The following is a 288,358-nucleotide window of genomic DNA, read 5'->3' on the forward strand; positions in this document are numbered from 1 at the left end:
CACATGGACTACACACCAGAGTTCTGAAAGGGCCAGCTGAAGAGATTGTGGAGGATTTAGGAAAAATCCTTCAAGAATCACTAGATTCTGGAATGGTTCCGGGAGAGTGGAAAATTGCAAAAGTCTTGCCACCCTTTAAGAAGAGGGGAAGGCAGGAGAAAGGAGATTATAGGCCAGTTAGCTGGACTCTAGTGGTTGAGAAGATGTTGAAGTCCATTATTAAGGATGAGGTTTTAGGGTGCTTGGAAGCACATATTAAATAGACCAAAATCACTATTGTTTCCTTAAGGGAAAATCTTGGCTGACAAATCTGTTGGAATTCTTTGAGGAAATAACTGACAAGACAGACAAAGGAGAGGCAATTGATGTTGTTTTCTTGTATTTTCAGAAGGCCTTTGACAAGATGCCACACATGAAGGTGCTTAACAAGATAACAACCCATGGTGTTATAGGAAATATAGTAGCATGAATAGAAGAGTGTCTGCAGGAGACAAAGAGTGGGAATTAAGCAGTCTTTTCTGGTTGGCGGCCAGTAACTTGTAGTGTTCTACATGGGTCAGTGTAGGGAGCACTTCCTTTCACATCATATGTGAATGATATGGATGACAAGATTGATTACTGTGTGGATAAATGTGCAGACAATATAAAGATAGGTGGAGGGGCTAGTTGTTTAGAGGAATCAGGGAGTCTACAGAAGGACAGACAGATTGGGAGAATGGACAGAGAAATTCCAGATGGAAGGAAATATATGGTCATGCACTTTGGCAGAAGAAATAAAAGCATCGACTATTTTCTAAAAGGGAAGAACATTCAAAAATCAGAGATGTAAAGGGAGTTGCCAAATTCCCTGCAGGTTGAGTCAGTGGTGGTGAGGAAATGCAATGTTAGCATTCATTGTGAGGGGTGAGAATATAAGAGCAAAGATGTGGTGCTAAGGCTTTATAAGATATTCATTAGACTATGTGGATTACTTTGAGCAGGTTTGGGCCCCTTATCTAAGAAAAGATGAGCTGACATTGGGGAAGGTCCACAGGAGGTTCATGAGAATGGTTACAGTAATGAAAAATTTAATGTATGAGGAGCATTTGATAGGCTCTGGGCCTGTGATAACTGGAGTTCTGAAGAATGGGGGTGGGGATCTCTTTGAAACCTTTCGAATATTGAAGGGTCTGGATAGAGTGGATATAGGGAGGATGTTTCCTATAGTGAGTTAGTCTAGGACGGGGGTCGGCAACCTGCGGCTCCCGAGCCATTTGTGGCTCTTTCACCTCTGTGCTACGGCTCCCTGTGGCTTTGGGAAATAATTGGTCAGTATTTAATTAAAATGTATTTTATGTTAGTTTGTTAGCTTTTGAAATGTAATTCTAAATTTGAAGATTATGGTGATCTTGTACAATCTAAGTGTGGCGACACATTTCCTGGCACATCCGAAACGGCTCACAATTAGCCAGCATTCCGGCTAAGGGAGATAGCCTATGGGGGTTTGTGAGTACGCGTCTTTTGCAGCATCTGCGTCCATGGGGGCTGGGTTGAGGGAGGCTTAAAAGCAAGGCTGTTTAGTTCGAATAAAGTTATTCGACTGCAGTTTACTGACTGCGTGAGCACACCGCTACAACGTGTTTTTATCGCTATTAATATACGTCACCACTGCCAATACCTGACACCCGGCCAGTGCGCGATTTCTTTAATTTTTCGATCCAAGGTAAGCCAACTATGGAGAATTCTAAAAAAAGAAAAGTGACTGAAGAAAACAGAACGTTTAATGATACGTGGACAGATTCATTTGCTTTCACTGTTGACGAGACTGGTTTACCGGTATGCTTAATATGCAATGAGAAACTAGCAAACAACAAAAAGTCAAATGTTGCAAGGCATTTCCAGAGTAAACACGCAGCCTTTGCTCAAAAATATCCGGATGGAGATGAGAGAAAAAAAGCCGTTTCGGAACTGATGCGGAAGGTTGATCTGAGCAAAAATCATTTCCAGAAATGGATGAAGTCTGGAAAATCAACGACATACGCCAGTTATATTGCCGCTCAGGAAATAGTCAGGCACGGGAAGCAGTTTACAGATGGTGAATATATAAAAGAATCTTTCATTAAGATTTCAGAACATCTATTCACGGACTTTAAAAACAAGAGTGAAATTGTGCAGAAAATCAGGGATATGCCCCTCTCTGCAAAGACTGTCAAAGACAGAACCATAAAAATGGCAGAAGACATCACAAGACAGCAAATTAAAGACATCAATTCAGCTGTGGCCTACTCGATTGCCTGTGACGAGTCTAAAGACAAAGGTGATATTGAACAAATAGCGTTGTTCTGCCGGTATGTAAACTCTGCCGGGCCACAGGAAGAACTGATTGAGTTGATACCTCTAAAAGACCAAACACGGGGGGAGGACATCTGTGAGGCTGTCTTAAATTGTTTAAGAGCCAAAGGAATAAAGACCACCCATCTGGTGTCAGTAGCTACTGGTGTCAGGGCACCGAATATGATGGGAACGCACCAAGGGATTTGTGGCTTTACTGCAGAAGTCGCTGGACAGAAAGCTGCTGACTTTTCACTGCATCTTGCACCAAGAGGCACTGTGCGCTCAAACATTTCCTCCGGAATGCACAGAAGTAATGGATGTTGTCATTCAGATTGTCAATAAAATAATGGCAAAAAGTTTAAATCACCGTCAATTCCATTTGTTACTGGACGAGATGGAAAGCGCATATTCTGATCTCCTGCTGCACAACAAAGTCCGGTGGCTGTCCAAAGGGGAGGTGCTGAAACGCTTTGTCGCGTGTCTGGAAGAAGTGAAAACTTTCCTGGGCAGCAAAGGGCTCACCTTTCCTGAGCTGGGACAGCCAGAGTGGCTGGAAAAGCTACACTTCATGGTAGACATGACAGCGCACCTGAACACGCTGAACACAGCTCTTCAGGGGTAAGGACTTACAGCCCTGCACATGTTGGAGGATGTTTTGGCATTCGAGCGCAAGTTGACAGTGCTTGCCAGAGATTTACAGAAAGGCACATTGTCACTTCCCCAACTTGAGAGAGTTCAAACAAGGTCACGACATGATAATTTCGGAGTATTTACATTCTGCAATCATCGCAATGCAAACATCGTTTGGGAAACGCTTCTGTGAGTTCAGAGAGGAAAAAAACACATTATCCTTCCCGGTCACTCCCTTAAGCATCGATCCTTCCCTACCGAATACGACTGCATTGTCAGGTGTGAGTCAATCTGATCTTGAGATGGAACTGGCCGACATAGCCGACAAAGACATATGGGTGTCCAAGTTTAGACGCTTGACAGCAGACCTTGAAGATGTTGCCCGTCAGAAGGCCGTTCTTGCTCAGAATCACAAATGGAGTGATATTGAAAACCTTCCAAAACCGGACAAACTTGTGTTCGAAACATGGAATGCTATGCCCGACATTTATGTAAACATGAAAAAGTATGCGCTTGGAGTCCTGTCGATCTTTGGATCCACATATGTATGTGAGCAGGTGTTCTCCAACATGAACTTTATTAAAAACAAACATCGCGCATGCCTCACAGATGACAGCTTGCGATCCTGTGTAAAGATGAAGGTGACGTCATACAGCCCTGATGTGCAGACGCTGTGTGCTGAGGTCCAGGAGCAGAAATCCCATTAACCAAGTATGATAAATATTTTAATTGCCTATTATTTTATGTATATTCATATTTTTTCATTGTTCAGTGAAATAGTCCTTTTATTTTTCAGGCTGACAGCTGGCTGATGTTATTTTTGGTTTGCTGCTGGCGGCAAATTTAAGTTTGGCGTTTTTCATAAATACAAGAAGGACTCAAATAGACGTTGAGTATTTTACTTAAAAGTAACCTTCAACCCAACGTCTTTTTTTCGGAGTTCAAAATGTTTTTGTTGCATGCAGAAATGTAATTTCGTTTTCTCTGCAGGAGTTCATCAATTTCATAAATGCAACACATTATAGTTTGTTTATACATAGCATAAAGGCAAAAAAAACGTTGTATGCAGTGTTATTTCATTTTAAATGTCAAACGGGTTTTGCGGCTCCCAGTGTTTTCTTTTCTGTGGGAAACGGGTCCAAGTGGCTCTTTCAGTGGTAAAGGTTGCTGACCCCTGGTCTAGGACCTCAGAGCACAGCCTCAGACTAGATGGATGTCCATTTAGAACAAAGATGAGAAGGAATTTCTTTTGCAGAGGGTAGTGAATCTGTGGATTTCATTTGCCTAGGTGGCTGTGGAGTCCAAGTCATTGAATTTATTTAAAGCAGAGGTTGATAGTTTAGGGATTAATCAGGGTGTTAAATGTTACGGAAGAAGGAAGGAGAATAGGGTTGAGAGGGATAATAAATTGGCCATGATGGAATGGCAGAGCAGAATCAATGGGCTGAATGGCCTAATTCTGCTCCTATATCTTATAGTCTTTGGTGTTTGATCAGCTGTTTCTGAAATCCTCAAACCATCCTGTCCAGCACCTACAATCATTCCACTGATTGTTTAGATTATATTTCTTGTCCAATCTGATGTTTGGTCTGAACAACAACGGAACCTCTTAAGCATTGAGTTGCTATCACATGATTGTATTAGCAAGCTGGGGTACAGCTGTACCTAATAAAGTGGTCACTGAGTGCATACTAAGTTAAAAGAAGAAGCTTATGATGTTTCCTGGGGAAATTGTCATTATGGAGATCGGGTGTGTTTTAGAAACCAGCATAGGAAGACTAAAACAAAAATTAAAAAGCAGGAAACAGAATGATCTCTTCAGATTTACAGAAGGTTGTAAAGATTTCTACAAGTCCTTGAAAGGAAGAGGTGTAAATATACATCTTTTAGTGGTTGATTAATAATTTATAATAGTAAGGGGATAAGGAAGTGACTACACTATTAAATATTCTGAAGACAAATGTGGCAAATATAATGGTGACAAAGGAGAAATAAGTACAAAAATCTTAAAAACTTATTAGTAAAAGAAATGTTCTTGAGAAATTAATGAGCCCAGAGAACCCACCCACAACATAATGATATGGCTTGTAACCTAAATCCTAGAAGACGCTGATGCACAGGTAGTAACTGAATTGTTTTAATATTCCAAAAGGACCCAAAGCATTGAAGTGGAGCATATGTAACACTACATTTCATTGATGTAGCGAAAGATAAAAGGGAAGCACCACCAAATAAGGTGAGATCAGCCAAAAGAAAATGAATTTTCCAGTTACTTGGGAAATCAGATAACAATTCAGTGAACATAGCTTTATGTTAGGAATACAGTATAAACCAAATCCAAAAATATTTGAGATTAACTAAGTGGATAGATGAGGAGAAACAGTGGATATAATGAATGTGGATATTTGAAAAGTTCCACAGGAGTGGCAACACAATATATGCTCATTGAGCTGTGATAACAACAAATAGATGGTCAGTCAATGGAATGCAGACTGAGAATGGGAATGGAAGCAAAGGTACTGGAAATCTCAACATCTGTGAAGAGAGACAAAGTTAACATAATAAGTCAATGACATTTCAAAAGAAAAGCAATGAGAATTCATGGACAATTTCAATTTGTCAGTCAGTTATAAATAAGGGGGAGAAAATGATTTCACAAGTCAGTGCTGAGACTCCACTTAATTACATTGTATGTTAGTGACTGTGATAAAGGTACTGAGTGTCGTGTATTCAGATTCGGTGATCATACAAGGTTCAGGAAATAACCTGTGAGGAAGACACAAAAACTGTACATTATTCACCTTGATTGGCAAATAAAACATTGAAGGTGTTAATTAACAAAAAAACTATTAAACATTGCCATTCAATCATTTTCTACATGAAATAAATGAATTTAACTTGGATATGCAGCAAGAAATTAAAGTGGGAATTGGCAATTTTTCCTTTATTGCAGGAACTTTGTCTTAACGTTGGTAGTCTGGAGGTTCACTAGATTTATTTATAGGATAAATGTGTTGTCCTTTGGGGAGAAGTTGGGCAGGAAAGCATATAATGTTTGGTAGCATGTCTTGTGCATTGTGTGATATTCTATTACACTGACTGATATGGAACGCTGAGAAGGCTTGACTCCTTAGATGGTAAGAGGATACTTAGCCAGGCTGGTGAACCTCGAACAGCAGTGCACAAACTAGAGCCAATGACGACAGGATGATTTTATTAGGGCTACTTAAAAGAGTTAGCACTCTTCCTTCTCCTGCAATGTTGTCCTAATATGATCTGTAGGGCCTACTCCTCACTGGTGAGGCCCTGTTTACCAAAAGGCACTGCTGTCATTACTTCATATCACCCCCCCCCCCCTCCACCCATACACCTTCCCCCTCACCTGGTCTCATCTAATTCCTGCCAGCTTGTGCTCTTCCAGCTCCCCCTCACCCCCACCATCTTATCCTGACTTCTTCTCCCTTCCTTTACTAGGTTCTCAGACCAAAATGTCAATTGTTGATTACTCTCCATCGATGCTGCCTGTCAGTTCCTCCAGCACTTTGCACGTATTGCTCAAGGTTTCCAGCTTAAGCTTCATATATGTTTAGCACTGAGGAGGCCGATCAAACCCCATGTTTTGAATAGTGTATAGTCAAAGTGCTTAAAATTGCAAACATAACATTCCAAACTTTCTATTTCTTGAGCAGATCACATGCCTGTTAAGGGGAAAAAATACCAAAAATAACATGGTAAGAGTATCACATGATAAATGGTTGCGGAAAACAAGTTTGTTTCTGTAAAATGGTTTGTTTACAGCAATTAGTGCCTTTGGAATTTACTTCAATAGATCAAACTGCCACTAAACGTTGAGTAAACACGAATTCTTTTCTGGAGATAGCCTGTTGTATTTTTAATGGATTGCTTTTAATCATATTTAAGTGTAGTTATAATAATCAAATACATATATATCTGCATATTATGCTTTGTGGTATGTTCTCCAACATTGTCTCATAATTAGAGTGTCCAGTCTTGTTTATACTTGTGGTTGTAAAGAATTTATCTCAAAAAATCATGTAAAGGAACCTTCCGTTCCCAAAGGGACTTATAATGAATTGCCAACAAGTTGTGGAGTTAAGGGAGCTTTCCATTATATAGTGATAAACATTGATACTGGACTATTTTGGATTACAGAGGTTCTTGGTGAACCTTTCTCTCTTCTGAACTGCAGGAAGTTCCTTGTCTGCACTTTTAATGGCCTTCAACAAAAAAAAATAGCTATGGTGCATTCAATCCAAAAGGTGTCCAAGCTCATTTCTAAACTGTTGTGTAAAGTAGGACCTGACATTTCTGGGTGGATTAATTGCACACCTTATTTCATCTTTAATGAATCTAGGCCTCTTTTGTTATCCAGGCAGGAACTAATATCTAAAAAGAACACAGATAATGAAATAAATCATTGATATATTTCATAAGTTTATGCCTGAATGAGAATAGAGAATAGTGATAAATCTGAGTTTCGAGTAAATAACAAATATGCTGGCTTCCTTCCGTCACTGCTAGAGTAACATAGTGGTTAGCACAACACTTTATAGCACTGGCGACCTAGGTTCAATTCCGGCCACTGTCTGTAAGGAGTTTGGATGTTCTTCTCGTGATCACATGGTTTTCCTCCGGGTGCTCTGGTTTCCTCCCACAGTCCAAAGACGTAGTGGTTAGTTGGTCATTGTAAATTGTCTTGTGATTAGGCTAGGGTTAAATTGGCGGTTGCTGGCAGGCACAGCTCAAAGGACCAAAGGGTCTACTCCACACTGTACCCAATAAATAAATAAAGTATGAAAAGCGCCAGTCCCTAAATGTACAGTTTCTTCTCACACCGCTCCTCAGTCTTAATGTTGAATTCTGTGACTGACACTTTTTTCTTACGTAGGAGTCATCCTTTTATTTTTGGGAAAGTGGGGGGGGGGGTGATTCTCAGTACTCGTTATCAAACAGGAGCTGGGGTATAGATACAGCAGCAAGAACCAGTGTACTTTCCCTTTTGCCTCCACACAGGTATGGCATATTAAAATTAAATCTGGAATCACTTGTTGGATCACGTGAAGGGTTAGTACAGTTCACCAATTTCCAACGATCATGTTCGTGGCTGGTAAAACCATCTCAGTGTATGGGGCATTGGTGTTTATAAATGAGAGGGAACTGTAGGTCAGCAGCTCTAACATTGATGATGGAAAACTTTGAGTGAGAAAGGATATGGGATAGGTTGTGAAATGAGACAGTGGGATTGAAGTAGATGTTCAATATTTAGTATATCATCTGTGTTCAGTGCAAATTTATATTTGACTGTGCGGCACTGTGTTGTGGTTCAATTGCATTGGGCTCAGGTCTGTTTGATGACCATGCTAATCAGTCAATGCATGATACTAATTTGCCAATTTCAGAAAAAGTCCATTGGAGTAACTACAGAGCAGCCTTTAAGCCGTCTACCAGAAGAAAGTCATTGCTAGGTTACTCTTCAACCTCCCCCTCCCGGGACCCACTTAACAAATTCATTTTCTTTTATACTCCAGTTCAAGAGAATAACTTACAACTTCTGTAAATAGTACTCCTCTTGCCAATTATATACCTCAAATATAAAAACTGCCATTAGAATGCTGACAACTAGAGGCACAAGAGACATGAACTTCACTTGTTAAAGTGTCAGGAGAAAACGCAGGGAGCAACATCAACCACTATGCAGAGCCTAATATTAACTCACTAGAGTTGTTAACTCTAGCAATTTTACCTCAAGTTTACATCCATGAATATTCTCCTTGTGGGCTTCATGGTGACATGCAAGTCGTGTTCCAAACTGATGGTTCCCAAGAGACCCATCAAAGAAAACTGTATGTTCACACTAACATTATTCTCAGCATTTCTCTTTGCAATACTGCACCTGATCCCCAACTAGTCTTCCAACAGTGTGGATCTAATCTTCATGTCAAACATATACAGTACATCCCTTTCATCCAGATAAGGTGTGACAGTGGGAAAGTGTGTGTGGAACGGGAGGAAATCCCAGAGTTACTTAATGAATACTTTACTTCAGTATTCACCATTGAAAAGGATCTTAGGGATTGTAGTGATGACTTGCAGCAAACTGAAAAGCTTGAACATGTAGATATTAAGAAAGGGGAAGTGCTGGAGCTTTTGGAAAGCATCAAGTTGGACAAGTCGCCGGAACCAGATGAGTTGTACCCCAGGCTACCGTGGGAGGTGAGGGAGGAGATTGCTGAGCTTCTGGTGATGGCCTTGATCAATGGGGATGGGAGAGGATTCAGAGAACTGGAGGGTTGCGGGTGGTGTTCCTTTATTCCAGAAAGGGAGTAGAGATAGCCCAGGAAATTATAGACCATTGAGTCTTACCTCAGTGGTTGGTAAGTTGATGGAGAAGATCCTGAAAGGCAGGATTTATGAACATTTGGAGAGGTATAATATGATTAGGAATAGTCAGCATGGCTTTGTCAAGGGAAGGTCGTGCCTTATGAGGCTGATTGAATTTTTTGAGGTTGTGCCTAAACACACTGATGAAGGAAGAGCAATAGATGTAGTGTATATGGATTTCAGCAAGGCATTTGATAAGGTACCCCTTGCAAGGCTTATTGGGAAAGTAAGGAGGTATGGGATCCAAGGGGACATTGTTTTGTGGATCCAGAACTGGCTTGCCTACAGAAGGCAAAGAGTGGTTGTAGACAAGTCATATTCTGCATGGAGGTCAGTCACCAGTAGTGCCTTAGGGATATGTTCTGGGAACCTTACTCCTCATGATTTTTATAAATGACCTGGGTGAGTAAGTGGAGGGATGAGTTAGTAAGATTGCTGATGACACAAAGATTGGAGGTGTTGTGGATAGTGTGGAGGGCTGTCAGAGGTTACAGCAGGACATTGATAGGATACAAAACTGGGCTGAGAAGTGGCAGATGTAAGATGTGAAGTGGTTCATTTTGGTAGGTCAAATATGATGGCAGAATATAGTATTAATGGTAAGACTCTTGGCAGTGTGGAGGATCAGTGGGATCTTGGGGTCCGAGTCCATCGGACACTCAAAGCAGCTGTGCAGGTTCACTCTGTGGTTAAGAAGGCGTATGGTGTATTGGCCTTCAACAATTGAGGAATTGAATTTAGGAGCTGAGAGGTAATGTTGCAGCTATATAGGACCCTAGTCAGACCCCACTTAGAGTACTGTGCTCCGTTCTGGTTGCCTCACTACAGGAGGGATGTGGAAACCATAGAAATGGTGCAGAGGAGATTTACAAGGATGTTACCTGGATTGGGGAACATGTCTTATGAGAATACATTGAGTGAACTCGGCCTTTTCTCCTTGGAGCGATGGAGGATGAAAGGTGACCTGATAGAGGTGTATGAGATGATAAGAGGCATTGATTGTGTGGATAGTCAGAGGCTTTTTCCCTGGGCTGAAATGGTTGCCACAAGAGGTTTAAGGTGCTGGGGAGTAGGTACAGAGGAGATGTCAGGGGTAAGTTTTTTACTCAGAGAGTGGTGAGTGCATGGAATGGACTGCCGGCAATGGTGGTGGGGGCAAATACGATAGGGTCTTTTAAGAGACTTTTGGATAGGTACATGGAGCTTAGAAAAATAGAGGGCTATTTTTCTAAGCCTAGTAAGCCTAGTAATTTCTAAGGTAGGGACATGTTCGGCACAACCTTGTGGGCCAAAGTGCCTGTATTGTGCTGTACATTTTCTATGCTTCTATGTTTTTAAGGTCTCTGCAATTTTGGTAATCTATCTGTGCAATTCAAATGATAGTTAATTGTACACATGTTCTAAAGCTGGGCCCTTTGTCATCAGCAACTAATTAAATGAAACATATGACAAAAGGGTTTTAGTTCACAGATGCAAAGTGAAGATCCTCTGCCGACTTTCCTCCACTGTACGGCACTACCCTCAGACAATATCTATTCTAAGACCATGAGAAATGTGGATCATTTCATCTGTAAAGGTGCATGTCAGTGATAAAATACCCCATTGCCTTCACTGCACTAACAAAGGGCAGGGGCAGCGGAAAATGTTTGAAAGTTAAGTTCTTAAACCCAGTGGAAGGTGCATGCTATACAGGGCAAGTGTGATTCTGCCCTCATGGAACTTTGGAGACAAGGACGACTGAAAACGTGCAGAGATGCCACCAGTACTGCCTCTGGAAAATTCACCGTATCCATCTACAGGAAAAGCAAATTCACATCCTCTCTCAGGACAAGATATGGGGCACTGCAGTCCTAATACAGTCAGTCAGCTCTGGCCCCAGGCGGAATTGATTCCCTTTGTCACAGAATGGAATTAAAACATGGGCTAAAGAAAAGGGTTTGTTTTTGGGCTTCAATGATTAGATTAGATTCATTTGTCACAGTACATCCAAACATGCAGTGAGATGTGGCATTTACACCAGCAACCAATACTGTCCAAATATGTGTAAGCTGTACCGGCAAAGGATGAGCACAACTTACATCCCCTAAACCAGGCCTTTGGAATGTGGGAGCAAACCAGAACAGCTGGGAGAAGCCCAGGTGGTTTCCTGAAGAATATTCCATGACTAAGTGTAGCATCTCCACCAAATCATGGGAATCTCTAATCCATGACCAGTCGTATGGACAAGGAATATTTGGATGGCACTGAGAAGGTGGAGTGGATCAGGAACACACATCAGCTTAAGTGGCAGGGAGGGTCAGCAACTCCTGAACCACTCGTCTGCCCTTCTTTCTACCCCACACATATCAGGGTGCGCGAGGCTCATCCCTCACGTCAGAACACATGGATCTGGAGTGGCTCCGATACTGCGACACTGCCTAAGAATAAATGTATGATATGTGGTTTGGTCAGATCTGACAACCGCACTAAATTGAATGCCTAAGGCACTGGGTATAATCAAAATCAGAATCAGCTTTAATGTCACCAGCATATGTCATGAAATTTGTTAACTTTGCAGCAGCAGTACAATGCATTACATGATAAATATTTTTAAAATCTGAACTACTGTAAGAATATGTATGTATATGAAACAGTTGAACTAAAATAAGTAGTGCAAAAACAGATTTTTTGGGGAAAAATGTAGTGAGGTAGTGTTCCTGGGTTCAATGTCCACTTAGAAATCAAATGGCAGCAGGTAAGAAGCTGTTCCTGAATCACTGACTGTGTGCCTTCAGGTTTCTGTATCTCCTACCTGACACTAACAATGAAAAGCAAGCATGTCCTGGGTGGTGGGTGACCTTAATGATGGAAGCTGCCTTTCTGAGGTACCACTCCTTGAAGATGTTTGGATAACATTGAGCCAATTACCCAAGATGGAGCTGACTAATGTTACAACTCTCTGCAGCTTACTTTGATCCAATGCAGTACCACCCCCCCCCCACCCCCCATACCAGACAGCGGTGCAGCCAGTCAGAATGCTCTCCATGGTACATCTGTAGAAGTTCTTGGGTGTTTTTAGTGGCATACCAAATCTCTTCAAACTCCTTATGAAATATAGTCACTGTTGTTCCTTCTTTAAAGCTGCATTAATACATTGAGACCAGGTTAGATTGACACCCAGGAACCTGAAATTGCTCACTCTCCACTTCTGATCGCACTATGAGGATTGGTTTGTGTTTCCTTGTCTTACCCTTCCTGAAGTCCACAATCAACTCTCTGGTCTTAGTGATGTTGAGTGCAAGGTTGTTGCAATGACACCACTCAACTAGCAGGTATACTTGGCTCCTGTACACCCTCTTGTCACCATCTCAGATTCTGCCAGCAAATTTATAGATGGCTTTTGAGCTATACCTAGGCACACAGTCATGAGTATAGGGAGAGTAGAGTAGTGGGCTAGCACACCTCCCTGAGACACTCAGCATGAATGAATACAGTTCAATGCACCAAATACCTACATTGCATCAGACAATAACACTGGTTACCTGAGAAACAATGTATATCACAAGTCATGAGGCCCGATAATCCTTTTGCATAAAGGTCGTTTATTTTTTCTAATTCCATTATACTCACCACATCTCCCAAATTTAGTATCAAAGATCTTCCGTTCCCATAACACGTTTCCATATTTTCGCTTGAAGTACATCACTCCCCGAATTTCATTTACAGTTGTTGAAAAAGAGTAGTATTTGAATCTGCGGCTAAATTTAATTCAATAAACATTATGTGAACGTGGCATGGTCAACTGGGTCGGCAGCGTCGTAGATTTGTTTATTAAATATAGTGTAATATTGCGTATGTCGTAATAGTGTGCTGTTATATTCATTCAAATACGAGCCTAGTATGTGGCGTTAACCCTCATGTGTGCCATTATAGGGGTTGTAAAACATTGTAGAGAATTCTTCGGGATTTATAGAAGTTTAAAATTTTGGATTTGTACTTAACTCCCGTGTTTACATTCAAACTGCACGAAATGCTTGTCGGTTCTGTCAGAGCCTCGATTATGTCAGTTTCCTGCGAAATTCCGATGGCTGCGATTATTCTAAATCGTCGTTCATTCAAGACATAAAAGGACATTCAAGAGCAATGTTTAAACTACAGTACTGTGCAAAAGTCGTATGCATTTATATAACTAGGGTGCCTAAGACTTTTGCACAATACTGAATGTTATGTCTTTCCAGTTGCCAAATGATACTTAATACTTCTGAGCTAATACAAAGCTAGGTATTCTTATTTCTGTTTACCATCCTGCTTCCCATTTTAACCAATATATACAGTACTGTGCAAAAGTTTTAGGCGCCCCAGGTATATGTATGCCTAAGATTTTTGCACCGTTTTGTCATTCTCAATTGAATTCCGTTTTACCTCTTAAGCTCCGAGGTCCTACTTGTCATCACACACTCATAATTCGTTAATTAAACGGTCGATTGTGTTCAAAATCGAAAGATCGAACTGCTTCCACATCTCAAGAAGTAATCTCGCATGATCCCAAGGACGATGCTGTCTTAAACTACGTAACTGAGTAGGATTATTATATGAATTTCTAAATAGAATTGTATCAATAAATGTCCAAAATTAATTTTTGTCTCAGTACGGATTGCATCCATATAATGACTTATTGCCGAAGAAGCTTGAGAACAAATTACACTGGAAGCAAGGTAACAGAATGCAGAAACACCGAAAAACACTACAGTTTATATTACGGATATTGTCTACTTTGTAATGATATTCTCTGCCGTTTAATGACCTGCTGACTGAAATGATATCCTGAACAACGTATTCAATACTGATTGCAGTCCGTTACAAAATCAAATATATCGCGAGTGCAATTCATTATAAGAGAAGCAAACGTTTAAAGAAAAATTTAGTTTCCCCAAATTATCCTCAAACTTCCGAATAAAATATTAAAGTGCTGTGAACTGCAGACTACCTGATCTTTAGCAACGGAAATGAACTTCGGCTGACATTTACCATGTTCTAAAATGAAGATCTTAATGAAGCAAGCAGGAAACCAAGTGCATTTCGGGGAGAAGTATTATTGTCGCAAAGTCATTTTATTTTTAATAAATTTCGTATTTTATGCTAAATAATTAGTTCGATATATTTGTTTTTTTTATATAGAAATCGAACAATAGATTTCGGAAAATTGACAAACGTCCATTCTTCTGTCACCTGCATATGGCAAAGTTAATTAATAAGGTCATTAAATACACCTTGAAAACTAATAACAGTTGCCCAAACGGTAAATATTTTGTACAGTCTTTGCTGCACTTGTCCGTTTATTGCTTTATTCCGTAAATAGAAGTATTTAAATCGAAATTGATTTGTTTAAGGTGGGATACGGGTGCTCCCCACCTCACACAACTGTTCTTATTGTTTTTATTAGATACACCACAACCCAAAATACTGCCGTATCACTATCGCTACATTTGTTACTGAGTCACCTACAGTCCACAATTCGTATTTCAATATAGCTAAACTTACCTAATCAATTACGTTGGGTAATTTAAAATATATCGAAGTCCAGCAATTAGATCTGAGCAGAATTGCAATTCAGATCAGAACAACGTAACCAAAAGTGCTTTGGCGCAGAATTTTAACTGTTATACCAAACGCTGAAGGGAAATACGCCAAGAATAAATGCATTTAGATTTCAAAAAAATAATAATAAAGCAACGTGATAACGGGGTATAGTTACTACCCAATCCGTGATTCTGACCACGGCTATGTAACCTCCGTTTCCTATACTAGCATTAACGGGTTGCCGTTAACGAATCTATATCTTTCGTTGCAATTCTTTAGTAAAATAATCCCCTGTTCTTTCATATTGTGCTATATAGGAGTCGCTTTATATATATATATATATATATATATATATATATATGTTTGTGTGTGTGTGGTGTATACACACGTACATACATACACACACACGCGCGCGCGCACACACACACACACACACACACACACACACACACACACACACACAAAAGGGCGGTGTCATCAAAAAGGACAAAACATGCCAACTATCATTATTGATAATAATTGTATGTACTGCCTTGCTGGAGGTTCATATACACCCAATCCCGTATACTGAATAACTTCAGATTTGATATTTTATTTCAACAAGTCGTTGAACTTTATATTTGTCCTCAGTAACCGTTTAAGATTTCTTTTATTCCTATGTCAACGTGATGAGCTACCTTTAGATGATCTGTCTGAAAAACAAATCTAGATGTTTTATTATCTGGTGTTAGTGTAATAGCCACCACTGGGTCTTTAATGCATATACAGTATCTCTACAGCATGCGTTATAACATTTTAGAAAATACGAGAATAAGAAGGGCTTGAAATTGGAGGAAATCATTTCTCAAAGCGGATAAGGTTGTTTTAACACCTTCTTGGGCTCATGCAACATATTACCCCTGACTAATTCAACATAAGAGGAAAGGATAAGACTTAGAAGCGAATGTCTGTTTCCGTTCGGCGACAGGGAGGGACGCTGTAGAATCCTAAAGTGTTCGGCTGACTTTCGGTTTATTGGGGTTGGTTTTTTCCGTTAACAGCAATGATTACGCCTTCACCCCACCCGCTCACTATCTCCCCCACCGTCCATGACTAAATGCAGCTGATTTGGGTGGAACTAAAATTCTCGCGCCTATGTTTATATTCCATAGACTCGTCTGTTGTCTGCCTCCGATGGGGTGACGACATTGAATTTAAACTTTCAATGTTCAGCCCAGATATTCAGAAAGAACTTTAAAAAGTAAACTTATCGACACATCATTGTTACATTTGAAGATACATGCCTTTAAAAACGATTTATTAGACATTGTAATAGTTTGAATTTAGTTCGATGTCCCCTTGTACTGCAGGCAGTTTGTGAGGTCTCTTGTCGATTGTTCATTGGATGTGCATTCACGTCAGAAAACTACACTCGAAAGTTTAAAGACTTTGTAGAATGCCTTCATATTTATGATGACGTGGGGCAATACAGATAAAACCTCGCTTGAAATGTCACCTAGACGTCGTTCATGATTAATCTACGGAGCCTTTGAACAATATTAACGTGTCGGGATGTTCTTGTATTATAATCTTCAATTTAGCGGAAGGAAGGTGAACTGCGATTCCAAGCAACACATTACATGTTATCATTATAAACTTAATGTTGGTTTAAAGATTCCCAGGCTCACTGTGCTCTCAGTACGACGGAGCCTGCACAATTTTCAAAAATGGTTAAACTTGACCACGATCCCCACCGTTGCTTATGTAAATCGTTGCATGAACTTAGAAGAATTATATTTTAATAAATAATGCAGTTAAAATTTACTTTAAGAAACAAGGTATACTCCTTTCGTCTCCCTTTCATTGCTAATGGTTACTGCGGATACAAAACTATTATGGTTGGTTATTCGCATCGATAAAGCAAAATTATGTTATTTTTAAAAGAAAGCTACCCCCACGGTTCATTACTGTCAAATAAGAACCTGGCCTGTGATTTCTAAACAGTCTTTTCAATGGGCTTTATTGACCCCGTCCAAAAATTATATTTTAAAATTATTGAATTCAAAAATTAAATTATAATGAGAAGTGCTAAAACCTAAGAGTGATGCATCACGGGAACTGCCACTGAATTTCAGAATTAACCAATGGAGAAATCTCCAAGATTATTAAAAACAATGGGGAATTAAATGTTACACTTGCATCTGCCCGTGTGCTTAAAAATAGCAATGACAACCCAGTGGAAGCCGAGGATAAACATGGAGTATTCACAGCCAATACATAAAACAAGTACAAAGTAAAACACAAATAAAACACCTCCATGCGGAAGTTGTCATCTGTGTTGTATTTTCTACCTGGCTCTTGAGTACTTGAATTTATAAACTGCTAAACTAGCCATCAAGATCTTCCGCTGTATAGATACTCTAATGATCTGAAAACAACCTAATAGGAGCACCTGAATGTGTATTTCCGAAAATAATGTACAATATTGAAACAACTGTTTCTTCAGCTTTTACATTATTCTGAATCTCAGCTAATTTCCCCCGATTTTGTGGATAGACCATTACAAATATACGTGTTATAAATATTTGATGTATATGTTATAAAATATTAGCAAAATCGTTCAGGTACAAATTTGTTAAGGATGTTCCTCCAAGCGGTTTATGGAAACTTGTTCTTAACACTGAATTGTCTTGGGGTGGGGGGGGGAGGTGGGGAATGAAGTTAAAGGAAGTTTAAATTGAAACTTCTGAGTTGGTTTTCATTAGGTCCCAGGGTTACTTAAGGAAAGAATTAACAATGGTAGCACTAAGTGTTTTTTTAAATGATGAGCAGACGAGTTCGCCCACGGTCGCGGATCGGCATCGAGTGTTTGAACCGATTCCCCAAACAGCGTCGAAGTGGGATTCTGCTTAAGCAACGAACACCGAGACGTGACCGCAGAGCTCGACCCAAAGTGGCATATTGCTGAAATGATTTACCGTTACAACCAGTTAACGAAACGTGAAACTGGCAATCATTGAAAGCGACTGTTACCAATGTTTAGTCGACTAGACCGGCGAGGTGAGAAAAAACATTTCGATTTGAAAGACATTTAAGACTCGATTTGAAAGACATTTATTAAAAGAGTTTTCTTTTGATAAATGTACGTTCAAGCCATTGTTCACCTCAGACTGTTCCCTAGTTAAACACAGAAATGCGAATGGCAACATTTTATAGACTTCAACTAAACTTCACTTTCTGACGCCGGTGTTTATGCGTAACCTTATCGTTGTAAAAAATATCAGAAAAACGAATCAGAGTTGCAGTGTTCAGACAAAGACGGGACTCAACAGGGGCGTTGCAAATCAAGTACAGCATGCTCATTAAATTGACCCTGGTTGGATTTTAAGATAGGAACAGATATATATTCATCCTCCTAATTACATTACTGTCATGTGTTTAATTGTCTCTTCTTTTGAAGTGTTTTGTGAGGAGATCTGACCTCCCCATTTATCTGATCTACATATTAATTGGGGGGAAGAGGTGGGAGACGCTGAGGGTCTGGGATATAGCAAGCCGTTGCATCTGCAAGCCCCTGCCTCTCACGGAAAAACCCACAAAAGGACTCGAGTTCAAGTCGACTCCCATCTCTGCTGCGCGATTCCGAATCGCTCGCAAGTCAGTTCCGCGCTGCGACGCTGGCAGTGCGCTTTCCTTAAGCACTCGAAGCTTGTTTTTTGTTTGGGAATGAACGGGGAGACCTGCGTGTCATATTGTGAGATAACCAGCATGGATTCGTATTATAACACAGCTCCGCAGGGGAGAGAACACCAACACTCTCCGTTTCGAACATTCCAGCCAAGTGACAAGTTCGGCCCCAACTTCCTGGCCAACAAAGGCCAAAGTTATGGTGACAAGTCGAGAAACCCTTTCCACCAGGAATGCGAGTCACTGGATACCAACGTTCAAAACCCCATCGGCGACAGCGCCTTTAACAAATATCTCTATATGCAGAGCGCTGGACGGACGGCGAGGTCCCCTGTTCAAAACAAGAAGATTCAAGAAGCTAGCCCCAACGGCGCCTTGATACCCTGCTACGGTGAGTCATCCCTTGGGGGAACTTCAGCTCGGGCCACTTGGGTTGGGAGTAATTGAATATTCGCTCTTACATCGCGTGAAATTAAATCGTACTTCAATATGATCGGGGCAGCCTTTAAAAGACTGGTGCTCCGCAGTGTCAAGTCTAGAACTTATTCCCAGTAGTAAATTTTTACGCGCTATCATCCAGTTATTGTTTGACGAAACAGGCTGTGGAGAGGCAGAGGATGTCTTGGATCTGTGAGTGTGCAAGTATTGTTTGCTTCGTTTTAAATCATATTTTGACCGTTGCTTTGTTTTGCCTCCCGTGAACTATGTTGCAGAATAACGGGGCTTTAGACAATTAGAAAGGCGCTTCGTTGCTTCGAGCAAAAGGCAAATTCGAGTATATTAAACAAAACTGCTCATTAGAGAGCAATGGGACCACAAAAGAAATAAAACTTTGACGATTTGGTTACGAGGAATGGACGTACAGAACACTCTATTCCGGGGGATGGGGCGCGTCCTAGGACAGACTAGTGTTTGGATTGTAAGTGTGAAATAGCACTGTGGAATCCATTGCCCCTTCTACGCTCTTCTGTCCCTGCCGCACCTGTACATCAATTCCCGTTAAGTTGCCGTGTGAGTGGACACTGGGCAATAACTCAGAGTCTGAGCTGATGAAGGAGCGGCGCCCCGAGTCGAAAGGTGCCGGGTTATATTAACAACTCATCCATCAGTCGGCTCGGGTGCATAGCCGGCTCCAATTCTTTGGCCATCCCTGACTTAAACTGGGTAAAGTTTTACGCAGTCACCCATTAAACAGCAAAAACTCCGCTGACTCTTACAGCATACTGACCCCCACACAATGCACATCTCAAACTACACCGTCCAAAGCGAGAGAGAGAGAGAAAGTGGGGGGGGGGGGGAAGGCTGAGTGCTTCTGACTGATTTATGCCATAAACATTAGCTTTGTTTTTCTTTGGGCGCAATTTGACGAGTGTCGATCAATCTTGTGAAAGAGTCAATGTCACTTTCAGCTTGCAGGCTACATTGTTATTGTTTCTCTGCTGGCTATAACTTAACATTGAACCCTTAATATTAACTCTAGTTTACTTCTATCGTTACATAGTGGAAACATTTGGGAAAGATACAAATTTCGTAGCAAAGAATCGCCATCATAGAACGAGAATAGATTTCCTCCAAACTTCTTTTGAATTGTTTTTTTTTGTTTTTGTGAGAATCTCATGAGCAGAGAAGTCGAGGTGTTATACTGCACCACAGCCCGAGGACAACCAAATAGCTCCAAGTAATGGAAGACTTACAGATACTCTAGTAAGATCCGGGTTTCAATTGTCAACCCTTAAATATAGTATATTTAAGAAGTATGTGGTGACATATACGTAATTTAATCATAAATTTATTTTATAGTTTGAAATAGCTCATTGCATTTTAACGGTTCCTTGGGTTGCAATTTTACGAATAAAAGGAAACGAAAAAAGAATTTAAAGTCAGACATTAAAAACAAGTAGCACCCTTCTTCTTGGGCGCTCATTTTCTATTGAAAATGAGTTTTTCATTTTTGGTTCGAGATTCTTTAAAACCTGCTTTCGAGGGAGCAAAATAACCAAAGGTTTTTTCACAGAAGCACGGTAAATACCAAACTGAACGAGGTTCTATTATTGCGGGTGATTTAATGATGCGAGATTTAAAGGGAAAATCGGAGGACAGCAGGGTGCTAAGGCGGTTAATATTTAGGAGCTGGGTGGATGCGCATGGTAGTGGGGGGGGGGAGGGGGATTCCATACTGGGCTCTGGTGGGATAAAGAAAATGAGGAATAGGCAGGCGTCTTGTGTTGGAGGAGACAGAGTTCTCCGGAGGCTCGTGGAGGTTACAGAGTATCTGCGGACTGGGGTGGGCGGGGTGGCTTTGGCGGGGTCGATGTGAGTGATAGTGGAGAGAGAGAGAGAGAGAGAGAGAGAGAGAGAGAGAGAGAGAGAGAGAGAGAGAAGAGAGAGAGAGACAGAGAGAGACAGAGAGAGAGAGAGAGAGAGAGAGAGAGAGAGAGAGAGAGAATATGACGATGCCATGGAGACAAAACAAAACCGAGAAGATCGAATTCAAGATGTGACTGGTCAGACAGCTGGGATAGGTCAGTGAACACAGAGATGGCGATGTGTGAGTTGCATTTGCTGCGGTTTACGTTATTAACAGTAGGTTGGTCAGATTTGAGGTGAAACAGTCAAGGCTTGAGACAGGAGTAGCAGAGGTGAAGCAGAATATTTTCGAAAAAAGAGATACAATCTTTAACTTAATTGGTGACACGTTTCAGAAGGGTAATAACACAGTTGGGATTTATAATTATACTTCGCAGCAAGTGTAAGTACTCGAGATGGAGAGCTCCCAAGTTGTGAAGGTAAGCAATGTGGTAAACGAATGCATTCCAGTTAGGTTACACACAACTGAATATGACATTAAAGAGTTTTTACGTGAATCTTTCATTATTCCATAAACTCTGCTTCGTTTCAATAAAAACAAAAGTTGTGACATTAAAGGCATAGAAATTGGGTCGAGAATGCTTCAGTGTACCATGATGAAGACGCAAGTATGTATTAAGAAGCATTCGAGCTGAAACAAATACACCATGCAGCCGTTCAAACAGCAGAAAGCTGATTTCAATAAATTTCTAACAAGTTATAAGACAATTAAGAGTTTACCGCGCCTAATTAAGGTAGAACACCAAAATGAACTTGGAAGCCCTTCGCGTATTTGAGATCTCAGCTTATTTCTCTTCCCTCAAATCCCAGACTAAATCTCAAATTAAAACCGAATTATAGCAAAGGTATATCAGAACATTCTCTATTCGAATCTGTCAGCCGGATCCGAACAGGAGTGTTAATTCTATTCATCTGTTCGTAGATTTATGGGAGATCTACAGGGCCTTGAAAAGATACTCAATCCCCACAACTATTTTCATATTTTACTGTATCATTTGCTAAATTTAAAATATATTAAAGTTGGATTTTTGAGCTAATCTACAAAACATAGTGCATCATGTCGAATAAAAAAAACTTCCAAAACCTATCAACAATTTATTCCGAATTAAAAACCAAAATCGTGAGCCTGAGAAAGTATTCATCCTCTTTGTAACTGCTGTACTAACCTTCCTCAGGTGCAGTACTGTATACTACCTTACCAACGCAAGGTATTTGTTGATGCAGAAAATTGGAGGTTCAGCTGTTTTCAATGAATCCATAAGAATAAATACCCCCTCTCCCTGTAAGGTCCAACAGTATGGTAGATTTTCAAACCCAAGTGACGGCAAAAGAGCATTCAAGACAAGCCAGGGAAATGATAATCGAGAAGCACAGATCTAGTGAGGGGTACAAGACCGTCACAAAGGCACCGAACATATCTTAGAGCTCAGTGCCGTCCATCGTGAAAAAGTGGAAAAAATAAGAAACTGCAGCCACGCTGCCTAGGTCGATCCGCCTCGCCAGACTTAGTCGCCGAAGAAGAATGCTTGTGAGAGAGGCTACTGTGACGCCAACAGTTACTCTGAGTGAGCTGTGAAAGTCAATGACTGCGACGGAGATGAAGTGCATTGCTCCACAATCTCTAAGGCCTTGCACAGAAAGGGTATTTGCAGAAAAGTGGCAAGGAAGAAACCCTAGCTAAAAAAAATCATTTCCTTGCCCGTGGCGACTTTGCTAAGCCTCACTTAGGAAATTCTGTAAAGATGTTGAAGAAGGTCTTGAGGTCGGATGAGACTAAAGTGGAAGTTTGTGGCCTCAGCACTAAGCGGTACATGTGGCATAAATCTAACGTTGCGCATCAGCCGGACAACTCTATCCCTACTGTAAAAGACAGAGGTAGCATCACGCTCCGGAGATGCTCTTTAGCAGCAGGGTCTGGCAATCTGGCCAGAAGCGATAGCAAGATAAATACAGAGAGATCCTGAGTAAAAACCTGCTAGCCTCTGCCAGAAAGCTTAAAACGGGGAGAAAAAATTCGTCTTTCAGCAGAACGAAGTTGAACCACAGAGTTGCTTCAAATGGAAAATTGATGTCCTTGAGTAACCCAGCCAGAGTCCTGACCTTAGCCATCGGACATCTCTGGCAAGACCAAAAATTGCTGTCCACCCCGCTCACCAACTAACTTGGCACAGCTTGAGCAATTTTGCAAGGGGGAATGGGCTCCATCACGTTGTACAAAACTAATAGAGATTTACCTACATCCAAAAAGACTACTGGCTGGAACAGCTGCAACCGGTGGTTCAACTGAGTTCTGAGCAAAGGGAGTGAATACTTTCGAATTGCTGACATTGCAATTTTTGAATTTTTAGTTTTACTTACTCAACAATTTTCCCTGTTTTGGGGGGACCTGCTGTGGTTAAAAAAAAAGGAGCATGTGATTCACAAATAAAAAATCATAAACCCTGGAATTAATACTCATTTATGTGAACAAGGGGTTGGGGCTGAATACTTTTTCAAAGCAGTGTAATAGAGTAGCAAGTGAATGTACGGGTACCTTATCGAAGTATAAATGCTTCCCCGAATGGACTTCGCCGAGCCCTTCTTGTAATGAGCTGCCGCTGGCTTACACCGTAATAGATTACCGTATAAATAACGTCGCCAAATAGCTTGACCATAAGATAATACTATTTGTATAAACCCCACGGCTTTTCTCCTCGGGTAGGGCCGAAAGGCAGAATTTCTTTAACTTAGATAAAGTATTTCCATATTACACGTTTGACGGGGTTACTGACTAACTTTTCTAATGAGTGGAGATACCCCAGAACAATGCATTATTTTCTTCATTCCCACGGCTTCTTTTCCAATTATACAGAAGGAAAAGTGAAATGCGCAAGAATGCTAAGATTTTGGTCCCAATTAAATCTTATTCCAGGACTGACACGCTACAGGATGCCTTAATACGTCCATTATGCAGTAGTGAATCATAGAAAAAATTCTCTTGTTGGATATATGCCAAGATCGTAAGCCAAAGTATCTGCACAGTACAAAAAAGACACAAGAGAACTCAAGCTGTTTATTGTTTTCCAACGTATCCTTTGGCAAGGAACGATTTGGTAGCTATGGCAAAAATAATAGAGATAACTGTAAATATGTTTATCCTACCTAATATAAAAGTGACCCAGAGATATTTAGATCCGACTAATTATATTGCTTGGAAGGAATCACATGTTCAACCTTAATGCGATATCACCTCGTGATATCGTGGATGCTAGAATCTTTATAACCTAAACTCGTTTCGTTATATTCTGATCTGAGAACAAAGGGATCAAACTAGCAGCCAGGCCCGTTAATTGATTTAATCAACTAGAGATACCCTTTGAAAAGTTTGCAAAATCTGCCAAGTTTCATCTGAAGATAATATAATATGACATCCAAACATGCAGAGCAGAAATGTAAAAATGCAGCTTCTCGAGTTTGCATCAGGGCAGGCAGTGAGTGTCATCACCAGCTTCATGTGTCTCCGTACCACTTGGTTGTATTTATATCAGTATTCGTTTATAGGTTATATTAGTGTGGCGAAAAAACACGCTGTTTATGGCCCATTCCTAACTCATTTTAAATAGTACAGTAGTGGTGCCCTGCCATTTTACACAGCCGTGAAAATAGTCCAGATGTGCTATCCGGTGGAGTAGCAATTTATCGAGAAAACGATAACACCACATATTTTACAGATGCTAGTAATCCAAAGTAATACCCGCAAAGTGCTCGAGGAACTCATAAGGTCAGGCAGCATCTATGGAGAGGAATAATCGGAGGTGACTCGGTCTTGATGAAGGGCCTCAGCCTGAAAGATCTCCGTCCACAGCTGCCGCCTGACTTGCTGAGTTCCTCCAGCATTTTGAGTGCGTTATCTGGAAAAATTCCAATCCGAGGCTCAGAGATAAATTTTTAGTCGCAGTTTGTATATTTCCTTTTTATTAATAAAACTGGATTATATATCGAAATAGAGAAGTAATTGTTACTCATCAGGATTTAAAGGGAGTTGAAGTAGAAGTTAATAAGTAAATTCAGCTTGCATCTACCTGGTTTAGAAGAGCGGGGTGGGGGTGGGGTGTCAAGGCCATGGACGGCATGAGTGGGTAAAACCTTCCTTCAATAATCGACATTTTTTTCACTCAATAGAATCTATCGGATAGATTAATCACATAAGCACAGCAATAATGTGATCTCACAGTTTCCTACAACAATATATTTTAATTGACTAACCACCTTTAATCAAGTTTGGTGAAAATGTTTCATCCGTCTTCATGTTGAACTTTAGTAAGTAAGATCAAGATGCGCACCCAGAGAAAATGACGAGTGGGGTGTTTATGGAGAGTAATATTACAACGGCGTTTCCAAGCGAGGTCAGGGACAATAAAGCTGGTTTAATAGAACAAGTAGCCATTTACATTTTGTACCAACAGAATGGAAGTGACGTGTGCAATACGCAATTTAGTCACCACATTGGTGGAAAACTGTATATGGGCGTGGGGTGCACCTTAGTGGGTCATACTAATCTCAAAATTTAATTGAAAAGTAGGGCTACAACATCCGTTATCGAACTGTCCGGAATCTCAATCTATTTACTGACAAGTGAGTTACTCATACTATGGTTGGGGAGGTTTGCAGACTAATAACTGTCAGTTTTGGATTCAGTTATATGCTGCCTTTATTTCATCTCTTTACTTCAATTTATGTTCTCAGATTTAAGCTGACGTGCAAAGTAAACTATTTTACAAGAATATAAAAAAACAACAATAAAACTGGTAACTGAATCTCACATATTGTATGCACCAGTTAACCAAATTTTATTACTGAATCAGCAAAAAAAATCCATATTAGTTTTTTCTCAAATCACACTGCACGATTCACCTTCAAGTACTCCATAGCAGTGTGTTTCTTTTTTTTAATCACGCTGTTATAAGAAAAATAAAGAAGCATACAAAGAGAAACAAATGACTGAATCACATTTTTAAGTGAACTTTCAAGTACAAACCCCCTCTGGGCTTTACCTTGCAGATTCCAGTAATCCCTGTTTATAATTTAAGCATTTAAATTTGAAACATAATTCATTATAGTCATAGCGTCATAGAGCATTCAGTACAGAAGGCCCTTAGGTCCATCTAGTTCGTGCCGAATTATTACGCTGCCAAGCCGCATAGACCTGCGCTCCCACCATAGCTACACATACCCTTCCTATCCGTATACCTATTGAGATTTCTCTTAAATGTTGAAATCGAACCCACTCCCACCACTTCTGCTGGCAGGTAGTTCCACGCTCTCACCACCCTCTGAGTGAAGTAGTTTCCCTCATGATCCTTTTAAACATTTCACCTTTCATGCCTAAGCCATGACCTACCCATCCTCAGTGGTAATATGAAATAATGTTGGAATGAAAATTGAATTTCCACTATATGCACTATGTTTTTAGAGAATTAACTGTATCACGGGTGCCTTTGGCATGAAGCTCGATTTGGGTGCAAAGTAGTTCCAGTTCTTATCATTCATTTTGGTCCTGAACGCTGCAGAATGGAGCACCTTCAATATCATCAAACAGTGTCAGTGTCCGCATAAACATTCCTACGTTACATAAAGTACTATTGGTTCAAGTTCCCTCTACCCAAACAGTAACACGAGCAACACATCCCGCATCAGTGGAACTTTTTTTTCTCTGTAACCAACAGCAGTCAATCTGTAAAGTCGGCGAACCATGTCTATCATGACTACATTATAAACAACTCGGTATCGTTTTGTCCTCTAGGCACGTGTTCATTAGGAACCAGGTTGGCACTTCTCAACTGTATTACATGCAAGTTCATTATGGTATACAATATGAAGAAATTGTTATCCCTTCATTTTGAACATGGGCTCTAAATGTGAGCCATCACTCTTGCTGCCTCTGTCATAATCATCTGGGTACAATGCGTTGCTTAAACATTCTCTAGATTTATTTATATTACATATAACATGCCGTTGTACCTGCTATTTTTTTTTCAGTGCAAATAACTACTTTTACTCATATAGATTTCACAGTAAAGTTTACTGACACATTTCTGGGGCTGTATTTTAAAATTTTGTATACTGGATGATGTCCATTGCTACACTCACTCAGCAGTAATTGGTCTTATTAAAACACACCAAGAGGAAATTATTCCATTCCCTTTAAAAATAGTATTTCCACTCCATGCTAATACTGCAGAGTTCTGCACAACGTCAAAATGTATTTGGGGGAGTTACAGGATGAGGAAGTCAAGCAATTAACAAAGGGACTGAAGGACAAAATATTTTTGATGTTTCTATCCCACACCATTTAAAATTTATTGCCTCATTATTCTCTAAGCTTACCACTTATTGTAATTATGCACTATGTTTAAAAAGCACCGTATATTTTCCCTCCTCCAGAACAAGATTAACCAAAACATGAGACTTTACACACCAATCTATGCACTTGTACTAATGTTAAAACTCAGCTAGTCAGATTATGAATGTCCCAAGATCTGTAGTGTGCATTTTTCATTTATTTCAGCCTGGTGGCAATAATCGTGTCAGAATGTACTCCCACCTGAACACTCAAAATACGGAAGAGACAGCGCGGTACTGGGAACAATCCTATCTGTGGCCATGCACTGTACGCCAAGCTGCACAATCCTTATTTGCTCATCTTTGGCTTCATGGAAAATGGCAGAGAGGCTCCTCATATTTTGTCCCATAAGGACTACATTGACATTTGTACTGATTGTAGTTTATTGCCAAAGCTGCCGCGTTTTTTTAAAAAAACTTTATATGTGAGAATTCCCGGGTTCCCAATTCTGCAACAAAAAAAAATACAATCAGGTGGCAATTGAAACGAGGAAAGCTATGTGAGAATCGTAAGGGAGTAAAAAGACTTTCAGCATAGACGGAACGCCTGTAAATTGGCAGTTATAGTGGTATTAATAAACACTCCGCCAGAGTATTGGACTGATGAATTTTACAAGTATTGTTTGATGACGTTAAATATTGATTATATATGGATCTACGTATGTAAGCATTTTTCTGTGAATTTTATCATGTATTGTACGCTAAGCTAAATGCCTTGACATTTATTCAGTGTGTTTTAAAGATTTATTTTAAGGTCTATGAAACATGTAAGTGTAAGTAGTCTTCGACACGTCCTTATGTAAAACGATCAAATATATCACGCATTTTTTTTTCAAGGGTTTCACCGAGCAGATTTGCATAAATTCTTGAGTTTAATGTGGAATTTGCGAAAGCTTCTTATACCATTGACATACCAGGAAGGTTATGGTACCTTAACCAGATGAAATTTGGAGTCTCAAATGAATACTCTTTACAGAGAAACACAGCAAAGTGCAGAAACGCTGCCCGGTTTAGGAATTTTAATATTTTCTATCCATATAAGTATTTCTGTTGTTAGTGACTGTCATGATGTACTGAAGTGGTATGCCGGGATTCACCTTTCGAGGATTCCATGGTCTCAAAGGGAAGGGTCAGAAGATATTTATCTGAATGGGACCGAGGAATAGCAACTAATTACGTAACGAAGCCGAGCACTCTGATGTTGTTCTGCTTACACCAAAGAAGGTCAAGAGGTTGTATGAAACTATTTAAATGGCCTGAATCGAGAAAGGAAGTAAAATAAACTATTTTCTTTGGCAGGTAGATAGGTAACCGATGGAAACTGAAGAAAAACGATTGAAGGAAACTTCTAAAACGTATTCCATGGTCAGGAATGTAATACTCCTGAAACGGGGGCAAAAGCTGAATGAGTGGGACATTGAAATACAAAATAGGTAAATACGTTAAGGGGCTGTGCGGAAAGAGCCTCGAAAATAGACACGTTCAAGACGGGCGGAATGGCTAGAGCGTTCCATGATTCCCGACTTTTCTAAAAGTCAGCTACCTGTGCAATATGAAAGTCATTGTTCAATAGCGATAAGCGTAATTTGCTAATTGCAAGCAAACGTTCACCATGTATTTTCAATTCCAAATTAGCAAGCCCGAATCCGCTTTGGAGGACTAGGAATAAACTGCAGAGGAACATGGAACACGGTGCATTTGTCAATACTTTTCCATGGGGTTATGCAGTTACAATAAACAAGGTGACCACGAGTAAAGGAAATTTCTGCAGTGCATTCCCATTCTTATACCTCCAACACATGTCATCTTCTTTCAAAGTCTTTCCAATAGCTGAATGTCTTCCCTTTCTGTAAAGAGTGGGCGCCGACGTGGGTGCCGCGATTTGGCCTTTTGCTGCCATTCGTTGTGCGCATGCGAAACTGTGCGCCAAACAGCTGAAAACCTGCCCCACCAGACACCCACACACCTGCATTACAGCGAGTGCGCCCCTGGGGTTTGGCGGGGAAGAGCTCCAAGTGCAATGCAGCTATAAGGAATAAAGAAACCATCGCAACGGTCAATCCTTCTGATTACATGATATAATTCAATGAGAACATATTTGGGGGGGGTGATGCGTGAAACTATTTGCATTACTCATGTGCCATCTTAGATGGTGTCCGTGTTCTTAGCATTTATTTATATGTGAGCGCGGGCTTTTGAATCAGTACCCGGAGTAGCGTGCGTGTTTAGCCACCATACCATAGAATATATCCGGGCTCTGGGAATACGAAGAGATCACTGGGACCCGAGTGTTAGGCGTCGTATTACGAAGACAATTACGTGGACATTGTATTATATAGGATTGCTTTTCTATTTATATTTATTGTATGCTTTTCTTTGGTTTTTATAAGTACTTTAAACTTTTTTATGCTGTATCGGGTGCGGAGTGACAATCACTTCGTTCACCTTTACACTTGTGCACTGAAGAATGACAATAAACAATCTTGAATCTTGAACTAGATGTTCCCTAAACAAGCAATCCAGAAGGGGCAGCACCGCAACCTGGGAGCGAAAAGGCAGATTGCTTCGCAGTACACATTCGAATTGGAGGCTGGGAGCGAGTACTGTACAGACATCAGCGGAAATTGAACTCTGGGTTACTGGCGCTGTAATAGCGTTGCGCTAGCGGAAAGGGTGTTAAAATTCATTGGGCAGGAGGAACACCTAAAGTGGGAATTTTAAAAAAAAGTTTGGGACCTCTTCTACCGAGCGGTATAAAAATACACCGTTCAAGGTCGTGAAGGAACTGTTAACAGTCTCAGTGTTTATTTGTAGACAGCACTCAACAGCTGAAACAGGTTGGCAGGAAAGCAAGTTGAACCTAGGGCACCGAAATCACAGAAAATAGCACGGCAGGAACGCTGATCAAATGGGTCAAAGATTCTTTACCTCAACTTAATTTGCGATTGATAAATTGCAATCATTTCCTGTTATACAACCCGGCATTGGGTCGGCAAGCTGACTGCGGAGTCCATAGAGCGTGCGCTTCAAAGGAATTGTTTTAATGTATGCTGGGTAGACTTATAGTCCGGGTTCCTCAATACAAATCAAAGACCCAAAACGCAGCTTACAGCTCTGTGCGGCGAAAGAAATTCCACCTTGAACCCCAGTAGTTAGAAAACGCTGTGGTAAGGGAGTACTTGGAAATAAATTGGATTCGACAAACTCAGCATGGATTTATGAAAAGGAAATCGTGTTTGACAAATCTATTGGGGTTTTGAAGTTTGAAATAGCGGATAAGTGAAGTGGGGTAGGGGTTGTGCTATGGTGCATTTGGAATTTCAATAGGGCTTTGATAAAGTGCCATGCAAGAGGGTACTGAACGAAATTAGAGCACGCTGAATTAGAGCCAGTGCCCTAACGTGAATTGAGAATCAGTAGCGGACAGAAAACAGAGAGTAGGCTTGAATGGGTCGGTTTTGGAGGGTGTTGGGAGGCAAGGGCTAATGGCGTGCGTCAGATATCAGTGCCTTGGTCTCCAGATACATAAGCTCAATATCAATAATTTTCGTGAGGGTATCAAATCTAACATATTCAAGTTGTTTGATAATCCAAAGATAAGAGACGATGACCGTAAGAAAGAAGCTACAGAGACGTTTCGGTGCGGGGTATATAAACAGATGAGTGAGCAAGAACAGAGCAGATAGAATGTAGCCTGGAAATTTTAACGCTGTGAACTTTGGCAGAAAAGAAAGTAGAAAAACAGTGCATTCCTATATAATGAAGACTGAACACAAGAGATTATGCAGATGTTGGAAATCCAGAGTAACACACGCACACTACGTACTGGAGGAACTCAGCAGGTCAGACAACATCCATGGAAAGAAATAAACAGTCGACGGTTCGGGCCGAGATGCTTCATCGGTAGAGTCCTGATGAAGCGTCTGGGCCGGAAACGTCGACTGGTGATCCCTCTCCATGGATGCTAGCTGACCTGCTGACTTCCTCCATCACTTAGTGAAGACAGAACGGTATTAACGTTCTGAGGAATCCAAATGGACTTATACCAGAAGTTCCCGACCAAGACCATGAGGTCGGAGGTCCGCGGACTCAAGTTTGGGAATCCTTGCCCTATACACAAATCACCGAAGATAGCAAGCACGGAAATAATTGCAAAGGCAAAGTGTTTATTGACTTTTATTACAAGATATTTTGAGCAAAGGACTCGTGAGACAACAGCCGGAACATTGCATATAGGTCCGATCTCCTCACGTTAGTAAAAATAGTCATGTGGCAGAGGAAGTGCAACAAATGTTCCCCAGATAGAGTGGCGTGGATTATCCTTTGAGACACGAAACAGCAGACCGGGCCCTTCCTCTCCAAATTGTGAAAGATGCAGCATTCCTAAAGGGTAACATGCAGGATAACTGTGTTTCCCCTGGCTACTTGGGGCGGGGGGGGGGGGGGGGGGGAGGGGTCAAAATAGGGAATTGTCCTCTCAGGATTGAAAGTAGAAGATAAGTCTCCACTGAGAGGAATCGAATATTTGAATTTATCCATCCAGCATCATTGTGGATGCTCGGACACCGTAAAGGGAAATCAGTATAGATGGGTTTCTGATGGTTGGCAAGGACGGTGCCGGCTTTTAGAGTCTTTTTCTGTGCTGTAGGATTCCAGGACTCAATTTCCGGAAATCCATTGATGAAGCGAATCATTGTATAAGGAGTTAGTACATAAGAGTGGTGTGAGGTGAAATGTCATTCGTGATTTTATTGAATGGTGAGGCAAGCGAGGCCAAAGAATCGTTTCAATTATCGCGATTCGATGCAAAATTGTGTAGCCAGCGCATAATCTGGGGGGGGGGGGGGTGTCTGCAACCATGTCCTGGTATCTCTTACAAGTTCTCAAAGTATGGGAGAATCAGCCGACTAGAATTGCATAAGTAATCTTCATATGTTGGGTCAAGAGCTTTTATGGTGCTGCGATAGACTCCCTTACAAATATGTTACTCCATCTTCAGTGAGTAATATCACTCCATTGTGCTACGAATCTGCTTCCTAACAAAATCAATGGATCCAGGTCCCTGATCACGTCGGTACATCTCTTGTTCAACAAAACCGTATGTTTTCTTACATAGACCTAATTTACCCTGCATTCTACATTCAATGCCGTATCACTAAAACGAAAAGAAGTACATTTATTTTAGACTCCTTAATGACACCATGAGTGTTTCCGACTCCCAATATAAAGTCTACACATGGAGCCCTAGTCAGCTGGCGCTCCCGAACATTGGGAACTCTAAACATCTGTTTCAAAGTGAGATGAAATAGACCGCTTCCATCTTAACGCTCCTCTGCGAAAACAAAGCCAAGAAGGAGTTGATAAAAATTAATAGTTCACAACTCTGCTCTAGAATACCCGTTTGAGATCGCAAAAGAATGGCAAAAAACATGCTGCGATAATCTGAATTGTGATTAGTTTTATTTAACCCCCAAGTGAGCTATGAAAGTTTTAAATCGTACTTGCAAAATTTTAGATCCAGTGAATGGACGGTAAAACGTTTCTGAAGCAAAATTCTGCAAATTCAGATTGCACATTATAGCCTAATTTACAAAACGAATTATGTTAAGCAAAGTTGGGCCAACGCTGATCCAGCGAAATGATTGGTAACGTTCAGGTGCTTATTATTTGTGTTGAAAACATTAAAAACAACGTATTGTGTTTGTGTAATTGCAGTCAGTATCTTTCTGTTGCATATAAATCACTATTTATAAGAATTTGAAAATACGCCACATTGAGAATATTTCTTTGTTTTTGGACATTTGATTTCGAAAGGCAATCGAAGAGTAGTTTCCACAATTTTATTAACCTATAAAAACCTTGCAGCAGATGCAGCCTCAGGGCACGACCAGATTGCGGCAATAGTTCCAAAATCCAGTCTAATTGTATCTGTTTACGCTGTGGTGAGTCTTGTCACAACAGACTCTAAACTATCTCCGCATCATTTTGTACCGTGCATGATACTTGGTAAAGTTGTAACTAGTTAACTTCTCACTGTAATATAAGGGGGCGGGGACATGCTCTGGGATATTTGCACTGATTTTCAATGGAAAATGGATGAACGCAGGCTAAAAGTCAGATTGGAAAATTTTGAATGTGAGCCATATACATATTCTGCACATAAACCGAATGGGTTTCGTTTCGTGGCGTCTCCGAAACACGCCTACAGATGAGATTTCCATTGTAAAATCTTTTGAATGATTGTGTGTGAGTGAAGTGCTGGGAGCGGCTCGACGCTACACGTCCTAGGAATAGGTTTCTTTGGGGAGACTGAGGACACATGGGATAATGACGCATTTTCTCTTGGCTTTTTCCGCTCCTTAAATCATAGGCTGAGGGGAGAGCGAGTTCCCGGCATCACTTTCACTAAGGGAAAAAAAGACTGCTGATAAAACACACATTGTCACTTCTGCTCGCTCTGGGCAGGGTATCCCTTGCGTTCACATCCTATTCGGAAATAAAAGGACTTTTAGCATCTTGTTGAGCCGGTCAACTGTAGAAGTTCCACCGTGGAAATCAGACTTGATTTTCAATGCGTACTATCACAGAGGTTGGAAGGTAAGAAAGATCCTTGTTCTGAACATAAAGAAGTCGGTCGCTCCGGGATAGGAGGGGATAGGTGGGTTGGCCCTCGCTCTTTTGCAATCAGTTTGTCCACTGCCTCCTACAATGCAAATGTGAGTACACTTTCAAAGTGCTTCATTGGATGTGAAACCCTTTAGGATGTTCCGAGGTTGCAAAAGGCGTTAAATGAGAGTCTTGCTTTTCACAGTGATCCAAGAAGTCAGATTCATGCAATGTCCGAGACGGAGATTATGTTACAAATTCACCGACCGCAAGCAAAAGCCTGCGATGATGATTGATACCCGCTTCTCCTAAAGGATAGAAGCAAGAATACTCAACCATTTACTGGATTTTAAAGAAATATCCCACTATATAAGACAATATAAACATTTAACGCAGGCGGCACTTTCTCGCTGACAAGACACGCAGAGTGTTCAAGAAAATAATGCAGATTTTTTTCTCAACAATCTAAATCACGCCATTGTAATACAGCTTTGTGCCTGTCTTAAGTAACTTTCTCCCTTTTCGTTATAACGAAACGGTATCCCGTATTAACATTGGAGATTACAGTTGGTTGTGTAAGATGTGCGCGTCGTCTAGTTTATGCATATAACCAGCAACGTTCTCGAATCCAAGGACCATGTTGCTAATACTGTACAAAGAAAGTGAAATATATAATCAGACAAGATAGAATTAAACTGAAGTGGCCTTACGTGTTTCACGAGGTACTGCTTTCTTGTATTGTTAACTGCACATTGTAGCAGCAGCAAATTCAGTATACATCGGGGCACACTCGCCGCCAGTTGTGTGTTTACAGACCAAAAATCCGCCTGCTTGCTGAAATGCGGGACGTTAAATAGCCCGTAGGCGGTTGTGCTAAAACATATACAGTATTTCAGAGAAAACACCACGAACAGCTTATCTTCATTTACTGGGTGTGGAAGGCTATTCGAAATAATGAATCAATTTAAAACACCTTGGGTTAAGGGGTTGAGGTGTGTGAGTGGCGGAGTGGGAGTTAAGGGCCGGCGGTGAGAGAAGCACAAAGATAATCGTCAAAATCCGCCAGCAACCTTCCAGTTGCGGATACAATGTCCATACTAGTTAGGAAACGGTCAAGGTTTAGCAGGAAATGACGTTATTTGGTAAACAACTAAAATGTATTCAGAATGGTTTGACAGATATTATTAAGCAGGAAAATTTATTTTTTTTTCTTCTTTCGTTCTATTCGCTTTTCCTGCCCTCCCTAATGATGCGAATGAAACGTGAAAGTTGGAGGATGTTGTACCTCATCACCGCTTCTCATTAAATGCAGAATTAGTAATTGATGAATGTCTACTAACATATTTTTATTTAATCCGAAATGAATAGCAGTCAAAAGGAAACAGATATTAACCTTCAGCTGGTTGAATTATGCTGTTTTTTTCTGAAGTAGGAATGCACTGGATAAAAGACGCTAGGAATGGTGTAGGGGCCTCTGCTTCAAAATGGCTACATTGGAGATATGAACAATTCTATCTACATTGATGGGCGCCAAATAAAGAGAATAACATTTGTCTACATAATGCAACTTTGCCTAATGCCAAGTTGCATTATTTCCCCACATCATACAAACCCTCGAAGCAAGGCCCAGAAACAAAGCACAGAAGAAGACAAACCTGGGAGGCTACTGACCGAACTTGTGACCCCGATGGCCAAGTCATCTACTTTAATGTCTTTAATATATATTTGACAGATAGTTATGATGATCATGACCTGGGGTGTGAGTGCGGTAAAGTCTTGAACCTCTATTATAGTTGCACTGTATATCCAAAAAGTTGTGTCCACATCATATTCCTGCTGCAGTTATTTTTTTTGCCACATTAATGAAGATTATATTTACATACGGGACTCCCACAATCGGGACAACAATCTAAATAAATCCCGATGAGAAAATATTACATTTCCAATTTGATATGTTGTGAATTTAAGCATTGAACAAGGACGTAGAAATGCCACATACTATCAATACCGAACACATGGAAATATTCAACCCTTGTTAGAAGTTCCTCATGTTTGTTTCATGAAGGAACTTAGTCTGAGAGATGGGTGACTTTCTTCGTTGAACGAAGCATTAAGGGCGTGCGGCGGGCAAGAGGAGCACCGTGGTGATTTCGGAAGAGAACCTTAGAACTTAATCCCCTATTTCCATGGCAGTTGGAATGCTTATTTTTGGGAATTTATTTGGAAAGGTCAGCAACATAAAATCCAATGTCTGATTAAGGTATTCAACAATAACATTTACTTCTAAGGAAGCAGTATATCTGGAACATAATCATGATTGATTAACAGGAGCTCTTATCCGATATTTGTAGGCAACCTGGGGTTCGCACAGACGATGTAGAATGGTGGAAAATCTAAAAGGTTTTAGCATAAAGGCACAGTATGCAGAAGATGGCCGTCATAGTCTTAGTACTGTGGTACTGATTAATTTTAGTGCTGGCTGTGTATCTACAATTAATGATACTTGTTTTCTTAATGAGACTATTTTTTCAGAAAGTGCTCTTGATAAATCCTTAACTGTTCCTTGATCATTTACTTGTTATCTTCCCGATTTACATTTGCATTCGATCAAAGCTGTGCCATGTAAAATAACTGTGTGAAATTATCAATTAACTTTTATGTGCATTAAATATCTTCATGGGATGGTAGCGTTAAGTATTCAATTGGTATTTGGCGATAAGGGCTTACATTACTGGAGTTACTCAAAACATGAAAATATTTTAAGTTTGATTAAGTCTTAATTTCTCCAAGTTCAGACTGTTAAATAATGCATACTCTGGTTGTGGGAGGAGTCGTGTAAAACAGTTTATCAAGTCATTTCTAAACGTAGGTACAAAATAGAAAAACTGGTATGGACGAAGGGTTGATAACATTGCAATAAATGAACGCTTTAAGTAATCATTCGGCGACTATGCTGTGAAACTGTATCACCATCAGGCAAAAACGGCGTCATTTTCACGAGTATCTAAATTAAGATTTTTAGAGGGAGGGAAAGGAACTTATTGGGAGGAGACATTTCTTGGCTGTAAATCATTGGTTGTTAAACGCCATTTTCAATTTTGTTTAACATTTTCTGGCGAGCTTCCGAATTTTAGTGCATTAGATTTAAATAGTGCTGGTATTCTTTTAAAATGGGAATTGCCCGTTATATTTATTCCAGTATAGACCGTTTGGCGGCAATATTCGTTTTAGGTAGGAATGTAATTCAATACTCAAAGGATTAGGGGATGAGAGGATTACTAAAGAGTGTATTTTAGACGTAAAGATATATCAAATGTTTCCTTTAATTCTGACCTTGTTTTTGTTCAGCTAAAGACAGCCCACTGGGAGAGTCTGAGTTGCCCCAGAGCTCAGAGCCTGCAGTGATGGAGAGCCCCTACCTCAGTGTGAAAGAGGCAGCGATGAAAGGACGCAACAGTGAGCTGCCTAATGCCATGGAGAAAGGCGACAACGACAGCAACAAGGGCAAGAAACGCAGGAACAGAACCACCTTCACCAGCTACCAGTTGGAGGAACTGGAAAAGGTTTTCCAGAAGACGCATTATCCCGATGTCTATGCGAGGGAACAGCTCGCACTGAGAACGGACCTAACAGAAGCCCGAGTGCAGGTAAAATGTGAGCGCCGATAATAATGTTGGGGGGACGAGGGCTGACGTTTAGCAACAATGCAAGCAACGCCATCCGAGTGATTTGAGGGAGATCAGTAACACGCAAAAACAAATATATCGAAGAGCAAACCATAGGATAACTTCAAATTCTATTTATTTCTTCAGAGTCTCAGAGGAAACACTGTAGCTCCCTATTAAACGCCGGTGGGATAAATGGTCGCTGTTACTCCAGGCGACTCTTATACCAATTAGGGTTAATCTACAAATGGTTCAAATATTTCTCAAAATAGTTTTAAATTGTTCACTGCGCACGTCGCTTAAGTATCAGCCGTGGAGCTTTATGGAAAACGGAATGGATACCTTAAAGAGGCATATTTCCCCCAGAATAAAGACTATTTGGTATTGAAGGAATGCCAGTCAGTACACGTTTCCATACAGAAACAGACATTGAAATTTAAGGAAGGCTCAGTGTTACCGGTTTTTATCAGGTTCTTCAAAGTCCTCAAAACAGTCCCTCTAACCGAATTGCGTCAAGTGTTGCGGACTAAATTTCAACAGATCATTACGGAAGCAGTCTATTTAAAAAAAATCAAACTCTACCGTAAACAATATAGAGTACGCATTTATGATAGTGATCGAGCATATATTAGCCCTTCAAGAAGTTTTTCTAAGACTTCTTCTAATGCTGCATTTGCATTATTACAACATGCTTCACGCATAGTAAAGACCCAGGAAGATTCGTCTGCATTTTTAACAACAGACGTTGGTCAGCAGTAACTTCTGAGATACTGTATGTGGAATACGGTTGAGCGCCAATGTTTAACATCCTTTGCTATATATAAAAAAAGCTTTATACTATATGATTATAAATCTTTAGCGGGATTACACGTTCCTTGGGTCATGTTGCACTGGGCTAGGAAAGGACCTAAATCGAACTTGACAGTAGATGGATCCACTCCTGGTGAGAAACCGAAATTTCTCGGCACTGCAGACTGTAGTAGTTGAGTTACGACGTTTCAAACCAATGGAAGGATAGCCAAACCGGTGACTGGGGAGGGGGAGGGATTTTCCGCAGGAACTTGGGGCTCTTCGTATTTATGTGAATCATAGCAACCATCCTGAAGAATCTTCGCAGTGATAATTTTGCTCCATTCGATCCCTGGAATAAACAGCGACGTACGCTTGCGTTTCGCTTGATTTTATTTAGAATTGTTATTACAATTGCATTCACTTTATACTGTTCTTTCTAAAAAACAAACTCGTCTCCAATTCTAGAAGATATTCAATTTGGCTAAAAACCCATCCACCCCCACAAGTTGCAAAGATAAGCATTTTTACCAACTGCGCGCCAACAAAGTTTTAGGCTAATATTCACATAGTCCCATAAAAGTTTTAAAAAACCAAACAGGTCTGTTTCGACAGATACCGGATTCGCCCGAAACACTGGAACACTGTGCTTGCAGATCTGTTTATGTAAGCTGTAATAATGAAGTCGAGTGAAGGTTCACATATACTGTATATATAACTCCATCAAAACACTGGAATTAAGGGAAGTCAAGGCAGGAAATTAAACATGCAATGAAAACATTCTACAGCTTAAGACTTTACCATCAAGTGCTCTTGTTTCCGATCGTTTTAGAGATAAAACGATCTTCTTGCAGCCTTGTCTTTCATGGGTTCTCTTTTTGAATATCTTTCCCTGTTTGAAAACCATCTAAACGTCCACAATTTCTAATGAGACTGAGAACGAGATCTCATTGGCAGACTTTATTTTACCCTTTGCCTTTTCCGTGTGTAGAAGTGAAAAAAATAGACACGCGCTGAGTCTCAAGGCTTGGATTTCAATCCGAATCTATTGGCACTGCGGGGCAATCACAATCATAATCAAAATCAGGGATTGTCTTGGTGATCTATTGAAACAGACGTTCACGTAACTCAACTCAGAAGTACAGCATCGCAAACCATTTACTGAAATCTATAACGCATTTTTACTCTATGCCGAATGGCATCGTTAACATTAAACATATAGCTTTAAAAGTTCTAGCAATATTTTTATCTTCACTGTTTGATTTTCGAACGAGGTATTCATTAAGGTGTAGTTAAACTCAGAACTCCGACTAGCTTATTAGATATGAGTTAACGGAAAAGATAATGCCCAACGTGTTATCAGTGTAAAAGTCTACAAGGTTTGCAAAATTCGCTACTCCATAGTATTCTACGCATTTCCACACACAGCTGGCGCCCAGTTTTTAACTTGTTGCACAACTCCCCGTGAAAAAAATTCAGAGTTTACTTACTGGAGATTGGGTTGTTCCTGGCAAAAGTAGAAACTTTTTTCTACTTTTCTTAGTCTTCGTTTTCCACACGTTAAAATTGACCAGACCAACTACGATCAGTGGAGTTGACATTGTCGATTACCGCATGTTCAAGATTCATGCATTATGCAGTTCGATACTAATCAAGCCGACGTAAGCAAACTTCGTACACTTCCATTTATCTTTATTCCTGTTGTAAATGAACAGCGTCGCCATTCTACTGCGCGCGGTGATAGATTTGATTACCGGAGTTATCAGGCCATCTCCATTAAGCAGGCCGAAGATTAAGTGATTGTGAAAGTAAACGGATATTATAGCCATCTCTCGGTGAAGTGTTCTCGTCAGTGACTGAATTAATAGAGTTACATCAAAGGCAAACATCTCTCTCATTAAAGTGTGCGAGGCAAAGCAAGTGAGGAAGTTAACCTGTGCCCAGCTCTGATGTGATAAGTCCGCTGAAGCCACCCCTTCCATCGTATCCATTTATTTCTCAGTCCTCAAGTGGATTGGTATGTTTCCCACCTCAAAGTCTTTTGATCATCGCAAGTGGGTAAAAGAAACTTGATTGACTTCTCATCACACGCTTTCCAAAATATCATCACTGAAAATTATTTAGCGTCTAGCTAGATTTATTTAAAAACATGATGATAATTTATATTGTTCTTAAAATATCGACAATAATAGGGCTCATTGACAATATAGTTAATGCAATATTGAAATAGAAGCCTTTTGTTTTATACTCGGATTTAACTCTGGCATCGCTGGGCAATTCGGGTAAAATTTAACCAAACTTTTTTAAAACATTTTCTGGTTGACAACTTCAATGTAATGTAGAATAGTGCTCATTTCAAAGTGTTCAGATTTAAGCAAAGTGCAGTTTATCTACGGCTTGCAATGTCCTGTCTGCGCGTATCCTGCAGGAAATAGAAATTACATCCTTTGTTCCATTGCCTTTAGGTTTGGTTTCAGAACAGAAGAGCTAAATGGAGGAAGAGAGAACGCTTTGGGCAGATGCAACAAGTTCGGAGTCACTTCTCCACTGCCTATGAACTACCCATTTTAACTAGGGAGAACTATGCACAGGTAGGCATAGCGCACGCTGTTTGAAATCAGTTTTCTAATACCGTGGTAAATTCTAAGTATGCCGAATACACCCGATTATCAGGTAACAACTACATCACCGATATGTGACACTGATATGAATTAGGTTGAATGCTATTTAACTCCTTTTAATAAATCAATTATGTGAAGTGCTGAAATGCTACCTTTTTATTCTCTAGCTTTAATGTGTTTAATTCTGCACTGGCTTCAAAGTTCAATAATGTTGCATCTGGTACAAAAACTATTGAATTTCTTCTTGGAGCAGCAGCATGCCACAATTCATCATCTGCTCAGAACGGAATCTGCATACACTGAAACTTCTTCAGAATTGAGAAACAAATAATTATGAATGACAAAGTTTGGATTTTGCGCTGAGGTTATTTGTGCTGGGGAATAGTTACTACCGGTTTGAAAACTTCAAGAGCTTCATTACTGGGAATAGTATACAGCAGATGTTGAATAAAATCAGATCCGTTGTGTTCTAATAATTCCAATACATATATTTATTTCATAAGCTACTCCAAGTAAACATTAAGTTTCAATTTATTCATTTCCACATATTCACTAAATGAAGGGCGCACCTTTTACTCCCCATTCCCCAAACCGAACATATGTGTCTCCTTACCCTCACCACCTACCCCATCTACAAACATACAATTTCATAACTGGCAAATTCTGAGCTGCTGCTATCTAGATAGTTAATTGCACATGTAACCACCTCTTTACTATCAGAAAACCAGCAGTGATTTTCTTTCAAAATTAGACGAGAATTTTTTTAATGGTCTTTGTTTTCTTTGACGTAGGGACATGGTTATAGTAATACAAATCTGTGGTAATTATGTCTGGATGCTCTCGAAAACATGATGGTAAACACAAGAGATTCTGCAGATGTTGGAAATCCAGAGCAACGCATAGAAAATGTTGGAGGAACTCAACAGGCTAGGCAGCATTCCTGGAAATGAATAAACAGTCAACGTTTCAGGAGGAGAGACCCCTCATCAGGACTAGAAACGTCAATTGTTTATTCATTTCAGTAATAACATAATAGAACAGGTTAGGCCAGAGTTTCATTTTGTCCTTATGTAAACTTCTATACGGTGATTACTTAGATTATAAGTGTACATTGTACTCTGCTATTCAAATATGTAGTTTTATGACAGCATCACTATCACCTTTAAAGTATGGCATGGAAGCATCTGAATTTGTGCCCTGCTCTTGTGGCTTCACACATGTCAAGGCCAATGGTTCAGTTAATGCTGACGGAGCACAGCCACATCTGAGATGCATTTTTTTTTCGTAGAGGCACTGAAAACCCAGCTGGGCTAAGACATTGTACAATCCAATCACGAAGCAAATGAATTCTCCTGAATACCCAGGCAATTATTTATCCCTCGTATTTCACTCTTAGCAGGAGCTTTTGCACAAATTGGCTGTTGAATTTCCTGAACTACAAAATCAACTGTACTTCAAAAGTACTTAATTAACTGTAACCTCTTGGAGTGAAAGACATCATATTCAGATCTTTGTTTCTTCTGCTTTGACATCTTAGCATAAAACAACATTAATCATAGGTCATACATCATTGCAGATTAGAAGAAAAACAATTTTCACTACTTCTGTACAGATATCTTCACACTCTATCTCTTATTTAGCAAGTTTACAAAGACCATTCTTTTGCAAACTATTTCTCAAATGCAGTGTACTATAAGTGGCTACAAATTGTGGCTCACTTTTTGTTGAAAGACTTAGCCATAAGATGACAAATTAAGAATTCCCAAGATGACTGGAGTAAAAAAGTACTTATAATTTTAATGGCCATATGGGATAATGGCAGAGAAATCTGGACAAAGTGACTGAATATTAACTTTAACTCTCAATAATTAACAGGCCTTAAATTTTAGAAAATGTTTTGAATTAGAAAATATACTCAAATGCGTATAGTTAAAATTAATTTATTTATACAATAGTTATTAAAGGCAGACATTGAAAATAATATAAATAACACATAGAAAATACTCGAGAAGTTTAAAGGAATGTTGCGAGATTGGGAACCACCACCATAATTAGCAATACATTAGCTGAGAAAAATTATTCTAAATGACTTTTAACCATTTCATAACAACATTAAAAACTTATTTATACTTGTGTACACTTCAGTAGCTAACATTATTGTATCAGGGCAGTTACTGCACATTATTTGTCCCTTTCCTCAGGTATTTCATCTATTCTAGAACAATGTAATCCCTAAGAATGTTAGAAATTTAAATGTCAAGATTAACTGCACTGTAACTCTAAGATTAAAACTGTTTACAAAACCAACAACTCAAAGGCCCAAAGCCTTTGCAAAAACATTCTGCAGATGCTGAATATCAAACATATAAAAACACAAATTGCTGGAAATATGCAGTACATCAATGGGCTGAAAAAGAGTTAAGAATTCAGATTAATTAGGGTCTTGGAGCAATAATTATTGCTCCCTACTTAGATGCTGTACAACCCATTTTAATTTGTATTCCTATATGTTAATTATTCCATTTGTTTCCTTTCCCAATTACACAATATTACAAAGAGTAGCCAGCCAACATTTCACTGCACTTATGCAACTTTTACAGATAAGCCTATCTTTCAGATCACTGTGGTGTTAAGCTCAAGCTGAACTGAAGTAATTGCTTTTGAAGAGTTTTACTTTTTCGTAGAGTCTGGCCATTAATAAAAAATACATTTTGTTCAAATGAATTTTGCAGTTTAGCTTAACAGGAGCCTTACAAAATGGACAAAGACTTTTTGATGAAATCTTGCATTCAAACTATTTCAAAAGTTTCAAGCTAAATTAAGAGACTAAATGTACCTTGACATTCACAGTTTTACCTTCACAATGGGACCATTTTTTAAAAAATTCCAATTGATACTGTAGTCAAGTAGTGCTAGATTTTCGCTTCTATGGAATCTCGCAGCTGCACTATCAGCATTGAGCTTGCAATATCAGTGTTATACTAGCTTGGTTTTTTTTCTGCAAATATTATAGATAAAAAATACACTTTCTGTAAGTTCTTCTTAGTGAGTTCAATGGTTCAAAATTATAGGCAGTGCAAGTGCAATTTTATAATTTGTATGCAAAACAATGTATGTGGTCTGGCTCTCTGGTAATTTGGGGAGTGCAACAGTTGTCCAACTCTAAAGAGAAACTGAATGAGGCACCAGGAGAAGGAAATCTCAGCCAGTTTAGCTTTTGACACAATTTACTGATTTTTCAGGTGAAATGCACACCAACATTAAAGGGATTATTCAAAAATAAAATCCAATCAAAAACTCTTATGATTAAATCTGCAGCAGGAACCCATTATGATGTGACATACTAGGCAATGAAATTCCATTATGATTCTGCCTTTATTGATGCAAATTTGGTTCAAGGTTAATGCGGATGTTTTATGGGTGTGTGTGTGTGTGTGTGTGTGTGTGTGTGTGTGTGTGTGAGAGAGAGATCAGGAAATTCCAGTATTTTATTTTCACTCCAATTTATATCACAAAATTTTATGATGATCAATATTTCTTCTTTTATGATTTGCTGAACTAGGCATCAACTGCAGAAATTTCATTTACTCTAATTTGAGAGCTGTGGTTCAGCTTTAAATCAGCAGATGCAGAGTTATATGGTTCCAGCTGGAAATCAAATTCAACTGATGCAGGCACATTCACACATGGAAGGCCTGTTTTTACCAGGGCATAAGCATAAAATAGGTTGTAAAATAGCATAAAATTCGAGAAAGGTTCTCAAATTTTAAATGTGAAATACATAAGGTTGAGGTTAAGAATTTTCAATTTGCATTAATTTGGGCTATTTCTTCAATATTTATCAACATTTAGCAAAATAAGGCATTTCTTATGATTTAAACAGCAGTCAAGAAATATATTGACTATCATGCTGTATAAAGTGCAACAAAATCAAAATGAATCATAATAATTACAGGTTAATTCAGTATTTATCTAAATAATTTTCTTTCATGCAATTGTGATGACTTTTTTCCCAATTACATTTTGGTCCTGATTTTAATTTTGCTTTTTTACATTTCTATCATAGAGTTAGAGACAGTTCCTTCAGCCCATCTACTCCTTATTGAACTGTTATTTTGCCTACTCCCATAAGCCTACACTTGGAGCATTGGCCTCCATATCCCTTACATCCAAGTACTTATCTAAACTTCCAAAATACTGCAATTGAACTCCCATCCACAACTTTTGCTGGCAGCTTGCCCTACACTCAAACACCCTCTGAGTGAAGAGGTTCCCCGCCAAGTTCCCATTACATATTTCATCTTTCAGGCTTAACCTAGGATCTCTAATTTTAGTCTCACCCAGTAGAGAATGCCTGCTTGCATTAACCCTATTTATATCCCTCATGATTTTTAGACATCTTTCAAATCTCTCCTTGTTCTCCTACACTTCAGGGAGTAAAGTCCTAATATATTCAACTTTTCCTTATAACTCAGGACCTCACCTTCTGGCAACATCCAACATCAATGCTATTGAATTGAGTTGTCCTCCGATCTTGGCAATCCATTTGCAACTGTCTCCCTGTATGGTGTCAAAGTGTTATCAAATAGATTGCCAAGGTTGGAGAACAACACAACCCAACCGTCAACCACACAAGATACACATTTTCTGAGTTATTTCTATCAATGCCTTTGCTACTGGTATCCCACAAACAATTGGGATTGGTCACTTTTAAATGAGATCTTCAAAGGTTATCAAAATGACATTCTCCCAACAAAACTTATATGCAAGCTCAGGTGATATAAAATTTATGTCCAGCACAAAATTTTTGATGATGAAACTAAAGAAAAGTTTTTGGTGAATGTTTTCTCACTATTTTAATTGGATAAAATGAAAATTTCATTCCTAAATATCAACAAGCCAAGACTGATCCTGCTGACAAAACAAGCAAAACTATTTCAAGCAAGAAGGATGAATTACTGCCAATGCATTAACTTCATATTACTTGAAAAGATGCACTGATAGTTAAGTTTAGTTAATTTTAAATTATTGCAGAATTGTAATAGTAGTTGAGAAATGAATCATAACATGCCAAAGGTATTAGGCAATCACGATGTTAACAGCCTTTAATTGACCAACATAGTTATTTTCCTACCTTCTTTAAATCTGCAAATCTTACAGCTTTCCCCACATGACTATCAATGATGAAATAATCAATTGAAACTAATTTAATGGCACATATTCTACATTCTACTGTTATTAAACTAGTCTGAGCATATCACCATTGAATATAATACTTCTAAATATCCAATTTAGTTTTTGTTCAAACAGAATTGTTATTAAATATCTGGGAAATTTGAGCAAAAATTAACATTACTGTTAAAATCAAATTTACCTTGAGTAAATCATTCAAATGCTTGCAGGAAATTAATTCCGAAGAAATACCTAGCGCTATTTGTGCTAGATAATTACTACAGATCGATTTTGTGCAGCATTTTTTAAAAAAGCAGGTGAATATTTCTCTAGCTTGATCTGAACACTGGAGTTTTCCAAAAGTAAAACAGAATCAAAGGGCTAGTGGACCAGACTTGTAAAGTGAGATCTAGACAATGGGGAATATGATTTTATATTTAAAGGGTGGTGCCTCTCAACTCTAGCAACTTGCATTTAATCCTAATTTCTAGCACTTTTTTTTGGAATTTGTAAGCAATTTCCTTCAATATTCCAAAGTTGTGCAAGTTGACAGATTAATTAGCCAATGTAAACTGCTTTGTGTATGCAGGGGAGTATTGGAATCTGGGTGTGTGGTGGAGTCAATAGGAATATGGGGTGAATATAATGGCAGTTGTGTCAATGCATGTTTGCTAATCAGTATGGACTTGGAGGGCCAAAGCACCTTTTTTCATGTGCCACGTCAGACTCCGACACCTCAGACATTACTATAAAACTGCAAGACATATTCTCAATGGGTCAGGCAGTATCTACGGAACTGAATAATTAAAGGACTGTTGAAGGGTTTCAACCCTGATGTGTCCACTGTTTATTCATTCTCATGGTGTTCTTAGGGTATTATTTCTCTTAATCATATTTCCCTCACAATAAAGATTATTTCAATTTAAGATTTTAACATCCAATGACAGAAGAAAAAAATGTTTGGAATCAGTTAATGGCTTTGATGCCTGTCAGAAATATCACTCAGTTCAATCTTATGCATTAGAAACTATCAGCCCATAGTAATTAAACTTTTTCCAAGATGTGCATTGACTTAGTTGATAGCAGAGTCCAAGGTTAGCAGAGTCAAAGTAAAGAATTTTTATTTTGGTTAAGGCGGCAACTTTTTCTTATCAAGTTATTGGAGTATGTGGACTGTCTGACATGCTTATGGTGATAACATAGGCTATTTTAGAAGCAGCATCAACATTTTGGATGCAGAATTTAAACAGCAAATCCCAGTTAGATATCTGAAGCAAGATAAGCTACAGAAAGAACGAATCAAAGTGGGAAATATGGTCTACATTTTCAGATTAAGCAAGTTTAAAATCATTTCAATTGAATAAACAGATGAAAATTACCTTAATGGTAATGTTTATATAAGACAGCATTTGAGTAAATGCAAGGAGTGAGGGAAAGTGGTACTAATTTTAGGAACAATGAACCCACCTTATTGTAAAATGGTCTAAACTGAGACTGATTGGAAATGCTATTAAAATGTCTATAGGAACTTTATTTTTCCAATGATAGATATATATATAAAAAATACATTATAATTTAACACATGACTGACACTTATGAAGGTGACTTGATGCTTTGTCTACAGAACTCATCTTAATTCATTTAATAAATAGTTTGAAATTGCTTGAAATAGTTTTATTGCACAAGTTGAGAAGCCTATTGAACATTATTATCTCACTGATATACAAATTCACTGATTAGTTATGTGAAGCCAATCTCTTTGAGATCATCATCCACTGTAGAGAATGGGAGTATTGCATTTAGTTAGCAATGTACTGTATAATTAAGAAGAGCATCTAAGATATTTAACTAACCCTTACCTTCTTAACCAAATTAATATCTCCAAGGTCAAAGATCACAGAAAAAAATATGGCATAGTTATGTCATATGACTAAACCATATTTTTTTCCCCCTGTGTACCAAATCCAAAATGTGTTACTTCTCTACCTCAATCTCAGTTCCTTTACAGACCCTACTATCAAACAATAATGATGAAGGCTTTATTTCTGGTAAAACTTCAATTTTGTAACATATAAAAATTTTTGTTTTAGTATTTTCAATAAAATAATTTTATTTACTTTGGTGGTGACCCCATGACCAGTAGAGTGCATTCTAATAAACTAAAACAAGCTTGGGTTTTACTACTGTAGAAAGGTCAAAGTTATCAGCATTTGTAACCATAACAATGAAACTGAATAGCAACTTGAATATTTCCACATGCAGTTTAATACAGAAACCACTTATGTCATTGTCAGTAATTTAGACTCCCTCTAAAGGTTTAGAATTAGATTTAAAGGAAATCTTTGAGACTGGTTATTTCAGCTAGAATTAACTTCCCTTGTTGTAAACAGTTTGAAGATAACATTTTTTTTTGTTGGAGGTCTATCTGAATTAACAATTCCTAACCCACAATTTCTGTTTTTTTTTTGTAAACTATGGCTTTCATGTACAAGTGTAAAGGATCTAAGTAAAGACGATTATTCTATTCCTAAACAAAATCAAATGCTAAGTTCATCTTATTTGTTGTAATCTTTACTTTGAATGTGCAGTGCTTTAAATATGAGCTGAAAGTTGTACCTTTTTTTCCGCATGGCTTTTTGCTGATAGGAATATCCTCATTGAGGTTGAGTGTTTGGACAGCTTGATATCAGAGCTGCTGAAGCAAGTGTCATCTTCAAGTAACACACTGCAGCAACTAATGCCAGGGAAGAAAATCCACGCCAAATAGATCACTGGATCTTTTTGGGCAGCTCTTATTCGGGTCAGATGATAACTTCACTGACCAGGCATTTCTTTACCTTTTCCTTGAATAGTAGGGGCACTTGTAATTGAGTGATAGGGGAAGTCTGATCATCTGATCATTGAGGTAAAAGCTGTGTTTTTTGAAAATAAGTTGTATATGAAACTATGTAGAATAATAGAAATAAACCTGGACTAGGGGCAAATGTTGAAAGGATTAATTTAAGATACTGTTGATATTTTAAGTTTCCAGCATTCAGAGAATGTTGGAAATTCTCCAACAGTATTAATGGAAGAAAAACAGATAATATTTTAGGTTGATGACATTTCTTGTGACCCGCTGTGATGAAAGGTCACTAATCTAATAATGAGCCAGTTCTTATGCCAGCACCAAAGTCATGATATCTCTGCTGCAATCCTGGTTTCCAATATGATGGTGTACCAAGATGGCTTTGTCCTCATGGAGTTCAGTGGGCCCGAGCCTGTGCAGAATTAACAGACTTCCCATGGGCAAATTTTTAAAATACAACTTTTTCTCCCACATATATACAAGATTCATATTGAATGATTGTGATATAAAACTGACATTAGTAAACTGGTCCTCACTGGCTGTCACTTGTGTTTAGAAAGTAGAAAGCTGTCTATGATGAGATAGTCCCTATGCTCAACTCTATTACACCACTATGCTGGAAGCCAGGTTTTCCACAGAAGACCAACCCTGGTGGTTCATTGAACTTAACAGCATCAGAAAAGGCAGGGCAATAGAAAACTTGCTGCCTTCTTGTTCTGTCTCTACAGATGCTTCCTGACCTACTGATTTTTTTCAGATTTTCTGTTTTTCTTTCAAAATAGACAATGTGAGTAAAGACACATTACTGCAAATGAAGCTACATCTCTAGTCTTCAAACAATGTCCAGGTCTTATTGCTTATGCCCATGCTGATCTTACATTTTCCTCTTAGCTTTAAGGAAAGTAATATTGCTTCAGATTGCAAGGGGCAGTTATAATAATAATAATTCACATACTTCTACATCAGGTTGAATTGCTAGTAACTCACACATTGTGCATTTATCAATAGGTGTTGATTTACAGCAGAAATAAATTAGACATCTTAGAAAACCTCTACAGCCAGGGGTGGCAAAGGTGGCATGTGCAAAAATTTTGTTTGCATGTGGTATACAGCGCCAATGCTTTATTCTATAATTATGAAAATGGAGCTCATGATAAAAAGATATGTTTATTGACAAATGAAGCAGCAATTGATTCTTTTTCAACTCAAGAGCAATGAGAAGTTTTTACAAGAAAAGTCTCACACCAGCTTGGTGCCATCTAGATAGTTGTGAAAACATATGATGCTGGATGATACATTTTGAAATCCTCTTAGAGCTAGTGTACCATCAGTATTTGGATAGTAAATGGTTGGGCCAGTTGCCATTGGCTTTGTTCTCCTTATCTTTTTTTCTATTTGTGAATGAACACTGGATATTCAGTGATAATAATAGAACATACTGATTGTAGTTCAGCTTCTTCATGCATATTTCTGTAGTCATTGTTTTGAATGATGAACTTGGTCAGGTCTAATTATAGCAGACTTACTGATTAAAAACTAGTAAACACGAGAAATCTGCAGATGCTGGAAATTCAAGCAACACACACAAAATGCTGGTGGAATGCAGCAGGCCAGACAACATCTATAGGAAGTAGTTCAGTAGACGTTTCAGGCTGAGACCCTTCATCAGGACTTCGTTAGTACTGACGAAGGGGCTCGGCCCAAAACATCGACTGTACTTCTTCCTATAGATGCTGCCTGGCCTGCTGCGTTCCACCAGCATTTTGTGTGTGTTGATAAAACTAGTGCTGTGTGCATAGCTCCCAAATCCAAATACAAGCTGTATATAAAATATTTGTCATTGTTAGTGCAGCAACAAAAGTCCTACTGAGAAGTAAGTGTTTATTTTCCTTTCCTTGACATTTTATGAATATGCACTAAGGCTTATAACTTTAAGTTCACATACCTCTCAAGGCCATTCAGCCTATTTTCTCCACCATTCAATCATGGCGGATTTATTTTCCCTCTCAACCCCATTCTCCTGCATCCAGCCTATAACCTTTGATGCCCTTAATAATCAAGAACCAATCAACTTCTGCTTTAAAAATACCCAATGGCTTGGCCTCCAGACAACTGTGGCAATAAATCCCAAAGATACAACTCCTCTGACTTAAGAAATTCCTCCTCATTCCCGTTCTATAGGGCTGTCCTTTTAATCTGAGGCTGTGCCCTTTTGGTCTTAGGCTCTCCCACTAATAAAAGGCCTCTCTCCACATGCTCTGCATCTAGGCCTCTCAAACCTGTCGGGAGTGTCAACGGTGATAAAGACTCTCACAGTCTGAAATGCCGACTGCTTATTCCTCTCCACAGATGATGCCAGAGCTGCTTAGTTCCTCTACCACGTTTGTGTATGATCCTCTGGATTTCCAACATCTGCAGAACCTCTTGTGATATATTTTAAAAAATGATTAAATAATTAAATATTTATAAAGGACTAAATAATTAATTCAAACACATTAACTAAATAATGAAGTGTTTGAAAGAAACATTTAGAACAGCAAGGTAACAATGTTAAATTATTATGGGTTGCCTCCAAAATGAAGGCAAGGGAATTAGGACAGAGCCATGATCTAATTAAATAAATGAATGATCTCATGAAGCTGAAAGGATTTACTCCTAATTTGTTACCTACACCGGCATTTTCCAAAGCTTGTTGTATAAAACCAGCATATTGCCCATGTAACAGCCTCTTCATTACATACACACTGTTTTTTTATCTGATTAGAATACCAAAGCCAATTTCTGTTCATAAAGTCCACAACCTTCTGATCAGAAAAGTTAAACTACATAGGGATTTATAACAATATCACTTAACTCTTGGGCCATAAACTGAAACCAGCCAAGATTATGAAAAAGTAGCACTCTTCTCTGCTAGTTTGTCTTAAGAAATATCTATAAATTCTAATGATTTGACTTCATGGTATAGGTTAAGAAACATTACTTCATTAACATAGAAGCTTGTATTTATATAGTCCTTTCACATTAGTTTTAAAATATTTCAAAGTGCTTTACAGTCAAGTAATATGTCCAGTTACTGTTGCAGAATTAGGGTAGAAAGAAACAACATACTGCATTATACTGACCAAGTACTGAAGAAAGTGAAATGAAGGCCATTATTATTCTGCCAAATTGAAAAACTTCAGGCATTTGCACATACTCAATTTAACACATAATTAAGAGTATTTACTGTCAGTATTAACTTGTTACTTCAGGGTACGTTGTTGAGTCAGCAACTTGCAATCAGCAACTTGACGTTGCAGTAACCACTGAAAAAGGTAATCAAGTGGAATGAAATATTGCAGAGTTTGAACTAAGCTACAATTACTGTTGGCAAAACTACCTAGCCCTGAAAAACTAATTTTCTGCATGAAATCTACTTCTTCCAGAATAATGCATTTGAATCTTTTGTCTACTTTAATGATTTTCCATTAACTTTATATAATTTAAGATATTACACTGGCAGTCTTTATCAGCTTCTGATCAAAATGCATTAAAAGATAAAAATTATAACTTTTTAACTTATTACCTTGATGTCTATCAGAATTCTTCAGTCAGATTGTCAACCTAATATCATCACTCTTTCTGGACATGACAAAAGCTACAGAAGTACCAGATACACATCTGCAAAACAGATATCCAGGCCATGAGGTCTGCTGAGTCTTTGCTGGCAGTGTTATTTGAGAGGTACAGTGGCATCTGATCTCTCATTGCAGACTACAAGTTGTATATTTAGGACATCACGTGCCCTTCAAAATAACGTTAAAAGCTCAGAAGGATTCAGCATTTTTGAACACTAAGATATTAACCAGTGAATTGCTCATTTGTTGTCAAAATATTACACCAACATTCATACCAATAAGATCTTGACAAATGGAATTAAATTCAAAAATCAAAATACTTATGTAATATTCAAATTAACACTTGGTCTGTTCATTTGCCTTTCAGATTCAAAATCCATCTTGGATTGGTAACAATGGTGCCTCCTCTCCAGTGCCAGCCTGTGTTGTGCCCTGTGAAACAGTAACATCTTGCATGTCCCCACATGCACACGCACATGCTCCAGCTGGGGTATCCGACTTCCTGGGTGTTTCTGCCCCTGGCAGCCATGTGGGACAGGCACATATGGGTGGTCTCTTTGGCACCGCTGGGCTTGGGGCTGCTATTAACACATTTGACATCAGTAATGAACCAGATCGAAAGTCATCCAGCATTGCAGCCCTAAGAATGAAAGCCAAGGAGCACAGTGCTGCAATATCTTGGGCTACATGATTGACTTAATGTTCATATTCAAACACTGAAAATAATACACAATGCTGGACTAAAGACATAAGAGAACATGGAGATTTATATGCAGCACTTTTCCTATTATAGGTTGGTAGGATTAGAAAGGAGGTTTACTTCTATTTAGAAATATTTATATTTTACCTTTTGCTGTACAAGAGCTACCCTGTAAACTATTCAAAGACAGTTTCATTTGAAAGTGATATCCTAAAGTTCTAAAAATATCTATAACAGAAACATTAATTTTGCAATTAGAATTTAAAAAATTTCAAAGGAAATAACTTTTTGAAGGAAGTTTATCTAAGTACATTCATGGTGAGTATAAAACCAGAAGCGCATGTAGGACTATTTTATAAAATAGAGACAAGCAATTAAAATGATTCTCCTGCTTAATTATTCTGATTAGACCTTAACAAGAAAAGATAAACCATGCAAATAGAACAACCACTGAATCACTAAGTGGGAAGTATTGTTTATTCGATATTGAATGAATTAAACTAATTATTAGATTCTGAAATCCTTTACAATTTGTAATTCTTATTAAGTATTTCATATTATTCTAATTTAACTTTAAGAAATAGTTTACAAATTGCAAAAGATTTTCATCTTGCCATATTGGTCCAAGTTCCATTTAGGTTAGGTGTCCTTATAGTATATTGGTCGTGACTTCTTTAGATGCGAGTTTGTTTCATTCTGTTAGAAAATAAAACCAACTGGATATCAAGTTCAAATTTTTTGTTAAGTTGCTAATTCTACAAAAAAAACATTTACTTGATTTGTAAACGTTAAAAAAAAACCTATGTGACTAGTCCTAGGCACTGACCTATAGTAGAAACAGTAGTTTAAGATCTTGCAAAGTTTACACAATTTTAAAACAAAAGACAAGAAAACGTCTTACAAATAAAAAAAATGTTTTATTGTGTACTGTGCTAATATACCAAAAGTGAAATGTTATAGTTTTAAATGTAATTATCTTTTGCAACATTCACGCCCATTGCTATTACTTATACTACTGAAGCAGAAGGTTGAAGTTCAGAGTAATATATCTGTTTGGGTGTGTTGTGTACTTTTGCTGAAATAAAGTCTTGAGACTATTACTGTTATAATTTGTTGTAAAATATTTTAACCTTTTAAACTTCTTTAGATTTAATTGCCTTGTTTTAAATATAATAGTAGCAAAGGGTGCAGTTAGATTACATTCAATAAAAAGTGATAATGCATCCAAAGTAGTGTTTATCATTACTGTGAGAATTTAGCAAACTCATAATTTGCCTGTGTTATATTGGTTTATGAATAAGTTATTGCACTTGGAACCATGTTTGCATATGTAATTTCTTAGGAAACTGTAAGAGTGGGTCAGGGTGGTGTGTGTTGTTGTGACAGGTATAATCAATAACCCAATAAAAAAAATGTCTTTTTCCTACTGAAAAGAAATGTCTTTTTTCCAGCAAGGAATGGTGTTGAAATGTGTTAATGATAGCTAACTTCTTACATTAATTGGACTGGATAAAAATACCAACGCTGCCCTTCTGATCTGCTGACAGAGTATTGAAAGGATTACAGAACTTGTGTTAACAACAGGTGTCAGGAGATGTACAAAGGTAACACTGAATGCAGTCAATTTATAAAAACAGGCCAGCTCCAAAGAAAGTTAAACACAGAAACTACCATCTACTAGCATTTCCCTACCATTTCTTCACTTCAAAAAAAAAACAAATTTGAAAGAATTTATGTCCAATAATTAATGTAATAGTGATTCAAATTTAGCAAAAAAATATTTTACACAATAATTAAATGCAATTAAATGTCTATCATTTACCTCTTATAAACAAACTGATATCACACTTGCTTTTGAACATATTTATTGTAGCATTAACTTCAAGAAACAATTTGATTGGCACCCATTCCTCACCTTTCAGAATCATCCATAGATGAAGGTAGAGCAGTAGATGTAGTGTATATGGATTCTGAAGGTAGAGCAGTAGTTGCAGGGTATATGGATTTCAGCAAGGCATTTGATAAGGTACCCCACATGCAAGGCTTATTGAGAAAGTAAGGAGGCATGGGATTCAAGGGGACCTTGCTTTGTGGATCCAGAACTGGCTTGCCTACAGAAGGCAAAGAGTGCCTGTAGATGGGTCATATACTGCATGGAGGTTGGTGACCAATGATGTGCCTCAGGGATCTGTTCTGGGACCCCCTCTCTTCATGATTTTTATAAATGTCCTGGATGAGGAAGTGGATAGATGGGTTAGTAAATTTGCTGATGACACAAAGGTTGGGGGTGTTGTGGATAGTGTGGAGGGCTGTCAGAGGTTACAGTGGGATTGACAGGATGCAAAACTGGGCTGAGAAGTGGCAGATGGAGTTCAACCCAGGTAAGTGTGAGGCTGTTCATTTTGTTAAGTCAAATAGGATGGCAGAATATAGTATTGATGGTAAGACTCTTGGTAGTGTGGAGGATCACAGGGATCTTGTGGTCCGAGTCCATAGGACACTCAAAGCTGGTGCAGGGTTGATTCTGTGCTTAAGGTGGCATACGGTTCACTGGGCTTCATCAACCATGGGATTGAGTTTAAGAGCCAAGAGGTAATGTTACAACTATATAGGACCCTGGTCAGACCTCACTTTTAGTACTGTGCTCACTACAGGAAGGATGTGGAAACCATAGAAAGGGTGCAGAGGAGATTTACAAGGATGTTGCCTGGATTGTGGAACAAGCATTATGAGAAAAAGTTGAGTGAACTCGGCCTTTTCTCCTTGGAGCGACAGAAGATGAGAGGTGACCTGATAGAGGAGTATAAGATGATGAGAGGCATTGATCATGAGGCTGTTCGCCAGGGCTGAAATGGCTAACACAAGAGGGCAGTTTTAAGGTGCTTGGAAGTAGGTACAGAGGAGACAACAGGAGTAAATTGTTGTTGTTGTTGTGTTGTTTTTTCTTTTTTTTTTAAACACAGAAAGCAGTGAGATTGTGGAATAGGCTGCCAGTGATGGTGGTGGAGGTGGATACGACGGGTCTTTTAAGAGACTCCTGGATAGATATATGGAGCTTAGAAAAATAGAGGGCTATGGGTAACCCTAGGTAATTTCTAAAGTAAGGACATGTTTGGCACAGCATTGTGGGCCGAAGGGCCTGTATATTGTTGTAGGTTTGCTATGTTTCTATTGCTGGCAGACTGTTACTGCAATCCCCAGCTAAGAGGAAATAGCCCCACTGCCTCGTGGGCAGCCTCGGGAAGGCTGAAGGCTATGCAAGTAAACCCAGACAAAAAATCCGAAGTGGAACCCCTAAGGTGGCTGGACATCACTGAACAACCTTACCACAGTAAAGCTGGTGCCAAATATATTGTTTTGCTTTCCTTTGGACTGCACTGGTGAGGCCATGAGGGGGATCTTGACGACTGAGCATCCCAAGATCTCCATAGCTTCCGCCCAGGCTTACGTCCTGGAAGTCATTCCAGTGCTGCTGTTTACAGTGACAGAACAGACTGACCCACAGCGCACACTGAAATTTCCACTGTCCTGCGAGACAGACAGATGCCACCATCATCATTACTGCAAGGCACATCATCTCTAAAAGCAATCCAACTACTCACTAAGATTTTTCTGACAGCATCTACCAACTTTCACCATACACAACGACAAGATGAGCAATGGGATGAGAAGATTACCAATGCTTTGTAGTCTCTCAAAGAGTCATATTATCTCAACAATTAACCACATTGCTGTTTCATCATTGACCATTGGTCAAAATCCTGGATCTCCCAACATCACTGCATTACAGGAGTACTTTCACCACGTTTTACACTGTAGCGGCAGCCGTCCATTGGAATAATTAGAGATGTGTATTAAATGCTAGCCTTACCAGTGATGCCCACATCCTACCAATGGATAAGAGAAGACACATTAGATTTGTTACCGCCTTGTTAATTATGTTAAATGCATTTATTAGCTGGTGTACTTATCAGAGGACCAACAATAACCAATGGTAATAGTAAATCAATTTATTTAAATGATTCACAGCTGTTTACCCAAAGAACATTACACAGCTCTATTGTCTATGAGACAGACATCAGTAATTTATCGTGTACAGACAAAGACAAGTCACAAGTAATCATGTACAATAAAATCACAATGACATTTGACAAAAAAATAAGTATTAAAATACAAACTCAAAGAACGGGGACAATATAGGAAATAATTTTATCATTTATGGTTATACAAACCTCAGAGAAAAATCAACAATGCCAATGAATAGTTTATAGATGTGGAGATCCAATGTATAATTTTAGGACTTTGAGGTTCAGGTTCTTAATACATTCATTCAATTTCAAAGAAAAGCATTTAATATACAATAGTGTAAGTAGTTAATAAGTCCCTTGATTATTGTCGTCCAAATCTTATTATTGAACAAAAAGTATTCATGAGTTGAGTTTGCTTGCTTTCATGACACAGGAGAACATTTTACAGCCTCCCAAGTTTACCATTCCTGGCAAGTGGCAGGACCAGTTGCACATTCCACGTTGGTAACCTCATTAATATTTCTACTTGAACATGGGATTACATCAATTCTTCACCTATTAGATCAGAAGAGAAGGGCCAATAGACCAACCTTAGTTTATTTCTAACAAAAGCCTTTTTTTTTATATCCCTCCACAACTGCATCCAAAAATGGTATTCTATGTTTTTAAATAGTGAGAAATGTTATCAGTGGTACATTTCCCTTTTATTTGTTTGAGTCAATGTCTCTAGCATTGGGGTTGTGTCACCGTTCCTTATACTATTAAAGTTCACAGACACTAGATTTCCAGTTAGCAACTCTGGTTTTAAATGGTGAATGTTATATACTTTTCACCTTGTGATATTTTAAAAACTTAAGTCCATAATTTAGATGTGCAATGCAACTTGCTGCAAAAGTTTAGACATCTGTTTTTAATAGGTTATTCTAAATACCATACTAATTCAAAATTTGATATTTTTTCCATTAATATATAATCTTCTAGTATTTAGAACTCTTTTTCCTTTCTAGCCTTAAGATGTCAACTCTTACTTGTACCAACAGGCTTTCAAAACAAGAGCTAACTATCAGCTTTTCATGTTTAAGTATGGCTGTGAGCCAAAAGACTATTGAAACAGGGTATGTTTCACTGCAGTTCCACAAATACTCTTTCCAGCAGAAATCAGATGGATTGGGAGCTCTAGCCGATTTTCCCTTATATTGTCTGGATCAAATACAATCTGATGTGGGATAAAAATCAGTAAATAATAAACAAAATTAAACTGCAACAAATTGTGGTATACTAATTGGTAACCTATTGTATCATTTAAAGTGTAGGCATACACAGTGTACATATTAACTATTGATAGGAATTGAATGTGTAAACAGTACCCGGAGTTGGGATTCTTTAGCTTCCTTGTTTTTGTGATATTATCCATCAGTCAGGTAAATAAAGGGTATTACAACGATGTAATCCAAAGTATGATTTCTATGCGCTGTGAAAAATTTCACTGAAAAGCTGCTATAGTTGTTTAATAGGTTTCAGAGAAAGAAACGATGGCCAAATACAGTTCAAGTTGATTTTCGCCACACAAAAAAACACTGGAACTAGATTCTAACAATTTATATTTGGTAAGGTAAAGGCAAATTTCACTAAAATTCTGCGTTTAATTCCTACAAGTGAAATTAGTTTTGTAATCACAAAACTTGTAAACACCATCAGCAATTTAATAATATTTGCATCTCCTAGCCAACATTTCATCTTCAACTAGTCATACAGCACTACAGCCCTTTGGTCCATCTAGTTTCTGCTGGTCTGGTCTTCATCTGGCCTCATCTGAACCCAGACCACAGCCCTCTTATACCTCTCCCATTTATGTACCTATCCACAGATATTAGTGCCATCTAAAACACATTGAAAGTTAAGTAGTGGAAAATGGGAGCTGCTTTTAATTATATATCACTTTAGCTCAAAAATAATTTCTGTATTTAAGTACATTGATATGCATTGATGGGAGGAGATTCATAAATACAAGTTCTTTTTTTCTGTACTGCAAAGGATGTAACTAATTAAGATTTAGAAAATGTTTTAAAATCAAGTGGTAAATTTTAGCAGACACCATTAATTCCTCTTGCATTGTCAGAAAATAGATTTATTATAAAGTCAATGCAGGTACATTAATGCTAATCACTGACAGTGGGATATCATCACCAACTAAAGTTACCTGATCTAGGAATAACATTTAGGAATAACAGGCAGTATGCAAAATATCTATATTTTGGCCCTTGTAACTCATGGTTCCAATGGTATTGTTTTGACATTACTTTCAATTCATTAATCCTCTCTGAAGTATTATGATTATCAAAGTATCGATATTATGCCTCAATAGGTCATGATAAACAGGGAAAATAAAACTTATGCCTTAATAGCTAGATCACAGCAAAGAAACTGCTGCAGAGGAGATAATTGGGACTGGATTTTGTGATGTTAAAATGGAATATAGCAGCTGTTGGAAAATATTTTAGTATAAATGGCTCCACAAATCAGGAACATTCTTGGTTTCTCTCAATGATAGCTATAACTGGCATCAATTAAATATATCTAAGCAGACTGTTGTTCAACAGGCAGCCCTTTGGAAGGAAACAAATGTGCAAAATGCTGCACCAGTTTAAAGCAGCTAGGTGCCTGTATTATATCAGGAAGATTTGATTACATCAAATGAATCAATGGAACTCTGGAACTTGCCAAATCCCTCATTTTATAAATGACAGAGTGTAATATAAATCATGAGTTCTAATACAACGCTTTTGAGTATACTGCTGGATTCACTCTGCAATAACTTCATGCACTGCCTAATGAACAACCTCAAGATCACCAACTTACTAACACCAGTAACAAGGAGATGCATTTTACACGGAATTCCTAGGATTCTTGTAAGTTCCTAATTCTTTTGCATCTGGCTAGGATCCAGTCATGCATCACCCTTACATGTAGAATTGCAAGATTTTGGTTCAGATCTTAACTATCAGTGCACCTTTATTGTATAAACATATTTCAACAAAACTGTTTAAAAAAAAATATTTCCAGTGTATTTCCAGTGATGTTTGTTCCCCACCTCAAGGCAATGATTCTTGCAGGAATTTGACTGCAGAGGTGGCAGCAGACACTCAATTCTTGTAATCACTGAAGGGTATCAGGTTTGTTTAGTGTGATATAATGTAGAAAGATAGCATCAATCATACCCTTAACTCAAAGTCTAACAGCCTGGATATGCCAACTAGGTTTTCTGGATGGTGATCTGATACTTAAGCACCAACCTTAAGTGTCCCCTTTCCCACTATTCACCAGTACACCGTAAATATTGGGGAAACTCTTCATCTTCTCTGGGAAGTCATCCTTGGACATGACAGGGCCTTCTCAGGACATCACTGCCTCCAACGCCAGCTATCCGTTTCCCCTGCCTTTCTTGTCAAGATCAGCTTCTTTCAGCATCATTGTTTGTACATTAAATACTACAGTTTAAATATAGACTTCAAGATAAGGGGCTATTCTAGATAATAATGTTCAATATGACCAATCTAAAAAGATGCCATATTTCTACAAAGGCAAGTTCATTTGAAGTATTACTTTGAACTATACATTGTGAATAACTAATCAAGGGCACAGTAAGCTTCTAGTGTTACGCCTGCATCAATGTTAAAATGGAATTTGTCAGTAACATGATCAACACAAATGAGTTTGAGAACAGTTCGACCAATATTTTAATGCCTGAACCAGCAATATTGTGTAATATTAATTAAAAAGCAACTGCATAGTCAAAATGCATTGTGAGCAAACTTGGGTTTTGCTCTTCGCTAGTCATCAAAATATAAAATACACTTAATTTAAAAACAGAATCTTTTTTGCCATGTCAATCTAATGTAAATTCATCAACATCCATCATTTTAAAAATACATTGAATGTAGGATCTGCAGTTTGTAAATGCTATTTCAGCAGGAGATAACTTTAAATTCCTGATCACCTGGTTTCAAAACATACAGCAGTCACACCTTATTAAAGCATCTTGTAGTGCCACAAAGGTGCGGTTAATGTGGCCAAGATTTTGATGATTTCCATTTTATAAACTACCAATATTAGGAAAACTCTTCAACTTCTCAGGAAAGTCATCCTTGTACAAGACAGGGTCTGCTCGATGCTCCACTACTTTCAGTGGCATGATCCCAAACACAGATGCAAATTTATTGATGCATTCTGACCTGCAAATATATTCCCATGGTGTTAAATATGTACTTAATGATATCTAATAAAACACTGTCAGAAAAACATCTGCACAACCAGAGGTCATTACAAAGCTGATAGCAATACTAATAAAACTGGAAAATCATCCCTTAAGCTCTTTATGCAGAGTTAAAAACTAAGAAAAGCACAGCAACACTAATGTTTATAAGAAGCTCTAATAGAGCAAATGCTCACAGACTCACAAGTAGATTAACAAATTTGAGGTCTTCAATAAACTGAACAGTGAAATTTAGAGATACAAAATGCATTGTTCTGTCTCTCTCAGCCAGGCATAGATTGTAAGAGACACATATAAAAACCCAAAAATAAAAGTGGGCTATCCCTTTAATATGATTCTGACAATTCAATTTTAATCAGAATATACAAATCCTTCTGCAATAAATTCAAAATATCTACCCATCTAAATTATGAATAAAGAGTTTGAAATTTAGGAGCCCATTGTGTTCAAATACAAACAGATTTAAATGATTCCTATATCAATGCTGCAGAAGGCAGTGACTAACATTTTCCGACTATAAATCTGGAACCAGTCATGCATGTTTTTCTTGGGCTCTTCTGAAATGGCAGTCTCAAACTGTTAAATACATGCAAGGAATGGAGCACTTACCGTTCCACCATATGGGTCTGGTCCAGTGACAGTCCATCAATTGCAGTGCACTCCGGGCACTTGAACTTTTTACGTGGGGTTACCTGCATGTCACAATAATTCCAACAATATTAATGGCACGTTTAATCCAGCTAGATGTTCAAGCACGCCTGCAGTGTAATGTGAGAGCACCATCCTTTCAGAACAGTTTGCTCAAGTTCCATCTGGCTCACTATGGCATATTTCAATTCACAAGAGATCAATAAAATTACTAGAATGCTTTCACATTCATTGAAAGTGTGTGACAACAACCCATTTAAAATCCACTTAATGATTGTTTTCACACTTCCAGGCGCCTTATACAAGCACTGGTCTCCCTATGATCACAAGGTGATGAAATGTTGCTTCCCCTTCTTTGATATTGCCTTATAACCTATGCCTGTTTTCTTACTAAGTTGACTGACAGATTCTACGAATATTTTGAGATTCTAAAGGTGACAAAGTTTATAACACCCATGTGGCTTTTCCCATTTCTTTTAATTCACAAAGCTCTTTATATAAACTTCACAACACTAGTACCTTTCAAAGGTTGTTTTTAAACAAACATTAAAGATGATAAAAATGGATGTTTGAAAGCTTACGAAAGGAAATACAAGACAAAAAGTGACAGGGATTTTTATTTCACACCATAGAAAGTGGAATGCACCGTGAGAAGTAGTGGAGACGGATTCGACTGTAACATTCCAAACAGATCTGAATAACTATCCAAAGGAAATAAAAATTGCAGAGTTATGGGGAGAAAGTGCAAGAGTAATTGGACTAGTCGTTCTTCTGTAAAGTAGGTATGAATTAAATATGCCAAGTGGCTTTCTTTGATGCTGAAACCATTCTGTGATTTAAATTTACATTCTCAGCTTCTTAAATACTTTAAAGGAAATTTGTTTTAAATTGAACACACTTTTTATGAAGAGGTGAACTTAATACCTTTTAGTGATTTCTTATTGCTGGCCTTTCAGCAACTTACCTTAATTGGAGCTTTTCCAGTCATGTTGGCTACCAAGAAGTTCATAGCAATATCTTCACAGTTCATGTGTTCATCCACCCAATTTTTAATATCACCTGGCATCTTGTAGGTGTACAAATAATTAAAATACTAAGACAAAAAAAAAATCACAGTTAACCATTAGAGAGTATTAATTTAAGCTGGCTAATTCATGAAGAGTTGGCATGGAATTCATTAATCATGGTTTTCTTTTCAAGTTTCAATAACTTCAAGCCTATCTAGAATCTCCTCTAGTCCTATTTTCCTCCTAATACTGATTTGAGCCTATTGAGAATCCCTTCAAAGTGCTAAGCACTGGACTTATAACCTTAAACCTAATGATTCTCCACTCTGATCTTCTCTAAGATGTTGCCTAAAATATCCCTTGATCAATCCTTTTGCATCTACTCCAAGAATATTGCGCCATTCAATACATTTTGATAATGCCTCCTATGAACTACATTATTTTATTTAATTAAATGTAGTACACAATTGAACAATTGAGAGTAATGAATGTCTTAAATTCTGAGATAAATATTTGATCATTTTAAATGTCCAAGAATTTGTTCCACTCAAACTCCTTAAAACTCTGCATGTATGATTGTCCATAGCAAAAGATGCTCATGGCTAAGTAATGACAAAAGATTCCGGATGTCTAAGTTAAAAAATCAATAAGCAATGAAAATATCATACTTTAAATTAATTTCTACCAGTAAAAAATCTGCTGGACAACCTTAGACAGAATAAGCATGCATGATAAAGGGCACCAACTGCAACATAGGTGAACTCTTGCATGGATTTTGTTTTTGTGTTGAATGAGAATTTAAAAACTGAGTAAAATCAGGCTTGGAGGAGTTTAAACACAAATGTTTAAACATGGCAGGTCCAATGAGAAAATCGTGAAAGAGAAGTTATGGGATCCAACATCTTATTGATAGCATATATAACTAAGGAAAGCATGCCAAAGCTTTATAAAACCTATTTAGTCTCAGTTGAAATAAGATGCTAGTTCTGGTCTTACACCTTAGGAATGATATTGACAATATTACCAAGAAAAATGTTACTGGAAAAGTATTAAGGATGAAAAGTTCCATTATCTGATGGATATTCAGAAATGAGAGCCATTTCCCCATTTAAAGCAAGGGTTAAAAAGAATTTCATCAAGGTATCCAAAAAATCCTGAAGCCTAAAACAGAGAAATTCCTTCCCAGTTACAAAGCAGCAAACTGTAGGAGCATTTTACTCTACAAAGATTTGAGGCATGGACTGCACTGCCAGATTGGATAGCAGACTGAAAAATAATATTCAAATTAGAAATGCATAAACACTTACAGGGAAGAGATTTACAGAGCCCTGAAGGAAGAGTGGTAGATAATTAGATGACCTAACAAATCATCAGCATAAGCACTGTGCCAAGCAGCCTCCAGTTATATGTTATTCTTTCAATAAAAAGCCTTGATTTATCTTGAATACCAAAGCCCATGAAAAAATATCATTTGGACCTTGTGAGAATTATGCTAAAATACAGCATTCCTCCATTAATTAAGGGCAGAGTACTACAAGGTTACATGGCACCCCTGACAGGATGCAACACTCTTAAAAAAATACTAGATTTTCTTCCTCTTTTATCAATATTATTGTTTATTAAATATATTAATATATATTCAATATTTTCCTCTTATTTGACATGGTTTGCTTCTTCCTCAAGCATAAGAAGTACTGAAATCAAGACTTATTTTACAAATCAATTTTAACTAATTCTTTCTCAGCACTGCCAAAATGAAGAGACCCCTTACTTCCAGTCTTTGTTTTAGACTTGTACCTAATGCTTAACAATATCACCATGCAGAAATGAACTGATATGGTGCCTTGTATTGACATCTTTACTTATGCAAAACATATCGATTATGGTACATCAAAATTATGAGCAGATATTCTTAGGGTTTCTACAGCTTATCAGGACAAGGTTCAGTTCTATCAGGACCACTGTCACAATTCGCCATTCTTTTTCTTGTCATTTCCTTAAATTGTTTTTCAATTTATACATATTTTAATAATTAGTCACAAAACAAAACTAAATACAATTATCCTTGAATGCAATTTACTCAATTATTACCGGAAACAGGGATTCTTGGACAGCTTAGAAACAGGCTTCCTTAGGAAAGTTTGTCTATGTGACCATGACACATATCTACACCAATCCCATTGTCCCCTTTCCTCTAAGCCCTTCCTTTTCCAGTACCTTTGACACATTGGAATTGTACAGTATCTTCCTCTACTACCTAGTCTGGCATCTTGTTTTAGATATTTACCCCCCTCTGCATGATAAAAAAAACACATTAAATTTTTACTCTCGTCTTAAATATGTGCTCTATGGCTCCAGCAACTCTGTCCTTCCCTGCAAAAAAGCCAATCTCTGTCTCATCTATGCCTCATGTAATTAAAAAAACTCTATAAGGTTACCCTTCAGCTCTCAAAGTGTATCACCTCACAGTTTTTGTAATTAACTCCACAATAAACCCACCATTCTTGCTCCATAAGAACATTGCTTTAATAATATTGTTTAGCAGAAGCCAAATGTAGTAAATTAATTGTTTCTTTTGTCCTACTAGCTTGAACAGGATATTACTTTTTGAAGTTTATTCAGAATTTATCCACAGAACCCACTTATCATAACCTGTTTAATACAACATACAGCTGGCCCTCCTTATCCGTGGGGGATTGGTTCTGAGAGCCCCTGCGGATACCAAAAAACGCAGATGCTCAAGTCCCTTATTTAACCTGTCTAAGTACGGTGGTCTTTAGGACCCAGCGGAACCCTGGACTTTATTTCACCTGTCTCAGTGCCGTGGACATTAGGATCTGGCGCCAGAGCTCTGAATCTGCAGTGTTTCTGTTCACGAAAATAATCACGATCACGATTGAAAATAAAGTGGAAGTAATAGAGCAATCAGAAAGAGGTGAAACACCATCGGTCACAGGAAAAGCGTTAGGTTACATCGGTCAGTGATCAAAACAATTTTAATGGAGCACGTGAAAGGCCCTGCCCCAATGAAAGCTACAATTATTACTAAGCAACGCAGTGGTTTAATTATTAAAATACATATGTTTCTTAAATGTTTTATATGCAGAGAAAGGTAAAATATATACTATATAATAACACAAATGTTTGGCGAAGTGACACTAAATAATACCGGATGCACCTGTTCCAACTTAAAGACGGACTGAGGAATGGAACTCGTTCATAACCCGGGGACTGCCTGTACTTTAAAATCATCTCTAGATTGCTTATAATACCTAATACAATATAAATGCTATGTAAATAGTTGTTATACTGTATTGTTTAGGAAATAATGACAAGAAAAAATAGCCTGTACACGTTTAAACAACAAGTGCTGGAGAGAGAACTTCTGGGTTTTCCTGGTCCGCGGTTGGTTGAATCTGCGCACCCGTAATCCATGGATAAGGAGGGCCGACTGTACTCTGCTAAAATGTCCTTTTGCTTTAGAATCTGTTTTCTAATCACGTTTTTATGTGTTACGCCTGTGCCCCAACTCTGAGGGGCCAAAGGGTACAAAGTAGCCCCCCCCCCACCTTTTGAGAATCGCAAGATCGCTATTAATTCAGGTCAAGAGACCCAGGAAATGAGAGAAAGACACGCAGAATCCACAAGGGGTTTGGAATGTCCTGGCCCCTCAGCGATACAAAGCCACAGGAAACGGCCATTGTCTCTTGGAGACGGAATTGTGTATTGAGCACTGTGCTATTCATCGAAGCCCTCAAGGGATGAGCAACGTGGGCTGGTTGGGGGGTGGCATCATCCCAACCTGATTGACATCTGAGACCCCGTGAGTAAGGATAAAAGAGGGTCTGGGGAACAACCCCTTCAGACGCACCAGGAGAAACGCTAGAAATCCTGTGACAGCGTTTAATAGCGACAGCCGGTGGAGGGCCCACGTGTGTCCTTTCCCATTGCCCGGGATTGGGGCCTTACCATGGAAGACAGCTTAGCTAAAGAAGAGATCACCACCGACGACATTTCGAAGGATCGACATCATAAAAAGGAAAAGCTAAGTTCTAAAAAGTTCTAAAAATCTATCTTTCTCCAACCAAAGGCTGCAGCCTGAATGAAATAAAGTAACTTTTATATTTCCATCGGACAATACACTATCCCCTAGACAACGATAGAGCTGTTTCTTATGGATTATTATTATACCCGCGCTTTTAGATTTAGTATTGATGACGTATATTATCTGCATGTTTGCACTGATATTATTTTTGTGTATTTTTATCAATAAATACTGTTAAAAATAGTACCATCAGACTTCAACGGACCTCTCTATCTTTGCTGGTAAGCTTCATACATTTCCACAATTTGATGAACCCTTATTTAGTTCCTGCCTGAAGTCATACATATTAACACCTGTCTTAATACTGATGCTTTAATATCCAATTTGATATTTTGATGATGGTCATGGTCAAATGGCAATAATCTTTCTTGTAATCCCAATCTCACCATTAAACATTAAGACACAATTTCACCAAATTATACCCAATTATAAAGAAATTTCAAATATGTGCATGAACCTCTGTCTTCGCAAATTTCAATACCCAGCTCATTGTACATTGTGACAAGAATTCTCCCTGAACAGTTGTCCTCAGTTACTGTGTTATCCTTTCTACCATTTTCAATTGGCACTTTTAATGGCATCACAACTTTCCAACAAGCTGGCTCATACATTCCTTCAAAATTAATTCAGTTGTTTTATTGAATGTCAGAACTTTCCTCACAAGTTGAATAAGAATTAATTCATATATTGACAAACTACAACTCATCATTATTCCAATCAGTGAATTTTTGTATTTTTATTGTACTACATAATGTATTTGAAACTTCCTGATGATGAATTATGTTCACAACTATATTCAATCTCATGTCAGTATGGCTTTGAAATACATCATACCTTGTGGTAGAAAGCCGCTCCTGTTAAAACCATTGAGACCTCATTTGTCCATTCTGACTCATATTTCCACTTGCTTGTCTCTTGGTCCCACAAATGAAGTCGACCAGGGTACCCAACCAGCCTGTCAGGGAACTCGCGCCATACCTACAGTAGTTGGAAATTCCAAACATCGTTACGGGCTTGAGGCAGGATAACAAAATCCATTGATTGTTATTAATCTCAGTTAGCTACTGTAAATTTTCTTTAACTCCTCTGAAATTACCATTATGCACACTAATTAGATACGACCTGTTTTTCAATATTACATTTTGTCATTAGAATTAATACAAATCAACATTAGCTGGAAATACATAGCAAGTCAGGAAGCAAATCTGGAAAGAAAATAGAGGTAATGTTTCAGGTTGAAACTTTTCATCGGAACAGAAAAAGAAAATGGCAGAGAAGGTGGGAGATGGCAATACGTGGAATAAAGGGAATATCTGTAACAGATTGAGATGACATAGCCATTAAATTGACAATCTCCTTTGTATAGTGTTTTTCTAGTATTTTGTTTCTATTTCAAATTTTCAGCAATTATAATTTTAATTTTCATTCACTGACAATCAAATTTGCTACCTAACACTTCAGGTTGGAGGTCAGCATCAAGTAAACTACATCTTTATTGAGGAATGATGCCTACCTTTTCTAATAAGTAGCTATAATTCTGTGACCAGCTTCTTTTCTATATTAAGATATTGACACAAGCTGGGCAAGGGCTGCATAAGACCTAATCAGACCAACTTTACCCTAACCAGAAGCAAACTTGGGCTCCTTCTGGCCTTAGAACACTTTTCGAAACTACAGCAGAAAATCAATTCTCTTTTCTCCCCCAAATCTGTAAACTCTTGCAAAGAAAAGCAGCAAAATGTGAATTAAAGTTCAGATTGCTTCAAAGTGGCAATCAATCAAAAAAGGGAATTCAATGGTAGAGCCTGTGTTGACAATATTGGTTCCACAATAGAGCTTCAGTACAGCGAACACTAGAAGCTATTGTGCTGCAGTAATGAGCAGACTATGAATATAAAATGTAAAAAAACATGTTTTTAAATATCAAGGATAAATTTTGAAACAGTCTATCAATTATCTTCTTCCATTTACACCTACTACAGACATACATATCAAAAAGTGTTATCAAAATTCATTGCCCATTCTAAGATATCACCAATATTACATTTTGTTATTTAGATTCCCACCTCTCCTTCTACTCTGCAATTAAAAATAGTCTTGTTTTTCTACTTTTCTAGTTCTGAAAAAAAAATCACTGTCTCACCCTCCATAGGTGCTGCCTGACCTGCTGGGCACCTCCAGCTTTTAATACCAGACATCTTAGCATTGATTTGACGGTGCAATCTTCCCAATAATGTTGCTCTCCCCCAAGTACTGAAACTCAGCCTAATTATGTTGTACTCAGGTCTCAGGAATGAGACCTAAACCCAGATTCAATCCGCAAATCTCTATCTGCTTACAATCATATTGATATTTGTGGTAGTTTATGCATGATCCCATCGCATAATCAGTGAGTCCTGAGGTTGATACCCAATTGTCGGTAAAGTCCAGAGAGCAAAGCTGTAGGTTGAAGTCCAAAGCATAGCAAGTCCAAATTTTAAGTTATTAGTTTGCATAAAGGTTCAATATCAAAGCCGGATACATATATCATACACAGCTGCATGCAATTAGACTTGTATAGAAACACTATTTGCAAAATGCTAAGTGATGTGAAGTCTGAGCAAAGATTACAGCATTTGTTTAGCATTATCATTAAAATGCTTTATTAAAAAAAAAGAAAATCAAGTATAAGAATGAAACGAAAGGACTGTTTAATGGACTCTTAATTACTTCAAAGACTACTGTGCAGATTAAAGGATCAGTTTATGATTATAAACATAGGCTATACCATGACAGACCGGATCATAATTACCAAGTCAACTGCTGTTCAATAAGAATCTGCAATTAACTGGCTTTTGTCAATGTCTTTTCACATGCAGTTTCCCACTAATTTTCATTTCATATGCAGAAGCATGAAGTTTTATTGGACTGCTAATTTGAACCATAAGCAACATGAAAAAGGACTCCTGAAATTGCAAATAGATTATATTTGTACAGCACCCAGCATACACTATGAACAGGCCCTGGAAATAAAGAGTCAAGGTGGTTGGTTTAAAAGTGCGCTATCCACATGCACTTGGAACTTCTTTCCTTTATTGCAAAACTGTAACAAAAGTTTAGCTCCTCTTAAATTTCAATGTACGAGAAGTTTTTTTTTAACCGAAGAAATCAACAGTGGAAATTTGAAAAATGTCACATCATCAGGTCATGACAATCCTTCATATTAGGTAGTATATTAACCCTATTTGGTCTGTGATAGACAAATAGGCTATTATTTGATCTGCAATATTTGTGTTTTAAATAATGATCCTGAATTCAAAGTCCAGAAATCCATAAACCTGCTTTAAAAGTTTCAGAATTAGAGTGAGAGTTGCAGTACAGAAACAGTCCCTTCCGGCCCTATGAGCCCATGCCGTGCAATTACACCCATGTGATCAATTAACTTACTAATCCACAAGTCTTTTCAGAATGTGCAAGGAAACTGGAGTACCCAAAGGAAACCCATGCAGCCACAGGGAGAACATACAAACTCCTTACAGACAGTAGTGGGTTTGAACTGAGGTCACTGGTCCTTCAATAGAAATACTCTAACTGCTGCATTACCAAAATGTCGCTTTTAGGCAAAGATATCACAAACACAAAAACTAAAGCTAAAGTTAAAAAAAAAATTGTTTGTCTAAACCAGGGCCCTCAAATTAGCAGTTTGTGTGAACATCATTCTATTTCCTTGAGAAACAAGCATTTCTTTTTTACTTTTGTTTTACTCCATCCAAGTTAAAAATAACCATCTTTCCCTCAAGGTTTCAACAATCTTTAAATTCTTGGCATCCTCTGGTAATATCTTTTTAGTTTGATTATTTTTGTTGTCAAAACTCAGACCTGAAGTTCAATCATATCAGAATATGTTTCTGCTCCAGTAATTACCAGTCAACACAAATTTTGCCAGTGAGAATGATCATTTAAGGGATGAACTGAAGGGGCTCTTTCTGTGCTGCATACATGCACAGAACTTCACAGATGCATAAATTTAGTTCTTTAAGTAGATGTGTAGCATACGATTCCAATTTTTGAAACAAATAAAATCAGTAATTATAGTTAAATAAAATCTTTTTTATGTCTATCCCATATTCATGGTACATTATTCATTATAACTGAAGTCATTAAAAGCAATACAAGTATGAATTCTATTTTAATGTATAACACCAAGAACTTTTGAGTTAAACAAGGGGAGATTTTTTTTAATGTAATTCCCAGATGACATCATTTAAGCAGGAATGCAAAATGATTTGTACCTCAATAAAAGATTAAAAGGTTAATTTACTGTTTTGTAACTACTGTCATGCAGCAGATCTAATCGGAAATTTTTATAAATCAGTTTTAATTCCTCTTCCTACAGCATGGTTCAAAATACTTATTTAGTTTGCTGATACTTCAAAATTCTTCTTCCAAACAAGGGGAATGTAGAATTTAATTGTGCATTGTTTCTCAAGGAATGCTCATATATCACATTCAACATCAATGGGATGATTACAATACATCTCTACATGATGAAATGAAGTCCTATGTATTTTCATTTTTTAAACTAATTTATCTGTTTTATTTCTGAGGTTAAAATGCAAAGCTATAGTTTCTCCCTCACTCTAGTGATTGTAAGATGTTCAATCAAAATAATATTGTGAAACAAAAATATTCCATATAATTTATATTCTTAACTTAAACCAGCAGATCAATGATACAAGTTTAAAACCACACACAGACCCAAAACTGCATAATTACAACACCATAATCACATTCTCTAAATTACCTCAATGTGAGGCTGTTAAATTAAATTTTGTGAATCTATTCAAATCAAAGTAATGCATGACATTTTCAATAGTTTGGAAAAGATTTAAGACAATAGACTGGTTTACTGCATATTATAAGGATATCTTTTTTTATACAGCATCTTATCTGCTGGAAATACCCATAAAAAGTGTAATTCCCTGGTTAAGATTTTCACTGCTATGCTGTAGGTATTTCATGTTAGCAGCTTTGTAAGAGCAGTCTGTTCTGTTTTCAGGCTGTTTGGGATTGAGCTGCGATAAGGGCCTTTGTTGCTCAATTTAGGCCTGTGGTGTCAACTAATCAGGATGGTAGAAATGGGAGAAGGTTCTAGAGAACGCTGGGTGGAGAGGATTTTCTTTGTGAGGGAACTGGTGTGGACTGAGGTCTTTCTGGCAGGAGCTGAGAGAAGACAGGGGGGAAGATACACAAGGTGCTTTGTGCAGATGAATGGCTTCAAGGAGGAAGGACCAATACCTCCGTGGGAGCACCCGTGTATTCGAGATGGATTTCGAGCAACACTCGGAAGGTGGTGCATGCTTTCATGCAGACCGTGAGTCCAACATGTGAGTTACAGACAACTTCGAGATGAGCTCCAACTTTTGTGCAGTTTTGTTTAATTATAAAGGGTCCTTCTTGTTTTTTTCCTTTTCTTTAATATCTCTTTGGTTAAGTTAATGTTCATAAATATACTTTCTTTATAACTGTATGGAGTGTATGATCTGTTATTTCTTGCTGACAGGCGATTGCGGTGGGGGGGGGGGGCAGTAAATCACACAGCATTCACACAAACCAGGGTTTGGGGGGGGGGGGCGAGACATTCCAACCTCACGGATTTGACAGGACCACAGTCATATACACACTAGACATATGGAACCTGAGAAAGGTAGTTTCCTCACTACAGAATCCAGTGGCTGTTAGTGAGGGACTAACAAGTTGCACTTCCAGAGACACCCAGTAGAAAGGGGTTTCAATAGCATCAACATACAATGAATTATTGAAGTGAATTTATTAAACCATAAGACATAGGAGAAGAATTAGGTTATTCAGCCCATCAAGTCTGCTCTGCCTTTTTGATCATGGTTGATTTATTTTCCCTCACAACCCCTATCTTACCTTCTCCTCTAACCTGATGGCATGAATACTGATTTCTACTTCTGGAAAAAAAAACCCTCTCCCTCTCCTATTTTACTATTCCTCACTCTGGCCCCTGGCCTTTTCTCACCTGGCTATCACCTCCCCCTGGATCTCCTCCACCTCTCTTTTTCCTATGGTCCACTCTCCTCTCCTATTAGATTCTTTCCTCTCTGGCCCTTTTCTTTTCCTACCCACCTGGCTTTACCTATCACCTTCTAGTGATTGTCCTTCTCCTCCCCCACCCTTTTATTCTGTTGTCTTCACTGAAACAGTGACCGTTTATAAATTTCCACATATGCTGCCTGACTTGCAGAGTTCATGCAGCACTTTGTGAGTGTAGCCTTGGAACCTTTGCTGATCTTACTAATCAACAACCTCTGCTTTAAAAATAACCATTTACTTGTCCTCCATAGCCACCTGTGGCAATGAATTCCAGAGATTCAGCATCCTCTGGCTAAAACAATTCCTCATTATCTCTTTTCTAAAGGAATGTCTTTGCATGCTGAGACCATGCTCTTTGGTCCTAGACACTCTATATTTTGATGGACCAATAATACGCTTATAGTAGTAGCTCTTCTTGCAGAAACTAAAAAAGAACACACTTCCCACAAAGGCTCTTCATTTTGGTCTTCATATCATGTCCCATACATGAAAAAGAGTGGATCATATTTTCTAGGGCATATCTCCTTCCCCTATGTTGCTTTACTACTCCTTCCTGAGCCATTTGTAAAAAATCTCACTAAAACAAAAAAAAACTAATGAGGTATGTCTTGCCTATTTAAGATGCTGATTGGTCAGAAAAATGTTTGTGGTAGAGCAAAACAATTACCACTGAGGCCATTTGCTCCATCCTGTCTATACCAGACAAAAGAGGGCAATACACTCTAATCCAGAGCTAGATCTGTAGGCTGTAGGCTTTGCCTGAATAACATATTTATATACCTTTAAAATGTAATATGCTTTTGCTACTACCATCTTTTCATTGCAAATGAATTCCAAAATTCTACGTTTTGGAAGGAAAAAAATCTCCCCTTTGATGTTTGATCCCATCACATAGAAAACAAGGTCTTTTCCAATTTAATCTGGGTCCCACGACTCAATTGTCCTCACTAGCCTCCCTTATTTCAAAGAAAATAACCTCAGCTATCTTTATTGCTCCTTGCAGCAAAAAAATGTTCAGTTTCAGCAACATCCTTGTAAATATACTTTAGAACCTTCCCAATGCACATGTAACATGATGACCAGTACAATATGTAGTATTTAAACTGTGCCACAAATTGCCCTTATTTAGTTCTTCAATGTCTTGACTAATAAAGATGACTTTTTGTGTGTCTTTTTAAATCAGCTTTTCAATCTATCTTCATATTATCAAGGACCAAAGGATTAACATTCCAAGGTTTCCCCAGGACTCGCAGTATTCTAGTTATTATACATTCCGTGTTTCAGTACTTTTTCACAAATGCATTATCTGACAATTCCCTGGAATAATTTTGTTTGCTACTGCTCTCTTCAAATGACAAGAAAATCCAAAATTTTGTTTTCCCTCAAACTCTTTCTCACTGACAACCAATTTTTATGCAATTTGAAAACCTCCTTATTGTGTCTCCAAACATTGAAGTCCTTTTGCCTGATCATACTCTCCTTGTTATCCAAGAGTATTTGTAGAACATCTTCACTGTCAACTCCTGGAATTTTTTCTTTGTGCATCCCACTGCTCTAGCATCATCTGTCACAGGTTTGCTCATGGGCGAAATGGGCAAAACTACAAGTTAAACTCCATGAGAACTGAGTATGGAGTGTAAGTCAATGACAAGGTAATAAAGATTCCACTGATTGGCTGAATAGCCTGCCTTTTATTTTTCTGGGCAGTGAGGAAATGTTTCAACTTATGTAGGGCCCCAGCCTTATGATAAAGAAGAGTTTCCATGTGCCAGAAAGTATGAGTGACAGCAAAATTGCAATAGTTTGTCTTTTGAATACACAAAATAAGCTAAAATAGTTATGGATAAAAAGGGCCAACCTTTTAAATAAGTCATAGTATAATATTATTTTAAATATCTCAGTTCACTGATTTATTTTCAAAATTGCCAAAATTGTCTTAAGTGGCTCCAGGTGAATGCACAGCTGTAGTTAAACTCGTATAAAGTTTGCTAACACATGTGCTTATGATTCAGAAAATCTAGCTTGAGGGTAGAACGTATTTCCCAGCAGTTGCAATTGACGTTGTTATAATCAGGAACATAAATAATATGCCAATTTTCAAGACAACAGTTTGTTTTTGAATTTGAATATATTTCATCCATGCATTGAGTTAAATTTTATACATATCCTAGTAAGATAATCAGCATCAGGCTTCCCACACTCAGAAAAAATGCACGACTCTCTAAGAAGTTATATTTACCTGTAATTACATAGAATTAAATTGTATTTCCAGAAGAGGAGACTACTTGTATAAAATTGTATCTACTGTTGTTTATGCCCAACTGGTATTGCTGGATTTATTTGATACAAGCTTCCTTCCAGTCCTACAGTTGCAAGAAAAAGCTTGTGAACCTTTTGCAGTCACATGGTTTTCTGCATTGATTACTCATAAAATGCAGTCTTATCTTCATCTAAGTCACAGAAATAGACAAACCCAATCTAATAACACACAAACAATTGTATTTTTTCTCATCAATAATGAGCACACCATTTAAACAATCACAGTCTAGGTTTAAAAAAGTATGGGAACTTCTAGGATTACGCCTTCTATAAAAACTATATGGAGTCAGATGTTCCAATCAGTGAGTTGAGATTGGAGGTGTGGGTTGTAGATGTGCCCTGCCCTATAAAAAAGGATGCACAAAGTCAGGTTACTGATAGAGCCTGCTCTTCTCAAGAAAGATCTACTTATGTGCACCATGCAGAATTGTAGAGAAGCATGCAGTTGGAAAGGGCTGCAAAAGTATTTCTAAAGACCTGAGTGTTCATCAGTCCACAATAAGAGAAATTGTCTACAGATGGAAGAAATTCAATACTGTTGCTACTCTCCCTAGGAGTGGGCATCCTGCAATGATTACACCAAGAGCACAACGTGCAATACTGAAGGAGGTGAAAAAGAACCCAGGGTAACAGCAAAAGACCCGCAGAAATCTCCAGAACTTGCAGAAGTCTCTGCTCATGTGTCCACTATCAGGGAAACACTGAACAAGAATGGTGTTCATGGAAGGACACCATAGAGAAAACCACTGCTCTTGAAAAAAACATTGCTGCTCTTCTCAATTTTGCAGAAGACCACCTGGATAATCCACAACACTTCTGGGACAATGTTCTCTGGACACAGGAGACAGAAGTTGAACTTTTTGGCAGAAATGCACATCGTTATGTTTAGAGGCAAAAGGGCACTGCACACCAACACCAAAGCTTCATCAAATCTGTGAAGCGTGGTAGAAAGAGCATCATGGTTTGGAGCTGCTTTGTTACCTCAGGGCCTGGACAGCTTGTAATCGTTGAGGAAACAATGAATTCAAAATTGTATCAAGATATTCTACAGGAAAATGCCAGGGTAGCAGCCGTTACCTTAAAAGCTTAATTAAAGTTGGATGATATAACAAGACAATTATTGGAAAGACAAGAGTAAATCAACAACAGAATGGCTGAAGAAAATTTGTGTTTTGGAATGGCCAAGTCAGAGTCCAGACCTTAGCCCAATTCAGATGCTGTGGCATGACCAGAAGATGGCTGTACATGCAAGGCATTCCAGAACCATTGATGAACTGAAGCAGTTTTGTATGGAGGATGATCCTCCTCGCCGTTGTGCTAGTCCGATCAGCTGCTACAGGAAACGTTTGGGGCTGTGACTGTGAATGATTAAACAATATGTTCATTGAAGACATGAAAAGTACAATTTTGTGTGTTATTAGCTTAAGCAGATTGTCCAAGTCATCTATGGTGACTTAGATGAAGATCGGACCATATTTTATAAGTAATTAATGCAGAAAAAGAGGTAATTGCAAAGAGTTCACAATTTTTTATTTTTGCAACTGTACTTAGCTAACTTTCTTTGGAAAGCAATCTGCCTTAACCATTCCTGTAGGAGCAAGTATCAGATTGTTGATTGGTCAAAAGTCTATCAGAAAGGTTTTCAGAAAGGTCTATCAGAAAGTCTATGCTAAGGTTTTCAATCAAATGTGCAACAAGTTCACTTGGACTCATTGCCCATTCCTTAGCATCAAGAAAAAAACATCTGTACATTTCTAGTGACACATCTCATTATGCTGGAGCTGTAGGATTGGGATAACTGTGTACTTTGAAACTACATACAACCAGATTTCCTTTAATTTCCCTTCCATGTTGCAAAATGTTTCATAAGTAGCAAGGACCCACCAAAAGTTTACATCAACTATCATTCATGGACTACAAAAAGTTTTCAAGGGCTGGGCATAAATTACTCATACTGAAATTGCATCCAGCGCAGAAATCTAAAAGGCGCCTGGAGTTCAAACCTGTTAACTTTCTGTTTCATGTGCCTCAGTACCACACCATAATCTATGTACATTAACCAACTGACAACAGTGGAGGAACTCAGTGAATCAGACAGCATCAATGGAGGGAAATGAACAATCAATGTTTTGGGTTGAGATCCTTCATCTAGAAGGGTCTCCATTCAACCCAACTGCCCATTTCCCTCTATAGATGTTGTTCAATCTGCTAAGTCCTTCCAGTGTTTTATGTGTTGCTCCATATTTCAGCATCTGTGGTATTGTGTCTCCATGAAAGTTTGCCTTCTGGAAACTTCATAACTTAACACTGATATTTGATAAGATTTTGCAAAGCAGTTTGCAAAATAAGCACATGATATAGATTCACCAGATTATTTTAATCCAGATTTCAATAAAATCAAAGGTTAATGATGAACTTTTCATCAATTGAAGGAATATTTATGCCAGTGTTATACTATTTGTTGATCTAAAAGTGCAAGATTATAAAATTTCTTCAATTCTTCAATCCTCAGGCTATTACATTCAGCTGTGTACAACAAATTTCTGGCAGGAGTATTAATTTGCAGTTGATACAATCTGGCTTATTGAGTGGCCGAGGGACAGAGTTTTACAGCCATATCTGTGGTCTGTTCATATGTACATGCACTATGCTTTCCACCCACTCAGAAATTGTTTTAAGCAGAAGCATCTGCTTTTTCAGTTGACTAAGTTCTAGGTAACTCTAAGCAATGGTCAAGTAACAATGCATCCACTTTGCGACTCCTTTCACATATAGCTTAACATGTCATTGGCATTATACTCCATAATTTGGCCAAAATTATACAAAACTGCTCAGGGGTTAGCTGGCAGAAATCCTGGGACTTTGAAAAAGGAAACAGACTTGCATTCATATATATGGTGCCTTTCCTGACTTAGCGGCATGGGAAGTGTCTGCCAATTTGTAGCTACTGTACTTCAGGATAGTTGTTAGGCATTGGAGCAAACAGAAAAAGTGAACAGTAACAAAGAAAAAAAATTGGAGATTTGTACTAAAACTGTTAAGGATAAATTCTAGTCCTGCTGAAGGGTCTCGGACTAAAACGTTGACTGTACGCTTTTCCATACTTTCTGCCTAGCTTGCTGTGTTCCTCCAGCATTTTGTGTGTGTTGCTTTGGATTCCCATCATCTGCAGATTTTCTCTTGTTTGTGGATGAATTCAGGGGTAGTTTAGAGGCAACAAAGCAAGGAAATGCCATGTTATTGGCTTAAGAAATAATGGTTTGGAGGAAGAGTATCCAAGTCCACAGGTAGTGTTCAGTAACAAAATGCTGAGACACAGATGCACAGATCAGATAGTGGAAGAGTCAGGGACAAAGGTGGTGCATACCCAAAGGTTGAAAAAATTACTTAGCCTGTAGTTAACTGGGAAATATGTATGTCTTAAAATCTGATCTTGTAATGTTGCTTTTCTTTTTCCAGCACTGTGCATTGGAAAATCATTGAAATAAAATGCAATAATGGTTTCTGGAACAAATTGCACCAAATCAAAATTGGGTCAGGCACTTCTAGCTGCAAATCATATTTGCTTAAATTACTAATTTTTCCTATTAGATGCAGACATAATAACATAATGTCTGATGCAATACATATTTCAGAATGTTAGCAGTCATTAGCTCACATTGCCTTAAACACTGGGCATTCAAAGCCTGAACACACTTTCATGTTGTTACCACTTTCCAGTTAGACAGAAGGGATTTCACCAAGCATATGGATTCAGTTTTTAAGTCACTTACCAGCATACCTTTGAACATTTTCTTATCACATCCAAATATCCATGAATGTACTGATCCCAGTCCTGTATCCACCCTCACCATCTGAGCTGAAGACTCTCACCTAACCTCTCCACTCATCAATCAACTGAACCACAAGCTCCAACTGTCACCACTCCCAATGGTCCTGCACACTCTCAGCTTTCTAATGCACCCTTATTCTGGCTTATATATGACTCTAAATGAACAAAATAATCATGAATTTATCCATGATTCACAGAATATAGAACACAGAAATCTACAGTACATTACAGGCCCTTTGGTCCATAATGTTGTGCCGACCATGTAACCTCCTCTAGAAACTGCCTAGAATTACCCTACCGCATAGCCTTCCATTTTCTAAGTTTCATGTACTTACCTAAGTGTCTCTTAAAAGACCCTATTGTATCTGCCTCTATGGCCGTTGCCGGCAATGCATTCCACGCACCCACCACTGTGTTGAAAACTTAGCTGTCATCCCCTCTGTACCGACTTCCGAGCACCTTAAAGCTATGCCCCCTCATGTTAGACATTTCTGGGGAAAAACCTCTGACAATCCACACAATCAATGCCCCTCATCATCTTATATACCTCTATCAGGTCACCTCTCATCCACTGTCACTCCAAGGAGAAAAGGCCAATTTCACTCAACTCTAAGGCATGTTCTCTAATCCAGGCACCATCCTTGTAAATCTCCTCTGCACTCTCTCTAACCTATCCACATTCTTTCTGTGGTGAGAAATTAACCACAATTAAACTAATGGAAGTTTACTGTATCCACTCATCGATGAATACCATGAAACTATTGCATGAAGTTGAATTTTCATAAGTCAGGTGAGGTACTTATGAGTACATTCACTACAGGTTCCTTCTGTTTTAAATTTCAGAAACATTTGTAAAAATTATTTCCTGATATATAGGTGTCACTGGAAAGAGGACTGAATGCACATTTCTAATTGTCCTGATTATAGGTATGAGGTACTGCCAGGATTCCCTGATTTGAAGGAAGATAATCCTAATGGTGTTCAACTTTATGTGTACAGTATTTATTGCTTAGGAGCTATGAGGTGACGCTGTAGTTTTAAATCAGAATAGTATGTGATTTGATGTAGTGGAAGGTGATGGTGATCCCATACATTACATATTATCCTTCCAGATTGAGTTATAGGTTGCTGGTGAAGGAGGAGTTGAAAGCTTGGGATTCTGGTTGTGGAATTAATTATCTGAGCTGCAGCTATCAGGTTTCTTGTGCATTGATTAGGCTGCATGCACCCATGTACGTGAGAAGTACTCCATAATCTTCCCCAAATACTCTTAGGTGGCTAAAACTGAGTTTGATAATCAGGAAAGACTTTAACACCTAACCTGTGCTTTAGTCTCATAATCTGTGTGATGGTCCAATTAAGTTTTATTTAATCCTGGGCAAGGTTGGCATTTATTGTCTATCCTTTAACATTCTCTGAGTTTGCCAAATCATTTCAGAAAATAGTTAATTAACCATACTGATGAGTCTTGAAACACATTTATGTGATATTGCTTAATAACATCCAATTTCATTCCTTGATATATATCAGTGGAAAATGTCTCAGCTTCCTAAAAGATCGATTAACAAGCTCTAGCTTGTTTTCAGATATATTGATTAAAACCTCAAATTTATATGCAGGTTTTTAAATCAATATATTATATTGAGGATTATACTGCTGCATGTTAGAAAATAACTCTCCTCAAATTGGAGCATCAGGAAAAACATTAACTACAGGTTTTGCTGTTTGAATGACAACAGCTCTAATACCATCCACTAATGAAAGTGCTGGGAACACCGTCAAATGAAGTACTGTTTTTGAAATTCAGAGATTTAATAGCAATTTGCTACTGTGTATGGCTGCATCGTCACAGAAATATGCACGCTACCTCACTCTCTTATTAGCTCACAACATTGTGCAATTATAATACCAACTATAGTTCAGAAACACTATGCAAACGTACCTGAATAATATTTTTGGTCAATATCTTAACATTCCCGTAGGTAAAAGAAAAATTGATGCATTCCCTCACTTACTTATGACTTAATTAACCTACAAAGAGTGGTTTGAACTTTTGTTTTAACTATTTAGTTTTATATGCTAGTTTTGATCAGTGCCTTGGCCTTAGTCATTTTTACCATTTCACTGTTTATCTTCCAACCACTGTAAGATTAGAAGTGGGGATACCTGCTGATGATTGCACCATATTTAATTAAATGGACAACTGTTCAGCTGAGAAATGACAAGTACTATTTGTACCATAAGTACCAGGTCATGATTTTTTTTTCTCTACCAGGAATGTTACTGCTTACTCAAGACACTCACTCTACAGAGTACACACGTCCAGATTTTTAAACACAATATCTATTGAGGTTACATTCTATATCCCTTCTTAATACAGACGATGTTTCAAACTGTCACTGCTTATAGAAACGACTTTCAAGCAACATCCAAAATTCTGCACTATGCTGTAGGTGTTTTATAGAGGCCAAGTTTGTTATTATTTGGGGAGATAGTGGGGATCATCTCCCACTGCATACTAAATGCTTCCAATGGCGTGTCTCACAAATAGCCTCTGACTAAGTAGACCTCTTGGCCTTCAAATAAGACTTAGCTACTGAGCCCAGCAGAACCATTTCTCTTGATAGAAGAAATGGGCAAAGGTGGGTTACTGGCACCTTAAGACCAGTTGCTTCAGACAGATGGGGCTCGTCAGCTGTGGTTGGCAGCTCATCCAGGAGAAAGAAAACTCTCATCTCAAACCTCCACTCTCTTGTGGCGATACCCACTTGTGGGTATGGCTTCGGGAGTAAACCGTGAGGAAAAATTCAGAGCTCAAGTCCCTAAGGCAGTCTGACGTTGAGTTCAACCTTGACTGGCAACTCCAGTGACACTGCTAGTGCAAACCTGTATCAGTCTCTGCTGTTCCTTTGGATTTATCAGCTGCATGGAGAGGGGACGCCTGTTACATGAGCAAAAGCTTGCTTTCTATATCGTACTGTGCTGGCCTGTGCATCATATAGCCAGCTGGGATGCAATATCCATGGTTGCCCTCAAACAACAAAGGGCCTCACAGAGGCTATAACTGATATTAGCCTCAATTCATGAGAAATACCAGCATTCTCAAACTACAAGCTTTAGTAAGCATAAAATGGTGCAGCAATTTATAAATTGCCAAAGACACAGGGCTGATGTATTTAATGAAGAATCAATCCTCCCTGATAGTATTTATCTATACACTTAACAAAGTGATTCTACTCATGACAAGTTCCAAGTGATGCAAGGAATTGTAAAAGGTACAGGATAAGAGGAAGAATAAATATCCACATACTTATCCACATATATTCCATGCCAGCTACACTGCACATCACTTCATGAAAATGTCATCAGCGGCAATCAGTTAATTGAATGAGACAAAGTTTAGATTAATGCTTGCCATTTCTGCTTAAACTTGCAAATGTAAGTGCTTATTTTAGTTTCCTTTGAAATTTTTATTGTAATAAACCTCTTATTGGTAAGTCGTAAAGTACTTATGTGAATGTTAGATCATTATTTGGTTATGGAAAACAATGCTGAGGAACTCAATTCCATTGCTTCATCCTTTACTTTCCATGTGACAAGTGATGACAGTGTAATGTATAGTTGCAGCATTTGTGCAAACAATGTTTGGTGATAAATGTGAACAAACATGTACATGGGACCCTCAATAATGTACACACATGTGACAACTCCTACAGATTCTGTACTAACAGCCATTTTTATTTTGTGTTACTTGATTTAGATACAAGTAAAATCCAGCTGTAAAAATGTAACATTAAATTCCAGTCAACGTTCATGTCAAGTGAATAATGTGCAGCACAATAACCCTCTAAATTATGTGTTTCGTATCCTGTCAAATGGATAACAATCTGTTTTTCCTACCCTGCATCTGCTACATTAAATCCTTCAGGAAATATTTGTAGTGCTGCAATATTTTTTGAGAGCCTAGCTACAGAAAGGGTTGGTTAAATAGGTACAAAGGAGGCCTTTATTACCTTGCCAAAACAAAACAGCATAAAAAAGAAAATATGATGCAAAGTGCATTTATTGCCAGTCAAGCACATTAACACTATTCAGCTTATTTTGCTAGAGGGAAAATTAGGATATCCTGCAAGAAATGTAACCAGCAGGTTTTGATACATTCTTCATTTTATATTTCTTTAAACAGACTTAATGAATAGTTTTTTAAAAACAAGCAAAACTGGCAGCTTTTCACTCATGCGTGCTATTTTGTGCAAATTAAAATGAAACAGTAAACACTGAAACTGAACTGCGGGAAGGTCTGCACCTCAAAGGGAAAGAAGGTGCAATGTTTCAGGCGGGAGTAATCATTCTTTTTAATTTTTAAGATTTTATTTTCTTTGGGTTTTTAGATTAATCTAGTAGCGTTCATTTTACTTAGGGCTCCAGTATTATCTAACACTTTAACTGTTAGTCAATCATACACAAAATACAACATACAGAAACAATTTAGCTAGCTCCTAAATTACCTCCAATTTTGAAATGAAAACCATTTTACAAGTTGTGCCAGGATTCTGTATTTAAAATGATGTAATTTTAAATGCTTTTCTGCTACTTTTCATTAAGAAATTCTGCTTAAAATCTTGGCATTTGTAACTGCCTACATGTTGGATTGAATTAATTTTCTTTTCTCCTTTGAAAAGTAACAGAGCTACAGAGCTATTATTGATATAACAAGGCACTCCTCCCGACTCAATCAGATTTGAAACTCAGCTTCTTAGTAAATCACTAAAACATGTATGTTAAATATAACTGAGACTATGTTCCCTGATTCTCAAGGTGACATGACAACATAAAAAAGCTCTAATAAAATGACAAATATGGCATCTCAGCTGAATGCCATCTTATTGAATCATCCTTCAGAAACATAAATTTACTCCTTAAAGGGATGTCAGCAGAGAACTGCAATACCTAAATGCAGCTTTTAAACCTGTATATGGAAGGAACAAGAACATAGTTTCTCATATCTAATAAAAACAAGCATTTTCCCTATACTTCACAATTCATTGCCATGCACTATTTTCAGAATGGTGAAACCTTAACAAGATGTCCATTTTGTCGTCATTTTCAAAATACCTCCTCCACCATCACTCCTCCCTATGAATATTTCCTTTCTATTGTCTCTTTACCCTAAAGTTCATTTTCATTTCCTATCTCCCGCCTTCCGTCATTCTACTCATTCATTCTCTTCCTATCCCTCTAATTGGCCCTTGCTTTTTATCCAAACTAAGACTATTATGTGGAATGATGGATTTTCTTAAGAAAATAATTCCCTTATTTCTTACAAGGTAAATTATTTTAAATACTTATAAAATGAGCTAATTTACTTAATTTCATATATCAACTAATTCTCCATCATTTAAAAATTAACACATTCCCCTCAATGCTAAAAATCCCATTCTTTAACCACATGTTGGGTTTTTTGCAATTAAGTTGATCTGTAGTGGGCCTGGAGGATAATTGCTCATTAGGTTACTGAAATCATCATTCATTTAGAATGAGGAAGTCTGCAACAATTTTAGATACTGAATTGTGTCCATCTAAAGCTGATTTAATTTCCAGTGATTGGTGAAGCTTCAGATTACATTGTGATTCAAGTGCAATTTTCAATTTATTCCAGCTTGAGCTTTTCTTCTCCAAACTCTACAATTCTATATACTCTTGTACTTAACTCTCTCTTTTATCCCCTTGAATAACATCCTAAGCTGGAAATCGCCTTGGCATTAATTAAAGTAAGTCTCTTAAGAATTAGGAGCAGAATTAGGAGCAGAATTAGGCCATTTAGCCCATCAAGTCTGTGCTGTTCTGAAACAGAGCCATTCAGTTATGACTGATTAATTTTTCAGCCCTATGATCCAACATTCTCCCTGTAACCCTCAACTCCCTTATCAATCAAGAACCTATCAACCTCCACCTTAAATGCACCCTTGGTCTTCACAGCACTCTGTGGACAAATTCCCCACCTCCCACCTACTGGTTGTTCAGCACAAAGCCAAGAGTGGAACCACTTTGCTCATTTCTCAATACAGCACTATTTTTGCTCATCCACGTCCTTCAGAAACTTAGCAGCTATATTCTTCCAGTGTCATTTTCATTTTATGATGAAGGGTTAATGTGTATTTGGATCAGAATGTGTGTTTAGCTATAGGAAAGTGACAAACATTTTTTGCAATAATATTTAAACATTCCGCATATCTGGTAAAAGGTAACAACTCACTCACACTTGGGAACGAAATGGCTAAGTTGATCAATCTTTTCAGAAACAAAGGCGCATGGATCAAATACTGTAATCATAGCCATTTCGAAGTGGTTTTGTTTTGGTAAACGGAATAAATAATACCAGAAGATTAGAGTCATAAATCGGTGCATAAAGAAGCTCCCTCTTACATTAGTTACTTGTGTATGAATACATGATGTGGGAACCACAATTCTATATGTGATACCAAGACATGCCAAAAAAAGATATTTGTTTGATTTTTTAAAATATATCTGAACCAAAGTAGAGGATAGAGTGAAAAGTCTTACCTCGTAACCAAACTGCAATTCATCTGATGTCAACATGATGATATCATCATCAATTGCCAGAACAGCTTCCGTTTCAATTTCATCATAAGGAAAGAATCTGTTACTCAACTTGTTTTCTTTAGTCCTTACAACTTTGAGAGGTACTCCAATCTTGGGCCATGCTGACTCTGGAAGAAAAGTTAATGTTGTTACTTAAGTTTCTCATATAAATGTAAAACAAATTACCCATCTCTTTTTGCAATATGGGCATAATCATCCCTCCCACCATTCTATAAGCCAGTAAGACAAAAGGAGCAGAATTAGGCAATTCAACCCATCAAGTCTGTTCTACCAGTTCATTAATTATTCTCCCTTACAAGCCCACTATTCTGCCTTCTCACTGCAAACTTTGATGTCCTTACTCCATTTTAAATATACCCAATGACTCTGCCTTCCTAGCTGTCTGTGGCAATGAATTCCACAGATTCACCACCCTCTGGTTAAAGAAATTCCTCTTCATCTCTGTTCTAAAGTGATGTCCTCATATCCAGAGGATGTTCCTCTGATCCTAGCCTCCCCCACTGTAGGGAAAATGCTCTCCACACCCACCCTGTCTAGGCCTTTCAATATTTGATACATTTCAATGAGATCCTATCTCACTCTTTTAAACATGCCCAGAGTCATCAAATGCTATTCATACATTAACTATTTCATTCCTGGGTTAATTTTTGTGAACCTCCTCTGAACTCCCTCCAATGCCAGCACATCCTTTCTTGGTCAAGGGACCCAAAACCACTAGTAATACTCCAAGAACTGTCTGCACAATGATTTATAAAGTGCTCTTATATCTGAGTCTTCTTAAAATGAATGTTCATTGCATTTGCCTTCCTCATCACCGACTCAAGCTGCAAGTTAACCTGTGGGGAATCCTGAACAAAAACTCGCAGATCACTTTGCACCTCTGATTGCTGAAATTTCTCCGCATTGAGAAAATAGTCTATGCCTTTCTTTCTACCAAAGTGCATAACAGCACACTCCCCTACACGATATACCATCTGCCACTTCTTTGCCCATACTCCTAATCTGTTCAAGCCCCTTTGCAGACTCCCTGCTTCCTCAACACCACCTGTCCTTCCATCTTTCATTGTATCATCTGCAAACTGGGGCACAAAGCCGTCATTTCCATCATTCAAGTCACTGATTTTTAATGTGAAACAACGGTAGTTCCGACACCAATCCCTGTGGAATAGTACCAGACACCGGCAGGCAACCAGAAAAGACCCTCTTTATTCCCACTCTTATTCCCCTCTGTGCATTCAAAATGGTAACTTCAGCACATAAATTAAAACTTTGGTGATTCTTGCTTTGATGCCCATAAACACCAGTGAATGTAAATAAAAATTTTCTGAAGGGACTGCACCTCTTTAGTTTGGACACAAGTGGCAACTACTGTACAGTTTACCTTCAAGTTCCAGGCTCATTTCCTGCAATGGCTTTTTGCCTAGGAATAGTGTGTAAAAGCTCTTTCAGAGCTATTTTGAATAAAGGAAAGTCATAGGACCCCAGGCTGAAATATGTTCAATGGCCTTTTTCACAACAGGAGTGTTTCTTTATTTGCTTTGCACACACTTAGCATTTTATCGCTATATATCCTTACACTCCAAAAAGATTACTGTTGATAAACTTTTGATTTTTAATCAAATGCGTTTGCACATATGTGGATAATTTACATAATTTACAATCATGTAGCTACATTGCGGCCAACATCATTTGAATCGATAAATTTTTGACACGTATAATACAAACTCTGTTAAATGACAAAAAGACTAATATTAAATATATAATAAAAACATTCTATGATAGTCTAAAGATAGAGTTTTCAACAATAGATCATTTATGTAGGACTTATCATGTTCAACAACCACCAAATGTTAGACTTCAGTAATCAGCACACTGCCATGGATTGCTTGCTCACTCCATATGGAACAGCCCATGGAACCCTAGTACTGTAAGGTCATAGCCTAGGTTATCTGCTGTTGGATATGAAATAGTTCAAACATCCACATATTTTCCTTCACACCTTTTGTACAAACATAGAATAGTACAGCACATCTTCGGCCCACAATGTTGTGCCGATCCTCAAACCCTGCCTCCCATATAACACCCCACCTTCTATTCCTCCATATACCTGTCTAGTACTCTCTTGAACTTCACTAGCGCATCTGCCTCCACCACTGACTCGGGCAGTGCATTCCACGTACCAACCACTCTTGAGTGAAAAACCTTCCTCTAATATCCCCCTTGAACTTCCCTCCCCTTAACTTAAAGCCATGTCCTCTTGTACTGAGCAGTGCTGCCCTGGGGAAGAGGCGCTGGCTGTCCATTCTGTCTATGCCTCTTAGTATCTTGTATACCTCTATCATGTCTCCTCTCATCCTCCTTCTCTCCAAAGAGTAAAGCCCTAGATCCCTTAATCCATACTCTCTAAACCAGCATCCTGGTAAATCTCCTCTGTACCCTTTCCAATGCTTCCACATCCTTCCTATACTGAGGCAACCAGAACTGGACACAGTACTCCAAGTGTGGTCTAACTAGAATTTTATAAAGCTGCATCATTACATCGTGTCTCATAAACTCTATCCGTCAATTTATGAAAGCTAACACCCCATAAGCTTTCTTTACTACCCTATCTACCTGTGAGGCAACTTTCAAGGATCTGTGGACATGTACTCCCAGATCCCTCTGCTCCTCCACACTACCAAGTATCCTACCATTTACTTTGTACTCTGCCTTGGAATTTGTCCTTCCAAAGTGTACCACCTCACACTTGTCCAGGTTGAACTCCATCTGCCACTTCTCAGACCACTTCTGCATCCTATCAATGTCTCTCTGCAATCTTCGGCAATCCTCTACACTATCTACAACACCACCAACCTTTGTGTCCTCAGCAAACTTGCCAACCCACCCTTCTACCCCCACATCCAGGTTGTTAATTAAAAATATCACAAAAAGTACAGGTCCCAGAACAGATCCTTGTGGGACAACACTAGTCACAACCCTCCAAATTGAATATACTCCCTCCACCACAACCCCCTGCCTTCTGCAGGCAAGCCAATTCTGAATCCACCTGGCCAAACTTCCCTGGATCCCATGACTTCTGACTTCCTGAATAAGCCTACCGCGTGGAACCTTGTCAAATGCCTTACTAAAATCCATGTAGATCACATCCACTGCACTACCCTCATCTATATGCCTGGTCACCTCCTCAAAGAACTCTATCAGGCTTCTTAGGCATGATCTGCCCTTCACAAAGCCATGTTGACTGTCCCTGATCAGACCATGATTCTCTAAATGCCCATAGATCCTATCTCCAAGAATCTTTTCCAACAGCTTTCCCACCACAGATGTAAGGCTCACTGGTCTATAATTACCTGGACTATCCCTACTACCGTTTTTGAACAAGGGGACAACATTCGCCTCCCTCCAATCCTCCGGTACCATTCCCGTGGACAACAAGGACATAAAGATCCTAGCCAGAGGTTCAGCAATCTCTTCCCTTGCCTCATGGAACAGCCTGGGGAATATTCCGGTAGGCCCTGGGGACTTATCCGTCCTAATGTATTTTAACAACTCCAACACCTCCTCTTCCCTAATATCAACATGCACCAGAACATCAACCTCACTCATATTGTCCTCACCGTCATCAAGTTCCCTCTCAGTGGTGAATACCGAAGAAGTATTCATTGAGGACCTCACGCACTTCCACAGCCTCCAGGCACCCCTTCCCACTTTTATCTCTAATCGGTCCTACCCTCACTCCTGTCATCCTTTTGTTCTTCACATAATTGAAGAATGCCTTGGGGTTTTTCTTTACCCTATTCACCAAGGCCTTCTCATGCCCCCTTCTCGCTCTTCTCAGCCCCTTCTTAAGCTCCTTTCTTGCTACCCCATATTCCTCAATCGACCCATCTGATTCTTGCTTCCTAAACCTCATGTATGCTGCCTTCTTCCACCTGACCAGATTTTCCACTTCACTTGTCACCCATGGTTCCTTCAGCCTTCTGTTCTTTATCTTCCTCACTGGGACAAATTTATCCCTAGCATCCTGCAAGAGATCCTTCGACTACATGTCCATAGTACACTTCCCTGCAAAAGCATCCCCCAATTCACACCTGCAAGTTCTAGCCTTATAGCCTCATAATTTGTCCTTCCCCAATTAAAAATGTTCCTGTCCTCTCTGATTCTATCCTTTTCCATGATAATGCTAAAGGTCAGGGAGCAGTGATCACTATCCCCCAGATGCTCACCCACTGACAGATCTGTGACCTGACCTGGTTTGTTACCTAATACTAGATCTAGTATGGCATTCCCCCTAGTCGGCCTGTCAACATACTGTGACAGGAATCCATCCTGGACACACTTAACAAACTCTGCCCCATCTAAACCCTTGGAACTAATCAAGTGTCAATCAATGTTAGGGAAGTTAAAGTCACCCATGATAACAACCCTGTTAGTTTTGCACCTTTCCAAAATCTGTTTCCCAATTTGCTCCTCGGTATCTTTGCTGCTACCAGGGGGCCTATAGAATACTCCCAGTAGAGTAACTGCTCCCTTCCTGTTCCTGACTTCCACCCATACTGACTCAAAAGAGGATCCTACTACATTACCCACCCTTTCTGCAGCTGTAATAGTATCTCTGACCAATAATGCCACCCCTCCTCCCCTTTCCCCCCTCTCTATCCCTTTTAAAGCACTGAAATCCAGGAATATTGAGAATCCATTCCTGCCCTGGTGCCGGCCAAGTCTCCGTAATGGCCACTACATCATAATTCCATGTATGCATCCAAGCTCTCAGTTCATCATCTTTGTTCCTAATGCTTCTTGCATTGAAGTACACATACTTTAGCCCTTCTACCTTACTTCCTTTACACCCTTTATTCACCTTCTCTTTCCTCAAAGCCTCTCTCTGTTAGATCTGGCTTTACTCCATGCACTTCTTTCACTGCTCTATCGTTCTGGGTCCCATCCCCCTTGTAAATTAGTTTAAACACTGCTAGCCAACCTACCAACAAGGATATTGCTCCCCCGTAAGTTCAGGTGCAACCCATCCAATCTGTACAGGTCCCACCTTCCCCAGAAGAGATCCCAATGATCCAGAAATCTAAAACCCTGCCCCCTGCACCAACTCCTCAGCCACGCATTCAACTGCCATCTCCTCCAATTCTTACCATCTCGTTCATGTAGTACTGGCAGCAATCCTGAGAACGCCCCCCTTGAGGTCCTGTTCTTCAGCCTTCTGCCTAGTTCCTGAAACTCACACTTCAAGACCTCATCCCTCTTCCTGCCTACATCGTTGGTTCCAACATGTATCATGACTTCTGGTTGCTTTCCCTCTTGTACCAGGATGTCATGCACGCAATCAGAGACATTCCGGACCCTGGCACCCGGGAGGCAACAAACCATGCGGGTGTCCTTCTCACATCCACAAAATCTCCTGTCTGCTCCCCTGACTATAGAGTCTCCAATGATGACAGCTCTCCTCTTCTCTGTCCCATCCTTCTGCACCACAGGGTCAGACTCAGTGCCAGAGGCCCTGCCACCGTGGCTCACACCTGGTCAGTTGTCCTCGCCAACAGCATCCAGGACGGTAAATTTATTATTCAGGGGAATGGCTACAGGGGTGCTCTGCACGACCTGTCTACTCTCCTTCGCTTCCCCCCTCGGAATGTCACCCAACGACCTGCTTCTGGCAGCCTAGGTGTGACTACCTCCCTGTAGCTCTCATCTATGACTGCCTCATTCTCCCTTATGAGTTGAAGGTCATCCAGCTGCTGCTCCAGATTCCTCACACGGTCTTCCAGATCACCCAGCCGCAAGCACTTCTGCCAGATGTGACTCTGCGGGAGAAGGGAGCTCCCCCAAGACTGCCATATCTCACAGGAGAGGCACATCACCGTCTCAGGAGGCATTGTAAAGACTAACTGGGAACAAGCTCGTCAAAGCCTCTCGAGTCAAAGCCTCAAATCTCCACTCCTTCACTGGCCCACTCAATCACTGGCCACTCCGCTTGAGCTAACCCTTTATTTATTTGTTTGAGCTTTTCAAACTGTTTGGTCACCTGACCTCAACTGCCCAATCAGTTGCTTTCTGCTGAGTCTGAGGGAGAATTAACAAGGCAGAATTCTGTCAAGAGATGGATGCTGCATCCTGGCTGTAGCCTCTAGACCACACACATGATTGTGGTGAATTTTATTTATTATATACATAATGTTATATAGTCTGTTTTTGAACACATTGAAAGGCTTGCACCAATAGGATCTACATCACTAGGGCATATCCTACCAGCTGTTGGGCTAGTGCAGCAACAAGATGTTTTGCTAAATGAATGTTCTATTTCATGCTTCAAATACAAACCTAGCTGGGTTCTTTTACTTGTCCCTAAACATGGCATTGGAACTCAGACTTCATGAACATTTTCTGGAGCTTACAACTGAGTACCCTCCTGCAACCAGAGTTTTATTGGGATTCAGTGCTGCCATACTTCCTGTTAGAGCAGTCAAAATATAGGAACTAGAAGTGTGGAAAATTCAAACACCAATAGGCATAATGAATGATATTATGCATCTCCTGAGTTTGATCAAAATCATAGAGTCACAGAATGCCACAGCACAGAAACAGGTCCTTCAGTCTATCTAATCTGTGCTGAACTATTATTCTGTCTAGTCCTACAGACCTGCACCCAGACAGCCCTCCATGCTTCTCTTATTCATGTACCTATCCAAAATTTTCTTAAATGTTTAAATGAAATCTGCATTCACCACTTCTGCTGGCACCTTGTTCCACATTCTCACCACCCTCTGAGTGAAGTTCCCCCTCATGTTCCCCTTAAATACTTAACCCATGATCTCTCGCTCTAGTCTCACCTAATCGTGGTGGAAAAAGCCTGCTCACATTTACTTAATCTACAGTGGTCTTCCGCTGATCAAGGTCAACAATGGATGTTGCACCCGAGCTGTCTACGTTGTTGGTCTGTGGCCGATGAGACCAATGAGAGAGTGGCAGTCTCCGTTGCAAAGATCGCATCTATAAGTGGTCTCAGCTCTGATGGAGCTGTAGCATTCCTTTGATGGGCCTGTTTGTATTCTGACACTTTCAGGAGATGATCTTCGCCTGAATTAAGGTGTTATTTGAGGGTGCCTCTCCACTTGGTTCGGTTAGCTGCAAGTTGCTCCCAGGACTCAGTGTTGATGGGCAGTGCCTTCATGTCCTGTTTGCAGATATCCCCATAATGAAGTTATGAGCAGCCAGCTGTTCTCTTGCCTGAAGCCAGCTTACCGTAGAGATGTCTTTTGGGATGCCATCATCTTGCATGAGGCGAATGTGGCTGAGTCAGCGCAGCCTATGCTGCCTGAGCAGACTGTCCATGCTAGGGAGGCTGGTACCAAAGAGAATCTCAGTATCAGGTACTCTTTCTGTCCTGGAGACACTCAAGATGTGATGAAGGCACCTTAAATGGAAGCTATTGAGCCTTCTCTCGTTTAGCATATGTGGTCCAGGTCTTGCTGCCGTACAGCAGTATGCTGGTGATACAAGCGTTGTACACTGCTATCTTTGTTCTGGCTGAGAGTTTGGATACTCCTCAATGCTGTATTCCTCCATCAAATGTTCTCTCGTTCTCCTGTGTTCAAGAGAATAAAGGTCCTAATCAATTCAACTTTCCCCCCATATTAAAGGGCCTCAAATCCCAGCAACATCTTGTAAAATTTCTCTGCACTCTTTCAATCTTATTGATATCTTTCCAGTAGGTAAGTGACAAACACTGCACACAATACTTCAAAATTAGGCCTCACCAACATCTTATATAACTTTAACATAATATCCTAACTAAAGTCATTATGCTTACACTAACAGCTACACTTATCACTGGGGCCCAAAGATGGCAGCTCGATGGGTTAAAGACCTAACCAGGAGCACAGCTCATTCTGAACTGTAACACCAACCACCCTGGCAGCAGGAAGGCCACATGCAAAAATATAATTTCCTGCTCTCAACTAAATTACTGGCAGACTGCTTCAATATTAAAATGAAAATTAGGATCACCAAAACATCACATGCTTTTAATTGACAAACTGATCAATACGGTTTGACGAATTCTTTTAATCCATAAAAATTCCAGGAATGGAGAGGTTAACAAGAGAAGCATTTGGCAGCTTAAGGCCTGAACTCACTGGAATTTAGAAGAACGTGGGAGGTGGGGTGATGGGAGGGGGCTCATTGAAACTTACTAAATGCTGAAAGGACTAGATAAGGTGAATGAAGAGAGGATGTTTCCTCTAGTGAGGGTATCCAGAACTAAAGGGCATGGCCTCAAAACTGAGGGGAAACCTTTTAAAACAGAAGGAAGGAGGAATTTTTTTTGTCAAAGAATGGTGAATCTGTGGAATGTTCTACCACAGACTGTGGTGGAGGCCAAATCCATGGGTATATTCAAAGTGGAAGTTGATAGTTTCATGATTGGTTGGGTGAGAGGGTAGGTGTATGGGGTTGAATGGGATCCGGGATCAGCCACGATGAAATGGTGGGCTGAATGGCCTAATTCTGCTCTTATATCTTATGGTCTTATAAATATTTGCATGTAGCTTTTCACTGGTCACAATACAACAGGCTGCCTCAGTGACCTCAAGAACCGTGCATGGTTCTATTTCTTTCTTTCTGTATCAAAATTGTCGATTTCTAACTATCATTTTCACAGTCTGGCTCTGGGCATGGCCTATTTTCACAAAGAAAAACAAAGAAATTTAATCCAATCTCATCTGCCACATTTAGCCATCTTTTCTCACTCTATGAGAGTTCTTCCCTAACTCTATCAATGCATTCCCACTTTCTCTGTTACTCATTACTAATTTTTTTTTCTCTTTTCTGATTCTAACAAAGGATCCTGGATCTGAAATAATAATTGTTTCTACAGATACTGACTGGCTTGAGTGTTTGTAGCATTTCCTGGTTCTGTATTACATTTCTAACATCTGCAGTTTTGATTTGATTTTTACAAACCATTTGCCGGCAGCTGCTCTAATAATCCCAAAGAAAAAAAAACTAATTTTCATTGTATGGATCTGCAAAATTAAGATAATGTTCCTTTTTATTCAGACCACTGTTAATCCACCTTCTCTCTAAACAGTACAGTAGAGCTACTACCAAATACTATTTGAACTTCTAACACTCCCCAAGATGCCAAGTAGTAAAAATGGCATTAAACAATTTGATCTGGTGAGCAAAAATTAAGTTATAAGCAGAATTTTGAGAGACAACAGAAGAATTTTATTTTTTTGCCAGGACACAGAGCTACTTCAAGGAGAATTTCAGAGTCTGGTATCTAAATTACACAAGCCTCAACTCACGCAAAAGGAATGGAAAACTCTAAAGAGTTTAAGCAGTTCTTGGAATGCTGTTGAACTGAAATTTCGAGATAGGAAGGGGCAAGATAATTGATGGAAATGAACAACTTTACACAGAGGAATTAGGTATATTCGATATAAAGACAACACATTGGAAATAATCTTTTCTACTCTATCAGACAACATCCCCAATATACATTGTCTGCAATGAAACTATATTTTATTATAAAGTCCTTGCTTCACAATATTATGTCATTGAAAAATTATAAAGTATTTCTTTAAGTATTTGCCATTGCTCAGTTTTTGATTTATAATTCAGATTTTCAATTCACCAATCGACTTTCTCTTCACACCTGTGCAAATGAATATAACTTTAAAGCCTTTATTCTATCTTGAGTTCCTTAATGTAAAATTGAAGGTGGAACTCCATTATGCACAGTTCTCCCCAGAGGAATCTTTACCAGGTAATCTCAAATTAATCCTAGCAAATTGTCCTTAAAATATTCAGAGAACTCATCTTCAATTGCCAACATGTTCAGTCCAATCTTTAATAAGACTACCATATATTTTAAGAGGGCTAACATATAAATGATTTCCCTTACTGCTTTTTATACCCCATTCAAGCTGATTATGCTTCTCATTTACGAAAGGTAGGAAATATCTCAATCCTGCTAGTACGCTTTATTATTACTGTTACCCAGTTTTATTTCCAGTTCTGCCTATTCTTCCAATTTGTCATAACCTTGAATCTAAAAGCTATTAAATTGTTTCTATTTATCACTATCAAGCTGTATGAGTATGTATGTTATGTAATTTTAACAACAAATCAGAACAAAAGTTCTAATATTTGTAACCTTTTACGCAAGAAAGCAAAATTAAGCAATGGCAACACTAGGGGTGGATTATGGCATTGGCCAAAATACACTCAGTGGCCATTTATGAGATACACCCTGTATCTAATAAAGTGGCCAATGAGAGTTTGGTTTTCTGCTGCTGTAGCCCATCCACTTCAAGGTTTGATGTGAACAGGGTACGATAGTGGTGTGCATTTAGAGATGCTCTTCTGCACACCACTGTTGTAACGTGGTTATTTGAGTTATGATTGCTTTCCTGTCAGCTTGAAACAGTCTGGCCATTCCCCTCTGACCTCTCTCATCAGCAAGACTTTTCAGTCCATGGAAGTGCTGCTAACTGGATGTTTTTTGTTTCTTGCATCATTCTCTGTAAACTCAAAACTGTTGTACATCAAAATCCCAGATCAGCACTTTGAGATACTCACCCCTTTTGGCACCAGCAATCATTCCATGGTCAAAGTCACTTAGATCATATTTCTTCCCCATTCTGATGTTTAGTTTGAACCACAACAGAACCTCTTGACCATGTCCACGTGCGTTTATGCATTGAGTTACTGCCATGTGATTGGCTGATTATATATTTGCATAATGAGGTGTACAGGTGTATTTAATAAAGTGGCCACTGAGTGCAAAATAACTAAATTGTGCACATGGAGTCCATGGAATTTAAACTACCCTGAAGGAACCAAGTATTTTTTTTTTAAACAGGACCTCTAACTGGCTCTGTGGTGATTTGGCTGACTGCACTTAACAGTAGTTACACTGTATCTCATTCAATAAAGATTAACATTAATGAGATTTCATAGCAATTCAGAACTGATTACACTGGCAAAGGAAAACAAAATTGGTGTGACATTAACAACTGCTTCAGTATTACCTTGTTTAACTGTCACTGTATTAATATAGCAGAACAGGTAGCCACTGAGCCGCTGAGCGTGAGGACCTGCATCGCGTGGTGAAGGTGGCCCAGCGAATTGTCAGGATGGAGCTCCCAGGACTGGACACCATCTATTCCAGCAGACTCAGGAGGAAAGCAATAAGCATCACCAGAGACACCACACACCCCGGCCACTCCCTGTTTGATCCGCTGCCGTCCAGCAAAAGGTTCAGGACACTAAAAGCCAGAACAAATAGACTGAGGAACAGCTTCTACCCCACAGCTGTGGCCTCCATCACACCACTCCCACAGAACAATGACTGAAACTGTGAGCGCACATGTGCACACACAAGGACTCAAACACTTGCACTAATAGCACTTTGTGCATTACTGTGATATTCTAGTCCTGCTGCAACTTATTTTCTGCTACTTATCTATTTAATACTGTTTTTCTAATACTGTCTTGTTTTTATCTACCGCTTCATTTAAATGCCTGAGAGGAAGCCAAACAGAGTTGCATTGCATCCATGTATAATGACAATAAAGATCATTCATTCAATAAGGCTCTTCCAACCTGGCCTGTTATTCATTAAGATCATGGCTGATCTACTTGGCACCATTTCTACCTATGCTTAGAAATCTAGCTATGTTTTGAATGAACATTATGACTAAACATTCACAAGCATCAGGAGTAGAGAATTCCAACAATTTACCACCTTGTGAAGAAAATTCTTAACTGTCATAGAGAATTTTGCCTTTAATCTTAAACTGCGTCCTCTGATACTGGACTCCTGTGGAAGGGAAATATTTTCCCTGTAATTTACCTGTCAAACACTTCACTAACTTTGCAGGTTACAATGAGATAAGCTCTGCCCTTGTTCTTTTAAATTCTAAGGGATACAGACCCAGCCTGCTTAATTATTCATCAATGGATGCACCCACCACCTCTGGAAGTACACCAGAGAAACTCCTTTGAAACGTACTCTTTAAAATAAGTGCATTGGATTCCAGTTAATTGGGACACTTCGTGACCAGTATATTTTGGATTAATTAAGTGGCTGCCCCAATTATCCAAAGTGTCATGTAAATACAAAATGTCTAAAAGAGACAAATTATATATTTACATGAAATAAAACAAATTAGAACACTATCAGTACTATTACAGTGTAGCAATGTACTATATACAGAGCTAGAAACAACACCACGCAGTCAGTAAGATGTTTCGAGACTAGTTTATTCAATACCTCGCAGCGCTGGCTTTTAATCCCTAGTTCCCGCCCTCTCCGGGCAGAAATGACTTCAGAGGTGCATTACCAAAGTCTCATCCCGCGCGCGAGCTACTTGTGAGCTGGTTCGCCTGCGTGGAAAGTGGGTCGCCACAACAGCACTATAAAACTGCATTAGCTCCTAATTGTTATCGATGGAGGAATTCAGCATTTTTTTCATTAACAAAATCAGTGCAGCCACCTCAGGTAGATAAGGGACTGCCTTCATTCAATAATATCAATGATCGTATCCTCCAAATCCTCACTTTCATTGTAACATTCATTGCCCCAATGAAGTGGAATAATGCCGCAAATAAATGAAGGGAATCCTGTCTTGATTAATTTTTGTTCTTTAAGAGTTGCCCCCAATAAGCGGCTGTCTTGACTAACTGATGGCACAAATAACTGGAATCCATTGTACACAACTTCTTAATTAAGGAGGCAATTCTTCAGGTGTGGTCTCACCAAGACCTTGTTGAATTGAAATGAGACTTCCTAACTCATTTGCCCTAACTACCTGCTGTATGTTGGTTTTTAGTGACTCATGTACAAGCAAATCCAAGTCCTTTTGAACAACACTACCCCATCTTTGAAGCTTTAACAAATACTCTGGTTTTCTGATATGTTCATTAAAGTGGACGACATTATATTCATCTATTGTGTTTATTATCCACTCATTCAACTTGTTCCATACCACCTTGAGGTCTTCTGACAACCTCTTCCACCTTCACAATCCAACCTAGTTTGGAAATATGGCATTTCATTCCGTGGAATTCCTGCAGTAACTCACTGTACTGACCGTCAAGCTGAATAGGATCTATTTATTGCCATTTTTAAAAACTTCTGTTCAATGCCATTCTGGAGACTCCTCCCAATGCAGACATCCTCTCTTCTCCTTATCTCAAAGACACAAAAGACTTAAATCATGCAATACCAAGCTCAAAGGCAACTTATATCCTGTATTTATATGACTACCCAATACTTCATGAGCAATAAGAAATCTTGACCTCACAATCTACATCTTCATGGCCTTGCACTTTATTGTCTGCATGCACTTTCCTGTACCAGTAACACTATTCTGCATTCTGTTATTGATCTTCCCTTGAACTATTTCAGTGTATTGTATGGATGACAAAAAATTTTCATTGTACCTCAATTACGTGACAAATAATACACCAATTTACCAGCATCAATATAATACCATACCATGAACAGATTCTGCTAATGCTAGAAATCTTGAGCAAAAAACGTTTCTCCAGTGTTTTATTTAGAGAGCAGCGTGGAACAGGCACTTCGGGCCCAATCAGCCGCATTGCCTAGCAACCCAGCACTGCCTCGCAAATGGGTTAGGTTAAGCTGGGGGGATGCTAGGCGACACAGCTCGAATGGCTGGGAGGGCCTACTTCCAAGCTGTATCTTAATAAATAAATAAATGAATACACACTTAGTTGACCTAGCCCGGGGGTCGGCAACACGTGGCTCCGGAGCCGCATGCGACTCTTTCATCTGTGCTGCGGCTCCCTGTGGCTTTGGAAAATAAATGATGAGTATTTAATTAAAATGTATTTTATGTTAGTTTGTTAGTTTTTGAAATGTAATTCTAAATTTGAAGATTATGGTGATCTTGTACAATCTAAATAAAACGTTGTGGCGACCCATTTCCTGGCACATCTGAACCGGCTCACAATTAGCCAGCGTTCAGGCTAAGGGAGATAGCCTACAGGGGTTTGTGAGTACGTGTCTTTTGGAGCATCCGCGCCCATGGGGGCGGGTTGAGGGAGGCTTAAAAGCAAGGCTGTTTAGTTCCAATAAAGTTATCTTTGACTGCAGTTTACCAACTGCGTGTAGCACACTGTTACAACGTGTTTTTATCGCTATTAATATACGTCACCACTGCCAATGCCTGACACCCGCCAATGTGCGATTTCTTTAATTTTTCGATCCAAGGTAGACTAACTATGGAGAATTCTAGAAAAAGAAAAGTGACTGAAGAAAACAGAACGTTTAATGATACGTGGACAGATTCATTTGCTTTCACTGCTGACGAGACTGGTTTACTGGTATGCTTAGTATGCAATGAGAAACTAGCAAACAACAAAAAGTCCAATGTCGCAAGACATTTCCGGAATAAACTCGCAGCCTTCGCTCAAAAATATCCGGATGGAGATGAGAGAAAAAAAGCCGTTTCGGAACTGATGCGGAAGGTTGATCTGAACAAAAATAATTTCAAGAAGTGGATGAAGTCTGGAATATCAACTACATACGCTAGTTATGTTGCCGCTCAGGAAATAGTCAGGCATGGGAAGCAGTTTACAGATGGTGAATATATAAAAGAATCTTTCATTAAGATTTCAGAACATCTATTCACGGACTTTAAAAACAAGAGTGAAATTGTGACGAAAATCAGGGATATGCCCCTCTGCAAAGACTGTCAAAGACAGAACCATAAAAATGGCAGAAGACATCACAAGACAGCAAATTAAAGATATCAATTCAGCTGTGGCGTACTCTTTTGCCTGTAACGAGTCTAAAGACAAAGGTGATATTGAACAAATAGCGCTGTTCTGCCGGTATGTAAACTCTGCCGGGCCACAGGAAGAACTGATTGAGTTGCTACCACTAAAAGACCAAACACGGGGGGAGGACATCTGTGAGGCTGTCTTGAATTGTTTAAGAGCCAAAGGAATAAAGACCACCCACCTGGTGTCAGTAGCTACTGATGGGGCACCAAGTATGACAGGAGCGCACATGGGATTTGTGGCTTTACTGCAGAAGTCGCTGGACAGAAAGCTGCTGACTTTTCACTACATCTTGCACCAAGAGGGACTATGCGCTCAAACATTTCCTCCGGAATGCACAGAAGTAATGGATGTTGTCATTCAGATTGTCAATAAAATAATGGCAAAAAGTTTAAATCACCGTCAATTCCATTTGTTACTGGACGAGCTGGAAAGCGCATATTCTGATCTCCTGCTGCACAACAAAGTCCGGTGGCTGTCCAGAGGGGAGGTTCTGAAACGCTTTGTTGCGTGTCTGGAAGAAATGAAAACTTTCCTGGGCAGCAAAGGGCTCACCTTTCCTGAGCTGGAACAGCCAGAGTGGCTGGAAAAGCTACACTTCAGGGTAGACATGACAGCGCACCTGAACATGCTGAACACAGCTCTTCAGGGGAAAGGACGTACAGCCCTACACATGTTGGAGGATGTTTTGGCATTCGAGCGCAAGTTGACAGTGCTTGCCAGAGATTTACAGAAAGGCACATTGTCTCACTTCCCCAATTTGAGAGAGTTCAAACAAGGTCACGACATGATAAATTCGGAGTATTTACATTCTGCAATCATCGCAATGCAAACATCGTTTGGGAAACGCTTCTGTGAGTTCAGAGAGGAAAAAAACACATTATCCTTCCCGGTCACACCCCTAAGCATCGATCCATCCCTACTGAATACGACTGCATTGGCAGGTGTGAGTCAACCTGATCTTGAGATGGAACTGGCCGACATAGCCGACAAAGACATATGGGTGTCCAAGTTTAGACGCTTGACAGCAAACCCTGAAGATGTTACCCGTCAGAAGGCCATTCTTGTTCAGAATCACAAATGGAGTGACATTGAAAACCTCCCTAAACCGGACAAACTTGTGTTCGAAACATGGAATGCTATCCCCGACATTTATGTAAACATTAAAGTATGCGCTTGGAGTCCTGTCGATCTTTGGATCCACATATGTATGTGAGCAGGTGTTCTCCAACATGAACTTTATTAAAAACAAACATCGCGCACTCCTCACAGATGACAGCTTGCGATCCTGTGTAAAGATGAAGGTGACGTCATACAGCCCTGATGTGCAGACGCTGTGCGCTGAGGTCCAGGAGCAGAAATCCCATTAACCAAGTATGATAAATATTTTAATTGCCTATTATTTTACATATATTCATATTTTTTCATTGTTCAGTGAAATAGTCCTTTTATTTTTCAGGTTGACAGCTGGCTGACGTTATTTTTGGTTTGCTGCTGGCGGAAAATTTAAGTTCGGCGTTTTTCATAAATACAAGAAAGACTCAAATAGACATTGAGTATTTTACTTAAAAGTAACCTTCAACCCAACGTCTTTTTTTCGGAGTTCAAAATGTTTTTGTTGCATGCAGAAATGTAATTTCGTTTTCTCTGCAGGAGTTCATCGATTTCATAAATGCAACACATTATAGTTTGTTTATACATAGCATAAAGGCAAAAAAAAAACGTTGTATGCAGTGTTATTTCATTTTAACCGTCAAACGGGTTTTGTGACTCCCAGTGTTTTCTTTTCTGTGGGAAACGGGTCCAAATGGCTCTTTCAGTGGTAAAGGTTGCTGACCCCTGACCTAGCCCAATCACAGGACAATTTACAATGACCAATTAACCTGCCTTTAGACTGTGGGAGGAAACTGGAGCATCCAGAAGACCACGCATTCATGGGAAAACTGTAGAAGCTCATTACAGACAGCACTGGAATTGAACTCTGTATCTCTGCGCTGTAATAATGTTGCAGTAACCGCTACACTGTCATAGCACTCTAAACATTTTGTGTAGGTTGCTCAATACATTAAATACAAAATGCTGGTGGAACACAGCAGGCCAGGCAGCATCTATGGCCTGCTGTGTTCCACCAGCATTTTGTGTGTGTTGTTTGAATTTGAATTTCCAGCATCTGCAGATTTCCTCGTGTTTGCTCAATACATTACCACTGGTTCTATATATTTTAACCTAATTAACCAATTTCATCTACAAATCTTATCAAAAGCCTTCTGGAAACCTGATCTAATCTCATCCATTATAGTAACCACAATTATATTAGTCACATTCCAAAGTTAATATTTATTTCACAGCATATTGATGATGAATGGACCAAATTATACTGTCAATTGCTCAAACAAAATGATTATAAAGTCACAAATATCTCAGTACAGTTAGGGTAATATAATACTTTGCTCTTTGAGGATATTATCGCCTTAACTTGTTATTGCACTAAGAACTTAATCATTACATTTTTTAAAAGAATAAACAACAAATTTAACAACTTAGAGTTGAAGAAATGCATTTTAGGTGAATCTTTTTTACTGACAGCAGCAAGCCTCATCCACTGCTCACAGCCGATCAAGAGAAGTAATTTTAAAATAAAATACATCAAGTGCTAAAAGCCACATATTACTTGATATTATGAAAGCATCAGGTAAAGAGTTGATCAAATCCTTGAATCTGTACGAAGATATGTAATCCAGCACTCAATTCTCTTTTGATTTACTGTATATTACAAATTAATTTCTCAAATCACTGGTGTCTCCTTAAAATGATCCTTTTGACAAAATTATGTCTTGTGGAAGCAGACCCAGGTTATGAAATTAAGTAATCAGTTTTTGAAGCCTGGCTTGAGACAAAGAGGAGAGGGTTGAGACATTACAGGAAAATGATGAACAGCGCTGAAGGAGACAATCCAGAAACAAGGAAGTAGGTCAACAACTTGGCAGAAAACTGAGATTCTAAAGACTTTGGTGCTGGACATTAAAATTCTTTTAATCTAAAATGTCAGCCATCTACAGTGGAAAATAAAAAAGAATAAATGTAGATTATTTTAAAATCAAGAGGCAGTTGACTGCATCATATGTGCAGTGGTTAGGCTAAATAACAAAAAGCTCCCACTTAAGTCCCTGCATCAGAAATTACTAAAACCAACCACAGAACTGTCAAAACAGTGAGTCGCTTTAATAACCAGAATTTGAGAGGTTGGGCAGACAAACGAATTTTAAGAATGGGAAAAAAACTCTACTCACTTTATACTTATGACTATGAGGCTAACCACAGCTCCAATGTCATAGTTAAGTTTGCTGATGCTCCACTGTCGCTGGCTGAACTAAACAGGGAAATTGAAAATCTGGCTGAATGGAGCCACAAAAATGTCTCACTCAATGTCAGCAAGACCAAGTAGGTCTTGACTGCAAGAGGAGGAACCCGCAGGTCCATAAGCCAATCTTCATCGGGGGAATAGAGGTGGAGAGGGCCAGCAACTTTCAATTCCTTGTTGTTATCATTCCAGAGGATTTGTCCTGGGCTCAGCATGCAAGTGGAATTATGAAGAAAGAACAGCAGCACCTCTACTTTCTTAGAATGCAGTTACAAAGAAGACATGACAGTGGCTGCATTAATTGCTTGAGAAGATTTGGTTTGTCTGATGCACCAACAATAACTCTCGGAGACGTGAGGTGAGATACAGGCTTTTATTGGCTGGAAGAAAGAACAAGTAGCAAATGACCACCACAGTACATCCTGGAGACTGAGGCCTGGGCTGTGTCTCCAATTGCCTTTATACCGGGGTCCATGGGAGGAGCCACAGGAGCAGTCAGTCAGCGGGGGGGGGGGGGGGGGGGGGGCGTGTCCAGACAGGTATATGTAGTTTACCAAAATGTCACCAAAGACACTCACAAATTTCTACTGTCTGGTATGGGGGGGGCACTGCACAGGATCAATATAAGCTGCATAAAATTGTGAATTCAGTTGGCTCCATCATGGACACTAGCCTCCCCAGCATCCAGGGTATCTTCAAGGAGTGATGCCTCAAAAAGGTTCAAGAAGGGTCTTCGCCAAAACATAGACTGTTTATTCATTTTCGTAGATGCTGCCACTCCTGCTGACTTCCTCTAGCATTCTGTGGGTGTTGCTTTGGATTTCCAGCATCTGCAGACTTATTCGTGTTTATGATTTACTGATCCACCATTAAGGGTCCCCATTACCCAGGATGTGTCCATTCTCATTACTACAATCAGAGAGGTAGTACAGGAGCCTGAACACACACAAACACTCAAAGATTCAAGAGCAAACACGAGAAAATCTGTAGAACACAGCAGGCTAGGCAGCATTTATAGGGAGAAGCGATGTCGACGTTTCGGGCCGAGACACTTAGTCAGGAATCTCTTGTTCCCCTCTGCCATCAGATTTCTGAATGGACTTTGAATCCATGAACATTTTTGCACAATTTATTTACTTTAACTTAAAAAAAATATAAACACTTACAACAAATTTCACCACATATGCTGGTGATATTAAACCCGATTCTGATATTTGCGAAGATCCAGCATGACATCTAACACTTTGATAAGCGTCTATAAATGTGTGGTAGAGAGAATAACAACTGGCTGCATCACAGCCTGGTATGGAAACAACAATGTCCTTCAACAGAAAATCCTACAAAAAGTAGTGGATACGGCCCAGCCCATCACTTGTAAAACCCTCCCCACCATTGTGCACATCTACACTGAGTGCAGTCGCAGATAAGCAGCATCCACCATCAAGGATCCCCATTACCCAATCAACGCTCTCTTCTCATTTCTATCAGGAAGGTGGTACAGGAGCTTCAGAACCCACACTTCCAGGTTCAAGAACAGTCATTACCTTTGATCAACCAGACTCCTGAACCTGTGGGATAACTTAACTCGTCACATCACTGAACTGTTCCCATACCTATGGACTCATGTTCAAGGACTCTTTATCACATGTTATTAATATTTATTACTCATTTCTTTATTATTACTACTTCTGTATTTGAACAGTTTGGTGTCTTTTGCATATTTCTATGTATCTACAGATAATATTGATAATATACAGTTGGCCCTACTTATCCACAGGTTCCGCATGCACAGATTCAACCGACCGCAGATCGGGAAAACCTGGAAATTCTCTCTCCAGCACTTGTTGTTTGAGCATATACAGACTTCTTTTTCTTGTCATTATTCCTTAAACAATACAGTATAACTATTTACGTAGCATTTATATTGTATTAGGTATTGTAAGTAATCTAGAGATGATTTAAAATATACGGGAGGATGTGCATAGGTTTCCACAGATCAGGAATTTAAAAAAAACGGAAGTTCTCCAAGTCAGAACAAGTATATCTGGTATTACTTAGCGTCAGTTAGTCAAACGTTTGGAGTACATTGTATATATTTTACCTTTCTATGCATATAAAGCACATAAGAAACATATGTATTTCAATAATTAAACCACCACATTGCTTGATAATAATTGTAGCTTTCATTGGGGCAGGGCCTTCACATGCTCCGTTATTCTCACTTTATCCTTTAAAATTTTCCGACAGTTGACCGACTGTAGCCTACCGCTTTTCCAATGACCAATGGCATTTTATCCCTTTCTGATTGCTTTATTATTTCCACTTTATTTTGAATCATGATAATTTTCCAGAACAGAAACACTAGGCAGTGGGTCCCGAGCTCTGCTAGGTCCTAAAGTCCACTGCACTGAGACAGGTTAAATAAGGTCTGGTGCTCCGCCAGGTCCTAAAGTCCACCGACTTCAGCATGTGTTTTTAGTATCCGTGGGGGTGTCCTGGAACCAACCCGCAGATAAGGAGGGCCGACTGTATATAAATGTCTTATGGTGAGAAGTAAAGAAATCTAAGCCACATTTCAGAAACTTACTTAACACAAGTCCTATATTAAGTAAATTTCTGAAACATGAATGCCATCGAGTCCAATGCCACTCAACGGCATTTGGGCCACTGAGCCTGCTCCACCATTCCATCATAGTTGATTATTCTTGTCAAGTCCATTCTCCTAACTCCACCCCACTCCCCATACCTTTGACACCTTGACTAATCAAGAACCTATCAATCTCATCCTTCAATATACCCAATGACTTGGTCACCACTGCTGTCGGTGGCAATGAATTCCACAAATTCACACCCTCTGACTAAAGACATTACTTCTCATCTCTGTTCTAAATCGACTTCCCTCTAATCTGAGGCTGTGCCTTCTGTCCATCTAGACTCCGCAACTATAGGAAACATCCTCTCCACATCCACTATCTGGGTCTTTCAACATTAACCAGATTTCAATGAAATCCCTCCTTATTCTTCTAAAGTCCAGCAAGTACAGGCCCAGAGCCATCAAACATTCATGTACTAAATCCTTTCATTTCCAGAATCATTCTCATGTACCTCTTCTGCCACAATCATTCTCATGTACCTTTCCCAATGCCAGCTTATACTGTCTCATGATTATGCACATGCTGAGCACTGCTATTACTTCCATGGCTTGAACAAAGGTCAATTTTTTCTAAGCCACTGTCACCATTGCATGACCAAAAACAGACTGTGAGTGAAACGAATTATATGACGTCAAGATACGTGAATTGTTCTGAACTGAATGTTCATAACAAACTTTACAAGAAAAGACGATGACATCTGAGAACATGGCGTACAATGAATTAAAATATGCATTACTTAATGACTGTCTTATAACTGCCAGTATGACTTGGAGGAAACCAAACCTCAAACCAATACTAAATATATTAAAATTGCTTAATAAACGTAAGATGGCCTGAGAGGCAAACCACAATTCATTATCATTATAAATTAGTCATTAGTCAACTTCTGGGTTTATAGATAGGTTTATATGCATAAATAACAAATTATGCATTGTTCCTCTAATAAAAAAATAAATTAACTTTAAGCACATTTAAATTTATAGAAAAATCTTGTGGAAATTACTCAATTTAGATAGGAGTCAACAAAAAGCTTTCAAGTGGAATTCTCAGGCCACACTGATGTGTATTATATATACCATGTCAGCATGGAGTATTTCCCTAGACTCTCTACAGCTGCCAGTTTAATCATTTATTCTCTTGTTTTAAGGATATTGAGTGTTAATTCTGTCAAAGGACAAAGGGAAACTTGTTACTGGCTAAGCTATTATCAGCTGGAATTTAAATTTAATTGCAACCACAAAAATAAATGGTTACAATGTTATAGTCTATTAATCTGTATCAAATCCTTAAAACTAATTAGCACTTTATTTTAACAGGACTTTAAAGCACTTGATTAACAAGTATTAAATGGATTAGATGGGTTGTCACATGAAGAATGTCAGATGGCTCTGGGCCTGTATTCACTAGAGTTCAGAAGAATGAGGGTGACCTTATTGAAACCTAACAAATGGCGAACGGCCTTGATAGAGTGGATGCGAACAGGTTGCTTCCTATGGTGGGAGAGTCCAAGTCCAGAGGGAATGGCCTCAGAACAGAGGGGTGTCCTTTTAGAATGGAAATGAGGAATAATTTCTTTAGCCAGAGAGTGGTGAATCTGTGGAAAATTTTTGACATAGGCAGCTGTGGAGGCCAAGACTTTATGTATATTTAAGGCAGAGGTTGATAGATTCTTGTTTGGTCAGGGCATGAAGGGATATGGGGAGAAGGCAGGAGATTGGGGCTGAGAGGAAAATTGGATCAACCATAATGAAATGGTAGAGCAGGTGCAATGGGCCAAATGGCCTAATTCTGGTCTTAACTATTGTGGTGTGCCCTTTCAAAATGAGGAAAAGAAAACCAAAACATAGAGCGCTAGGGACCTAACAAATATTTACCAATTGCAAAATCTTAACAGAAATAAAGTCTTAGACAATCACATTAACACCCCTAGCAGACACTAATTTACTGGCAAGCAGGGAACTAAAATGACAGATCGATTACTCAGAGCTGAGTCACAAATATGAAAACTGAAAGTGTGTAAAAAGTTATAGTAATCATCCATCATGGACGACCACAAATTATTTTGTTTGCTTTTCTCAGCTTCACCCTCATATAAAATTAAGACAAAAGAGACTACCTATGCTGGAATTTGGAACAAAAAGCAGATCAGGAGTCTCACAGATCTAAAACATTGACTTTACATTTTTTTCCTTCACAGGTGCTGCTTGAGAGTATTCTTCCTGTATAGCAATCTTTGTGAATATATAAGGAAAAATTGTTGCACAGAGCCACTGAGGAAATCACCTGAGACACTGCACCATTTTTTGTAAACAATTGTGGATATAATTGAATACAAATAGGCTCATTATGCTGCAACCTGCAAATAGCTATTTCACATCAGTTAGACTTACACTTGTCCATAGATTACATGGAAGTTTTGCACAGCAAGTTTGTCTTTCAGACATCCAGACAGCTCAGCGCCCTCTATAGGGACTTCTGAATAGCACTGAATCACATTGAAAATAGGATGTGCATTTAAAAGATTCTGAACCAGGAAATCCAAGTTGAAAAGTATTGAATTCAACTTGAAATGAGGTATAAAAAAGTCTGACTTGGTTCCAAGAACAATAAAAGTGAGATGAAAGTGACAAATTGTAACAAAATAGTTTGCAAGATCACCATTGAAATTTACTATGCATATAGAAGTTAACTTGCAATCTTGGAGCATATTGTAGATCTTAATCAAGACATACCATTTAAAGGATAAAGACTAATGGACAAATCCTAACTTTGATAACCTTAGTCAACACTCTGGCATCAATACGAGCACTTCACATTATTCAATTCTAAAGCGACACTTTTTTCAGAAAGCTTATGAATGAAAACTACATCGCAGGGCATGTGGGTTCCCCGAAAATTGCTCAGACATTATTGAATTTTTCTACAGCAAAGCCTTGAATAAATCTGCTGCCTTATTAGTCTGTTTTTGCAGATTTTTAAAATTTATGCATTGGGACAGAACTTCTTGGCAATGCTCAGAAGAGCCGTAAAAAAAAGTAAGCCCCAAAGCCTCCCAAAAATCTTCTGTCACCTAGGAACAGACCGAGTATTTATGGTTGTGACTCAAAAACCTTTCCTCTTTAAACTGGAGTTTTGAAGATAAAGTCATCGATAAAGCCTGACTCCTGCACCTTGTAAAAACATGGAAGAAGAATATTCCATATTCAATGAGCAAATTTTAAAAATGCTTATATCAGTTATCTAATCAGAATATTTGTTTAGATCACTAGGAAACCAGTATCGATGTAGACCAGATGGAGGCGAGAGTGAGCACAACACCACAGTCATAGATGATATACCAGACAATAGGTGGGAAGTTCCTGATGATAAGGACATGCACTTCCCTAGAATCATTTTAGAAGTTCTGTACTTTTTTTTTAAATACTGTCTCATACACAAATGCCCTCTTTGGCCATGTGTCAGAAAAAGAGGCAAGGCTTATACTTGGAAAAACACGATCAAAATGTTTGCTTAGGGACAAATTCTGAAATATACAAAATGCCCAACGGAATATAGAATAAGAAACGGTTTGGTGTCTTGTGTACAAGATCACAGATCTGATCTGATCCAAGATGGCGGCGCGATGCAGCAGCCACTCCAGAGCTGATTATCTGTTATTTGTGAAGCGGGGTGCCGTGCGCAATCATAATCGGATGACAAACGGACGTGGGAGCACGGAGGAACATCTGAAAATCTCCAGTAAGACCTTCCTCGTTGCTGCTGCTGCTGTGAGGTCCGGGACTCTGCTGGGAAGAACAGGCCCCCATTCCTTGGGGTCGCGTTGCCTAAAGCCATTGGCGCAGCCGTCTTAATACGCTCGGCAGAGGATGGTGCTCGGAGGGGAAGGTCGGAGGCCCGGAGTTTCGATGGACTCGGAGTCCGCTGCTGTCAGGTCACTTTCGGTGTGCTGCGCCTGTGAGGCCAAGTCGAGCGGCGCCGTGGAAGTCCATAGCAGGGGTATTCCCTTCTGCCACTGGCGTGGAATGACGAGTCAATCAGGGACTTGTGGAAACTGTGTGGTGGTTTCTTTCGAACTTATAGCCTTTGGACTATTTTTACTGTGCCCATGGTCTGGTTTTTATCAATTATGCTATTGTTTGCACTGTTGTAACTATATGTTGTAACTATGTGGTTTCGTGTAGGTCTTGTAGCTTTAGTTTTTGGTCTTGTTTGTCTGTTGGGATTGGAGCTCCTTTCCGGGGAACGCGCTAAGATGGTAGCGTGATATTAATACGCAGCAGCCTCTCCGGACTCTGGAATGGGGATTGCCAAACGTTACATGGATTTTTTGGTGTAGTCTGTTTTGTCATATGCTTTTGTGATATCATTCTGGAGGAACGTTGTCTCATTTTATAACCGCATTGCATTTGTGGTTTTTAAATGACAATAAACTGAATCTGAATCCTTGCCTTCTATTAGCTTTCCTGTCAATTTGCAAGTAATTAATGATCTATTTTAATCCAGAAGGTTAAGCTTGGATCATAAAGTTCTCACTAATTTTGTCAAAGTCTTAATTTAATTTTCCAGTATCCAGTGCTTTTGGTTTTGGGCAGCTGTGCAAACATAGTGTTCCAAGTTAAATATATAGACAGTTACATTTTACAATATTCATCTGTGCAGAAATTAATTTGGAAAGGTTATAAACTAGCACATTTCACAAAGCTGCTGTTTGTTTCTTTAAAACACACAGAAGCCCTTAAAATATGGAAGACTATTATATTAAACTATAACTCAAATTATTGGGATTTGTAAACTTCAATCTACTTCATGACTAAATCTTCAATAATTTAAGGCCAAATTGGCCATAAATTATAAATCTTTACATAAAAAAACATGCATTACTAGCAGTAATTGAGGTTTAAAGTGAAACGAAAAAAAAAAATCATTAGAGCTAACAGCAGACCTTGCAACCAGGTGGAACTGATTTTCTTATCTGCACAGCCACCAACTCACAGACTTGTCTCCTCTTGAAAGGAAGCATTTGAAAAGATACTGGCTGCATTTTATGTTGTATTAGCATTACAGCAAAGTTGAATTAATAATTCTGGAAAAGTGATCTTTTTTCAACTAGCAAAAATTATAAATTAAGATATTCTATGAACCACAGTAGCACAAAGCTAAGTTTAGGCATTGACCATCAAACCAATTTGTGTAATCAACAGAACATCTTGTTCTTCTGCAGTGTAGAGAGATGCAAAGATAATTTCTACAGAAGAGTGGAAATGAAATAAAAGTAACTACAGAGACTCATAACCAAATTCCTTGATCCCCATTACAAGCTCCTTTCCAGCCACGAATTCATTCACCAACCCTTTTTAATGAGGCTGAACCGCAGAAAAGGATGTGCACATCTCTGGCAAAGGAGCTTCTACTCTTCATTCTCAATTGCTCCTCATGTTAGAATGCAGTTAAGCACTAAGCACAGTAAAGTATTTTGATACTGAAAGTACTAAACAAAACAGAATATGTTGGCAACATTGGCAAGACAGGAAATTTAGAGTGTTTAAAAAATATTGGAATAGCCAATGTTATGTTGATGTTTTGCACTGAAAATATCTAAATGGGGGAGAGTTTCAAGATGGCGACGTAGACATCTGCCTTTTAGGGGTTCTTCATTTTTTAAACTATAATCACCCTTTAATCAAATCTTTTCGTACTTAATTACATGGGTTGATATTTACGATTTACTTCTTTTTTAAAATAATACTTGATTTAATTTTTTCAAACTTAAAATGTCTGTATCTAAGAAATCGTCAAAAGACCCTCTATCTCTCGATGCAATCTCTAGTCTTCTGGACACTAAACTTGCAAGTCTGGAAAATAAACTTACTGCGAAAATGTCTGAGCTTGAAGAAGTCGTTAGATCGTTTGATACCAAGCTTCAATCGCAGGCAGCAGATATTGAATGGCATGAAGAAAAGTTTGCGACTCTTGACAAGTTAATTTGTGAAAAAATACGTACAATCGAAACATTAGATGAGAAGGTACGGTCGACTGCTAAAATAGTGGAGCAGAATAAGTTTAAAATCACCAATCTTGAAAACCGATCTCGCAGACAGAACTTGCGTATTATCGGATTTCCCGAAAATGTTGAGTCTGGTGACTTAACTGAATATTTCTCTAACTTATTGTGGGAAATTTTTGGCGAGGACGCTTTGCGGGCTAAACCTACTATTGATCGTGCCCACAGAGTTTCGAGATTTTCGGCTGCGAGAGACAAGCCACGAGCTGTGATTGTCCGTCTCCATTATCCTTGGGAGAAAGAGCTTTTAATTCGATTAGCTCATCAGAAAGGTATGATTTCTCACAGAAGCAACAAGTTTCGTATTGTTGAAGATTATTCATTCGAGGTGATGAGGGCGAGAATCGCTTTTAAACCAGTGATGGCAGAGATTCATTCGAATGGACTTAAACAAGCTTTAAGATACCCAGCGAATCTCAGAATTACGTTGAGTGATGACAGTCAGCGCTTCTTTAATACTCCGGAAGAAGCGAAGAAATTCGTTGAAGAATATCGGTCTTCTAGTACAATTTGAACGATGTGCTATGTTGAAGAATTTTTGGAGAGAAGATGCCATTTCGTTTTAGGCTTTAACTTATGAAGCTTTTTACTTTGGTCTGTACACCTGTTTTTTTTTTATTATCATGATTTACAGATGCTCTTTTAATTTTACTATAATGTCTTTATTCTTAATTTTTTTTCCCCTCTGGATTGGATATACATGTTAAGACTTTGTAATAATGATTTATTTTTTAAGATGTCGTTTCTTCTTCCCATAAGACTTTGCTTTCCGTAAGCGTTTATTTGCTTGTATTTGAGAATGGGACGAATGTTTTGAGTTTTTGGACCTTTTTTTTATATATTGTAATGGTTATTGAATCCTTTTTTAATCTTATTTTGATGACCTTTTTTTTAAAAAAAATTTTTTTTTAACAGATTGGTGAATTTACATTTATATTCTGTAATATGGTCTTTTCAAAATGTCGTTTCTTCTTCCCATAAGTCTCTGTTTTTGAAACGTCATTTTCTTATATTTGAATATGGAATCTTTTTTTAAAGGCATATTACACTATTTTAAACTTCAATGGTTATCCTTTTTTTATTAATGATCTTTTGCTTTTTTATATTATTTTTTCATTTTGATTGATATATATTCTTCTTTTTTTTTTACAACCCTGTATTTATATCTGGGTGTTATATAGTTTCTCTTTTCTTTCTTTTCATGGAGTTGCCATCTTGAAAATGGGGGTAATATTAGTATTAGTTTGTGCGCCTGCTGCTTGGCTTTTTTTCGTGGGGTTGGGGGAGGGGGTAGGGATCTTTTTTCACGCTTTTGCTTTTTATTTTTTTGCTTTTAGTTTATGGGCTGACTTTAAATTATTAATATTGTTGAGGTGTCATGTTCTCCGGTTGCTCCTGAATCATTTTTCCTTCTTCCTGAATTATGGGTTATGTGTCTTTTTAACCTTTTATGATATATACAATTAATATTGGCATGATGGATAAGTCTATTAACTTTATCTCTTGGAATACTAATGGTTTAAATCATCCGATTAAACGTAAAAAAAATTTAAAGTATTCCGTAGACTAAATGCTAATATTATCTTTGCACAGGGGACCCATATTAGGAGGGAGGATAATCAATGCTTTTTTAGGTTCTGGAAGGGTCACCAATTTCATTCGAATTGTACCGCCAAAATTAGGGGTGTGTCTATTTTTATAGACCCCTCAATTTCGTTTACACATCATGAAATTATTTCTGATCCACAGGGCAGATTTTTGTTGATAACTGGTTCACTTTTTAATCGAAAAGTGGTTATTTATGCTCCAAACTTTGACTGCCCTGAATTTTTTAAACACTTATTTACTTCCCTTCCTAATCTAAATGAATATATGTTGATAATGGGTGGAGATTTTAATTGTTGTCTGAATCCTTTGATGGATAGATCTAAACCTATTCGAATTCTTCCGAATAGATCAGCCTTACTTATTAATTCCTTTATGGTTGAGTCGGGAATTACTGAAATATGGCGGTTTTTGAACCCTAAAGATAAAGAATTTTTGTTTTTTTCACACGTATATCACAGTTATTCTAGAATTGATTATTTCCTTATTGATCATCGTTTATTAACAGATGTTACTGATTGAAAATATAATTTTATTGCCATTTTGGATCATGCCCCTTTGAAGTTATCTATCAAGATTTTGGACTTTTCCAATAATACTAGATCTTGGAGACTTAACGCTACTTTGCTTCAAGATCCAGAATTTATCACCTTCATAAAACAGCAAATTGACTTGTTTTTCTCAACAAACTATACTGAAGAAATCGACAGAGGAATACTTTGGGACTCTTTTAAGGCTTTTATCCATGGACAAATTATCTCATATTCCGTTGGTAAAAGAAAACAAAGATATTTAGATATTGCTTTATTAGTGGATAAAATTAAAGAAACTGATAAGATTTATTCCGTGACTCCTACCAAAGAACTTTATAAGAAGAGAGTTGAGCTTCAAATGGAGCATAGCTTATTATTATCTTCTTCAATTGAGAATCAATTAATTAGGACCAGGGCTCAATTTTATATTCATAGTGATCGAACTAGTAAATTGTTAGCTAACCAATTAAAAGCTATTTCGACTAAGCGACAAATTATTAAAATTCGTAAACAAGACGGTAATCTGACTACTGATCATAAAGAAATCAATAACACTTTTCAAGATTTTTATAAATCTTTATATCAATCAAAATTTGATGGCGATCTGTCCATGATGGATAATTTTTTTAACAATTTGAATATTCCCAAACTGACAGATGAAGATCGTAGCTTGTTCGATGCTCCTATTTCTATGGCCGAAATAGGAGAGGCTATCTCATCAATGAATTCAGGGAAAGCTCCTGGTCCTGATGGTTATATTATAGAATTTTTAAAAACTTTTTCTTCTTTGCTTTCCCCTTGGTTATGTGAAATCTTTAATGATGCATTTGCTAAGAAGAGATTACCCCAGTCTTTTTATGAAGCTACTATCTCTCTAATTCTTAAAAAAGATAAAGATCCTACTTTATGTGCATCTTATCGCCCTATATCGCTATTAAATGTAGACTCTAAGATTCTTACAAAAATTTTAGCTATTAGGTTAGAAAAGTTACTATCACAGATTATTTCAGAAGACCAAACTGGTTTTATTAGGAATCGGTATTCCTTTTTTAATGTTAGAAAATTGATTAATATAATTTATACTTCATCACCCACAACCCCAGAATGTGTTATTTCATTAGATGCTGAAAAAGCTTTTGATAGAGTTGAATGGACATACTTTTTTAATGCATTGAGAAATTTTAATTTTAGTCCTAATTTTATATCATGGATTAAATTAATATATTATAAACCTGTTGCTTCTGTTCTTACAAATAATTACAGATCCTCTTTTTTTTCAATTATCTCGTGGTACGAGACAAGGTTGTCCCTTAAGTCCTTTATTATTTAATATCGCATTAGAACCTTTAGCCATTGCTATTCATGAATCTCCTAATATTTTTGGTATTACCAGTAATGAGAAGTTATACAAGTTATCACTTTATGCTGATGACTTGCTGTTATATATTTCTGATCCGGACAGGTTTATTCCCGCTATTTTATCCTTGTTGGCTCAATTTGGTAGTTTTTCTGGTTATAAACTAAACTTGGATAAGAGTGAATTATTCCCTTTAAACGCGCAAACTTTATTGAATGACAGGATACCATTTAAAGTTGTTACTGATAACTTTATCTATTTAGGTATAAAAATTACCAAGAAATATAAAGATTTATTTAGACTGAATTTTTTACCTATGCTTCATCAAATTCAACAACTTACTACAAGATGGTCTCCCTTATCCTTATCATTAGTTGGTCGGATTAATGCTATTAAAATGATGATTTTACCGAAATCTTTATATTTATTTCAAGCCTTACCAATTTTTATTCCTAAATCTTTTTTTGAAAACATTTATTCAAAAATTTCCTCATTTGTGTGGCAAAATAAAAACCCCAGGTTAAGTAAAAGGCAATTACAAAAATCTAAAAAAGATGGTGGTTTAGCTTTACCGAACTTTAGATTTTACTATTGGGCGAATAATATTCGTAACTTAATATATTGGAAATTAGATTTGGATTCACCATTGTGCCCACAGTGGGTAAATTTAGAATGCAATGATGCACAGGGATATTCTCTATTCTCCGTTCTTGGTTCTTCTCTTCCTGCTGATTTAGTTACATTCAATAAACAGATATCCAACCCTATTGTCAAACATACATTACGAATTTGGTTTCAATTTCGTAAGTTTTTTACTCTGAGAAACTTTGTTCTTGATAGCCCTATCTTACTTAACTTCTTTTTCAAACCTTCTTTAAGAGATCAAGCTTTTAGCATATGGAAAAGGAAAGGTATAAAATGTTTTCGTGATCTTTCTTTTGAAGGTAGTTTGATGTCTTTCGACCAACTTTCCAACAAATTTAAGTTACCTAAATCTAATTTATTTAGATATCTACAAATCAGAAATTTTTTACATAAAGTTCTACCATCCTTCCCCAATTCAACTTCGATAGATTTTTCAGATTTGATTTTTACCTTAAATCCTTGTCAGAAGAGATTAGTGGCTTTTATTTATAATATGATTATGAAGATACAACCAGAAATATCAGGTAGAATTAAACAAGAATGGGAAAAAGAACTTCAATATAATATATCAACAGAAAAATGGGAAAAAATTTTACAAATGGTTAATTCTTCTTCTATATGTGCTAAACATGCTCTAATACAATTTAAAATTGTACATAGAGCTCATATGTCTAAAGATAAGCTTGCTCGATTCTATTCTCATATTAACCCTCAATGTGACAGATGTCATTCAGATGTGGCTTCATTGACCCACATGTTTTGGTCATGTCCCACCTTATATAACTATTGGAAGGACATATTTGCTACCATTTCCTCAATTTGGAATATTGATTTACAACCTCATTTTATTACTGCAATTTTTGGTATACCAAATGAGGATGGTAATCAGTTTTCCCCTTCAATTAGACGAATGATTGCCTTTGTAACATTAATGGCCAGAAGGTCTATATTACAAAATTGGAAAGAAATAAATCCTCCTACCATGTTTCAGTGGTTCTCTCAAACTATTTCTTATCTGAGCTTAGAAAAAATTAGAAGCACTATTTTTGACCCATCAATTAAATTTCAAGAAACTTGAGGACCGTTCATTCGACACTTTCATATGAATTAATTTGGCCTCTTCCAGACCTTCTCTCTGTTTATTCTTGTTCTGGTATGGAGTTCTGGAGTTTTTGACACTATCATATACACATAAACTGTTATTATTGCCCATGTTAGTTTAGTTTAGTGTTTTTTTTTCAATATTTATTTTTTCTTGTATTTTTTAAATTTTTTTTTCTTTTGATGATTATTCTTACTTTTTTTCATGTATAATTATTATAGGCTTGATTGATTAATGTACTATTTTTTGTTGATATTTTAATAGGATATTGTTATCTTATTATTAATTCAATTTCAAGTCTAGTGCACTTATAACCTATTCATTATTATGTTATGTTTTTTTTATATATGAAATTCAATAAAAAGATTGAAAAAGAAAAGAAAGAAAGAAATGGGACAAAAGAACAAATGATGTGGACAGAATCAAAGTGGAATAAAGTCCCTTTAGATTCTGCTAGAGTAATACATCTGGCTGAAGAAATGAACTGAAATGAATTGAATTGAATTGACTGGGAGAGTGGTAAATTAATCACATGAAGAACTCAGTCTCCTCCCAGATCTGAAGTTCATTGAGGCTGGGGCATAAACTTTGAAATTATGGGCTCTTTAGATGACCAAATATTTGGAGTCAAACTTGTAGGGGATAATAAAAGTGTCAGAATAAATGGTGAAAAAATGGAGATATAGATTTAGGGTTGGTGCCTGGGAACCGCAAAATTGGAAATTTTACACACTTATTTAAAAAGAGCATAAAATAAACCCAATAACAATACACCAAACAATTTACTAGAAAAAGTTATAGAAACTATTATCAGGGACAAAACTGGTACTTAAGAGTAAGAAAGCACACAATGGAAAACAGAAAGAAAAAAACATTTGGAAGGATTCAGTTGGTTGGTTAATGATGAGAGAATTGGTTGTCACTTGGACAAGCATGGATTGATTGGAGAAAGCAGTATGGTTTTGTCAAAGATAAACAGAGTTTTATGCTAGACTAACCAAGAGGATTGATGAGGGAAATGTTATTAATCCACTAAGTCTGGAGTTCCAAGAGGCATTGATAGAGGCATCTGGTGTTTTCCTGGCGTATGTAACAAATAAGCCCTTTTCAGACTTTCAGCTGGGTACAGGTATTGATTATAACTGACATTCGATGACAAAATCTGCCATTTTTTTCAGGGATGATGCCTGGGCGTGTCTAGTCCTGTGGTATTTATTATCTCTGTAGTCCATCCCTCCTGATTGGATAGTCCTCATCCAATCCGGTTTCCACTCCCCCACTTTTTTAACAATCAAATTACAGTTCTTGCTTACAGCGAAATCTTCATCTCTGTGAAAATTCATTTCCTCTAGTTTAATTTCAATGGCTTCCTTTACCAGGTGGTCCCAAAAACTATTGGCACGACACATCTCAATTGGGTTAAGGTCTGAATTCTAACTTAGCCATTCCAAAACACGAATTTTCTTCTTTTAAACCATTCTGCTGTTGGTTTACTCTTGTGTTTCAGATCATTGTCTTTTTGCATCATCCAACTTCTAAGCTTCAGGTGACAGAGTGGAACCTTGACATTCTCCGGTAAAATGTCGATACAATTTTGAATTCATTGCTCCTTCAACGATTGCAAGCTGTCCAGGCCCTGAGGCAACAAAGCAGCTCCAAACCATGATGCTCTTTCCACCATGCTTCACAGATTTGATAAAGCTTTGGTATTGGTGTGCACTGCCCTTTTTCCTCTAAGCATAACGATGTGCATTTCTGCCAAAAAGTTCAATTTCTGTCTCATCCGTCTACAGAGCATTGTCCCAGAAGTGTTGTGAAATATCCAGGTGGGTCTTTTGCAAAATTGAGAAGGGCAGCAATCTTTTTGTTTGGAGAGCAATGGTTTCCTCCATGGTGTCCTTTCATGATCACCATTCTTGTTCAGTACTTTTCTGATAGTGGACACATGAACAGAGACTTTAGCAAGTTCTACAGATTTCTGCAGTTTTTTGCTGTTACCTTTGGGTTCTTTTTCACCTTGTTCAGCATTGCACGTTGTGCTCTTGGTGTGATCGTTGCAGGACGCCCACTCCTAGGGAGGGTAGCAACAGTACTGAATTTCTTCCATTTGTAGACATTTTCCCTTAGGATGAACACTCAGGTCTTTAGAATGCTTTTGTAGCCTTTTCCAACTGCATGTTTCTCTACAATTCTTCTTTTAATGTCTTCTGAAAGTTGTCTTGGTCGAGGCATGGTGCACATAAACAGATCTTTTTTGAGAAGAGCAGGCTGAATCAGTAACCTAACTTTGTGTGTCTTTTTTTAAATTGGACAGGGCACCTCTACAATCCAAACCTCCAATTTTATCTCATTTACTGGAATAACTGATTCTGAATAGTTTTTATAGAAAGCATTACCCCAGAGGATCACATATTTTTTTGAACCTAGATTGTCAGCATTAGAATTGTGTACTCAGTGTACCAGAAGTAGTACAATTGTGTGTTATTAGTTTTGGTAGACTGTGTTTATTATTGTGACTTTGATGAAGGTCAGACCACTTTTTATGAGTAATTAATGCAGAAAACCACGTAACTGTAAAGGGTCATATTTTTTTCTGGCAACTGTACATAAAAAAATTCAGCATATATATTGCATATATTTCTCTGATATTAAATGTACCCATTGAAACCTAATGAAAAATCAAGTTGCATGGATAAAAGTGAATGGCCACTGAGGAAATTTGCAAACCTGTACAACTGAACTTTTCCCATCTCGTTTATTTCATTTAACTGTGCAGTTTTACCACCTCCCCATTATTCATCCATGTCTTGAGACTAGATTGACATCTTACCTTCAGGGGGGCTTTTGTTCTGATTGTTCCACACAACTAGCAACTTGGAAAGGCTGGGCACTTTGGAAATCTCAGTGATCACTCGGAATAAACTCTCAACACGGTCAAAGGTGAGAACAACAGCAGTGAAGCCTTGAGACCGAGGTGGAATGAGTGGGAGGAAGAGAGGATTGTTCACACTCACCACTTTCTGAATATAAAACATACAAAGATACAAGTCTCATAAGTAACAGCATAGATCAATACAAATAAAGAGATGATTACTGTTACTAAATGAGCTGGCAATAGATATTTTCCAAGATCATCTAAAACTTTAATCGAACTTTGTTCATTCAGTAGCAAATACTTTATGCAATGTTTTCCAAGAATAAAAATATTTGAAAAGAAATGAAGACTTTGTTTGATTTGACTCGTTCCATTTAATGAATTCATTTATGGCAAATAAGAGCATTGTATGAAAACTTTGTATAGAATTCTATTCCTGGAATGGTAGGTTTTTCACACAAGAACATACATCAAATTTACATTATTGAATTTAGAAGAATGAGAGGTGATCACCTGAAATACACAATCCTGAAGGAGCTTGGCAAGGCAGATGCAGACATAATGCTTCAGCAATTTGGGCATCTAGAACTAAGAATCAGCTTCAAGGGGTACACTATTTAGCACAGAAACAAGGATAACTCTCTACAGACAGGGCACAGTAAAGCTTTAGAATTTATTTCTCAAAAGGCTGTGGAGTCAGTCATAGGATATACAGTCTGTTGTTCCAGTCCCTTGGTTGTGATTTTATCAGCCCTGCACATCACATTCCAAGAATGGTCTCATCAGGCTCCTGTATATTGGATTAAAATACCTTTGTCCTTATAGTCAAATCCTCTAGCAAGAAAGGTCAATTTACACTATGCTTCCCACTCTGCTTTATAAACCTACATGTTAACATTCAGTAGCTCAAGGACACAGCAATCACTCAGAAAATCTTTTATTCTCAGAAATTTTTTTTATTCTCTTGCCATGAAAAAGACAAATCTTTCCATTTTCCCCCTTATCTGCAATCACCTCGCTCATTTATTTTGGTTTGTATTCTCTGAGAATCATTGTATTTTTTTTTCCCCACAACCCACAAGTTCTTATCATCAATAATCCTGCATGCATTAGACTTGGGTTGATGTAGATATACGACAAAGGCCCAAGAGGCAATCCCTGTGACATTCCACTAGACAAGGTCTCTGAATCCCAATGTCTACATTAATTTTTTGCTAATCTTTTTCTATATTAGTTGAGCTTTACAGTCAGCTTTTATGCACTTCATTAGATTAGTTCTATCGGCCATTCTTTTTACCAATTGTTTGGGTAAAGTTTCAGACTGAAGATTCAGAATGATTTATTTCAATTGTAACTCTGGTTTCAGAATCTAAAAATAGCACACTACAAAAGCCATAAAGCAAGCGTAAATAAGGTAGATTGGGAAAATGCAGTAAAAGCTATGGCTGTAAGTACATAGTTCATAGCAAACAGGTAGCCCTTTTAATGTACAAAAATCCAACAAGCAATGGATGAAAGATGAAAACTGAAAGCAAAATTTACTCTTTTGCCAAAAGAAGGAATCCTGAGAAAACTGGGAAAGTTTCAGAATTTGGCAAATGAGGACCAGTTTTTGAATCACACAATGAAGTCCCTGATCGAAGGCAGAGATTGATAGGTTCTTGATTGGCCACGGCATCAAAGGTTACAGGGATAAGGCCAGGGAATGAGGCGGAATGAATTGAATGGTGAAGCAGACTCGAAAGGCCAAATGGCGTAATTCTGCTTTTATATCTTAAGGTCTTATCTCAAGTCAAGTCACTTTTATTGTCATTTTGACTATAACTGCTATGTACAGTACATAGTAAAAATGAGACAAAGTTTTTCAGGACCATGGTGTTACATGACATAGTACAAAAACTTGACTGAACTACGTAAAAAGCAGAGAGAAGAAAAAAAAACAACTACACTAGACCACAGATCTACCCAGGACTGCATAAAGTGCACAAAACAGTGCAGGCAATACAACAAATAATAAACAGGACAATAGGGCAGTAAGGTGTCAGTCTAGGCTCTGGGTATTGAGGAGTCTGATAGCTTGGGGGAAGAAACTGTTACATAGTCTGGTCGTGAGAGCCCAAGTGCTTCGGAGCCTTTTCCCAGAAGGTAGGAGGGAGAAGAGATTGTATGAGGGGTGCATGGGGTCCTTCATAACTCTGTTTGCTTTGCAGATACAGTGTGTAATATAAATATCCGTGATGGCGGGAAGCGACCCCTCTATGATCTTCTCAGCTGACCTCACTATCCGCTGTAGGGTCTTGTGATCAGAGATGGTGCAATTTCCGAACCAGGCAGTGATGCAGCTGCTCAGGATGCTCTCAATATAACCCCTTTAGAATGTGATGAGGATAGGGGGTGGGAGATGGACTTTCCTCAGCCTTCGCAGAAAGTAGAGATGCTGTTGGGCTTTCTTTGCTATGGAGCTAGTGTTGAAGGACCAGGTGAGATTCTCCGCCAGCTGAACACCAAGACTCACTGACTCCTTGCAATTTTCACATGGCTCAGAGAGCAATCCATTGATTACATGACTATCTATTTCTTAATTTGGACATTAACTTTTCATGCTGCTTCAGATAAATCTCCTCATCCTAAGTTACTGGTGACCATTTGGGTCAAGATAACTGGTCTGTTCCTTTCTGACCCAGTTTCTCTCCAGCCTTGAAGAGATGATTTAACCTAGATTCGGCACGGACTAGAAGGCCCAAGATGGCCTGTTTCCGTGCTGTAATTGTTATATGGTTATATAGATACTGAGCAACAGCACAGCCTTCTTGACTCACTACATTCCTGTTACTTCTCACAACTCACCAATCTACCTCTGTGATGGTCAGTTTGTTGATCGTTTCTGCAGTCTCTGTGCCTGTCCTGGTGGTATGAGTCCTGAGGCTCCTATACCTTCTTTCTGATGGTAGCAGCGAGAGGAGAGCATAACCTGGGTGGTGGGGGTCCCTGATGATGGATGCTGTGTTCCTGCAACAGTATTTAATGCAGATGTACTCAATAGAGAGGAGGGCTTTACCCATGATGGACTGGGCTGCACCCACTACTTTTTGTTGGACTTTCCATTCAAAGGCACTGGTGTTTCCATAGCAGGACATGATACAGCCAGTCAATGCACTCTCCACTACACATTTATAGAAGTTTGTCAAAGTTTTAGATGTCCTGCTGAATCTTCACAAATTCCTAAGTAGAGGCACGGCCATGCTTTTTGTAATTTTTGTAATTGCATTCATGTGATGGGCCCAGGACAGGTCCTCCAAAATAATATCACCAAAGAATTTAAAATTGCTGACCCTCTCTACCTCTAACCTTCTGATGAAGACTAGCTCATGGCCCTCTGATTTGCTTCTCCTGAAGTAAATAATCAGCTCCTTTGTCTTGTTGACATTAAGTAAAAGGATGGTGTTATGACAGCACTTAGCTAGATTTTCAATCTCCCCTCTATATGCTGATTTATCCCCATCTTTGATTTGGCCTATGACAGTGGTGTTGTCAGCAAACTTGAATATGGCATTAGAGCTGTGCTTAGCCACACAGTCATAAGTGTAAAATGAGTAGAGCAGGTGGCCAAGCAGATGGCCTTGTGATGCACCTGTGCTGATGGAGATTGTGGAGATTTTGTTGCCAATTTGAACTGACCGGGGTCCCTAAGTGAGGAAATCAGGGATCCGATTGCAAAAGGAGGTATTGAGACCAAGGTCTTAAAGCTTGTTGATTAGTTTATAAGGACAATAGCATTGAATGTTGAGCTATAGTCAATAAAGAGCATCCTGATGTATGCAACTTTGCTGTCCAGATGTTCCAGGGTTGAGCAAAGAACCAATGAGATGGCATCTGATGTGGATCTATTGCTCTGATAGACAAAATGGAGCAGGCAGAAGTCCCTTCTCAGGCAGGAGTTGACCTGCTCCATTACAAAACTCTCAAAACACTTTATCACTGTGGATTCAAGTGCTACTGGATGATAGGCACTGAGAGAAGTCACCACGTTCTTCTTGGGCACCAGTATATTTGTAGCCTACCTGAAGCAGGTGGGTACCTCAGAGTGCTGAAGCAAGAGGTTAATGATCTCAGGGAATACTTCAGCTGGTTGATCAGCACAAGTCTTCAATACTTAGCCAGGTACCCCATCTGGGCTGGATGCCTTTCATTGGTTCATCTTCCTGAAGGCTGCTCTCACATCAGTCACATGATATGAAATCCCAGGATCATGGGAGTCTGTGGGAGCTCATGATGGTTCCTCCATGTTTTGATGGTCAAAGCAAACATAGAATCATTGTGTTCATCTGGAAGTGAAGCTCTGCTGTCACCTATGTCTCTTGATTTAACTGTACAAGAGGTGATAGTATTCAAGCCCTGCCACAATTGTCAAGCATCCTTCACTTATTCAATTTTAGTCTGGAATTGCCACTTCACCCGTGAGATAGCTTTCCAGAGATCATACCTGGATCTCTTGTAACTTTCTTCTTCCCTAGACTTGACTGCCTCTGATTTTCCCCTCAGCAGATTGCAGATCTTATGGCTCATCCAGGGCTTCTGAATGATTCTGTAGAGTCACATTCATGCACAAATGTTTTAACAAAGTCATTCATTCAGATTCGCAGACGAGTCCTTGAACGTGGCCTTGTCCACTGACTCGAAGCAATGTTTCTCTTCCTCCTGTGACCACCACTTTGCTGTCCTAATCTCTGAAGCTTTGCTCTTTAGCGTCTGCCTGTATGCAGGTAGCGATCCGATTTACAGAAAAGCTGGTTACTCAATTAACCAGATTTAAGAATAAACCTAATAACCCAGAATGGCCTTTTCACACATGTTCTTATTTGGAAGTTCCAATGAGATCTTTTTCATCTAAATATGTAGCAACAGGAAATGAATTTAAACAAACGCACAGAAAGGTCAGCACTGAATTAACTTGCAACCTACCAATCTTCGACTAAAAGTTACATATTAAAGAAATTGATAACGTATTATTGCACCATTGTTTATTCCATATAAAATTCAGGAAAAAATGTATCACTTGCAATATGAATAAAATTATAGCCTCAATTTTAATTTTGATAAAAATGCATGTTCCAGGAATATAAACCTCCAAGTCAAATGGATGCCAGAACATAAAGCCAGCAGTTTTGGCTCTAATTCAAAATATCTCAAATACTCCTCATGTGACATGAAACCGGCAGGAGAACAGAGAGACCTTTCCTGCTGACATGTTTTTTTTATTTAAATATAAGAAAGAGCAAATTAAACATTACCGTATGTTTACACTTTAGAAAGAGTATTTTGGCAATTGGACACTTGAATAAGAACGTTTAAAGAAGTCATTCAGAGTTTTGAGAACAGAAGATACTGTACATGAATATTTATAATATAAAATTTGCTTGCCACTAAATTAGTGTACACCAGCTGTAAGTAATTGTAATCTAAACACAAAAAAGCTCAAGCCATTTCAAAGATGTTGAACTTAAATGCAGAGTATAATTCATAAAGCAGCTAAGTCAGCATTTGAGATGGCCCACCTAAGGATTAGCACTTTTTCCTCTTCTGCCTATAACTTTCAGTTCCAAATCTGAACTGCAAACAACTTTTTTTTTCTTTAAGTGTGCAGCCTACAGTAGATTGCAGTGCAATTCTAAATCTATGTAAAGATATTCACAGGTCTAGTTTGCATTGAGAAGTTTGTCTGCCTCTTCCTTACTGCAACAGATGGAGTCGCTACATTCTGTCTGCATATTTTTCATGATTCACACCATCTATAATTGTATTTCTTCATCCCTATCCAATTTTGCCATTTTCTATAATATATGATGCGCATTTCTGATGTTTCAGTCAAGAGAGATTATCTACTCCACACTTACACATAGCAGCAACTTTAAGGCTGGTATGTCTCTCACACTGAGCTTCTAAAACATCTTAAATCTGCAAGAACATAATCTCTCTCATAGAGATAACTAACTTAAGTAACATCCTTTTGACTTTAGTAATAAGCATTTTTAAATTTAGTATCCTGAAGTATGATGTTTGGGTCTAATAAACATCTACTCATTACGACTGGAGCTATCTTGCATTTCAACAAGCATTGACTACATAAACATGCAAGTGCTTTGTGACTGAATAGTGTTAAGAGTCATCTGGGGGAGATCATTATCATACTTCCAGTGCCTCAAAATGCTGAGTGTTTCATAAAAATAAGAAATAGGATCAGCAGTACTCCATATTGCCCTTCAAAAATGTTTTATGACTTACGATTATGGCTGATCCTCCACTTCAGCACTATACTTGTTTTTCTTAATTCCCTCAATGACCAGAATCTATCAACCTCTGTTTAAATGAAGTGTAAACTATCATTCCAATCTAACATATATCACAACATGTTAATGCCATGGATAATTACAGCAAACTTAAATATTTCAATTAATATATGATCAAGTCACAACAAGGTATTTCACATTTTTGGAAACAGTAAAAAAAAAATTGGAAGCATTGGCTCAAATCTACCCGATCATTTCTTACTATTCTTTTTTTTTAAAGAATACTTAAATGGAACAGATATTCAAGAAACAAAGCGCTGGACATTCCCCCCCACCCTCCCCCCGGAAGTGTTGCTTCCTCAGATTTTTTTTTTGTTTCATGATAGATCCCTTGAAACTGAACACAAATATAATTTCAGAGTATTTGTATCATGTATGAATTTGCAGAAACAAGAAATTAACTTTTATTGAATATGTTTAATTGCATAATGGTGCTTTAGCTTGGTTTAATGAAGCTAAAAATGTTTTGATGATGATTTTCATTTGTACTCAGTGTCTGAGGCTTCTCACGTAAGTGTTGAACAATAATCAGCCACCACAGATGGATACCAGTTGCTCTGATACTGTTTCTCTATGACCAAAATGTCCTGGAGAAACCTTTCACCATGCTCATCACTGACAGTGAGTACCAAGATTCTCAGGGAAGAAGTCTAAATGGGAACGCAGAAAATGAATCGTCAGTGACATGTTGAACTTATGGTTTGTTTGCTTGAAGCACATTGTCAACCAGCTGCACATAGTTTGGTGCTCTGTTGTTGCCATGAAATTTTCAACAACATCCTTAAATGTCTTCTATGCAATTTTCTCAAGTCCAACGAGGAGTTGTTCAAATTGCCTGTCATTGATGATCTGTTTGATTTATGGAACAAAAAAAATGCCTTCCATAACCTTGGCATCAATTATTCTGGGAAATAACTGTCAAATATCAAAATCCTTCACAGAAATTTATAGCCTTTCTAAATCCTGTCCTACCATGCAGAATCCACCTAGCCTAAGCTCGCCCAAGCACGCCTGCACAAGATAGAAAACTTTTCAGCTTACCTTGTGCGTAACATTTTAATTAACTTGAATCATGAATTGAAGTAACAAATATAGGCAATTTCAAACAAATGGTACGTGATAGGGAATTTTTCATAGTGATTTTCACCATCAGCAGAACAAAATCCATAAGATACACCCAAAAGTATTCAGGAAGTAAAATCTTTGTTGTCCACTGTAAGATGGGGTAACTCAATGAGCCATGCAACATCTACAATTCCTGTAGCCCTCAGACGTTTTGGGTTGAAACACTGCAACCGTTGTGTGTTTTTCAGATCTGGCTCTCCCCCCCCCCATTTTCATTCATCACTTTTACATTACTTCTCGAGGTCTGAAGGTCAATTGAATGTTCCAATAAAAGCCTGAAGGTCTAATGGCTGAAGGAAGTCTGCAGCGAAGTTGGGGCCCAATGTTTGCGAATCCATGAATCCGCTGGAGGCCGCAGACAGCCTGAGGGTGGGAGGAACAGGGGTTTTCCAGTGGCACTTCTTTGTTGCTTCGTATGTTCTGGTTTTTCTGTGTGTTCTCTGCTGTTCTGACAAGCATTATGGCCATGCTATGTTGACACCAAAACGTATGGCAGCACTTATAAGGAAAAGCCCCCAGCACATCCTTGGGTGTATTGGTTGTTAATGCAAATACACATTTCACATTACTTTTCAATATTCATGGCATAAATTGGAATCTGACTCGCCAAACAATCTATTTTCAATTTTTTAGACTTCACTAGCCTCTCTCACCATTTGAGCACTACCCTCTTTATTTTCCTCATCTTTTTATTTTGCCTACCTGCTTTCTTATTACTCTAAATATATTTAATTTCTATGCTCTATCAGTTTGTATCAAGATCATTACTCAGTTTCTCTTTCCACAGATGTTGCCTGACCTTCTGAGTAGTTCTATATTTTGTTTCAATTTCATATTTCCAGATTTTGCAGATCTGCAGTAATTGTTTTACTTTTAATATCCATCACATACCAAGTCCTGCTCATCAGTTACTCTCATCTTGCGAACCTACATTGATATTTGATTTGGAAAAGCTCTGATTTTAAAATTCATGTCTCTAAGGTGCCTTCATTGTCTATCTCTTAACTCTGTTATTTTAACCTTCTGAATTTTATGCATTCTTCTAATCTCTTGCACATCCCTAACCTTAATTCCTCCAACAATCTGAACATTTTCAGCCATCTAGATTTGAAGTATTAATATCCTCCCTGAGCTCCTCCACCAATAAAACCAACCTTTTCAGCAAAGGGTTTGATAACTTTACCCAATGTATATGTGAGAAGAGGTGGTAAATCATTCAACAATGCTGTTAAGTTCTTTGGGGCATCTTATGTAAAAACTACTAAAAATAAAGGAGATTGGTTAAAGTTTCACCTGCAGTAGAAAATAAGTCTTAAAGAGTACGGCAATATTGCAACTGGCTTAAATTACAGCAGCTCCAATCTCTAAACATTTATTTATACATTTTAATAACCTCATTAGCTCATGGTCAGTTCAAATGTTAAGAAGCCCAACATATTGAAAGCCTAAACACAAAGTACAGTGCAGATTCTGGGGTCAAAGCAACATGTACAACAAGCTGGAGGAACTAAGCAGGTCAGGCAGCATCCATGGAAACGAGCAGTCAACGTATCGGGCCAAGAACCTTCATCAGGACTGAAGAGGGAGGGGGCAGGGGCCCTATAAAGAAGGTGGGGGGACAGTGGGAAGAAGGCTGGTAGGTGCCAGGTGAAAAACCAGTAAGAGGAAAGATCAAGGGGTGGGAAAGGGGAAGCAGGGAGGAGATAGGCAGGAAAGGTGAAGAAGGATGTTCAAGTTTGCTTGAAGCATGTGATCAACCAGCTGCACATAGTTTGGTGCTCTGTTGTTGCCTCCCTGCTTCCCCTCCCCCACCCCTTGATCTTTCCTCTTACTGGTTTTTCACCTGGCACCCACCAGCCTTCTCCTTCCCACCCTCCCCCCACCTTCTTGATAGAGCTCCTGCCCCCTCCCTCTTCAGTCCTGACAAAGGGTCTCGGCCCGAAACGTTGACTGCTCATTTCCACGGATGCTGCCCGACCTGCTGAGTTCCTCCAGCTTGTTGTACATATTGAGAGCTTACTTTGCATTACTCACCTTGGGTACATTATAGATTGAAACCCCAAATCATTACTTGTCTTACATAATATGCACGATTGTTGTCACAGCTCTAAGTTACTTTTCACACTGATGTTTACTTTAAGACTATTATTCAGTGCACAGAAAAAACAGCAATATGAGGAGAAAACAGGAATTTTGTGGAAACTTCTATCCACCTATTTGGCAGCATACTGAAAAATTCTGAACACCAATATTGGAGATATATGAGTAGTGTGCACAACTTTTCTTTTGAAATAAACAGCTAGACTATTAACAATCCAAGTGATTTTTGATGGCCTCTTATATTGGCACTAGAATTCTGAACTTTGAAAAAACTGAGTTGTCATTGCAAATTTTCTCTAATGTTGGACTGAACATGGAGACCAATAGCACAGTACTAACACCTTATTCTGCTCAGAGAGTGAAAATTGGCTCAGGTTCATTTCAATACAGGCAAACAGCTCCAAGGAAGATGGGCACAGCTGAGACATCTGCACCTAATATCATTCACATAGGAGTATTTCAAGCAGGGGAAAATTCATTACTACATTGGTCAAGATTACCATCATCAAATAGGATTTGAATTTGGCATTTACTTGTTATTTTATCTTTTTGTACCATACCACCAAGTGCATTTACACAGTCCTCAGGGAGCTCTCAAATGTACTTAAGGAAATTTAATCTATTTTCAGAAATGAAGTTATCAATTTATAGAAAAAATAAATATATTTTAATATAAATAGAAATCATTTAACTTCTTTATGCGTATCATACAATCATGGCAGAATTCTGATTGGCACAATTTGTGATCAGGTCCAGCCTGACAACACTTGAACTAGCTTGTTCCACTCCTTGCCCCACCCCTCAAATTGAGGCCACACGCAGGTCGATGGAGCAATACCTTATCTCCCGCCTAGGTAGCCTCCTACCTGCCGGCATGAACGTTCAACTCACAGACCTCCGTTGATACCCCTGCCCCCCCCCCCCCCCCTTACCCCATCCCTATCTATAATTTTAGTCTGGTTCTCTTTCCCTCTCTTTTCGCCCCTCACTACAATCTCCCCCCAGCCCTACCTTTCATTCTCTTTTATTTCCCATAATTCTCCACCTTCCCCTAGCCCATTTCCCTTCAGCCTATCACTTCCCAGCTCTCTACTTCATCCCTCCCCCCACTTCTTATCCCCCCTTGACCATCCCATGTTACTTCACTCTTGATGAAGGGTTTCGGCCCGAAACGTCGTCACTACCTTCTCCCATAGGTGCCTGCTGAGTTCTGCCAGCATTTTGTGTTTTTATTTATACACAACTGTAGTTTTAAAACCTGGAATTTTCAAATAAGCATCTTAATGGATGTGCATATAATTCAGTGTCCACAGTATGTTGGCTTTTTAATAAACTTTGAGAGGAACTATTGCTTGAGTATTTCAAAATTACATTAGTACTCCCCAATAATAAGTAAAATGGTAAAACAGGAAACACATTCAGGTTTGACAAAAGTCTCAGCAGATTGCTGAAAATTAACACTTTTCTTTAGGCAATATTTCCAACATGTTTTAGACAATCATGAGGTCACTATATCAATTTTAAGAAACAAAAATATTAAACAGAACTTGCATAATGTTCATACAAGAGTAACAGTGCTAAAAATTGAATACAGAATCAATCTATTGGCTGCTAAGCTTTCAAAGGAATTTTACTCCACAAACAATTATGAGCACAGTAAAACAATATTGCTTCCCAAAAAAATCAAACATTTCAGGATCAAAGAGAGGACTATATTTGTTGGAAACAGATTGGCAGTTTTACTCATGCTGTGAGAACAATATTTTAAGTGTCTGGAAGCTGGCATTTCTCAGTTTCAAGCTATCCACAAATGCAAAGTAAATAACTATGATGCTATAGTGCTGACATGTGCTATTTGAGATACTTTTTCCTTTGCTTAAAATGTTACAGACATGCATGACAAGCAACACTGTCAGAAAGAACTACTTTATTGAACTGATCAGATTACAGCGTGAGACATGCTGTGTTGGACAGACAGTGAAACAATAAAGGCTGCTTGTTAACACACCAACATCTATACAACTCATCATTCTGTAAAACTAAGGGGAGCCTTTTAAGATTCACAAATGTTTATCAGAAAGGGAGTGGACACATTTACAATCATGGATTGCTGCATCTTAGGCCTCTGCGAGACTGCAGAGACAAGCACATCACTCTGTCTATGATGCCTTTTAAATTACATCCTACCACAATGTGGTTTCAATTACAGCTTTTGGATAAAAAAAACACTTGATTTATTCAATGCTTCAGTCCAATTACCCTAGATGCGTTTCCAATGAATACTTTGAGAAAGTATTCCAAGTTGCTTCTCATCCTGTAATGGTCAAAAGGCCAAAAACAGCCTCAAGATGCATTAACTCTTTCGGTTCTTTGCTCAGTTCATTCTCCACATATTTTCATGTTCTAAAACTGATTTGATCTATTGAAAATCATAATCTTTGAGCTTTATTCATTCTAGTGTATGACCTCTATATTGAGAAGAATAAGGACTATTCATAGTGTCAAACTATATTAAGATGGAAAGGGCCACTAGATGGAGTAGGAGACAGATGCAGCAATTCTTTTGGACAGAAATCATAAAAAATGTTTTCCTCCAAGGCAAGTATCTGTACAGGTTTAGTCATGGCAGTGAAAATATTCAGACAAGATGACAAGCAGTGAATATCAAATGTGAATGAAAATAAAGCTTAAATAAAAGTAGTGCTGTGGTGTTTTCTACAGGATACCTATAGTGAAATGTTATTCAACATATCATGCAAGACATTATGGGACTCAGGAAGCATGAAAGGATTGTGCTATCAGAATACTCTGCACACCAATCTCTGGTTCGAGACAATCCAAATGTTAGATATTCTGCAGTGAACCAAATTCAACTGGAGAATTAACTCTTTGGAAAAAATAACTACTTTTGTGGCTTACAGAAGTAAAATGGCAATTTTCTGCCTTTTAAGCGTTTTATAAAATATTGCTAAGCATTAATTCCATTTTTAAACAAACTAAGCGATGAATATAAAGACAGGTGAAAATCTCAGCTGGTTCTTGTTGGAATGACACATTTTTCTCTCAAGACAATGCTTAAATTGCATTTAATACAGTCACCAACTCATTAGTTCAGTTTCATTCAAAAATAATAGATTGATCTCAATACTGAGGGATATCTCTAGACAGGCAACAGAATGATAAAGATCAGTGCATTTCCTTAACACAAATGAATCATTTATTATCATCTCCCAATTACCACATCATTAAGTAGAGGTAAACGACGATCTGAGCTTTAAAAGGAGAATCTGTTTTTAGTTAACTTTCAGGAGCTCAAGCAAGACAAACATGAAGAGAAATAAAGGCCATGAAAATAAAGCAATGGTAAACATTTCATTATTGAAAAGAGCTCACAAAGGAAAAAATACACAAAAAGGATAGATGAAATAATTCATGCAGCTAGTCTTTATGAGTCCTGGGTATCATACACTTACCACAGTTGTTGGATCATTCCAGTCCTCATAAGATTTGGCAGCATAAGGGTAGATTCTGTCATTGATGATTTGCAAAGTAGCAAGTCCAATGGCTTTCATCGATTTAAAATAAGCTTCCCAGAACCACCTTGCCTGCAATAAAAATTAATTGATTTTAAATAATCTAAATAGTAACCATCATAATTGTAATACTCTAAATTAAAATTTGCTTGGGTAATTTTACTATTATAAAATAAAGGTAGTCCAAGTGAACCATGATATGAACAATCATACAATGTCATTTGGCCCAACTGTAGAGCAACTCTACAATTCTAATGCTGATGCATACTGAGATTTGTACTTCATCATCTCACCAGAAGAGTACAAGTTCACTATTTTAAACTCTGAAAATATTACTTTAAAATTACAAGATATTTTTATTTAATCTAGGATATGTGAATACAACCAGAAAGACAAGCATTTGTTGTCTCTTCCTATTCAGAAAGGGGAGATTGAAAATTTGGCTGAGGGTTGTAATAACAACAACCTTTCACTCAACATCAATTAGACCAACTGATTGTAGACTTCAGGAGAGGGAAACCAGAGGTCCATGAGCCAGTAATCATTGGAGGATCACAGGTGGAGAAGGTCAGTAACTTTAAAGTCCTGGGTGTCACCATCTCAGAAGACCTGTCATGGACCCATCATATAAATACTATTGTAAAGCACCTCTACTGCCTCAGGAGTCTGCAGAGATTTGACATATTGTCAAAAACCTTGGCAAGTTTCGAGAGCTGTGTGGTGGAGCGTGTGATGACTGGGTGCGTTATGGCCTGATATGGGAACATCGGTGCCTTTGAATGGAAAATCCTACAAAAGTAGTGGATTCAGCCCAGTACATCATGGACAAAACCCTCCCAACCATTGAGCACATCAACATGAACCAATGCCATAGAAAAGCATCATCCATCAAAGATCCTCACCACTCAGGCTACGCTCTTCTCTCACTGCTGCCATCAGGTAGAAGGTACTAGTGCCTCAGGTATCATTACACCAGGTTGAAGAACACTTACCACTCCTCAACGATCAGGTTCTTGAACAAAAGGGGATAACTACACTCATTTACTTCCGGTGTTCTCACAACCGAAGGTCTCACTTTAAGGACTCTTTATCTTGTTATTCCATGCTCTTGTTATTAATTGCTATTCACTTACATTTGCATTCACACAGTTTGTTGTCATTGACCCTGTTTACAGTTATTGCTCTATAGATAGGCTAAACATGCCTGCAGGAAAAAGAATCTCAGGATTGTATGTGGTGACATGTATGTATTCTGGTAATAAATTTTATTTTGAACTTCGGTAGTCAGCCACTCAATAAAGCTGCAAAGTTACATTTGGTAAAAGTATCCTAAGAGCTATCAAACATAGCTTTCTAAGACTTCAGCAGTTCTGATGATAGCACCTAATCAGGACTGTGTACTACTTGGAATGAAACCTCCTGATAATAGTTCAGGTGGCAGAAGTTAAGACATGCATAAGTATTGTTGAAGTAGCCTTGGCAGATTGCTGTACTGCATCCAGTGGATGAGATACATCATTTTTAATATGGTGAGTGAGCCATCAAGTACAAGAGGCTCCTTCAAACTGAATAACTTCAAGCTTCCAATGTAATTATCCAGGAAATGGGAAGATTTAATTGTATTCCCGACTTGTGCTGGGAGAAGTTTGGAGAGTCAAATGGATTTGCCTGCTGTAGAATACCCAGCCTGTGATCACAGAACTTGGGACTACATTGCTTGAGCCAAAACAAAAATTGGGGCATTCAGTGTTGAATGATAGTGACGTCACTGAATGTTGAAAAGTGGTGTTCTGATTCCCACTGGACACGGTCACTGCCTGGCACACTAATGATCCAAGAGTTACTTCTGCACAACATAGAAAACCCAGTTCTTGCATCTTGTGGACACGGATATGTGAGCAGTTGCAGATGGCACCAAATACCAATACATCAGACAACTTTCCCTTTTATAATGTTATATGATGTTTATAATGGAAAGAAAGCAATTTGAAGAAGCCAAAGACACTTTTTGCATACATAGATTAGATTTGGGAATACTGCCATAGTGGAGAGTTATGACTTTTGTTCACAAACTTGAGTTTAACAAAAAAAAATCTACTGCCAGTGTTGCAAGTTACACCAGATCTCTTTCACCCATTTGCTACTCAAACTAACAGTGGTTCCCTTCTAACCAACCACACTTTAAAATTCCCAACTTGTTTTCAAATTTCTTCATGGTCCTGCCCTTCATCTTTAATCTTCTCCAGCTCAACGTTAATCTAAAACATACATGCTTCTCTAATTGGCAACTTGTGCAGCTCTAAATTTAATTTTATAACATCGTTAGGCATGCCTTCAGATATCAAGGTCCAATGGTCTGAAATTCTCCCTTAAATTGTTCATTTCTATATGTCCTTCTTTTGAGCCTATGCTGAAGACCAAATATTTGATCATCCGCTCCAATACCTGTTAATATACCTTTGGCAATTACAAAGTAGAGATTGCTTAGAATTTTAGAGCTTTGCGCAATAAATCATCAATAATTTCCAAAATATCAACTCACTCTTATTTTTTCCTCTATTCCAAATTTTTATTTGAAGACAGTTTCAAGGGATTCTTATTTGTAGAGTAATGGACTCAGTCAGTTCCATCAAGGGCACAGCTCTCCTGCCATCAAGGATATTTCAATACGTAGTACCTCAAGTAGGCAGCAAATGTCATTAAAAGTCTTCACCATTCTGGACAAGCCCTCTTCATATTACTACCATTGGGAAGGACATACAGAGACTGAAAACCTGCATTTAACAATTTGGAAGAGCTTCCATGAACACTAACTACAGTAGTTATTCGTCTTTCGCACTATTTATTTATTTATTTATTTATTTTGCAGTTCATAGTTTTTATTACTCTTACTGTACGACTGATACAAAACAACCAATTTCATAACATTTGTCAGTGATAATAAATCTGATTTTGATAATTATCTGTTGCAAAGCCCACAATTTGTTGTTGAATTGATAAGATGGGAGATATCCAAAAATAGGCTTGAGCTCGTACAGAATTGTGACCTTTTGTTTAAATGACCACTTTTAACATTTCCTCACAGCAGTACCCGTCAGTGTGAAAACACCATTAAATTTTGGGAATTACACAGTTCTCTGAAAATCAACAAAGACAGCCCAACTATTTGAAGGAACACAAAGTACTTGACCAACATGAATCAATCTTATAAAAATTGTGCTATATTATATGTCAGTTCCACCCACAAATCTGATCATGCTCCTAAATCAAATTATCATAATGAGTCTAGTGATTACTCACACTCAAGTGTTCTTAGGGTCAAAATTAAGTCACCATGTTTAAAGGTGCAAGAATACCCAAAAAAAACTCAACTCAAATGTCAAAGAATTATTCAGGACAGTTATACAAATCATAAGTAATCATCTTCAGCTCAGATCTTTAAATTAATTGTTATTTATTGAGTTTTTAAAGCAGGAAAAGATTGGTTGACTAGATTGGTGAAGAGTGAGATTAAAGGGGCTTTTATGGGTGATTGCTGGTGAATAGTGGTGTTATGCAGGCATCAGTGTTGGGACTTTTCACGGTATACGTCCATGACTTAGATGAAGGAATTATGGCTTTGTGGCCAATACGAAGATAGGTGAGGGCAGGTACTGTTGAGGAAGCAGGGTGTTCTAGGAGTAGTAGACAGATAGGAGAATGGGCAAAGAAGTGACAGATAGAATATTGTGTTGGGAGGCACGTGATCATGCACTCTGGTAGAATGAAGGCGGCACAGAATATTTTCAAAATGGGGATTTCATTCAGAAATCAGAGGTGCAAAAGGACTTGGGAGTCCTCATGCAGGATTCCTTTAAGATTAATTTGTAGGTTGAGTTGGATTTGAGAAAACTAGAAAATAAAAGCAAGGATGTAATGTTGAGGCTTTATAACCACATTTGAAGTATTGCAAGCAGATTTGAATCCCTTATTTAACAGATGTGCTGACATTGGAGGGTCCAGAGGAAGTTCAATGAGAATGATCCTGGGAATGAAAGGGTTATATATGAGAAATGTTTGATAGCTCACTGGAGCTTAGAAGAATGTGGGGGAATCCCACTGAAACCTATTGAAAATTGTAAGACCTCTATAGAATGGATTTGGTGAGTATGTTTCTATAGATGGGGGTGCCAGAGGGCACAGCCTCATAAGACAAGGACATTCTTTTAGAACAGAGATGAGGAGGAATCTCTTTAGCAGGAGGGTGATGGATCTGTGGATTGCAGTGCCAGAGATGGCTGTGGAGGCCAAGTCACTGGGTCTATTTAAACCGGTGGTCAATAAATTCTTAATTAGTAAGGGTGTCAAATGTTATGGGGAGAAGGTAGGAGAATGGGGTTGAGAGGGATAATAAAACTTGAACAAACTATGCAATTAATAATCAATGAGCAATCTTTACAACTTGCCTATATTATGGTGTCCTAACTTCATTACTAGGAAGATAAGTTCAGAGTTAGCAAACAATGATCCAGGACTGAGGCAAAAAAATGCTCCCAAAAAATTGCCTCCAATGTGGACAAAAGTAATGTGGGAGGCAGACTGCATTTTCAAGGAGGAAGTTTCTTCTCCAAACTTTGCAAATTCCTTAAAACTAGGTAGGCAAGTAAATATGTCAAAGTGGAGAAGCTCTGCACAAAATCTACCTGGTTATCTCAGTCCAATAATTGTTGGAAATTCAATTTGATCTAATTGATATGCTCTTTGGACCTATGTAGGTGAGAGATCATTTTACAAGACAATCTTTTTTTATGAACTGGGGACTACTAATGCATCAACTTAAACAACCTGCCGCCAACAAAACTCATGGCTCCATCATAAATCATTTGGGACTTTTCAGGGTCAAAGGGATAAGTGAGGAATTTATACATTGTTCATAAATCACACCACTTTATATCTGCTGACCTTTCGGAGACTGAAGCTGTTCATATGTATATGAAATGTCATTAAAAGCCCTCACCAAAGATGTTGAAATTCTCCAAAGCAATATTATTTTTCAAAAAAATATTCCTGATACTAATTCAAAATAAATTTATTACCAAATCTCACCATATGCTACCCTGTGATTAATTTTCTTGTGGGCATTCACCATAGGTACAAGAAACACATTAGTCGATGAAAGCTTCACACAAAGAAAAACAAGCAATGCGCAAACGATGCCAAACTATACAAAGATAATAATTATTAATTTAACACAATCTGATTACTTACACAGACACTAGCAAGTGGCAAACAACATTCATCAAAAGTTTGCTTTAAAATACAAACTCATAAATGAAATCACACCTTACTATAAATACAAGCCTAATCTAGTTTTAGTATCAGAATACAAATTATATTATGAACGATCAGTTACTACAGATAGGACAATCCACAGTAACTGTCCAGGTATAATAATACAGGATAAACAAACAAGAACAACTTATTTAATAGATATAGCCATTCAAACACACACAACTTACAGAAATCAGTAAGTAAAAAAACACCAGAAGTATGCTTAATTAAAAGATTTTGAAACATGAACAAGCTTATCATTGTCCCAATAGTAATATCTGCAACTGGTGTCATCCTGAAGGTACTACAAAATTCTATTACTACTACAATTCTATGTGGAATGAGCTTTGGGTAGAAGTAGTAGAGGCCAGTTCAGTTGCGTCATTTAAGGTAAAATTGGATAGGTATATGGACAGGAAAGGAGTGGAGGGTTATGGGCTGAGTGCGGGTAGGTGGGACTAGGTGAGATTAAGAGTTCGGCACGGACTAGGAGGGCCGAGATGGCCTGTTTCTGTGCTGTGATTGTTATATGGTTATATGGTTATAATTAACACTGTACTATCTATGTAAACATTCAGAAAGCCACAATACTAAAACACCACTAGAATAATCTTAAAGGGCACAGCTTTGAAAATTCTTCTACAGCCAAGTTTATAGTATTGGACTGTTTTTCCAGTATATTAAAGTAAAGCAACATTTCTTCACTCTGCCACTTTATTTACAACAAAAAGCATAATTATACTGCCAAATAGATTTAAGACCTTGTTAAATGGTGGAAACACTCCATAAGCATTATTGAATTTGATATTTTTGTTAACTTTGATAGTGACACACAAGTACATTAAGTACTATTGCCAAATGCATTCTTGAAGAGAAACATTTATGACTGAAATACTGGCATGATCTTGGAATAATTATATTTTATCAACATGAACATGATATGGTTTTTAACGCTAGTCATATATTTAAAGTAGAATGTGCTTAGACTGTCAAGCAATTTTTTCGAAGAAAAATTTTGTCCATATCAATAATAACATTAATTAATGCATTATTAGAGGCACCAACGTGCAATTCCTTCTGAATAAAAGACTCGAAGGGTTCAGAATGAGGTCATTACAACCAGAAATTACTGATAAAATAGCATGCTCATGTTTCAACTGCATTCAGATAATTTAAAAATTTTTAGGTCCTTTTATTTTATATTGTACCCAACGAAAACAACATGACATACTTTGATGCGTTCTCATTAAATACATTTTAAACTCCAAATCTATAATTGTTGGGCAAATCCCAGTTTCCCTCAACTCCACAGTGGAAAAGCCAGACACTATTTTTGTGCCATCTATACAGTTATATTTTTAATTAACTGAGAATTTAATTTCACTCCACTTAAGGCTACATTGCTAAACCGCAAGTCTTACCCAATCATCATTAAACTATCTTATATGTTCATTATCATACAAATTTGACACTTTTTGCCATCTCCCATCTGTAATTCTATCACAAATTACATACCAAGTTTGCATGCCCTTCCTATTCTCCAGTGTTCAAAATTCTTGCCATTGTCTAAAAATATACTCCATTTTTCCAGCCACTAATTTATTTACAGCCAGTTAAACACCTACACAGTGCGCTTTCTTTCTTCAATCCAACAACTGCACACAGACTCAACCCTCACTTCACTTCTACCTTTCTTAAAAAAACATATTTTGCTAAATGTTTCCAGAGTTTTACAGTGAATTCTGGTTAATTGATCCATCGGTCATTTGGGGGAACTCTTAAAGAACAAAAACCAATCAAGAAAATAGCTAGGATTCTCTTCATTTGGACCAGAGATTGCTGCCGAACAGTTTTATAACGAGCAAAAGGCATATAACCTTCTGTGACTGGTAGGCTCCACACTGTGTTTAGTGCAAAGTTTTTAAATAGTGTCATTTGTGCTCAAAAAGCATTGATTTATGTCACTGATAGTTGGTGACAAATAAGCAGCAAGGCCATTTAGAACTGTATTACTCACTGCAGTTTCAAGCATTCAGACTTGGAGATGCCAAAAATGGCTGGGTGTGAAAATGAAACAATTTCACTACTTCACAAGTTGGGAACTATGAAAATATGAAGGTATTGATAATCATCTTGAATGTTACAATGAGAATGAAGAATTGGAGGATGCAATCATCAAAAGCATTGTACAAAGGCAATCCCTTATCTGTTATTGGTGCCTGCACTAATTTGCTCTTTCACTGTCATCCGAAAGAACACAGAAGCGTGTTGGTTGACTGTTGTATCCGACAATCACAGTGAAACCTGTGTGAGAGAGAGTTTTTAAAGTGGAAAAACTGTTGCACTGGGACAGTTCCACTCGAGCTCAGAAGTCCAGGTTCAGTGGTGCAAATAGTCGCCATTAACTGGGGTCGTCTTTGGTTACAGTGGATAACAGTGGTTGCTCTCCTTGAAGTATGCAGAACTGCCTTCTTGGCCATTGGATCTCACTGTTGATCTCATTCACCCAGTCCGCCAGAGCTGACTTCATGTGCTAGGACAGGCATGTTCCTTATTTCACCAAGGTATGAGGCCTGTCAGCTATCCTCACCTTGTTTAGCCACCTGTCCAAGCAGTGTACTGGGATGTAGCCACTGTCACATACGAATATCTTCTTGGAACCACAGCTGAGAGCTGAGTGTCTGGTGGGGACTAAAGATGCCCCTTCAAGATCAATGGTACCCCTCTCCTTGGATACCCAACATACGGTCGCATACACTAGATGAATTCCTCGGTTGATAACTAATAGGAACTACCTCATAGTTTTATAGTACTGTAGCATCATCAATCACTAATTCGTTCAGTATTTCATTTTTTCATTTCATTTTCACATAATTTTCACATAATTTGTTACTCAGTTAAACCACAGTTTGCCTTTTTATACATTTTTAACCATTTTCATGAAACTTCAGCTTATTGGGGCAGCTGCTTAATTGTGATACACTGTACTGGTTCCACTGTACTACTTATTAATTTCATCAACACTAACTTTTGCACACTTAGTATCTGCAAATTTTATACATTATGAAATAGAAATTAAGTTGTTGTTACTGAGGCTTATTTCAAACAAAAACATTAACACATAGTTAAAACAATTCGTGATTTATGTTTTTATTTCAGGAATTTGCCAAAATTTGAATGAAGGAACTCTATCATGTTCTGACACATGATGGACAGTGTTTGAAACTCAATGCCACACATTTCAACACTCCAGGGTATCATCTTTAAATCTGTCAGTGTTTGGGACTCATATCAACTTCCCTTACAACAGACATCCAGCTGAGAGAGTGTTCCAAGAAAAATATATGGATTTAATTGCAAAGCTTTGCTCAGGCAGCCCCAGAGGAGAGTTCAAAGGCAAAATAAGGTACTTTCTAGCACCTCCGAGTGCTGTAAGGTCTAAAGGTTACTAAAGCAGGAGCCACTGCCCAATAAAAATCTGGTTTGAGAGTTCAATTGTAAAGCATATAATGGATCCTTTTACAGCTTTCCCCTCATTCTGAGGCAGAGTGCTGGTTCCTATAGTGATAGCGTTTCAGCTGCTGTCTACTTTTGCCTTCAAAGCTACCCCAAAGCAGTGTCTGTTTTAGCTCTATTCGCTTAGCAGACAATTAATAATATATCTATTTTGTAGAACCCAGAGCATTTGATTTAATTTTAAGTGTGGCTGTAACCCTGCAGTCTAACCCAAATAAACTGGATACTGTGGTTGTGACTTGTAAGCAAAAGAGTAAACTCTCAGCATTCTGGGGATCTGAGAACACAAATGGCACGGTACTCAAACCAATCAAATAAGATTGAATGAATTGCTCAAGCTCTCAGTCAACATCACAAAAGGAACCTGTTAATTCTGGGCTAAAACTAAAAGATATCCGATGTGGTTTTCAATCATGTTTTTAATCAGGGCAATAAATTGATTCACTAACATTTTTCACCTGCCCGGGGTGAACTTAAGAGTACAAATATAAGCTAGTTTATTTGTTCATAAGAAACATTCATGTACCTATAACAATACATAGGCAGTGTTCCAGTCAAGTAGAAACTAGAGGCAACAGTATTAGTGATGCTAATAGTCATTTTGGGTAGTCATGACTAGAAAACAAAGCTAGCAGAGTTTGTTTTAACAAAAGGAGTGCTTCACAAATCATTTGGGTCTGTCTGCAGATATTTTTATTTCCTTTTCTCCTCACTTTCACCAACATACAAAAAAACACTAAATATTCACAGCTATTCTTCAATTTGCATTTTTCCCTGTTTAAAATGCAGATTAAAATGCATCATTAACATTCCAATAAATGTAAATTAAAAATGGTAACATTCAACTGAAACACAAATAAAACACTTGCTTGCTACCATCATTGCCCTACAAAGGCTGCTGAGTTAAAGGTAACTCTGTTTTACACAAAATGGACAAAAGATGGTAATAAATAACAAGGTGTATAACAATGCTGCAAAAATTACATATATGAAAGGTTTTGGCTAATTCAGTTCAATTACATTACTCTAAGTAAGTTATCCTTTCTGTACTGTTTAAAAAATCTTGACTTGTAAATTACACACAAGTTAGTCATTTTTAAAAACATCATGCCACTAGAACTGATGCAGAGAAGGAAAAGATAAGTGGACTATGAAATTTTGATCACTTCCCATTGGTTAATGGTTTTAAATAAGGAATCAGTCAAACTTTTACTAAAATGATCTTATTTTGTTTGCTCTTTTTTGGTTAACAGCAAATTCTCATTTTTCAAAATAAAAGAATGATGTGAAACATACAAAATATTTTAATAATGATTCTTAAGAAGCAGCTTTTGAAAATGAATTTTTAATTTTACAAACCATAATGGATTTTTGTGACAAGGAAAATGTAATGAATTATTCCTCTGGAAATCTTGGCTCTCTGACAGATAAGTTCATGTGATTTCAGCTGCAACTCAGAACTGGATAGAGAAAAAAAGTCATTGGTTTAAATTTTCATCAGCATCCAGACACACCAGCTAAAAGTGCGTGAAGACAGAATCAGGCTTGACTGTGATGTCTTTTGTGATAAAGCAGTCTGCCAACACTCACTGCAACAGATGAAAAATTCAGTTGTTGCAGTCAAGGTTCTGGGGCAGAAAATTTCACTTTTAGAACTGCACAGTTCATGGGAGGAAAAAAATATTTTTTGACACATTAAGCCATACTCAAACTTGTGCTTGTTTGGTTGCCTTCTGCATGAATCCGCTTTGCTTCAATTGACTAAATTCAATCAAGTTATGCTTTAAATATCTGAAATCCAAACAGCATTTGTATATTAATGATCAAGGACAAATTTTATCATTAATTTACACTTATAGTTAATATCGATTAAAACTGCATTTAAATAAAAGTTCAAAGTATAGTCATTATTTTGGCTCCTGAAAAATGTTTGTATGTTTAACATAACATGGACACACAACCTCTACTGTTGTACTTATTTCATCTTTGCTTATCAGCTGAGCTGCACTGGAAGGTAGCCAGACACAGGCAGCAGGCAGATGGCATGCTTTCTATCATAAGTGATAAGGATACATGAGACAAACTAAGTTAAAATAATATTGACTATATACTCCCTCATTTCTGAAAAATTTTAATGTGCCTTTGCTCAATCATTATAATTTTCTATAAGTAACAAAATATTTCTCAAACAGGTGAAGGAGAAAAATGTTAAGAATTTATTTTAACCTCCAAAACATAGATAAGTTAACCTAACCCTTCACTATCGTTCTTGACTTAGCCTCAGTCTGAAATATCATATAACTCATAAGAAAAAAATATTTTTAAACATATTCAATACTCAATAAGGTTTTAATCATGTAATATTATTTATTCCATTTTGAACCTAGTTTGATATTTTATGATTTCGATCAGGATTTGTATATTATGCTCCTTTCTGTGATTCCCCTGGAGTACTTCAGGATTCCCCTGGAGTACTGAGAAATTTTAAAGAAATCAAGAAAGAATGGGACTAACGTGATACAGTAGCATTAAGACAACTAATCATACTGTTCTTGGAAAGCAGTGCAACTTGAATGCAGCATATGATCTATCCCTGCCCGTATTTCCTATACTAACAACTTATTTACATATCACCTATTAGATTTGAGCAGAATTAATCTTTCAATTTATCCCTTTGCTCATTGAGTTAATATACAACCAACATCTCTGAATTACTTGGATTGTCAATGCATGTCTAAATGCCTCCTCCTCACACATAATGCCTGTGTCATGATGTCCTAAGAAAATACAAATAAGTTGTGCTGCTGGATAATATTCATTCTCTCTTCAAATGGACACTTCTAACCTTATCACATGATAGATGCATTACACTACGACACTGACTGAGACCAAAACATTTTCCAAAGCACCATCCACTTGAGGATTTATTAAGTACTGTCAGAGCTCAATATTTCATTAGCAGACATGCAAAATCTGTTTTTAGTCAAACAGAGAAATTCTTGAATTTCATATTCCTTCCTATTTATCTTCCAATAGTTTCTCTCACTGGCCAACAAATCTGAGGTAATTTCAATAATTTTCAAATGGATATCGTAAATTTGTACTATCAGTCGATGTTTTCCTCAAAAAGGTATACTAGTACTTGTGTATGGTTAGTCGAATGGAAAAACAAAAGTTGTGAATACAAAACAATATTAAAATTGATTTGAATTTAGATGGGAAAAGGTCACCCCTCTCTTTCACCTCAAAATTAAAACACAAAAAATATAGTAAATAATATTGAATTACTTTTCTAATCCAAACAGCTTTCATGAAAATACGACAAATTTCAAAATTATGCTTTGCTTCCTGAATAGAAGGCAATGAGTAATTTACTTATTGGAAAATATTAGAATGGGAACAGTGCCTCAACGAACTGTGTCTGGAAGCTACACAGCATGCAATTGGATGTGAGAGAATGGCTAGTAATGTAAAAGATTAATCCAATCTGTACAAAACTTAAAACATCTCCAGTCGTCTCCACTTTGTCTTCTGAAAAGGTCCCAATTATTATTTTATCTTTTCTGGAATTAGCCAATTGTAAATTATTCTCTATTTTTATTTTCACCAACTGCCCCAGATTCAACTCCTCACTTCATAATAGAAGTAATTTACAGTGACCAACAAACTTACAAACTTGTGCATCTTTGTGAACCTATACTGTCACAGGGAGGATGTCCAAACTCCACACAGACAGTGCCTGAGATCAGGCTTGAGACCAGGATTTTGGCAATGAGACACAAGCTCAACTAAATGTGCTGCTAGTTGTTAGAAAAGTTGCAATTTTTTGCATCTCGGTCTCAGATTGTGTTTGTCTTAAAATATACTGTCAACTGGTGAATAGAGTTTAGCATACTTCAACCAAGTACAGATGTTTAGGAGCAGCATTGGCTAAAGATGTAATTACTTTATTCTGAATTTAATTTGGATACAAGCATGTGAATTAACAAATCCCTGTCTGCCATTTTAAAACCTTAATCTTAAAATAAAATCAGCTCCTTTGCTAAAATAACAGTTATTCTAGATGAAAATATTAAATGGTCTTATGTTAATAAAGCAATGAAATTTCAGGGTCCTCAACTTATATTGAATAAAGTTAGAAAGCAGTGGCTGCCAGCAAACTTCATATGGGAAAAGATGACATTTACTCTTGAAATGTGCAAACATTTCTCTCTACAAAACAGCCATGAGTTAATTATCATATTTTAGGGGAATGATAATTCCTTTAGATTGACTGAGTTTGGAACAGACAGCACAAGGCGAAGACTTGCCAAATAGAATCTCAGGAGTTCCAAAATAAAAGGGCAGAGGCATGTCAGTAATAAAAATTATCATATGGGCAAAAGAAAGACCTTTTATAAATTCTTTATTACAGCAAAAGTAATCAGAGCAGGGCCAACAAGTTTTCTCACTCATCATATTACAATTCTAGCAAAGAATGCAAAATTGAGTCCACTACTTCTAAACATTTCTCAAGACTGGGAGCAATTATCTAGTAAATATCCTTTAGACTAGGACAACGTCCACTTAAACTGACCTTTCTTGCACCTCTAACAAGTAACTCAAGGATTACTCTCCACCTCAAATCCATTACTCGCTCACTTTTCATGTTCATCAGAACAATCTAATATTTTCTACAGCTATTGGTCACCTTTGATTCATAACGTTTCTTGCTACACTTCTTTAAAGATACCCAGTTTCAACTATTTTCATTTTCTTCCTTTTGCTGGTACTATGATTTTCATCATTATAAACCAGATGCACAGAAGTAATTGCACATGCTAGAATTCCAAAATAAAAACAGAAAATGCTGGAACCACTCATCAGGTTAAAGAGCTTTGTGAAAAGAGAAACAGAGGTTACATTTTGATGCATCAGGTTGAAGATTTTTTTGTCACCTATCCAGCATTACTTCCAATCTGAGGAAAGGAATTCAACTCATTGATACAATTGTTCCTCATTTCAGAGATGCTGAGTGCTTGCAGCACATCAGTCTTTATTTCAGCAGAAATATACTGGTAAAACTAAAGGTATAATTCAGCCACCTTCAACGGGATCGTACCACTAAGCACCTCTTCCCCTCTCCTCCAACTGTTTGCTTTCCACAGGGGCCGCTCTCTATTTGATCACTTCTCCACTTTTTCCTCCCCACTGATCTCCCTCCTGGCATTGAATCCTGCAAGCGAGACAAATACTCCATCTGCCTCTATACCTGCTCTCTTACCAAAACTTAGGGCCTCAGACAGTCCTTCAAAGTGAGGCAACATATCATCTGCGAGTCTTTAGGGGGTCATCTATTGTATCTGGTACTTCCAATTTGGTCTTCTCTATATTGATAAGACCCAATGTAGAGTGAGGGACTGTTTCGTCGAGCATTTTTGCTCCATCTGTCACAAAAAGCAGAATTTCTCAGTGGCAAACCATTTTAATTCTATTTTCCATTCAAACATATTGGCCCATGGCCTCCTCTGCTGCAGAGATAAGGCCACTCTCAAGTTGGAGGAGCAAAACCTCATTCTATCTGGGTAGTCTCCAACTTGATGGCATGAACATCCATTTTTACTTCCAGTAATTTCTCCCCCTCTCCCTTCTCTCTTTTTCCATTCCCCATTCTGGCATCCTGTGCAAATGGATCTCAATTTCCTCACTTGCAGACTTCAGTCAGTTTAGATTGGCAACAACATCTCCTCCAGGATCTCCATTAGCACAGATACATCATAAGGCTGTGTGCTTAGCCCTCTGTTCTCCTCACTTCACACTTACAACTGTGTGGCTAGGTATAGCTCCAATGCCATATTCAAGTTTGCTGATGACATCTCTGTAGTTGATTGATTCAAAGGTGGCAAAGAAGCAGCATATAGGAGGGAGACTGAAAATCTGAGTGGTGCTACAACAACAAGCTCTTACTCAATGTCAGCAAGACCAAGGAACAGATTATTGACTTCAAGAGGAAGAAACCGTGGGATCAGAAGTGGAGAGGGTCAGCAACATAGAATTCTTCAGTGTTATTATTTCAGAGGACCTGTCCTGGGTCCAGCATGTAAGTGCAAATACAAAGAAAGCACAGCAGCGCCTCTACCTCCTTTGGAGTTTGTGAAGATTCAGCAAGACATTTAAAATTTTGACAAATTTCTATAGATGTCTAGTACAGAATATATCGACCTGCTGCACCACAGCCTGGTATCAAACTACCAATGCCCTTGAATGGAAAATCCTGCAAAAGAAAACAGCAGATACGGCCCAGTCCATCACAGGTAAAGTCCTCCCCACCATTGAGCATATCTACATGAAACGTTAGAAGGAAAACAGCATCCATGATCAGGGATCCCACCATCCTCGACATTCTTTCTTCTTGTTGCTGCCATTAGGAAGGTGGTACAGGAGCCTCAGGACTCTCCACCAGGTTCAGGAATAGTTATTACCCCTCAACAATCAGGCTCTTGAACCAAAGGGGATGTTATGTACTTGGATTTTCAGAAGGCCTTTGACAAGGTGCCACGCATGAGGCTGCTTAACAAGCTACAAGCCAATGGTATTACAGGAAAGATTCTGGTATGGATAAAGCAGTGGATGTTTCGCAGGAGAAAAAGAGTGGGAATAAAGGGATCCTTTTCTGGCTGGCTGCCGGTGACTGGTAGTGTTCCACAGGGGTCTGTGTTGGGACTGATCTTTTTATGTTATATGTCAATGACTCTGATGACAGAATTGATGACTTTGTTGCAAAGTTTGCAAACAATATGACCATAAGTAGTGGCACAGGTAGATTTGAGGAATAAGAGCCTACAGAAGATTTTAAGACAGATTGGGAGAATGGGCAAAGAAATGGCAGATAGAATACAGTGTTGGGAAGTATATGGACATGCATAAAGGTTGAATATCTTCTAAATGGAGAGAAAATACAAAAATACTGAGGTGCAAAGGGATTTGGGCAGGATTCCCTGAAGTTTAATTTGCAGGTTGAGTCTGTGGTGAGGAAGGCAAATACAATGTTAGCAATAATTTTAAGAGAACTAGAAAATAGGAGCAAGGATATAACGTTGAGACTTTATAAAGCACTGCTGAGGCCTTACTTGGGAGTACTTAGAGCAGTCTGGAGCCCCTTATCTTAGGATGTACTGAAACAGGAGGAGGTTCAAAGGAGGTTCAAAGGAGGTTCAAAAAACAATTTCAGGATTGAATCATTTGTTATTTGAAGAGCATTTGATGGTTCTGGGCCTGTATTCACTGAAATTCAGAAGAATGAAGGGTGACCTCATTGAAACCCATCAAGTGGTGAAAGGCTTCGATAGGGTGTATGTAGACAGGATGTTTCCTATGGTGGGAAACTCTAAGACCAGAGGACACAGCCTCAGAACAGAGGGACGCCCTTTTAGAACGGAGATGAGCAGGAAGTTCTTTAACCAGAGTGGTGAATCTGTGGAATTCTTTGCTAAAGGCAGCTGATGAGGCCAATTCTTTATGTGACACAGTGTAAGGTTTCACTGCTAATGTAATGGTTTCTCTGCAATGTTTCACTGCTAATGTAATGGTTTTGCTGTAGCAGCAAGGTTTGGGTTATGACTAGAGATAACAGGGCTTTGGAATGTATGTTATCCAATAGGAGAAATGTTGCTCTTTCTTGTGAGTCTGGAAGAGAGATTTTCAGGATCTTTTGTTGGGGAGAGGAGGAGGAAGAAGACACATGTGGAGGGAGCTGGGAGACAATCAGATGGAATGGACTGGGAGCAAGGGTCTGAAGGTCGGTGATGCTCGGAGGAGGTTGATGAATGCTGAATAGCCGTATCAGTGAGTTCCAACGTGCACTTTTGACTTTTTTTCTTAAAAAGGGCCCTTTTTCTTTTTATTTTCTTTACTAACCCTTTACTCAGATTAAGATTTATAAAATTCAATCATTTAATTGCATATGGTGTACTGTCTGATATCTTGTGGTGCGAATTTGTAACCGGGCAACACATCACACAGCATCCACACAATGAGATTTCTCAGTTTGGTGGGGCCAGAGGTTGTCTTCCCCTAGACAGATGTTCTACTTTGTTAAATAGGTAAATGGCAAGATAAAAAGTGAGGTCAGGCATGAACTAGAGAAGACTGCAACTACTTTCTGAAGTACCCTGGATAGTGGTTAGAGTAACACTATTACAGATGCAGGGACCTGGGTTTAATTCCATCGCAGTCTGTAAGGTGTTTACAGACCTGGGACCGAGTGGACTTCCTCCAACATTCCAGAGACAAATGGGTTGGTAAGTTAACTGGTCATGTGGGTGCAACTGGGTGGCATGGGCTGCTTGGCCAGAAGGGCCTGTTACTGTGCTGTATCTTTAAATAACACCCTTAGGTTTTTCGATTTTAGATTTAGGGATACAGCACAGAAAATGGATCTGTGGAAATTAATGAGGAATTATCAGAATTAAACAGAAGTGCACACACAAATCCTTTTAAGAAAGGATGTCACAACTTCAGTAATCCACTATTACATTACCACAGAAATCCAATGACATCTGGCTCATCACATTCTTGTTTTCCATGTTCCCCTTAAGTACACCAGAATCCCATTTTCCTGGATTATTAATAGCTCTATTAGTTTGTGAAATCTCAGTCCAAAATCCCAAAGGTGCCAGGTTACCAGAGTTATTATAATAGGAAATATATATCAGTAAGGAAAATCTTATTTCCTTATTCATCATCCAAAAGTTACTCCTGGTACTTCATCAATGAGAATGGTGAAAGTTTAATAGTCCCAGTCCTTTCAATACATTTTGTTCACTTTTATCTGCTTGCACATTTTATATTCATACACAATGACTTTACTCATGTTTGTGCAAGCACACTAATAAAATTTGCTAACAGAATGCTGGAAAATGTAGATACAATTAAATCTAATTGAAATATCAAATCATATTTACTGAAGAGATTCATTGTGTCTTACCCGTCTTTGCAGGTCTTCAATTTGCTGCTGAGGAATAGTCTTTAAAATACTGTACATTTCAGAAAGTTTGTCTTCTGGTACGACTACAGAAGCTCTAGAAAAGTTAACAGATAATAATGATTAGATCCATTCAGTTGAAAACCACTAATTCTCATTATTTGTTTAATTCAAGTAGTGGTGCCAATCCAAGATGCAAATCCAACATGAAAGCTTTGGATCAGTTTATATCTGTAGAATATAATGACAGAAGCATTAAATTCTGATTAGGAATTTGTAGTGAGTATTCACTATCAACACTGGGACAAATATCTGCTCCAGGCAATCCTGCTCATGCATGGAATGATCTGACTCAGCAAAAAAAAGATTTTATTTTCACAGTCAGCCCTTCAGCATAAGGGCAATTTGGTTTCAATTCAGCAATTTCAGGAATGGTAAATGCCTATTCGTGGAATTCCATTAAGATTGGATTGCAGCAATCACACCGTCTTGATAGTGCATACACCTGGTCCAAGACAACTTGAGGCCAAGATCTGTTGTACAAAACAGGCATGCCTGTGAATACCTGTGTATCCATTGTTATATCATCTTCATTAACATTCAAATTCACGTGAAAATATTGATTTCTTGCACATGTCCAACTTACATCTGTCTACCTTTGGTAACCATGCCTTCAGTTGCCATGATCCAGACTCTGGAATTCCCTAATTTTCTACTTCAAAAAACTTCTCTTCAATCATGCTTTTGAGCACAGTATCTTACAGCATAATGTCAATTATTGTCCATTATTTGCTTCTGGAAAACTATCCTTGCTATGTACCAATGCACGCCAGTCAGTTATAAAGCTGCCTCACCAGGAGAATACAGCCTGTGCGGACCATAAATACCATCTCTTCCTAACTAACAATCAATGCAGGCACACCTCAAAGATGCATGCTGAGCCCACTGCTTTACTATCACTCTAAGCACAACTCCAACGCCATCTATAAATTTGTCAACAACAAAATTATTAGGGGCAGAATTTCAGATGGTGATGAGGTGTTGTATAGGAGCGAGATACACCTGCTGGCTGAGTGGTTTCACAGCAACAATTCTGCACTCAGCGTTAGTAAGATGAAGAAATTAATTGTGAACTTCAGGAAGGGGATGTTGAAGGAGCACACACCAGTCTTCAGCGAGGGATCAGAAATGGAAAGGGTCCATTTCAAATTCATGGATGTCAAGATCTGAGGATCTATCTTGGGTCCAACATATTGAGGGAATTACCAAGAAGGTATGACAGAGGCTATATTTCATTAGGAGTTTGAGAGGAGCTGGTATGTTAACAAAGACACAAATTTCTACAGATGCATTGTGAAGAGTATTCTAATCAGCTGCATCACCATCTGAGTCGTTACTAAAAGAAGGTAATAGTTCGGAGTTTAGCATCAAAGGATATACTTTTTAATCGAAAAGACAGGCAGGAAGGCATAGGCGGTGGTGTGGCTCTATTGGTAAGAGATGGAATTAAAACCCTTAGAAAGAGGTAACATAGGGCCAGAGAATGTTGAATCTTTGTGAGTGGAGTTAAGAAACTGCAAGAGTGAAAAAACCATGAGGGGAATCAGATAAAGGCCTCCAAATGGTAGCCAAGATATGGGGTTAAGATTGCAAAGGGAGCGGGAAAGGATATATAATAAACAAAATGTCACAATTGTAATGGGGGATTCCAATACGCAAAGGGATTGGGAAAAATCAGATTGGTGTTGAATCGCAAGAGAGGGAACTTATTGAACGCCTACCAGATGGCTTTTTTGAACAGCTTGTGCTCAAGCCTACTAGGAGAAAGGCTGCCTTAGATTGTGTGTTGTGTAATAACCCCGATTTTATTAGTCAGCTTAACGTAAAGGAACCCCAGGAGGCAGTGATCGTAATATGATTGAATTCATACTGCAGCTGGAGAGGGAGAAGTGCAAATCACATGCATCAGTAATGCAATGGAATAAAGGGAATTACAGATGCATGCGAGAGGAGCTTACCCAGGTGGATTGGAGAGGGCTACTGGCAGGGATAACAACAGAACAGAGGCGGCTGAATTTTCTGGGAATAGACATGTCCCACAGAAGAAGTTGCTCTCAAATAGCAGGGTTAGGCAACCATGGCTGAAAAGTTGAAGACTTCATAAAAGCCAAGGAAACGGCATATAAGGTAGCAAAAGTGGGTGGGAATTTGAATGTTTGGAAAGCTTTTAAAATCCAACAAAAAGCAACTAAAAAAAAGCTACAAGGGAAAAGAAAAATATGAGGGCAAACCAGCTGATAATATAAAGCAAGATACTAGAAGTTATTTTAGTTATATGAAGAATTAAAGGGAAGTGAGTTTATATTGGACCACTGGGAAATAATGCTGGAGAAATAGTAATGAGGGACAAAGAAATGGCAAATGAACTTACTAAGTACTTTGCTTCCTGCTTTACTGTTGAAGACACTAGCTGTATGCCAAGAGGTCCGTGATTGTCAGGGAGCAGGAGTGAGTGTAATTGCTATTCCAAAGGAAAAAGTGCAAGACAAACTCAAAGATCTTAAGGTGTATAAATCACCTTGGCCAGATGGACTACATCCCAGAGTCATGAGGGAGGTTGCTGAAGAGATAACGGATGTATTGGTCATGATCTTTCAAGAATCATTTGATTCTGGCATGGTCCCAGAGAACTCGAAGATCACAAATGACACTCCACTCTTTAAGAAGGGAGGAAGAGAAGAGAGGAAATTATAGGCCAGTTAGTCTAACCTCAGTGGTTGGAAAAGTGTTGGTGTCTATTACTAAGGATGAGGTTTCGGGATATTTGGAGACTAATAACAAAATAAGTCAAAGTCAGCATAGTTTCTGTAAAGGGAAATCTTGTCTGACAAATCTGTTAGAATTCTTCAAGGAAGTAACAAGCAGTGTGGAAAAGGAAAGGCAGTGGATGTTATTTACTTGGATTTTCAGAAAACATTTGGTAAGTTGCCTCACGAGGCTGCTTACCAAGGTAAATTCCTATAGTGTTGCAGAAAAGATACTGGCATAGATAGAGGAATGGCTGACAGATAGGAGGCAGCAAATGGGAATAAAGAGGGCCTTTTCTGGTTGCCAGAGACTAGTGGAGTTCCTCAGGGACATTCATGGGACCACTACTTTTCACATTGTTTGTCAATGATTTGAATAATTGAATAGAAAGCTTTGTGGCAAAGCTTGCAGATAATATGAAGATAGCTGGAAGGGTAGGTCATGTGATTGCAATAGGACTTTGACAAATTGGAAGAATGGGCAAAAAAATGGTGGATTGAATACAGTTTTGGGAAATGTACGATAATACATTTTGGTAAAACGAACAAATAGTGCAGACTATTATCTAAATGAGGAGAAAATTCTAAATCAGAGGTGCAAAGGGACTTGGAAATCCTCGTGCAAGACTAAAGGAAAATGTAATGTTAGCATTTATTTCAAATGGAATAAAATGTAAAAACAAGGAGATAATGCTGAAGCTTTATCTAGCCAGGCCACAGTTGGAGTACTGTCAGCAGCTTTGAGCCCCTTATCTCAGAAAGGATGTATAGTCATTCGAGAGAGTCCAGAGGTTTACGAGGATGATTTCGGGAATGAAGAAGTTAACATATGAGGAGCATATGGCTGATTTGGGCCTGTACTCACTGGAATTTGGAAGAATACGTGGAGATCTCATTGAAACCTACCGAATGTTGAAAGGATTATTAAAGGTAGATGAGGAGAGGATGTTTCCTCTGATGGGGGTATCCAGAATTAGATTCATTAGATTCAACTTCATTGTGATTGTACCGAGTACAGATACAAAGCCAAATGAAATGCAATTAACATCTAACCAGAAGTGCGAAAAAAGTGTTATTTACAAAATAACTGCAAATAAAAAGTGCTGCAGCATACAAATATAAAAGTACTGAGACAGTACAATACGGTGCAATACTGCTTAGCGCTGTGATGTGAGGTTCAGCAGGGTCACAGCCTCAGGGAAGAAGCTCCTCTTCCTGTGCCTGTTGGTGCAGGAGTGGAGGCTCCTGTAGTGCCTACCGGATAGGAGGAGAGTTAAAAGTTCATGGTTGGGATGAGATGCATCTTTGATAATGCTTTTCGCCCTGCCCAGGCAGCGTTTATGGTAGATGTTCTCAATGGTGGGCAATTGGGTGCCGATAATCTGCTGGGCAGTTTTGACCACCTGCTGGAGTGCTTTGTGGTCTGATACAGGACAATTGCCACACCACATTGAGATGCAGTTGGTGAGTATGCTCTAAATGGTACAGCAGTAAAAGTCTATCAGTATCCTGGGACAGAGGTGAACTTTCTTGATGCTCCGCAGGAAATAAAGGTGCTGTTGCGTCTTTTTGATCGGGATGGAGTAGTTCAGGGACCAGGTGAGATCATCAGAAATTATGGACACCAAGGCATTTGAAACTTGATACACGCTCCACTGCAGTTCAGTTGATGTAGATGGGGTCACGAGGGTAGCTCCTGGCATGCCTGAAGTCCACAATGATCTCCTTGGTCTTCTGGGTGTTATAGGCCAGGTTGTTGTCGGCACACCACACGTCTAGATGCTGCACCTCGTTCCCGTAGGCCGTCTCGTCATCCCCTATGATCAGGCCAACCACCGTGGTGTCATTTGGTAACTTGATTATGGAGTTAGAACCATGTACAGGAACGCAGTCATAGGTGAAAAGGAAGTACAGAAGAGGGCTCAGCACACAGCCTTGAGGCACGCCGGCATTCAGGATGAGAATGGTGGAGGAGAGGTTGTCTAACTTAACAGATTGGGGCACAGCCTCAAAATTGAGGGGTTACCTTTCAAAACAGGAATTTTTTTAGCCAAAGAGTGGTGAATCTATGGAATGCTCTGCCACAGACTGTGGTGGAGGCCAAGTTCATGGTATATTTAAAGTGGAAATTGACAGATTCCTAACTGGTTGGGGCACCAGAGATATGGTGAGAGGGCAGGTGTATAGGATTGAATGGGATCTGGAATCAGCCATGGTGAAATGGTGGAGTGGACTCGATGGGCTGAATGGCCTAATTCTGTATGTCTTATACTTTTAACTGGTATGGCTGCATAGGATTGGAAAAAGCTGCAGAAAGTTGTAAACTCAGCCAGCTCCATCCAGAACATCTACAAAAGGCAATGCCTAAAAAAGGCAGCATCCATCATTAAAGACCCCCATTACCTAGGCATGCCCTCATCTCATTGCTACCATCAAGGAGGCGTACAGGAGTCTGACAACACCACTTTAACATTTCAGGAACAACTTCTTCCCACTGCCATCAGATTTCTGAATGGACAATGAACCCATGAACACTACCCTCAGTATTTTTCTTTATTTTCCCCTTACTTTTGCACTAATTATTTAAAAAAAATACAGTATATACTTATTGTAATTTATAGCTTTATAATGCACTGCAATGCACTACTGCCACAAAACAACAAATTTCACAACATCTGCCAGTGATATTAAACCTGATTCTGAAGCCTTTGTTCTTCCTAATTTGCCTCTGTATGGTAAACATTGCCTGATCCTACAAGAAGGGAGTAAACACTATTGAAAGCTGAGTTTATACATTTATTTTTATTGTATTTAATTTTGGCACACCTCCTAGAGGACCACAATCTTGTCATAGGGTTTGCAGGCCTGTCTGCCTCAATGACCCGGACAGTTATGGCGATTGGAGACAGGGCTATATGCTTTGGCTCTTGGCAGGATCACACGTGCCCAATAGGTCAAAAAAGACTAAAAGTGGTCCACTGGTCCTCCAGATTCCGCTCAGTTTTAACAACCCAGACCGGTAAAACAAAACTGTTACAGAAACACCAATGAAGAATCCTTCTCCATCTGAGTGTGACAACGTTCTTGGGTCTCCATCCAACTTGCATGACTGACAGTAATGAAAACCAAGAGGAAACTACTGACATGATGAGGAAAGTCCTGAATACTACTAGAGATGGAGGACCTTCACTGCTTCCCGAAACGTCAGTGGCATAATGGGCAGTAAGCAAGCAAGCATGGCACAAGCATCCCATACATGTCAAACACATAAAAACTAAATACAGACAGTATTAGATTGAATATAGCAATACCACATCTTAATGTATTCCTTCCTCACAAGTTGACTGGTCAAAGGAATAGAAAATTCAGTGAAAAAGAAGCTAAGTTCCAGTTTAAGTATCCTGCCAAATAATTCAAACATGGATTAAAGACTGCATTTAGAATCTTCCTACTTTGTATGATTTACCTTATGGATTATAAACAAGGCACAGCACTTTCTTCATTTAATTTCCATAAAGATACAGTGGTTTAACAAAACACATAGAAATTGATTTAAATGTGAAAAATCTAATTAAAAAAAAAGATTTTATAAAAACAGCACGTTATAAACATTAACTATCAGCATACCTTTTAATAGTGAAAAATCAAATCTTTGATTTAATCGTTCATAGAACGCTACAGTATAGAAAGAGAACAGATGGTCAATTCTGCTCAAGTTGTTTCTTTGAAGGAACTGTGCAGTTTAGTTCAATTACTAAATGACTTTAGAACATTTGTCTATTGATGAACCCTTAGAAAACTCAAAATGGACAGACTATGGCAAAGCCAGACAGGGAAAATTGACATCTAAATTTCAGTGCACATTTAAGGGAAACCAAAAAAATCTATCCACTTAAGGTGCTACGCTCTTGGATATAGAAAATATAAATTCAGAAACTGCACTGATTTTCCAGGAAAGCTTTGTTTTGATAAGATTTCACTAATCTCAGTTTGTTTAATTAAAATCTTGCACAACATTTAAACTATGGAACACTGCAATTTTCAATTAATTATTCGCTCGAACTTACATTATGGTAGAAGCTGCAAGTGGTAAAAGATTTCACACAGCTAAAGGTAGCATTTTGTTTTGAGCCATGAGTTACTGCAAACATTGAATGAATATGAGCACCAAAATAAGTTAGTGAAACAGACACAGAGTAGACAAAAGCAGAAAAAGGTACTCTCTGAGGTAAATTGTTGTGGATATATCCCGTGTGTGACAAGTGTCCCCTTGAACTTTGTGGGAGGCAAGTACAGAAATCACAGGGGCTGTGGCAGAAATATTGAAAATTTACGGCACCCCACTCTTAGCCACAGGTGAGGTGCCATAGGACGAGGATAGCAAATATTGTTCCATTGTTCAAGAAAGGGTCTAAGAAATTATAGGCTAGTAACCCTGACATTAGTCATGGGTAAATTATTGTAAGGTATTCTAAGAGACAGGATTCTAAGAGCATGATCTGGGAGTGTCAACATGGCCATGTGCACAGTAGGTAACATCTAGTCAATCTTGTAGTTTTTTTTTGAGGAAGTTAACAGGAAGATTGATGAAGCAAAGGCAGTGGAAATTGTCAATGTAGACTTTAGCAAGGCCTCTGACAAAAGTCCCACATGGGAAGCTGGTCCAAATGGTTCAGTCACTTGGTACTTAGGATGAAATAATTAACTGGATTCAGCATTGGCTTAGCAGAGAAGAAAGAGTAGTTGTCTTTCTGACTGGAAGGCTGTGACTAGTGGTGTTCCACAGGGATCAGTGCCCAGTCTATTGTTGTTTATCACCTACTTTTAATAATTTAGACTTAAGTGGTAAACTGGATCAGCAAATTTGTGACATTTAGGAAGGCTATCAAAGCTTGCAATATGATTTAGACCAGCTGGGAAAACCTGCTGAAAAATGGTAGATGGAATTTAATACAGACAGGTATCAGGTGTTGCACTTTGGCAGGACAAACCAGAGTAGTATTTATAGAGAATGACAGAGCATTGAGGTCTACGGTGGAACAAAGGGATCTGGGAATACAGGCTCATAACAGCTTGAAAGTGGCGACACAGGTAGATAGAGTTGTAAAGAGACATCTTGGCCTTTGCAAATTAAGAACATACAAACCTTAAATGGAATGCAGCAAAGGATCTAGACTGATTCCTAGGGTGGCAGGGCTGTCTTATAAGATATTGGATCAACCTCATCTATAATTGCTGTGGTTTAGAAAAATGAGAATGGAATCTATTTGAAGCTCCAAGTGTTTTCCCTTTATTCGAGGTCTGCAGGATGCTATCTGAAGATTTACAGTACAGTGTAAAAGTCTTAGGCGCATATACTAAAACTTACTAACAGGACTTTAGTAATTTTATGTATTGAACTGTACTGCTGCAAAAAACAAACAAACAAATTTCATGACATATGTGAGTGATGATAAGCCTGACTTGGATATGGAACTCCAAGTCATTGAGAGTGGGAAGGGGGCAGGGAGAGGGGAATCAAGGTTGGAGAGGGGAGAGAGCAGGATGCAACAGAGAGACATTCTGTAATGATCAATAAACCAACTGTTTGGAATCAACTAACCTTGCCTGGTGTCTCAGGGCTGGATGTGAATGTACCTGTGCCACACCCCTCCCCCACCACCCCGGCACTCTTTCCCTGCCACCTGTCCCACACCGATCCTGAAGCACCCCACCCTCACCATTCCAAAATCCTTTACTCCTGCCAGATTTACAAACTCACTGTTCACTGCATCTTGACAAATACAGTACTGTACAAAAGTCTTAGGCACCCTATCTATATGCTTTTGAGCAGTACCGTATGATGTTAATAAGTCTGAATTTGGAGTATCACGTGCAGTACAATTTACAAGGACGTTGCTGTGACTTGGCATAGAATTCTATGGTTCACCACCCGATAATGAAATTTCTCCTCACAGCTAAATGTAATTTCTCCCACTTCACTACATATCCATCGACTGTTACCCCCCACTCTAGAATGCTGAATTAACTCTGGCATTCATTCTAGACCAAATAAAGTCTCAAAGAGATTACTTTCTCATTCTTCTAAACCACAGCAAATATAGATGAGGTTGATCCAATCCCTTATAAGAGAGGCCTGCCACCCTAGGAATCAGTCTATAACCTTTGCTGCATTCCCTTTATGGCTTGTATATTCTTCCTGGGATAAGGAGGATATATGTGTTTTCAGTAACTAGTGTACAAAAAGACCCAAGTCTCCTTGTACATCAATGTTTCCAGATCTCTCAAATTTTGTTTTTCTGTGAATGTGATTTACATTATAATGCACATGTTACACATTTCCTCACATAATTAACTTGGCTAAATAATCTCAAAGCCTGTATATCCTCCTCAAACTGATTCTTCTTCATATTTGTGTTTTTGCTTACCTTTTCCAGTCCAGCACTTCTGAAAATGGGAGGATGTAAGAATCTCCAACAATTACTGGAATGCAACCTGCTTGAAGGACATCACTTAGGATTGCTTGCCCAAGACGAGCTCCACGCAGCACAATACAAAACGTGGCTTCCTGTCAAAGAAATAGAACATCACCCTGGCAATCTTAAAGGGACATACGTCATATCTCTAAATGTCCTAAAATGGATTAATGCCTTTTCCTTTCTACTTTTATCTTCAATCAAAGAGTGAGACCTATTGTGAGTGAAAATATCAACAGCAAAACTAAGGATATATCTAACTGAGCAACATTAACAATTTGTATAGAAACATAGAAAACCTACAGCTCAATACAGGCACTTTGGCCCACAAAAGCTATGCCGAACATGTCCTTATCTATACACAGTGTTAGACTATGACAACAAGATAATTGTTTACAGCAGTCATCTAAACTTCAAGATGGAATGCATTCTAAAAGTGCAAATACAAATATTTTTGATTATTCATTTGATAAAGGAATATTAGCAAACTGCATCATGAACCTATTATGAAGACATGACTGGTAGAAAATATACTTTTAATAAAAAAACTTCTAAAAATGAATATGATTAGTGAATGAGTATCATCCAGTAGATATGATCAGCTTGGTTTTATAGAAAGATGTGGTATCCTCATCAGATCAATGAAATCCTTGTAGAATAGAAGAGGACCAACTACAATGAACAAAATAAAGCTTGTGAAAAATGGCTATAGATTTACTTAAAGGTGCATTAATAGTGATTAATATAGCATTATAACTGTGTAAGACAATCTAGACTTTTGCCGTCAAATGCTTTCATACTTTTTTTTAATGTTTATACTAACCTTTGAGGCAAAACACTCAATGAAAAGTCAGTCAATGAAAAGCAGGTCTAGGAAATTCCAGTTCACAACCATGTAACAAACACTATTCCAATAATAAATCTTCTCAGATCTGTAGATGTCTTATTATTTTCATAACACAGCAAAGTATAAAAGTATAATTCCAGAGAATTCTATATGTCACAGTTATCATTAAGCACCAGTTGATCAGTGACATTATGTACCTATGCATTTTTAAATATTTTGGTCAAAATTGGTTAAAGTACATATCTTAAGAACAAGCAAATTAACACGCAATTGTAAACACTTACTACAGAAGATTTAGATGACAACCACATTCTTAGATCAGCTTTTTCTGATATAAAGCTGGAGGCAGCAATTGGAATCATTTAATTCTTCAATAAACACAAGCATCTGGAGCATGCCAATCTGTTCCTCAGACCTGCTGTGTAACTCAATAACAATCAATCCAATCATAGCCTCACACGCCTTTCCTACACTCTTCATACCTTTTGACCCCTTTGCACGTAGTTCAAATGCTTTTCAGTCTGCTTTGAGCATAATCAATAATTCCATGTCCAGAAATCCCTGGGGTTGAGCATTCCAAAGATTCAAAACCTCTGAGAAAAGAGACCTTCCTCATCTCCATTTTAAATGGGTGCTCCGATTCTGAAACTATCAACCTACTGCTGGATAATTCCACAATGGGAAACTCCTCTCAGCAATAACAAATTTGAACCCTTTGCCAGTGTATAGCCAGTGATTTCAAAGCTGTTTGCAATGGCACGGACAGTGAAAGAAATCCAATTTGAGCTACAGGTCTGATGCTAGCAGAGACTAGCAGCAGAAAGTGACATGCCGGTGAACGCAGATGCACCACAGCACGGATCTGAGCAGGGAATACGAAAGGGGAACATACTGATTTGAACCACAGCTTCTAAAAAGTAAACAGAGATTCTTAAACATGTGAGGTTAAAACAGGACAATACAATAAATATAAACTGGAACAGGTCCATTGGTTGCAAAGAATGAAAAAAGGAGATGGCAAAGAAGGCAACAGAATTATATTCAAATAGTACTAATTGTAAGGTCAAATGTTTGAAACACTGATTGGTCATTCTATGCAGATTATCCATAAATGTATGCAAGAGTCCTTGAATCCCATTTGAAAAGTTTGGCCTACAAAAAGCAGAGTAACAATTTACAACACACACACAAAATGCTGGTAGAACACAGGCGGCCAGGCAGCTGCTATAGGAGAAGCACTGTCTACGTTTTGGGCCAAAACTCTTCTTCAGGACTAACCGAAAGGAACCTGCCTTTCACCTATCACCTCCCCCTGGTGCCCCTCCTCCTTCCCTTTCTCCTATGGTCCATTCTTCTCTCCTATCAGATTCCATCATCTCCAGCCCTTTACCTTTCCCACCCACCTAGTTTCGCCCATCACTTTCTAGTTATCTTTCTTCCCATTCCCTACCTTTTTATTCTGGCATCCTCCCTCTTCCTTTCCAGTCCTGAAGAAGTGTCTCAGCCCGAAATGTCGACTGCTTGTTCATTTCCATGGATGCTGCCTGACCAGCTGAGTCACCACAGCATTTTGTGTATGTTACTTTGGATTTCCAGCATCTGCAGAATTTCCATCGAGACTGCAAATAGCCAGTCTCAAAGTGAAATAATACTATTTATATTCACATGAAGTCATACTTTATTTCAGATTAATGTAGAATGGGGGAAGGGGAAGTCAATTAAAGAATGTAGACAGCAATTTTGGAGATTGTCTTAGCATTGTGCTGTCCTTAAAGGCACAGTGTTATTCACTTTGAGACTGACCACTGCAGTCTCAGGAACTTAATGGCAGATGAAGTCACTAGTTCAAATTAAGGACAGCAAATACTGATGCCAATTTGGCATGAAAGGTCTCATGGCAGCAAGGTTTTCTAAGTAGCATCATAAATCTGGAGACTGAAGGGTGTATTTTCTGTCCAACATATCCCCACCCCCACACACCTAATGAGGAAGACTGAAATGATGGTTTGCGTTTTCATTTTGATTTAAGGCTGCTTTGAATACCATGTGTAGGAGTACCTTTGGGATTGAATATATGCCAAAATTCTCCTTATCTGGACACCAAACAGAAAATCTTTCCCATCTGTTGTTATAAGCTTTTTTAAACAATAGATTCTTGAAAAGTTTACAACAGATTCACTTGCAGCAGTGACCACCTTTTCAAGACAGCAAAACTCTTACATCTTCCTTACTCTTTTACGTAAATAAAATAATTTAGTTGACAAAGTTTCCATACTTTTTAATAATAACAACAACAACAACAAATACACCCTCATTTAATATTCCACTTCTGGAATGTACATTGCACTATATTCTACCTTCCTTCAAAGGATTGTTTTCTCATTAAGTTCTAACGTGTCTATTCCCTTTCCTGCTCCCCAATACTGATAAGGTCAGAGCATGAAAAATATCTTACTATAAACTTAGTTAGATGGATACAACTGCTTGCATGATTTTATTTAGCGTTGAAAATAACTTCTGAATATTATCATTAACATTTCATGCTCTCTTCATGCCAGTCCTCAGCATTAAATTACATTGACACTAAGTTAATACTTTTCATAAAATTGATTGGCATAATTCAAAACTAAACTCTTATTGGAATGTGTTGCTCTATATAAAAATATTCTTCAATCTGAAGCAATTTTTAATGCATTTACCATTGGATGTTGCAGCAGCTTGGCTGACTCAGTTGATACCTTTGAAAGACTGGATAACGTCTCTTTCAAAGGTGTGAGAACATAATGTAGAAAGATTCTTTCATTCAGTACTGTAGAAAATATTAGGCTTCAAGCACATCTGCCACTTGGCTAACTCCAGTTCATACTAATCACCTGTCATTCAAAGCACAGAAAAGAGAATCTTCCTGGTACCTTTAACATGATTTTTCTTTCATTGATAATGGAATTTCAAAACAATATTGCATTGTAAAACACTTCATTATTTGGAAAATAAACAGATCTTTGAGATTTCTACAAATTATAATATCCAATAATATGTACACAACACTGGAAGAACTCAGCAGGTCCATGAGAAATGAGTAGCCAGTTTCGGGCCGAGACCCTTCATCAGGAATGGGGGGGAAAGAGAGGGCCGAAGCCCAGTAATAGAGATAGGGGAAGGGGTAGGGCCTAGAGGCGCCAGGTGGAAAACCAATCAGAGGAAAGATAAAGGGGGGAGGGGAAGGGGATAAGCATGAAAGAACTGTAGAGATAAAGAAGCAGAAAGTTGAAAGGGGAGAGAGGCAGAGAGGGACCTGGGATAGGGAGGGAATTACTGGAAATTGGAGAACTCAATGTTCATACCACCAGGCTGGAGGCTACCCAGTCGGTAGATGAGGTGTTGCTCCTCCAACCTGAGTTTGGCCTCATCGTGGCAGTAGAGGAAGCGATGTATGGACATATCTAGATGGGAATGAGAGGCAGAGTTGAAGTGAATTGAGTTGAAGCTTCGGCCCTCTCTTCCCCTCCATTCCTGATGAAGGGTATTGGCCTGAAATGTTGCCTACTCCTTTCTCACGGATGCTGCCTGACCTGCTGAGTTCTTCCAGCGTTGTGTACGTATTCTTTGATCCACAGCATCTGCAGTTGTGTTTTTGTGTTATAATATTCAATAAAATCCTTCTTATTTATATACTGATGGATGAAGTCATTATAATCAGATTTTTTCAATCTTAGAGGATAATAAGATGTTATTTAAATTTTTTCACTAACCTTAATGTTTTTTGTTTCCTGATTCAAAAATACTGACTTCTTAAGCACTAAGACAATAACTCATCATAATGTGAATACTAATCAGTGTACAAATTTGTGATAAATGCAGAAAATGTTAGAAAATCAAAAATACTAAAAAAATACACACTTTCATGGATTGTCAAAGAATGATGCTTGAGCATAGAAATGCCATTTTCAAGGACAAACTGACTTAAACTTCAATAATAAATTAGGAGAAACATTTTCCAGCAAGTAAATTCCGAGGCAATCATCCCACAACATCTCATTTTAGTATATGTTTCAAAGCATTATAGTAGATTATATTGGAAAGAACTTGCTGAGTTACAGGAAAATATGGCAAGTGACCAAAGTTTAGTCAGAGAGATTTTAAGGATTATCTTGGATGAGGAAGGAGAAGAGGCACCCAAGAGTTTTGAGGGAACTCCAGAGATTTGCTTTTCTACTTACAGTTGAGAGCTAGACATTGCAAAAAAAAAAGCCTTTTGTTCTGTTCATCCTTGATTGCCCTTAAGATGTCAGGATGTGCTGTCTTGAATTGCTGCAGTATGTGATCTAAATGAGCTGCTAGATGAAGAGTTCAGGGTTTTGACCTGGTACAGATGAAGCAAAGGTATGGAGCCAGCATGATTTGGGAGTTAAAGCAGAAATGGTAGCAATGCTGGCCCAACATTCCAACTGCCCTTTAATTTCCAAACAAGAGAGATCACAAATTTGATAGGAATATTGAAAAAGCTTTGATGAGTTGAAGCTGTACATCTTATAGATAGTACACTTAATAGCAAGATGCAAATGCTGGTGGTAGCAACTTACGAGCTGGAGAATGGATGTACAAGATTTATTAAGCAAGTGACAAATACTTCGAGGATTGTGTTCAATTTTCAACAGTAGGACTAATGAGGACAAATTTAACTGCTGCAAGCCCTTTGGGCAGTCTTCATTTAGGGCTCGCCTGCTCAGGTAGTGAAGCAACTTCAGAGCTACACCTGCTGATTGTCATTGGAGTCCCTTGCTGTCTTCAGAACTTCATCCAATAATGTTGAAACTCAATTAGCAGACAGTAATAATGAGCAAACCACCTTGCCGTGATAGTGAATCATGAATAGTAACTTGCTTGTCTAATGTTCAAGTAAAAGGCACAATAGGAGAAGTAGTTAAAAGTCTACAGGAGGATAGTAAATCAGCCAGAAGTATTAACTTAAATAGAATAAATGCAAGATATATAACACAGGATACATTCTAATGTACAAAACAGCAAAACAAAACTACCTGAATTACTTTCACGGCCCTCGAGGAACAACCTAACTCAAACATTTCAGTTGTGCATGCACAAATAGTACAAACATTGAAGAGATGGAACTATTCTGACCATTTGGAATGTTACTTTCATGTCCACTCAAGGCAAGAAAAACAATAAAGAATAAGGAAGGTACTTACAGGGAAGTCATATCAATGAGTACTTTATAATATGGATTTCCAGATGCTCTTAACCTCACATGTAGTAGATGTGTGTTCTTAAGATCAATAAATGCTTCCTCTTTATATTTCCTCTCAGACACTGATTCCCGACACATTTCCTGTGGTGCTGATTCTCTAGCTTCATCAGTTTTCAAATTTCCAAAAACTACAGTATTTGGATATATTTTTGCACGAACTGTTTAGTTTATTGTTCTGCTTAGAACATAGAATAGTACAGCACAGTACAGGCCCTTTGGCCCACGACGTTGTGCCGACCCTTAAACCCTGCCTCCCATATAACCTCTCACCTTAAATTCCTCCATATACCTGTTTAGTAGTCTCTTAAATTTCACTAGTGTATCTGCCTCTACCACTGACTCAGGCAGTGCATTCCACGCACCAACCACTCTGAGTAAAAAACCTTCCTCTAATATCCCCCTTGAACTTCCTACCCCTTACCGTAAAGCCATGTCCTCTTGTATTGAGCAGTATTGCCCTGGGGAAGAGTTGCAGGCTGTCCACTCTGTCTATCCCTCTTAATATCTTGTATACCTCTCATGTCTCATCCTTCTTCTCTCCAAACAGTAAAGCCCTAGCTCTCTTAATCTCTGATCATAATGCATACTCTCTGAACCAGGCAGCATCCTGGTGTTACGAATGTGGAGCAACTCTGAGGGGCCGAAGGGTACAAAGTCGCCCCCCCCCCCCCCACTCCTTTTTGAGAATCGCAAGATCGCTATTATTTCGGGTCTGAGACCCAGGAAGTGAGAGAGATACACATCATGTCAATAATGAGAGAGTGAGACGCAGGATCACAGCAAAGGCAGTTGCCATAGACAACGCAGAATACACAAGGTAGGGAGAATGCCTCCTAACAAAAGTAGAACGGAACCACTGAGTACTGCTATTGTCTCTTGGAGAAGGAATTGTGTATTGAGTACTGTACTATTCATTGAAACCCCTCAGGGGACAACCAGAGTGGTCTGGTTGAGGGATTGCATCATCCCAACCTGATTGACATCTGAGACCCCGTGAGTGAGGATAAAAGGAGGGTCTGGGGAAACACCCCTCAGACGCATCAGTAGAAACGCTAGAGATCCAGGGACAGCGTTTTATAGCAAAAGCCGGTGGGAGCTCGTGTGCGTCCTCCCTTGCCTGGGTGGCGGGCTCATCACGGAAGAACAGCTTAGCTGAAGGAGAGGTCACACTTGAACGGCCACACCAATGAGACACCAACGGATCGAAATCATAAAGGAAGGTTGGAAAAACCCGTAGCGGTAACTGTTCCCATTCTCCTAATCTCTCTCTCTCTCTCCAACAACTGCAGCACAGCGGCAGCCTGTGTGAACTGCAGCGAACTTTATATTTCCATCGAACAATTCATTATCCCCTAGACAACCACAGAGCTTATTTCTTATTGATTATTATTATACCCACACTTTTAGGTTTAGTATTGACGACGTATATTATCTGTATATTTGCATTTATATGATTTTTGTGTATTTTTACTAATAAATACTGTTAAAAATAGGGTCATCAGACTTCAATGGACGTCTCTATCTTTGCTGGTAAGTGTCCCAGTTATGGGGTTCGTAACACTGGTAAATCTCCTCTGTACCCTTTCCAATGCTTCCACACCCTTCCTTTACTGAGGCAAACAGAACTGGACACTGTACTCCAAGTGTGGCCTAACCAGTTTTATAGAGCTGCATCATTACCTCGCGACTCTTAAACTCTATCCCTCGACTTTTGAAAGCTAACACCTCATAAGCTTTCTTTACCACCCTATCTACCTGTGAGGCAACTTCCAGGGATCTGCAGACATGTACCTCCAGATCCCCCTGCTCCTCCACACTACCAAGTATCCTGCCATTTACTTTGTACTCTGCCTTGGAGTTTGCCCTTCCAAAGTGTTATCACCTCACACTTCCCCAGGTTGAACTCCATCTGCCACTTCTCAGCCCACTTCTGCATCCTATCAATGTCTCCCTGAAACCTTCGACAATCCTCTACACTATCTAAACCACCACCCTTTGTGTCGTCTGCAAACTTGCCAACCCACCCTTCTACCCCCACATCCAGGTCGTTAATAAAAATCACAAAAAGTAGAGGTCCCAGAACAGATCCTTGTGGGACACCACTAGTCACAACCCTCCAATCTGAATGTACTCCCTCCACCACAACCCTCTGCTTTCTGCAGGCAAGCCAATTCTGAATCCACCTGGCCAAACTTCCCTGGATCTCATGCTTTCTGACTTTCTGAATAAGCCGACCATGTGAAACCTTGTCAAATCTATGTCGATCTCATAGCTACTGTATGTTTCAGTACCGTATCTTGCTATTAACTTAGTCAATTCTAGTTTCTCTCTGCATCCAAAAGTCTTGATTTTATGAGAATCAATTTTCCAAATAGCTTATGATTCCTGCTGTAAATTAGGGCAGGATAGAAAGCATAAATTTGGTTGTGTTTTTTTTTCAGCAAAGGCTGATTTACTATGCATAAACTGCAGCTTCTGTTTTGTCCTTTTCCAGCCACAAGACAGGGCACTTTTTCCAGTGTGCCAGATCCAAAAAGCTAGAACATACATCAATTAAAATTAAATAATTTTCTATCTATCATCTTTTCATTTTCCAAAGGGGTAAAAAAACTGAAAATATCTTGCCTCCTTAAATGCTAATGTAGGAAACTGCAGGTATAGTTTCAAAATATTGTTGAGTGGCCATAGTTTGAGTGAGACAGGGTTACAGTGGTATCGAGGCTTTGGTGAAGAGAGGTGAAGGCTCTGATGAGGCTCCTGTCAGGTTACCCTTTCTTTTATTATTAGTGCCTAGTTAGATTAGAAAGAATGAATTCTATGTCTGTGATGTACTCCTTATAAAAGACATGGGAAATCTGGGAGACCTCCTATCTCCCTGACTTCTATGTCTGAGAGAAGTGCATCTGGATGCAGCTTCTTATAGACAATGTTAGGGAGTTGGATGACCTTCAGGAGAATGAGGTGGTGACAGATAGGTGTGATTACCTCCCTGTAGCCCCTAAATTGTAGGAGGCAGGTAGCTAGATGATTGTCAGGAGAGGGAACGGCAACAGGCAGACAGATCCCTATGGCCATTCACCTCAACAACAAATATAACACTTTGGATCCTGTTGGGGGGGGGGGAGGGGGGAACCTACCGGGGAAAACTGCAATGACCAGGTCTCTGGTACAAAGTCTGACTCCAGGGCTCAGAAGGGAAGGGGAAGAAGACGACAGCAGTGATGACAAGGGATTCAATAGTTAGAGGAACAGACAGGAGATTCTATGGATGTGAAAGAGACTCTGCAGATGTTATGTTTCTTCCCACATACCAGGGTAAGGGAAGTCTCTGATCAGGTCTACAGCTTCTTAAGGATGAGCAGCCAGAAAGCAAAGTATATATTGATAACAACACCATAGTTAGAACAAGGAATGAGGTCCTTAAGAAGGAATATAAGGAACTAGGTAGGAAGGTGAAAAGTGGGACCACAAAAGGTAGTAAATCTGTGGATTGCTACCTGTGCCATCCACCAATGAGGGTAAGAATAGGGATGATATGGCAGTTGAATGTGTGGCTGAAGAATTAGTGCAGAGGTCAGAGTTTAAAATTTGTGGATTAGTGTGAACTCTTCTGGGGAAGCTATTACCTGTACAAAAGGGACCAGCTACATGTGAACTCAAAGGGGCCAATCACCTTGTGAGAAGGTTTGCTAGAGTTGTTAGGGAGGGCTTAACCTAGTTTGGTAGGGGATGGGAACCAGAGTGATAGGTCAGAGGATAGGACAGTTGGTATAGAATTAGATGCAGCGTGTTGTGAGGCTGTGAAGGAGTTTAGGTAGCAGATAGGGCATACATGCAGTCAGCGGGATGAGTTGAAGTATGTCCATTTTAATACAAGTAGTATCAGGAACAAGGACGATGAACTTAAAAGCATGCATCAGTACATGGAGCAACAACATTGTGACTACTAAAGAAGCCTGGTTGTCATAGGGGCGGGAATAGCTGCTTCAAAAAGGGTCAGGGAGGAACGTAATACAGGATGGGGAGTGGCTTTGCTAATCAGGGACAGTATTGTAGTTTCAGAAAGGGAGGATGTCATGGAGAGATCATCTACTGAGTCAGTATGGATAAAAGTCAGAAACTGAAAGGAAGCAATCACTCAATGGGGAGTATTCTATAGACAACAACAACAGAGACAGAGGATCAGATTGGAAGGCAGATTTTGGAAAGGTTACAAATAATAGGGTTGTTATGTATCACTGCAACTTCCCTAATATTGATTGGCACCTCCTTAACTCAAAAGGTGCCGATGAAATGAAGTCTGTTACATGTGTGAGGATAAATTCCTAATAAGTATGTAGACTAGAGGAGAGGTCACACTGGATCTAGTACCAGGCAATGAACTTGGTCAGGTTCATTCATCCATGATCTCTCAGTGGGTGAGCACTCTGGAGATCCCCTGACCTTTACCACAAACTTGGACAAGGATAGGAGCAGATGGTATAGCAAAATATTTAATTTGAAAAGTACAAATTATGATGCTACTAGGCTGGAATTTAAAAGTATAATTTGGGAATAGATGTAAAATGCCTTATTGATAAATCTGATTGCTTCTTTAACAACCTACTAAACTTAGGAGAATGATGCTTTTCCCAAGAATTTTGACATCAGTCTGATATCAAGATAGAAGTTCAAAAAACGTCAAGCGTAAATAGGTTAGATAGCCAAAGTTTTTCCCCAACCCCTCCCTCCCCCGGATGAAAATATCAAACACTAGGTGGCATAGCTCTGAAGTGAGAGACAAAAAATTTTAAGTTTTTTTAGAACTATATGGAGTGGTGGGTGCCTTAAACATGCTGCTGGGGAAGAAGTGGAAGCAGATAATGGAGAGATATGGATAGTGTTCAGGCAGATGGGTTTAGTATGGGTTGGCTTCTTGGTCACATCATTGGCCAAAAGGCAACAGGTATTCACAACACAGAGACACGAGACTGCAATTGTGCATCTTCAAGATTTGGAAAGTAATGAAGATGAGATGTATTCCATTCTAAATATTTCATAATGTCAGTTTTTTTGTAATTAGAACTTTCATCTGGACAAAAGCTGTAAAGCAGATGTGGAATGGTACTGCACTATAGCAAGGTCAGCCCACAAGTTGCACTCAAATTTCTAAAGTGTGCCTTGAACTCAAAACTTTAGTATTTGAAAGTCAGTGAACCATGGCTGGGCAACTGAGGAACTACCACCCATTGAACAATTCTTTGCCTTGAAGTAGAATTATATGCTAATGGATACTGATGGCGCAATCTTGTTTTTATGTCCCCTTTTATTGTCATCTCGGTCTTTTATTCACAAACCAGATTCTAAGCTTTATTCCTCATGCATGTTGCAATTTAAACATTTTCATGTTTCTTGTCTGAGGTCATCTTCCCCCACTTTCCACCTTCAACTGCTTTGCTACTTTGCTGGATTAGTTCATCTCTTTCAATTGTGATATGTAACTTTCTGCCCATACAAATCCTAGCAATGCTCGCTTGAAGCAAATTAAGAGGTTAACCAAATGGTTTCGATATGGCTTATATTTGGTGAGGGGGAAAGAGGTAATTCTCCCTGTGTTAAATTCGAGACACTTTATCCACACAAGTACACATTCCCAGGCCAGAGAGACTGAAGTGGTGCCAACATCTGACTGCTAAAAAAAAAGGCAGAACAATCTCCAAATATTGAATGTGGGAAATAATTCAAGTTGGCACAAACATGCATTTCTCCTCTTCCTTTCATGGCCTCTCTGACACAATCCAATATACTTAATAGGTGAGTAGAGATAGAAGTTTTTGTAGCAGTGCCAGTAGAAATCATTGCCAACTTAAAGTTATGAATTATATTTAAAATAATTAGGTTAATAAATGTCCTTAAATGTATAAACACCATACCTGTAATATTTGTGGGTAATTGAAGACCTGATTTTTGTGGCACCGTTTCCGTGTGGAAGAGACACCTTCTGACAAATTTGTACATTTATCAAGGATTAGGAGAGCATCTTTATGTTCTGCCTCTATTGCCTCCAGTTCAGAACGGTATTCTGAATGGATAGCAGTTTGTGCCGACAAGATAAAATACATCCGGTAACTGAAAGACATTTAAAAATAGTCTTATTGTTTACATTCTTTTAATTTACATTGCAGGCATTTATTCTAAAGCCTTAGAGCCTTGTGCAACCTAGTACAAATTTCACTAATGTCAGTTTTATTCCTTTCCATTACATATTTAGTGAATTGTAATACTCTATGTAGATTCACCAGAACTAAATTTACTTTGTGGTGTGTTACGTACCCGTGGGTATCTTGTACTTGTCACGTGACAGTGGTGTTGAAGATATGCTGGACCTAAGGTAGTGGTCTTGTGATGGTGGAGTGACTTTATTTTCCCGCCAGCAGAGATCATGTGACAGTTTTTTAAATTTTTTTTTATTACAGGGTATAAAAGGAGGACCCCTCCCTGTGAGGAGGGGCAGTTCGTGGCTGGATTTTCCATTTTGACTCCATGCCACTGCGTGGTCCAATATTATGACGCCGTTTGGTTGCAAGGTGGAGTTTTATTTCATGCCTAAAGTTTAAAAGGTCATTGCCGGCAGTTTCTTTATAATATTGCCAGTTAAAAATCAGTGGAGAGTGAAGATTGGAGTTTGGAAGCTAAAAGGTCGAGGAAAGTTGACTTCGATGGTGCAACAGGTTCGACCTTGTTTGATCCTCATTCGGAAGGAATTCGTTGGCTGTGCCCATGTTAACCCCTGCAAACAATAGCAGAAAGGGTTGGGTACAGTTTCGTAAAGGCAAGGTCAGTGCCTTTAAGCCGTTTCATTTTCATCTTCGTAAATTCTCGGGGAAAAGTAGTTCGACTGGGAACCACAACAACACGACGTGAAAGAGAATTTAAATCGTCTAAAAAGTCTCTCCTTTAATGAACTGTAAGCATTTTGAACTTTTGCAGTACTACTTTGAAGAACTGTTTTTGCAACATCACTTTAAGAACTGTTTTCGCTTTATTTCTTTAAGAACTGTTTAAGCTGCCACACAACAGCTGATTTCTGGTTACGTTAGCTGTTTGTTTACTTTTGGGGGTTAGTTTTTCAGTGTTTAACAAATGTTTTATTTGTTATAAAAAAAAAACTCTGCCTCACTTATATATTTATTGTTGCTGAATCCGTAACAGGTAGAGAAGTAGTTACCTTCGTAATACTTTAAGAATAACATGATGTGAAAAGAAATTTTAATGGATCAGCAAATAAAAGCATGGCATAGATGCATGAGAAAGCTGCCCATCAAACATGGGGTCATGTATCCAACATTGACAAAATAATTGACTTACAACAGTAAATCCAGTAGCATATTTGTTGATTCTTACCCAGGCATCTTCTCAGGTAGTTTGACATCTGCTGACAACGGACTAAAAACTGGAATACTGACATCATAACCTTGTCGATAGGTCCATGTGGAAAAACCTCCACCAGCAAGAAGCGCCCTTAAAATAGATAAATAAAAATTATGATAATCTCCAAAATATACTATTCTAAAAATGGCTCAAGGACAAACAAGCAAAGGTGCCAAAGTAAATTGGCCAATTTTAGGATCATTTTTGCTTTGTACCCTTACATAAACAAATCTGCAAAAGTACACCGTTAAAACCAGAACTATCATTTACAACAAATGTTAGTTTGTTAAGCAAATAAAATTCACACCAACCAAAAATATATGAGATAACATCTGATACACAATGAAACCCGTTCAAACCATTTGCTGTGCAGTTTTGTAAAATGTTTGTGGCCCGAAGAAAAGAATTTTTTTTTAAAGCATCATCTACCACATCTTTCGCTCTCTTGATTTCTCCCTTTTTCATAGTTTGGCACAATCAAGCTTAAAGAATTACAACTGTATACTACACTTACTGAGAGGGATAAACAATCTAAACTGTTATTCTTCTCCATAGATGCTGCCTGATCTGCTGAATTCCTCCAGCATTTTGTGTTAGTTATTTCAAGACTTCTAGCACCTGCAAAATCTCATTTATGTATAATAGACTTCCATGCTTTTCCACAAGTTCTTCAAAAAGTAACTCCAAAAATGCTATACCAGCTGGCTTAATGGCAGGTTGTACTCGTAAAATTTGTTAAGATATTTCACTGTTGTACTTAAATGCAATATGCTGTTCCTGATCATATATTTATAAACAAAAATAATGCTTTTTAAGGCACATAGATCAGAAGCTTCTGCATTGAATATATCCCTTATAATCAATACTGTTTAAATTATCGAAGTTTTATATATATATATATCAAACTCTACTTTGCAACAAAGACTTGAATCAGCTATGCCTGGGATTTGCTATATTGCAGTCAGAAAACAAGGCAACCACGATACCTCATAATTTTGTTGCAGCAAGTGATATCAAATCCAAAACAGAAAGGGCATAAGAATTACATATAGAGAAGGCAAAAGATTAAATATAGATCTTGCACTGAAAATGAAAGACTGCTAATGCTTGGACAAAAATAAAAGCTGAACAAACATAATTCAAGTCCCAGCAGAACAACAGGCTAAAAGACCTAATGCCATAAAAGTTTACTGATTCTGTACTTAAGTTAAATGTATTCTTCTGGTACATTGGAACAAATTAAATCATTTCGAGAATACAGTACATTTCAGATACATAAAGCTATGCAGCCTTGGGCACAAATATGTAGCTAGGGTGACTAAACCTTTTGCACAGTACTGTAATTTTATATATTGTATTGCACTGTAATGCTGCTGCAAAAAAAAAAGATTCCATGACACATGTGAGAGATGACAAACCTGATCCTTGTCCTCACCTACCACCCCACCAACCTCCGGATCCAACATATTATCCTCCGCAACTTCCGCCACCTTCAAGCACATCTTTCCCTCCCTACCCATCTCAGCTTTTCACAGGGATCGTTCCCTCTGCGACTACCTGGTCCACACGTCCCTCCTCACAGTACTCCCACCTGGCACTTATCCCTGCAAGCGCAAATGCTACACCTGTCCCCACACCTCCCCCCTTACCACCATTCCGGGCCCCAGACAGTCTTTCCAGGTGAGGCAACACTTCACCTGCGAGTCTGCTGGAGTCGTCTATTGCATCCGGTGCAGCCTCCTCTACATCGACGAGACCCAACACAGATTGGGGGACCACTTCGTCGAGCACCTCCGCTCCGTCCGTCACAATAGACAGGACCTCCCGGTTGCCACCCATTCAACTCTGCCTCTCATTCCCATCTAGATAATATCCATACATGGCCTCCTCTACTGCCATGATGAGGCCAAACTCAGGTTGGAGGAGCACCACCTCATCTACCGTCTGGGTAGCCTCCAGCCTGGTGGTATGAACACTGAATTCTCCAATTTCCGGTAATTCCCTCTCCCTCCCCCATCCCTCTCTGCCTCTCTCCCCTTTTAACTTTCTGCTTCTTTATCTCTACAGTTCTTTCATGCTCATCCCCTCCCCCCCCTTTATCCTTCCTCCAATTGGTTTTCCACCTGGCGCCTCTAGGCCCTACCCCCTCCCCTGTCTCTATTACTGGGCTTCGGCCCTCTCTTCCTTCCCATTCCTGATGAAGGGCCTCGGCCTGAAACGTTGGCTACTCTTTTCTTACAGATGCTGCCCAACCTGCTGAGTTCTTCCAGCGTTGTGTATGTATTCCTTGATCCACAGCATCTGCAGTTGTATTTTTGTGTTTTAAACCTGATCCTGATATGGGTCTCTGTTTTGGACTGAGAGTGGGAAGGGGGCAGGGAGAGGGGAATCAAGGTTAGCAAAAGGGGAAGGGAGAGGGGAGAGAACAGGAAGCACGAGCGACACATTCTGTCCTGATCAATAAACCATTTTATTTGGAATAAAATCCCTCCTCTGTCCTGCCACCTATCCTACAGCCCTCACACAGAGTTCCACACTTGCCATTCCCAACATCCTTTGCTCCCACCTAATTTATAAACTTGCTCTCCACTCCATATTAATAAACCCAATACTATACAAAAGTCTTAGGCAACCGAGCAATATATATGTGCCTAAGGTACTGTACCTTGAAAACAAGGGCACCTAGTAGTGTTAGTGATAAACTGCGCCATCTTCTTCATGGTAGATGGCTTCTAAACATCTACATCAAATATCTTACTTAGTTCATACAAATTTCACCCTAATGCTCTGGGAATTTAATTGACTCAATACTTTGAGAGAAAGACTAAAATATTACCTCGTTCCCATCAAAATATAATATCCCAAATTTTAGCTGATCATGCATAATTCCTTGGCAAAAGACAACAACTCTGAGTGTCAGCAGATTTTTAAACAGCTACCATGCAGGAAATACATGCTGGTTTGATCATTTCTACAAACTAATAGGAATCAACATAAGAACAAAGAAACAAAAAGGAACACCAGAAGGCTACTTGACCGCCTCAATCCTGCTCAGCCACTAACTACGCCTCACTTCTTCCTAATTTCTTCTTTGCCAGGTCCCTGTGGCCTCAGTTCCCTAATCTTTCTAAAACTGATTTACCATCAGATTTCTGAACGGACAATGAACCCACGTATACCACCTCACTACTCTTTTATTTTTTGCACTACTTAATTGTATACAGGTGTCCCCATCCCGCTTTACAAATGTCCGCTTTATGCCACTTCACTTTTACTAAAGACCTACATTAGTAACCTGTTTTTGCATTACAAAGAGGATTTTCGCTTTTATGAAAATTTTTCCCAGATAAATTAATGGTTCTTCGCTTTACGCCATTTAGGCTTAAGAAAGGTTTCATAGGAACACTCTACCTTTGTTTGGGGGGGGGGGGGGAGAAGAGAGAGACACCTGTATATTCTTATTGTCATTTGTAGTTTAATTACGTATTGAAATGTACTGCTACCACAAAACAACAAATTTCATGACATGGCAGTGATATTAAACCTGATTCAGATCTTTTTTTAAAAAAAAACAAGAATCTCAACTCCCCCACCCCCCAGAGTGTAAAGTTCTGGAAATTAATCACTCTCTCAAAAAAAAAGCAAATCATTTTACATCAATATAATTAAGGGCCTTAGATAATCAGCACTCAATGGGTTAATTTCATTCTAGATTTTTATTTGAAGCAAATGCAGCTATTATCCAAAATATGATATGTTTATATCTAAATCATAATATAGTTAATCTGGCATGATGCAGGGAAGGAAGTATCTTGCTCCACAAACAACAGAATTCATGAGCTGGTGACAAAAGCAAGAATAGCAGCACTGCAGACAGAATACATTTTCTTTTCCTCCCAGCACCTTGTCTCAAGGGTATTGACTCATGAGGGAAGAATGAAAGCTGGAAACGTCTTGGTACATCGTCTGATTTGTGGCTTTTCCAATGTTTATGCTTAATTGCGGTTTTAATTCTGCACTAATCTTATGATATAATATTGTGCAGCCTTTACTAATGCAAAGCTGTGATTGGCTGCAGCAAGTTTTCTTTAAATCTCTGAGCTTCTAAAGCATTTTTGAGCCAATTTGTTTTCCTTGTAAGAGAATCCAACTACTCTATTACTCAGCAGACGAGAAATTGAATTAAATTGCAAGTGCCATTGCTTGACTTTTCACCCATTTAATAGGTATTGTGGTTATTACACACTAAAGTTATTCCTTTTATGTCCATCTGAAGATGCACACATATTTAAGAAAGAAAATTATTAGCAGATGCGTGCAGTACAAAATGTCTTACAGACTCGTTTTGTGGTGTATCCATGCACATTGAAAATTACCATGACTTCTAGGAACTATATGGTATACATTTACTCTATAGCAATCCTTTTGTCTCCAAGACCATTGATTTCAGAGATAATCATAAAAAAAATCTGAACTTGAGGAATAGTCATATTGACACTGAAAAACTTATGATTAACATGCTGATCCAGTTTACAACAACCAAATAAGAATGCACTTAATTGAACGTCATGACATTGGAAGATTATAAATGAAAGAACATAGTATGTTTCAGAACCTCTATAGCAGGTCAACATAATCAGGTCAATTATTCCACAACCAAAACTAACAAGAGCACAATCATATGATCACCTTTTCTTGATCCTGTCATCTTCAATTACCTGAAGAGCAAATATATGCATGACAGGAAAAGGTCTGCAGAGCTTATGGCCAAAATAGTACTGGATTGCCAGACATCAAAACTTGTATTTCAATATGGTGCAGTGCTGACATGGTGAAATATTAAAAAAGGAAATGCCCTAGCTTCAGGTCAAATAATAGGCGGCACAGTAGTGTAGTGGTTAGCGCGATGCTATCACAGATTGGGGCACAGGTTGGAGGTTGCTTCCAGTGCTCTCTATAAGGAGTTTGTACATTCTCCCTGTGACCACCTGGCTTTCCTCCAGGTGCTCCGGTTTCCTCCCAGTCCAAAGATGTCCCAGTTAGTCATTGTAAGTTGCCCTGTGATTAGGTTAGTGTTAAATAGCTGGGCTGCTGAATGCCGCAGCTCATTGAGCCAAAGGGGCCTGCTCCATGCTGTACTGCATCTCTAAAGAAAAAAAAACTACTTCTATATTACAACAACGATCAGACTTCAAAAGGTGGTTTGGGATGTTAAACAGCAATACATTAACAGAAGTTTACCTCTGTGAGAAGAGCACTGGAATGTGTGACTGAATGCATAATTCCAAATGCAAAAAAATTGACTATTTCATCAAAAAGATTCAGTTCAACGTTCTTCAAATAGGAGCATCTTTGAGAAAACCAGAAGCAGAAAAGACACAGGTGTGTTTTGAACTTCCTTAATTTAATGTAAAATGAAAAGAAACCTTTTTGCTTGCAGTCAACTGTTAACTCATCAAGGCTGAACTCAGCAATGAACTCCACCCCCACAAGGAAATTATTATAATGTCCTATCTGTGGAAAAATGCAGTTTAACACAAATGAATTGAATTGACTTTATTTTTTACAAACTTCACATACATGAGCAAAAATTTTTACGTTACATCTCCATCTAATTGTGCAATGTGTAATAATTTATAATAAATAGTATGTACAACAGGACAGTCAATATAGCATAGAAATATAATTGTATCAGCATAAATTAATCAGTTTGATGGCCTGGTGGAAGAAGCTGTCCCAGAACCTATTAGTCTTGGCTTTTTGCTGCGGTACTGTTTCCCAGATGGTAGCAGCTGAAGTTTGTGGTTGGGGTTACTCAGGTCCCTGAAGATACTTCAGTCCCTTTTTACGCACCTGTCTCTGTAAATGTCCTGAATAGTGGGAAGTTCACATTTACAGATGTGCTGGGCTGTCCACACCACTCTCTGCAGAGTCCTGTGATTGAGGGAAGTATAGTTCCTATACCAGGCAGTGATACAGCCAGTCAGGATGTTCTCAATTGTGCCCCTGTAGACAGTACTTTAGGATTTGGGGAATCATGCCAAACTTCTTCAACTGTATGAGGTGTGTTGTGCTTTTTTCACCATACAGCCTGTATGTTCCTACCATGTGAGAACCTCTGTGATGTGTATGCTGAGGGACTTAAAGCTGTTCACCCTCTCAACCCCAGATCTATTTATGTCAATAGGGGCTACCCTGTCTCCATTCCTTCTGTAATCCACAACCAGTTCCTTTGTTTTTGTGACATTGAGGGAAGAGGTTGTTCTCTTGACATCACTGTGTCAAGATGATGACTTCTTCTCTGTAGGCTGCCTCATTATTATTTGAGATGTCAATCAATGCAGTATCATCAGCAAATTTAATTAGCAGACTAGAGCTGTGGGTGGCTACACAGTCATGGGTATACAGGAGGGGGCTTAGGGCACAGCCCTGAGGGGCTCCTGTGTTGAGAGTCAAAGGGGCAGAGGTGAGGGAGCCCACTCTTACCACCTGCCAGCGATCTGACAGGAAGTCCAGAATCCAGCTGCGCGAGACAGGATTAAGGCTGAGGTCTCTGAACTTCTTGTCAAGCCTGGTGGGAATTATGGTGTTAGATGTTGAACTGTAGTCCAAGAGCAACATTCTCACATAAGCATCCTTCTTCTGCAGATGTGTAAGGACCCTGACACAATGTATAGAGCTGTGACTATTGTGTCATCTATTGATCGGTTATACCAGTAGGCAAATTGTAAGGGGTCCAGTTTGGGTGGTAGCATGCTGCAGATGCAGTCCTTGACCAGCCTCTCAAAGCATTTGCTTATTATTGAGATGAGTGTGACAGGACGCCAGTCATTCAGACATGTTACTTTGGTCTTTTTAGGTAGAGGAACAATGGTGGATGTTTTGAAGGAGGGGGGCACTCTACACTGGGAGGGGGAGAGATTAAATATGTCTGTAAACACACCTGCCAGTTATGCCACGCACATCCCGAATACCCACCCTGGGATGCCATCCGGTCCTGCAGCCTTGCAACTGTCCACTCATTTGAAACACCAGTGTATTTCAGCTTCAGAGATAACCAAGATGCAGGTCACTTCGGCAGCTCTTCTTGGGGGCTCAGTGTTGGCGACATTGAACCGAGAGTAAAAAACACTTAGCTCATCCGGAAGAGGGGCACCGATGTTTGCAACACCACTGTGCTTAGCTTTTAAGTCTACAATGGTGTGCAGATCTTGCCATAAGCTGCACGTGTTGTTGGTGGAGAGCTGCGTCTGGATCTTGTCCCTGTATTGTCGTTTTGCTGCCTTGATGACTGTGTAGATCATAGCTTCATTTCTTGAGTTCCTATTGGTTACTGGCAATGTAAGCTGTCTTGCGCAGTAAGTGCAGCTCACATGGAACTGTTGATCCAAGGTTTCTGACAACATTCTCGCTAAAATGCTAATCATAAATGCACAACAAAATCTTCCCGTTTCATATTTTAACCTCCCTTACCCTCAAGAAAAAGATATTGACTAATTTTTTTTTGGTAAATAAGGCTTTTTCCCCACTGTGGTAGTATAACAGTATTTAAACTTGTAGATTTAGGTTTTTGTTTTCCATACTAGGTTGCTGAACCATGACATGATACCATTACATTTAGCACTTGAGTAAACAGACTTTGCAACTGTTCATCTTCGTAATTTGATTGAAAAGCTGAGGAAAATTGAACTAAAAAGTAGTTCAAATCAGGTGCAGACACAGAAAATAAAAGACATGAGCAAAATGAATGTATAGTTATCTTGGTATCTTCAAACACAAGAATGAACCAAAGTCAAGAACATATACAGCACAGAACACACTTTAGTGCACCACATCTATGCTGACCATTGACAAAGACACAAATCCCATCAACCACACAAATCTCATTTATCTAAATGAAACTCTTATCCTCTATTCTTGCTTATGCAAGTGCCTGTATAAATGCCTTTTTAATATAGTGATTATATCTCTATACACACACACACACTTACTTACTTACTGGCTTTTTTCCCTATATCCCTTGATACCCTGACTAATCAGATACCTGTCAATCTCCTCCTTCAAAACCCTCAATGATTGGGCCTCCACAGCTGAATGTGGCAATGAATTCCATAAATCCACGACTCTCTGGCTAAAAAAATTTCTTCTTATCTGTTTTAAATGGGTACCCTCTAATTCTAAGACTGTGACCTCTTGTCCTGGACTCACCCAACAAGGGAAACAGCCTTTCCACATCTACTCTAAACAACCTTTTCAAAATTTGAAATGTTTCTATGAGATTGCCCCTCATTCTTCTATACTCTAATGAATACAATTCAAGAGCCGATAAACGCTCCTCATATGTTAGTCCCTGCATTCCAACACAAATTGCTGGAGGAAGCCAGCAGGTCCGAATGAAAGTTCTCAGCCCGATATGTCAAATGTTTATTAATTTCCATAGATACTGCCTGATCTGCTGAGTTCCTCCAGCATTTTGTTCCTGTTTCTACTTCAGACAATATCCTGGTGGATTTCTCTGCACTATCTTTAGTGCATCCACAACCTTCATTCAGTGTGACACCAGAACTACAGACAATACTTCAAGTGCGGCCTAACCAGTGTTCTGTAAAGTTGCAGCATTACATCCCAATTTTTATATTCTTTGACCCGACCAATGAAGGCAAGCATGCCATATGCTGTATTTGCTGCCTAAGCAATACATGTAGTCACCTTCTGGAACTATGACTTGAGGCTCAGAGCCTTTCTGTTCATCCAAACTATTTTGCATTATCACTTTCTGTGTGTGCCCCACTGTTATCTGACTTACCAAAATGCAACAGCTCAAACTTATGGGGAATTAGTTGCATCTGCGAACATTTCTTCCAACTTTCCAACTCTGATCCATATTCTGCTGGAGCTTTAGACAAATTACTATTTACAACACAACCAACTTTCATTTCATCTATAAAGTGACTCATCATACTGAAGTTCACATCCAAGTTATTAATATACATCACAGACAAAGGTCCCAGCATCAGTCCCTGATGTGTGCTACTGCTCAGACTTTCCAATCAGAAAAGAATCCTTATATCACTTCCCTCTGCATCTCATCAGCAAGCCTATTTAGAATCCAATCAGGCAGCTCACCTTGAACCCAATGTTCCTTCACAAAGAACACACCACGTGGAAGGGTATCAAACACCTCCATAGAGAAATCTACATTGCCTTCAATCTTCTAGTTACCTTCACAAAAACATAAGATTAGGAAGGCAAGACTCTCCCACAGAAAGACATGCTGATAATCCCTGATCAGCTCCTGCCTTTTCAGCTGTATATAAATACCAGCCCTTGGGAATTTCTCCAGTGATTTCACTACCACTGACACAAGGCTCATCAGCTCGTTGTTACCCAGATTATCCCTTCTCCTCTAGCTGTTCTCTAGTTTTCTGGCACTTCATCTTTGGCTAAAAAGAATGCAAAAACCATCTCAGGGACGCAACCATCTGCTCCCTTGCTTCCCATAACAACCCGAGATATAACTCATCTACCTCTAGGGATTTATAATCTCTAATGTATCCCATGATATCTTACACATTCTCTTTCTTAATAATGACCATTTCGACTGTCCACAAACTTACTATCTTTCATGTCCTCCCTTCCTGAATAACAAATAAAAATATTCATTCAGGCCTTCACCCATATTACCTATCTCCTATAAATCTACTCTTTCCTTAGTAGGAAAAGGTATTTCCTAGTCCCTTTACCACTCCAAAATCTCCCATGTTCTCTGCCACACACTCAATATTTCTCAAAGAGACCCCCCTTAATCTCAGTTGCCCAAATCTGCCATGTTTCATTTTCTTGACCACACCTTTTGAGAATCTTTGTCATCCAAGAATCCCTAATTTTGCTAGTTTTTCTTTAACCCTTACCAAAACATGCTGGGCCAGAACTCTCTTTTGAAAGACTCTTATCTTGTTGGCTGTCAGTTCTGATCCCAGCCTACTTTCACCAAGTCCTCTCTTGCAATTTTAGAATTTAAACTTGTGAACCAACCTCACCCCATTCTGTTACTATCATGAAGCTTAAAATAATGGTGGCTGTTCCAAAGTTGTTCTTTCACCCTCCCCTGCAAACCCCACCCCCCATACCTCCATGACTAAGAGATGTGGCATTTGGAAGAGGGCTATATTGTCTCTAAACACTTCTGGATATACAGTGAATCCCAGTTTATTGGGACACATCAGGACCAGTACATTTTGGCCCAATTAAGCTGCTGCCCCAATTAGCTGGTTTCATGGAAATAAGTAAAAAAGGTATTAAAAAGAGGGTAAGCTACCATTTAACAAGTTATATATTTAAATGAAATACAGAACAAATTAGAACACTACCAATACTACTACTGTACTATAAAACTGTATTAGCTCCCAATAGTTATCAATGAAGGAATTCATCCAGTGTACATTGCTGTGTTCTTTCAAATTACTTTAAATAAACAAAAATCAGTGCATACACCTGGCCTGATTTGGAATAATCTTCATTTTCATTGTAATAATCAAGATCATTATCGATACTTTCAAATTCTTCGCAGTTCCGAACTTAAGTTTCCTTTTCACCCCCAGCCATTTCTGGTATCTCCAAGCCCACAAGTTTGAAACAGCAGCGAACAAAACAGTTCTGATCTGTCTTACTTCTTATTTCTTGCCAACTATCAATGACAAATTGTACTGTCGATATGACTTTTTGAATTGGTGTCCATTGGCTCAAATGGGTAACATAAGCAACTGACACTACCTATAAACCGTTTGCTGTAAGCACGGCCACATTAGTGCACGCAATTTACACTAGCTAGGAAGTGTTTGATAATAGTCTCCTGTCCCAATTAAGTGACATAGCATCACAGTTGACATGGACAACATGGCCCAAGTGGTCCCAGTTTTGTGCTGTACAATTCTATAACTCAGAATATCTGGCCATTCTTAACCCAAAAGGCAACATCAACTCCACCCACACACTTCTAAAAGAACATATTCTAAATTTCAACTTTACAGTACATTTTAAAAGGCATAGTTATCACCTTGGACAATGGTACAATTAATTTAACCATATAACCATATAATAATCACAGCACGGAAACAGGCCATCTCGGCCCTCCTAGTCCGTGCCGAACTCTTAATCTCACCTAGTCCCACCTACCCGCACTCAGCCCATAACCCTCCACTCCTTTCCTGTCCATATACCTATCCAATTTTACCTTAAATGACACAACTGAACTGGCCTCTACTACTTCTACAGGAAGCTCATTCCACACAGCTATCACTCTCTGAGTAAAGAAGTACCCCCTCGTGTTTCCCTTAAACTTCTGCCCTCTAACTCTCAAATCATGTCCTCTCGTTTGAATCTCCCCTCTAGTCCGTGCCGAACTCTTAATCTCACCTAGTCCCACCTACCCGCACTCAGCCCATAACCCTCCACTCCTTTCCTGTCCATATACCTATCCAATTTTACCTTAAATGACACAACTGAACTGGCCTCTACTACTTGTACAGGAAGCTCATTCCACACAGCTATCACTCTCTGAGTAAAGAAATACCCCCTCGTGTTTCCCTTAAACTTCTGCCCCCTAACTCTCAAATCATGTCCTCTCGTTTGAATCTCCCCTACTCTCAATGGAAACAACCTATTCACGTCAACTCTATCTATCCCTCTCAAAATTTTAAATACCTCGATCAAATCCCCCCTCAACCTTCTACGCTCCAATGAATAGAGACCTAACTTGTTCAACCTTTCTCTGTAACTTAAGTGCCGAAACCCAGGTAATATCCTAGTAAATCGTCTCTGCACTCTCTCTAATTTATTTTTATCTTTCCGATAATTCGGTGACAAGAACTGCACACAATATTTCAAATTTGGCCTTACCAATGCCTTGTACAATTTTAACATTACATCCCAACTTCTGTACTCAATGCTTTGATTTATAAAGGCCAGCGTTCCAAAAGCCTTCTTCACCACCCTATCTACATGAGACTCCACCTTCAGGGAACTATGCACTGTTATTCCTAGATCTCTCTGTTCCTCTGCATTCCTCAATGCCCTACCATTTACCCTGTATGTTCTATTTGGATTATTCCTGCCAAAATGTAGAACCTCACACTTCTCAGCATTAAACTCCATCTGCCAACGTTCAGCCCATTCTTCTAACCGGCATAAATCTCCCTGCAAGCTTTGAAAACCAACCTCATTATCCACAACACCTCCTACCTTAGTATCATCGGCATACTTACTAATCCAATTTACCACCCCATCATCCAGATCATTTATGTATATTACTAATAACATTGGGCCCAAAACAGATCCCTGGTCACCGGCCTCCATCCTGATAAACAATTATCCACCACTACTCTCTGGCATCTCCCATCTAGCCACTGTTGAATACATTTTATTACTCCAGCATTAATACCTAACAACTGAACCTTCTTAACTAACCTTCCATGTGGAACTTTGTCAAAGGCTTTGCTGAAGTCCATATAGACTACATCCAATGCCTTACCCTCCTCAACATTCCTCGTAACTTCTTCAAAAAATTCAATAAGGTTTGTCAAACATGACCTTCCACGCACAAATCCATGCTGGCTACTCCTAATCAGATCCTGTCTATCCAGATAATTATTAATACTATCTCTAAGAATACTTTCCATCAATTTACCCACCACTGATGTCAAACTGACAGGTCTATAATTGCTAGGCTTACTTCTAGAACCTTTCTTAAACAATGGAACCACATGAGCAATACGCCAATCCATCGGCACAATCCCCGTTTCTAATGACATCTTAAAGATCTCCGTCAGAGCTCCGGCTATTTCTACACAAACTTCCCTCAAGGTCCTCGGGAATATCCTGTCAGGACCCGGGGATTTATCCACTTTTAAACTTTTTAAAAGCGCCAGTAATTCCACCTCTTTAATTGTCATAGGTTCCATAACTTCCTTACTTGTTTCCCACACCTTACACAATTCAATATCCTTCTCCTTAGTGAATACTGAAGAGAAGAAATCGTTCAAAATCTCTCCCATCTCCCTCGGCTCCACACGTAGCTGACCACTCTGATTCTCTAAGGGGCCAATTTTATCCCTCACTGTCCTCTTGCTTTTAATATAACTGTAGAAACCTTTCTGATTTACTTTCACCTTATTTGCCAAACCAACCTCGTATCTTCTTTTAGCTCTTCTAATCTCTTTCTTAAGATTCCTTTTACATTCTTTATATTCCTCGAGCAATTCCTTTACTCCATGCTGTCTATATCTATTGTAGACATCCCTCTTTTTCCGAACCAAGTTTCTAATATCCCTTGAAAACCATAGTGCTTTCAAACCTTTAACTTTTCCTTTCAACCTAACAGGAACATAAAGATTCTGTACCCTCATAATTTCACCCTTAAATGACCTCCATTTCTCTATTACATCCTTCCCATAAAACAACTTGACCCAATCCACTCTCTCTAAAACCCTTCGCATCTCCTCAAAGTTAGCCTTTCTCCAATCAAAAATCTCAACTCTAGGTCCAGTCCTGTCCTTCTCCATAATTATATTGAAGCTAATGCAATTGTGATCACTGGACCCAAAGTGCTCCCCAACACATACATCTGTCAGCTGACCTATCGCATTCCCTAACAGGAGATCCAACACTGCCCCATCTCTAGTCGGTACTTCTATGTATTGTTGCAAAAAACTATCCTGCACACATTTCACAAACTCTAAACCATCCAGCCCTTTTACAGAATGAGCTTCCCAGTCTACGTGTGGAAAATTAAAATCTCCCACAATCACCACCTTGTGTTTACTACAAATATCTGCTTTCTCCTTACACATTTGCTCTTCCAACTCACGCTCCCCATTAGGTGGCCTATAATACACCCCTGTAAGTGTTACTACACCTTTCCTATTCCTCAACTCCACCCAAATAGCCTCCCTAGAGGAGCTCTCTAATCTATCCTTCCAAAGCACTGCCATAAGATTTTCTCGGACAAGCAATGCAACACCTCCTCCTCTGGCCCCTCCTACTCTATCACACCTGAAGCAACTAAATCCAGGAATATTTAGTTGCCAATCACACCCTTCCTGCAACCATGTTTCACTAATAGCTACAACATCATAATTCCAGGTATCAATCCATGCTTTAAGCTCATCCACCTTTCTTACAATGCTCCTAGCATTAAAATAGATACATTTAAGATACTCTCCACCTCCTCCTCTCTTTTCATCCCTAACAATGCATTCAAATTTATTATCCTTGTCTTTTTTCTCCCTTACATCTTCGGGCTGAGCGCATCCCTTCTCCATCACCTGCCTTTCCTCCCTCACACACTGTCTCTTTACTTGCTCTACTGGTGAACTAACCTCCTCTCCCATAGTTTCCTCAAATTGATTCCTGCCCCCCCATCTTACTAGTTTAAAGTCTGCCCTGTAGCCCTAGCAAACCTCCCCGCTAGGATATTGGTCCCCCCAGGATTTGCTTTATTTGTTTAATTTTACCTGATTAGAAATAACACTATGCATTATCTTGGTGGGAGGGAGGAATGTATTCCATTTTTACGCCTTTAATATGGAAAATTTTTAAGTACTGAAGCTATTGGGAACAGGGAAGCTGCAGCTAGGCATCAGGCTCATATTCCTAAGTCCCACAGCAGAATGCACAGTGGCCTTTTGACAGTTCTCTACCCAAAGGCATTTGAACTATTTTTAATTTTCTCTGAATTGTTTCTGATGTCTCATTATAGAGAAAAAAAGAAAATGGAAATGAAAATAAATATAACTGGCCTCTCGACTCAACACTTCGACACTGTGCCACTGGACTCAGTGGGAAATCAAGCAGCACAGGAGGTGAACTGTGTTTGCAGAATTTGGAATTGACTGCTCCACAAAGAGAATAAAGCCAATGATTTTCATCAATCAATTCTAAAGAGAATTTATCCCAATATGATGCAGATACCAAAATATCATGCCTTGGGTGCCATATGATTGGGCTAGCAAAACAAAATCCGCCGTTGCTGTAGATAAATTGATTAAGTAATACTTCAAAAAAGCTAATAAAATATTTATTTGTAATAATGGAAAGTACTTATTGGGCAAAAGGAGTAAAAACAAGGCACAGCACAGTTTACATACTTTGCCTCAGTTTGAAAAAACCATTCTCTGCCAAATTAATGTAATAATATTTCCTTTGGGATAACAACCAACACAAATTTGGAAAGTTTCCAAGCTGTTCCTCAAAAAGGGCATCATATAGCACAATCTTTCTTATGAATGAACATTCATTAAACAGTTATATTTTAGATAGCAAAAATATCTTGGCAAGAAAGTTACAAAAAAGCTAAATAAGTGTTAGAAATACATCATTCTAATTTATCATATTGTTACTTTGTTATCCTTTCTTTACAAATTTTCAAGTATCAGGGAACCTTATAGTTTTGATCAGTTCCAGGCAAATGGGAAATTTAAAGCTATGATCATGAGAGGCAAAAAAAAAGTATGGGAGAAATGTTCACAACATCAGTCATGCAGAACTACATATAATCAACTCCAGGAGTCAACATCAGAAAAAAATTTCCATTTCACAGGCTTGCTGTTATTGGATAATCACCATCAGGAAGCAGCCAACAGGGGCTTCCACAATTTGGTTTCATGAATCTTTCAATTTTCATTTTGGATTAACTCATGTCCATAGGCAAAGAAAACATAGCGGACCTGATACTTTTTTTGCTTACTTGGCAAGGATAGAAACAAAATAATTGTGGCTAAGCTACATTATGGCAAATGTAATCTCAATTTCAAACAGAATTGTAGTTTTAACCAGTCTTTTCCAAAGTTAATCCACTGGTAGTAATATTGAAAAGCCAAGAAAAATACCAAAACAGACATTATTAGCATTTTATGGGTAAGGGGAGAATTAGTGGTACTTTGTACTTAATGTAAAATAAGGTATCGGATGTGCAGATTTAGAATGTAAGACAAAACTCAAGGATTGGATATAAAAAGATGGAATGGATGACCATCAACCAGCTTTACTCCCTGGCACTACTCTTATGCTGGCCCAGATTCTGCAGATTATATTTCAAAAAAACAAACTAACTCATAATTCTCAATTGGAAAAAAAATAGCAAGATTGGGCTTTTGATATACTGCAGACTTAACATTTTAAAAAAGTAAATTTTTGTGGTATGGTAAAAATGATGTTTAATATTCAAACTGAATTTTGAAAGAAACCACGTGCAACATGTTTTAAAGACTGAAAAACATGGCACTATAATTCCCCTTTTACAATTCTGCAATACAATATAGATACACAGGAACATCAAGACCAAGTCTCATTAAAAATGTATAAATTTGCTCTAATAAATCTCCTAAAATGCTCAATGACACAGTTAATTATTCCAAGAGATAATTTACAGTGAACAGCAATTCTACAACTATTCTGTAAACCCAGGGGCAGTTTTTCAGCTGTACCACAGATCTCTGGTGCAGATAGGGCTTTGCCCACATCCCTAGCAGAATAACAGATCATTTTTCTCACTCTTCTGCAGATCAGATTTCTTCCTATTACTCTCAATTACAGCTGTCAGAAAAAACTGATTCAATGATAATGGTATTTGTGACAACTTAGTTGTATGAAAAACTACTGAATTATCGCTGAGGAAGGAGCGAAATCGTCTCAATTGTTAGTGAGAGAGCCTGTGAGATACTGAAATGTTGGAATGAGCAGTTAGTTTTTGAAGTACTGTAGACCACGGTCTCAATTTAGGAGCTTTGTTATTGCTGGATGGTGGGTGGTAGGAATGCTGATGCTTTATGCTAGGGGGTTGATACTGCTTCCTGCTGCTTGTGCGTGGGGGGGGGGTTAAGAGGCTTTGGGGTTTGTATGTTTTTTTCTGTCATTCATTCTTTGGGGGTTTTCTTCTGCTTCGAGGATGTCGATGGACAGTGAGAATTTCAGGTTGCATATCGTTTACATTTTCAGATATTAAATTGAACTACTGATCCACTGAATTCTCTACATTACTGCAATGATCATGTTCGTCCAATACCTGCCACCTGAATTCACTTCATTTACCTAATCTGAATAGAATGCCCATCTCACTGGAGCAGCACAGTCCGTTTGGTTTCTTGACCTTTAATGGAAGCTGCAACCCCTGTTAGCATTGAAAGTTTAAAATGATTTTTACAATTTTTTACAAACTCATTTGAAGTAACTTAATTTACATACATCTCCTAACCTCATGCATTCAATCCCTACTAAATCAATTTTGAGTTGGACCCTTCAACTGATCTCGTTCAGAAAAGAATTAGGAAGAACTTCGCCAACATAACATATAGTGTAGCGGTGTGCTACAAACAGCGCTAAAATTACGACACGGAGTCGGTAACTGCAGTCGAAGGAAAAACTTTATTCGAAAACTTCAGCCTCACTTTTAAGCCTCTGTCAACCGGCCCCCCATGGCAAAGAGGCTCCAAAGCTCTGTGCTCGCAAACCCCCGTAGGCTATCTAATTGTGAGTCGGTTCGCATACGCTAGGAAATGAGCCGCCACATAACCCCCCCCCAGAACCGGCGATACACCCCCCAATGTCCACAGCCTGGGCCAGAACCTGCTTGGGAGGTCGGCCTCTGTGCCGAGGCGCCGGAAACTCGGCCGGTTGCGCCAGGTCCACATGGGCCGGCTTGAGGCGGTCCACCGTGAAAACCTCCTCCTTCCCCCCAACGTCCAGCACGAACGTGGACCCGTTGTTCCGGAGCACCGTAAACGGCCCCTCGTATGGCCGCTGCAGCGGTGGCCGATGCCCGCCCCTTCGTACAAACACAAACTTACAGTTCCGTAGGTCTTTGGGTACGCAGGTCGGGTGCCGCCCATGCTGTGAAGTGGGTATGGGGGCCAGGTTACCGAGCTTCTCGCGAAGTCTGCCCAGGACTGCAGCGGGTTCTTCCTCTTGCCCCCTCGGGGCTGGTAGGAACTCCCCGGGGACGGCCAGGGGCGCGCCGTATACCAACTCGGCCGACGAGGCGTGCAGGTCGTCCTTGGGCGCTGTGCGGATGCCGAGAAGGACCCAGGGAAGCTCGTCCGCCCAGTTGGCTCCTCGCAGGCGGGCCATGAGGGCCGACTTCAGGTGACGGTGGAAACGCTCCACTAGCCCGTTCGACTGTGGGTGGTAGGCAGTGGTGTGGTGCAGCTGAGTCCCCAAAAGGCTGGCCATAGCTGACCACAGGCTGGAGGTGAACTGGGCGCCTCTGTCGGAGGTAATGTGGGCTGGTACACCAAAGCGGGATATCCAGGTGGTGATCAGGGCTCGGGCGCAAGATTCGGAGGTGGTGTCGGTGAGCGGGACCGCCTCTGGCCATCTTGTGAACCGGTCCACGATAGTCAGGAGGTAACGCGCTCCGCGCAACACTGGCAGGGGGCCCACGATATCCACATGAATGTGGTCGAAACGCCGGTGGGCGGGATGGAACTGCTGCGGTGGGGCTTTGGTGTGCCACTGCACCTTGGCCGTCTGGCAGTGCATGCACGTCCTGGCCCATTCACTGACCTGTTTGCGGAGTCCGTGCCAAACGAACCTGCTGGAAACCATCCGGACAGTTGTCCGGATGGAGGGATGCGCCAAGTTATGAATGGAGTCGAAAACACGTCGCCGCCAGGCTGCGGGGACGACCGGACGGGGCTGGTTGGTGGCGACGTCACAGAGCAGGGTCCTCTCACCTGGGCCCACGGGGAGGTCCTGGAGCTGCAAACCAGAGACTGCAGTCCTGTAACTCGGAATCTCCTCATCTACCTGCTGTGCCTCTGCCAGTGCCTCAAAGTCTACCCCTTGGGAAAGGGCATGAACGGTAGGGCGAGAGAGCGCATCCGCCACGACATTGTCCTTACCCGAGACGTGCCGGACATCCGTTGTGTATTCAGAGATGTAGGACAGGTGGCGTTGCTGGCGGGATGACCAGGGGTCGGATGCTTTCGTAAACGCAAAGGTAAGCGGTTTGTGGTCCGTGAACGCGGTGAAGGGCCGACCTTCTAGGAAGTACCTGAAATGCCGGATTGCCAGGTAGAGCGCCAACAGTTCCCGGTCAAAAGCACTGTACTTGAGCTCGGGTGGCCGCAGGTGTTTGCTGAAAAACGCCAGGGGTTGCCAGCGACCTGCGATGAGCTGCTCCAGCACCCCACCGACTGCCGTGTTCGATGCGTCCACTGTGAGGGCGGTAGGGGTGTCCATTCTGGGATGTACTAGCATTGCGGCGTCAGCCAAAGCTTCCTTCGTTTGAACGAAAGCGGCGGCGGACTCCTCGTCCCAGGTAATGTCCTTGCTCGGACCCGACATCAGGGCGAACAGGGGGCGCATGATCCGGGCAGCTGAAGGGAGGAAGCGGCGGTAGAAATTGACCATACCTACGAATTCCTGAAGGCCTTTGACCGTGGTGGGTCGGGGGAAGTGGCGGACCGCATCTACCTTAGCGGGCAGAGGGGTTGCCCCGTCTTTAGTAATCCTGTGGCCCAGGAAGTCAATGGTATCAAGTCCGAACTGGCATTTGGCAGGGTTGATTGTAAGACCGTACTCACTCAGTCGGGCGCAGAGTTGACGGAGGTGGGACAGATGCTCCTGACGACTGCCGCTGGCTATGAGGATGTCATCCAAATAGATGAACGCGAAGTCCAGGTCCCGTCCCACCGCATCCATTAACCGCTGGAACGTCTGTGCGGCATTCTTCAGGCCGAACGGCATGCGGAGGAACTCGAAGAGGCCAAACGGGGTGATGAGAGCCGTCTTGGGGACGTCGTCAGGATGCATCGGGATTTGATGGTACCCTCGGACAAGGTCGACCTTGGAGAAGATCCGGGCGCCGTGCAGGTTTGCCGCAAAGTCCTGAATGTGCGGCACAGGGTAGCGGTCCGGTGTGGTAGCCTCGTTCAGCCTGCGGTAGTCGCCGCACGGTCTCCAGCCCCCCGTCGCTTTGGGCACCATGTGCAGGGGGGAAGCCCAGGGGCTGTCAGACCGCCGGATGATCCCCAATTCCTCCATTCTCTGGAACTCCTCCTTCGCCAGTCGGAGCTTGTCCGGGGGAAGCCGCCGAGCACGGGCATGGAGGGGTGGTCCCTGTGTCGGGATGTGGTGCTGTACGCCGTGCCTGGGCATGGCTGCTGTGAACTGCGGTGCCAGAACCGATGGGAACTCCGCCAGGACCCTGGTGAAGTCGTTGTCGGACAGCGTGATGGAGCCGAGGTGAGGGGCTGGCAACTGGACCGCGCCCAGGGAGAACGTCTGAAAGGTCTCGGCGTGTACCAGTCTCTTCCTGGGCAGGTCAACCAGCAGGCTGTGAGCCCGCAAAAAATCCGCACCCAGAAGCGGTTGGGCTACGGCGGCCAGTGTGAAGTCCCACGTGAACTGGCTGGGGCCGAACTGTAGCTGCACCTGACGGGTGCCATAGGTCCTTACTGTGCTGCCATTCACGGCCCTCAGGGGGGGACCCGGTGCCCTGCTGCGAGTGTCGTAACTTGTCGGAGGTAAAACGCTGACCTCAGCCCCAGTATCGACCAAAAAGCGGCGTCCCGACCTGCTATCCCACACATACAGGAGGCTATCCCGATGGCCAGCCGCCGTAGCCATCAGCGGCGGCTGGCCCTGGCGTTTCCCGGGAACTTGCAGGGCGGGCGGCAACGGCGGGCTTCTGCGCCCCACCGCTGGTGGTAGAAGCACCAGTGGTCATTGGGCCGGGGGTTAGTGGGCTCTGCGGCCAGGCCTGGACTGGTTTGCTGCCGGGAGCGTGGCTGGGAGATCTGTGCGATGGACGCCCCGCTCACCTTTTTGGCGTTCCACAGCAAGTCCGCCCGGGCTGCCACCTTCCGGGGGTCACTGAAATCCGCGTCGGACAGCAGCAGGCGTATGTCCTCGGGCAGCTGCTCCAGGAATGCCTGCTCAAACATGAGGCCTGTGTGTCCCTCGGCCAGAGACAACATCTCGTTCATTAAAGCCGATGGAGGTCTGTCGCCCAAGCCATCCAGGTGCAGTAAACGGGCAGCCCGCTCGCGCCGTGAGAGTCCGAAAGTCCTGAGGAGCAGGGCTTTGAATTCTGTGTACTTGCCGTCTGCCGGGGGCGACTGTACGAACTCCGCGACCTGGGCAGCTGTGTCCTGGTCGAGGGAGCCCACCACGTAGTAGTAGCGGGTGTCTTCTGAGGTGATCCGGCAAACGTGGAATTGGGCTTCGGCTTGCTGGAACCATAGGTCCGGGCGCTGTGTCCAGAAACCCGGCAGTGTCAACGAAACCGCATGAACAGAGGCGGCGTCGGTCATTTCTGGTCCAAAAATCGTTTGGACCGTCGGGGTCACCAATTGTAGCGGTGTGCTACAAACAGCGCTAAAATTACGACACGGAGTCGGTAACTGCAGTCGAAGGAAAAACTTTATTCGAAAACTTCAGCCTCACTTTTAAGCCTCTGTCAACCGGCCCCCCATGGCGAAGAGGCTCCAAAGCTCTGTGCTCGCAAACCCCCGTAGGCTATCTAATTGTGAGTCGGTTCGCATACGCTAGGAAATGAGCCGCCACAATAGTACATTAAAAGGTAGGCACGATATTGTGGGCTGAAGGGCATACACATTGCTCTAGTGTTCTAAGGGAAGTATTAACCTAAGTTACACAGGATGGCAGTCATTTGTCAGATTTCGCCCAACTGATTTTGTTGCAAAGAAATCGAATAACACAATAATACAATGAATAAAGAGTAAAACATTGGCTTTATTTTATGAAGTAGCAGCCTGGATTAAACTTAAGGAAAAACAAGGTAGCTTACAAAAGCACGAGTAAAGGAACTTAAACCTGGCTCTTAAGTTGCACTGATATTTCTTCCACACCTAATAATGACAAACCACAATTGAGATCAAAAAATACATATTGTTTCGAGAGGTTGACTGGCAACAGTCTAATTTGATAAACACGAGAAAGATGACTCAGAATACAGCAAAAGATCATTATGCATTTGTCCCATGATCAACCAGTTTATTGAGCATTTCTAATAGAAATGTTTTTACTTTAATTTTGCAAATACTTTCTAATATCCATGTACACAGTCAAAGCTTTATGAAACTGACAGAGCTTAAGAGTTAAACATGGAAATCGAGAAGTTGCTGTTAGTGATTCCAGCTACTCCACTGGATGTAACATTTCATACAACCAACTAAGTCTTGCGGAGTGATGAGGAACTTCAGTTATTTACAACCGTGCCTACTGTATAACCCTTCAAATATTAAACAACCCTCAAAATGGAGGAACTCAACTGGACAGGCAACATCTATGGAGGGAAATGGACAGCCAACATTTCATGTCAGAACACTTCATCAGAACTACTTTAAAATATTAAAGTATGTTGCTTAACTGAGCGAATTTTAAAATACTGTTCCAGGCCGGAAATACATCCATAAACTTACTGAAAAGTCATTAAGGATTGCGATTCCATCGAAACATTTCAAATCTCACAGCATTTTTTGAAAGTTCTGATATTTTTGCTAATTTAACCTAACTTCCAATCTTATGCTTTGTAAAAAGCTAAAAATAATAAGAACGCTTTAATTGCCAAGGAGAATGCTTCACCACGTTCGATGTTCCTTGATGATAGCTGCTGGAAATCTGGTTCACCATTAAACAGATGCCTGACAGTAAATGATAATGGAAAGGTGGGGGGGCGGGGGGAATCCCAACCACTAAGATTGTTAGATCTTTGTGGTTAGCAACAGTACGGCCACTTCTCCACTGATCTTTTATGTGTACTGGTATTAAACAGATCTTTCGTGATATCAGCAGTAAAGTTTGCCAGTTTGTGATCTAAGTCACACTTTCAAGAGTAGATCAACGGCATTTATTAGCTTAAGGAAAGAATGCCTACATAACCTATTTAAACATATGATAAGGATGAAATAGAAGGAAAATAACAGCTTAAAAAAAAGCAAAATAAAAAATCTAGTAAGAGATCTCTTACTATCTTTCCTTTCAGTTAGTCCCGATGAAGGGCCTCGGTCCGAAACGTCAACATTGCTTCTCCCTATAGATGCTGCCTGGCCTGCAGTGTTCCACCAGCATTTTGTGTGCGTTGCTTGAATTTCCAGCATCTGCAGATTTCCTCGTGTTTACAAAATAAAAAAATCATAGTTTTAAAAATATAGGTTGGGCACCCTTTATCCAAAATGCTTGGAGCCAGAAGTGCTTCAGGTTCTGGAATATATCATCGTCATCATGGCTATCCCTCAAGGTTGAGGATGATTGTCTTTGTTCCATTGATCTATTTATAGGTTTTCAAGTGGCTTATGAATACAATCTTGGCTTTGAAAGTTCTTCCACATTCAGGACAGGTAGTTCCAGATGGCAGATTGGGCTTTGGTTGTTGCTGCCTCTCTTTCCATTTTCTTCTCTTTTCTCTAACTCTGCACATCTGTTGGTTTCAAAAGTTGCTGTTCCTTCTCGGATGATGGCTTGCCAGAGATTCCTTTCCTTGGGACTGATTTCCTAATTACTGATGTTGATGTTACATTTCTTCATGTTGGCTTTTAAAACGTCTTTGAATCTCTTCTGTTGTCTGCCTCTTTTATGTTTGCATTCTTTAAGCTGGGAGTAGAAAATGTTTCAGCAGACGTTCATCTTTCAACCGAACACCATGACTACTCCTTCTTAGTTGGTTCTTGATGATGTAGGCTTCAACGCTCGTTGTTTTTGCTTCATTCAGCACGCTGACATTGGTTCTTCTATCTTCCTAGCTGATATTTAAGATGTTTCGAAGAGAGTTGACGGAACTTTTCAAATGCCTTCAGATGTCGTTGGTATGTTGTCCAGGTTTCTGATGCATACAGGAGCGTTGGGATCACCACTGCTTTGTACACTAAGACTTTGGTGTCTGTTCAGATGTCATGATCATGAAAGACTCTCATATATAATAAGATAGCTTGCAATCACCATCATTTCTGACTGACTTTATGTGTAACCAGTAAGCAAGTCTTTGTCTTACACTTGGTATCATATATGTACTGAATGCAAACTTTCAGCGTGTTTGATTTTCATCAACAACGATCTTGGCAAACTCAATGAATTTCTCTGCTGCTTCATGATCAGCAAATGCTGTATCACCACAAATCTTAAAAAACTTAATGCCATGCCTTTTCTAACATTTCTGAAAGCAGCCTGCTGAATAATCACAATTACCTTTAATTTTCAGTTTATTTTGATAGATCTTTGCTTGTTTAGTGATCTGCATACTATTAAGCAGTATATGTTCACTTCAACACTGATGAATCCACTCTTTCAATACACAATCAAGATCCTTATCTTCAACAATAACTGTATTTAATTTTTTGAATTGAATTTTTAAATTCCCCAACATGGGACTTGGGTATACTTAAGGCAAAGGTTAACAGATTCTTGATTAGTCAAGGCATGAAAGGATACCGGGAGAAGGCAGGAGATTGGGGCTGAGAAGTAGAATGGATCAACCATGATGATAGGGCAGAGCAAACTCAACGGTCCAAAAAGCCTAATATCTTGTAGCCTTATACTCCAAGGAACAAATAAAAGGATAGCGGAGATCAGATATTAATGTCTTTGGAATCTACAAGTCAGCCAAAAATGTTCCTACAAAAAAACGTAACTATGCCAACTGTAAATCTTTTCCTATGTCGAACTGAAATACATTTGAAACAAAAACGGCTTCACACACCCAAGCTGAGCTCAGCAATTTCATCAATTTTGCCTCCAACTTCCACCCTGCCCTTAAATTCACTTGGCTCATTTCTAATACCTCCCTCCCTTTTCTCAATTTCTGTCTTCATCTCTGGAGACAAACTGCAGACCAACATCTCTTATAAATCTACGGATTCCCACAGCTATCTTGACAATACCTCTTCCTACCCTGTCTCATGAATAAATCCTGAGCCCTTTTCTCAGTTCCTTCATCTTCACCACATTTGTTCCCAGGATAAGGCTTTCCTTTCCAGGACATCAAAGATGTCTTCTTTCTTCTGTTATGTATCCTGTAACAGGATAACTTACCAGCAAAGATAGAGAGGTCTGTTGAAGTCTGATGTCACTATTTTCAAATGTTTTTATTTATAAAGGGGCACAAAAGTAAGGTTAATGCAAACATTCAGATAATGCACATCACCAATACGCAATCTAAAGCCTGGGTATAGTCATAATCATCATTAATCTCGGCTGTTGTCTCGGGGATAATATTTTTGTCCATTGGAAATCTAAAGAGTCATTCAAAAGTCTTTCGAGGAATTGCTGGGTTTCACGTGTCTTAAAGGGATCAGTGAGAACGAAAAGACTTGCCCGTGTCTTTACGACCACTCCGTTAAAATCAGGGGAGCGTTGGTTTCCCCGTTCTAAGTTCGAAGTCCTCCTCGGTAGTATCAGCCACCCGCTCCCCAGGCAAAGGGGTTAGGAGCACACGTGGCGTTGAGTGGCTTCCAGCTCTCATGGGAGCGTTGAGCGAGCAAGTTCCTCTGGTGCATCGCTAGGCTACTGCCTCCTGCAGTCCGCTTTTATCTTTACTTGCAGAGTTGTAGCTGTCCATCAAAGTAGGGGGATGCAATCCCCACCCCCACATGGCCCGAGGGTATTCAGGTTCATGGTAGTTGTCACGTGGCCGGGACTTGCACATGACACAGGTGCCTCTAAGAACAAATGGTCAAAACCATTGCATTGTCTCTCACTTCCGAGTCCCGAATTAATAGCAATCTTGCGATTCTCCGGAAGGAGGGGGCTGCTCCCGCTCCTTCAGTCCCTCAGAGCTGTGGTACCTTCATAACACTTCAAAGAATGGGGTTTCCTTCCTCTACCACTGATGTTACCCTCACGAATATCTCCTCTATTTCCCAGACATCCACTCTCACCCCATCTTCCCTCCACCTTAACAGTGAGAGTTCCTCCTGTTATTACCGACTATTCCATGAGTCTCTGCATCCAGCACAACATTCTCTGCACCTGACAATCTCTCTAAAGGATCCACAAAAAATCTTTACCTCCCCCTCAACTCTCCACAGGGATCGCTCCCTCCGTGATTCCCTTGTCCATTCATCCCTCCCCACTCATCATCCACCTGGCACTTATCCTTGCAAACAGTCATCGTGCCAAATCTGTTTATTGAGCTCCTCCCTCACTTCCATTCAGGGCCCCAAACAGTCCTTCCAGATAAGGCAACACTTCTCCAAATCTGTTGGGATAGTCTATTACACTTGTATATCTGGTGCTTCCAATGCAGCCTTCTCGACATTGGTGAGACCCATTGTATTGCAAATTGCAGGACTACTTAATTGAGAACCTTTGCTCCATCCACCAACAATCGGAACTTCCCAGCAGCCCAACATTTTAATTCTGATTCCCATTCCAACATATTGGTCCACGGCCTCCTTTTGTGCCAAGATATGGTCACCCACAGTTAATTTATATTCTATCTGGGTAGCCTCTAAAATGATAGCATGAATACCGATTTCTCCTTCCAGTCAAAAAAGGCTTCTCTCACCCTCCTTTCTTTCCCACTCTGGCTTCTTACCTCTTCTCGGCTGCCTATCACCTCCCCCTTAGTGCCCCTCCTCTTTCACTTTCTCCTATGACCTTCTCTCTTCAATCAGATTACTACATCTCTTGACCTCTACCTTTTACCACCCACCTGCTTCACCTATCACCTTCTAGTGATCCTTCTTCACCATCCACCCATTTTATTCTAGTATCTTCCCCTTCCTTTCCAGTCCTGAAGAAGGGTCTTGGCCTGAAACATTGACTGTTTATTCATTTCCATGGATATTACCTGACCTGCTGAGTTCCTCAAGCATTTTGTGTATGTTGCTTTAGATTTCCAACATCTGTGGAATTTTTTTGTTTATGAAATAAAAGCTGGTGCTTTTCTGATTAAGCAAAATTGCAAAAATGTTGAAGATCATCAGCAAAATGAAGTCTGCAGTTAAACAAGGCCAGATGATATTTTTGAAGTTCAATTGTAGTTTTGCCATATGAACCTTTAAGTCACATATCTGTACATTATTACTCTGTAACAGTTACTTTACATTGTAACCAAAATAACAAAGATGCTTCTCATGCCATTGAAAGACAACATTTGCAGTATGGTTCACTTTGGTCTTTTGGCTGTTGGTTGCTGCCCTCCTGTGGAATTGAATAAAATTGCCACAAAAATAATCCCCCCAAATTTGGACGTCAGCCATGTGTGGCAAATAAAAGATATTTGATGTTTATTCTGCCTACAGAAAATGAATTTTGTTGTGAAAAATTGTATGCATAATTAAGGTTATCAAGAGTTTAATACAGCATGGATTAAGAGATTTGAAACCTGTGTCAATAGGCCAAACAATTCCAACCTGACTGAAAAACAATCCCAAGACCTTAAACGGGAAGTTACTTTAGAAGATTTTTGCAGAATCATTTACCGAAAGCAAAATTAAAAAGGGTTATATGTATTAACAGAGGTAACAAGCAAAACTTGCAAATTTTAGTTAAAATATCTAATCATTAAAATCTGAATGAATAGGACTGAGCACTTATGAAATAGAAGTTACCAGTGCCAGAGGCTGACATAAATTAAGACTTAATACACAGCTGAACATGTATTTCAGTGAAGAAGTCACATCTTTTCTTGACAAACTTAATAAATATCTCATAGGCAAGTAATAATTTCACTCTGTCTTTGAATGCAATCTCCCAGTGGCTCCTAAAATAACAGTGGTCATCAGATACGTTATGCTTTTGATTTTTAAACTGTACATGCATGGATGTAACACATTCCATCTTTTTTTTGCATCAACATTCTGCACAGAAAATCCACACCAAAATACTCAAGATCTGAGTGCTCGAAGTATTTTAGAAAGTTAGTTTGAACATCAAGGTCACTTCATTTACTTAATGCACACTACATCTTGCAGATCTACCTCAAAAGTTTTTATGTAGAATTTATTAACATAACATTATTTCTATAATTCTCATTGCCTCAGCAGAACAGCCAGCATAATCAAAGAGCCCATCCACCCCAAAAATTCTTTCTTGTCCTTACCCCCATCTGCCTGAAAACACATACCACCAGAGTTAATGACAGATTTACCCTGCTATTATAAGGCTACTGAGGACTACTGGTTCCCTAGTACAATAAGATGGACTTGTAACCTCCCAATCCACCTCGTTATGTTCTTGCAGCTTATTTTTCCACTTGCACTGCATGTTATCTGTGGCTGTTGCACTTTATCCTGTATCGTTACAGAACATAGAATAATACAGCACAGCATAGGCCCACGATGTTGTGCCAATCTTTTAATCTACAAAAGAATCAATCTAATGCTTCCCTCCTGCATTGCCCTCAGTTCTAATTTCATCCATGTCCCTATCTAAAAGACTCTTGAAAGTCCCTAATATATTCCTCTATCACCACCTCTGGCAGCACATTCTATGCACCCATCCATTTTAAGGGGATTGGAGGAAAGTTTACAGTATCAGAAGAAGAAAAAACTTATCTCTGCCATTCCCCCCGCCCCCACTTTCCACCAATCACCTTAATATTATGCCCTCTTGGTATGAATGAGACTCCCCATGCCCCCCCAGGCTGGCCACTCCATCTATGCCTCTCAGCATCTTGTACACCTCTATCAAGTCACCTTTCATCCTCCCTCACTCCAGAGAGAAATGTCTTAGCTCAGTCAACCTATCCTCATAGTACATGCCCTTTATTTCAGGCAGCATCCTGATAAATCTCCTCCACACACTTTCTAAACTTTTCACATCCTTCCTATAATGAGGTAATCAGAATTGAACACAATACTTCAAGTGTGGTCTAACCAGAGTTTTATAAAGCTGCACTGCAAGGCAAACCTCCAACTAACGAAGGTTAACTCACCATACGTCTTCTTAACTACCCTTTCAACTTGTGTGGCAACTTTGAGGGATCTGTGGATGTAGACTCCAGAATCCTACCACTAACCATTCAGCTTCCCAAAGTGTTGCATCCTATCCCAGTGCTTCATCCCATCAATGTGTTGCTGTAACCCATGATAACCTTCTACACTAGACACAACAACACCAACCTTCGTGTCATCTGCAAACTTACTAAGTTATACCTTGTACTACCTCAATACACTGGTGTATAATTTGATATGAATGAACAGTTTTTCATTGTACCTCAGTATACCTGACAATGACTAACCAACTCCGATACCAACTATCAAAGGTCAATCGTCTCAACACGGAACCAGTGGTGGTACAATTTCGGCACTCCAAGTTCCACGTGCCACATGAATGAAATGATAGCTTCAATATCTGTTACACGACAGATTCTGCAGATACTGGAAATCCAGAGTAACAGATTCTCAGTGCTGGAGGAACTCAGACAATGAAAACAATGGAAATGAAAATAGTTGATGTTTTTAGCTGAGACCCTTCATCAGGACTCATGAAGAATTCACCATCTGCTTATGCCTTTATAGTTTGGAAATGACAAGTCTGTTGAAGGGTGTAATGATATTCTAACAGAATATTGAAATAATTTCAGCTTGGGGCAAAAACCTCAACTGGCAGTTGTGTAATCTATGCCAAAATATATTTTAAAATAAAAACTGCACAAACTCTGGTTAATAATCGTACCTGAGGAAACCAATTAAGACATCATTTTGAAATTACTTTGTGCTTAATATGCATTGAACATATACATTTATTATATTTCCAACACAAAAGAACCTCTTAATTAAATTATATATAGTACATATCTAGCCAAACATCCTTACCTAAGTTACATGATCCAAATTTAACATTATCTGAGTTGGATAAAAATAAGTTTATGAAATTCTGACTAAGTCTAAACTTACAGAAAATCATATTTTACATCAGTTGTAGGCCAATTGGAATAATTCATGAATTGCCCCAAGCAGTTGTGAATGACACTGACAGGAAGACAATTCATTTTATAAAATGTTATCTATTTTGACAGGTGAAATAACAGCAAATATTAAAGTAGTAAAGAATAAATTTGTTTAGTGTGGAGTACGAGAAACGTCCAACAAATAATGTTTGGGGCTTGTTTGGGCTTCAAACTTACCTGCCGCGTGGAACGTCTAGTGCAGTATTATAATCAGGAGGGCCTCCGGGAAGCATGTTAAACAGCAAGTGGTTTGTCCCTCTATCCCATCTAAGAATAATCAAACCACAGACATTTTTAGAATACAAGCTGCATAACATTTATACAATCCTTACAGCCTCCCTATTCCATTAAAAATTGTCCCAGATACTCGAGACTGTTCATATAACTTAAGTCTTGTGTCTATGGAATCATTCTAGTAAACACAAGTGATTCTGCAGTTGCTGGAAATCCAGAGTAGCACACAAAATGCTGGAGGAATTCAGCAGGTCAGGCAGCATCCATAGAAAGGAATAATAATCAACTCATTCCAGAACATCAGAGATATCCTCCTCCTTCAATGAATGGAGTTTCCCTTTCTCTACTCTTGATGCTGCCCAGACCTAGATCTCTTCCATTTCCACCATCACTCCAGCTTCCCACCACTTCAAGTGAGTTCCTCTTGTCCTTACCAACCACCCCATAGCCCTCTGCATCCAATACATTTTGTGTCATCAGCAAACTTACTAACTAACTCTTCTACTTCCTCATCCAGGTCATTTATAAAAATCACAAAGAGGAGGGCTCCATGAACAGGTCCCTGTGGAACACCACATGTCACTGTCCTCCATGCAGAATAGGAAACATCAACAACCATCCTTTGCCTTCTGTGGGCAAACCAATTCTGGATCCACAAAGAAAGGTCTCTGAGAAGCTTTTGTTATCCCATCCTTTATTTTAGACAATAAAATATAGGAGCAGAATTATGCCATTTCATCATGGCTGATCCATTTTTCCTCTCAGTCTCAATCTCCTGCCTTTTCCCCAAATCTCTTCACACAGACCAATCAAGAATCTATCAACGTCTGCCTTAAATATACATAAAGACTTCACCTCCACAGCAGCCTATACCAAAGAATTCCACAGATTTACCACTCTCTGGCTAAAGGAATTCCTCCTCATTCCCATTCTAAAAGGATACCCCTCTATTCTGAGGCTGTCCTCTTTGGTCTTAGACCTTCCCACCATAGGAAACATCCTCTCCACACCCACTCTATCAAGGCCTTTCACCATTTGATAGGTTTCAAATGGGTCACCCCTCATTCTTCCAAATTCCAATTAATACAAGCCCAGAGCCATCAAACGGTCTTCATATGACAAGCCATTTAATCCTGGAATCATTTTTGTGAACCTCCTTTGAACCCTCTCCAGTTTCAAAACATCCTTTCTAAGATAAGGGGCCCAAAACTGCTCAAAGAACTCTAAGTGAGGCCTCAGCAGTGCTTTATAAATTCTCAACATTACATCCATGTTTTTATGTTCTAGTCCTCTTGAAATGAATGCTAACATCGCATCTGTCTTCCACACCACAGACTCAACCTGCAAATTAACCTTAAGGGAATCTTGCACAGAGACTCCAAAATCCCTTTGCACCTCAGATTTTTGTATTTTTTCTCCATTGAGAAAATAGTCAACCCTTTGCTTTCTGCCAATCAGTCACTGCTTTATCTATGCTAGAATCTTTCCTGTAATACCATGGACTTGTAGCTTGTTAAGCAGCCTCCTGTGAGGCACCTTGTCAAAGTATACATTAACTGATTGTCCTTTGTCTATCCTGCTTGCTATTTCTTCAAAGAACATTCCAACAGATTTGTCAGGAAAGGTTTTTTTTCCCTTGAGTAAACCAAGCTGACCACTGCCTATTTTATAAAGTGCTTCCAATCAGCCCAAAACCACGTCCTTAACAATTGTTATGAGTGATGGACAGACCTGATGGACAATGGGGTGCAGACTTAACCATTCTCTCCCCCCCACCCCCGCCGAGAACTACAAACTATTGCTGTTGTTATGCTGCTCATGAAAGAGAGATAAAGCCCAGGCAAGAACATTTGCTACAGATAAGAGGGGGAGAGAGAGACTGTTGATTAACTGTATTATGACTCTTCCTGGATTATTTACTTTCTACTACAAGGTCTGTACTTGGCTCGTTAACATTCCTCAGGAGATAGCAGGAGTGGCCTGATTTGATGGACACGGTCATTCAGAGTTGATGGATAACTGAGACCCCGTGAGTGGGGATGAAAAGACAGGTCTGGAGAGACACCCTTCAGACACACCAGTGGACACTGATTGAGTGTTGGGAACCCACAAAAAGGTGGGGGCTTCGAAGACCGAACCAGGAGATCGGTCAGTAAAGCTCACAGTGTTACAGCAGGGCTGGTGGGGACTTGTGTGTGTGTGTGTGTGTCCACTCATGCCAGAGTGACAAGTCCATCACAGAAGAACAGTCTAGCTGAAGACCAGAGGGGGTCATAACTGAATGACCACAACGATACAATGATTAAAAAAGCAAAGGAAGGTTTGGCTGCTGTAGCTGTTACTTCTCGCTCGCTCACTCTTCCAACGATTACAACCCAACAACCATAATTATCTCAGCATGCATGAACTGAACTGAACTTTATACTTTCCTAAGACAATTCATTTACCCCTAGACATCGATAGAGCTCATTTATTATTGCATATTATTCCTCCTACACTTTTAGTTTTATTACTGCTAACTTGTTTTATATGTATATTTGCATTTTTGATATTATATTGTGTAGTTCACTAATAAACACCTTTAGTTTGGTACCACCAGACTCCAACGGATTTTGTCTTTGCTGGTCTGACACCCAGTTACGGGGTACGTAACACAATTGACTCCAACATCTTCCCAACCACTGAGGTCAGACTAACTAGCCTACAGTTTCCTTTCTTCTGCCTCACTCCCTTCTTGAAGAGTGGAGCAACATTTGCAATTTTCCAGTCTTCCAGAACAAATCCAGAATCTCATGTTTCTTTAAAGATCATTACTAATGCCTCCACAACCTTTTCAGCCATGTCTTTTAGAACTCTGGGATGTAGACCATCTGGTCGTGGTGACTTTCGTACCTTCAGACCTTTCAGTTTCCCAAGAACCTTCTCCTAATAATGGTAACTTCACACACTTCATGACCCCGGACACCTGGAACTTCCACCATAATGCTGGTGTCACCCACAGTGACGACTGATTTAGTTTGATTTAGATTTTAGACTATTTCTTTGTCCCCCAATACTAACTCTCCAGCATTGTTTTCTACTCTCGCCTCTCTCTTATACTTTATGTATCCGAAGAAACTTCTAGTATCCTCTTTATTATTGGCTAGTTTACTTTTGTATTCCATTTTTACCTTCTTAATGACTTTCGTTGCCTTCTGTCGGTATTTAAAAGCATCCCAATCTTCCAACTTCTGAATAATTTTTAAATTCAATTTAATACACTCTTGTTGTCGATGACTTCCCTCATTAGCCACAGTTATGTCGTCTTGCCGTTGGAATACTTTTTCCTCTTTGGGATCCACAGTATTTATCCCGTGCCTTCCAAGTTGCTTCCAGAAATTCCAGCCATTGCTGCTTTGCCTTCATTCCTGCCAGTGTTCTTTTCCAATCAATTCTGGCCAACTCCTCTCTCATGCCTCTGTAATTTCCTTTTCTTTAATACAGATATATCTGACTTTAGCTTCTCTTTCTCAATTTCAGTATGAATTCAATCATTATGATCACTTTCCGCTCAGGGTTCTTTTACCTTAAGCTCTCTAATCAATTGTGGTTCATTGCACAACAACCAATCAAGAATAGCTGACCTCCCTGGTGGGCTCAGCCATGAGCTACTCTAAAAAGCCATCTCATAGGCATTCTAGAAACTTCCCTTTTTGGAATCCCGTAGCAACCTGATTTTCCAATCTACCTGCATACTGATATCCCTCATGACCATTGTTACATTTCCCTTTTGGCATGCATTTTCTATCTCCTGTTGTAAATTATAGGCCACACCCTTGCTACTGTTTTTTTTTTGGGGGGGGGGGTCTGTATACAACTCCCAACAGTGTCTTTTCACCCTCACAGTTCTTTAGCTCTATCCACAATGATTCAACATCTTCTGACTCTGTTTCACCTCTTCCGACTGATTTTCACCAGTCTCTCCTCTTACTATCAATTTAGTTCTCAAATATATATTATAGATCTTTGGATTCTGCTTTCTGCTTATCATTCTTTTTTCAGTGTTTCTTTGACCCTCACATTTCTTGATTTTTTTTTTCCTCTGAATTTCCCATTTCCGGCTGGTTCTCACTTGTGTTCTCAACTAGACAAATGCAATACATCCTATTTTGTTGCGCTAAATTTTTCTTTTCAGGTTAGCCAGAAGCGCCGCTCTAAATGCCCATAATTTAGCTACGCAGCTGAATTGTACCAAACTGTCATCTTAAAGACCGACAATCTTTGATTCCACCCCATGTTTGATGATGTCTTTAGAAGCCTGTAATTAAATTTTCCTACTTTATGGAAAATGATTTTGAATTAAAACTCCAATTTTAAAACTTGAAAGCTTCTTCATGGATAACAACAGAACATAATCAAAATTCCCAGAAATATGTATTAGATCCAACTATTGTTTCAACAAAACGCCAAATTATTTTGCAAATAAGTAAACAGAAAGAAACAAACTGTCGGAAGAACCCAAGATGTCAACTATTCCTCTTCTTCAACAGATGTTGTTCGGCCCCTTGAGTACCTCTGCCAAATTGTTTATTTCCTCCCAGAGTCCTGAATCTGTGTCTCAAGTCTCCATGTAAATAAACAAAACTCTTCTCAACATACCTGATCAGCTGGGCCAAGGCTTGTGCTGTTTCCTTTATCCTGAGGTTATTCTGATTAAGCATATCAATCGACGGAATAAACAAACAAGCCCTATTGATATCATCTGTATAAAAGTCGCTTTCAGAAATGGCAGTCAATAATTCATTATATTCTTTGGAAATGGTGTTGCTGACCACAGTACCATGCTCATCCACATACTTTTTCAATGGATAAATATAGACTTTTATTTTGTTCTTGGGATTATACCCACAACGGTATACATCAAAACAAGTGTGCATTCTGCAGCTCAAGTCCCCTCGTTCAGGAATAGGATCATCTTCAGATAATTTGACTTCAGGAACATCATGGATGCTGCGCTTTTCAACAGTCCATTCACTGGTAGCTTCTATTGTATTTGGCCAGAACTGAATCACTCCTGTGGCTATAAGTCCGAGTAACACAATTGAGAAAAGTGCTATGTAATAAATTCGATGCTTGGTTTTCATCCTGGGAATAAGGGTTGGGCCCCGACTGCTGTACTTGGTTGAAGCATACATAATGTTACTGCCTTCCAATGGGTTCTGAAAGAAAGAAAAAAATATAATTATCATCCTTGTTCTTACCATCAGGGGGGAGGTATAGAAGCCAAACTCAATAACTCAGAACAGCTTCTGTCATAAGATTTCTTCACAGTCCATGAACATTACCTCATTATTCTTCTTTTTGCACCATTTTTGTATTTTATATTTTCATGTCTTTACACTGCACTGCAAGACAAATTTCACAATATATGGCTGCTGTAATAATTCTGATTCTGAAGTGTAGCAGTATCTTTAAAGTCATCCAAGTAGAAAGGTAATTGCATTTTTACTTCAGCTCCACTGCTACACCAATTTGGCCTTCAATACAAGTTCAGAATCTAATTTCTTCTTAATATTTATTTGGTTTTAAAGAGGAGGTTCTATGTCAGAAAGCATTAAAATTCATTTAAGCTTATCAAATAGATACTTACAAGTAATTTAGAGAAACGGTATTAGCCTCACAACACATAGGTGGAAAGAACCTAAGCGCCACTGGTTGTTGGATTATTTTTGGTGTTTAAAGCTTCAAATGTTGTTATTAAAACAATGGGTAGCAAAGGAAGATTTAATAGAACCATTCAAGGCTATGACGAGTACTGAGTAAATAACAGTTTCCAATGAATGATCACCAGTTGACAGATATTAGATAACTGGCAAAAGCAACTAGAGAAAAATTGTCATTCACTTCAATAACTGTAGAAATAGAACCAATGATAACTGCAAAAGCAAAGTGTATACGCAGTACACCTAAAAGGCAAAGAAATATAGAAACACAGAAATCTACAGCACATTACAGGCCCTTCAGCCCACAATGCTGTGCAGACCATATAACCCTGTAAAATCAAAAACATTGAGGAAAATAATTTCAGAATTGCAATAGTTGAATGCTTCTTTCCAAAATCTAAACAGCCACCTCCTAGATTCTGGAACAATAGCACCAAATATATTAATTTCAAATTTGAAAATACTGAAATGCAGTAAGTTTTACTATATGGACTGAAAATGCCTTGGCAATGTTTCAAAATCAGTTCCAGCCAAGAACTATCATCAGTACATAAAGTGGCAGTATCAAAGCAACATGAAAGCAAAAGGGTTTCTTAATATCTTAAAATCACCATACAACAATTATTAGGTTAGACACACTTTTCCCAGCAATATTCTTTTACCATAAAGTAACATTTCATGTGGAAAATTACTTCAGAGGAGAATGAGTTTATCTGGTCAATAGGAACATAATTCAAAGTACAGTAGCTACCTAACTAACCAATTATCCACAATTTCAAAATTCTTTGTTTCAGACTGTTACTTCCCATAAAACCATAAACTGGAAGTCCATTTGCAGTCCTTTGTTCTGCTCCAGTTAGTCACCAGCTGCAACGTCTTAAAGTTGCTTCACCTTCCAAGTTCTCCCCCAACAACCCCACCATGTCAAATGTCAGCATGCTGTTCTCTGCCCTTCTTCAGCAGTCTTTGCAAAGGATAGCACTGACACTGATCTCAGTTACCAAAACTGTTGTTTAAATTCTTGTTATTTCATGCCCCAATGCACAGCATATCTGATGTGGGAAATCTGGTTCATTTTCTCTATCATTGAGAATAAAGGCCATGTACCATACCTTAGCTGGGCAATTTTATTTAAATTTGAACTTTTTTTCATTATAATGCTAAATACTTTTTGATCAATGTGATGGAAATAACTATCAGCAAGTTTCACATTTTAATCCTTCTTTTAGGAAGAGTACAACATGAATTTCAAGTTTTTTTGTTGCAAACATCAAGAATAGCTTGTCCTGGTCCAACCACAAATGCTATGGCTAAGAAAGCACACTATTGCTTTCTGAGAAGGGTGTTCTGTTGGCCCACATGTTTTATAGATGCACTATAGAAAGCATCCTATCTAGATGCATCACAGCTTGGTATAGCAACTGCTTTGCTCAAGACCAGAAGAAATTGCAGGTAGTTGTGAGTACAGCTCAGTCTACATTAAAATCAGCCTCCTCTCCATGGCTTCTATGTACACTTCTTGCTGCCTCAGGAAAGCAGCCAACATAATCAAAGACCTCTCCCACCCGAGGTATTCTCTCTCACCACCACCCACCTCCCATGGGCAAGAGATACAAGAGCCTGAAAAAACACAAAAACACAAAAAACACACATACACCAGTAATAGAAAACCTAGGGACATAAATTTAGGAAAACTGTCTAATTAGAACAGTGTGCAAAAATAAACAATGTGGATTGGTTGCAGCGTAATCACAAATAAAATTAATGGGAAGCTACATAATGAGGAAAGGAATGGATAGATATTAAGCTGATGTGAAGCCTGAATGCCTATTGAAGTCTCAATATTGTGCTGTAAAATTCTGTCTAATTTAATGGAACACAAGGAGAAATTTCTAAATATTCAAATCAGAAACAAATCTTTTCAAAGCATTCAAATATAAACATTTGCAATTGATATATCACCTAAAATCCTTTCAACTAAAAGTTTGTGTCTATTTGGACAAGTTTTATTTACTCCTTGAACAGAATGCTTTAAGTGAAGCTGGGTATTATTAACTACGGTTGAAAATTGCTCCATTTCCATTTCCTCCTTCTGGTTCATAATTCAGCATGTCAAAGGAAGAGGCCATTTGACTTGGGAGTATATGATTAGTCCCAGACATTGTGAAGCTTATTTTCCGGAAATCTATTTTCTCTCATGTCCTCATCGACTCCAGTCTGGTTTGCCAACCACTCATTACTTGGAGGCTAATTTACAGCAACAGGGCCCACGTTCAGTTGTGAACTTGGATCCTTGAAGCTCTCCCTACCAAGTCACTGTGTTGTCCAACCATATATGCAAACACAGAAGCTGACTGTAAGCTCACCAACCATCAAACTCCCACTCACAATAATCATTCTTCTATTAAACTCTCCCCACATTTCTACCTATTCCCACTGGGGTCTACCACTAACCAATGATTCATAAGCAATTTGTAGTGGCCAATTAACCTACACACCTTGTGAATGCAGTTGGAAACCTCTCATTCCCTGGTCCACAATTCCTTCCTTATTAATATAACCACCTTCATCACACAATTAGTCCATTCAATCTTCCACAATCTAATGCAGTTTATTTGCGACATTTTCCTCAATATATTGTTCTGCTCACCCACATATTGCCCAAATGTTGCCCAACATCTACTCATCAAGAAGGAAAACAAACTTTGACTTGCCTATAAAAAGGCAAGAAAAGCAAAATTGGGTAAATTAACCCTCCATCACTCTTCTTTCAAAATGAAGGGCGGTAACTTTGTCTCTATTATCACGACATACATGCTCACCTCAATTGCTCAGTTTCTATTCTGCTAGAATCATCAAACAGTAGACCCTGCAACGCACACAAAATGCTGGAAGAACTTAGCAGGCCAGGCAGCATCTTTGGAAAAGAGTACAGTCGACATTTTGGCCCAAGACCCTTCATCAAGCCTAGAAAAAAAGATGAGGAGTCACAGTAAGAAAGAAGGAGGGGGAAGGGAGGAAGAACAAGGTGATTGGTGAAACCGGGGTTGGGGGGGGGAAGGGGCGAAGTAAAGAGCTGGGAAGTTGACTGGTGAAAGATACAGGGCTTGAGAAGAGGGTATCTGAGGGGAAAGAACAGGGGGCCATGGAAGAAAGGAGGAGGAGCACCAAAGCAAGGTGATAGGTGGATAAGGAGATAAGATGAGAGAGGGGAAATAGGATATATGCCTGTCTTCCTTATATTCCCATGGTTTCTGGAAGGATTGCCAGGATCCAGAAGAAATGCACAATTAACACCTTCCACAAATCCACAAGGAAGCTCAAATCACAGATTATGTGGGTCAAACATGATCTGATACTCAGATCGGCTGGCATCTGCAGGATTCCCTGTGAATGTGGAGCAACGTATATCAGATGGGACACATGGTTGAAATGTGCATCTAGGAACATGGAGGTGCTCTATATGGGTTAGCTGGAGAACTCGGTGGCAACAAAGCACTACATTCACTTTGGCCATAGGACTGCATCAACAACACAAAACTACCGTGCCTTGCCAAATACTTTGGGACCACCTGGTAAAGTAGGCCATTGAAATAAAACTAGACGAAAACAATTTTAACAAAAATGAACATGTCATTTTAAGAAAGAACTGTAATTCAAGTGTAAACAAGAAAGGAGAGCAGAAACCTGATTTGACGAGGACTAACGAATCAGGATGGATGGACTACAGGGATATAAATACCACTGGATTAGTCATGCCCAAGCGGATACAATCGACTCTTTAAGAGACTCTTGGATAGGTACATGGAGCTTAGAAAACTAGAGGGCTATGGGTAACCCTAGGTAATTTCTAAAGTAAGTATATGTTCGGCACAGCATTGTGGGCCGAAGGGCCTGTACTGTGCTGTAGGTTTTCTATGTTTCTATCATCCCTGATGAATATGGAAGAGTTGGTCATCGAAACATTGGTTATAATTGATACCTGTATCTAGCTGAAAACCTGAGAAGAATTTATTCATCATATACACCAGGAAAGCACTAGATCCTTTCTCACTCTTATGCTATTTTAAAAAGATCTAAAGTAAAAAAAAATCTTCATCTAACTTTCAAAGCACTAACAACTAGATGAAATGAAAGCAGGTACTCCATACAGAATATTTTGGGCTGTACCAAGTTCAATGCTCATTGGTGATTCTGTGGGAACTATCAGCTCTCAGCTATTCAGGACTCAGCATGTCCTGAATATCAAAGCAAGCTTTCACAAAACAGGAAATCTTATGCAGGTTGGAGATCACATCCTGTGCATGCAACATTCTGCACAACCGCTAGATTCACCACACCATCCTGATACGCTGAAATAAACAGACCAGATATAAATACCCTTTCAGGTATACAAGATGAGTATATCCCAACCTCTGCATCCAAGTAAAATCAATTGGAAGGACATGTAAGCAGCATGAAGGCTCCAAGATAACTGCATGTTGTAGTGAAAGTCATAAAAAGGTGGCTTTATTGTCCATTGGAAAAACAAATCACCTAACAAAGTTTTTCAAATTTATAAAATATAGGCAAATAAAGTATTTCCGTGATTAATAGTGTAGATACTTAAGCTTATCACTGAAAGAATAAAGGAGGAATTTAAGTTTTCCCAATCCTCACCCCTTAGCCTGCCCAAGAAAGAAACTAGAAATATAAACTATTCTGACAAAATGATAATGCAGGAACAGCATAACAAGGGAAGTAGACTTGTATCTTGAAAGATAAAACACCTTCTCCAGGACCACACTGGATAATTCTACAAAGTTCAAGATGGCAGATTTTGGTGAACCTTCAAAGAATGAAAGTTACTTGCAAGATATAGATTGAGGATAATACAACCAGAGGAAATGCAATAGCTGATACGTACATCCTGAAAGAAAAAGCAATGAAATAACAAAATAATTGAATCACATTGGAAGGGAAATAAAATAGCAATGACATCTTGCACTACATCTGAGGGTGCCAGAACACACTTTACATAATCAGGAAAGCTCACCAATGCCTCTATTTTCTGGGGAGGCTGAAGAGAGCTGGACTATGCATGAATATACAGCCTTATACAGACGCCCAATCAAAACTGCCCAAAACATCAGCGGAACTAACCTACCTGCCATCAAAGACATATAAACTGAAAGGTGCCAGCAAAAGGCCAGTAATATCATGAAGGATCTCACCCACCCTGCCGATGGACTGTCTGCCCTACTCCCATCAGGGAGGAGGCTGCGTAGCATCCATGCAAGGACCACCAACCTCAAAAACAAGTTACGTTTTCCAAGCAGTAAGGCCGATCAACACTCCCACCACCACTTTATCATTTCCTGTCAGTCTCCTTGCATACAGACACCTCTGTACCTACTGTCACTTACGCATATACAATCAATGTACGCAAGCTACCTTATGCATTTATATTCATTGTGTTTTTTTTATTATTGTGTTCTTCATCTTGTGTTTTCTTGTGCTGCATAGGATGCGGAGTAACAATTACTTCATTTTCCTTTATACTCCTGTACCAGAAATGACATTAAACAATTTGAATCTTGAAACCTCAGGAGTATTTTAGTATCAGATTAATCAATCATCTGCCCTTATTTTACAAACATTACAGAAATGACTTCTCCTGTTACTGAGCAAAAGTTATAGTTTTCAAAATTTATAGCAGGATGCACATACAAGACATAAATGACAATTTAGGGTTATTTCACTTACCCAAACTGACAAAGGATGTAACTTGTTTATACAATTTAAGTCAAACAGTTGATAGGAAAGTGTGAAGAGAAGAACTGTAATAGGATGCAAAGGCTGCAGAAAAACAAGAAAGAGCAAGTGGAAGAAATTGAAATAGTGGAATTAAATATCATTTTCTATTCAACACAGACAACTACAATTTTGAGTATGTTAAAAGTTAAGATGTTATCTTGATAGGAGAGAAAGTGAACATTCAACTCAAACCTGCAGCTTTAAAACAATGCATCATCATACTGATAGTATCTTTTTTTCTTTACTCTCCCCATCTCTTTCCACAACCAGTTATTTCATTGTCATTTTGCTTCTTCAACAACTTATCCATTAAAATAACATTATTGCATGTGAAAAATGTTAAGACATCCAGACATTCAGAATCTTCATTTATCCTTGAAGCAAAATTCAAAAAGAACTACATGGCTTAGCTCATCTCAGGTATCACACATGCACAGTGGGGCGGCACAGTAGCATAGTGGTTAGCACAATGCTTTATAGTACAGGTAACCCAGTTTAATTTCCAACACCACCTATAAGGAGTTTGAACGGTGTGTGTGTGTGTGTGTGTGTGTGTGTGTGTGTGTGTGTGTGTGTTTGTGTTTGTTTTTTTTTTCTCTGGGTGCTCTGGTTTCCTCCCACTGGCTGGTAGGTTAATCAATGTTGTAAATTGCCCTGTGATTCGTCGTGGCTAGTCCTTGAGGTCGAGGATGATGGTCTTCGTTCTGTTTCCACAGAGCAAAGACGCCTGTACATGTATTTGTTTAACATGTATTTGATGTTGCACTCCCAGAAGCACCTGATAGTTCACAAATCAACCAACTGATTCCAACAGCATGGAAACCATGATGATTGGAGCTGATGGATTTGTTGCAGCCTTCATCCGCCTTCACAACCGTTGAGTTCGAAGTAACTACATCCGCCTATTCCACTGTTGAGGTTGGTTGTTCTTTGTCAGGGACCTCACCCTCGACCTTACCACCATGTGTGATCCTACCAGGAGCATAACTCCAGAGGGTATCTCTCTCGGCATCTCAGGACCACACAAGTTTCTCCACCACGGGAAGGTGACAATCCTGTGATCAGGCTAGGATTAAATTGGGGATTGCTGGGCAGCATGACTCGAATGGCTGGAAGGGCTTATTCCATGCTTTATCTCAATAACTAAATAAAAGATCCAACCTGAACTATAGGCCATAACATTCCAGGGGCAGTCTCACCAAGACACTATCGGATACCTCTGGCTTGTACTCAAATCCTCTTGTTATAATATTTGCCTTCCTAAATAGTTGCCGTATCTGCATAACAAAGACTGAGTTTCAGTAAAGAGGTGAGAATGTTGCTTTGACTGGATAATTAAAGCTTTAAGGAAGGGAAACGCTAGTACTGTTTCCATAGGCTGGATGCTGGCAAATCTGACCGTATTCTTGGCCAGTGGACTTACCACCATGCCCAGTAGTGGAGCTGTAACATACTGAGTGTAGGACTAGGTGCACTTCATACCAGCAAAACCTGATATATAGACAGCAATCCAATATAGCTGAAGAGAACAGCCAAGCCTATGGAAGAAGATACATTCAGCTGAACGAGTTACTTTATGCGATGAACGATTAGGCACTGTTACTGTTTGATCAGAACAGCCGGTTGTTTGTGGGGTTCAGTACACAAAGGATATCAAACATGAAGTGGAACGCCAAAGTCACAGTGAATATGTACGGTCCACATCTGCACAGGAATAATGGAAATTTTACTTGCAGCAATGTCACAGGCACAGAGATATAGAGAAGAGGATAGTCATAGAAAAGTACATCAAATAAACAGGCTCTTTGGCTCATCCAGTTTATGCCAAACCATTTAAATTCCCACCAACTTGCACCAGGGCCACAGCCCTCAATACCCCCACCATCCATGGACCAATCCAAACTGCTCTTAAATGTTCAAATTGAGTTCACATGCTCCACTTGTGCAGGCAACTTGTTCCACACTCTCACAACCCTCTGCCTGGAGATGTTTTCCTCATATTCTCTTTTAATTTTTCACCTTTCACGCATAACCTCTGGTTGTAGTCCCACCAATCCTCAGTGGAAAAAGCCTACTTGCATTTAGCCTATCTATATCCCTCATAATTTTGTACACCTCTACCAAACTCCCCACAATCTTCTATATTCCAAGGAATAAAGTCCTAAACTATTCAATCTTTCCTTATAACTCAGGTCGCAACAACATTCTTGTAAATTTTCTCTGCATTCTTTCAACTTTTATTTCCATTTTTCCTGTAGGTAGGTGACCAACACTGCACACAATACTCCAAATTAGGCCTCACCAATATCTTATGCAAATTCAACATAACATCCCATCGCCTATACTCAATACTTTGATTTATGAAGGCCGATGTGCCAAAAGATTTTTTTAGGACCTTATCTACCTTCAACGAATTATGGACTTGTATTCCCAGGTCCCTTTATTCTGCAGCACTCCTCGGTGCCCTACCAAAACTTAGTTGCAGATCAGTAACTTAGGAGATAGCACAACATCCAGATATGCTATGGTAAGACTATTATGACCTGGAATAAAAAGCTACAAGAGAATGAATAATGATTGAAACCTTGCACCACGATGCTTTGGAATACAGCTCTTCAAGAGTTTGCAGCAAACATTCACTTGTTAAATCTTCATTACAATGAAGGTTGTATTTAGTTTGTCACAAAGTTTTTGATTACAATAGTGAAAGGCAGGGCAAGATGGTCATTTACAAGTCTGTCTGTCAAGTTCAAAGTCAAACTTTGAACTTCAGCCTTTTTGGTCAGATTAATGAGCAAGAATCCATGAAAGTGAATCAGCTATTTAAAAAAAAATAGCACTCTGACCTCCCGTGTTTGGCAACAATAAGTCATCAGATGAATAATTTGCATGTTTCAACTTGCACATTTCAGCTTGTCAACACAACTGCTCCTTGCTTTCCATTTATTGTATCCTTAGTGGTAGGAGAGAGACTAGGTACACTTTCCGTATCAGCCTTGGTAACTGCTATCCATGATTAAGGGTCTGTTGTGCCTTCCAAATTGGAACTTAAACCACATAATAAAGTCTTTTATTAACCAGGGGTGTACAGTAAATGTTGAAATATGGCCTTTTTCCGAAATATTCTGGGAAGGAACAGCTAGATTATTACCAAAACCATCCACGTATAATTGTCCAACCCCTCTGACTGGATAAGTGAACCAACATGAGCATCCCTCTCCATAACCATTCAAGCAAACATTCATTTGACAAATTAACAATACAATGAAAATTGTATTTAACTGGCCACTTTAAAAAGTTTTTGATAACAGTGAAAGGCAGGGGAAAATTTTCATTCAGAGGTCTGTCAAGTTCAATCCAGGTATGCGAACAACTTTATCAGACAGCAAAATCCAAATATCGGATATTCAACCCTTCAAAAGTGACAAGGAATACTCAGGATAGAAGAAACGTCTCCAGCATGTTCTTACAAAACAGCATCACCGACCTACGGAAAAGCCCGGACCATACATAATTAAACGTGACATCCAGTACCTTGAGACTCTCCTCGGGAGCTGCTAGAAACCAGTGAAAGGGACGCACCACTTTCTAAATTACTCATCCACCTGTGGTTCCCACATTGACTCAACAGCCACCCCCAGAAAGCACGAAACCAGAGTGAGAGCAAAGTCGTCCTCCACCCCGAGAATCTGCTCAACAACAGGAAAATAATAAAATATAAAATAATAAGAATAAATAAACGTGATGTATCAACAGCGCCGGAGAAAGAAGAAACAGATTGGTAAGAGACTGCCATCCGAGCTTTCCGTCCCCGGGCGCTGCCCCTGGATCCGGCTCCGAGCTCCTGTGAGGCCTGTGTCCAAGTGAAGCGAGGGGAGACCCGGTCCCTTCCTTACACGTCCCACCGGCCAACCAGTCATTCTCACCCGTCTGCAATGCGTCAACGTTACCTGGATGAAGGCACAGCCCTCGGTGTTAAACCCGAAGCTCCATCCCCAGGCAGATTGGGAAATCAAATGCAGCAAATATCCGCGGCTGCGTAAAGCGACCCCCTTCCTCGCTGCCGCGCGGGCAACTCCGCCGCCACCGCCCCCTGGAAGCCTGTCGCCTCACTGCAGGCGGCGTCCCGGCGCTCGCTTCCCCCGGTCCGGACCGCTGCCCGAAGGGAGAAGACAAACGCTGAGAATACGCAGCAGTACAAAAAGATTGCGTGGCCTGATTTGAATCCTGAGCTCGCTCCAGCCACTTCAAACTTCAAAGTAAATTTATTATCAAAGTACTATCAACAAAGTAGTATCAAAGTAAGCCATATATTACTCTGAGATTCATATACAGTGGATTCCGGTAATTAGGACACATCGGGACCAATCAAGAGGCTGCCACAATCAACCAAAAGTTAATGGGAATAATTAAAAGGAATAAAAAAGACAAACTACTGTTTAACTGAGTAGCAAATTATGTATTTAAACAATTACAGAGCATCACCAATACTACTACAATACTATAAAACTGTGGATTAGTTCCTAATATTTATCAGTGGAGGAATTTGTCAGGTTTATATTGCTGTGTGTGGGGTAACCAGGGAGGGGGTATCACCTCTGGTGAAGGGGCTTGGATAGGTGAATCCAAGTACTGTAGCTCTTTGCATGAGACAGTGGCTACACCCCAGTACACCGCTTTGGCAGGCAGGCTAAACAAGGTGAGGGTTTAGACCTCACATCCTAGTGCAGGGGTCGGCAACCTTTACCACTGAAAGAGCCATATGGACCCATTTCCCACAGAAAAGAAAACACTGGGAGCCACAAAACCCGTTTGACATTTAAAATGAAATAACACTGCATACAACGGTTTTTTTTGCCTTTATGCTATGTATAAACAAACTATAATGTGTTGCATTTATGAAATTGATGAACTCCTGCAGAGAAAACGAAATTACATTTCTGCATGGAACAAAAACATTTTGAACTCTGAAAAAAAGACCTTGGGTTGAAGGTTACTCCATAGTTAGTCTACCTTGGATCGAAAAATTAAAAGAAATCGCGCACTGGCAGGTGTCAGGCATTGGCAGTGGTGACGTATATTAATAGCGATAAAAAACACGTTGTAGCGGTGTGCTACACGCAGCACTAAAATAATGACACTGCAGTCAAAGATATCTTTATTCGAACTAAACAGCCTTGCTTTAAAGCCTCCCTCAACCCGCCCCCCGTGGGCAGGGATGCTCCAAAAGACACGTACTCACAAACCCCCGTAGGCTATCTCCCTTAGCCAGAATGGTGGCTAATTGTGAGCCGGTTCGCATGTGCCAGGAAATGGGTCGCCACATTTTATTTAGATTGTACAAGATCACCATAATCTTCAAATTTTGAATTACATTTCAAAAACTAACAAACCATGGGGAGCCACAGCACAGAGATGAAAGAGGCGCATGCGGCTCCGGAGCCGCGGGTTGCCGACCCCTGCCCTAGTGAAATAGGGACATGCCTGTCCTAGTATGTGAAGTCCAGCAGACTGAGCAGATGAGATCAACAGTGAAATCCAACAGCCAAGAATGCAGTTCTGCAACATTTCAAGGAGAGCAAAGTCATGATACGGCACAGAAGTAATCATGGTTACCCACTGTGACAAAGGAAGACCCTGGCTTGTGATGAGCAATTGGCCAGGACTTGACCCGGTTGACGAACTGGAACTGCCCCAGTGCAACGAATTTTCCACTTTACAAGCTCTCTCGCACAAGTTTCAGTGCCATCATTGGATATAACGGACAATCAATGGGCTGCTGTTTCTTTTGATTGCGCGTATATGAACAGAATTAGCGTAGACACCTACAGCAGATAATCAACTGTTTTCATACAATACCTCCAACAATTGCATCATCCAAATCCTCATTTTCATTGTAACATACAAAATAATTGTAGATACCTTCAAATTCTGCATAGTTCCTAACTTGTTGAAGTATCAAAATCATTTTGTTTTCATTCCTGGCCCTTTTTGGCATCTCCAAGCTTGAAAGCTGAAACCATAATGAACAAAACAATTGTAATTCATTTTGCTGCTTATTTCTCTCCAACTATCAGTGACAAGATTCACTGCTTTTTGAACAAAAGCACACAACTGACACTATTTAAGAACTGTTCACTGTAGTTTAGTGTCTAATGGCCACACAAGTTCACATTACTTACACTAGTTAGAAACTTTTCGGTAAGTCATTCTGTCACAGTAAGTGGCATAGGGAATACCAGCCACTTTCTTGATTAGTTTTCGTTCTTTAAGGTTCTTTTTATTTTCTTATCCAAAACAAGCAGCTGTCTGAATTACCAGAAGAACCAATTAACTGGAATGTGCCATACTGCTTGAGGAGCAAAAGGCGGGAAAGGAAACCTTGAGCAATACCATTTTATTCGCATGATCACGGTATTAATTTTTTGTGTATTTTCTGCTGTTCCACACTTCAAGGACTTGCAATTTTCATCTCTTGAGTTTTGCTTAGAAATCTAAAAAAGTATAAATCAAAAAGAAAGACAAAAATGTTACTTACTAAATAATTTTTTTCCAAAATATGAAAGTCAAAGATAAAGCTGCGTTTGCTGAACTCTGAAATAAAAACAGAAAATGCTGGATTATCTCAACAGATAAGGCAGCATCTGTGGTAAGTGAAGTAGCCAACGTTTCAGGTGAGTGACTCCTCTGATGCACAGCCTGACTGTTCTGATAAAGCGTTGCAGACCTGACGTGTTGACTGTAGGAACACTGTTCCATTCTGTAGGTCCCTCTCCATTTCTATTGGATTTGCCTTTAATGACAATGCTCAGCATATAGGCTTCTATAAGATATCTATCTTCTTCCTGAATGATGGCTTCCACTCTACAGAGCCTTTGAGAATAACTCATCTATTTCATGGATGTCAGGAACCAATGTAAATAGTGCCACTGACACAACACACACACAAAATGATGGGGGAACTCAGCAGTCAGGCAGCATCTATGGAGGGGACTAACCTGTCGATGTTTTGGGTTGTGGCCCTTTATCAAGACTGGAAAGAAAGAGGGAAGGAGTCAGAATAAGAAGGTGGCAGGGAAGGGAAGGGGGAAGGAGTACTAGCTGGCACGTGATAGGTGAGACTAGATGAGGGAGAAGGTGAGGGAGGGGAAAGGCAGTTGGAAGAGATAAAGGGCTGAAGAAGAAAGATGCTGATAGACGAGGAAAATGGAAGAAACGGAAGGGGGGAAATCAGAGAGAGGTGACCGCCTGGTCAGAAGAAGAGAAGGGGTGAGAATGGGGAATAGAAAAAGTGAGAAGAACGGAGGGGAAAGAGATTACCGTAAATTGAAGCCATCAGTTTGGAGGCTATCCAGATGGAATGCGAGGTGTCACTCCTCCAACCCGAGTTAGGTAGAGGACGCTGTAGACAGACATGTCAGAAATGAAATGGGAAGTTGGGTGGCTACTACATCACAATAAGCTACTTGTATTGACTGATATGTGTTTTCAGACATTTGGATTGTAAATTGTTATACTAATCCTAAAGTCTAGAGTTTCTACTTTGGGTGCAATTGGCAATATAAGCATCCTCAAATTAAGCTAGCTTTGCAAAGATAGTGTTGTTTATCCTTCAGCTGAAACACATCTGCATGGTATTCCATACATGACCTTTACAGAACAGAATTAAAATAAAAATTAACTTGCATGAAACAATTACAAAATATAGTCACACAACACAACAGGGCCTTTTGCCCAAATAATGTACACTTACTGTCAAATACCCTTCTACACTACTCAAATAGTTTTCCATCCCATCATCACCACCACTTATCATATTCTTCTGCCACTCTTTACAATGGCAAGTAAGCTGATAATCAGCAGGTCTTTGCCATTTTAGAAGAAACTAGAGCAGCTAGAAGAAACCCATTAATTCACATGAAGAACGTGCAACATCAAATATAGATAGCACACAATGTGTGCTGTGATATCAGACTGTGAGACTAGAATTTGAGGTCACAGATTAAGGGTGAAAAGTGACATTATTAAGGGGAACCTGAGGGGGAACTCCTTCACTCAGTAGTCTGAGTTTGGAGCAAGCTCCTACTTGAAATAGTAGATGTGGTTTGATTGCAACATTTAAGAGAAGTTTGGATATGTATATGGATAAGAGGAGTATGGAGGGCTATAGACCATGTGTGGGTTGATGGGCCTAGGCAAGACAGTTTGGCATGGACTAGATGAGCTGAAGGTCTGTTTCTGTGCTGCAGTACTCTGTGACTCTATGACATGAGAGAGGCTATACTACAGTAAATTGTAGCAATGCCCTGGAAGTGCCTGATGTCTGAAACTATGTATGATTTGTAAACATTTTCAGCAGATAAATGGAAATAATTAATCCACAGTAGGAGTAAGGTATTAATTTATAAAGTGCATTAGGTATTACAACATTTTTGACTGTCCATTACTGGTAGGAATTGTTTTCTAAATTATTCTTTTAAAGCATTTAAGGAGGATGAAAGAAGGAGGATAAGAAAACCCAGTATCTAAGCTGAAATATTTTAAGTTTTTCCTTAAATTTAGTTTGCTGAACACTTTGAGTCATTGGAAGCATTGATTTTTTTTATTCCTTCCCAGTGCTGCAATTAATTTATCCATATTGACCTGATTGGTATGGTATTAGATTACTGATAGTCTGCCTCTGAACTGAAAGATTGTGGATTCAAGTTTCATTTCATGAATGTACAATATAACCTGATGCTTCAGTGGTCTATTGTTATAAAGTAGGGCTGTGGTTGAAGTGGATGTTAAATATATATGAACAAAATTGGATCACAGAAGTGTAATTGAACCTTCATGATTAAATACACTTCCTTAGAGAATTAAAATTCCTGAACCAATACAACAGAATACTACATTACACAATATTTCAGGTCAGTCCTTGGTTGAAAGCTTTAATGTGCAAATGATGGGAAATCTATCATATGATGTGTGGCACTGTGCAGGAGTGTTTTGTGACCAGAAGTGCCTTTTGTAATTTCCATCTGCATACTTCATTTGGTAAAAATGGACTATCGTCATCCACTGTGTAAAGGAATGACTTCCAATCTGAAAGAGTAAGTGGAATTTTGAGGCATTCCAGAAATGTAATTCCAAATAAAACTTCCACGTTGTATTCTTCTAAGCAAAGGGAAGGCTAAGAATGAGATCAGGTCAAAGAACAATACAGTGTGGAGAAAGGCCCTTCAGCCCAACAAATCCATTCTGAGCACAGTGCCAACCCAGCTAATCTCAATTTCCTGCGCTTGGCCCATATTCCTCTAAGTTTTGCCCCTCCATGTTCCTATCCAAGTGCTTCGTACATAATACTATTGCAATTGCCTCAATCACTACTGGCAGCTCATTCCATATGCTCACCACTCTTCCTGTGGAGGAGTTGCCCCTCAGGTTCCATGTACATCATTCCCCTCTCATCCTAATTTTATGTTCCCTAGTTTTGGACTCCCCTATTCTGGAGAAAGACTGTTACCGTCCACCTCTCATAACTGTAAGCATCTCTATAAGATCACCCTTCAGCATTCTTCTACATTCCAGGAAATAAAGACCTGGCCTGGCCAACCTCTCCCTATAACTCATACCTTCTGCAATTGAGTCCTTGACTTTCACACCAGGAGACAGCAGTCAGTGTGAATTGAAAATAACACTCTTCCTCACTGGCGGTCACTTCAAAGGTGCATGTTTACCCCACTGTTCTACTCTCTCTATGCTGATGACTGTGTGGTATATTGTGTTTTACACCACACGCTGCACCCACAAAGCTAACAGCATTGTGAAGGACCCCACACGCCCCTTGTGGTGAACTACATAGACCTGTCTGGACACGCCCCCTGCTGACTGCTCCTGTGGCTCCTCCCACAGACCCTTGTATAAAGGCGATTGAGGTCTGAGCCCGGCCTCTCTGTCTCCAGGATGTAGAATGGTGGTCAACCACTGTTTGTTCCTTCTTCCAGTCAATAAAAGCCGATATCTCGCCCTTACGTCTCAGAGAGTTATTGATGGTGCATCACCCCTCATACAAACTCTTCTCCCTCCTGCCATCTGGCAAAAGGTACCAAAGCATTCGGGCTCTCACAACCAGACTGTCCAACAGTTTCTTCCCCCAAGCCATCAAACTCATCAGTACCCAGTGTCTAGACTGACATCTACATCATTTATTATTACATTGACATTTGTCCTCTACTGTGCCTATTGTCTTGTTTATGAATTATTTATTTATTAATTAATTTTTGTACTGGCCTGCACTGTTTTGTGCATTTTTTGTAGTCCTGTGTAGGTCTGTAGTCTAGTGTAGTTTTTGTGTTGTTTTACGTAGTCTAGTGCAGCCTTGAGTTGTCTCACATCGTCTAGTGTAGTTTTTGTGTTGTTTTACGTAGTCTAGTGCAGCCTTGAGTTGTCTCTCATAGTCTAGTGTAGTTTTGTGTTGTTTCATGTAGCACCAGGGTCCTGGAGGAACATTGTTTCATTTTTACTGTGTACTGTACCAGCAGTTTATGGTCGAAATGACAATAAAAAGCGACTTGACTTGACTTGACAAATTCCGAAGTTGTACGAGTTAGTTGGCTAATTGCTCACAGGGTTGTAATTGGAAGGAGCAGGCTTGTTGGCCCAGAAGGGGCTGTTACAGTGCTGTATTGTTAAAATAAAAGGTCACGCTCCATCACTACAGTGTGGCAAACAGGAGGACTCTACAGCGGATAATTGAAAGTGCCCAATGGATTATCGGCACCATCATCAGTCTACCTGCCATCATGGACATATACTGTATCGAGAAAGACACCATGTCATGAAGGATTCCACCCACACTGCTCATGGACTGTGTTTCCCACTCCCATCAAGGAAGAGACTACCCAACATCCACACCAGGACCACCAAACTCAAATATCAATCTATGTATTGCAGGGAATCTTATGTATTATTAGTTGAGCTTTTGTTATGTTCTTTACTAAGTATTTTATACTGCATCAGATCTGGGGTAACAATCATTTTGTTCACCTTTACACTTGTGTACTGAAGAATAACAAAACGCAATCCTGAATTTTGGATCTTGAATCTTGTCCGTAATGTTCAGTTCTGTATCCACTCCGTGTTAAATTGAAGTACCACTAACTTCCAGCAGACAGAAGCAAAGCCAATACGTTCTCTGAATCATCTTCATGACTTTTTCATCCTATCTCGGATCCAAGATTGCAGCTCCACTCTGCTGCCATTCTATAGGAATAACAGATAGTACATTTTATTTTTTATACAGATGTAGGTGAGGTCTCAGTGGAATATTACGGAAAAGCACATTCTCGCAAAAGCAGGAAAAGAGGTAATTTTCCCTGATTTGTTTTGGCACAACATATGGATTATTCCCTATTGAAACCAAGAATACTGCAGTCATAAATCATTGCTTTTGTTTGGAAAAGTTATTGTATCTAACTCCCCTGTGATTGTGTGAGAATCTCAGTTTTAATATACTGAGCTACACTGAGGCAGTCTGTTCTTTACATTAAAGAGTATAGTGAAGTAACTATATATAAGATTGAGAGAATAACTGTTTGACAATATACATATATATCTGATTGTCACTTATGTGAAAATTAAAAAACAAATTAGAGATTTTCCAGCTTTGTTAACAAATCTGACAGGAGATTTTCTAGGACCCACTTTGCTAGTTTATGGTTAGAAAAACAAAGAATGGAACAAGACATTACATTGACTTGCAGTTCCTCTTTATGTGCAGACTGTGATTGAGTTTGCAGCCATCATAATAGTGAAAAGTGGTAGAAATAAATCTAACCATTTGATTTGCTCATTTGTTTCCTGGCCTTGAATGTGACAGTCAGCATTAAAATCCATAGACAAGTGAGGCTTTATACTCTGGAAAGTTTTCCTTTTTGAAATAGGACATTGAGTTGCAAAGTATCTGTTAATTTATTGGTGTACGTATAATTAGTTCTATTTCATTTTTAAGTTTTTTATGGTATTTCAACCTCTACATTAAATGTGCATATTTTAAACTTCATTTTGCAAAATCTTTAAAATAATAAAAATAGGTCTGTTACTTTGCTTTTTGATTTCCTCTCCGTAATCTTCAGTCTATTTAGTTGGCACTGTTGCCAGAAGCTCGAAATATTCCCGTACTTGATAATTTAACTCCATCGTGATCGAGAGAGATAATAGTCACACAGAAAAATAATGTTTATACTATCAAAATAAAAAGTCTGAACCTGAAATAACAACAGAAACATAATAACTAGTGAGTCAGTCCTTTGGTGTTTAAAATGAATTAGAAGATTGATGTTTAATAAGAATTGAATAATTGACACAAGAAACAGAAGTAGGAATAAACAAATCTGTCCCTTGAGCAAGATTCGCCATTCTCAACAATCATGGCTGATCCAACCTTAGCCTCAACACAACTTTCTAGCTTTGTCCCAATACCCTTTGACTCCTTGTCTGCCTTCCACCTCTACAATTCTCTGGAGTAGAGATTTCCAGTGAGTTATGACTCACCAACAGAACTTCCTCCGTATTTCCACTTAAATTATTGGCAGAGTGCCACTGCTGGGGCAAGGCATGAACAGGCTGAGAAGAGAAAGCAAAGTGAGTGAGCCATGTTATGCACCTAGATTGTAGGTGGGAGGGAGAAGCGTAAAGGCAGCAGAGTGATTCAGAGTGGATCTGGAAAATTGAATATAGAACCTGGTCAGGTGCAGCCAGGCAAACTTGAAAGAGTGATGACAGAGTATAATTCAAGTGGACCTGAAAGACACACGGGCCAGCGGACTGTGCCGTAGATAGCGGTCTGGCCAAACTGAATGTGAATCTGGTAGAGTTTGCCAGTTTAGTACTATACTTTATCTCCTGCCTTTTAACTTTTTTTTGGTCATTTATTATTGGTTTTCCCCTCCACCAATCAATGCAACATTGAATGCCTATTCTTTTTACAATAAAAAATGGAACAGTTGGCTTTATGTGGTAAAGTTATTACATTCAAGAGTTCATCTGGTTAGCCTCAAATGATGCATCATTTTGTAGAGACTTTCCTTTTTCCTGAAATATATCTTTGCAGAGATTTATAAAATATGTCCATTCTTTAACATCTGCCGGACGAACCTGAGGATGTTCTACGAGTCTGTGGTGGCCAGTGCTATCATGTTTGCTGTTGTGTGCCGGGGCAGCAGGCTGAGGGTAGCAGACACCAACAGAATCAACAAACTCATTCGTAAGGCCAGTGATGTTGTGGGGGTGGAACTGGACTCTCTGACGGTGGTGTCTGAAAAAAGGATGCTGTCCAAGTTGCATGCCATCTTGGACAATGTCTCCTATCCACTCCATAATGTACTGGTTAAGCACAGGAGTACATTCAGCCAGAGACTCATTCCACCGAGATGTAACACTGAGCATCATAGGAAGTCATTCCTACCTGTGGCCATCAAACTTTACAACTCCTCTCTCAGAGTGTCAGACACCCTGAGCCAATAGGCTGGTCCTGGACTTATTTCCACTGGGCATGATTAACTTATCATTATTTAATTATTTATGGGTTTATATTGCTATATTTCTTCATTATTCTTGGTTGGTGTGGCTGTAATGAAATCCAATTTCCCTCGGGATCAATAAAGTATGTCTGTCTGTCTTAAACATTGCCGATTTACTGTTTTACCTTTTAATCTACTTTCCAAATCCACTCTGGACATCACTGTTCCCATGTATGGTAATTGGCTTTATTTAAATAGAAGTAATCATTATTAGGCCTTAAAATATTGTAATTGCCTTCAAATTTCGGTCAATATCGATATCCTGAAGTGGGAAGGTGAACAGTCAGAGGTCGTGGGCCATATTGGTATCAACAACATAGGCAGGGAAAGGGAAGAAGTCCTGAAAATGGTCTATAAGGAGTTAGAAAGGAAGTTGAGAAGCAGGACCTCAAAGGTAGTAATCTCGGGATTACTGCCTGTGCCACACGGCAGTGAGTAGAGGAATAGAATGAGGTGGAGGATAAAAGCGTGGCTGAGGGATTGGAGCAGAGGGCAGGGATTCAGATTTCTGGATCATTGGGATCTCCTTTGGGGCAGGTGTGACCTGTACAAAAAGGACGGGTTGCACTTGAATCTGAGGGGGACCAATATCCAGGCAGGGAGGTTTACTAAGGCTATTGGGGAGAGTTTAAACTAGAATTGCTAGGGGGTGGGAACCAAACTGAAGAGACGGAGGAAGGGGCGGTTGACCCACAAATAGAGAAAGTTTGGAGACAGTGCGAGAGGGAGAATAGGCAGGTGATAGAGAAGGGATACGCTCAGACTGATGGTTTGAGATGTGTCTATTTTAATGCAGGGAGCATCATGAACAAAGCGGATGAGCTGAGAGCATGGGTCAGTACTTGGAGCTATGATGTTGTGGCCATTACATAGACTTGGATGGCTCAGGGACAGGAATGGTTACTTAGAGTGCCAGGCTTTAGATGTTTCAGAAAGGACAGGAAGGGAGGCAAAATCAGTGGGGGTGTGGTACTGCTGATCAGAAATAGTCTCAGGGCTGCAGAAAAGGAGGAAGTCATGGTAGGATTGTCTACTGAGTCTCTGTGAGTGGAAGTTAGAAATAGGAAGGGGTCAATAACTCTACTGGGTGTTTTTATAGACCACCCAATAGTAATGGACATTGAGGAGCAGATAGGGAGACAGATTCTGCAAAGGTGTAATAATAACAGGGTTGTTGTGGTGGAAGATTTTAATTTCCCAAATAATGATTGGCATCTCCCTAGAGCAAAGGGTTTAGATGGGGTGGAGTTTGTTAGGTGTGTTCAGGAAGGTTTCCTGACACAATATGTAGATAAGCCTACAAGAGGAGAGGCTGTACTTGATTTGGTATTGGGAAATGAACCTGGTCAGGTGTCAGGTCTCCCTGTGGGAGAGAATTTTGGAGGTAGTGATCACAATTCTATCTCCTTTACCGTAGCATTGGGGAGGGATAGGAGAGGGTGCAGAGGAGATTTACAAGGATGTTGCCTGGATTGGGGAACATGCTTTCTGATAATAGGTTGAGTGAACTTGGCCTTTTCTCCTTGGAGCAGTGGAGGATGAGAGGTGACCTGATAGAAGTGTATAAGATTATGAGAGGCATTGATCGTGTGGATAGTCAGACGCTTTTTCCCAGGGTTGAAATAGCTAGCATGAGAGGGCAGTTTTAAGGAGCTTGGAAGTAGGTACAGAGGAGATGTCAGGGGTAAGTTTTTTACACAGAGAGTGGTGAGTGCATGGAATGGGCTGCCAGCAACAGTGGTGGAGGTGGAAACGATAGGGTCTTTTAAGAGACTCCTGGATAGGTACATGGAGCTTAGAAAAATAGAGGGCTATGGGTAACCCTAGGTAATTTCAAAAGTAAGTACATGTTCGACATGTTACGAACCCCGTAACTGGGTCACTTACCAGCAAAGATAGAGAAGTCCGTTGAAGTCTGATGGTACTATTTTTAACAGTATTTATTAGTAAAAATACACAAAAATAATATCAATGCAAATATACAGATAATATACGTCGTCCATACTAAATCTAAAAGTGCGGGTATAATAATAATCAATAAGAAGTAAGCTCTGTCGTTGTCTAGGGGATAATGAATTGTCCAATGGAAATATACAGTTCACTGCAGTTCCACAAGCTGCCATCTTTTGGTTGTCGCTGTGTTGCACTTTGTTGGAGAGAGAGAGAAATAGGAATAGAATGGGAACTGTTACCGCTACGGGTTTTTCCAACCTTTATGATTTCAATCCGTCAGGTGTCTCTTTGTCGTGGCCGTTCAACTGTGACCTCTCCTTTAGCTAAACTGTTCTTCCGTGGTGAGCCCGCCACCCCAGGCAAGGGAGGACGCACACGAGCCCCCACCAGTTTTCGCTATCAAACGCTGTCACAAGATTTCTAGCGTTTCTCCTGGTGTGTCTAAAGGGGTTGTTCCCCAGACCCTCTTTTATCCTTACTCACGGGGTCTCAGATGTCAAACAGGTTGGGATGATGCAATCCCTCAACCAGACCACTCTGGTTGTCCCCTGAGGGGTTTCAATGAATAGTACAGTACTCAATACACAATTCCGTCTCCAAGAGACAATGGCCGTTATCAGTGGTTCCGTTCCGCTGAGGTCAGGACACATTCCAAACCTTGTGTATTCTGAGTGTCTCTCTCTCATTTCTTGGTCCCAGACCTGAATTAATAGCGATCTTGCGATTCTCAAAAAGGAGGGGGCGACTTTGTACCCTTCGGCCCCTCAGAGTTGCTTCACATTCGTAACAGAAACAACATTGTGGGCCGAAAGGCCTATGTTGTGCTGTAGGTTTTCTGTGTTTCTATGTTTCCTCATATATTTTTATTGCCTTTATTTAAATTCTAGATTTAATTTAGCATTTAAATCTAGATTTATTCATGAGATTCATACCCAAATTCCTTACCTTCAAAATGAATTTGTAGGGCCTATTTCTGTGCTGAAATCATGCTTGAATGACTCTGTCCTTGTGGATCTTTTACTAATTGAGATTTTCTCTCCTGACATAATCATCACCATCTTTATTATGTGCCATGTCGTATGACATTGGCGACCATGGTTTTGAAAATAATTGTTTTTGGCAACGTTTTCAACAGAAGTAGTTTGTCAATGCCTTCTTCTGGGCAGTGTCTTTACAGGATGAGTGACCCCAGCCATTATCAATACTCTCCAGAGAGTGTCTGCCTGGCGTCTGTGGTCGCATAACTAGCTGCTCATTCAACCATCCACCACCTGCTCCCCATGGCTTCACGTGACCCTGATTGGGGGGCTAAGCAGGTGCCACACCTTGCCTAAGGGTGACCTGCAGGGTAGCGGAGGGAAGAAGCACTTTACAGCTCCTTTGGTAGAGGCATATTTCCACACTGCCACAATGACTGATATAATACCAAGCCTAAAACAATCAGGAAAAACAGGAAACTTTCATTTTGTGCCCCTTTTGTCTTACTGCATGCCTTACTGTGAGTACGTATTCATGTATGATAACTGTCCTCAGTAGCAATATTACAAATTTTTGCATTCAACATATATAGGATATATATAGGCATCCGTTAGTCTCGTGAGACCATGGATTTGCGCCTTGGAAGGTTTCCAGGGCGCAGGCCTGGGCAGGGTTGAATGGGAGAATGGCAGTTGCCCATGCTCCCCTCTCCACACCACCGATGTTGTCGAAGGGAAGGGCACTAGGACCCAAGCAGCTTGGTACCGGTGTCATCACAGAGCAATGCTCAAGGACACAACACACTGCCTCAGCTGAGGCCTGAACCAGTGACCTTCAGATCACTAGACCGATGCCTTATCCACTAGGCCACGCCATGCTAGATGAACTCAGCAGTACAGTCTGCATCTATGGAGAGAAATAAACAGTTGACATCTTGGGCCAAGGCCCTCATTTCAATAGATGCTGACTGACTTGCTCTGGATTACCGGCATCTGCCAAATCTCTTGTTTTTAGAACAAAGTCATGCTGCATTCACTGCTGCCTGACTTGCTGAATATTTACAACACCTTCAGATTTCCAGTAGCTATAGTTTTTTAAAAAGTTGTTTTGAATTATGAACGCGGATTCTGGCTGTCTCTGCTTCCTAATGTAATGTTGATAAAAGCATTCCTTCCACTGTTTAGAGTGAAATCAGATAACTTAGTCAGTGAATCAATCAAGATGCACCATTCTTGGCTGAACAACTTGTTGGATGTTAGTTGAGTCTTTGGAGAAATAATCAATTGATTACTGTGAAATGATTCAGCTAAGTCAATCTGAATGTCAGCCAACTCTGGGATTAAAAGGTTATGACATGTAAAGTATTCAATTTCTTGGGCAATTAAGGATATTACTAAATTGGTCAGGCATTAGATAAAATATTTGGTGTATTGAAAGGCATATTCCTTTCTGGCAATAGACAAGGGAAAATGGTCTTTTTGCAGATTTCCTTTCTTTGGTAAAGCTTACACAGTTACCTTATCATGTTGTTCTAGTTTTAATTTTCCAACGAGTTGGAACAACATTGCATATTTTTGTCAGCTGTATAGCATAACCACTTAATCATTAACTATTTAAATGGATTATGTTTCAACACCTGCCTTATATTTATGAATGCTCTTAAGTAATTTTCATCCTTTGTATACGTCCCATTGGAGCAGGCTGTTTACGAAGCCAAAGAGGAAAGAAATATTTCAACTGTATGCACTTTTGCAGATATGCCAACAGTGAAGTAATATATTTTTTAACATATCCCTCTAGATTTATCATGATAAAAGCAATGCATTTTGTTTTGTTTGGTAAAACATGAACATTTATTTTTAATGCTTGACATTAAGAGAAAATGCAATGAATTGCATTAACAACATTCCACCACAGAAACATGACAAGAATAATTCAGTTTTCTAGGTTTTTGGCTTTCTTCTTCCAAAAAAAAAGTAAGATATGTAGCTATGTTGGCTCAGAATTTGGGTTCGTAATAATAGAACTGACAGAATTTGTTTCAATTACTCTGTGAAATTGACAGCAATTTAGGATTCAACATACAGAGCGCTGGCTAAGTGTAAAATTCCAGACGTTCTAATCTGTTCCTCATATAAAATGCTAGAGGAACTCAGCAGGTCAGGCAGCATCTATGGAGGGGGATAAACAGTCAATGTAGATGCTCAGCATGACTGGTACAGTGGTGTAGCAGGTGGAGTTGCCACCAGACCACTTAGGTGGCCTGGATTTGCTCCTAATGTTTATGGATAATACAAAGATATTTGGAGGAATAGGAAACTGCCTATTGGGTTACTGCCCCCTTGGCTCCCAGACCACATTCTCAGCACTCTTTCCAACTATTACCTAAAAACTATAAAGACATTTGATTTATGATGCACATTGAAGAAAATAGGAGCTGCAAATTCAAAGCAGTGACAAATAATTGCAAGAAAAAAATTAAAATCTATTTAAGGCTACAAAAAAAATTATTATTTATTTAATTACAATGGAAACAATTTTCATCTACAGTTTTACAGCATACTTTAAGAAATCCAACTATTCACTACTTCATTGCTTTTTCACCTTTCAATGAGTTGGATGGGCTTGGTGCTGTGATATCAGCTTCTCAACATCAGGCTGAATATTACTCAAAACGAGTCTCAGATCGTCACATTCAGTAATTTGCAGTCTGTTTTGCTGCTTTGAAGGAATTGGGTGATTGCATTGAAGCCATGCTCCACTAAATATGATGTTGGAAAGGCAACATAGAACATCATGACCTTTTTCCACAGTGCAGAATACAATTCAGAGATTTCTTTCTGGATCTAAAAGTCTTGATATGATCTTTGGAACCTCGGCTTCAGCTCAAGGTCATTTCGTAACACTATCAATTATTCATTCATCCTTCCTGTTAATTCCTCATTTTAAGTGTTCAGGAAGGGATTTATTACTCAATCTGGAAAATGGAATGAGAAAAGATCCTGAAATCTCTCTGGTGTGTCCTTATGAAGCTTACTCAAATGGGCGTAGTAAGCTTGATGATCATCATCTGCAATATTTCTTTCTCTTCCAATTCAGAATGGCTCAGAAATTGGAACGGTTTGCAACGGCCAATGTTGCATTTAAATAGGTTTGAATTAGACCAAAATGTGGAGACGACTGATTTGACTTTGATAAGATTCACATAATTTCCTTGCTATTGATGATTGATTTAGAACCAGAACATTACAGCACAGAAACAGGTCTTTTGACCCTTCTTGGTTGTGCAGGACCATCTTTCTGCCTAGTCCCACTGACCTGCACCTGGACCATATCCCTCCATACACCTCTCATCCATGTACCTGTCCAATTTTTTCTTAAATGTTAAAAGTGAGCCCGCATTTACCACTTCATCTGGCAGCTCATTCCACACTCCCCCCACTCTCTGTGTGAAGAAGCCCCCCTAATGTTTCATTTAACTTTGTGAATAATTCTGATAAATAAGCAATGTCATGCCTAATGTTCTTGAGTTAATTACTGAATGAAGCATTTGAGTCTTCAAAGAATTTTACACAGTTTCAAAAAGCACATAAAAGTGTCTCAGGCATTTTCCTTTAGAGAGCCACCTGACTTCAACAACTCTTGAACGTACTTTCATCTTTTATTAAGCGAACATAACCAAGAAGCAAAGATTCGTTGCGGGTCAAAATTGGCCCATCCAACTGAAGAGCAAATTCTGGTTTCTTAAGTATGTTGCACGTTAAGATGGCCAGTGGTGCAGTGGCATCAGCACAGGACTTTGAGGCGATTGGTCCCCAATTGGTTCCTGAATCTGGCTGGCTCTTTGCATGCTTTCCATCCATGCTGGGTTGAGCATCGAGCTAACTGCCCTGTCTCGTAAAAAACAGTCAAATGCTATGGAAATGGCAAAAGAGCTGCCCGATGTGCTACAAGGTGGGAAAAGGAACAACGAACAACAACAAGTATGTTGCACAATGTGTCTTCCACAATCTCAGGTATTTCAATAGACTAGAGGTGCAGGAGTAGGCCATTCAGCCCTTCAAGCCAGTACCACCATTCAGTGTTATCATGGCTGATCATCCGCAATCAGTACCCTGTTCCTGCCTTCTCCCCATATCCTTTGACTTCGCTATCTTTAAGAGCTCTAACTCTTTCTTGAAGGCATCCAGAGAATTGGCCTCCACTGCTTTTTGAGGCAGAGCATTCCATAGATCCACAACTCTCTGGGTGAAAAAGTTTTTCCTGAACTCCGTTCTAAATGGCCTACCCCTTATTCTTAAACTGTGGCCTCTGGTTCTGGACTCTCCCAGCATTGGTGACATGTTTCCTGCACCTGTTTGTCTTTGAACAGAATTGTCACTGAGTAGAATCTGTCTAATTATTCAATCTGGTGATTTATCCAAAAATGTTCTCAGAACCTCCCCTACTACTGGCAGAATCAGTTCTTCTCCAATTGTCTGGGGCTTTCTAGGTTTAGCAATGAGCATTAAAAAGTTGTATGAAGCATGAACTGTCTTGTTGTGAAATCCTGCCAAACATGTTTTAAAGTGCTTTCTGTTTCTGAATGGTTTCACAAAGTGACTGAAAATAAGCCCAGCTCTTGTTTGTTTTATCAGATGTTCAAGGAACTGGACAGTTCATTGCCTCATTTGATAAAAACTTTTTCACTCAACAGGCACGTTAGCTGCTGGTGGTAGCTTGCTGCTGGTATAAATCGATATTTCAGATACTCCACACTATACTGTCTGCACTACTTCTTCATTTCATTTGCTTCTGCCGTTTTCATTATGGATGAATGACCCCAGCAAATCACCTACTAGTTAAGTACAACCTTAAACACTGCAATCAGTGAAGAGGAAAGCTGTGACTTCATAGCAAAACCTGACTCTCTGCCTCAAGGTACATAAAGTGGGGCAGCGATATCCTGATTGGGCAGCGGGCTAGAGAAATGTGGTCAAGACCATACAAAAGGACAGATCCTGAACTTTACACCATTGAATGCCATACTCTAATTCACAGGAATTGTGTCGCTGTACAATTTGAGTATGGGAATCATACTAACACTGTACTACAGTAGTGAACAGCAATAATCCTCGGGCTGGGCCCAGATATAACATGAATTCTTCAGCCCTGATTTCTTATGATATACTATATACAAGAAAACAGTGGGTTAGCAAGAGATGAGGTGATTTCATAATCTTTATGGCTAACACGAGAGGGCATAGTTTTAAGGTGCTTGGTAGCAGGCACAGAAGGGATGTTGGAGTAAGTTTTTTACACAGAGAGTGGTGAGTGCGTGGAATGGGCTGCCAGCAACAGTGGTGGACGTGGATACGATAAGGTCTTTTAAGAGACTCCTGGATAGGTACATGGAGCTTAGAAAAATAGAGGGCTATGGGTAACCCTAGTAATTTCTAAAGTAAGTTCAAGTTTGGCACAATATTGTGGGCCTAAGGGCCTGTACTGTGCTGTAGGTTTCCTATGTTTCTATGTATTCAATTATGAGGCACTAAGGATAAAATGCTTATAATAAGTAATTCATTTTACAATTAATCTTCTAATCACTCAGCTGCCCTATTTGCTGCAGAGAGCTTCCCCACCATCCCCTTTACCTTTGTCATTCAGCAGATAGGAGGGAGATTGAAAATCTGGCTGAATGGTGCCATAACAATAACCTCTTACTCAATGTCAGCAAGACCAAGGAGCTGATTATTGACTTCAGGAGATGGAAACCACAGAACCATGAACAAGTCCTCATTAGGGGATCAGAGGTGAAGAGGGTCAGCAACTTTAAATTCCTTTGTGTTATTATTTCAGGGACTCTGTCCTGGACCCCGCATATAAGTGCAATTACAATGAAAGCACAGAAGTTACCTCCTGAGGAGTTTGCGATGATTCAGCATGACACCTAAAATTTGACAAACTTCCAATAATGTGTAGTGGGGAGTATATTGACTGGCTGCATCACAGCCTAGTATGGAAAATCCTACAAAACGTAGAGGACTTAGCCCAGTCCATCATGAGTGAAGCCCTCTCCACTGTTGAGCACATCCACACAAAACGCTTCGCTGGAAAGCAACATCCAACATCAGGGACCCCACCACTCTCTCCTCACTGCTGCAATCAGGAAAAAGTTACAGGAGCCTCAGGACTCACACCACCATGTTCAGGAGTTACTACCCCTCAACCATCAGTCTCTTGAACCAAAAGGGATAACTCCACTCACCTTCACTTGACCCATCACTGAAATGTTCCCACAGCCAATGGATTCACTTTCAAGGACTCTTCATCTCATGCACTTAATATTTATTGTTTATTTATTTATTATTATTATTTCTTTCTTTTTGTATTTACAACGTTTGTTGTCTTTTGCACACTGGTTTTACACCACGGCTGGTGCGGACTTTCATTGATTCTGTTCAGGTTTTTATGCTATGGATTTATTGGGTGTGCCCGGAGGAAAATGAATTTCATGTTTGCATATGGTGACATATATGCACTTTGATTATATCTTTATTTTGAACTGAAATTCCTAACGTCCTCAGAGTGGGATACTGCCCACTTTGGGAACCACTGACCTACGCCTTTCGATATTCAATATGTTTCAACGAGGTCCACCCTATTCTTCTAAACTCCAGTGGTTATGTTTCAATGTTTTGATGGGCATGTGATAACTAAATATAACTTCTTAATCTTTAATCTTTGAGTATAGTTTGTTATATTATCTATGTCGCCATCCCATCACTATCTTGTAACACATATATGTCAAACTCAAGGCCCACAGGCCAAATCCGGCCCGCGGTGGAATTATCTTTGGCCCGCGAGATAATATCTAATTACTATTAAAGCTGGCCCCAGTAATCGAAGCGCCTATGGCGTATGATATGGCTAATGCTGAGTTTATTCAGGTACCAGGTTATCAGGGTTTTTAGTGTTTATTCGGTTTCCCTGGCTTATTTCCTGAATATCATTAATGAATATTTTTTTTTCTATTAGAGCTGGCCTGCCGGTATATTGCATGCACCACTAATACTACAAATCCCACAATGCACTGCCAGTGCATTGCTCGCGCTTGCCTTAGTCTCTCATCAGCATCCTTATGGCGCTAGTCACGTGTGGTCAACTTTCAGCTATCCCTCACCCCAAAAATGGCTGAACGAAAGGTGGACTTTGAAAACAGGGGTTTTCAAGGCAGGTGGGAGGCAGAGTATATGTTCACAGATATAAAGGGCAAACCTCTTTGTCTTGTGTGCGGAGACAGTGTGGCTGTAATTAAAGAATATAACGTAAGACGACACTATGAAACGAAAAAACGAAACACCACGACAAATACAAGCATCTGGACAAGAAACAGAAGCCCGCGATGTGCGGTCAAAAGAGTGGATTGGTGGGCAGGATCCGGGAGAAGATGCGGGAGGAAAACGGCGCAGGTGAGCTGACAGCTTATCACTGCATCATACACCAGGAATCGTTGTGTGGCAAAGCCTTGAAAATGGAACATACAATGAGCACCATAACATGAGCAGTTAACTTCATAAGAGCCAAAGGTTTAAATCACCGCGAGTTCAAGTTGTTTCTGGAGGAGTTGGGTTCAGAATATAATGATTTGCCCTATCACACAGAGGTGCGATGGTTAAGCCAAGGAAAAGTGCTGAAAAGATGTTTTGAGTTGCGTGAGGAGATCTGTCAGTTCATGGAAAGCAAAGGGAAAGACACAACAGAGCTCCGGGATAAAAAGTTGCTTTGTGAAATGGCGTTTCTGTGTGACATCATGAGCCATCTCAATGCGCTCAACCTGCAGCTTCAGGGGCGGGGTCGTGTGATCACAGACATGTATGCTGCAGTGAGGGCTTTTAAAACCAAGCTGCACCTGTGGGAGACGCAGGTGCAGCAAGAAAACTTGAACCATTTTCCATGTTGCCAAGCTATGAAAGAGCAGGTTTCTACCGCAGTGTTCCCACGTGCAAAGTTTGCTGAAAATCTTAGCATACTTGGTGCCAACTTCACACGGCGATTTGCCGACTTTGAAGCCCAAAAAAGCAGGTTTGAACTGCTCAGTAATCCATTGGCAGCTGACGTGGAAAGCGCACCAACCAACATACAAATGGAGCTGATTGAACTCCAATGTAGTGACGCACTCAAGGCAAAGTATGACTCGGTGGGCGCTGCACAGTTTCTACGTTTCATTCCCGACACAATGCCCCAGCTGCGTAACCAAGCTGCTCAAATGCTCTCTATGTTTGGCAGCACATATCTGTGTGAACAACTGTTCTCTTTGATGAAGATAAACAAAACATCACACAGGAGTCATCTTTCTGATGAACACCTTCACTCAATTCTGAGGATTTCCTCAGCTCAGAGCCTGACTCCAAACATTGATGAACTTGCATCCAAGATGAGATGCCAAGTATCTGGCTTAGACTAGAGTGAGTCACTGAGTGTTGGCCTGTGGAAAAATGTTTTCATTAGAAATTACTCCGGAAAAGCTGCAGATAAAGCCATAAGAAATAAATGCAACTGATTTTTTATTTATTTAATGTTCAATGTTGTTTTTGTAGTCAATAACCTAAGCTTTGTTAGTTCCAGGTTAATATGTGTAATAAGTTCATTTCAATAAGTTTTGCAATAAATGCTGAACCAGTCTGGTCCTCGACTTGTACCGATTTTTTAACTTTGGCCCACTGTGTATTTGAGTTTGACACCCCTGTGTTAGGTCTACATCTGTGTTTGCTAATGCTTGATTTCAAACGGTTTATTAATGGAAAAGGTATGGCTCCCAAAACAATCTTAACCGAAATAGCATCGTTTCTTTCTCATTGCCTATTTTCTTGTAATCTACGTCTGTAAGTTAATACCAATCATATAAAAGAATGCTTGCTAGGCAATCTGCTTCATAAAAAACGAAATTCGTAAAGTGAAACAATTTTAGATATAGCAGAGACTGAGACACATGAGAGCAGGTTGAAAAAATGAAGGCAACGAAAGCTGTGGGAGCACGCACGCGTGCATTTGCGCGTGCACAACTGATCCGGCCCGCATGAAGTCACATTTTTCTCAATCCGGCCGTGACATAAAATGAGTTTGACACCCCTGTTAACATACCGTGCTGCTCTTGCAGAAAGATAATTATCAAGGTATTTATACCCTGGGCGTGTATGCTTCATGAGTGTGTGTGTGTATATATATATATAGGTGTATCTGTGTGTGTGTGTGTGTGTGTGTGTGTGTGTGTGTGTGTGTGTGTGTGTGTGTGTGTGTGTGTGTGTGTGTGTGTGTGTGTGTGTGTGTGTGTGTGAATCTGTTAGGATGTCTGTGCGAGTGTGTGCTGCTGTGCTGCTCCCGTCTCCCAAGCTGCTGGATTGTCTGTTGTCCGAGCCCGGCAGATCTGGCCAAGAGTGCCACTCAGTCGCTCAAGCATCAATGGGAAGCAGTGTGTCACGGAGACAGTGAGACCCGGTGGGGGTGGGGGGGGGGGTCAAAAATGCAGTGCCCTGGATTCTGGACATGCTGTCTGGAAACACAAGTCTGGACCTGGACACTGGGCATTGTACCTTTCACTTTCCGAGCCTGTGAAAATGTAGGTGTACCCATCTACATCCAGTGGCCCAGAAGTCCTGAAATCCACTGGTCCTGAATACAGTCCCCACCCAGATGCCAAAGCTTCTGAGGGGACCTAGGGCAGTAGCAACAAGCCTGGAGAAGAATTTCTCCTTGGACCAAGGAACATTCAGATGCTGTGACACAGGAGATCCGTGAACACAGCATAGTGGGCGAATTAAGGTATATGGGGAAAAGACAGGTAGATGGAGTTGAGTCCATGGCCAGATCAGCCATGGTCTTATTGAATGATGGAGCAGGCTCAATGGGCCATATGGCCTACTCGTGCTCCTGTTTCTTATGTTCTTATAACACAATCCCAGTGGAGGGACAGGCATCCCAAGGCTTCATGATGACTCTCACTGGGTGTGGATGTTTGGAGACAATGGCACTACCTGCCAGTTTGTCAACCAGTAGGGGCTCCTACTTAGTGTCAAACCAGCACACGTTTGTGAGCAACACGGTGAGCTCAGGGCTCCAAAGCAGAGGGTCCAATCTACCTCATGTCTCCTGGACCCACGCACTAGAATGAGAGACCCCTAGTGCTTCCCCTTGGGATCACTGGCAATGGACCACTCCATCTGCTGGGTAACTGAGGCAGGATCGGTCCATCGGGAGGAGGAGCTGGACAAGGTCTTGGAGGTGACTGGTTACAAATGGGTGGTCTCTCATTCCTCATCTGGAGTGACAAGATGGCATGGAACAAAGGACATTAAGGTCTGGGCACAGCCTCAGGAAGGCTGATAGAGAGGAGAGGTCAAGGGTGGGGGTCAAAGCTACTAGAGACCCCTGCTCCTTGCATACCCATGAGGGATCTCCTGAAGCTTCTGCTGCAGCAGCACAGGAACCAGAGGAGGTTTGAAGGTGGAAGGGCAAGTGAGGTGGAGACAAAAGATGGACAGGACAAGAGAGCTTGCTGTTTTACCAAGGCAGGTCGGGTGCTCTCAGAAAGTGACCCTCACTCTGGCAGCAGTTGCCACCTCAACATGCTTACAAGAACAGAATTGCCAGAGGTTGTGGATCAGGGGGGGATGTTGGTAGGATGAATGAGGGAATTTTCAGTCCCTCTGTACCAGACTTGGATCATCCTCGTGTTCATTTCATCAGCCAGAATACCAGTTGGTTGTGATCGACTCAGGCTTCTGAAGTGGGGGGGGGGGCCAGGAAGCTTCCCTGGGATGAATCGGTAGGGAACAAAGGTTGAAAGGGAATCCTGAGGCACAGAGATGCATGTGGCTATCCAGCTCCAAGCTTACGATTACAGGGGCTGAAACTATTCATTCCTTGCCATGAGCCCCTGCCACTTGGGGGAGTGCCCCTGGGGGACATATATCCTTGCTGGGTGTGCTGGGCCTAGGAACACAGATGCCCCCAATAGAAGTTCTAAAGAGTAATATATCTGTAGAATGCTATGCCACAGACTGTGGTGGATGCCCAGTCCGTGCCTATATTTAAGCCAGAAGTTGATTGTTTCCTGTTCAGTCAGGTCATCAAAGGATATGGTGAGAAGGCAGGTGTGTGGGGTTGAGGGGGATCCGGGATCAGCCATGAAGGAATGGCAGAGTGGACTCGATGGGCTGAATGGCCTAATTCTGCCCTTATGTCTTAAGGTGTTTTGTGTGGCACCTTGTCAAAGGTCTTCTGAAAGTCCAAATATACAACATCCACTACATCCCCTTTATCTGTCCTACTTGTAATCTCCTCAATGAATTCCAACAAGGTTCGTCTGGAGTTGTGGTGAGTGACAGCGGGTGGGTCCACATTAGGGATGAGTTGAGTCACCAAAGGTCAATCGAAACATGTAATTGCCCTGTCTATAGCCCAACCCACCCACAACATGGGCATTCCTAAGCTAGGTGGGGTCCAGGAAGCTAGTTACCCCAAATGAGCTGGCACCAACTGAAGACCATAGACCTAGTGTTGGTTGGTGCCACCAGAGAGCATGATGTGTACCCCCTGGTGAAGAAAACACTAACAGCAGATGACAGTACTTGGGCAAATCAGCCTCATTCTGGCATTGGTGGACAGGGACTCCGTAGAGCCAGCTGATGCCTGACAAGGGCCCTTCCTCTATTCTGCGAGGTGTTGGCACATGTGTATACCCAATGGAGTGGCAGCTATTGGTTGGTGAGTGCCTTTAGCATGCCCCTCCCATTCTGCATCATAATGTGGAACAACTGGGGAATCCCCTGAGACTCTGTTTGTCTCTGTGCCATGGGTGGAGACCCCAACCGCCATTGCTGGAATTGACTAAGGACTGGGCCCTCTCCTATGTTAGTGGTGTAACTCCAAGCAAAGCAGGGCTGAATCTGGAACTGTATCAGAGTTGGTTCCTGTTGTCAATGTGGGGACACGGAGCCTGGATATCAAAGTCCAACCTGGGGGGAGAAGTTCTCAAATTTCACCCAGAAACCATTGCCCGTCCACACACCTTCTAAAATTAGAAATAAATCAATATCAACATAAATATAGAGGTGAAACTGTGAACCCTCTGACCCTAGGATGGACAGGATAGAAATTGTACTGAGCTGAAGAAGGTGGTTTCCCTCCATCTCCATGAGTCAGTCAACCCATGGAGGGGAATGGGTGTGGCTATTGAGTTAGCACCAAGAGGTTGATGGCACCTACAGGGACTAACCTAAGGAGCATCGGTTCGATTGCAGTCGGGATCTGCTATCTCAGGCTTTTATTATGGCTCCATAACTGTCTCACTCAGTAAAAGCCTCTGCTTCACTGTGTACACCCAGATGCCATGGTTTCCTATAGCCATATCCCTATGGGAGAAGAAAGAGCAGGTGTTAGTTTACTGACGTACAACTAGATAATGACAGAACCGTTTACACTTAGTGTAACAGGGCTATGTAGCTTCTTCATTGCCCAGTCTATCTGTGTCACCACTTTCAGAGAACTCTGTGCTTGTACTCTTCAGTCCCTCTGTTCTGCAACTCTCTCCAAGGCCCTCTATGCGTTCTGCACTAGTTTAACTTCCCAAAGTGTGTAACATCGCACTTGTCCCAGGTAAGTTTACCTGCTACTCCATGGCCCACTTTCCCAGCTGGTCCCTGACAATCCTTACTTTCACCACTCACCAATTTTGGTGTCATTCACAAACTCACTAATTGTTCGACCTACATTCTCCTCCAAATCATTTTGACATAGATTACAACAGGAGAACCACAGGACTGTTTACACTTCTTTAGTCTGATGTAGGGGGAAACACTGCCTGAGCATTACATGCGACTAGATTCCCGACTATAGTGGGACAAAGGGTACCATCTGACATCACTAAAGGGCCTTTGTTGACATCATCTCTGGGAGTAGCTCCTTTGCAACTCCCCAGTACCAACAAGGACATTGGGCGCCAAGCAGAAATTAGCCATGTGAACTTTGGTAAAGGAATGGGAGTCAATGCCTGTATGTTTATAGTTAATAATTTTTTAAAGTCTTTAATCCTTGCCTAAAGTTTGAGAGTCAGTGAATGGTTTATTGTAAACATCTTTAATTTGAATAGGAACAGAGCCAATGCATAATTTATTGTAAATAACTTTATTGTATAAGGATTCAGATTTAACAAATGTTTTTTTCTATGTAAATAACTTTATTTTGTAATATTCCTGAGTAAGTATTTCTGGAAAAAAATGTGTACTCCGAGCTGACCCCAAATCCCAACAACTAAGCTATCACTCTTCCCAAAGACAATCACTCTAATCATGGCTCCCCGAAGGAATGGAAAGAATTGGTCTTTAGTCTTTCTCTCTCAGGATGTCTTTCCATTTTGTGCAGGTTTGTTTCTTCCCCTCCAGATGTCTCCACACCAGTCTCTCTTAGAAGTTTCACGTGGAAGATATATTCCAGGAAAGTCAGTCAAGGGTGGGATGAAATCCCACCAAGTACCAACATCCTGAATCATAAAGAAGTCTTACGTCCATTGTGATGCTGCTGCAGTCAACACTCCACTCATCCTCCATGTCCTTTCCAGTTTTTTTCCTCTCTCATAGGCTTCATCCCCTTGACAGAATGTGTTCACTTCCACGGTCTGTTGGGTGCATGCTTTCCAGTTTTCAACTTCCAATAATGAAGATGCCGAACAGGTAGAGTAGTCGAGGCCACGATGAAATCCCATTGAAAGGAAGAATTCGAGAGTCCATTGTGAGACCTTTCAGCACATTGTGGTTCTGCTAAACTCTCAGTTTAAATTCACCAGGTCCTGACTCGATCATTGCTGTCCCTTGAAAATGCCAGCGAGCTGGAAGATGAAAGGACCGGATCTGTCACTTGAGTACCAGGCAAATCGCAATGTCACCACCTGAGGATCGGGGAAATCTGCAGCCCAGAAGGAGGAATTTGAATAGAAAACTTCCCTACAGCAATGCTGAAGAACATTTTGGCCTGCCTCTGGTCTCCAGCTAACCTGCGTTTGAAACCTGCTGTGATGCTGTGTCTCATTGTAATGTGTCCCTCTGGTGTTGCCGTGCCCTTGTGATGTCAGGGTTCACCTCAATATCTCCGTATTTAGTAAAAGCATTGTGACCTATGGCTGCAGAAAGATAATTTTCATTTAAACCCTGGGTATTTATCAGGAAATACTCCAGAGATGGTGTACTCCAAGAAATACTCCACTTTATTTTTCAACCACAGTGAACCATTGAAACAATATTGTGGGTGTTGCATTCCATGACCACGCCTCCATCTGAGCACAGAGCCTGGTCTCCATGGTTACCCTCCAGTCCTCCCCCTTGACCAGCAACCAGTCAGAATCCGACACCCATTGATGTCCTGAATCTTCCCACATCCTATCCTACAGTGCGAATAGTGGCAGCTGCTGATTGGATTGAGTCTGATTGAGTCTGGATGCAATTGGTTTAAGGTGTTGTATAGGTAAGTGTATAGTGTATGGGTAGAGTGAATGGGTATGAAAATGGATACAGTAAAGAAATGGTTAACAATTAGGAGTTTGTGGGACCTGTTATGTCGTTTGGTAGATTGACCCTTGATATTAGATAAGGAGAGAACAATATGTGACCCTGGTCTACTGGATTACATGCCTGAAAACAAGCTAAAAGTGCTGATTTGTGTAAAAGCAATCAATTACCTAGTCTCTAAAAATGTTTTTTACATTATTTGGTTGTAAGTTTAATAGGATGCATTGTCCCTGGGGAGGCAGAGGCCAATTGTTGAAGGTCATGTCGACCTTGGTACTTGCAGGTGTGGAGGATGTATGTTGGCTTAATATGTGATGTGGATTGGCTAAGTTGGGTTCGTGTAAGCGTCGGATTGGATGCCTAGCCCCTTCCAGCTGGACTGGGAGGTGGCGATAGGGCTATAAAGGTGGGCAAGTTCCTTCTTGGGCAGACCACTCATCTGGATCCCACCTTTGGGCCGAGCCGCTGAACCAGTGCCAAGGACCTCCACCCTAGCCAGTCCACGGCCAATCGCCTGCTTCAGGGACCTCACAGACGTTGCTAAGCATATTCAGCAGTGTAGACTACTGGGGGTTGCCTAAGTTAGCCCTACCTATTAGTGGTGTAGGTAGTGTACAATATAACACGTTTCTCACAACTCCCTACTTCTTCTCTGTAATAACAATAAAGTGGGTTTTGAAGGAACTACCAAGTTTGGGTCCATTTGTTCAAGCGAAACCAAACAGTTGCATCATCCACCCATTCTATTTAGATCGTAGATTTGTGGAACAGGTGGTTCTGTGCTGACTGGACCACAATTCCAGAGGCAGAAGCGATTGGATGAAATGTCAGCTTGCAGTGAATGGTGGGTGGATTTGTAGGTAGGGGTCATATTAGCAGAGTTTGAGGAAAATGTCTCTGGCATTTGTGTGAAGATGTGTTTTGGACACCCTTTGGAGGCCAACCCTGCCGATTTCCCCTCTGTCCCCATCTCCTGCACTGTGGAAAGTTGTGAGCACACTCTGGAACTCAGCTTGTTGACACCCAAAGACAATCCAGAAGGAGGGACATATCCCTCAACACCGAGGTGTTAACTAGTTAGGTGGAAAAAGCTGCGTCACCTGAAAAATGAGGAGCGGATGAAACAAGAATGAAACAAGGGAACAGCAAGCAAAGGACCAGCTTGCCGAGGAGATGGTCTACATTACAGACGTTCTCCACACAGTGCTGACAACTGATCAAACAGTCCAGAGGATAAGAAGGGACTTGGGAGTCCTTGTGCACGATTCACTAAAGGTTAATTTACAGGTCAAGTCTGTGATGAGGAAGGCAAATGTTAGCGTTCACTTCAATTGGTCTAGAATATAAAAACAAGGATGAAATGTTGAGACTTTATAAAGCACTGGTGAGACTTTGCTTGGAGTGTTGTGAGCAGGTTTGGTCCCCTTATCTTAGAAAGGATGTGCTGATACTGGAGAGGGTTGAAAGGAGCTTTACAAAAATGATTCCAGTATTAAATGGCTTGTCATATGAAGAGCGTTTGAAAGGTCTGGGCCTGTATTCACTGGAATTCAGAAGAATGAGGGGTGACCTCATTGAAACCTATCAAAGGTGAAAGGCCTTGATAGAGTAGATGTGGAAATGATGTTTCCTTTGGTGGGAGAGTCTAAGACCAGAGGGGACAGCCTCCGAATAGAGGGGTGTCCTCTTAGAAGGGAGATGAGGAGGAAATCCTTTAGCCAGAGAGTGGTGAATCTGTGGAATTCTTTGCCACTGGTCGAGTCTTTATATATAATTAAGATAGAGGTTGAAAGATTTTGAGAGGAAAATTGCTTCAGTCGTGATGAAATGACAGAGAAGATGCGATGGTAAAATGACCTAATTCTGCTCCTAAATTTTATGATCCCATGTGTGACTTATACACGTCATCACACTATCATGCGACTTGTGCGCACCTCGCTTAAAGTGAAGAATGAAGTTTCGCACCTGTTCGCTCTCTTGTTTTCTTTTGAATTTGTTTTAATGTTTTGAAGTTCCAAAACATCACGGTGGCAGCAAATGAACCCAAAATGGCCACCGACCTGTTAAAGCATGCGAAATGTTCGAGTTAAAAAAGGCTCAGTGGGGAATGGCGAGTAAAAAAAATTACAGCACAGCATGTGGAGAGACAGTCACCTTTTTTAAAAAAGGAACAATTCATGGGTTCATAAACAGTGACTACCGAGTGATAATAATTATAACAAAAGTCAGATATGGCTGGCTACATAAGTGGAATCAAAAGGGAGTCCATTTCAGTGTAAGTGGCTGAATCAAAGAGATTGAGCTTTTTCAGTTCATTGTTGGTCTTAATAATGCTCTGAGATTGTTTAATTTATGGAATCTTACAAGAAAACATTCAAAAACGGCATTTAACTGAAGCATGTATTACACAAAATAATGGCGTTAGACTCACATTAGGAGAGAAGCTCTCCCAATTAGCTTAAAAGTTCAAAGTACATTTATTAACAAAGCATGTACAAATCATACAACTCTGAGATTCATCTGCTTACAGGCAGCCATAAAACAAGAGACCCGAAGGAACCCAATTTTAACAAAACAAAGACCAACAGAGAGAGGAAAAAACACAAATGCAAAGCAATGATTTGAGTGAAGAATGCAAGCAGTAGCATAGAGAACCAAGTGAGTGGAGCAACTGGAGCAGGGCCATAGCCTCAGTTCATTACACAGTGGGGCAAATCATTGTGAAGCTTGCAGACACGAAGCCCGTAGCACGACTTGGCTTCAGCGCCGCGGCTTGAGGAGAGCGGAGTACGCATTGTGGAGCATTGAGTGGCACAACCATTGAGTGGACGTCCCATTCACTAGGATCTGGGCCCTGCCGCATCGATACACTTTGGGCCTGGACCCCGCCACCTTGTTTCAGCCCGTACTCGACCTTTCCGAATCAGCCCAGTGCTTAGATCAATCCAAGCTCACTGTTTAGGTCGACGGACTCCAAAACTCCGCTTCGCGAGCTCCAACTCCATCTCTGACTTTGCCTTGAATGTGCCTCGACCTCGCTCCAACCACGTCTGCAACGTGCCATGCTCTGACTTTGCATCGTACCTGCACGCCTCAGCCCTCGAGTCAGCCTCGCCTTTGCTCGCCCCTTCATTCTTTGAGGTGATAGTTTACCATGATTTCCCACTGAAGAAGTGTTATTAATAAAGGATTTAGTTGTATTTCTTGCTTTATGAACCACCAGTAGGCTGTCACCCATCATCAGTAGCGCCATCTTAGACCAGATGATAGTAATTTAGAAAGGTTACTGTGGCCTTTATTGACACTGGAATGATGGTTGCTGCCCTGAAAACATAACACAGCCACTGGTTGGCGAATGGCCCTAACCTGCCCCTACCACTCTGCATCATCGGATGGAACTACTGGGGTATCCTCTGAGACTCTGTTTGCCTCTGTGTCATGAGTGAATCCCCACCCGGCACTAGGCTCTCTCTATTGCCGGTGCAATATCTGTGTAATGGCAAGCTGAGCCTGAAGCTGGAGCTGATGTCGGGATGCATAGGCTGGACGTGAAGGTGCAACCTATGGGAGAATACATCAAATTTCACTCTGAAACAATCAGACTTGTTGGGATGACAAACTCCCATCTAAAGAAAGATGAAATACCAGCAAGTACCGATATCCTGAATCTCATGCAGAGGTCTTTAATCCATTGTGGTGCTGCTACAGTGAACACTCTATGGATCCTCCATGTCTTTCTCTGTCCTTTTCCCATCCATCTACTGCTTTTCTTCTCTCATGTGCTTCATCCCCTCGTCAGGATGTGTTTGTTTCCGCAGTCTAGGTGCATCCATTCTAGTTTTCGAATTACAAAATGCAAGATGTCATTCAGGTAAAGTAGTCAAGGCCATGATGAAATCTCACTGAAACTGAAGTGAGTTTCTCACTGAAGAATTCTGAGTCTATGATGAAACCTTTCAACTCATTGTAGTTCTCCTAGGTTGTAGGTTTGAATTCACCTGGCTCTGACTTGATCAGTGCAGCTTCCTTAGGAATGTAGATGAGCTGAAAGATCCAAGGACCAAATCTGTCACTTGGGCTCCAGGCAAATTTTAATGTCACCGTCTGATGGTCAGTGAAATCTGCAGCTGAGGAGCATCGTTTCAGTTATAGTCGGGGTCTACTGTCTTGGGCTTTTATCATTGAATAGTCACTTATGCTATGATTTCCTCCAGCTGTGTCCCTCTGGGGAAGGAGAAAGGGCTGGTGTAAATTCACTGGCATATAACTAGACAATGAAAGAACCATCCAGGTGCCTCCACTTACTCTCCACACCTGCCTTATTTCATGGGGAAGATTTAGTTTGGGAAAGTCAATCAAGGCTGGAATGAACTTCATCTTTAATCTGATGAAGAGATCTTTTGTCCATCATGGTGTAGCTACAGTGAACACTCTATGGATCCTCCACATCCTTTCCTTCTTCACCTACAGCGTTTCTTCTCTCAGACTTCATCCCCTCATCAGGAAGCATTTGTTTCCACAGTCTGTATCCATTCCAGGTTTTCGACTTCTGATATGGGAGATGGAGTTTGGGTAAAGTAGTCGCAATGATGCTCCACTGTAAGGAAGAATTCCAGAGTCCACAGCGAGACTGTTATGGTTCTGCTGGGTTGTAGGTTCAAATTCACCAGGTTTTGACTCATTCAGTACAGCTTTCCCGGGAATGCCGGTGAGCTGGAAGATCTGTAGATGAAAGGCATTTTAAAATTCATTGTTTTTTTCTCTGGTTCAGCTCAGGGTATTTTCATATGTGTTTGCAAATAAAAGGAGGTGGCACAGGTGTTCAAAGCCCCAAGAAAACACTTTATTAGTACAGTCGGCCCTCCTTATCTGTGGGTTCCACATGCACGGATCCAACCAACCGCGGATCGGGAAAACCCAGAAGTTCTCTCTCCAGCACTCATTGTTTGAGTATGTACAGACGTTTTTTTCTTGTCACTATTCCCTAAACAATACAGTATAACAACTATTTACATAGCATTTACCTTGTATTAGGTATTATAAGTAAGTCGGAACAGGTACATCCGGTATTATTTAGCGTCAGTTAGTCAAACGTTTGTCCTAGTATATAGTATATGTTTTACCTTTCTATGCATATAAAACACTTAAGAAACCTAAGTATTTCAATAATTAAACCACTGCATTGCTTAGTAATAATTGTATCTTTCATCAGGGCAGGGCCTTTCACATGATCCATTATTCTCACTTTACCCTTTAAAATTGTTCTGATCATTGACCGACTGTAGCCGAACACTTTTCCAATGACCGATGACGTTTCACCTCTTTTTGACCGCTTTATTATTTCCACTGTATTTTCAATTGTTTTCATTTTTTGTCAATGGAACAGAAACACTGCAGGCGGCAGGTCCTGAGCTCTGCCGGGTCCTAAAGTCCACCGCACTGAAACAGGTTAAATAAGGTCTGGAGCTCCGCCGGGTCCTAAAGTCCACAGTGCTGAGACGGATTAAATAAGGGACTTGAGCGTCTGAGTTTTTTGGTATCCGCAGGGGGTCCCAGAACCAATCCCCCATGGAGGGCTGACTGTACTAGCACAAATGCAATACAAAAAAAACTAATTTGTAGCAGTGCAGAAATCAAAATAATACTTGTCATTCATTAAGCAAGTTGATCTCACCTCCAATCCGCCCACCTCACACGCAGACTGTTTCCCACTCCCACCCACTCTCACGCTTGCGCCCGAACACTCCAACTTCTTACTCTAACTTTGACTAACTCTTGATGTATTGTTCCCTGTCTTGGTACTAGCCACCAGCCTTGGCCTAGCCTAAGCCAAAATACTCTCCTCTTGCACCATGAAGGTGCCCTTTTGCCCCTTTTATACACTTTAAAACCCTTTACATTGCAACTTTTCCATGCATTTGGTACCTGCACAATGACCTTGTCTTCCCATTGAAAAAAATAATTTTTTTCACTATTTTCCATGCTTATGACAAGAGGAGTGTAGTTCCTTAACTTTTTCAAATCATTTGTATGGACTAGTTTTCTCTTGGACATTCCCAAAACAATCTCACTCCAAGCTAACACCTTGTCTTACAGACATCTATTTTATTTTAGTAAATACCAAGGAGGAATCATGTTTATTTTTTCCTTACACTCCACCCCTTGATGCCACATTGATATACAAATTACAGTAAATAGAATTTAGCTAGAATTATTAATATAATTAAGCAATGGGTTTGTATTATGAATTGTGTATAAGCAATAAACTAAAGTAAAACTGCATTTTAGTTATTATTAGTTCATATTTACAATTCCCCAGTCCCAATCTTTACTCTGAATAATGCAAACCCAAGCACAATAAATCAAAGTTAAATTTCATGAATGTGTTGAAGACATTGTTAGACTGAAGGACATATTTTTTTATAGCTGGTGCATTCTTTTTCATAGATCAAATGGTGACCTCTGTCCAGGGGCAAGTCAATGCCATCCATAAAATTAATAACAGGGCTGGTATTTCACCTGTAGAAAACAAAGTGTCTTGTTTATCAGTCTACACAAAGTTAAATCATTCTCGTTTGGTCAATTTCTCCTTGCTCAAACACAACAGGTAGTCTTTCCCTTGTACTGAAACCCATTAAGTGTTATCATCTCTGTTGTAGACTAGAGAAGTTGGAATGTGTAGCCATACCTTCCCTCCCATTGTGAGAGCCCATTGCTTGTTTTCTGCCCCAGTTCTGGAGTACACTTGAACATCCTGATCATTGGTAATCCTTGGAGTAAAGGTCTGTTATTCAGGTAGTAGAAAGTTTGGGACAGCACAGTCAGCCACCCCTTCAAAGTTTGAATTTATATCAACAAACAAATCTGTTGTTTTAAAAGTCCATTTGTTCTTTCAATTAGCCATGATATTTGAAGGTAATGGGGTATGTGGTAAACCCAATGAACCCCTGTACTGGAATGGAAAATGGAATTAATATGGGTGGCCACTGGGAGATCCCACTTCTTACTAGTGGATGGAGTGTAGGTGCTCATCTCAGTTCTCCAACATGAGGGACGACGACCCTCAGATAAGTTGCTGGCCACTGCAGCAAGACCATGGGTGTTGTCCATTCACCTTGGTACCTTAATTTCACTTTCATCCTCAGATGTATCCTGTTGATGCTAAACCCTGCTCGCAGCGTCAATATTGTAAATGAATGTTTTTTAAATTTGTTATGTATTCTTTCCTGGTGCAGCTCAGGGTATTACCATATGTGTTTGAAAACAAAAGGAGACAACACGTGTTTAAAGCCACACAAAGAAATCATCAGAACTAGCACATGTGCAATACAAAAGCAAAATTATGTCTCTATAGAGTAAGTAGAAGCAGTACAGAAATCAAAATACTTAAAATCCACTTGGCAAGCCAAGCTGGAGGGGGCCACAGATCTGACAATTTTACACGCAGCCTGTTTTCCCTCTAACTCTGACTCTTGATGTGCCTATCTTAGCACAGGCTACCAGCCATGACAAGCTCTCTTGCACCCTTCAAAACCCCTACACTGGTACTTCTCCATGTATTTGGTACCTGCACCTGCACAATGACCTTGACTTCACACGAAAAACATGCTTTTCACCATTTTCCACTGTTATGGCTGTAGACTTGTACTCCCTAAGCTTTCTCAAAACATTGCTGAGGACTGGTTCTCTTATACTTCTTCAAAACAATCCCACTCCAAGCGAACAGCATTTTGTCTAACAGACTTCCATTTTATTTTGGCATATAACAAGGAGTAATCACAATTATTCTTTTTCCTTGGAAGATCCAAGGACCATATCTGTCATTTGGGCACCAGGCAAATCGCAATGTCACTGTCCGACGATCAACGAAATCTGTAGACCAGAAGAATGCATCGTGGCTACACCAGATCAGTAAACTGTTCTCCAGCTGTGCTGAAGGACAATTTGTTCTGCATCTGATCTCCATGTGACCTGAGCTTAAATCTGCTGTGATCCTGCACCTCATTGTAATGTGTCCCACTGGTAACACAGTGGCCTTGTGATGTCAGGGTTTGACCACTCTGAGTGGTCGCACCTCAATAGAAAAGCTCTGGTCAGTGGCTGGGTTACAATGATGCAATGAGGGTGAAAAGAGTAACTGATTTCCATGGTGATCTTGGGTCTGTGACCTTGGAATGACAGAGGTAGGATTGTTACTTCTCCCTGCCGCCTTGTCCAGGTTAAGGGAGATGGGAGATGCAGTGCTAGGGTGCTTGGGAACAGGGAAATGGCGTAGCTATTGCACAGGTAATTTGATTTCAAGAATTGTGAACTAAAGAGAAACATTGCTGGGAGAAACATAAATAAATCAAGTAAATGACATTTGTGATGGCTTCCTGTGAGCACTGTCCCACTTCTTGCAGTCCCCTAGAAAATGGTAATGTTGCTGATAACCTCCTGTGTACACTAGCCCTCTCTCTTTGAAGCCTTAAATATATCCTCACATTTCTGGGAGCTTCCTGTGTCCTGTGTCCATTGTCCCTCTGCTGGCAACCTGTTTCAAATGCTAGTGGCAGAGCAATAATTGGTATAACATTCAGACGGGAGGATAGATTCTGTGCAGTCAGCCCAGCCAAGAAATATCATTGAAGGAAGGTCATTGTAGAGTATAGCTTCCCTTTACATAGCCGGGGACTGGAGCCATTTGGCAAAAGGAGACAAAATAAGGATGCAAACCTCATACCAACTAAGAAACAATTACTTTCACTTCAATGCAACATTGGTTGTTTATATTGGCTTGTAGTTTATATTGACTTAACATCTGTATCGTGAATGGTGATTGATCATGCAAGTAATGAAATTAAACATAGCACAGTTAACAAAATGGTCAATATTTGTGACTCCTAGTCAATTTTGCATAAAAATACCCTTTCTCTGTTCAGAATTCAGAAGATTGTTGGCAGGGGCTGGGCTGCTCTTGTGTACAAGTAGATAAGTTTAAAACATAGAAAACCATCAGCACAATACAGGCCCTTTGGCCCACAATGCTGCACCGAACATGTACTTACTTTAGAAATTACATAGGGTTACTCATAGCCCTCTATTTTTAAATCTCCATGTACCTATACAGGAGTCTCTTAAAAGACCCGATCATATCTGCCTCCACCACCATCTCTGGCAGCCCATTCCACACATTCACGACTCTGTGTAAAAAAAAAACATACCCCTGACATCTCCTCTGTACCTTCTTCCAAGCACCTTAAAACTGTGCCCTCTCGTGCTAGCAATTTCAGCCCTGGAAAAAAGCTTCTGATTATCCACATGATCAATGCCTCTCATCATCTTGTATACCTGTACCACGTCAGCTCTCATCCTTCGTCGCTCCAATGAGGAAAGGCCGAGTTCACTCAACCTATGCTCATTAAGGCATGCTTCCGCAATCCAAGAAATATCCTAGCAAATCTCCTCCTGTAGTGAGGTGACTAGAACTGAGCACAGTATTCCACGTGGGATCTGACCAGGGTCCTATATAGCTGCAACCTGTTGGCTCTTGAACTCAATCCCACGGTTGATGAAGGCCAATGCACCATATCCCTTCTTAACCACGGAGTCAACCTGCACAGCAGCTTTGAGTGTCCTATGGACTTGGACCTCAAGATCCCTTTGATCCTCCACACTGCCAAGAACTTTAACCATTAATACTACATCTGCCATCATATTTGACCTACCAAAATGAACCAGCTCACCCTTAGCTGGGTTGAACTTCATCTGCCACTTCTCAGCACAGTTTTGCATCCTATTGATGTCCCGCTGTAACTCCTGACAACACTCTACAACACTCCCAACCTTTGTGTCATCAGCAAATTTACTAACCCATCCCTCCACTTCCTGATCCAGGTCCTTTATAAAAATCACGAAGAAAAGAGGTCCCAGAACAGATCCCTGAGGTACACCACTGTTCACCGACCTCCATGCAGAATATGACCCATCTACAACCACTCTTTGCCTTCTGTGGGCAAGCCAGTTCTGGATCCACAAAGCAAGGTCCCCTTGGATCCCATGCCTCTTTACTTTCTGAGTAAGCCTTGCATGGAGCACCTAATCGAAAGCCTTGCTGAAATCTATGTACACCTCATCTACTGCACTCCCTTCATCAATTGTTTAGTCACATCCTCAACAATTTCAGGCCCATAAGGTATAACCTGCCTTTGACAAAGCCATGCTGACTATTCCTAATCATATTATGGCTTTCCAAATGTTCATAAATCCTGCCTCTCAGGATCTTCTCCAACAACTTACCAACCACTGAAGTAAACTCACTGGTCTATAACTTCCTGGGCAATCTCTACTCTCTTTCTTGAATAAGGGAAGGACATCTGCAACCCTCCAATCCTCTGGAACCTTCCCCGTTCCCATTGATGATGCAAAGATCATTGCCAGAAGCTCAGCAATCTCCTCCTTTACCTCCCACGGTAGCCTGGGGTACATCACATCTGGTCCCGGAAATTTATCCAACTTGCTTTCCAAAAGCTCCATCACATCCTCTTTCTTAAAGTCTATATACTCAAGCTTTTCAATCCGCTGTAAGTCATTCTACAATTGCCAAGATCCTTTTTCATAGTGAATACTGAAGCAAAGTATTCATTAATTACCCCTGCTATCTCCTCTGGTTCCATACACATTTTTCCACTGTCATACTTGATTGGTCCTATTCTCTCACATCTTATCCTCTTGCTTTCCATATACTTGCAGAATACCTTTCTTTAATCCTGCTCACCAAGGCCTTCTCATGGCCCCTTCTGGCGCTCCTAATTTAATTCTTAAACTCCTTCCTGCCAGTCTTATAATCTTCTAGATCTCTATCATTACCTAGTTTTTTGAAACATTCATAAGCTTTTCTTGTCTATATTTTCAACAGCCTTTGTACACCAGTTCCTGTACCCTACCATCCTTTCCCTGTCTTATTGGAACATACCTATGCAGAACCCCACTTAAATATTCTCTGAATATTTGCCACATTTCTGCCGTGCATTTCCCTGAGAACATATGTTCCCAATTTATGCTTCCAAGTTCCTGCCTGATAGTCTCATATTTCTGCTTACTCCAATTAAATGCTTTCCTAACTTGTCTGTTCCTATCCCTCTCCAATGCTATGGCAAAGGAGATAGAATAGTGATCACCATCTCCAAAATGCTCTCCCACTGAGAGACCTGACACCTGACAAAGTTCATTTCCCGATACCAAATCAAGTATAGCCTCTCCTCTTGTAGGCTTACTTATATATTGTGTCAGGAAACTTTCCTGAACACACCTAACAAACTCCACCCCATCTAAATCCCTTGCTCTAGGGAGATGCCAATCAATGTTTGGGAAGTTAAATCTTCCAGCACAGCAACCCTGTTATTACAACTTTCCAGAATCTGTCTCCCTATCTGTTCCTTGATAGCCCTGTTACTATTGACCAAGTAGAGTTATTGACCCCTTCCTGTTTCTAACTTCCACCCACAGAGACTCAGTAGATAATAATCCCTCCATGACTTACTCCTTTTCTGCAGCCATGACACTATCTCTGATCAATAGTGCCATGCCCCCACCTCTTTTGCCTCCCTCCCTGTCCTTTCTGAAACATCTAAAGCCTGGCACTCTAAGTAACCATTCCTGTCCCTGAGCCATCCAGGCCACAGCATCATAGCTCCAAGTACTGATTAGGCTCTAAGCTCACCTGCTTTGTTCATGATGCTTCTTGCATTAAAATAGACACATCTCAAACCATTGGTCTGAGCGCATCCCTTCTCTATCACCTGCATATCCTCCCTCTTGCACTGTCTCCAAGCTTTCTCTGTTTGTGAGCCCCTTCCTCCATTTTTTCAGTTTGGTTCCCACCCCCCCCGCCAGCAATTCTAGTTTAAACTCTCCCCAATAGCCTTAGCAAACGTCCCTGCCAGGATATTCGTCCCCTTCAGATTCGAGTGCAACCCATCCTTTTTGTACAGGTCACACCTGCCCCAAAAGAGGTCCCAATGATCCAGAATTCCAAATTCCTGCCCTCTGCTCCAATCCCTCAGCCACGCATATATCCTCCACCTCACTCTATTTCTATATTCATGTTCGTGTGGCACAGGCAGTAATCCCAATATTGCTACCTCTCATGTCCTGCTTCTCAACTTCCCTCCTAATTCCCTGTAGTTTGTTTTCAGGACCTCCTGTTTCCTACCTATGTCGTTGGTATGATCTCTGACTGTTCACCTTCCCACTTCAGGATATCACAGAAGTGATCAGAAACATCCCAGCCCCTGGCACCTGGGAGGTAAGCTACCATCCGTGTTTCTTTCCTGTGTCCACAAAATCGCCTGTCTGACCCCCTAATTATATAGAGTCCCCTGTTAGTGCTGCCTTCTTCCTTTCTCTGTTCTTCTGAGTCACAGGGCCAGACTCTGTGCCAGAGGTGCAGCCACTGTTGCTTCCCCCAGGTAGGCTGTCTACCCCCCCCCCCATCCCCAACAGTACTCAAACAAGAGTACTTATTGTTAAGGGGGGCAGCCACAGGGGTACTCTCTAGTATCTGACTCTTGCCCTTCCCTCTCCTGACTGCTACCCACTTAGCTATCTCCCAAGGCTCTGGTGTGACTCCTTGTCTATAGCTCCTCTCTATCACTTCCTCACTTTCCTTGACCAGACGAAGGTCATCAAGCTGCATCTTCAGTTCCCTAACCCAGTCCCTGAGGAGCTATGGCTTGACACACCTGGTGCAGATGTGGCCGTCTGGGAGGCTGGGAGTCTCCCGGACTTCCCGCTGCTGATGCCCAGTACAGAACACTGACCTTACAGACATACTTCCTGTTTCTATTCCTCACTTACCTCACCTCGACCAGTTATTGCCGTAGCCTGAATGAGCCAAAGCCCTACCAGTCTGCCTCAGATCACTCCGTTGATGATCACTCCACTAGGCAGTGTCTCCCTTTTATGCCTGAACCTTCCCAGCTATCTATCTCATTATTGGTGCTCCGGTTGTAGCCACTGACAGGCCATGTACAATGGACAAATGCTCGCAAATCTCCCTTTGATGGAAACAAGTGAGTTTTAAGAGTCCATTTAATCAACGACAACACCATTACCCTGGAAATGTCATACTGCTTTCAGTGCCCACTTGCAAGCTTTGTCCTTTTTAATGTCACTGCCTGAGCAGTGTTGGTGTCCCATTCATGGGGTCCTGATGGGAACATTATTGCTCTTGAGTGAAGGCTACATATGAATCTGTCCTATACTCTAACTGGTCTCTCTTTCCAGATATTATATAATTGATGTGTAAAAATATATTCCCTTTTGTCAATTATATAAAAACACAAAATGCTGGGGAAACTCAGCAAGTGGGCAGCCTGAATAGAGGGGAATAAACAGGTATTTCATGTGAAGACCCTTCTTTCTACATTCTCCTGTTCTTGACCCAATGGTTGAAGTGTAGAGCTTCCCTTTTTCTGCTCTGTCTGCAACTCTCACCATTGTACTTAACCTCTGTCAGATCACCAGAAATTTCCGTGTTTTGAGAAAAATTCCAGATGCTCCAACACATGCAAGATCCAAAGTCCTTTATGTCTGGATTCATATCAATAACATTCTGCTCCCACTCTGGACCCTAAATTCTTTGGTAAAAATCACAGCTCCTCAACAAGGACAGCTCCAGAGTTTAGTAAGGTAGGTTTCATCCTGAGCTTGGGTGCTCCCTGAATTGCCCCTGCTGTTTTGCGATCCTCGTACACCCCTAATTACAATGTGAAAATTTATTGACAATGTTGAACTGTAAAGTTACCAAAAACCATAAGCCAAAGCAATATGAATAAAAATATAGCCTGAGACACAATTTTATGCAAGACTTTGAAAAAATATGTTCTTATTAAGTGACATGATCAGGTTCAAATATGGGCCTAACATGTGAGACCTGAGCTTGTTTTTTGCTGCACAAATAATTCTGGGTCGAACTTGAGATAAGCGCACACAGATTTCACCCTCAACTGAAATGAATTGTTTTCTATCCTTGCTCTTGATGCCTGTTAAACTAGAAAAAGCCTGCTCACACATGTAAAGGAGGTGAAAATTGCAGCAGAAATGTTTAGCTTTCCAGGATACTCTTTCACAGAAATGCAGAACTTGTCCAGGGACAGGTCATCTTGAGTGCACTATCAGACTGCAGCTCACAAAGTTCTTCCTTTGTTCTCAAAGTCAAGTTCTCAGGCTGGGCAGAAGATTGGGAGAAGGGGTCCCTCATCCAGTCATACACATGTTGAAAGGGAGGAAAAATACTGTTCAATGGTGTTCAGCAGTTCTTTCCAGGTGGTGTTCAGCATCATGTGACATGTCATCAATTCATTGACTTATTGTACAGTTTGAGGGTGAAACTTGTTCAATTTCTTGTTCTGCATCTTGTCCTAGCATTTCACCCATTATAATTTTGCATGTTGGTAGGTTCTTATCAACTGTGTGACTTTTCATTTTCTGAGTAATAAGTTCTGCTACTAAATAATGTGCTTCCTGAGTCCTTTTACTGGCTGTGACTTTATTAACAAAAGCTTTACTCTGTTTTGAGATTCCAATAGCCGTTTAAAATAATCAGCACTTTATGTGTCACATGTCTGTGGTTTGTAGTTCAGTGTCTTCTCAATGTTGCCGGAGCCATTGCTGTATTTGTAAGCTGTTTGGCACAGACTAGGCAGAATGGAATCGGACAACTTGGATCACCAGTCCCTGTAAAACACATCGATAATTTCATTGTAGAGACAGACTTTTTGTGTGTCCGTTGTTGCACTGGTGCAGAGAAATAACTCAGAAGATTGTAATTCTTCATAACTAACCTTATAGGAATTGTAACATAGGCCTAGGCCAAGAATCATCCTCTTCCATCTCACACCTCTTCTCCAAAAATCGCCACACTGGACCATCAGACATATCTGTAAAACACAGGGGTTAGTAAAATACCCCTGTGTATTTTACACAGGGAGAGGCTGACATCGTAGCCAAGTTGGATGAGTCCATTCAATGCTCAGAAACTGTACTTCTCACTCATCAGCCTATCATCTTCCCCTCTGTGCAATACAGTGCTCACCATTATCAACAGCCTCTGCTATCAACAGAATGGACTGAACCAGATAAACACAGTCCTATTGCACACTGCCACACTGGCCTGAGAGACCTCTATCGAGATTGCTAACAGGTCTGCACAGTCACTGCCTACCACTGTGAGCGCTAGTATCATGTGTTGGGCAAAGTTCAAAAAACAATGTTTCACAGAATCTCTCGCAGAACAGTGAGCTGCCTCTCATGGAACCCCGGTTGAGAAACCCTGAACTAAAAAATGACAGGACTGTCCCGACATCTTCACTTATTCCCCATACTTATCTCCCTTCAAAGGTTTCATGTGGAAGACTTAGTCCAGGAAAATAAGTCAAGGTTGTGATGAAATTCCACCGAATACCAAGATCCTGAATCTCATGAAGAGGTATTTCATCCCTCATGATGTTGCTACATTGAATGCTGTGTGGATCCTCCATGACCTTTTCTGACCTTTTCCCATCTATTTCGAAACATAGAAACAGAAAACCTACAGCACAATACAGGCTCTTTGGCTGGCAAAGTTGTGCCAAACATGTCCTTACCTTAGAAATTACCTAGGCTTACCCATAACCCTCTATTTTTCTAAGCTCCATGTCCAGGAGTCTCTTAAAAGACCCTATTGTATCTGCCTCCACCACCATCGCCGGCAGCCCGTTCCACACACTCATCACTCTCTGCGTAAAAGATTTAACCCTGACATCTCCCCCGTATCTACTTCCAAGCACCTTAAAGGTGCGCCCTCTTGTGCTAGCCATTTCAGCCCTGGGAAAAAGCCTCTGACTATCCACGTGATCAATTTACAGCTTTTCTTTTCTCATAGGCTTCATCCACTCATCAGGATAAGTTCATTTCCACAATTTCCTAGGTGCATCCATTCCACTTTTCAATTCCCAATACAATAGGTGCTGTTTGGGTAAAGCAGTCGAGGCCACAATGAAATCCCACTGAAAAGAAAAATTCCGGAGTCCACAATGAGTCCACGGCATATTGCGGTCCTGCTAGGTTTTGGGTTCTAATTGAACAGTTCCTGACTTGATCAGTGCAGCTTCCTTGGGAATGCCAGTGAGCTGGATGATCCCAGGACCAGATCTGTCTTTGGGGCATCAGGCAAAGCTCAACATCACTGTCTGAGGATCAGTGAAATCTGCAACCCAGAAGAAGGCATTTGAATGCATCGTGGCTACACCAGATCAGTAAACTGTCCTCCAGCGGTGCTGACGGACATTTTGTCCTGCCTCTGGTCTCTGTGTGTCCCACTGATGTCACAGTGGCTTTGTGACATCAGAGTTTGACCAACTCCCTGAGTGGTCACACCTCAACATCTCCATGTTTAGTAAAAGCTCTGGTCAGTGGCTGGGTTACAATGATGCGATGAGGATGAAAAGAGCATCTAATTTATATGGTGATCTTTGGTTTTTGATGTTCTCCCTGCCCCCTTGTCTGGGTTAAGGGAGATTCAGTGCTAAAATACTGCTTGAGAGCAGGAAAATGGCTGGGACTTTGCACAAAATATTTTGGATTATTCTTCCCTAATTTAACCTTAAAGAATTGTGAACTGAAGATGAATATTGCAGTTGTGAATTAAAACATAAATCATGAAATTGGCATTAATGACTTGTCAATATAGACAAGAACGATTTTACTGATAACCTCCTGAGAACAGTGGCCCTCTCCTGCTAACTCCTCACATTTCTGGGAGCTTCCCGTGTACCATTGTCCCACTCCCAACACCTGCCTTGAACACCCTCAATGTCCTAGTGTGGAAGTTCTGGCAAGGTAAGGATTAAAATGTCTAGGCAAGGATAGATGCTAAGTTTTAAGCTCACCAGTGGGAGGTGGTGCTTTAGCACTGCTGGCCCATTACCTCAAGGGAGCCTTGATCATAAGTGGGCTGAAACTCTTGAAGGCAGGTGGCAGATCAACTAATGATCCCACTGGTGATAACACAGGATAGTCAACATCTTAGTCCAAGTGTATTTTCAATTCTTTTGCAACCATCACAGTCATGAAAACTGTTGAAGAAAAATCTTTTGTGGAGTATAGCTTTCCCTGTGCACAGTAGGGGACTGGAATATTTGGCATAAGGAGATAGGATAATGATGTAATTGAAGGGCACAAGTCACACACTGTTATGAGGAAGCAGGTTCACAGCTATGGTAAGTCACTGATTACGAATAAATACTCTAATCATTTACTTACAAATAAACAGTAAAACATTTGACCAAGTATATAACTGCTTTAAGTTACACCGACTACAGCACTAAACATTCAGTAGCACTTTAAACTCAGCAGGTACCTCATTAAGTCTCCCCAAGTTACAGAACTACAAAATTAAACTTTCAACAGATACTTAGCTAGAAGTGTACATGGGTCCTCCTATATCTGCAGCGTTCTTACCCAATGGTTCTTCATCATTGGTGATGACCTCAGTGTGAAGTTGAGTGCCCCGAGACAAAGGAAGGCACTTGAGACTTGACACTGGTACTGAGGCACATGAGGCAACCAATGGGAAAGTAAACACAAAATACGCTGCAGGTGGGAAAGAGCTGCTGCATCTTTCAAATGGTGCCAATCAATGGCCATCAAGGTAGAAGTGGCTTTCAACTGACAAGTAAACTAACCCTTCACAGTACACACACCAACTAAGGAACAATTATTTTACTAGCTGCAATATATCATCAGTTGTTATCCTGTCATTGGAATTGACTTAACATCTCTATTGTGAATAGTAATTGCTAGTCAACTCTGCATAAAAATGGCTTTTCTCTGTTCAAGCTTTAGAAGTTTGGTGACAAGTCTGTTCTCCTTGCACACAATTAAATAAAATATGATTCAGGAATGAGTCTCGAGTCCAGTTAATCCGTGACACCACCATTAGCCTTGCAAATATCATACCACTCCCAGTGCCCACTTAGAAACTTTGTCCTTCAATGTCACTGCCTCTAATCAGTGTCGTCCTAACTCATCAGGAATGTAGGTGCAGTATTCTGACCAATAACAGCACACATGCCACCTTTCTTTGCGAGCAGGTAATCTAAAGCCATCGATATCTGTTCCTGGGACAAGCTGGCGTTACCATACCGTGAAAGGCTATAATCCAAAATCTTTCTTCCTCTGTGATAGCCCTCTTAATGCACTGACCAACATGGGCATCCAGAGCACTGAGGTGTTATATACGGCACCATATAACCCAGATGGCAGCATCTGAACCACCCCATGGGGAGCCACAGATGGGTCCAGGAGCTGGATATCCAGTAGGTGCCACTCAGTGCCCAGGGAGCGCCCACATTCACTGCACCATTCAGAGTAGTCAGTCACCCCAAGGATCCTGTTCCTTCTTACACTCACCATATCCCACTGACTGGTTGGACCAGTGCTTATCATACCCGCTACACCAAGATTCCTTTCCCTTCCCTGCCAGCTGGGCATTCACTTTAAGAATTGGGACTTTCCATTGAAACAAATAGTACATAGGGAAATAACAGTCTTTGAAACACTTACTTGACCAGGGGTTACTAAGGCACAAGTTCCTTAAGGTTGACACAATGGGTCAAGGTTGGCTAGAATAGACTACTATAGACCCTGCTTCCCCCCAAAACAGAGTGCCAAAATCTGAGAAACTGGACAACTTCCCCCAGGAGTCTTTTTCCTTGTCATGGAAAGGGATCAATATTAATGGCATTTCTTCCGTGGTGTAGTTAGGAGTCCTCATACAAATCCAGCAATCTGACTTGGTCTGGTTTGCATATTCAAATGACATCTGCAGGATTGTATTATAGGATCTCTCTCCATAAGTCAGCTTTGCCATTCTGTAATGCAGGAAGACACAAACTCACTCACTCCTAGCTTGTCACTGGGTATCAAAGATACACAAAGCAATTGCTGTTAACAAAAACACCTTCTAAGATTGTTCCCCAAATCTCCCAGTCTCCAAAATATGAATTCCAAATTCCTAATTTAACCATCCACCAATGAGCAATTTCCCTCTGAAATGTGGGCATCTCAAGTCCAGAACAAAGCTGCACAGATTTTCATCTCCTTATCCTGGATTCCATATGGCCAGTGTGGAATTCGGATTTCTCCCTAAAACCATAAAGCAACAGACTAAAAGCAAGACAAGCAAAAAAAAATCCAGTCTTGTGCTTCTCTTTCTTCAAAGCCATCGCAATTAACTGCAAAATTTAGAACAAGTAGTTAATTCCTCCCCCCCCCCCCGATGAAAAACTAACACATTTTCCAAAGAACAAAGGGAAAGAATAAACAACTAGGTGGGCCCCAACATATTAACTCTTTCACACATCCACATAAGGGCATAACCCCACACACACTCAAGCAAACTGAACTGTGGCCACACTTCACAAACGTTTCTCCCGCACTTAAACCATTCACGTTCTATTTATGGGGGGAGGGATGCAGGCCTTATGACCCCCTGTCTACAGGGGTGAGGCAAGGAGGCACTAACTGCCACTGTCTATTGCAGAGCATCTGGCACGGGATGCAGACAATCCTGAACGGAATGCGAAGGATCCTGCAGAGGACAAAAAGTCCCCTTATCAGGAGAGGGCTCGAAGAATGACCATTCCCCCTTAAGGACCTCCTGCCCTCTCTTCCCCTGACAGTTCATCCTCCACATGGCACAGATGGTGGGAGTGGGAACCCCATTTACTTGCTCCTTTGGGACCCCAGCTTTGAGCAATACCAAAAACATTTCCTTTCGGGTCATGTGGCATCCCCCACTCCCCATCTGCTTATCCGACTTCCATTTCTGGCTACCCGCACCTCCTTCTACACCTTCCAACCCCAACAACAACTGAATGGGACGTCTGACTGCCGTTCTCATCTCATGAAAGACAGCACTACCCCTGCTGTAAGCAAATGCCTTATCATGACGGGTTAATTCAGAATGCTCTGGCAAGCTATCGTCATGGCAGTATAAGTCTGTAATTAGAGAAAGGCTCTGATCCCTCCCGGAGTTTCAAATCCCATTCAAAGAGGGCAGGAACCTGAACTTGATGGCTGCTGCCACCCGATCCCGTAAAGATGCATTATGCTTAGGGGAAGCGAGCAATGTCCTCATGGTGTTACTGATTCTATGTTGGGATGACAGGCTCCCTGAAATTCCCATCTCTCTATTAGATAGGCTCACACTGGTACCCCCATCCCATATTCTCTACAACCACATGGCCAGAGACTCTCCAGGCTTCTGTCTGCACCAATTCCTTCATGGAGAACTCCCTGATCTCTGTTGTCATAAAGGAGCACATTGTGCCACTCCCCACACACTCCTGATCCTCCTCCTCCTAGCAGGAAGAAGTTGCAGGATGGATGCCTTCCCTCACCCCACCATGGTCGGTATGGGGCCACAAGATCAGTGGCCTGGCCTGTACCTTTCTGGTACGTAGGGGAGAGCGTGATCACTTTGAGGGAGAATCCTGGGACTCCACTCTGCTGAGTAGTGGCATTTCTGTGTCCAGACAGTGGTCTGTTCTTCTTGCACACAAGTACATAAAGTATGATTGAGGAATGAGTGTGAGTTTCTAGAGTCCAGTTAATCTGTGACGACCTTGCAAATGTCATACTGCTCCCAGTGCCCACTTGCAAACCTTGTCCTTTCCACTGCCTCTAAAAAGTGTCGGTGTCCCATTCTATCACTCTTGAATCAAGGCTACATATGAATCTGTGTTCATTATTCCAACAGGCACTTCCCTCCAGACATTATATAATTGAATTGTAAAAATATATTTCCTTTCATCACTCTTGGCTTACTTACCAAACACATTCATTATAGAACCACACACAAAGTACTGGAGGAACCCTGCAAGTGAGCAGCCTCGATGGAAGGGAATAAGTAGACAATGTTTCATGCCGAGACCCTTCTACATTCTCCTGTTCTTGACCCAACGGCTGAAGTATAGAGCTTCCCTTTCTCTGCTCTGTCTACATCCCTTACCATTGTACTTACCTCTGTCAGATCACCAGTAACTTCTGTTCTGAGAACAATTCCATTATCTCCAAGCCACAAAAGAACCGTAGTCCTTTATATCTGAAATCATTTCAGTAACATTTTTATGCTCCCACTCTAGGCCCTAAATTCTTCACTAACGCATGGCCCCCAACATAGAGACAGCTCCAGAGTTTGGTCCCTTAGCTTTCGTCCTGAGCTTGGGTCCTCCCTGTTGGAATTTGTGAATTCTCTCTGTGACTATGACAGACAGACAGACATACTTTATTGATCCCGAGGGAAATTGGGTTTTGTTACAGTCACACCAACCAAGAATAGTGTAGAAATATAGCAATATAAAACCATAAATAATTAAATAATAATAAGTAAATTATGCCAAGTGGAAATAAGTCCAGGACCAGCCTATTGGCTCAGGGTGTCTGACACTCTGAGGGAGGAGTTGTAAAGTTTGATGGCCACAGACAGGAATGACTTCCTATGACGCTCAGTGTTGCATCTCAGTGGAATGAGTCTCTGGCTGAATGTACTCCTGTGCCTAACCAGTACATTATGGAGTGGATGGGAGACATTGTCCAAGATGGCATGCAACTTGGACAGTGTCCTCTTTTCAGACACCACCGTCCGAGAGTCCAGTTCCACCCCCACAACATCACTGGCCTTACGAATGAGTTTGTTGATTCTGTTGGTGTCTGCTACCCTCAGCCTGCTGCCCTAGCACACAACAGCAAACATGATAGCACTGGCCACCACAGACTCGTAGAACATCCTCAGCATCGTCCGGCAGATGGTAAAGGACCTCAGTCTCCTCAGGAAATAGAGATGGCTTTGACCCTTCTTGTAGACAGCCTCAGTGTTCTTTGACCAGTCCGGTTTATTGTCAATTCGTATCTCCAGGTATTTGTAATCTGCCATGTCCACACTGACCCCTTGGATGGAAACAGGGGTCACCGGTGCCTTAGCCTTCCTCAGGTCCACCACCAGCTCCTTAGTCTTTTTCATATTAAGCTGCAGATGATTCTGCTCACACCATGTGACAAAGTTTCCCACCGTAGTCCTGTACTCAGCCTCATCTCCCTTGCTGATGCATCCAACTATGGCAGAGTCATCAGAAAACTTCTGAAGATTGCAAGACTCTGTGCAGTAGTTGAAGTCCGAGGGGTAGATGGTGAAGAGAAAGGGAGACAGGACAATCCCCTGTGGAGCCCCAGTGCTGCTGACCACTCTGTCTGACACACAGTGTTGCAAGCGCACGTACTGTGGTCTGCCAGTCAGGTAATCAATAATCCATGACACCAGGGAAGCATCCACCTGCATCACTGTCAGCTTCTCACCCAGCAGAGCAGGGCGGATGGTGTTGAACGCACTGGAGAAGTCAAAAAACCTTTGCATTTCCTTAAAATGCATTCCCTTCTGTTGCTCTGGAGACCTCGCACACTCCGAAGCCCTGTGATTTAGCCATAAAAGAGCAAATGTATTTTCCAATAAACCCTGTCGGGATCCCTCAGGATTTTAACTGTAAGGGCCAGATAACAGGCACTTAGTTTAATGAGTATAATAGTGAAAGAGGTATCGGAGCCTGATGATGCACATTCAAATATTTAGCTTTAGCTTCTTCCTCTCTGTTATCAGAGTTCTGGATGGCCCCTGAACACTACCTCCTTTTGCTCTGTTAGCCTCTTTTTGTAATTTTGTAATTTTTATATCCTTGCACTGTACCGCCACCACAGAATGGCAAATTTCATGACATATATCAGTTATATAGACTTGATTCTGATCCTTCCCACTTTGACTCCTGAGTTACAAGGAGATCCAGTGCACCCTCTTCTTCCATCTGGGCACGTTGCAAGACTCAACATCAAAATATGCACCTTTAGGGAACTTGCTCTTTCCACCAGGATCAAAACTGGCCATTTTTGCTTGGATCTTTTTGACTCTGTTTTTCTTTTCCTACCGGTTGAGTCTGGTGTGCAGGGCACTTCCCTCAGCCTCACTGTTAGCAATCTATTACACAGAAGGATAGTCTGACTCCCAACAATCCTGCAAATGTTGGAAATGCATCATAAAACACAGAATGCTGGAGCCAATCAGCAGGTTAAAGAGCATGTATTAGGGAAGAAACAAACTTTCACGTCTTGAACACTGCTAGTGCTTTTTGTCTTTAGGTTTTGAAGGGAAGTTTCTATTGTTTTTTTTTAGTCCAAAAGCAATGCCCTTTATTCTTTTTAAGCAAGCCCTGAGTGAGCCAGAACTCTGTACTCTTCCTCCAACACATGTTCAGGAATGAATTTATTACCCAGTCTGGAATTTGGATTGCGAGAAGATCCTGAAATGTCTCTGACATGTTCTTATGCAGATCATCATCTGGTTCTCTTTCTTTCTCTTCCAACTCAGAGAGGCTCGAAAATTGGAAAGGACTGCAAAGGCCTAAATTTGAAGAAACTTGGAGACCATTTATTCAACATATGAGTTGAATTGTCTTTTCCTAAACCTTACTTATATTATCCTTAATTATTTGGATGGAGGTTCGGAGTTATTGGCACTACTGTATATGTACTTAACATTATTCAATGGCCCATGTTGGTTAGTGTTTTTTTTCTTTTTATTTCTTTGTTCATCAATGTTATGAGTTTGGGAGGTTATATATTTTTATCATTATATGAATGTCTATTTAAACTATTAATTATGTACTCTCAAACACCTTGTATTCATGTTTCATTTATGTTTGTTTAAAATTAATAAAAAGATTTAACAAGAAAGAAAGGACTGCAAAGGCCAATGTTGCACTTAAATAGGGTTGACTTAGACAGAAACGTGGAGATGACTGATTTGACTTTGATATGATTCACATCATTTCCTTGGAATTGATGATTGAGTTCATTAAATTTGCAAGCAGTTCTCACAAATAAAATATTCTTGAGTTGTTTACTGAATAAAGATATGACATCATCATAGCTCAGTCAAAACCTGACTCTGCCTGAAGGCACATAGGCGGGCAGCAATATCTGTGTGAGTCATGGGCTACAGAAATGCAGCCAAGACCAGTCAAAAAGACAGATTCTGAACTTTACTTCATTGATCGTCATACCTAATTCACAGGAACTGTGTCACAGTGTGATTAGAGTATGGGACTTTTACTAACACTAATGAACAGAAATAATGCATAGACAGATCCCGGAAATGATTTCTCATGATATTCCAAATACAGAAGTGTCACCTTACTTTTCGACACCTATAACACGCATTGAGCCAAGTCTTAGAGAGCAGTGGGGTAGCAAGAGATGAGGTGATTATGTGATCATTGTAATCAATTATGAGGCACTGAGGATCAAATAATCAATAAATAATTTCTTAAATTAAGGCTGTAATCCCTCAGCTGCCAACATTGCTACTGTCCGCCTCCACTATCACCCCCTTAATCTTTATCATCCCTTAGTAACACCCTCTGCCCACAGGGGGCGATATTGCCTACTTTGTGAACCATTGATTTCAGTCTTTCAATATTCGGCATGTTTCAATGAGATTCACTGTTAAACTCCAGCGATTATGTTTTAATGTTTTGATGTTTGTGTGACAAATACATCTAATTTTTATATGTTTAATCTTTGACTACAGGGCCAGAGCCTTCAAACTCTCCTCATACATTTACCCTTGAATTCCCAGGATCATTCTCAGGAATGAAACCTATACAAATTGTGTGAGCAGACAGAGAAAGAGAGAGAGAGAAAGAGAGAGAGAGAAAGAGAGAGAGAGAGAGAGAGAGAGAGAGAGAGAGAGAGAGAGAGAGAGAGAGAGAGAGAGAGAGAGAGAGAGAGAGAGGATGGGGCTCAATTTGTATTATTTTCAAACTCTCTCCCTGTGAAATTTGTGTGATTGTACTATACAAAATAGAGCAAAGAAACAAACTCCATTGCAGAACTATTCAGCCTCAGTCTGCTGTGAGTGAAATAGCTGTAACCTGCAGCCACACTTTGAACTCAGGATACCTTCGCAGGAACCCGTATTAATTGAATCAGCTCTATAAGCAGTCATTTTACTGTAAATATGGAGATGAAGTTATGCAAACTTTTTTAGTTTATTGCTGCTTTGGCTCTCAGACCACATCCCCAGTGCTCCCGCTTTCCCTTTTTGACCGTTGCATAAAAACCATTAAATTTTTTGATTTATGATTCACTATGAAAGAAAATAGTAACAGGCAGTTCTAAACTGAAAAATAATTGCAAAAATTATTCAATCTAAAGCTACAAATAACATATTTATTTATTTAATTCCAGTTAAAACAATTTTCATTTACAATTTTAGAACATGCTTAGTAGTCCAACTATTCCCTAATTCATTGCTTTTTCACCTTCCAATGAGACGGATGAGCTTGGTGCAATGATATTAGCTTCTCAGAACCAGGTCGAATTTACTCAAGAGCCTCAGATCTCCATGTTCAATAATTTGAATTCTGTTGTTTTTGCTTTGGAAGAAGATGGGCAACTGCATTGAAACCTCACTCCACTAAATTTGATGTTGGAAAGGCAATAAAGAACATCTTGACCTTTTTCCACATTTCAGGCTAGTGTTCAGAGATTTCTCTCTGTAACCAAAAGTCTTGATAAATTTTTTTTGAACCTCTGCTTCAGATTATTTTTATAGTGAGATCAATTCTTCCTCCATCCTTCCTGTGTTCCTCATTGCAAGTGCTCAGGAATGGATTTATTGCCCAGTCTGGAATTTGGATTACGAGAAGATCCTGAAATCCCTCTGATATGTGTTTATGCAGCTCACCCAGATTTGCAGCGTGAACTTGATTTCATCATCTAGTATTCCTCCTCTCTTTTCCAACTGGGAGAGGCTTGTTAATTGGAAAAGGTCACAACGGCCAGTGTTACCTTTAAATAGGGTTAACTTGGACAGAAATGTGGAGACGACTGATCTGAGTTTGATAAGATTCACATCATTTCCTCACAACTGAAGATGGACTTCATTAAACCTTACAAATTATTCTGACAGATAAGCAATGTCATGCTTAATATTCTTGAGATGATTACAGAATAAAGCATTCAAGTCTTCAAGTACAGGTTCTTTTTGAGAGCCATCTGACTTCTGTGTGCAACAGCAAGGTACCAGCCAAACAGGGTGCTTTGTCATGCATGGTATCAGTTCTTTTCGAGTATTGTTGAAGCTGCATTCATCCTGACATGCAGAGGGAACTTTATCACAGTCCTGACTCATGCCTTTAAATAGTGAAAAGATTTTGGGGCATTAAGAGTTGAGTCACTCATTTCATGGTACCTGCTCTTGTAGCCGTGGTGTTTACGTTGCAGACCCAGTTGGATTACTGGCCAGTTGTCGCCCATTAAGCGTAGTCTGTAGTGACATGATGGTGATTACACAAATGAATGTTAAGGGCTGCTACAGAGAAGGTAGTTCAAAGTTCAATGTACTTTCATTATCAAAGTATGTATGCAGTATACAACTCTAAGATTCATCTTCCCCACGGACAGCCACTAAACCACTAAGGGCCAGAAGGGCTTATTCCATGTTGTATCTCAATAAAAAATAAACAAAGAAAAACCATGGAATGCATTCAACGAAAAACATCAACACCACACACACAAAGATAAACAATTCATGGAAACGGCACCCAAAACAACCACAAAGGACAGAATATAAAACACAAAAATGAAAGGGTCCAGACATTTCATTTCAGCTCAGTGTTCGTTCTCTGTAGGCTGCCCTGATTCAAAGCAGCAACGTAAAAAAAGGAATGACCAGAAACTAGAAACACTCATTATGTAGAGTACAGAGTCCAATACACAGGCCGCGTTGATTAAACCGTGATCCAGCACCTTCTTTCAGCAGCACCGAGTGAAAGGCTGGTAGATGTCGTTCAACACCCACTCGCTTTGATGATTTCAATCTTTGCTGCGCTTTAAACAGCAAGATCAGTGATGCAACATCAATAACTCTCTCTGAGACGTAAAGGCGAGATATCGACTTTTATTGACTGGAAGAAGGAACAAGCAGTGGTTGACCACCATACTACATCCTGGAGACTGAGAGGCCGGGCTCAGGCCTTGATCGCCTTTATACAGGGGTCTGTGGGAGGAGCCACAGGAGCAGTCAGCAAGGGGCATGTCCAGACAGGTGTATGTAGTTCACCACAATCAGTGAGAAGAGGAATCAATCACGGGCTTGTGCCCCATCTTCAGATTTCTTGGCCTCCAGGTCGCACGCTTTGCTCAAAGCTTCATGGAACCCTCTTGGAGACAGCAAAGCACCAGATTGTTCAAACAGTCCAAAAACACACCACCAAAATGTAAATCACAGACACTGATCAGTAGATTACAGCTCTAACAGAAGCAGAACCATATTGGAAAGAAAAGGAAGATGTGAAAGAGTAGTTTTGTGAATTGTCTGGAGGATGTTGCCCTTTGTAGCATTGTTCGCTGGTGCCATCTTCTTCCGAACAAGAATTATTTTTCTTTCAGAGGCATTTAATACCATTAGGTGTAAAGTTTTAATTTTGTACGTTGTTCTTCATTAAAGTAGACTAGAAAAATGCAAACTGTGGCAGGAAGGAAGGATCAGTGCATCCATTTGATGAGTAATGTTCAATGTGTCAAAGTGCAAAGTTAAAAGAAACCAAGCATCTCATGGATTCAACTCTCGTCGAGTCAGAATCTGGAACTGTCTCGCTAATGGCAACCTTAAGGATTTAAGCAGTTCTGGAAGGCAGTTCAGTACCACCTTCTCAGGGACAATTAAGGACGGGCAAATAAGTGCCGCCTCAGCCGGCAATGCTCACGTTCCTAAAATGAATAGAAACATTGTCCACGCCGTACAGAGTGAGTAAAAACAAAACCTATGGCTCCAAGAAGATTGTATTTTTAGCTTTGTATCTCATTGAAAAAGAAGGAGGCATTCAGGCATTCAGGGTACAATAAAGATGCAATTAACAATGAAGAATGCTCTTTGCAGACAATTAAGTGATTCTGAAAGGATTGAAATGAATGGTTGATCATTGTTGTAGCAATTTAGGAAAATCTGGCAGTTTTTGCAGAATAAGGTCCCGCAAAATGTCATAATGACAAGATGATTTGTTTTAATGATGATCAGTGAGGTACAATGACCAGGATACAGGAATTCATTCCCTCTAAGAGAATACAGTGGAATCTTTCACATTGGCCGTAGACTGCAGACAGGGCACCAGGCTATTAAGTCATCTGAAGAACAGCAATTCCCCACAGTGAAACACTTCCTTGACTCTGCATTTAGATTTCATCCGAGATTTTAATGCTCAAATCTCTGGAGGGGAGCTTGAACCTGCAACCAGCCGACTTAGAGACAGAAGTGTTGCATCTTAGTTCTGGCTGGCAATCACCATTTGAAAAGATCTTCAGATAATGCAGTAAAGTCCTAATACAACTTTTAAAAAAAGCCAGTGAACGCCCCAGCACAGAGATTAGAATGTTCATTGATGTACAAAATCATGCAAGTATAATATATTCCAAGAATATAAATGACCTCATTTTGATAATACAGTATTATTACAGCACTGAGTATGAGAGATACTGAGTTTATGACGTGATGATTGCATATCCTCCTGTAATCACAATTGCCAAATAATCACTGATGCAGGAGACTCTGAAGCTGCTGAAAATGTTGTGCAACATGAACAAAATGCTGGAAGAACTCAACAAGTCAGGCAGCATCTACGGAGGGAAACAGTGTACACTTCGGGCTGAGATTCTTTGTCTTATCTGAATTGTTGACTGTTTATTTCCCTCCATAGATGCTGCCTGGTTTGCTGAGTTTGTCCAGCATTGTTTTGTGAGCTGCCAAATAATCATGGTTGAATGAAATGTACTAGCAAAATGCAACCACAAGATGGTGCTGCACATAAACTTTCAGGTTACTGTATATAAGATACCAGATTTTAGAATCCTAGAGTCATTGAGAAGTACAGCGCAGAAACAGCCCCTTTGACCCATCTAGTCCATGTCGAAATCATTCAAACTGCTTACTCCCATCAGCTTGCAGTGGGACCATATCCATATCCCTACTATCCATGTATCCAGACTTCTCCTTACTGTTGAAATCGAGCTTTCATGCACCACTTGCGCTAACAGCTCACTCCACCCTCTCACGACCTTCTGAGTGAAGAAGTTTCCTCTCATGTTTCCTTTAAACCTCACCTCTCACCCTTATCCCATGACCTCTGGTTATAGTCCCACCCAACCTCAGTGGAAAAAAACAGTTCGCATTTAACCGACCTATAGTTCTAAAGAACGCAGTCCTAACCTATTCAATCTTTCCTTACGATTCAGGTCCTCCAGTCCTGGCAACATCCTTGCAGATTTGCTCTGCTCTCTCTCAACCTTGTTTGCGTCTTTCCTGTAGGTAGGTGACCAAAACTGCTCACAATTCTCCAAATTGTGCCTCAACAACATCCTATACATAATATCCCATTTTCTGTATTGGCCTTCATAAATCAATGTGCCAAAAACTTTCTTTATGAACCTATTTACCTGTGACACTACCTTCAACAAATTATGGATCTGTATTCCCAGATCACTTTGTTCTACCACAGTCCTGAGTACCCTTCTGTTCACTGTGTAAGCCTTACCCTGGTTGAAGTGCAAAGCCTTGCACTTGTCTGCATTAAATTCCATCTGCCATTTTTCAACCCATTTTTCCAGCTGATGCAGATCCCTCTGTAAGCCATGATAGCCTTCCTTGCTGTCCACTACACACCCAATCTTGGTGTCACCCACAAATTTTCTGATCCAGTAAATCACAATAATCTTCCAGGTCATTGATATAGATGACAAACAACAAAGGACCCAAAACCGATTCCTGCGGCACACCACTAGTCACAGGCTTCCAGTCAGAGAGGCAACCTTCTACTACCACCCTCTGGCTTCTCCCATAAAGCCAAAGTCTAATCCAATTTACTATCTCATTCTGAATGCCAAGCGACTGACCAGCCTTCCATGTGGGACCTTGTCAAATGCCTTACTAAAGTCCATGTAGACAACATCCACCACTTTGCCTTCATCCACTTTCTTGATAACCTCACTGAAAATTTTTTATGATTGGTTGGACATGCTGCTATCCTTAATCAGTTCATTTCTCTCCGAATACTTACATATCCGGTCCCTTAGAGTACCTTCCAATAACTTTCCCACAAATAAGTCAGACTCACCGGCCTATAATTTCCTGGTTTTTGTTTAGAAACTTTTTTAAACAGCAGAACGACATTTGTTAACCTCCAGTCCTCTAGTGCAGGGGTGGGCAAACTTTTTGACTTGTGGGCCACAAAGGGTTCTAAAATTTGACATGGGGGCTGGACCAGGAGCAGATGGACGGAGTGTTTTGGTAATACACCTCATAAAATATCATGGGATATGTAGAAAACATGTGCTTTAATTTCAATTGAAAATGAACAAATGCATTACAACAAAATATCTGTCTTTGAAGTCCCATGGTATTTAGCTATTTATTGAAATGACTTTTAAAATACTGAAAATTAAATGAATAAAATACAGCTTTTTTAATAGTAACAGTTATTATTTTAAAGCACTGAAAATTCTGTTATCCTTCAAGATATTATCATCATCACTCTCCTCCTGCCTGTCTTTATTTCAAAAACGGTAGGAGATGCAGGTCTACTTGTCCTGCTCCTTCTTATTCAATTGTCCCCTGTGCCAAAACTCAACAATGACCCGCACAATGACAGAACAGTGACAGCGCGCCAGTATGCGGAGCACGTTATTTGATCTGGACCGCATTTTTTATTTTGAGAACGTACATGCACCTGCGCACTACTCATGTCCATCACTTAACAGAAATGACATGTAACATGTAAGGCTTATTGAAAAAAATATTTTCAAATGCATTTTTTACATAACACAACGAAGAAACTTATTTTTAATTTCAGTGGGAACAGTGTTGTTGGTCTCCCTTTTTAGCCAGCGCATCAAAGTCTGGATTTAGTTTTGTTGTGGCGATTCTCAGGATGGATCTGAAGTGTTGGTCAGTTAACTTGGATCTGTGGCTGGCTTTGTTGATGTTCATGAGGCTGAACGCCTGTTCACACAAATAGGTCGAGCCGAACAAAGAGTAAAGCGCAAATGTGGAGTAATACACTGCACCTCAACAAAGGTCAATGTGCTACATGCAGCGCTAAAATTACGACACGGAGTCGGTAACTGCAGTCGAAGAAAAAAACTTTATTCGAAATCCCCAGCCTCACTTTTAAGCCTCCCTCAACCTGCCCCCCGTGGCACAGAGGCTCCAAAGCTCTGTGCTCGCAAATCCCCGCAGGCTATCTCCCTTAGCCGGAACGCTGGCTAATTGTGAGCCGGTTCGGATGTGCCAGGAAATGGGTCGCCACAAATATATATAGAGTGCGTCATCTATTGGGAAAATGCCAGAATTGCGGGGAAAAAACGTTAACAAGGTTTATTAATATAATTTCATCAAGTTCTGCGGGCCGGATTAAAAAGCTTAACGGGCCGCATATGGCCCGCGGGCCGTAGTTTGCCCATGCCTGCTCTAGTACCTCTCCTGTCACTAAGGATGCTTCAAATATTTTTGCAAGGGCCCTGACAACTTCTACACTTGCTGAGGAAACTTAACGGAAGTTTAATGGTTTAAAGGAAGAAAGCAGAGTGTAATTGTGGAAGGAAAATATTCTGCCTGGAGGTCAGTGACTAGTGGAGTGCCGTAGGGATCTGTCCTGGAACTCCTGCTATTTGTGACTTTTTTAAATGACCTGGATGTAGAGGTGGAAGGATGGGTGAGTAAGTTTGCGGATGACACAAAGGTTGGAGGAGTTGTGGATGGAGCTGTAGGTGGTCGAAGGTTACAGGAGGATATAGACAGACTGCAGAGTTGGGCAGAAAAATGGCAGATGGAGTTCAATCCGGATAAGTGTGAGGTGATGCATTTTGGAAGGACAAACCAGAAGACGGAGTACAAGATTAATTGTCAATTACTTAAGAGTGTGGATGAACAGGGGGACCTTGGGGTTCAAATCCATACATCCCTCAAGGTCGCTGCACAGGTTGATAGGGTAGTTAAGAAGACCTATGGGTTGCTAGGCTTCATTAACAGGGGGATTGAGTTCAAGAGTAGAGAGGTCATGTTGCAACTCTACAAATCACTGGTGAGACTGCACTTAGAGTATTGTGTTCAATTCTGGTCACCTCATTATAGGAAGGATGTGGAAGCTATAGAGAGGGTGCTGAGGAGATTTACCAGGATGTTGCCTGATTTGGAGAACAAGTCATATGAAGCAAGGTTAGCAGAGCTGGGACTTTTCTCTTTGGAGCGTAGAAGAATGAGAGGGGACTTGATAGAGGTCTACAAGATTATGAGAGGCATAGATAGGGTGGATAGTCAGTACCTGTTTCCCAGGACACCAATAGCAAACACCAGATGGGATAGATACAAAATTAAGGGAGGGAAGTTCAAGGGAGACATTAGGGGTAAGTTTTTTACACAGAGGGTTGTGAGTGCCTGGAATGAGTTGCCAGGGATGGTGATGGAGACTAAAACATTAGGGGTATTTAAGAGCCTCTTGGACAGGCACATGGATGAAAGAAAAACAGAGGGTTATGGAGTAGTGTGGGTTTAGTACTTTTTTTAAGGATTATATGGGTTGGCACAACACGGGGGGCTGAAGGGCCTGTACTGTGCTGTAGTGTTCTATGGAAACACCATGTCAGATCCTGGGGATATATCCACTCTTATTTACCTCAGGGTAGCAAACACCTCCTCCTTTGTAATCTGTACAGGGTCCATAAATTGATACTACCTTGCCTCACCTCTATGGACTCTGTATCATCTCCTGAGTAAATACAGATGCAAAGAGTGCATTTAAAATCTCCCTCATCTGATTTGATTCCATGTATGGATGATCCTTCTGGTCTTCCAGAGGACTAATCTTGTCCCTTGCAATCCTTTTGCTCTGCACATATCTGTAGAGTCCCATGGGATTCTCCTTCACCTTGTCTGCTAGAGCAACTTCATGCCTTCTTTTAGCCCTCCTGATTCTTTCCTAAGTGTTCTCTTACATTTCTTGTACTCCATAAGCACCTCATTTGTTCTCTCTTGCTATGCATTCCCTCCTATCTCTCAACCAGGGCCTCAATATCTCTTTACAATCAAGGCATCTTACACCTCCTTTGGTAGTGGTGCATCTCTACCCCGCCACCCAGTATCTGTGACATGTGACAAGAAAAACCAATTACTGTACTCACAAAAAGTTGCCACCTCCAAGGCACATTATCAAATAGCTGGAATGCATTCCACCATATTTAACAATCCTCAAGTCTAAAGAACAATTATGTAGCTTAAGGATTAAATCTAAGTAAAAATTTTGAGTTCAGGGTCAAGTTTATTGTCATTCACCTGTGTAGCTGTCTTCATATTGACCACCAAATGAAGTAGCGTTCCTCCGAAACAAGTTGCACAACTCAGTACATATATCTCACACACAATACATCAGGCAATAATACCACAGATAAATTAATGAATAATAAGGTGTATTTGTGACACAAGTCAGAACACAAACAATATACACTACTGGTGCTACATATGTGATGAGACCTGGGTCGTGGAAAGGAGCTTAGTAGTCTCACAGCCTGGGGAAAGAAGCTGTTTCTCATCCTAACAGTCTTGTCCTAATGTTATAGTACCTTGTGCTGGATGGCAGGAGGTCAAAGAGATTGCTGGGCAGATGAATGGATCATTGACAATACAAGATCCTAGTAAGTATCTTGGATAGGTGGAAGAGTGACTCCAGTGATACTCTCAACAATCCCAGCAATCTTGCAGTTGGATGCCTTGCAATTCCCAGAGTAGATGGTGATGCAGCTTTTCAGGATATTCTCAATGGTGCTCCAGTAAAATTGGTTAGAATAGGGTGAGATGCCTTGTTCACCTCAATCTCCTCTGAAGTGGAGATGCTGCTGTGTTTTCATGCCTAATGTTTTTGGGATTCCTACTCAGGTTCAAGATTCAGATTCAAATTTATTTATCACACATACATCAAAACATGCAGTGAACTGTGTCACTTACATTTACATCAACGCACCAAAGAACGTGCTGTTACCATACGTTCCGGCACCAACAAAGCATGCTCAGAATTCTGAACAGAGAACACAACAAAACAGAAAAACCAGACAGCCAAGCACCACAGCAAATGAGCCCCATTCCTCCCTAATGCACATACCCACCCATGCACACACACAGTCCTCAAGCCAGGACAGGCCACCTTAGGCCTTCAGCTTCCAGTGGGCTCAGGGATTCACAGACATCACACCTTTGCTTCCTCAGCAGGCTCACAGAGATTCACAGACTTGGAGTCTGGCATTGGGCCTCAACTTCTGGACTTCCAACTGACTTTCATGCTTCAATCTTCAGTATCAACCAAGTTCTTGCCAATGGTGACAATTGAGGACCTGAAATCAAGGTCCTGAGCTCCAGACTTGTCAATGATAGGGCCCAGACACTGGATCTTGAACCAGATCCCGTTTCATAATTTGCACGAATGAACCTGGAGCGTACCTAGGACAATAACAAAACTAAACTGACCTGAATAAACTGGCCTGAAACATTTACTCTGTTTCTCGTCACACAGATGCTGACTGATTGGCTGAGTGTTTCTGACAGTTTCTGTTTCTATTTCAGATTTCTGGCATCCACTACTTTCTTTTTTCAGCCATTTCCAGGACTGAATATGATCTGTCAGAGTAATTCAAAGTTAGAATGTAACTACACTCCTGATTATTTTTTAACCTCAAATATCTGCCCTCACTTAGCTAAGGCAAACTACTAAGCTGCTCCAATTAGTAAAGAGATTTTGCTGCGTCTGCTGGTCGTTCCGTCTGTGTGAGCATCTGGACCAGGAGAGCTAATACTATTGGTCCCTAAGCCAAAGCACCAGCAAAGGAAAATCGACACCTGAAGGAATAAAACTATTTAAACTATGTCTTCATGAAGAATAATTTACTTCTTATATCCAGCCTCTTTGTTGATCATGGTTTATAACATTACATTGGACAGAAATATCAACTGATCAGATGTGTAACTCCCTCAACAACTAAAACTCATGCACGTGCACAGTCTTGATGGTTATGTATATTGTACCAACTCAGAGCACTCACTGTTCCTAGATATGACAGAATACTGTCAAATCTTTGTGAGAAATAACACATCGTATATCGGTAGCACAGTCCTCTGCCGAGGTTCAGCTAGCCCACGAGGCATTTCTACATTTGTGCTCTGGAAAGTAATCCAACAGGTTGCATTTCAAGCAACACACACAAAATGCTGGTGGAACACAGCAGGCCAGGCAGCATCTATAAGGAGAAGCACCGTTGACATTTCGGGCTGAGACTCTTCGTCAGGACTAACTTGCATTTCAGCTTGGTATGACAACTTCTCTTCTCTGGATCATCGGAAGCCACTTCAAGAAACAGAACATAGAACAGTACCAGTTCAGGCCCTTTGGCCCATGATGTTATATGACCCTTTAACCTAATCCAAGATCTATCTAACCCGTCCCTCCCCCATAACCCTCCATGTTTCTTTCATCCATGTAAATTACTGTCTTCTGCTCTGCTGTAGACAATCCTTTGGGTTCGAAAATGATTTGCTTTCTCTCTAGACCATAGCTTATGAAGTGACTGATAAAGCAGATGCTGAAATTGCAGAATCTTCCATGGATGCATCAGAAAGTTTCTGATGAATGGCAGGGTTAGCAGGGTGTCGCATTCTCATTGTTGTTTCCAGCAGGTTTCTGCACACTTACAATACATTCAGTCAGGGCTCCCAGCGCTAAGGTGAACACACCTTATCCAACTTGAGCGGTCATGAGCCAGGGATTTTGAGGAGAGTCTGTATCAAGTGTGTGGCGTTGGGCATGTGATCGCTGCATGACAGGAGATGATGGAAGATAATGAGGGTCTCAGTAGTGGGAATATAAGCCTGGACAAGACACTGGCAGATGCCAAGATGGCGGTGTGACACAGTTTGCAGCAGCCACTCCGGAGCTGATATCTGTGATTTGTTAAGTGGGGTGCCGTGTGCAATCCTAATCTGATGAAAAACGGATGTGGGAGCACGGAGGAACATCTGGAAATCTCCAGGAAGGCCCTCTTCGTTGCTGCTGCTGCTGTGAGATCCAGGACTCTGCTGGGAAGAACAGGCCCCCAGTCTTCGGGGTCGCGTTCCCAATGGCCGTTGGCGGGGGCGTCTTAATATGCTCGGCAGAGGATGGTGCTTGGAGAAGCTGTGCCGGAGGGGATGGTTGGAGGTTTGACGGACTCGGAGTCCGCTGCGGTCGGGGCGCTTTCACTGTGCGCTGTGTCTGCGGAGTTGGGTTCAACGGAGCTTTCATTATGTGCTGCGTCTGTGAGGTTGGTTTTGACGGAGCTTCCATTGTGTGCTGCGACTGCGAGGCTGAGTCCGGTGGCACCGTGGAAGTCCAAAGCGAGGGTATTCCCTTCTGCCGCCTGCTTGGGATGACGAGTTTACTGGGACCCTGAGGACTTTTGGAAACTGTGTGGTGGTTTCTTTCGAACTTATAGTCTTTTAACATCTTTGGACTATTTTTACTGTGCGCATGGTCTGTTTTTTTTATCAATTATGCTATTGTTTGCACTGCTGTAACTATGTGGTTTTGTGCAGTTCTTGTAGCTTTAGTTTTTGGTCTTGTTTTTGTCTGGTGGGATTGGAGCTCCTTTCTGGGGAATGCACTCAGACGGTAGCGTGATATTAATACGCAGCAGCCTCTCCGGACTCTGGATTGGGGATTGCCAAACGTTATGTGGATTTTCTGGTGTAGTCTGTTTTGTCATATACTTTTGTGATATCATTCTGGGGGAACATTGTCTCATTTTTTTAAACTGCATTGCATTTGTGGTTTCTTAATGACAATAAACTGAATCTGAACTGAACTGACATTGGATTGCTTATCCTTGCTGTGGATTTGAAGCCTTTTACAGTGAACAGTGTTGGTGGTGTCTTTCCTGTAATCTGAGATGCCTGCTGGAGATAGTCCAGATCCCAGAAACATGGAGGAGAGCAGAGATCACTGCTGCCTGGTAGACCATGAGCATGATGCCAGGTTGAAGGTATTGACATTTCCTCAGTCGGCCAGAGTTTACACTGGCCCAGTGAGGGCAATGGCGAATTTTACCACGGATGTCAGCGTTTCCTGAGATGTGGCTCTCAGAATGTGCTTGTCAGGCTGAATGAGATTAAAGAGGAGCACTCGAGGTTTTGCAAATAAGATAATGGACCTAGAAACTCAAAGTAATGCTTAACATAGCCAGTAGTGAGTACTTCGATCGTTTTGAATTAACTTTGGCATGTCATTACATAATTAAAATAAAGCAAGTACACTCTGCTTTGTTCTATTGAACTTAAAACAGAATTACTGTACATCTTCAAGTATATTAATACGCCGGCTGGTTTCATAGTGCCATCCGCACCGGTCTTTGAGGTGAGTGGTCCAGTGCTCAAATGCGGCCTGTTCCTTGCGCACTTTCCATGTGTGCTGGGTTGAGCATCGAGCTAGCAATTCGGCCTCATAAAAACCAGGCGAAAATGCTAAAGAAGCAGCAATGCTGCCACCTGATGTGCATAAGGCATGGAGAGGAATAACACAACAGTATATTAATGCGCATTAATTTTAATTACCAGCTTTCTGGATGCTGAGTCCAGTCAGTTCCTCTTCATGTAGGTTTCTAACTGTCCCTGGAGAAGATACATAATTATTAGCTTCATCAAAGAGGCACTAACAAAAAGTATTTTCAGTTATGATTGACCAGCTTTGATGAGCAGTCGCAAGGATTTTGAGCCTATGACCACTTAGGTAGGCTATGCAAAGTTTATATGTTCTCTGTGACTATATACTCTGGTTTTCATCCACACATCTAAGCAAGGTTTGGAAGGTTAATTGACTATAATAATTTATCTCTGGTATAGATAAGTGTCAAACTGGGGTTTAGGAACATGAATTACTCAAAAATAGGAGGAAGAATGAGAATGGTTGGATTTATCTGTCCACGTCATAATAAGAAGAGCCTCTGGTACCACAGAACAGCGCACATCATTAAAGCCCTGGGTATAACTGGTTGATTATTACTCTGAAGAAATATGGTCATCTAATTTCCCCTAGGCTCACAGCAAAGATCTATTTCAAAGTTTAGTGATTCAAACGTGGAAAATTTCATTCCTAAAATTACCTTCAGGAAAGTCACTGGAAGCAATTATTTGAAATTTATTTTGGCACAAAATTACATCTATAGGTATCCTGATAAATAACTTTGCTTTGATTCTGACATACTTGAAACTATTCCACTCAAAGCTGTCTTTTACTTGTGGTTATGTTTCAAGTTGTTGGTTATTAATTTATTAATGCTAATATATATTCAATAATTAAATTATTTAAAAAAATCTTAGAACTCTTCAGAATCTCTAAATATAAACACTCCATTATTGCTGATGGTTCTAGAATTTTCTCTTAGAGTTTCCTTGTCTTTTGACCCATGACTTCCTTTAAGCTGATAATTAAAACTTACCTTTTTGCACATGTATTGCTCATCTGTTGTTGCACTTCTTTATGCTGATCAGTAACAAAACTGACAGCTCCTTTTAAGCAACATGTGATACATTATATTAAAATATTGTATTAGTTTATGTTGTGAGTTCTGTTGCTGAATTGATTGAAAGCTATAATTAGCAATAGTATACATTGATGTCATATATATATTAAATATCTTTGTTACTTTAGTAAAATTATGAAATTTTTCAAATGATTGAACATTGTATCGTTTACTAATGTACCTGAATCAGTTCTCTGTCAAAGAAAAACTTGACCGATTAATAGTCAACGATTTATGTTTATTTGACCAATATTACTGTGCCTTGATAATGACAGCTGTCAGGCAAGGAAGGAGATTATATAAACACTGTAGTATCATATCCCAGAATCACAGAATGCTTATAGCCTAGAACAGGGCCATTTGTCAATTTACTCTCCAAGGATCCATACAGAAACTGTTCAGAAGATCCCACATTCTCATGTTCTCCCTATCACTTTGTAAATCTTCCCCTTTCTCATGCACCTCCTTTGCAAATGCTCTTGTTGGTTGTATTAGTTGTAATTCCTGTAAGTACATTGGTGTCCAGAACCTGCCTTTCCCAGCGATGGTTCAGCCTGTGCTTGAAATAAAATATCGGTCAATGCCGCACTACAGTACTGGCTTGGGTAGGTCAATGGTTTCTATTCTACAGTTACTTGTGGGGAAGGGTAGCAAAGTGCTGCAGCAAATAGTGCTGATGAGCCACCAGCTTCAGCGGCTTGGGTTCAATTCGGACCAAGGCATTTCTCTGTGTGGAGTCTGCCGGTTCACTTTGTGAGCATAGGTGATTCCCCTTGGTGCTCCAGTTTCCTCCCATGTGCATAAGATATGCTGTAAATAAACCTACGGTAGATGGATGGCAGTAATCAGAGGTCGGAGCGGGACTTGATGGGCAAGTGAGGGAGAATTGCTTTCATAGAATTAGGGGTGGCAATGAAACAGATAGGATTGCTGTGCTAGGAGTTAGCATGCACTCAGTTGGTAAATGCCCTGCTTTTACTATATGTGATCATATTATCATGAGAATATACCGCAGATAAGGATGGATTCCCACTGTCATTTTCACTGTTTTGGTTGATTTATTATTGAGGCACCATCCACAAGGACTTGTATATTTATATTATTTAATTCAAAGTTCTAAATCATTTCATCAGGAGATTACATTGATCTTTGATTAAACATTGAACTACTGCCTTACAGCGAGAACCATCATTTATTTCTCCAATGGTATGAAGGAAAAAGTTGTCTGTTAAATGTTTATCAATGTGGGGAGGATGGTAGTCTACGGTCTTCATCTTTCATTGCCTAGAATGGTCACAGAATGGTTTATGGAACACTTTGGCTCCGAAGTGTTTCTGACCTTGAGCACCCTCAAATGCCAGAAAAATGTATGATTTACTGTAAAGCAATATTTTGATTTGCAGAGCAATTCATTTACTTTATTTGCTCAGAGGTTGGATTGGAATAGGAGCCATCAAAAATGCATTTCTGTGGTCCACTGTTTATTGCATAACTGTGCAGGTTAATGGAACATTCATTTTGAGATGAGTGAGGAATTCTGTCAGTTTCAAAATCCAATGCCAAAGCCAGGAGCTACCGTTGGTAGAAAGATTTGCGGCAACACCTCTCTGTGTTTTTTAACGCTGCACAACTGAGACTATCATACAGCTAAAGCCAATAACTCACCTTTAATCAAAACCAATCCTTCAGCTAACATCAAAACTCAGAATACTTCGAACAGTGTAAGAATAGGTCTTTTGACCCATGATGTGGCTCTAAACTAATTAAACTAGTAAGTTAATACCTAACTAAAGTTATACCTTCTGCCTATCTAAGAGCCTCTTGAATGCGTCTATCAGATTTTCCTCCATTACCATCCTTGGCATTGTATTCTAGGCAGCCACCACTCTCCATGTAAAAAAAATTGCTCTGCTCATTTCCTTTGAAAATACACCTTCTCACCTGAAATGCACGTCTTCTAAAAATAGACATT

General features: G+C 39.9%; 2 protein-coding genes across 4 annotated transcripts; one reads left to right on the top strand and one right to left on the bottom strand.

Moving 5' to 3' along the window:
- The first annotated feature begins 18,609 nt into the window (after nt 1-18,609).
- alx4a (ALX homeobox 4a) lies at nt 18,610-53,327 on the top strand. 3 transcript variants are annotated; one of them, XM_059973966.1, is made up of 5 exons: nt 18,610-18,965; nt 20,889-20,893; nt 37,279-37,571; nt 40,844-40,969; nt 53,004-53,327. In XM_059973966.1, exons 1-5 carry the CDS (start codon nt 18,610-18,612, stop codon nt 53,325-53,327), a joined length of 1,104 nt encoding a protein of 367 aa, XP_059829949.1. The 3 variants fall into 3 exon arrangements, with proteins under 3 accessions (XP_059829949.1, XP_059829947.1, XP_059829948.1); XM_059973964.1 differs by lacking the exon at nt 20,889-20,893 and having other exon boundaries at nt 18,610-18,987; nt 37,296-37,571; XM_059973965.1 differs by lacking the exon at nt 20,889-20,893 and having other exon boundaries at nt 18,610-18,961; nt 37,273-37,571.
- A 4,004-nt stretch (nt 53,328-57,331) lies between these two features.
- On the bottom strand, nt 57,332-220,816 carry ext2 (exostosin glycosyltransferase 2). Its single transcript, XM_059975984.1, has 14 exons — nt 220,586-220,816; nt 209,776-210,335; nt 205,081-205,170; nt 174,969-175,085; nt 173,498-173,693; nt 161,425-161,564; nt 152,193-152,286; nt 134,342-134,473; nt 121,252-121,441; nt 86,212-86,378; nt 68,232-68,375; nt 63,250-63,378; nt 62,247-62,329; nt 57,332-61,596 (listed from the first exon to the last, which is right to left on the bottom strand). Exons 2-14 carry the CDS (start codon nt 210,309-210,311, stop codon nt 61,458-61,460), a joined length of 2,157 nt encoding a protein of 718 aa, XP_059831967.1. The 5' UTR covers nt 210,312-210,335; nt 220,586-220,816; the 3' UTR covers nt 57,332-61,457.
- Nucleotides 220,817-288,358: the final 67,542 nt, after the last annotated feature.

This window comes from Hypanus sabinus, chromosome 7 (genome assembly GCF_030144855.1).
Source record: "Hypanus sabinus isolate sHypSab1 chromosome 7, sHypSab1.hap1, whole genome shotgun sequence".
Classification (NCBI taxonomy): Eukaryota; Metazoa; Chordata; class Chondrichthyes; order Myliobatiformes; family Dasyatidae; genus Hypanus; species Hypanus sabinus.

What these genes read in the sequence shown, in the direction of transcription:
- alx4a (XM_059973964.1), top strand. Translation starts at nt 18,610, where the DNA reads ATGAACGGGGAGACCTGCGTGTCATATTGTGAGATAACCAGCATGGAT. An exon ending in CATCCCTTGGGGGAACTTCA is followed by an intron (nt 18,988 to 37,295) that starts GCTCGGGCCACT and finishes CCACTGGGAGAG; the next exon opens with TCTGAGTTGCCCCAGAGCTC. An exon ending in CTAGGGAGAACTATGCACAG is followed by an intron (nt 40,970 to 53,003) that starts GTAGGCATAGCG and finishes TTTGCCTTTCAG; the next exon opens with ATTCAAAATCCATCTTGGAT.
- ext2 (XM_059975984.1), bottom strand. Translation starts at nt 210,311, where the DNA reads ATGTATGCTTCAACCAAGTACAGCAGTCGGGGCCCAACCCTTATTCCC. An exon ending in TTGAAGACCTGCAAAGACGG is followed by an intron (nt 134,474 to 152,192) that starts GTAAGACACAAT and finishes TTTTTATTGCAG; the next exon opens with GCAAGGTGGTTCTGGGAAGC. An exon ending in GAACAAAAGCCCCCCTGAAG is followed by an intron (nt 86,379 to 121,251) that starts GTAAGATGTCAA and finishes CTTTTCTTCCAG; the next exon opens with AGTCAGCATGGCCCAAGATT.